This window comes from Balaenoptera ricei, chromosome 11 (genome assembly GCF_028023285.1).
Source record: "Balaenoptera ricei isolate mBalRic1 chromosome 11, mBalRic1.hap2, whole genome shotgun sequence".
NCBI classification, from domain to species: domain Eukaryota; kingdom Metazoa; phylum Chordata; class Mammalia; order Artiodactyla; family Balaenopteridae; genus Balaenoptera; species Balaenoptera ricei.
The window spans coordinates 52,336,032-52,624,389 of NC_082649.1; the positions used below are offsets into that span (position 1 = coordinate 52,336,032).

The 288,358-nt window shown below is 40.6% G+C and overlaps 1 protein-coding gene and 1 non-coding gene across 3 annotated transcripts; both read right to left on the reverse strand.

Moving 5' to 3' along the window:
• Nucleotides 1-3,996: 3,996 nt before the first annotated feature.
• GADL1 (glutamate decarboxylase like 1) lies at nucleotides 3,997-191,623 on the reverse strand. Of its 2 annotated transcripts, none has more exons than XM_059937567.1 (15): nucleotides 191,290-191,623; nucleotides 155,147-155,319; nucleotides 150,416-150,542; nucleotides 148,083-148,173; nucleotides 144,576-144,682; nucleotides 143,770-143,885; nucleotides 137,885-137,964; nucleotides 137,710-137,764; nucleotides 132,756-132,872; nucleotides 126,983-127,047; nucleotides 126,627-126,708; nucleotides 103,482-103,681; nucleotides 89,079-89,130; nucleotides 75,563-75,652; nucleotides 3,997-5,744 (listed from the first exon to the last, which is right to left on the reverse strand). In XM_059937567.1, exons 1-15 carry the CDS (start codon nucleotides 191,324-191,326, stop codon nucleotides 5,571-5,573), a joined length of 1,566 nt encoding a protein of 521 aa, XP_059793550.1. In that variant the 5' UTR covers nucleotides 191,327-191,623; the 3' UTR covers nucleotides 3,997-5,570. The 2 variants fall into 2 exon arrangements, with proteins under 2 accessions (XP_059793550.1, XP_059793552.1); XM_059937569.1 differs by lacking the exon at nucleotides 191,290-191,623 and adding an exon at nucleotides 190,847-190,995.
• LOC132375463 (U6 spliceosomal RNA) lies at nucleotides 82,899-83,005 on the reverse strand. The gene has a single exon (XR_009506013.1). It is a non-coding gene; the product is annotated as a U6 spliceosomal RNA (small nuclear RNA).
• Nucleotides 191,624-288,358: the final 96,735 nt, after the last annotated feature.

A 288,358-nucleotide genomic window follows, 5' to 3' on the forward strand; every position in this document is an offset into this window, starting at 1 on the left:
ATTATAGTCTAATTTTTAAATGCATAGAGATATATAATTACAAATAGTGATACAAATATTTTAAGAAAATTATAGAGAGCTTATATTGGGGCGGATCCCCTTTTGGGTGGGTGGAAGGCAGGCAGAGAACATCCCTAAGAAACAAAGAATCAAGCTGAGATCAGAAGTGTAAGCAGAAGTTTAGCTAGGTGGAGGGGGAAACAGCATTGTAGGAAGAGGCAGGGCTACCGCCAAAGCTTTTGACAGCTGGGGTAAAAAGGAGGGGTGGGATCTGAAAAAAGCCCAACTTCCGGCTCCCATCAGGTGGGGGACAGCACAACACAACCTGTATGGGGCTGGAAGGACACAGTGCCTTGGCAGCCACTTCCAGAATTTGATCTTTATCCCGGGAATTAAAATCACCTGCTTTCGTACAGCTTAACTATCAGGACCGCGATCACCTACGCCAACATGATTTAATTTTGTTCCAGGAGATTTTCGCTCAGAAAGTTCATGTTGTAAATCAGTGAGTAACTTTACTGTTTGCTTTAGGAAATTCCTGCCAACCAGCTTATCCAGAGAAACACTTGACTCATCTCTCCCATCAGGACAAAAGAGGGCTCAGCTGTAGAAACAGCTCACTTATCACACAATTTATTTATGGAGACTTGTGCCAAGACACTCCCCTTGCTGTGCCCACCAACCCGACACCATTACATGGTGGACTGTGTCCCAACCAGTTTGCCTTAAAAGACCCGCCTTAAGCCACTTGAGCACACACCTGAAGCCTGTAAATAGGCTTCTTCAACTCCCCCTTCTGAGACCCCACTGAAACTCTTTCAAGGCAGTTTTGCTCCATACTCGGTAGGGCTAATAAAGTTTTAATTATCTTTGCTTGACCAACAGCTTTTCTGAAGATCTTCTGCAGAGTTTGTAAAACAGAAAGTGAGAGATAGGATCAGTCTGTGTTTTAATATGGTTGCAGTTTGGTGAGCAGATGGGACAAAGTCCAGAATCAATGTGTGGATGCAGTAAGAAGGCTATAGCTACAGTCCAGAGGAGAGGTGAAAGGAGTTTAGAATTTGGACATGACAATGGAGCTAGGATAAATGGATGGATTGGAGACATGTTTTGGAGGTAAATCCAACAAGGAAGGTCTGCTCGTAGGCTGGACAGTGGGGGAGAGATGGAGACAGAGACATTAAGCATCAATTATAAATTCTGGTTTGCTGAACTAGATAGAAAATGATGTCATTCGCTGAGATGGAAGCATGGACAAAGGAACTTGTTTGAACAGGGGTGTAGAAAATCCTGAGTCAGTTTTGGGCGCGCTGAGTTTGAGTGGGACCTGAGTGGAGTTGTCAAGTAAGCATTTGCCCATGTGGGCATGGAGCTCACAAAGGTCTGAGAAAGCAATGGCCAAATACTAAGAAAATATTTATTCTCACCTCCACTGGGGTCCCTATTAAAATTTCTTACTATTTCAAATCAAAATGCCCTCTAGGCTATTGCCCTCCAACTTCAATGGCAAAAAGCAGACAGGAATATTCCTATCTTCTGGTTTGAGAAAGGGGCCATGACAGTATGATATAATTATTGTCCTCCTAGACCAACCTAGTTCTTGATGTTTCTGTTTGCCAAGTAACTGTGGGATGTCAGACACAGTCAGATTGCTAGGATTAGTTCAAGATGACCCTTTTCTCTCTATACATCTACAGTAGCAAAGTGAAGAAGTTTAGAGCCTGGGCTCTGGGGTGAGATGGATTTAGATTTGACCCTGGGGTCTACCACTCAGTAGTTTGATAATCTTGGAGAATTTGCTTACACTATTTGTGTACCAGGTTCCTTGATTGTAAAATGCGGATAATAAAACTCCCACCTTGATCGAGTTTTGTGAGGTGTGTGTAAGACCATGTAAATGTACTAGCTGGCACAGTCCTTGGCATGTCGTATGGACTCAGTAAATGTTAGCTATTGTCACCATCATCCTTGGTTTTCTGCATTAGAGGAGGCTCAAACTTGTGGAATTTGCCATGAGAAACACCACACCTGCAGGACTAACAGGCTAAAGAAACAGGAAACCTATATTATCTTTCTCCTTTTGGCTATAGCACTCCACATACTCCCCCTGCCCCAGGGGCATTTACTTTAATGGTCTGGGTGTCCAATGCTTCATTGGTTCAGCCTAACGGCCCCCCAGAAGTTGAGACTCGTAAGTAATTTCTTGTATCATATCTGGTTGGCTGACTTACAGCTCACATTTTACATGACCAAAACCAGGTAAAGCTACTCTTGCAGCCCTCATCCCAGTAATGGCAATTCCTTTCTTATGGTTGCCCAAACCAAAGGTAAATGAAACTATCCTTCATTTCTCATTTCTTTTTAAATACTCTACACCATTAGCCAAGATTCCACCTTTCAGTGCCTCTGGGATCAGACCCGTTTTCACCGCTTCCTTCACTACATCTCTAGCATAAACCACCATGGTTTCTTGTTTGCACTATTGCAATTGCCCCCATTTGATCTCCACCCTTGCCCATGCACGACCTATTCTCCAAACAGTAATCAGAGTGATCCTCCGAAAATATAAGCTGAATCATGTCAATACCCTGTTCAGATGCTCCAGTGTGTTTCCATCTAAGTCTCCATCTACACGGTCCAGTGTCCTGACTCCCAGATACGTCCCTGATTCCATCACCCTATCCTGACTACCACTCATCCCAATCATTCCCTCCACTCCAGCCAAACTCACCTCCACGTTGGTCCTTGGATGGATCACAAGGGCAGCTCCTCAGCCTTTAGCTTACCAAGCCCTCCTCGTGGAACACCCTTTCCCCAGATACCCACAGGGCTCTCTCTCCACTTCCTTGATCTCCATGCAGAGGTTCCCCTGTCAGGGAGGCCCTGCCTAACCAACTTCTCTCCGACAGCCAAGTCCATCCTCATTGCTACCATACTCCATCACTTTACTCTCTTTTTCTTCAAAATACACATTGCCACCTGACTTGTTACATAGTGACTTGATTGTCAGCCCCAAGGATATAGAGAGCTTCACAGGAGCAGAGATTTTGTCTATTTCAGTCACTGGGTATTGCCTGCACCTAGATAACAGTCTGGAACACAGTAGACCCATTAGCAATATATTTAAAGGGTGAATGAATTACAATTAACCTTTCATCAAAAAATTTTTCTTGACCATTCAGTCAAATACCTGATTGGGGGTGGTATATCTGAACATTTTAAGGAGAAAGGAGTGGGATGTTCAAAGTACTGGTAGCAGTTGTTGTTTTTTTTTTTGCCATTGAGCAAGGAACTGTCATCTTTCAAAAAAAAGGCCCAACAGGAGCTGAGCTCGGGCTATTGAGTCTCCCATGGCCTGCCTTGTAGATGAAGGAAGACTGAACAAGGGGCAAATCCATACTTGGCTATAACTGTTTTTTCCATTTTATTCAAGGTGTTAACTAAAAAACAGACCACTTCCAACCTACTCTCTCAATTAGTTAACTAAAATGCCAACAGAGCCCAAATTACTTCTAAAATGTATTGGTACCAAATGAACTAATTTACAAAACAGAAACAGACTCACAGACTTAGAAAACAAACTTAAGGTTAACAAAGGGGAAATGTAGTAGAAGGGATAAATTAGGAGGTTGAGATTAACGTGTACACATTAATATATATAAAATAGATAATCAACAAGGACCTGCTGTACAGCACAGGAACTCTACTCAACACTGTAATAACCTATATGGGAAAAGAATACGAAAAAGAAAAGATATATGTATATGTATAACTGAATCAAGCTGCTGTACACTGACAACAAACACAACATTGTAAATCAACTATACTCCAATATAAAATAAAAATTAAAAAAAAGATTTTAACACTTAAAAATATAAAAAATAAAATAAAATGACTATGTGTTACTTACAAAATAAATAAATAAATAAAATGTATTGGTACAATCCAGTAAAGAGGGGGTGACAGGAAAAGAAAAGCCAAACACGGTGTGCTCACATCGCTTTTTATTTCATTAAACCCAAATTACTGCAAACATCAATTTCAGAACATTTTAGGAAGACTTTAAAACAAAAAGGCAACAAGAAATTCAATACACACACACAAATACCTATCACCAGAGACTGAAGTAATTCAGAGAAAGATTATTCTTTGACTGATGGAGATATTGAGAAATGACACACCCTAAAATGAGAATATGGAATAAAAGCAAACAGTACACATCTGCTTTTTAAGTCTTCACAATTTAAATAAGTTAGGGAAGGCATACAGAATGGTTATTGAATATGCTACGTCTAATACTTGAACAATCTTCGATCACGTGCCTTCCAAATCACAGCTCTAACTAGATTCATAATTATACTTTGTTGACCTCTGCACCCACACCTCTGAATTCTGTTTATTTCTTAGTCAAAGAAAATTCTGCTAGAAATCTAGGACCAGGATTAGATAGAATTACAATTATCCATTCTCAGGAGAAATGGAGGAGGTGTTTGCCCTGAAAGACCTCTAATTCCCAGATTCTCTGCCCAGTATAAATCACTTAATAGTCTACACTGACATTTCAAAGCTTGAGAAAGGGAATGTTGTATAACCCTGGACTTCATTCTGGTTATTTCCTACAAGCAGAGAACAGGATAAAAAAAGGGCCCCTCAAGCTTAAAGAGGTACCTTATTAGAGATATATATACCTAACGTCTACTCCCAATTAATGACATGAATGATTTGGGGAAGTGAATTAGGACTATTGCTTTGATTAAAAGGACTACACTACAAAGTGTTTGTCTTTTATCCTTATCTCTAATTTAAATAATTTATAATAGATAATGGCTAATTTTAACTTTTGAGAATAAACATTTAGTCTGCATAAAAGATACTTTTTATAAAGTAACCATCTTATATAGTTTCTCTTTTAAAAAACAGCATTGATATACTTCTGATGACCCTAAACATTTGTGCTACAGATGCCACAGCTGCATTTTCAGAGACCGACTCAGGAACCACTGAAATATTAGATATCCTTTTGCTGGCAACACATCAGAGTGCTTATTCAGTCAATTCAAAGTTGTGCTAAACTACTGGTTCTCAGATTTTACCTTGCCTCAGAATCACGTAGAAGGCTCCTTAAAATTCAGAATACCCAGCCCACCCCCAGAGTTTCTGATTCAGTAGGTCTGGTGCGGGGCTGAGAACCTGCATTTCTAACATGTTTCCAGGTGCTGCTGGTGTAGGGATCATACTGTGAGAACCACTGCTTTAACCCACTAATTTCGATGTTCTTTCAAGAGAAATGTAAGCTTAGAACCCAGAGCCCACATAGTACTCACTAAACTCTCTCCCGGGCTCTGCCCCAGGGATCATCCGTGAGAAAATCCTTTATTGCAGCAGTAGCACCCAGGCAGCTAAAGAGTCCTTAACACTACTTGCTTAGCATTTTGGTTTTGCTGGGCAAGGATGGGGCATGTTTCCTATTTCTCACCAGAAGGGCTGCAATCTCCTATGTGTCCCCAGATGCCCTGGATCTGTAACCCTCCAGGGCAGGACCTTTGCCTCTGGGGGATCAAAAACCACAGCTACATGTCCCTACCCAGAAGGTCTATCTCATCCAGGAGGAAGTCCATGTCCTCCCGTCTGACTTGAGGGCTGATCAGCACCTGCCGGAAGAAGTTGACCTTCCCCCGGTGGGGCTGGTAGCCCAGCATGAGGCTCCCCTTCTTCATCATCCGCTCCTTAATGGCCGGGGCCACCTGCATGGGAGAGGAGGGAGGCGGTGAAAGACCAGAACACCAAGGCATCATGATTGCATTGTACCCAGTCATTGGCTACTCACAGGGCAGCCACTGGTGTGGACGCCATTCTCACACACACAAAGTTGACATTAATAATAATCATCTGCTGAGAACTTATGACATATAAGTACTGATTCAAGCGCCTTAGATAGATGAATTCACTTAATCTTCACAATAACTCCACAAGGGAGATATTATTAATATACCCTTTCCAGATGAGGAAATTGAGGTGCACAGAGATTAGATAAATAGCCTGAGGTCCTGCATTTGTAAGTGGGAGAGCTGAGATTTAAAAGCAGGCAGTCTCACCTAAGCCCACGCTCAGAAACTTAAATCACGATGCAATGATGCCGCATTAAAATCAAACCAGGTGTTCTCAGGGGTCACAGTCTCAAAAGTGTCAAATGTTATGTTCCCAAATTTGTTGGAACTAAAAAATACTCCAGTTCAGGCAACTCGAATAAAGATTAGTCAGAAATGGATAAAAAGCACACAAAACAGCCATGCCTTGACAGTCTACCAAAGAAAACACTAAAACAGGTACTATGTGAGGTTATATTTTGAAGACTACCAGTTTATTAGTTTATTAATAGAACATAATTGTTTGTTAACAGGAAATATAACCACTGTCACTTATTAAGAGGTGTACAGTTGGTAATAAAATTAGTAAGTCCATATTTTAAGGATTTCTGGTGAACACGGGAAGAATGGGCCCTGAGAGTCCAAGTGCACACATTTTTCTAATTTTCCACTTCCATTTTCATTTTAACTCTTTCACAGTTGCTGAGCATGTCCTCAGTGAATATGGGCAAAGAGAATAGAATGAGCGTCCGTCCTCTCCTGTCAGGAAGAGGAGACTTAGCTAGTCCAGAAGGGAGAAACGCATACTTAAATAAAACCAGGCGCAACGTAGTATAAGATGCCTAGATGAGGGGCATAAATCTCGGTTCCCGGGAGCCCTCCTCAGAGTGTGACCACCCCACACCACTCTGGTTTGAAACACATCTATGATTTGTCAGATACTTCCCTAAACACAAGCCAAAGTACTTCATCCAGCTCTCAACAAAATGATCCAAGCTTATGGGAGAATCAATGCTTCAGACCTCTGGAGATATAGTTGGACTCAACCAAAGCCTTCCGAAGCGATGTCCAAGGGTCATTTTAGCTAAATACTTTTTTCATCATGTGCTCATTTTAGAACTTAAATCTTGTAAAACATGAACTATTACTGTGCTTACAACAGCAAAAACGAAGACTTACTAAGCACAGTCACAGTCATTCTAGCGAAGGATTGGACGTCTCTCACAGTAAAAGGAACATAAAAAGAAAATATAAAAGCTTTAATGAAAAATAAATGTAGAAGAAGAAGATGAAGTCGGAGGTCAAGTTACTGAAAAAATACAGACCATCAGGTTCTATAAATGTCTGGGAATGTGTCACAAATTTTATTCTGAGCTTTTTAGATTAGGAAAACAGGGTTAAACCAACATCACCTCCATTCTCTTTGCAAAACTTAGTGGCAAAGTCCAGTGGATACTGAAGCTGGAAGCTGGTAGGTAACTCTGTGTATGCTTACGCATGCCCATTTGAAACCCTTCAATTTGTATGCTCTTACCATCAGTTTTCTTCCAAAGCTGTCTATGCAAGTACCATTTCTTATTAGAATTATAAAATCTAGTGAAATAGTACTAAGCAAAGGAAAAGTGAAAAGGAGAGTGTTTTCCATAAAAACTAAGTTGAATCCTTTGGAAAGACCAGATAAAGGAGGCGAGGGGCTGCCAGAATTTACTGCCATCAAGTTAGGTGTGATGGGAGAGCTGTAAAAGCTTTAGAACAAAGTCTTGAGAGTCCAGACCAAGTCTGCCCACAGGTGGCTGCCTAGGTGCTGAGGACGCTTTCCATTTAAAGAAACCTGAGCTGGAAAAGGACAGATGATTCCTGAAGAGTATAGTTTATGTAAGAACCATAGACACCCTCAGAGCATCAGAACTCTGCTCAAGAAAAGCCTCATTTGCTCTTGGAGATCCTCACTTGATGGAAAAAAAAAAAAAAACCTTTCCATCGAAAGATGGGGAAATTAAAATGCACATAGATGTGTTTTAAGTTAAAATAGTTAAGTTACGTATGCATCACATATTTTTCTAGGATTATTTGCTTTAACTTGACCAATCCTCATCCCCTTAGGTAGGTGGGCTTCTAGTGCATATGTGGGTATGAATGCGTGTGTTTGTGCATGTGTGTATATGTGTATGCAAGCATGTGTGGATGTGTATGTATGTGCATATGTGTGTTTGTGTGGTGTGTATGTATGTGCATGTGTGGGTGTATGTGTGCATGTGTGTGCACAATCACATGTAATTTAAACTTCTAACCCCCCATTTGTCATTTACCGCTCTTAAAATCCTCCTAGTCACAGGGCAATGCAGAACTGTGGGCTGACTTAGGCTCATGACAAAGGTACATTTATTTTTAATTCCAAGAGCGAGTGGGCTCTTGCATGTAACCTGTAGGTGTGAGAGTAGGTATGAGAAGGCATGGCCCACAGTGCCCGTGCTAATCAATGCCAGGAAGATCTGGTCCATGTGGGGCAAATGTCTGCCCAGGAGAGTCACAGACTACCAATTTTAGGGCTTACAGCTTGTGGTTCTGTAGACTTTTTTTAAAATAAAAATTCCCTTCCTATTTATCTCCATCCTCCTCTAGGTGGTACCCAGGATATAATCCGCTCTGGCTTAGAGCAAATTTTAAATTTAAAACAGGCATGTTCTTGGCTCAAACCTAATTTGCATTATTTATTCCTATTTATTTTTCCTCTATTTTTCTTTCCCAAATGATAATTTATGCCTTACCTTTGGAGAGCAGTAGAATTTTGATTCCAGCTCCTAATGCGGCTCACAGGAGGCGCTTATCAAAATGAATGTCAGGTTTGCATTTCTTGTTAGCAAACCAAAAACATCTCCTAATGTGAGCAAGAAAGATAAAACTAAGAGGCACTCAGATGTGTTAATATAAAGATATTTTTGATCTTTAAATTCTTGCTCTTTGTAAGGCATAAAAATTTGCTTCCATGGGCAGAACACTTGGCATCAGAACCAAACTTCTAAGCCAAATTTTGTCACTGACTTTCAAAAATTATAAAGAAATGACTAAATATCTGTGTGATTCAGAGAACCAGCTAAATAAGGGTTTGGCAGTACAACACACATCTTATTTTCATACCCATGAATATAAGCTTAATTCCTAGAGGTAATTACTCCTGGCCAAGAGGGGAAAACCTCCTTTGTTTAAATACTTCATGGGGAAAGCAAGCTGTAAGCAACACCAACATCATTCATTAAATCTGCCACAAATTATAATTGTAGTAGTAGCAGTTGTTGTTATTGTTAATATTTTACCAACTCTTTAAAATTTGCAATGTGCTTTTCATGTCTCTGATTCTCACGAACCCAAATTAAAGCTTATTTGAAAAGAATCCACATTTTTGCAATTTAGGGACCAGAATATTCTCGTGACTAGCCAGCTTGTCACCTTTGTACATAAAAAAAAAAAAAAAAAAAAAAAATCAACCACTTCCTATTTATAAAGCTTCAGGCATAATCCAATTCTTGGCAACTAGGATATTCTATTTTGCTGATCACAGCAGAGAAACAGTCCTAATCCGACAAGATGGAATATTCACAAGGGAAAGAAAATATGCGCAAACTAAATGTAAGTATCCGAATATCGCTCCTAAATGGAGCACGCAAGGAGGAAAGCAATTTAGCAGGAGTGAGATTGCTTTCCAGCTCTCAATTATTTTACTGCTGGTTTTTCCCCCAAATTGTAAATCAAGTTCTTTTCTCCTGCCTCAGTGCTCTGGTCCCTGCATCTTAAGTGGAGGAAGATCCTGACATTTCTATTTGGTTGCACAGGAACTTAATCGACACATTTCTGTAGGGTTGCTGTTTCCCCCCCTTAAATTATGTTTCAGCAATGATTTAGCCATTTAAACAGAATTTTGTTGCCACACCCCTGCTGCATCAACAGCATTTGGTATTTAAAAGTTGCTTAAACCCAAGGAAAAGAAAAAAACAACTCTCTCATTCAGGCCAAGTACAGTAACTTGGTAACAGATAACTGACCAGGTGTCACCAGAGCCTTTTATTAAAATAAAATCCTCAGGTCTATAAAGTGACATTTCTTCTTAAAAATGTGTAACTTATTTAATGTTAAACAACATATTTTTTTTCAATATACAAAGTGTTTCTCAAACTCTCTGTAAGGAAGTTTACTTTTTCCAGTCCATTACATACTTTTGTGAAATACAATAAAAGTGAATAACTAAATGAAAATTAATTACTAAATAAAAATGAAATAAAAGAGACATAAAAACAAGATCCTACTGTATGGCACAGGAACTATATTCAATATCCTGTGATAAACCATAATGGAAAAGAATGTATGTGTATGTGTATATAACTGAGTCACTTTGCTGTACAGCAGAAATTTAAAAAACATTGTAAATCAACTATATTTCAATAAAATTAATTTAAAAAAATTTTTAAAAAGACACAAAAAGAAAGACGGTAAAAAGAAGACATAATAAGTACAAGCTAAATTAGTGTTTTTTTAAAAAAAATCAACAGTAAACTTACTGTTGTTATAAAAGTTTCTAAACAGTAACTCTGGGTTCCCATGTTTTTCTTATGGCAGACACCCAGTTCATGGATCTGCAGGGTGCTGGAGACCACATTTTGAGGATTGCTGCTCTGTTCTAATTCCCTTGTCTCCTTAGGGGTGTATATAATTTTAGTTATGAATGTTGGTGTTATTTTTCATACTTACTTCTGCATATTGGCATAATCTCCATACCATTTTGAATTGTGTTTTTGTTTTTCACTAAACCACTGTGCCATAGTTTACCTAAACATGTCCCACTTGTTAAGTCTTGGAACTGCTTCCAATGACACTTCAGTGAAACCATGAACCCAATCATGAAAACTCTAAATCAGTTCTTCGAAGTCTAGTTCAGAGATTATAAATGTCTCAAAATCTCCTAGACATTAGGATCTTTATACAACTTTTCCCATCAGATGCTATAAGGGTGAAATAGTCACATTTTCACCTGCAAAATATGGGGCAGCACAACACCCAGCATGACTGAGAAGACAGGCCTGTAATTAAAGGAAGTGATCCTTTAAGCAAATATGAGGGACAAAGACTACATACACTTCTACTGTGACTCTAGATAGCAGAATCTTCGGAGCTTCTAATAAACCCAGCAAGATTTGTGCTTTGCTAAATTCTCCCCTAAATTGATGTTCTTCAAACTCCAGATTTTATAGTTGTTTTCTCAATTTCAATTTAATTAAATCTTCATTCTGTAATCTCTAAGGAAGCAAAGATTTTTTAAGGAGTAGGAGGCTAAACTCATAATAATTTGCACATCTTGTGGGTAGAACATGGAGTGGGCAGGCAGACTAATAAACTGAAGAATTATTAGAGTTTTATTGTAATTAATAAAACTTTTTCTAAGATTATTTTGCCTAAAGGAGAGTTAGTTGTATCAAATGCAGAAAATTATCTACAATATTTTTTTCTCTCTATAAAAGTCACTTGGAAGAGTTTTTAATTTCCTTATATTTACACTAAACTTCATACATCTTTGGCACCTTCTGTATTTCCCAGAACAGAGTTTATAGCCATACCAAAGCTACTCATTGCAATACATGGTTAAGCAAATAAACACTGAGAAAGCAATATAGTGGGGGCTGATTCAGCTGCTATGTTGAATGTTAGTTGCTCTAGCTCTAGTTTGGTAAGCTTTTTTTTTCTGTAAAACACCAGACAGTAAATATTTTAGGCTTTGTAAGTCATACAAGCTCTGCTGCAAATACTCAACTATGCTACTGTAGCATGAAAGCAGCCCTAGACAATATATAAATAAATGAGCATGGCTATTTAGGGACTTTATTTAGGGACAATGAAATTTAATATTCAATATCATATGATTTTCACATGTCACAAAATATTAACTGCTTTTCATTATTTTTCAACCTCTTAAAAATATTAAGCACATTTGTAGCTCCTAGGCTGTACACAAATAGGTGATAAGCTAGATTTGGCTTTGGACATAATTTACTAACTCCCTGGTCAAAATGGAAAAAAATACATTACAATGTATAAAATCTACCCCTTAGAAGGAAAAAGTGCATGAATATTAGGTTCGCTGGGCTTCTTTCAGAAACTCTGAATTGAGCCAGGAAATGAAAAAGTTCTTCCTGTCTCTTCTTCTCCAGGAGAGCATGAAACCAGAGCCACAGATGGGTGGGCAGGGTTGCCACAGTGGATTTCTTCCAGAACAATTATTCTTGAACCAGCACAACAAGTAGCTTGCTTTATATTGTCTTCCCAAATAATCTGGGTTCCAAATAAGCCCCATCTTCCATGTTAAACTTGAGGTGTGTTCTTCCGAGTAGGATATTAAAATCTAGCTCATGAAAAGAGTTGGCAGGAAATGTCCACACTTGGTACCTGGCACCCAACACAAAACTCTTTCCAAGACTTATAACAAGGTATGTACCTCCTTTCCCCATTTAAGTAATTTCTTTTTGTATAGTTTGGGGACATCTCAGATTTTCTGAGCCCAGATAGAGATGCAATGCTGATCAAGGTGAGGGCCAGAATTCAGGGCATGAATAGCAGCAACGGCCAGAATTTAAATGGAGGAATTCCAGTCCAAGAGAAGAATTAGCAAGACTAAACCAGTCAGAGAACTTAAGTGGGCTTTCCAGGGGCCTTCCTTCTTCTGAGAAAAGTGCAGACCAGCACAGTGACAATCTAGGAAGCAAACGGGGCTTTCCCAGTGCATATAAGCTTAAGGCCAATCAATCATCAGAGAAAAGCTACCCTGGAGAGATTCCCCAGGCATTCCTGAATGCCCAGTTTTGCAGTTATAGAAAATAAGATGTGAGAAAGCCTGTAAATCCTTTATTTGTTCATTACTTTCTCTGGTATTTATCTCCATAACTAAAGCATCATGATGGTCCTTGCATGAGCCAGTGAATGGAAGGCCATCATAACACTGATACTGGATCACAGTCTAAACATAGATTTGCATCTCTTATTTTCCTTTTAGCTTCGATTAAAAAAAGATATACTCTCCAGTGGATAAGTGCATTCCATCAATTTCTGATCATGAAAGAGCTCAAACATATAAGAACTTCCCAAAACTTAAATGAACATTTTTATCTTGATTTCTTCTAACTGTACATAAGAACCAGATACCTTGATTTCTTCTGACTGTACGTAAGAACTGGCTTTTCCAAATTTTAAAATTTGTATGGAAACACAAAAGACCCCAAATAGCCAAAGCAATCCTGAGAAAGAAAAACAGAGCTGGAGGAACCAGGCTCCCTGAATTCAGACTATACTACAAAGCTACAGTAATCAAAACAGCAAGGTACTAGTGCAAAAACAGAAATATAGCTCAATGGACGGGATAGAAAGACCAGAAATAAACCCACAGACCTATGATCAATTAATTTATGACAAAAAAGGCAAGAATACACAATGGAGAAAAAACAGTCTCTTCAATAAGTGGTACTGGGAAAACTGGACAGCTACATGTAAAAGAATGAAATTAGAACATTCTCTAATATGATACGCAAAAATAAACTCAAAATGGATAAAAGACCTAAATGTAAGGCTGGACATTATAAAACTCTTAGAGGAAAACATAGGCAGAACACTCTTTGACATAAATCGCAACAATATCTTTTTTTGATCCACCTCCTAGAGTAATGAAAATAAAAACAAACAAATGGGACCTAATTAAACTTAAAAACTTTTGCACAGCAAAGGAAACCATAAACCAAGAGAAGAGACATCCTACAGAATGGAAGAAAATATTTGCAAATGAAGCGACCTACAAGGGATCAATTTCCAAAATATAAAAACACCTCATGCAGTTCCATGTCAAGAAAACAAACCACCCAATCAAAAAACGGGCAGAAGATCTAAATAGACATTTCTCCAAAGAAGACATACAGATGTCCAAAAAGCATATGAAAAGATGCTCAACATCAATTATTATCAGAGAAATGAAAATCAAAACTACAATGAGGTATCACCTCACACTAGTCAGAATGGCCATCATCAAAAGTCTACTAACAATAAATGCTGGAGAGGTTGTGGAGAAAAAGAGAACCCTCCTACACTGTTGGTGAGAGTGTAAATTGGTACAACCACTATGGAGAACAGTATGGAGATTCCTTAAAAACCTAAAAATAGAACTACCATATGATCCAGTAATCCCACTCCTGGGCATTTATCTGGAGAAAACTCCAATTCAAAAAGATACATGCATCCCTATGTTCATAACAGCACTATTTACAATAGTTAAAACATGGAAGCAACCTAAATGACCATCAACAGAGGAATGGATAAAGAAGATGTAGTACATATATACAATGGAATATTACTCAGCCAAAAAAAGAATGAAATAATGCCACTTGTAGCAACATGGATGGACCTAGATATTATCTTACTAACTGAAGTCAGACAGAGAAAGACAAATATCATATGATATCACTTCTATGTGGAATCTAAAAAAAATGGTACAAATGAACTTATTTACAAAACAGAAACAGACTCACAAATTTCGAAAACAAATTTATGGTTACCAAAGGGGAGACAAATGTATGGAGGGGAGGGATAAATTAGGAGCTTGGGATTAACATACACACACTACTATATATAAAATAGATAACCAACTGTGACTACTACTGTAGAACTCTACTCAATATTCTGTAATAACCTATATGGGTAAAGAATCTGAAAAAGAATATATGTGTGTGTGTGTGTGTGTGTGTGTGTGTGTGTGTGTGTGTATTTGTGTGTATAACTGAATCAATTTGCTGTACACCTGAAAACTAATACAACATTGTAAATTGACTATACTCCAATAAAATTTTTTAAAAAAAAGATATTTTCATTTTCACGGGTTTAACATATTTCTGCTGTTTGGATATAGGTGAAATTATAAATTAAGGAAAAATGAACACTATTATAACAGTGAAACTTCCCATCAAAGAAAAAAAAAGAATTGGCTTTTCCTTTACACATGCAATTCAGAACATATAGAAATGGGTTTTGAATTCAGCTAAATATATATCCTCCCATTTGTAACCTCTGTGTTACACAGGGAGGTTGTTGCTAAACGAACAGCTATTGAAAGAAAACATTTCCTTATGGTCTAAACATGATATAGTCCAAAGGAGAAAGTGAGTTTTTAGTCTTATAAAAAAAGTTCTTTGTGGTAATGGTTACCTTTACATCCTTAAAATGTAGTAAATGGAATCTCTCACCCGATACAAAAGAAACAGTTGCTACCTCACAATACAGAAACCATTCCTTTGTATTTCCAAACACTTTAGAGTAATTTGCCCCAAACGTGACATTCTATATAGAATAGGCGTTTGCCCTCCTAACACAGTTTGCTTTTGTCTAAAATTGTTCTGAGCTCACAGCCCTAAACAGCAGAAATTTTGCTTATGGCTGATCACACAGGCAGTCTCCACCCCCCATCAAGGAAGAAACCATTACCTGCCAGAACAACATTAAAGCACTTCCACATTTCTAAGAGCATTTCTGACTCAAAGAAAGAAAACTGCTACTATTGTGTGGATACATGACCATTGGACTATAAACTCTGTTCAAAGCTAGGTCTTCACCTTATTTTTCTTTATATCCCTCAGAACCTAATGTAAAGCCTTGCTAGGAGATAATGCTATGCACTTGTCAAAACTCATAGAACTGTGCACCTTAAAAGGTAAACTTTACGTGTGTGTAAATTAAGAAGTGAATAAATTAATTAACTTAAAAAACAACAGAGATTCTGAGAGGGCCATGTAGATATGTGAGATCATGCAAGTATCTTCAGCTCCTAGTGCCCCAGTTTCCTTATCTCTAGGCAAGAGATAGTAATAATAGTACAGATCTCTTCCTAAGATTGATAAAATATGGAATGTGATATTGTGGGTGAAGTGTGTAATGCTGTGAACAGACAGTCCATGACGGAGATTAATATTCTTACTCAAGAAGAATCTAGAAATACAAATCAAAACTACAATGAGGTACCACCTCACACCAGTCAGAATGGCCATCATCAAAAAGTCTACAAATAACAAATGCTGGAGACGGTGTGGAGAAAAGGGAACCCTCCTACACAGTTGGTGGGAATATAAATTGGTACAGCCATTATGGAGAACAGTATGGAGGTTCCTTAAAAAACGAAAAATAGAGCTACCATTTGATCCAGCAATCCCACTCCTGGGCATATATCCAGATAAAACTGTAATTCAAAAAGATATATGCACCCCTATGTTCATAGCAGCACTATTCACAATAGCCAAGACATGGAAGCAACCTAAATGTCCATCGACAGGTGAATGGATAAAGAAGATGTGGTACATATATACAATGGAATACTACTCAGACATAAAAAAAGAACAAAATAATGCTATTTGCAGCAACAATGGATGCAACTAGAGATTATCATACTAAGTGAAGTAAGTCAGACAGAGAAAGACAAATATCATATGATATCACTTATATGTGGAATCTAAAATATGACACAAATGAACCTATCTATGAAACAGAAACAGAATCACGGACATGGAGAACAGACTGGTCGTTGCCAATGGGGAGAGGGTTGGAGGAGGGATGGAGTGGGAGGTTAGCGTTAGCAGATGTAAGCTTTTATGATAAACCATAATGGAAAAGTATAAAAAAATAATGTGTATATATATATATGTATACATATGTATAACTGAATCACTTTGCTGTACAGCAGAAATTAACACAGCATTGTAAATCAACTATACTTCAATAAAAAATATTAAAACTGAAAAAAGAAGAAGAGTCTAGAGAACAAAATCTGGAAAGGAAATGGAGCATGAATTGGGATGTTTCCTTCTAGTTCTACCACTCACTGCATGTCCTTTAGCAAATCACTTGAGTTCTCTGTAGGTCTGAAAATGACAAGGGTCATGTTGACCACTCTTAGATGCAAAGGATAAAGGTATTTTGGACATGGTGGCACTTGAAGCTTTTCTTCATGGTGGGCAGTGGAGACTAATGGAAACTGTATGGTCTGAGGTTTTTTGGAGGCTCTGAAGCACATAAGATCAAATATACTGGGGCTTCCCTGGTGGCACAGTGTTAAGAATCCGCCTGCCAATGCAGGGACATGGGTTCGATCCCTGGGCCGGGAAGATCCCACATGTTGCAGAGCAACTAAGCCCATGCACCACAACTACTGAGCCTGAGCTCTACAGCCCGCGAGCCACAACTACTGAATCCCACGTGCCACAACTACTGAAGCCCACGTGCCTAGAGCCCGTGCTCCGCAACAAGAGAAGCCACTGCAATGAGAAGCCTGGGCACCGCAATTAAGAGTAGCCCCCACTCGCCGCAACTAGAGAAAGCCTGTGCGCGGCAGCGAAGACCCAATGCAGCCAAAAATAAATAAATAAATAAACTTATATTTTAAAAAAAGATCATATATACTGTAATAGGGAAAAACAAATCTGACTTTATATTAGATCTGTTCCTTTTGCTTTAACCTTTGTGCTCTGTTGCCTGTGCTTAGTCATGCTGGCTCTGCACCTTTTGTAAAAGAATGTTGCGTATAGCCTGAAATATGCAGGATAGCCCATTCTCAAGTCTCTGACCTTTAAGAGTCCATTCATATAAAGGTAAAAAGTTGCAGAACAGAGAATAACGTGTTTTGTTGGAGGTTTACAGGAGCATTATGACCTATGGGGACAGCTGCAAGAATGAAGGATTCTGGCACCAAGAAGTTTGTAACTAACCATGCCCCCCTCCCTCCAGTTTGCCTTTCAAAGTGCTTTGCTGAAACCCTTTGGGGAGTTTGGGGTTTTTTGGGCATGGCCCACCCATCGCCTCGCATGGCCCTGCAATAAGCCTTTTCTCTGCTCCAAACTCCGACGTTTTGGTTGTTTGGACTCACTGTGTGTTGGGCACACGAACTTGCATTCAGTAAGAATATCACTGTACTTATTAAATAGAATTCACACATAATTATAGAAGATTTCAGTTGAGTTGTGATTGACTAAGTTAACATAATGTTCATTATCTGTGATTTTGCAGTTTTTCTTTTGTATTTTGGAGCCATCTTTAAAAGTTAGCAAGTATTTTTATATGCCCCAATTCAATTCTTATACCCCACCCCATGCTTATTTTGCCTGATGACTAAATAAACTAGCTCTATGCACATATGAGTGGCCAAACATCCACTGTCCTCAGGACAGACTCAACTTATACCTGTAATTATCACAGCACTCCTTTTCACTGTTATAAGTGTCCCAATTTAGAGGCTAAGTTCTATGGTTTAGACCAACCATAAATAGACCAAGAGACTAGTTTACTGACTAGGGACCCAATTCCTGAAATTCTGTGTGACTCTGGACAAGAACTTTGGACTTAATACTATGACTCCTGTGGGACTCATAGTCCTCTCTTATGAAAAACTGATAATCCCTTGTAGGATTGTCATGTGGACTAAATGAAATAATATAGATAAAAACACCAAGCACAGGGGCTTCCCTGGTGGCACAGTGGTTAAGAATCTGCCTGCCAATGAAGGGGACACGGGTTCGAGCCTTGGTCCGGGAAGATCCCACATGCTGCAGAGAAAGTAAGCCCGCAAGTTGTGGCTCTAGAGCCCATGAGCCACAACTACTGAGCCCACGTGCCACAACTACTGAAGCCTGCACGCCTAGAGCCCATGCTCTACAATGAGAAGCCACTGCAATGAGAAGTCCACACGGCGCAATGAAGAGTAGCCCCTGCTCGCCGCAACTAGAGAAAGCCTGCGCGCAGCAACGAAGACCCAATGCAGCCAAAAATAACTAAATTAAATAAATAAATTTATTTAAAAAAAAAACAACAAGCATAGAGTTGGCATCTGCTAGGCACTCAATAATATGAACTAGTATTATTAATTTCTTAAAATGAATTTGCTTTTAATCAATTTACATTCACACCTGGTCTTTTATTACTCTTATTTCATTATCTCTTGAGACATGAGCATTTGAAAGTGTTGTGAAAACATGACTTGTAACTTATTCTTTCTCCCCAAAGCATCTAAACTGTATTAAATAATTCTGAGAGGTTGTGAGTTACCAGTTTTAGAAATTAAATCTTACACCTCATGTATGCTGCTTCTATATTAATCTTCTATTTATGTTCCAGGTTTTTTCCAAATCAGACAAAAATTAACAAAGCAAACTTTTTTTTTCTTTAAAAAGTAAAACAGTTGTTGATTATCTTGGCCGTCTGATGGTGGGGAGAGAAGTTTCCATTGAAATGTACTGTGGGCAGGGACGAGTTTCTATTGTATTCTAGAAATTTCTATGTGTTGTGTAATTTTGCAGCATACAGAAATATTTTCTAAGTAATGAAGTTACTTCTCCTTTGGACATGTGAAAAGTTCACATATAATGAAAAGGTCATTTGTCCCCATATTCATGAGCTTGTATCCAAAACTTTAGTCTTTGTGTTGTCCTGCCATGTACATTTTTATCAAAGGAAGATCAAAGAGCTGTGTTAGGTGCTTCCCAAATGTGCCTGACGATACACGGCACCTGGATCCAGACCCCAATCCACAGCAGCTGAATCTGAATTTTGATGGGACAGGCCATTGGTCTGTATGTTTACTGACCAGGCACTCAAGTTCTTGCTATCATGATGCAAGTTTGGGAACCTGGACAATGGCAGTCCTTTAACTAGGATGTTGGAGACATATGGTACAGTAGGAGGTGAGAGGTGTTGGACAGGAAAAAACAATTTTGAGAGAGGAAGGAGGTGAGATTGGGAATCTCCCCTTCCTGAATTGCTTATGTTGATTTCATAATAAACGAGTGACCTTCAAAGAAGCTGTTAGCCAACTTTTCTGTTAATCATAAAACATGAAAAAGCATTCAAAACACTTAATTATGGACCAGGAAACAATGAAACTCTTCGTACTGAATGCTTAAAGAATCAATTTTCCTCTCTCGATATATTTCCTGCCATTCCTTACCTGCTCAATTCTTCTACTCCTTTGCCCTCACTCTTTTCCCCTGATGTCTCCACTCTACAATTTAGAGGTGAGCTGCCCTGGTGTGCCTCCCAAGCTTACATTATGTAAAATCGGTGGTCCAGAGCCCATGAAATCATTTGCATCTAAGAGATCATTTCAGCTTGGCAGACATGGAGAAACAGGCCACACTCGGGGCATACCTTTTTTCAAATATGGATTCTTACCTTTATTTTCCTGTGGAGTATATCTCAAAATCAGCAAAACACTAAAAAGTGCTTCACTTTAAAAGCACTGCCCTGTCTATACGCTTCCCAGTACAGATGAGCAAAGCCACAGAAACAAAGAGGTCAGACCTCCAGGAAGAATGAAGAACACAGCTTCACATGCGGTGTTTGTAACGTAGAAATGACAATGACGGCAATTCCAGTAAACCTAATGTCAGTCATATATTCAAGGCAGCCAGAATGAACAGTCATAAAAAGAAACCAAACTGAACTGAAAGCTTTAGCTGGAGAATGGACACAATAAATGTTTTACACACTCTATAAAGTAAAACCTTAATACTCAGTGGTGTCACATGAGCTCACAGCTCCTCAGTAACTGTTGTGGGCCAACCCCCAAACGTTAGCCCACGCTGTGAGATCCCTATATTGTTCCTTAAAATGGCAAGTTATTCGGTAATGCTCAGCCAAGGCTGGCACCACCTCTCAGGGGCGTTTGGAAAGGAGTCCAGGCATTTTGGGTTATTGCAATGACTGACAGCTGCGTGCTTCTTGCACTTGATGTGTGAGGTCAAGAGTGACAAACGCTTCATAATGGTTAGACACAACTTGCCCAGGGAAGAATGATGTTGCCCCAAATGCCAGTGAGGCCCCTGCTGAGAAAGCTGATCAGGAGGCCTGTGGGCTCCAGGAACACCTTCTACACTTTGTCTTGACTCCTCTGGGTCCTTTCAGTTTCTCCCACAAGTTACTGACCTTGCTTTGAGTCAGAACAGATGACTCAATTGATGGCTCAGCAAAGTAAATGGGACCCTTGAGGGCAAAAAATAGTATTTTGTTGTTTCCCTTAGATTCTTTTTTTAATGTTTCATTTTAATTTCATTTTTTTCTAGCTTTATGAGGTCTATTTGAGAAAAAAGAATGGTATATATTTATAGTGTCCAATGTGATGTTTTGATATACACTTAAGTAACAAAATGCTTTAGGTTTGCACATATTGAGCAAATTAACAAAAGTGATTATACATTCTTCCTTATGGAGCTTGCTCAACACTGTTGAACCCAGTACTTAAAATTAGAAGTTGCTTTTGAAGCCACATACAAGCCCCTGTGTCCCTGACTTTTGAAGTAAAATGCTGACTTAAGAGTTATGATTGGGAATTGTGAAGATGTAGAAACAGAGAACAGCTGTTGGGCTGGGGAAATGATGACAATTTAGACTATAAATCCATCACATAGCAGAATCACCTAACTCCCAGTTCCCTGAAAGATACAGATAAAGGCCTGACACACTCCTGAGTTGTTTGTACAGGAAGCAGACCCCCTCCAGGTGAAAACTGCTGACCACAAGCACATAGACCCTAGACTGGTTGAAACCAGAAGGTTGATGATGCTGACTCCCAATTACCTCACCACCAGCCAATCAGAAGAATGTCCATCAGCTGATCACGTCCTCTTTGAACCATTACTATAAAACTCCTCACTACCCCCTCCAGGGGTACACAGTTTTGAGGGCATTAGCCCGCTGTGGCCCCCTTTGCCTGGCAAAGCAATAAAGCTATTCTTTTCTACTTCACCCAAAACTCTGTCTCCAAGATTTAATCCGGTGCTGGTGTACACAGGCGGAATGTCAGCAACACTTTTTCCTTAAAGTCATGGAAAAAGTGTTGGCTGCAGGGTGCTGCCCCTGGAGAGAGGGGCTGCCACAAGAGGCAAAAAGGAGGCAAAGCAGACAGGGCCCTTCTTGGCCTCAACCAAGCTCCTCTTTACCTGTCTTACATGTTGGAGTTCTAGGTAAGAATTTGTGTGACAAAAAGGGATCTGCCACTTAAAAAGACCAACTTTGAATTTGATTGGCAATGTATGTATTATTATTTATTCAAGAGCTATCATTTTGGAATATCTGCAAAATAGCCCTCTAGATGTTGGCCAAGGGAATGCTCCCTAGATGCTGAGTCTAAGGGCAGAGAGTGGACCCTGGGGTCTGACATTCCTGACCGGGTTGGGGAAGCTAAGAAAATTCACCGGGAAATATGTCTCCTTGCTAAAACTAAGCTTCTTTTGTATAAGAGTTAAGGATAAGGGGCTTCCCTGGTGGCTCAGTGGTTAAGAATCCGCCTGCCAATGCAGGGGACACTGGTTTGAGCCCTGATCCGGGAAGATCCCACATGCCGTGGAGCAACTAAGCCCATGTGCCACAACTACTGAGCCTGTGCTCTAGAGCCCGTGAGCCACAACTACTGAGCCCACATGCCACAACTACTGAAGCCCATGAGCCTAGAGCCTGTGCTCTGCAACAAGAGAAGCCACTGCAATGAGAAGCCTGCGCACCGCAACTACAGAAAGCCGGCGTGCAGCAACGAAGACCAAATGCAGCCAAAAATAAATAAATTAATTAATTAAAAAAAAAAAGTTAGGATAAGCCATACGTTGTCAAGTTACGTTCAAGTAGAGTAATAATAAATAACCAACAATAATAAATGACCATTTCACATAATTGAACTTAAGTATGTCCCAAGCGCAGCTATGTAACAAAGCCGTATCACGTTCCAGGGGCTCTGTTGCCTCTGGCAGGTAATCATCATTCCATTCCCATGCTCTCACTCTCCTGTAAGTGCCCCAGGGTTTCAACTCATCCGCTGGCCACTTGAATGTCCTCTTTTTAAGAACTGCTTGTTCATGTTCTTTGCCCATTTTGGGTAATCATCTTTTTCTTACTGATTTAGAAGAACTCTTTGTTGGTAAGAACATTATCTGATGGCTTTACATGTTGCAAGTGATTTATCTGCTTTTAACTTGGTTTTTAGTAGCTTTAATTACATATTACAATTTTTAACCCTTAAAATCCTTAACAAAACCAAGAAACAAGTAATTGAACTGTTACTCCAGTATTTACTGATTGGCAAACTTAAGAACATATTCCATAACCTCTAAAAACTTACATTTTTCTTGTAGCATAATTTCTCCTTAATGTGGTACAAGATGCGTGTTTAATAAACCCAAACATCTTCTGAAGTTCTACTAATTAACGAAAGGCTGAAGTCTCAGGCAAAGTGGGCTGTGTTTGTATTTCAAGGACATGATGAGAGCTAACTTCAAGTTTTCTCCGAAGTATATTTTTGTTCTCTCAGGGTCAGAATTCTGAAAACAGTATGTTATCAAGCTAGCTTTCTCTAACTGCATATGCAAACAGAAACAGTTCTGGAGTTTCAAAAGAGTTTCATCTTAACCATTTTTTTCCAGAGTCTAAAGAATACCATTGTCATATATTGTTAAAAAAATCATCTTTCTTTTTCTTTAGTCATAATATCATAGCTAAGGTTTTTCTAATGAATTGAACCTGAATTTCCCATTTTACAAAAGACAACAAAGATACCAATCACACAAATGGAATATACACTCATACACCAGAAAACAGAACTGTCACAAATCCTCCGAGAGATGACTGATAAAGTCCCAAACACTTCCCAACACAAACAGGCCTCGACGTCAGACACACATCAGAACCAACTAGCAAAACACCCAAACGACGTTTCGTGCTCAAAAGAGAAGTTTGCCGGGTGCACACCGGTGGACTTACTGGGTCTTGGAACTCGTCAGCTCGTCGTGAGGCATCTTTCCGTTCCACCAAGGAAAAGCGTACATTGGTAGCCAGTGCTGAGCAGGGGAGAAACAGGGAGGAGCCCCGAAACAAATGGTTTGGGCAGCTGCTAGGAACGTGCCCCCAAATCCCCCTCTCAGGGCCAATTAGCCACAAGCAGAGGGCTCCTCACAGCCAACCCAGCACGTCTTCATGGCGGCAGCCCTGCTCAGGGAAACCTGGGAGCCAGATATCGCGAGAGCCCAGCCTCACGCTGGGAACCAAATACTTACCTAAAGTGGGTCCAGCTGCTCGCCGCTCAAAAGCCAATAAAGAGGCAAGCCTCGTGGAAGGGAAAGCTTGCTTTATTTTGGAGGCCAGCAACCAGGTTGCGGGGCAGGCTCCTGTCCAAAGGCCGACTCCTCCCACTGACAATCAGTGGGCAAGAGCTTTTATAGACGGGGGGGGGGGGGGGGGGGGGGGCTACGTGTAGAAACAGCACAGTCAGCTCTGACGCTCATCTTGAAATTGGTCATCCACCAATGGTCTGACCACCATCATCTTGATTGTTTTAAGTATAGTTAATCTTCAGTTCCAGGGTCGGTTTGTTCCCATTTCTTTGAGGCCAGTTCTCAGAATTGTGGCAGCTTATGTCATGGCTACAGTCTGGTCATCATGTATTAACCTCTTCCACCTGGTGGGGGTTTCAGTATCTATAAGACAGCTCACAGGACACGGCTCAGAATATTATCTATAGCCCTTGAGGAGGAACTAAAGGTCCTTGACTTTGCTTAATGACTAAACTATTATTATTTAGTCTTGTTGGACTGTTTTCCTTTGTTTCTGCATTTTCTCACTTCTCTGATTAAACTTATTCTTCGGCTAAAGTTTTCCCCCAGACAAAAGGCAGGCTGAGGATGTGGTGGGGGCAAGGACCATAGGGTCCTGCTCCGTTTCAGATGGACCTAGCGAGGATCATACTAAGTGAAGTAAGTCAGACAGAGAAAGACAAGTATCACATGATACCACTTATATGTGGACTCTAAAAAATGATACAAATCATCTTATTGACAAAACAGAAACAAACTCACAAACATAAAAAACAAACTTATGGTTGCCAAAGGGGAAAGGGAGTGACAGGGGGAAAGGGAGTGACAGATAAATTAGGAGTTTAGGAGTAACAGATATACACTATTTATAAAATAGGTAAGCAACAAAGACCTATGATAGCACAGGGAATTATATTCAATATCTGGTAATCAAAATAGAAGAGAATCTGAAAAAGGTATATATATATATATATATATACACACACACACATATATATATATCTGAATCACTTTGCCGTACACCTGAAACTAATATGATACTGTAAATCAACTATAATTCAATTTAAAAAAAAGAAGGGATACAAAGAGGAAAAAAAAACTTCTATTGGGGCTTCCCTGGTGGCGCAGTGGTTGAGAGTCTGCCTGCTAATGCAGGGGACACGGGTTCGAGCCCTGATCTGGGAGGATCCCACATGCCGCGGAGCAACTGGGCCCGAGAGCCACAATTGCTGAGCCTGCGCGTCTAGAGCCTGTTCTCCGCAACAAGAGAGGCCGCGATAGTGAGAGGCCCGCGCACCGCGATGAAGAGTGGCTCCCGCTTGCCGCAACTGGAGAAGGCCCTCGCACAGAAACGAAGACCCAACACAGTCATAAATAAATAAGTAAAAAAAAAAAAAAAAAAAAAAAAAACTTCTATTGATATGATTAGAATTATATTAGGCCTATATATTACTGAGGGAAAATTAATCTTCTCATCTAGAATTATGGTGTTTTCCAGTTTCTTTTTTTTTTATTATACAAATGGTTTATTTGCTTCATCTTATTATGAATATTATACATACTCAGCATAAAACACATACATGTGCGTGTACACATACATATACACATCACCATCACCACCATTAAAATTAGAAAATAAAGATTATCCAAAATATTATGACCCAGTGATAATATCCATCTCTATTTCACAAGAAATTCTTAATTCGCAGATGTCCACAAGCAGGGTATACAAGGGCTATTCTGGATCCCGTTTTCTTCTTTCTTCACTTTATCATTCTTCATAAGTCTTGAATTATTTTTTTGAATTTTATTTTATTTATTTTTTTATACAGCAGGTTCTTATTAGTCATCCATTTTATACACATCAGTGTATGCATGTCAATCCCAATCTCCCCATTCATCCCACCACCACCCTCACGCCCTGCTGCTTTCCCCCCTTGGTGTCCGTATGTTTGTTCTCTACATCTGTGTCTCAATTTCTGCCCTGCAAACCGGTTCATCTGTACATTGTCTAGGTTCCACATATATGTGTTAATATACGATATTTGTTTTTCTCTTTCTGACTTACTTCACTCTGTATGACAGTCTCTAGATCAATACACATCTTTACAAATGCCCCAATTTCATTCCTTTTTATGGCTGAGTAATATTCCATTGCATATATGTACCACATCCTCTTTATCCATTCGTCTGTTGATGGGCATTTAGGTTGCTTCCATGACCTGGCTATTGTAAATAGTGCTGCAATGAACATTGGGGTGCATGTGTCTTTCTGAATTGTGGTTTCCTCTGGGTACATGCCCAGTAGTGGGATTGCTGGGTCATATGGTAATTCTATTTTTAGTTTTTTAAGGAACCTCCATACTGTTCTCCATAGTGGCTGTATCAATTTACATTCCCACCAACAGTGCAAGAGGGTTCCCTTTTCTCCACACCCTCTCCAGCATTTGTTATTTGTAGATTTTCTGATGATGGCCATTCTAACTGGTGTGAGGTGATACCTCATTGTAGTTTTGATTTGCATTTCTCTAATAATTAGTGATGTTGAGCAGCTTTTCATGTGCTTCTTGGCCATCTGTATGTCTTCTTTGGAGAAATGTCTATTTAGGTCTTCTACCAATTTCTGGATTGGGTTGTTTGTTTTTTTAATATTGAGCTGCATGAGCTGTTTATATATTTTGGAGATTAATCCTTTGCCCGTTGATTTGTTTGCAGATCTTTTCTTCCATTCTCAGGGTTGTCTTTTCGTCTTGTGTATGGTTTCCTTTGCTGTGCAAAAGCTTTGAAGTTTCATTAGGTCCCATTTGTTTATCTTTGTTTTTATTTTCATTATTCTAGGAGGTGGATCAAAAAAGATCTTACTGTGATTTATGTCAAAGAGTGTTCTTCCTATGTTTTCCTCTAAGAGTTTTATAGTGTCCGGTCTTAAACTTAGGTCTCTAATCCATTTTGAGTTAATTTTTGTCTATGGTGTTAGGAAGTGTTCAAATTTCATTCTTTTAAATGTAGCTATCCAGTTTTCCCAGCACCACTTATTGAAGAGACTGTCTTTTCTCCATTGTATACCTTGCCTCCTTTGTCAAAGATTAGTTGACCATAGGTGCCTGGGTTTATCTCTGGGCTTTCTACCTTGTTTCATTGATCTATATTTCTGTTTTTGTGCCATTACCATATTGTCTTGATTACTGTAGCTTTGTAGTATAGTCTGAAGTCAGGGAGACTGATTCCTCCAGCTCCGTTTTTTTCCCCAAGACTGCTTTAGCTATTTGGGGTCTTTTGTGTCTCCACACAAATGTTAAGATATTTTGTTCTAGTTCTGTAAAAAATGCCATTGGTAATTTGATAGGGATTGCACTGAATCTGTAGATTCCTTTGGGTAGTAGAGTCATTTTCACAATATTGATTCTTCCAATCCAAGAACATGATATATCTCTCCATTTATTGGTATCATCTTTACTTTCTTTCATCAGTGTCTTATAGTTTTCTGCATACAGGTCTTTTGTCTCCCTAGGTAGGTTTATTCCTAGGTATTTTATTCTTTTTGTTGCAGTGGTAAATGGGAGTGTTTCCTTGATTTCTCTTTCAGATTTTTCATCATTAGTGTATAGGAATGTTAGAGATTTCTGTGCATTAATTTTGTATCCTGCTACTTTACCAAATTCATTGGTTAGGTCTAGTAGTTTTCTGGTAGCATCTTTAGGATTCTCTATGTATAGTATCATGTCATCTGCAAACAATGACAGTTTTACTTCTTCTTTTCCAATTTGGATTCCTTTTATTTCTTTTTCTTCTCTGATTGCCATGGCTAGGACTTCCAAAACTATGTTGAATAATAGTGGTGAGAGTGGACATCCTTGTCTTGTTCCTGATCTTAGATGAAACGCTTTCAGTTTTTCACCATTGAGAATGATGTTTGCTGTGGGTTTGTCGTACATGGCCTTTATTATGTTGAGGTAGGTTCCCTCTATGCCCACTTTCTGGAGAGTTTTTATCATAAATGGGTGTTGAATTTTGTCAAAAGCTCTTTCTGCATGTATTGAGATGATAATATGGGTTTTATTCTTCAATTTGTTAATATGGTGTATCACATTGATTGATTTGCATATATTGAAGAATCCTTGCATCCCTGGGATAAATCCCACTTGATCATGGTGTATGAGCCTTTTAATGTGTTGTTGGATTCTGTTTGCTAGTATTTTGTTGAGGATTTTTGCATCTATGTTCATCGGTGATATTGGTCTGTAATTTTCTTTTTTTTGTAGTATGTTTGTCTGGTTTTGGTATCAGGGTGATGATGGTGGCCTCATAGAGTGAGTTTGGGAGTGTTCCTTCCTCTGTAATATTTTGGAAGAGTTTGAGAAGGATGGGTGTTAGCTCTTCTCTAAATGTTTGATAGAATTCACCTGTAAAGCCATCTGGTCCTAGACTTTTGTTTGTTGGAAGATTTTTAATCACAGTTTCAATTTCTTTACTTGTGATTAGTCTGTTCATATTTTCTATTTCTTCCTGCTTCAGTCCTGCAAGGTTATACCTTGCTAAGAATTTGTCCATTTCTTCCAGGTTGTCCATTTTATTGGCATAGAGTTCCTTGTAGTAGTCTCCTAGGATGCTTTGTGTTTCTGCGGTGTCTGTTGTAACTTCTCCTTTTTCATTTCTAATTTTATTGATTTGAGTCCTCTCCCTCTTTTTCTTCATGAGTCTGGCTAATGGTTTATCAATTTTGTTTATCTTCTCAAAGAACCAGCTTTTAGTTTGACTGATCTTTGCTATTGTTTTCTTTGTTTCTATTTCATTTATTTCTGCTCTGATCTGTATGATTTCTTTCCTTCTGCTAACTTTGGGTTTCGTTTGTTCTTCTTTCTCTAGTTCCTTTAGGTGTAAGGTTAGATTGTTTATTTGAGATTTTTCTTGTTTCTTGAGGTAGGCTTGTATAGCTATAAACTTCCCTCTTAGAACTGCTTTTGCCGCATCCCATAGGTTTTGGATCATGGTGTATTCATTTTCATTTGTCTCTAAGTATTTTTTTATTTCTTCTTTGATTTCTTCAGTGATCTCTTGGTTATTTGGTAATGTATTGTTTAGCCTCTATGTGTTTGTGTTTTTTACATTTTTTTCCCTGTCATTGATTTCTAATCTCATAGCATTGTGGTCAGAAAAGATACTTGATATGAGTTCAATTTTCTTAAATTTGCTGAGGCTTGGTTTGTGACCCAAGATGTGATCTATCCTGGAGAATGTTCTGTGCGCACTTGAGAAGAAAGTGTAATCTGCTCTTTTGGGATGGAATCTTCTATAAATATCAATTAAAACTATCTGGTCTATTGTGTCATTTAAAGCTTGTGTTTCCTTATTAATTTTCTGTTTGGATGATCTGTCCATTGGTGTAAGTGAGATGTTAAAGTCCCCCACTATTATTGTGTTACTGTCAATTTCCTCTTTTAGAGCTGTTAAAGTTGCCTTATGTATTGAGGTGCTCCTATGTTTGGTGCATATATATTTGTAATTGTTATATCTTCTTCTTGGATTGATCCCTTGATCATTATGTAGTGTCCTTCCTTGTCTCTTGTAACATTCTTTATTTTAAAGTCTATTTTATCTGATATGAGTATTGTTACTCCAGCTTTCTTTTGATTTCCATTTGCATGGAATATCTTTTTCCATCCCCTCACTTTCAGTGTGTATGTGTCCCTAGGTCTGAGGTGGGTCTCTTGTAGACAGCATATATATGCATCTTGTTTTTGTATCCATTCAGCAAGCCTGTGTCTTTTGGTTGGAGCATTTAATCCATTCACGTTTAAGGTAATTATCGATATGTATGTTCCTATGACCATTTTCTTAATTGTTTTGGGTTTGTTTTTGTAGGTCCTTTTCTTCTCTTGTGTTTCCCACTTAGAGAAGTTCCTTTAGCATTTGTTGTAGAGCTGGTTTGGTGTTGCTGAATTCGCTTAGCTTTTGCTTGTCTGTAAAGCTTTTGATTTCTCCATCAAATCTGAATGGGATCCTTGCCAGGTAGAGTTATCTTGGTTGTACGTTCTTCCCTTTCATCACTTTAAGTTTACCATGCCACTCCCTTCTGGCTTGTAGAGTTTCTGCTGAGAAATCAGCTGTTAACCTTATGGGAGTTCCCTTGTATGTTATTTGTCGTTTTTCCCTTGCTGCTTTCAATAATTTTTCTTTGTCTTTAATTTTTGCCACTTTGATTACTATGTGTCTCGGCATGTTTCTCTTTGGGTTTGTCCTGTATGGGACTCTCTGCGCTTCCTGGACTTGGGTGGCTATTTCCTTTCCCATGTTAAGGAGATTTTCGACTATAATCTCTTCAAATATTTTCTCAGGTCCTTTTTCTCTCTCTTCTCCTTCTGGGACCCCTGTAATGCGAATATTGATGCATTTAATGTTGTCCCAGAGGTTTCTTAAGCTGTCTTCATTTCTTTTCATTCTCTTTTCTTTATTCTGTTCTACAGCAGTGAATTCCACCATTCTGTCTTCCATGTCACTTACCCGTTTTTCTGCCTCAGTTATTCTGCTATAGATTCCTTCTAGTGTATTTTTCTTTTTAATTATTGTATTGTTCATCTCTGTTTGTTTGTTCTTTAATTCTTCTAGATCTTTGTTAAACATTTCTTTCATCTTCTCGATCTTTGCCTCCATTCTTTTTCCGAGGTCCTGGATCATCTTCACTATCATTATTCTGAATTCTCTTTCTGGAAGGTTGCTTATCTCCACTTCATTTAGTTGTTTTTCTGGGGTTTTATCTTGTTCCTTCATCTGGTACATAGCCCTCTGCCTTTTCATCTTGCCTATCTCTCTGTGAATGTGGTTTTTGTTCTGTTTTCCAGTTTCTTAATGAAGTGATTTTTAAAATATGGCTGCAATTTCTTTGGCACTGCTCTCGGAGAATTCCTGAATTGGAGACGATTTGTGACCGGTTAGTTACCAGCAGAGAGCAATGGACACTGCGTGGCCCCCGAGATAAGGTCAGGAGAGGTAGTAGAGTAGAGTCCAGCTAGTTCTCAGGGACACTCACCTTTTGAGGTCCAACTATCCTGAGCCCCCCAGCTCTGCTGAATCCCAGGCCACCTGGAGAGGCCTCCAGCAGGTGCTCTGGTTGACAGTCCCCAGTGAGTTTCCTGCCCAGGGCCAGCACCAACCATCAGACATGAGACTGAAGATGCTTCCAGAATATTCCAGCCCCAGCCACTGCATCACCCTCAGCTACATCAGTCTCCCAGATGTGGCTCCAGACATCCCATTCCCTCTGTGCTGTCCAAATGCCTAACCCACAAAATCTGGGTGTATAATAAAATGGCTGTTTAAAGCTGCTATACTTCAAATAATTTATAAAACAGAAACTGTTCCTGGAACATTAAGGGTATTTTTTTGGTCCTTAAAATTTTATAGTTTTCTTCTGAAGGTCCTATACTTCATTTAACTCAGTTACTTCAAGTATGTTTTGGTATTGTGGTGATGAAATTATTCTGACTAAAAATCTGCCTTCTGATATAAATTTCAATTTTCAAGCTCCTAGTTCCTCCTTCTGTATGTAAGAAAAAACTTTTTTATGTATTCAACTTTGTACATCTACTATGGAAAATTTCTAAGTTTTTTATTTGATGCCCTTGGGTCTTATAGGTATACAATCATACAATCTAAAATGAATGTATTTGGATCTTCTCCTTTTAAATATTTTAAAGCCCATGTCTTCTTCTGCCTATTAAGCTGGTAGCACTCTTTGAATAACATTAATGCACAGCGGGGAGGGCAGATGCTTGTAATTTGTTCCTGAGTTTAAAGGGAAGGCTTTTTGCATTTAATATAATTTAATCTAAGACATCATATAAGCAAACAAAATGATATAACCATGAGATAACCTCTAAACCTTAACATTATTTTTTTTTAATTGAAGTATAGTTAATTTACAATGTTGTGTTAGTTTCAAGTGTACAGCAAAGTGATTCAATTATACATGTACATATACGTACATTTTCAGATTCTTTTCCATTATAGGCTATTACAAGATATTGAGTATTGTTCCCTGTGCTATACAGTAGGTCCTTGTTGTTTACCTATTTTATATATAGTAGTGTGTATATGTTAATCCCAAACTCCTAATTTATCTCTCTTAACATTAATTTTTTTCTTTTTTTTTTTTGACTGCTTTGGGTCTTCATTGCTGTGCATGGGCTTTCTCTAGTTGTGGTGCGCAGGGCTACTCTTCACTGTGGTGGGCGGGCTTCTCATTACGGTGGCTTCTCTTGTTGCGGAGCATGGGTCCTAGGTGCATGGGCTTCAATAGTTGCAGCACACGAGCTCAGTAGCTGTGGCACACGGGCTCTAGAGGTCATGGGCTTCAGTAGTTGTGGTGCACGGGCTCAGTAGTTGTGGCTCATGGGTTCTAGAGAGAAGGCTCAGTAGTTGTGGCGCACAGGCTTAATTGCTCCGCGGCATGTGGGATCTTCCCCGACCAGAGATTGAACCCATGTCCCCTGCATTAGCAGGCAGATTCTTAACCACTGTGCCACCAGGGAAGTCCCTTAATATTAATTTTGAAGGTCATTCAACATGTGTATTTTTTTTCAATTTCTAAGGATTTTGTCTTTCTTGCTTCATTTTAAGTAGGAGAAATACTTTTGGACTGTTTTCTTGATTTACTTGTTCAGCAATAGGTATAAAATGATGAAATTGCTTTTTCAAACCTGCTTTGGCTGAGCATTGGAAATAACGGAGTTTGGCAGGATGGAGCACAGAAAATGGAACCTTGGGCACGTGGCTGACTAATTCATCTCCTCAGTTTTGGGGAATCCAAAAACACTATATAAATTAAGTTTGTCAGTCCTGAGTGGATTATTGTGTGGCTTCCTGAAATAATCCTCTCATCTTCTACCACAGTTCTGACCCAGTTTGGAGAAGTAGCTTTAATATCTTCTTCTACTTCACTGACTTTGAGGCAGAATAGCCAGAAAATCTGCATTTAACAGACAACTTTCATCTTCAGGCTCACAAAAGGGTCAGCTTTCTTTAAAAAGGAAATGGAAACTTAAGCCATAGGGTATCTTCTTAGGCGATTTGACTTTCTTTGTTGTAACCCTGACAGACAGAAGACAGAGATCTGGAATAACTGAAATGCCTCAGAATGGTGCCCACCTGCTGATGGAAGTAAGTCAAAAGCTGTTGAGTGGACCTGCTTTACTTCACCATTGATTGTTTATCAAGTCATGGGCACTCGCCCCAGAAAGAAAAATAGAAACACGTGCATGGAAGGTGAAGTAAGGCTGGGTGGTTAGAAAAAAACACAGAACAATAACCCACCTGGAAGAGGAGGGGCATCGTGAAGTGTTTACAGGAAGCAGTAACTCTGAGATTTCACAACACACCCTGGTTACCTAAGGGATGGTTAGGAGGATGGAGGTTCTCTAGTTGGCAGATGGGGGACTGATTGTTCTGGCCTGCAGTAGGTTTTATTGCTGTCCTCAATTATCCACATGTCCTGCTCACTGTAAGAGCGTGCATCCTTGCCCTTGCCTCGCAGCCTGTGGGGCCTCCTTACAGCAGCAGTATGTATCATCCTTCCATCAGCATGTGACCAAGTACCTGCTGAAACTATAAGAGCCCTTGTGTATTTCCGTCAGCCCTTTTCTCCTTTCCCTTTGTTGTGAGGATGGCATGTCCCAGATAGGGGTCCTCCTTCAGCCTGGATGTGAGGATGAGGGCCCTGTGTCAGAGCAGAGCAGCCACTGACCCGCAGCAGACATGAAATGCGATCAAGAAATAAACCTGAGATTGGGGAGGGGGAGCTCACTTGTTCTGTAGTATAACTAAGTGAACCCTAATGAATGTGACTCAAACTAAGGTATAGAAGGTTAGATCTAGGCTGAGTCCCACTTTAGAGGAAACTAGGTAACTCGTGCTTATTTGGAAGTTTGGATCTAACTAATTCTTCCCACATTAGACAAGGGAGATTAAAGCCCTCAAGCCCTGATGACACCACACACTTAGATTTCCACAATGTCAAGGCAACAATCTGGTGATTCTGAGCTATTATTCGATGAATATCTGCCATCATGAAAGAGGGTTAGTCATATAGAGAGAGCATCAATCTGTAGCACAGGGGTTGGCAAACTTTTTCTATAAAGGGCCAGGTAGTAAAAACTTTAGGCTTTGAAGACCATACAATTTCTGTTGCAACTACTCAGGTTGTAAGTGAAAGCAACTGTAGATAATACAGAACACAAGACTGTGGCTGTGTTCCAATATAATTTATTTACAAAAACGAACAATGGGCTGGATTTGGTCTGGGGGCTGACCCTGCTATAGCGTAAGAAAACTTAAAAAACACACAAAGAAACAAAAAAAAAATCTTAAAACCAGACTAATGTTTTACAACCACGTTTCTATTGTTTTAACATTAAAAGCCCCACCCAGCAGCCACAGAAAGACATGCATAATTCCTCGGTTTTGCCACAGAGATAATAAAAGCCACTTCATAAGGCTTTTGGAGGAATTAATTAAGATGAAATAGAAAGTGCCAATGAGTAAGCACTCAATGAATTTCAGCTCCCTGCATTCTTCTTCATTCTGCTCTATAGACTCAGAGTGGATTCTCAACTTAGACCTATTTAATGCATGCTGAGTTAACGCATGAGGTCAAACAGTAATGAGGCAAAGCAGAGAATCCTTTAAGTCAACATTTGCTGAGCAATTGGTTTGATATGACAAACAGGATAACTAAGAATAAATATTAATATCTGTCATGATTTACATGACCATTAATTAGATTCTTAATTATATTGACCTGACATGGAAGTGCCTTATTTTCAATTCAGGGGTGTATTTTGAATGATAGATAATAACTCTGTGTTCTATAGCAAAGTCATGAAATTCCCAAAGCCTTGCATTAGAGCTTGTTCTGCATGGACAAGGAATAGAAAATAAGATCTTAGTGCTATCTGCTCAATTACACAGAAGTCAATTTTGTGACTTACTGAACTCAAGTTTTCTTTTAAAAGACAATGAATCTCAATACTGTGTTGCTCTATGTTGTGTTAAATGTCTTCTGACATAAATCGTTAGGGTCAGATGTGCTTAGGACCCCATGGCCGATATCCAGCATCTTTGGTGCATGGGCCATAGAGACAATTGTTGAGATAACTGAACCAACTTTTTTCTTCCTGTATATGTACATGCCACCAGAGAAAAGTATATTTATTTTTTCAATACATTTTTTTGGCCTGATTTAGCATCTTAAATTTATCTTCCAGTCCTCCTCTTGGACTCACCGTGTCCCCGAATTTTAAAATCCCCTCTCCTCCATTCTTTCCATTTCTTCTACTGCCAAAATAATGACCAACATCATTAACAACCACACAGTGTCTTTTCTGTCTAGGAAATGGATGATCTGACATGCATCTTATCTATCACTGTTGCCTTGCAGGACACCAAGGCAGGTATGAACACGTTCCTCCTGGAACATTGTACAAAGGAAGGGAGAAATATTCTCCATAAAACTGGTTATATACTTAAGGAAACTTTTTCACAGGGTAGAGGAGATTTTTAAGGTAAGTGAAATTGCTCTGAGGTGATGGTATGGTTGTGTGTTTAAATAAACATATGGAGAAGGGAGTACAGGAAAGGGAGATGAGTTAATATTCATTTAATCCTGATGTTAACATACTTCAAGCATAGTGGTGAGTGGAGACAGTATCATTTACACGAGCCCTGAAGCACCCTGTCTAGTGTTTCCAGAATGTGGACACATTGCCTTGGAATCATCTGGAGATGCTCGTTAAAAATACAGATTTTAGGGTACCACCCACTGCAGACCTACAGAACCTTCACTCTCTAAGAAGTTGAGCCTGGAAATATGATTTTTACCAAAATTTCCCTGTGATTCCAATGTTAAGTCAAGTACAGAAACCTCCTTATGAAGATCATGAGAGACGCAAACAGACATCACCATGAGTGTTTTCACATCAGCATGAAAAATGGCACCGGGGCCCGTCCCACTGCGCAGCAGGGTGACAGGTGGGCTAACATTTCTGTGAGAAGCTTCTTTCTCTTTCTACTTTGTACTTTTCTCTAGGCCATCAGGCATCTCACACTCTCAGGAACATCAACAAATAAAAATGAAGTATAATTTGGGGACTCAAGAAAAAAATTATTAAAATAATTGTCAATAAAAAATGCCATTTAAATGTTTGAAAAAATGAACCAGATCGATCACATGTACAAAAATCATTTTCTATGAATTCAGTGTTGTCTTTAAGCGTTCTTGAGGGCCGGCCATGGAGGAAAGTGAAAATGAACTAGTGTGAATTTGAGCATTAAAGGGCAGAAGGCCACTGAAAGATCCCTCCATGAAAGAATGCAATCGAGGCCAGGAACGTCCGTCCTTCATCTTCACAGGACCTTTTGGGTACCCTGTAAAATCACAGCAGTTATATAGGAATGTCTCTACAACATAGCACCTTTCAGGGTCCTGCACTTTTCTCTTTGCCACTCAGATGATTTTCATCATCACAGGCCCGGACTAAGCTTTGCACATGAAGCATATCCTCAGACCAGTCCATTAGAACTGGGCTCTGCTCTGTTTATGGTAACAGCAGAATCATCACAAGTGGAACCAGGCCATTGTACTCTCCCAGGGATTTTAGACCCAGCCCACTGGGTTGTCTAAAAGTTCTTTTTTCCCATGGAGCTGCCTCCAGACACAAACATGTCATGAAAAATTTCAGTTTCCTTGGCTACTGACAATAAGGAATCAACTGCATATACAGCTGTCAAAGTGATGGTGTGTTTAGCTATCTGAATAATGGAGCACAGGCGGGGGAGGAGAGCATGAGGAACTGTGGAACTAAGTAGGATAAGTTCATATCTATTCATACATCTCATTGGACCGTCATTTTTTAAATATCTTTATTGGAGTATAATTGCTTTACAATGTTGTGTTAGTTTCTGCTGTACAACAAAGTGAATCAGCTATACATATACATATATCCCTATATCTCCTCCTTCTTGAGTCTCCCTCCCACCCTCCTCCTTAACCCACCCCTCTAGGTTGTCACAAAGCATCAAGCTGATCTACCAGTGCTATGCAGCAGCTTCCCACTAGCCATCTGTTTTACATTTGGTAGTGTATATATGTCAGTGCTACTCTCTCACTTCATCCCAGCTTCCTCTTCCCCTGTGTCCTCAAGTCCGTTCTCTACGTCTGCATCTTTATTCCTGCCCTGCCACTAAGTTCATCAGTACTGTTTTTTTAGATTCCATATATGTGCGTTAGCATACGGTATTTGTTTTTCTCTTTCTGACTTACTTCACTCTGTATGACAGACTCTAGGTCCATCCACCTCATTACAAAGAACTCAATTCTGTTCCTTTTTATGGCTGAGTAATATTCCATCGTATATATGTGCCACATCTTCTTCATCCATTCATTTGTCGATGGACATTTAGGTTGCTTCCACGTCCTGGCTATTGTAAATAGTGTTGCAATGAGCACTGTGGTACATGTATCTTTTCGAATTATGGTTTTCTCAGGGTATATGCCCAGCAGTGGGATTGCTGGGTCATATGGTAGTTCTATTTTCAGTTCTTTAAGGAACCTCCATACTGCTCTCCATAGTGGCTGTATCAGTTTACATTCCCACCAACAGTGCAGGAGGGTTCCCTTTTCTCCACACCCTCTCCAGCATTTATTGTTTGTAGATTTTTTGATGATGGCCATTCTGATGGGTGTGAGGTGATACCTCATTGTGGTTTTGATTTGCATTTCTCTAATGATTCGTGATGTTGAGCATCTTTTCATGTGTTTGTTGGCAATCTGTATGGCTACTTTGGAGAAATGTCTATTGAGGTATTCCACCCATTTTTGGATTGGGTTGTTTGTTTGTTTTTTAAATTTTTTTTAATTGAAGTGCAGTTGATTTACAATGTTGTGCCAATCTCTGCTGTACAGCAAAGTGACTCAGTTATACACACATACACATTCTTTTTTATATTCTTTTCCATTGTGGTTTATCACAGGTTATTATATATAGTTTGGGTTGTTTGTTTTTTTGATATTGAGCTCCATGAGCTGCTTGTATATTTTGGAGATTAATCCTTTGTCAGTTGCTTCATTTGCAAATATTTTTTCTCATTCAGAGGGTTGTCTTTTTGTCTTATTTATGGTTTTCTTTGCTGTGCAAAACCGTTTAAGTTTAATTAGGTCCCATTTGTTTATTTTTGTTTTTATTTCCATTACTCTAGGAGGTGGGTCAAAAAGGATCTTGATATGATTATGTCATAGAGTGTTCTTCCTATGTTTTCCTCTAAGAGTTTTATAGTGTCTGGCCTTATATTTAGGTCTTTAATCCATTTTGAGTTTATTTTTGTGTATGGTGTAAGGAAGTGTTCTAATTTCATTCTTTCACATGTAGCTGTCCAGTTTTCCCAGCACAACTTATTGAAGAGATTGTCTTTTCTCCATTGTATATTCTTGCCTCCTTTGTCAAAGGTAAGGTGACCATATGTGCATGGGTTTGTCTCTGGGCTTTCTATCCTGTACCATTGATCTATAGTTCTGTTTGTGGGCCAGTACCATACTTGGACCGTCATTTTTATAGCATCCTCAAATCCAGTTTGTTTTTGAAAGATAGTCTCCAATATCTTTTGTGAATCAAATGAATTTTTCAGTATTTGAGAAAAGCAACATTAATTCATCATTTCCTTTGAAATGAGGACCCTAGACACAGCCCTGTCTAACAAACACAGATCCAAGATTTACATATGCGGGCACAGATTTGTACATTTCCCGGGTCTATCACCTTCTGTAAATATTTCTATTCATTACTCATCTATTGGTCCCACTCAGGGGCCACACCCAGGTTTCAGTTCCCGTCGGGCTTGTGGTTTGAATTGACCATCTTCACCAGGGGTTAAAACGAATTTGCTTGTGATTCCCAGCACCAGCGAGAGTCATGGGGGCCGCTGATGATGAGTCTAGCAAAGCTTCCTGCCAATCACACAGAAATGTCTCCTGTCAGAACCACTCCCAGATACTGACACATATGGCCTGCAACACAGCTCAACAATATGCAGAACTACTCACTGAGTAGCGGGGAAAAGTCCAGCCATTCTTGAAGGCAGAGGGAGGGACCACAGTCAGTCACAGAGGGATGGCTGTGTGCTTCCCCCATTTTCCTGGACCAAAGCAACCATGTAGAGATCACGGATTGATTTGGAACACCATCTAGCGAAGGATTTGAGGAAGTGCATGAACAGAGAAAGAAAATCCCAAGCCCAATTCTGATTCAACTCTTTCAGACTATTTTAAATGGTTCTGAAATGATGATGGTATGATTTTTTTTTTTTTTTTAATTTAGGGCAAAAGCAAAACAGGATGACCCGTGTGCATTCCAGCAAAGACCAGATTCAGCTGGTTATCCCATCTGATTCTTAGGATAGAATGGGCACTGCTCCCCTAGCACTTTCTCGTGGACTACAGTAGGAATGGAAGCAACACACGAGTCAGCCCAACCTGTCAGAAAGTCACTTCTGGGAATGACAACAAAGGGCTTGGGAAGTATGATGCGAGGGCACCAGATTTTCAAACACTCATCTACAAACTGCCATGTTTTTCAGTTAAACAGTATATGTCAGAGGCCTTAGCTATGAAAAAATTTTTTTTATATTTCTAGAACTCAATAGCTTTTATCGCCAGAAAATGAGTACCAACATTACCTATTTCACAGTGGGCTGTGCACCAAAAGCACTCAATAAATATAAGATTGTTCAATAACTAGAGGTGGGAGAGAGAATTTTTAACTGGGGAGGAAAGCTGAATACAACTCAACTGTTACATTTTGAATTCTTCTATATGAAGCTGTGTCCTTTATTTATTTACTTATTCATTCATTCATCTATAACTTAGCTCCACATTTCAATGTCACACTCCTCCATACATTGATCTACGTGCTCTTGGAGTTGAATAAATGTCATGTGACTGCTCTGAACTTCAGGGGGAAGAAATAAAGCAAACAACAACAACCCCCCACCCCCCCAAGCTCAATCTTGTGGTACTTTTACCATAATTAACTATCAGTAGTTTCTAACAAATCTTCATTCATCTTATTCTGACTTTCAAAAAACCTCACTTCACATTCTTGATCAGAAGCTTGCTTTGTCATTTCTAGCTGTTGCTCAGAAGTTACACCCTCCGTTTGCCATTTGGAGCATCACAGTTCCTAGGGGTAACTGATTCTAGCTACTCTAACTGAAAGCAAATGCTGTATTTGTGTTTCTAATGTTGCTGAGTTTTCCTTTTTAGGTGAAGAAAAAAAGCCTCCATCAGGCCTCCCAGCCTCGATCAGAGGTCCCTGGGGAGATGGTGGCCTTCCATCAGGCCCTTGGTCTCTCTCTAATTAGAAGGAAAGAAGGCCAGTCAGAATGGTGGGTGGCTCTTTTACTTCTTCCTTGAACTCTTCCACTGACAAATGGCATATTACTGATCATTATCTTAATCCAGCCCTGCCCTGACTAACCCACGCTTATTTTTTAGAAACAAGTGACTCTCGGGACATTTCTTCAAGAAGTCAACACTTTAAACCAATTGGACTTACTTTGAACTTAGAGAATATAGCAGTTTTCAAACATTTCAACTACGCTTTCCTTATATTTATTGGTGGTCCTTTAACTAATAAGGAGGGAGGGTTGTTACCTGGCAAAACATTCTCAGTCTGCTAGACACTCCGTGAAGAGCACCTGTAGGCAGGCAAAGTGGTCAGATGCTGCTGTTAGTGGTTTGAGCCCCACTGCCTGTGTCACTTGCCCTAGTTCAGCACCTCACACAAACGAGCCACCGAGGCTGCTAACAAGGAATAAGTAGGAAAAACACATCATCTCTCGGGGAGGGGTGAGAAAACATGAAAATGACTATTGCATGAAATGAAATGGATTAAATATCAGAACTGAAGAATGAAATGTGATGAAGATTTAAGACACAGTGTCCTATAGGCAGAGATCAGGGGTGACGGAAAAGAATACTTAGGGGCAGGAGAGTTTATACTTTAGACAAGGGTCCAGAAATACTGCTGGTGCTCAATCAGGCGTGCAGTGTGTAGGCAACTTATTATTAATCAGGTTACAGCATAGGAATTTGCAAGTAACTCTTCCTCTTCCTCAAAGTAAGTTATAAGCATTTCAGATTGTCCCAATATAACACATCTCTCACTCCTCTGACATGCTTTCATTAAAGAGAGAGAAGGGGTTAAAATTACAATCAAAAAAGTGTATACCAGAGCATTCACCTCTGTTATTTATAATGTTAAAAATGTAGAGGGGAGGGATAAATTAGGAGTTTGGGATTAACATATACACACAACAACATATAAAATAGATGATAAACAAGGACCTACTGTATAGCACAGGGAACTCTACTAAATAATCTGTAATAACCAATATGGGAAAAGAATAGGTATATGTATATACCTGAAACTAATGCAACATTGTAAATCATCTATACTACAATATAAAATAAAAATTAAACTACAAAAAATGTAGAAACCAAATGTCAATAATGCAAGACTGAATTATGTAAAACAATGGTATAATACATGCATTCTCTTGTGTGTGTAGCCATTGAAAATGGTGCAGACCTATATCGGACACCATGGAAAGATGTCTAAGTGTTTACTGAAGAAAAGCAAATTGTAGAACATTATATATAATTTGATCCCATTTGTGTAAAAGTATATTTGTGTATCTGTGTACATATGCCCATATGTAGAGAAGACCAGAAGAATGTTTACCAAACTGTTAACGCTAGTTATCTCCTGGTTCTGACACCACAATGGATTTTTACTTGTCTTGCACTTTCTGTATTGTTGGGTTTTCCAATTTGTTTTTACAATGAGTGTGTATCATTTTCACTAAAACAAAGGTCTCTTCTAAGACGATTCTGGTTTCATCAAACACATATATCAAAATTGAATAAAAATATGCTTTCTGCTTTTGGGCCTCATCAGAGAAAGAACTGTGAACTAAAAAAAAAGAGCCTATAACTAGGATGCTGGTTTGCTCTGAGATCCACTTCACTTTCAGAAGTGTCCTGAGTTAAGCAATACATTCTCTGGTCACCAGACACACACTGACAGTCTTATCTTATGGATGCTATGTAAGTGGATGGAGCTGCCCAAGTGGGTGGGATGCATTAGCAGCACACACTGCCCCAGGAGCCTCTTGGTCTCCCTCTGCTAAGGTTTCCAAAATGCCAGGTCTCCCAAGACATCCAAACAACATTCCAAAGGTGAGGCTGTAAGAAATGTCATAGTCCATTGAGAGGGTACCATTTTATGCTTTCATATGTTTGAAAGGGCACTGGATACAAGTTCCTATCTCTCCCTTCCTTCCTCGGATGCCAACCTTTTGCCATAATTGCTACAACTAATTGCCAATATTAGCAACACACACACATACCCCATACACACAGTCTCTCTCTCTCTCTCTCACACACCTGTATATGTAATTTGTTCTGTGGTTTCATACTGCTTGATTTAAATAAGTATCTTTATCAAACTAATTTATTTTCAGCTCAACTCAAAATAAGTGCTAATTGTCTTTGGTGGGGCTAATGGCGGACTCTGGGAGGGCTCACGCCAAGGAGTACTTCCCGGAACTTCTGCTGCCAGTGTCCTTGTCCCCATGGTGAGCCACAGCCCCACCCCCCCCCCGCCTCTGCAGGAGACCCTCCAACACTAGCAGCCTGTGGAACAAAAACCACATTCACAGAAAGATAGACAAGATGAAAAGGCAGAGGTTTATGTACCAGATGAAGGAACAAGATAAAACCCCAGAAAAACAACTAAATGAAACGGAGATAGGCAATATTCCAGAAAGAGAATTCAGAATAATGATAATGAAGATGATCCAGGAACTCGGAAAAAGAATGGAGACAAAGATCGAGAAGTTGAAAGAAATGTTTAACAAAGATCTAGCAGAATTAAAGAACAAACAAACAGAGATGAACAATATAACAACTGAAATGAAAATACACTAGAAGGAATCAATAGCAGAATAACTGAGGCAGAAAAACGGGTAAGTGACATGGAAGACAGAATGGTGGAATTCACTGCTGTGGAACAGAATAAAGAAAAAAGATTGAAAAGAAATGAAGACAGCCTAAGAGACCTCTGGGACAACATTAAATGCAACAACATTCAAGTTATAGGGGTCCCAGAAGGAGAAGAGAGAGAGAAAGGACCAGAGAAAATATTTGAAGAGATTATAGTCGAAAATTTCCCTAACATGGGAAAGGAAATAGCCACCCAAGTCCAGGAAGTGCAGAGAGTCCCATACAGGATAAACCCAAGGAAAAACATGCTGAGACACATGGTAATCAAATTGGCAAAAATTAAAGACAAAGAAAAATTATTGAAAGCAGCAAGGGAAAAAGGACAACATACAAGGGAACTCCCATAAGGTTAACAGCTGATTTCTCAGCAGAAACTCTACAAGCCAGAAGGGAGTGGCATGATATACTTAAAGTGATGAGAAGGAAGAACCTAAAACCAAGATAACTCTACCTGGCAAGGATCTCATTCAGATTTGATGGAGAAATCAAAAGTTTTACAGACAAGCAAAAGCTAAGAGAATTCAGCACCACCAAACCAGCTCTACAACAGATGCTAAAGGAACTTCTCTAAGTGGGAAACACAAGAGAGGAAAAGGACCTACAAAAACAAACCCAAAACAATTAAGAAAATGGTCATAGGAACATACATATCGATAATTACCTTAAATGTGAATGGATTAAATGCTCCAACCAAAAGACACAGGCTTGCTGAATGGATACAAAAACAAGATGCATATATATGCTGTCTACAAGAGACCCACCTCAGACCTAGGGACACATACACACTGAAAGTGAGGGGATGGAAAAAGATATTCCATGCAAATGGAAATCAAAAGAAAGCTGGAGTAACAATACTCATATCAGATAAAATGTACTTTAAAATAAAGAATGTTACAAGAGACAAGGAAGGACACTACATAATGATCAAGGGATCAATCCACGAAGAAGATATAACAATTACAAATATATATGCACCAAACATAGGAGCACCTCAATACATAAGGCAACTTTAACAGCTCTAAAAGAGGAAATTGACAGTAACACAATAATAGTGGGGGACTTTAACATCTCACTTACACCAATGGACAGATCATCCAAACAGAAAATTAATAAGGAGACAGAAGCTTTAAATGACACAATAGACCAGATAGATTTAATTGATATTTATAGGACATTCCATCCCAAAAGAGCAGATTACACTTTCTTCTCAAGTGTGCACGGAACATTCTCCAGGGTAGATCAAATCTTCTGTCACAAACCAAGCCTCAGTAAATTTAATAAAACTGAAATCATATCAAGCATCTTTCCTGAGCACAACGCTATGAGATTAGATATGAATTACAGGGAAAAAAGCGTAAAAAAACACAAACATGTGGCAGCTAAACAATATGTTACTAAATAACCAAGAGATCACTGAAGAAATCAAAGAGGAAATCAAAAAATACTTAGAGACAAAGGATAAAGAAAACACGACAATCCAAAACCTATGGGATGCAGCAAAAGCAGTTCTAAGAGGGAAGTTTATAGCTATACAAGCCTACCTAAAGAAACAAGAAAAACCTCAAATAAAAAATCTAACATTACACCTAAAGGAACTACAGAAAGAAGAACAAACAAAACATAAAGTTAGCAGAAGGAAAGAAATCATCAAGATCAGAGCAGAAATAAATGAAATAGAAACAAAAAAACAATAGCAAAGATCAATAAAACTAAAAGCTGGTTCTTTGTAAAGATAAACAAAATTGATAAACCATTAGCCAGACTCATCAGGAAAAGAGGGAGAGGACTCAAATCAATAAAATTAGAAATGAAAAAGGAGAAGTTACAACAGACACAGCAGAAATACAAAGCATCCTGAGAGACTGCTACAAGCAACACTATGCCAATAAAATCAACAACCTGGAAGAAATGGACAAATCCTTAGAAAGGTATAACCTTGCAAGACTGAAGCAGGAAGAAATAGAAAATATGAATAGACAATCACAAGTAATGATATTGAAACTGTGATTAAAAATCTTCTAACAAACGAAAGTCCAGGACCAGATGGCTTCACGGGTGAAATCTATCAAACATTTAGAGAAGAGTTAACACCCATCCTTCTCAAACTCTTCCAAAAAATTGCAGAGGAAGGAACACTCCCAAACTCATTCTATGAGGCCCCATCATCACCCTAATACCAAAACCAGACAAAGATACACAAAAAAAGAAAATTACAGACCAATATCACCGATGAATATAGATGCAAAAATCCTCAACAAAATACTAGCAAACAGAATCCAACAACACATTAAAAGGATCATACACCATGATCAAGTGGGATTTATCCCAGGGATACAAGGATTCTTCAATACATGCAAATCAGTGAATGTGATACACCATATTAACAAATTGAAGAATAAAAACCATATGACGATCTCAATAGATGCTGAAAAAGCTTTTCACAAAATTCAACACCCATTTATGATAAAAACTCTCCATAAGGTGGGCATAGAGGGAACCTACCTCAACATAATAAAGGCCATATATGACATACCCACAGCAAACATTATTCTCAATGGTGAAAAACTGAAAGCATTTCATCTAAGATCAGGAACGAGACAAGGATGTCCACTCTCACCACTATTATTCAACATAGTTTTGGAAGTCCTAGCCATGGCAATCAGAGAAGAAAAAGAAATAAAAGGAATCCAAATTGGAAAAGAAGAAGTAAAGCTGTCACTGTTTGTAGATGACATGATACTATACATAGAGAATCCTAAAGACGCTACCAGAAAACTACTAGAGCTAATCAATGAATTTGGTAAAGTAGCAGGATACAAAGTTAATGCACAGAAATCTCTTGCATTCCTATACACCAATGATGAAAAATATGGAAGAGAAATTAAGGAAACACTTCCATTTACCATTGCAACAAAAAGAATAAAATATCTAGGAATAAACTTACCTAAGGAGACAAAAGACCTGTATGCAGAAAACTATAAGACACTGATGGAAGAAATTAAATATGATACCAACAGATGGAGAGATATACCATGTTCTTGGATTGGAAGAATCAATATTGTGAAAATGACTATACTACCCAAAGCAATCTACAGATTCAATGTAATCCCTATCAAATTACCAATGGCATTTTTTACAGAACTAGAACAGAAAATCTTAAAATTTGTATGGAGATACAAAAGACCCCGAATTGCCACAGCAGTCTTGAGGGAAAAAAACGGAGCTGGAGGAATCAGGCTACCTGACTTCAGACTATACTACAAAGCTACAGTAATCAAGACAATATGGTACTGGCACAAAAACAGAAATATAGATCAATGGAAAAGGATAGAAAGCCCAGAGATAAACTCACACACCTATGGTCAACTAATCTATGACAAAGGAGGCAAAGATATACAATGGAGAAAAGACAGTCTCTTCAATAAGTGGTGGTGGGAAAACTGGACAGCTACATGTACAAGAATGAAAGTAGAACACTCCCTAACACCATACACAAAAATAAGCTCAAAATGGATTAGAGACCTAAATGTAAGACCAGGCACTATAAAACTCTTAGAGGAAAACATAGGAAGAACACTCTTTGACATAAATCACAGCAAGATCTTTTCTGATCCACCTCCTAGAGTAATGGAAATAAAAACAAAGATAAACAAATGGGACCTAATGAAACTTCAAAGCTTTTGCACAGCAAAGGAAACCATACACAAGACGAAAAGACAACCGTCAGAATGGGAGAAAATACTTGCAAACGAATCAACTGACAAGGGATTAATCTCCAAAATATATAAACTGCTCATTCAGCTCAATATTAAAAAAACAAACAACCTAATCCAAAAATGGGCAGAAGACCTAAATAGACATTGCTCCAAAGAAGACATACAGATAGCCACAAAGCACATGAATAGCTGCTCAACATCACTAACTGTTAGAGAAATGCAAATCAAAACTACAATGAGGTATCACCTCACACCGGTTAGAATGGGCATCATCAGAAAATCTACAAATAACAAATGCTGGAGAGGGTGTGGAGAAAAGGGAACCCTCTTGCACTGTTGGTGGGAATGTAAATTGATACAGCCACTATGGAGAACAATATGGAGGTTCCTTAAAAAACTAAAAATAGAATTACCATATGACCCAGCAATCCCACTACTGGGCATATACCCAGAAAAAACCATAATTCAAAAAGACACATGCACCCCAATGTTTACTGCAGGTCTATTTACAATAACCAGGTCATGGAAGCAACCTAAATGCCCATCGACAGACGAATGGATAAAGAAGAAGTGGTACATATATACAATGGAATATTACTCAGCCACAAAAAGGGACAAAATTAGGTCATTTGTAGAGACGTGGATGCATCTAGAGACTGTCATACAGAGTGAAGTAAGTCAGAAAGAGAAAAACAAATATCATATATTAACCATATATGTGGACCCTAGAAAATGGTACAGATGAACCGGTTTGCAAAGCAGAAACTGAGACACAGATGTAGAGAACAAACATATGGACATCAAGGGGGGAAAGCGGCGGGGGGTGGGGGTGGGGGTGTGATGAATTGGGAGATTGGGATTGACATGTATACACTGATGTGTATAAAATGGATGACTAATAAGAACCTGCTGTATAAAAAAATAAATAAAATCAAATTAAAAATAAAAGTGCTAATTCATTTGCCTGACTTAGCTTATTTTTTATTTACAATGAAAATCAGGCCCTGGTAGAGCATATAATAAATAGAATATGATATATTTTACATAGTTTTGGAAGACACAGGACCTCATCTGCATCCCAAGGCCAACTTTTGTAGCAAATGTGAAAGGGCATATTTGGTAGAGAAAGAAGTAAAGAGCTATTTCTTAGGCAAACTGAATATACCAAGCAGAGCAGAAGAAAGCCCTCCAGGTTTTGAATGGCAGTATCTGGGGAAAATAGGCTAATACACAATTTCAAAGACAAATGATTTGAAGGATGATCTTCCCCTCCCCCAGTCTGTTTGTACTACAGCTGTGTCCCAGAGACATCAATAGAGGGACTGAGAAACTCAATTAGATTTCTGCTGCACTGACGCCCCACACTGGTCTCACCATCTCACAGTTTCAGAGGAAAGCCCTTTGGAAAATTTTTCACAGGTTTTTTCACATGCAGGATTTAATTCAGCTTCCCTCTTCGCCCCCCGGCCAATTTCATTCCCCTCTCTTTCCAACAAGTGAATGGCAAAGGGTAATGAGGCCAAGGATGAAAAGGACAAAAAAAAAAAAAAAAAAAAAGAAAGAAAGAAAGACGTGTGATGGCTGTCCATCTGAATAAAACAGGCCAAGGTTCTGAAATTAAACCCAGCAGGCAGAATTTTCCAAAGGCTGCCTGACCTGACGGCTGAAACCGCTTTCATCCGAGTTCCAAGTGCTGGCGTGGGTTCTCAGTACACACACACAAAGGGACCTTCACTGACACACCTGAGCTGTCGTCCTGCTCCCCGGGCTTCCTCAGGTAATTTCAGGGTCATTTCCAAGGGACGCAGAATCACAAACTGAGCACTAGCCCAGACTGGCATGAGACAAAGCCTACCGTTCTCTCGTTTCAGACACGGTAGGGCCTGCCTTTCCTGTCTGACAGTCACAGGGTACAGTTTAAGCAAAAAATCTATGTAAGTGGTGTGTTGCGCATGGAGGTGAAGAAATTTATGGTACAAGATAATGGGAATAACAGTGGAGTCTGTGCCAGGCTGACCTCAGCTTTAGCTAATGTCCTGCATCTCACAGTTACCATAGTTACTGTGCATTTACTGTGCATCTCCATAGCCCTGGAGATGAGGATCACATGGAACTCTGTTTGCTTCTTTAAATCACCAGAACCACTCCGAGACCCAGTCTCAAGGAGCTCTAAATGACTCTTTCCTTGTTCCTTGTCTCTTCACCTCTCCCCCTTAACACATCTGATAGCTGCAAGAAAATGGTGGTTGGAACACACTCCAGAGCGGATGTCAGGAGCAGAAGGGCACCATAGATTGTTCTAGAAGAAACTTCCACCATCTCCTAGTTCACTTGTGGGTTTCTAGAAAAGATTTGGTTGTTAACATTTGAAAGATGTCAATCACCTGTTAAAACAACTCAACTGTTGGGAGACTAGTGCTTGTTTTATTTAAATTAATAGGATAATTATTTCTTAAAGTCTCAAAAAATAAATGCTAAAAAAGGTGGATGGAAGTCAAGCCAGTATAAGTGGATGACAGCAAACAGGTAAGTCCTTTGAAGTCAGCTAAGAATGTAGACTCTCATCCTCACCAACTTCAATCAGTGTAGGACACTCCATCATCAGTGCAGATGAAGTCTGTCTTTTTAAAAAATTTTTCTTTTTGAAGCATAGTTTTACAATGTTGTGTTAATTTCTGCTGTACAGGAAAGTGATTCATTTATACATATATATATTCTTTTCTATGTTCTTTTCCATTATGGTTTATCACAGGATATTGAATATAGGCCCCTGTGTTATACAGTAGGACCTTGTCGTTTGTCCATCCTATATATAATAGTTTGCGTCTGCTAATTCCAAACTCCCACTCCATCCCTCCCCTGATGAAGTCTTAAATTATATTTCAAGTGTATTCAGATTCATAGAGGAGAGTCATAATAGGCATCTTTGTAAACCAGCTTCTCTTTAAAACAAAACACTGTCACTGCCAAAAAAAATGCAATGTTTACTCCTATTGATGAGGCAGCAATTCACAGCCTCTGTGAGGTCAATCTGCTAAATAGGCTTGTGAAATATTAACCACACTACAGAGACCCCACCCATGACTGCACGCAAACAGTGGGACCTGACTTCAGATTGTGTGCGTGGGGACGGTTCCAGTTGACATTACATGCTGTGTCCATAACAGCATTTTTTCTCTGACAGTTATTCCTTCCATTCAGAAGTCTTTCCTCAAAAGCAGCTCTCCTAGGTCCAGATACATCTTTAAAGATGCCAGGAAGAGATTTGCATACAATATGCATTTTGCTTATTTATCTTGGTTAATTGGGGTTCTTGCTTATTGTCAATTTTTAAATTTTCTTAATTTTAATATTTAGGGAAAACAGAATATAATACTCTCTCAAGTAGTCATTTTTTTCAATTTAAAAAGAAATTAAACAACAGAAATTAAACACAACATTGAAAATCAACTCTACTTCAATAAAATTAAAAAAAAAAAAAGAAAGCAAACTACTTCTGTTAAGGAAGCGTGGTTTCTTACTGAAGGTGATTAATGAGAAACCCTTTTCCCCATTCACCACCACGGAGCTCATCCAACAAAACCAAAGACCACAGACGTTAAAGGATAACTGGTTAGTCCTCCTCCTGAGCAATACTTAAACTCACCCTCTTAACCCCATGTTTACCTGTGGGTCGGGACCTACAGGAGGTCCCGCTGACATGTGGGTAATCATATGAGGAAACCAACGTGAATTTAGTACCACGAAAAATAAACAATGACAGTCTCATTTGCTTCTTAACTATTAAACCTGGAAGGCATGTGTTTCTAGGTAAGATTTAGCTAATTCATAAACTGCAAGAAAACAGGCAAGTTTCTTTGATGCCTTAACCGACTTATGAGGTTCCCGACTCAGTACTTAGTTTTAGTGGCCTCTGCAAAAATAGGTAACTAGAACCTTGACTAATCAGAGAAGAGGAAGCAATTGCTTAAATGACATCACTAGCTGCTAGAAGCACGCTGAAAGTCACGGCGATGCACACAATTTCCCCAGGGGCGATGAGGGCCATTTGCATTACCAATTTCATTTTCTGTCTTCGACTTTCAAGTGATAAACTCAATTACTGACACAGGCTCCTGTAAAAAAGTATCTGATTGATATTTGGTTTCCAAATGATTAAAACCCCTTTCAATAAAAAGAGAAAAGAAGGTGTATTAGTTTGCCTTTGAAGTGTGACTCAATCCTTTTCACTTTCTCCAGGGGTTATAAGTCCAGTGTAGTGTAAGGGGCAGGGAGCCCACCATTTATTTTTATCAAGATATATAAAAAGGGTCCTACACGCAAGTCTTTTGGGACACCAACTATAATTTTATCCAACTAATGAAATAAAGGTTATCAAGTAATATTACCTTATGGATTCCTTCAGGAAAGAAAAAGGGAGTATGTTGTGACTGCATTTTGAGAGTCATGATGCAGTGACGATGATAAACATTATAAAGCCTAAATCCTAAAGGGATAGGGAAAGAGAGAGCTCCACAGAGATGCTGATGACAAACTTTTGAAGCTACAGGAGCCTGGGAGCATCAGGAGCATGGAGTCCAGCTTCTACGGCTAAGCTGACAGTTGATAAAGTATATTACCTCAATGGGTAAATATTTAAGCTTCATGGAGTAGAAGATATTTGACTGTAAATGAGCCAAGAATACAAAATTAGAAGGAAAAAAACTGCCTGTGAAATTGTACTGCAGACACAAACCCTCAACTGCCTGACAGCCCCAGTTTTTTAAAAGCTGTGGTTGACAGAACAAATTAAGCAGTGAGATGTTTACTATGGTTAACAGAGATAAACCAGCACATGTAAAAGATGTAATTACCCAGCATGTTTTCCTAACAATGGATCTTAACTCTGGGCCATGGGAGCACTGGTTTCTTCTCCTTTTTTTCTTCCTTTCTGAAAAATCATCTCAGGTGCTTGGGAAAATTTTTTTAAATTTTCTTTAGAAACTAATAAGATGGTTAAATATTGAAAAACTGAGACTTTCATTGAGAAAGCATTATAGCATCTCTGAAGAGGATTTCCTGGATGAAGAATACTATTTAAGCTAGCAAGAAATCCAGAGAATTTGCATTTCTATCAAGGACTTACCTTTCCCTTAATGTAAATTACATCCCAACTAGATGTCTTGTATATAATAGGAGATAATAATTATTTACTGACTTGAAGGTATACATACAGAGATGTTTACATTATGAAACCATAAACCTGATTTATTAAAGAACCTGGGTGTTTTTTTCTTGTTATTAAATAGCAGCAATAAAAGAGGACAGCTCCAATCTAGCTCTTGGAAGAAGAGAACCACTATAAATAAAGTTTTCTACATAATGAAACTTTTAATAAGTCAAAAATTTCTCTAAGCCAACACTGGAGTAAATACAAAGATAATTAGTCACACATTAAAAAATATATTAAGTTAAAGTCTTGGTGAAGATTCTTCCTCTCCATTGGGCATTTCTTGAGCCTGTCCTAGGGTGGGGTTACCTCCTCTGCAATACTGGTAAGACAGGAAATTGTCAGGGGGCTTTTGTTAGGGTGTGACTTTGGAGAGAATATATACTTTCTGAATGACGGTAAAGTTATAGTTATTTATATGTTTATCTGTATATTTATATGGATTAACGTTTATATTGCATATATATACACATACATGTATATATGGTGTATATTTATATACACTAATGTAATGTTATGTATTTGTCTGTTCATCTGTATATTTATACACATATAATATATGCACATATGTACATATATGTATATACACATGTATATACACATGTAAATATATATGTATATATAGTATATTTATATGTTTGTCTGTATCCTCCATTAGACCTTAAGCTCATTGAGGACAGAGAACCCTCCGAGAACAGACTCTGACATATTGGAAACACTCAATAAATATTTATTAAATGAGTGAGTGAATAAGATAAAGTCTGAATGTCCAGAAACATACGTTATGATAGAAAATGATTTAAACATGTGCCAAAGCACTCTCTTTGCCTACTAAAAGAAAGTGCGAGGCACTCGTCTGTATACCCAACATTCACGCAGGTAACCCCAAGTCAGCCTTAAGGGGCTGGTTCCTCTGGGAGAGCCACGCTGCCTCACAGGTAGACCTCCGGCAGCCCTCTCCTATGTGATATGAAGAGCCCCCCATCCAGGCCATCCATAAAGGCGCCGTGCCCAGGCCTGGCAGCAGAGACCTAGCATGGTTCAGGAGACACTCACAGCCAGAGGGAGCTTCACAAGATGCCTCAGCAGCATGGAGCCAGCAGCAGCAGAGACAAAATGACTCACCACTCTTTGGACACACACGAGCTAGCTACATCAAGAGCATTTCTTTTCCCTTCATCCTTTGATGTAATCATCTTTTCATGTGCCATGAAAACCACATGGGGCATGGTTACAATAAGAACTGTATTTAAGTCTTGGCTCCACCTCAACTCTACCTAATTAACTACCTAATGAACTGATCTGGGCCTCAGTTTCTTCATATGTAAGATGGGAATGATCATAAGAATGAAACTGACCTTACAGGATTCTTAGGCAAGTCAAGTGAGATTGTGGATGTGGAAACACTTGTCAAGCCACAGAACACTCTGCAATATACAAAGTTATAAAGAAAAGGGTCTGTGTGGTAGAATGCTAATTTCTATCCCTCTGCCATGCTTTGCAGTGTGACTTTTAAGTTCCCCCCATCAGCAGTGGTGGCGTCTATTCCTCCACCAAACCTATTCTCCAATCTGTCTGGCTTTGCAATTTGCTCTGATCTACAAAAAACAGCAGAGGTGATGGTGTGGAAGTACTGAGCCCAAGAAGTCCTGCAAACTTTCATTTTCTCTCTTGGAACGCTATCACTGCCAGGACAACGCACCCAGAATAGCCTGGTGAGGATTAGAGCCATTTGGAGGACGGCTCGGTTGTCCCAGCCGAGGTCATCCTAGTGCAGCATCCAGCAGCAAACGGAGCTACGATGAGCAGAGCTGCCTGCCTGCCCCACAGCTGACTGTAGGTGTAAAGAGAGCCCAGCCAAGACCAGCAGAACCGCCCAGACCATCTGTAAATTCATCAGGACTGATGACAGCTTATTGTTTGAGACCACTGGGTTTGGGGGTGGTGCGCTACGTGGCAATGGCTCACTGACCTGGCATCATAGCTGCCTACCAGGGCCCTTGGGGACATGTCCAGAGAAGAGGGCTCACATGGTCGGAAAATGTGTAAGTCAACGACAACTGCATGGTACAGCTTTTCCCTTCAGCTTCCTTCAGCATTTCCAGGGTGGTTTTAACCACAATTTCTGGCTGACCTCAGGACTAAGGCTGAGAGCTTCTGATCTCAGCAGAAAGCCTGCCCTGAGTTCACAGGATACCATGTGAACAGCTGTGCTTCTGCTTCCAAGATGCGATCTAAAAAGAAAATAAGAAATGGCCTCCTGGATCTCATCCCTCTTTAAGTATGCTGTCCCGGCAAAGAGCCAAAGATGCAGGCAGGTCTCTTTTTAAATATAGCTTCTGAAATCAACCTACCCAGACTGACATTTAAAAATCAGCTGATACAGGAAAGCAGGAAGGGATTAGTCAGCAGAAGTGGAAAAGGGAATAGATCAGAGGCTAGATCATCAGAAGCCTATAAAAACCATAAATGTTCAGGATGATTTGTGTGGCAAGTGGAAAGGTAATTTAAAAAGAAATGAAAGGGTAAGAGCCATCAAAGTCTTCTTTATGACCAACTATGTCTTTGCTCACAGAGCTTTGGCCACCATAGCCAAGGCTAATGTGATGCCCTTCGTGAATATTCTGAGGATAATCACAGGCCCATGGATTAATGTTTCCCTATATTTCTGCCTTGTTGATGGGAGTTTTGTTTATTTCCTAGGGCTTAACTCTCCCACAAAGTGTGCATAAGTATGGGATGAGGGCCCAGGACTCCAATCATCCAAATATGTTTGATGATTAATAGATCAGGTTCACAAAGTTATGAGGACTTGAAGGAATTCTACAACTCCTACAAATATATCCCTACCCTTGCTTAAAGGGTTCTCTTTCTATACTGTAACTTCTGGATACCCAGCCTTCCCTCTTTCTCCTTTATTATCAAAATACACCAGCAGCAAAGCTGTTTAAACAACCAACAAATCAGCAAAAACTAAGAAAAGCATATGAGCTTAAGATCAGAAGGCCAAGTACCCATAAACAATGACTGCAGATACCATTTACTGAGTACTTTACTATGTACTAAGCACCATGGTGTTCATCCATTACCTCAAATTTGTCTCTCAACAATTCCATGAGTCAGGTATTGTTAAGCCCATTTACAGATGAGAATTGGCAAGATGCAGCGGCTTGTCCCAAAAGTCTCATAGCTACTTACTGGCAGAGCTGAGAGCAAAACTAAGTCTGGATGAGACCAAAGTACTTCTCTCCCAACAACCACTTGAACTTCAAGCTTTGACTCTAGCCAAAATTCTTTGCATTTGAAAATAATGCTTATTCAACATGTTACAAACTAAACTACCAAGCATTTTGTCAGCTGCCTGAACCAAATGTTTCACCTTCCTGAGTGCATACCTTTCCTTAGCAGAGCTTGGTCCAGCTCCCTGCAGAGCCCCTCCTGGCTGACAATTTTTCTTGGGGCCGCTTTTTGCAGCCTCTCCCAGCTCTGCCTTTTGCCTGAGCTCCATTCTCTACACTTTGCATTTGATCCTTTTTGATCCTTTTTTGATCCTTTACCAAGAGCCACGGTGACTGGCCTTAAGAACTTTAGTGTTAGACTAGCTCTGTCATTAACTAACTAATTAATTAACATGAGATGTTCGACAAGTAACTTACCTTCTCTGAGGGTAATAATAGAACCTACTTCATAGAAAAGACTAAATGGGTAGGACAGAAAACTAGCCTCAACAAATTAAGAGGTTATTTCAAGCATCTTTTCTGACCATAATGGCATGAAACTAGAAATTAACCATGGAAAGAAAAATGAGACAAAAATGATTACATGGAGACTAAAAAACATGCCACTAAAACACCAATGGGTCACCGATGAAATTAAAGAGGAAATTTAAAGATAATTTGAGACAAATGACAATGAAAACACAACCATACAAAATCTAGGGGATGCAGCAAAAGCAGTCCTAAGAGGGAAGTTCACAGCAATACAGGTCTTCCTTAAAAAACAAGAAAAATCTCAAATAAACAACCTAACCTGCAACCTAAAAGAATTAGAAAAAGAGGAACAAACAAAACCTAAAGTCAGCAGAAGGAAGGATATAATAAAGATCAGAGAGAAAATAAATAAGATAGAGATTTAAAAAAATTAGAAAAAATCAATAAAACCAAGAGCTGGTTTTTTGAAAGGATAAACAAAATTGACAAACCTCTGGTCAGGCTCACCACGAAGAAAAGAGAGAGGACCCAAATGAACAAAATAAGAAAAGGCTAAATGAGATTATATATGTACTGGGCTTAGCGCAGTGTAAGGTAATATAGTAAAAGCTCAAAAATTGTTATGGAAAAATAAATATACGCCTTCCAGGAACATATAAATTTGGTGGAAAGAGAAAGCCAAAACTATTCCTAGATTCTTGTTACTGAGAAAAAGGTCTCCATGGTGACCCCATTCAAGAGGACTTCATTGGAAGTTCATAAAGCAAGTCTTCTTTATATTTGTTTGCTGCTTTACAATTTATAAAGTACTTCCATAAACAGAATCTTATGTCACCCTTGACACGAGGCAGCACTTTCCAAGACGTGGTACCAGTGCCACACTCCCGATGACGTCTTCCCTGAACTTCCTGTAGAAGACATTAGGGATTGATTCAGCATCATCCAACCTCCTTCTAATAAAGTCTCTTTTGCAGCTAGGGTGTCTGATGTGATTGAAGGTTAGCCAACTATTGGAACGTGTATAAGCCATCATTTCAGAATCAACTGGGAGAAGGGGCATAATGGCAGGGATCGTTTTTGCCAGGAAGGTCATGGTGGGGCAGCTGGTTCTGGTGCTGGCATCTCTTATGGCAGATTCACAATTCAACAGGCCACTTCAGACTTGGGAAGGAGCAGCAGCCCCCTGCATGGCCCAGTTCTGGAGTAGGACTTTGAAACGTGTCTTTTCAGCCCTTCAATGATTATGTAAGTCTTTAATTTTCTATAAATCCCTTTCTTCTTAAATTAACCAGAGTATGTTCTATTTTCTGTACTTGATCTCTAAGCAGTCACTTAGAAGAGGAATTCTTCTTGACCTCCTTTCTGTACCCACAGTCCTTTGTTCCTGCCCATAATTCTTGTGACATTTGACTTTTCATTATAGTAACTTTTATATATGACTGTCTCTTTTTCCAATTGAAGGCGGCTTGATAGAAGACATCATTTTCATCTTTGATTTTCCCCACAGCACTCAGCACAATGCATGTGCTGAATGGAACTGGGACTTCCCCACAGCAGCACCGTGGCTGGCAAAAGACTGATTTTGAAATATCACTAGGTTTTATTATTCCATGCTTGATCTCTTGTTAAATTAAGCCTAAATGTAAGTTTTCAAAGTGGCCATCTTTATTTGCGGTAGACTAGGTAGCTCTTCAGAAATATTTCTTCCCACTGCCTCACTTCCAAGGGAGTACTATATTGATTTTGGTCACATGGCTTGATTTGGCCTCACACTGGGGTAGAGTATATCTCCACCATCTTTTCACGTTGGGTTCAGTTACGTGATTTGCTTTGGTCAATCATCTGTTAGCAGACATGCTATGACAGAGACTCTTGAAATGCTCTTACGCAGTAGGTTTGTGCTCGTGGGTCTCTTGTCATTGTCATAACAACATGCCCCAGAGAGTCCACTGGCTCAAGGAGGAGGATAAGGGACCCATGGAGCAGAGCGCCCCTTCCAAGAGTCCAACCTAAATTAGCACCCCCACCTCTCCTTCCCCTCTCATCTGCAGATGCATGAGTAATACATGCTTACTGTTTTCTATCACTGAGGTTTGTGACACAGTGTTGTTGTAGCTCCTGGAGAGGCAAAGAGGGAAATTCCCCCTTTCAAAGAAGATCGGATGTAGTAGAAAGAGAAGGTGCCTCTTGTATGAAGTTTAATACTTTCCTCCACATCCCCCTTCCTCCTGGAGACTCATCTCCTTCATTTCCACCCAACACACTTTGTAGGGTTGGAGCTACTTTCTGCCCTTCCCACCCCACCCTCCTTGTGCTTTTCAGTAGATGTTGGCTTCTTTCCATTGAGTCCTCTTCTCTCCTCTCAGTATCATTTTTGAGGACTTGTATCACTCTCTGTGGAAAACTCCCAAATTCTAGCCCCAGTCCCTAAGTTGTCCTCAAGTTATAGCCACTGAGTTCCAGCTGCCAAGAGCCTGTCTCCAGCTGGCACTCCTCACGGTATCTCTGACACGGAACTCCCAGACCACAGCCAGCAATTTCTTCTAATTCACTCTTCTGTCTTCTCTTCCTTTGACCATCTCCCAGGTCATCCATACACAAAAATTGCAGGAATAAATAGTTCTCTTTCTGTCACCAAATACCTGCCAACTACCTTGTAGGTGAACTGATGTGGCTTTCAAAAGCACTAAGAGGGAGTTATTTAGGTTCATGGAGGTTTTAAGTTAAAGGAGCACCCTCTGGAATAATTTTGTAAAGCAGAGGGAATTTGGCAATGCAGCTTTGCCCTGAATGTGTCTCTAATTTCAGGATTTTCACTGTATACATTTTCCTTGAATTAGGGGCAGGGTGGTGAGGGACAGAAGATGGAGCCTCACGTATAAAAAGACTGTGGGAACCAGTAAGGGTTTTGGTGGGACACAAAGGGCATAGGGAAACTGTGGCCACGCCCACTTCAATTATCAAAATTAAAGGCTGATATCCTGTACTGTCCTATTCAAAAATCAATGGCTAATAAAAATGTAAGCAATATTAATTCAGGCTGGCAAAACAGGGATTAAAATTTACCATGCAGAACACAGCCCATAAAAATTTTGCAACTAGATTTTTTTTGCCATTCAAAAAGGATAACACACTCTCAGCTTATAGACAGGCATTTAACGAAGGACTTCTGAAGAGACGCTGGGCGTAAATCTCATGTTGGCTGCTTTTTTTTTTTAACTCCTTTTGTATAATTCCAGCTTTTCTTCCAGTCTGGCTGGCTTTCTACCACACTGTCTGTTACTGAGATCTGTCCGGCAGGGACAGTAATGAGAATTCTGGGCACAGCCTCTAGGGAAGAGACAACGAGAGTCTGGCAGAGCCCCTTACCATGTTGCTGAGTTAAAACCGATTCAGAGAATATTTGTTTGGTGGATTCCAGGAACGAATGACAACTGTTTACTAAGTGTGTGTGTGTGGGGGGGCTTATTGACAAAACAAGTGGCTACGTCTTCTCCCAGGCACCCAGTGTCTGTAGCAAACACATTTTCACATCCCATTAACTTCAGAACTTGAGGTTTTATATGTTTATTTTTATTGCATGGTATATTTTAGCTCCTGTGCTGGCCAAGTGTTTTTGTGCAGATGGAAATTGGGCAAGCTTCCTTCCCTGACTCTGTAGTTGATCCTTGTTCTTTACCCCAAAAAAAGTCTTTGAGTCTAGATTAAACTTTGTCCCATTGAAAATATCAATTTTTAGCAGACTGCAGTGATCAAAAAGGGGACTGGGATGAGATTTTCAGAGGTGTGTAGGGGGAGAGAGGAACAGACAGAGAGAAAATGACTTTACTGGACCAGCATTAAGTCAAAAAATCATACTGGAACTCTTATTCTACACCATACCCACAACTGAGCATGCAGACATGCACCAACTGGGGCCAAACGTAAGGTTAATATTTTTAAGACAGTGTTGAAATAGTACAGCACATCAGTATGCTGTCTTTGGCCTTATATATAATAAGAAATGTTTACACGTGTGTACACATACACATACGTATATACGTATGTGATATTTCAGGAAGATGGGATGATGGGTGCAGTGAGATTCTAAGAAAAGGGGGCATCTGGGACTAAGGTACAGAAGGGAGAGATGAAACCTTGAGCTTGGAGCTCTGGGATCTGAAAGGAACTCGTGCAGCCAGGACAGGTGGGAGGTGTGGCTGCAGGAGGAGGCAAAGCCACACCCCCAAATGCCTCGACGGCCCTGCTCAGGACCCCGCATTTTCTAGAGAAGGTGGCGGGAAGGTCTTTAAGCAGTGGAACACAGTGATTCATGGCCATTTATGCATGGCCCTCTGACAGTGTGAGGACAGGGGCTTGGAGCAGAGGCAGTGCCGGAAGCAGGTGGGTCAGGTGGAGACATCTGTGGCAATAATCTACGTAGGAAAAGTGACAACACAGGTTTAAAATAGCTTCCAATTCACCCAGTACCTCAATATAATGTCCCTTTGGAAGGCTATAGTCAAAATTTCCATGTGATTTTTCAGAACTGCCATTACTTGAAAAAATACACAAAACATATCTGAGTTCTCCAGTACAACAAACTGATCTCCAAAATCAGAGATTAGAAATTTAACAAAAAATATTTTTATTGGCTTGTAAACTGTTTTTTATTCAACATACTTTCCACCCTTTGACTTCCATTAAAAATATAAGTGTGTGGCCGGTCAGGATGGCTATTATCAAAAAATCTAGAAACAATAAATGCTGGAAAGGGTGTGGTGAAAAGGGAACCCTCCTGCACTATTGGTGGGAATGCAAACTGATACAACCACTATGGAAAACAGTAAGGAGGTTCCTTAAAAAAATAAAAATAGAACTACCATATGACCCAGCAATTCCACTACTGGGTATATATCCTGAGAAAACCATAATTCAAAAAGACACATGCACCCCAATGTTCATTGCAGCACTATTTACAATAGCCAGGTCATGGAAGCAACATCTGTCCATCGACAGATGAATGGATAAAGATGTGGCACATATATGCAATGGAATATTACTCAGCTATAAAAAGAAACAAAACTGAGTTATTTGTAGTGAGGTGGATGGACCTAGAGTCTGTCATACAGAGTGAAGTAAGTCAGAAAGAGAAAAACAAATACCGTATTCTAATGCATATATATGGAAACTAAAAAAAAAAAAAAAAATGGTACTGATGAACCTAGTTGCAGGGCAGGAATAAAGATGTAGACATAGAGAATGGACTTGAGGACACGGGGTGGGAGGGGGAAGATGGGGCGAAGTGAGAGTAGCATGGACATATATACACTACCGAATGTAAAATACATAGCTAGTGCGAAGCAACAGCATAGCACAGGGAGATCAGCTCAGTGCTTTGCGAAGACCTAGAGGGGTGGGATAGAGAGGATGGGAGGGAGGCTCAAGAGGGAGGGGATATGGGGACATATGTATGCATATGGCTGATTCATTTTTGTGTACAACAGAAACTAACACAGTATTGTGAAGCAATTATACTCCAATAAAGATCTATTAAAAAAAAAAAAGTCACCTGAGGCAGAAGCACCTGAGAGTAAACAGAGACATATGTTGACATACAATAGATTAAGTATTGTTATTCTTGAATGAATGAATATTTTGTTAATATTCTGTCATCATTTTTAATTCTATAAATATTGATAAATAACCCACATGAACTAAAGCTCTTAAATGTTCTCAGTGATTTTTAAGAGTGTAAAGTGATTTTTGGTCTCAGGACCAAAAAGTTTGAGAACTGCTGTCCAAGGACAATGCCTGGCACTTAGCTAACTGATGTCAGTGTTGGTTAAATAACAAGATAAGCAACAAATCTGATCTGGTTGCAATTTATCACATAAAAGAACTTTGTTTCTTGTTTTGCATTCATAGACAATTTAAAAGGGTCCAAGCTTTTTCTGTGTGAGACAGACATTCTGTAGGAAGATTCCAGCAGGCTTACTTGGCATTATTGCTTCATTTGATCACTTTTCAATGTGAATAAAACACTTAGGGTGCAGATGAGAATTGCTGGGGTACACAAATTCACATTTCAGATAACCCTCATATGTTGCCTAATAAAGATCAACTATTTTTTTTAATCCCCTAATAGCGTGTGATGTTGGGGAAGTGAGTGCACCTCTCTGAACCTCGGTTTTCTCGTTTCTAAAATGACGATCATAGTACCCACTCATTAAGGCTATACTGAAGATTAAATGTAAAGTGCTTAGAACAGGGCCTGGCATGTAGAAAGCACTATAAAATTGCTCTTATTATTTCTGACAACTGAATTTGCCTTGTGATTCTGATTTTTCAGCTTTATTGAAAAAGTTGTTGAATTCTGTGGAAAAATGAACATTTGTAAAGATTAAGTGTATTTAATACAGCTTAATACTTAGGGGACTGTAGATCTCAATGGCTTTAGAAAATTGATTTTGTTCAAAATATTATGTCATCTTCATGCTTAAGGATGTTCTTCATTAGAAAATAATAAATATACACTAAGTGGAAAAAAAATCTAAGTGTGTGTGTGTATAAATAAATGTATATATACGCACATTCAAATTATATGTAATTACATATATATATATCTGTGTGTGTGTGTGTATGTATATGTATACATACATATAAAATCTTTAGTCAGCTTTTGGGGAAATTTTAAAATTATATAACAAAGTTAATATACCTATGAAATGAAGAAATGTGCAAGTATCAGAAAATATCGTTTTTGAAATGAGGTAGAATGTGGTTGTCTATATTTGGAAAATATGGCTTTATAAATAAGTTCAATAATACAAAAGAAACTATTCTTTCCATTGATTTTTTTTTTCTTTGTAACAAAAAGGACCAAAATATCATAGGGTGTTCTTATTAACTAACTTTAAATCTCTGAATGAGGCTATCAGGCAATAAAATTCTTTATTCAATATTAATTTTATGATAATAGCATAGAAAAATTTAATACAAGTATTTTACAAAAATGTAAATTGATATTTAATATATATATTTATATTTGACATATTCACATTTATCTTTAATAATGTTATTACTGAAGCTATTTTATATTTAAACTTCATACCAAAAAATAAAATAAACAAACTGCTTTAAGAAATTTCAAAATTTAGTTCTCTTAAATAATAACTGAGGATATGAAAGGGGAAAAAATCTCAGTGGAGTTAAGAGTGTAAGATTTTAGATCCAAGATATTTTCTCTGTTCAGACTATAAGAAGATACACAGTAGAAACTAGTTTCCAAGACATGACCTGATAGATTCTGGTGCTCAGAGTATAACAGAAATCATAACTCAGTTTTGCAACATTTATGTTAGATTACACTTACAATGTAACGTATGCCTGTAAGAACAACAGAGCAGGACCCCTGCATTATAAACTAAAAACCAAGCTGAACCTTCATTTGTAAAAACTGAGGAGTAATTCAGTTTTAATTTTTTAAATCTTTCCTGTTATCCTTCATAAAACCTCAGTCTCTAATTGTAATTTTTCTAAGCTTTGATCACATTTTATTAGAGAAACTACTCAACAAAAGAGATGTACCCGAAGCACCTAGAAAAGAGTCTGGTACACGGTAGGGGCTCGATATGTATTTTTTGAATGAATAGGCAGATTCAAATGAGAATTCTGACTCCCTGATTGTCCTTTTACCCTGAAGCATTGTTAAGCCGTATGAAAGACATGATTAAGACCCAATTCATTACCTACAAGATTCTAACCCAGGCGCCCCCAAACCCTGGGCCACGGACTGGTAATGCTCTGCAGCCTGTGAGGAACCAGGCCGCACAGCAGGAGGTGAGCGGCCGGCAAGTGAGTGAAGCTTCATCTGCTGCTTCCCATCACTCCCCATTGCTCACATTACCGCCTGAACCATACCCCACACACCCGCCCTCCGGTCCATGGAAAAATCGTCTTCCACAAAACCGGTTCCTGGTGCCAAAATGGTTGGGGACCACTGTTCTAGCCCATTGTAGTACCACCTGGAAAAGCAGCTCCCCCCAGGTTGTAGACTGAAAGACAGTCTCAATTCTGAGTCAGACAGGTGGCATTACAATCAACTAAAGCAAGCTCTACCGCTGTATTTCTAGCATTTGAATTATCCCTGCCCCCTAAAACAGTGGAGTGCTATTCTTTCTAGGACCTCCTAGATAGGGGGATATTTTCATAAGAAGCGGAGCATGATTCAAAGATAGGTAGTATGAAAAGTCTGAACTAAAATCGAGAGAGCTATCTGAAGTCAGACTTTAAAAATTTTGACCTTCAAAAAATTTTTTTTTGCATTCTGAACTAATGACGATTTGGTGAACAGAACACAACTAACTAGACAGCAAACTACAACACCAACCCTGCTAGATTCACATAGAGACAGAGGAGGTGGCCTCCTCCAATTTATCTCCTCACAATATCTTCATTATTAAGCTGCCCTCATCCTGAGAATCCCTTACACAGATCACTCATAAAATGTGATGGTTCCCAGTCCTTCCTGCATATCAGAAGCCAGATAAAAAAGATGATCCCAGCGCTTCACTCCAGACCAACCCAATCACACTCTGAGAATGAGCACTCATAGTTTTTAAAACTTCTGTGGGTGAGTTGATGGGCAAGAAAGGTAAGAACAACTAATGTCTCTAGGAGACCACTATAAGCATGCGAGTCAGTCATCCAAAGGGTAATCCATCAGGCCATGTCTTTACTCACCGATTCATTCATTTAGCAAACATTTATTGTGCATCTACCGTGTGATAGCAGTGTGAGAAAATGCAAAGAAATAGTAACACTAGCAACTTCCCCCTTATTAAACACTCACACCACATGAGTATACAACCAGCCTGGCCTCATAAGTGCGCAACCAGTGTAGCTGCATAGGGCCCTGGGTGTGGAAGAGCCCCGTGTTGTCACCATCTTGAAATTCTTGATAATTTTGGAACAAAGGGCTCTGCATTTTCATTTTGCTCTAGTATAGAGCTTCAAGGGCTCTATACTAGCCTGGCTTGGGATACTGAAGCTCAAATATGGCCAACCCCAGTGGGACATGCTGCCCACTTTCTTCATCTCCCCTCCATCAACAGTGTCATCAGTACAAATAAGTGAATCTTTGTTGATAACGGGGGTTATCAATGCATCTTCCTTGTGCTAAAATCCATCAGCTATTTCCTGCAATGGGTGACTTCTCACTGCCTACTCCCCTCCTCCCTGGCTTGCCACCATCTTTTCCATTCCCCGCCCCAAATGCTGCTATCTTACGGTAACAGCCAAGACAGGGTAGCAAAGATGTCACAGGAGTATATGGAAAGGGTACTCATACTCAAGTGTCAGGAAATGCCTTCTGGGCAAGTTGAGGTGTTGCCAGCCTAATTGAAGGTCAACTCAGACCCCCAGATTCCCTATACTATATTAGGTTGAAAGCTATAAGAGGCTTCAAGGAGACTAGGTCATAGCCATATTACTTCAGAGGAGGAAACAAGTACGTATCTCTGGGGCCTCCAGAAGACTGTACACGAAGAGGGTTAGCAGGAGACAGGGCACGGAGGCTGAGTTAAATCATATCTCCGCAGTCCCTGAATGTTTGCGGGCTCTTTCCTTTGGGACAAAGGGAAACATAAGAAGTGACATGACCAGGGTTGTATTTTAGAAAGTTTACTGTTGTAATAGTATTTAAGGTAATTTGAAGGGGGATAAGCAAAAAGGCATGAAGAAGACATTTAAGGCTCATACAGTCCTTCAAAAATGAGGAAACAGGATTAATAATAATGCAAGATAATATTTAATGAACACTTACTCTGTGCCAGACACTGTACCTGGATTATGCCATTCAACCCTATCAAATCCCTTTAAGAGAGGTGCTTTTTATTATCCCCACGCTATTGAGGAAAAAGAGGAGGTAAAGGGACTTTAAGTAACTTGTCCATGGTTACACAGCCAGTGGCAGCAAAGGTATTATTTATTTAACTCCAGATTCAATGACTTTAAACTCCGATAAAAATCCTAACAAGATGTCTTTAACTAAAAAAAAGTTCTACAATCCGTACAAAAAATTTTAAATGTAATGTTAAAGAATGCTCTTTTAAAAAAGAACCAGAAGGGTAATGTTTTAGCAGCCTTGAGAACTCATTATAAAGCAACACCGTTTAAAACCTTTTGTTCCTGACACAAAAACAGAAACACAGATCAATAGAACAGATTAGAAAATCCAGAAATAGACTAAAGTGTTTTAAAAAATGTAACACATGATAACACAAGCTTCCCATAATAAAAAGTGTTAGGAAGAATTATTAAATAAATCAAATTGGAATAACTGGATAATAATTTGGGGATCTGATCGGGTTAGATACATATTTTACACTGTACACAAAAATAGCCTCCACATGAATTGAGTTAATTACAAAAAAAAAAAAATTGAATGACAGAAAAACCAGCAGGAGATGGAATAGAATATTTATCAGATTTGTGAAAGAACAATAACTTCAGCTTTGAAGCAGTGGAATAAATCATGAAGGAAAGGACTGACACATCTGAATACATAAAAAATTTAAAACTTCTGTACAATGAAAAAACAGCAAGACTAAAATAAAAAGGACATTATACTAAGGGCATTATCTGCATCCCATCTGACAAAAAGGGCTTTAAAACTCAAACTATATATATCCTCATTCAAATTTATAAGGAAACCATCAGACCTCAAAATACAAACATGTAAGATAGGAAAAAACAATGGATACACAGAGACGCACCATCAGTAAAGAAAAAAATAGAAAATGGTTCAAACCACCAACAATTAATACAATAAAAGCAAAACAAACTTAAGATAGTATTTTTCCCCTTTCTAAATAACATTTCCCCCCAAGCAGGCAACACCCAGTGTTGCCGCAGTTAGACGGAAGGCTTTGTACTGGTTGCTTACTGGTGGAATGCAACCTTCTTAAAAATCAGTATCACAATACACAGCCAGAGTCAGGCTCCAAACCACAGTGATTTCTATAATCAGCAATTACATACCGAGCACTTCATCTTCTGGAAATAATAAAAGCAAAAGTGGACTGAGGATGGAGATGGTCATTCGTTACAGCTCACCAAGGGGAAATGATGGAAACAACCTGAACACCCCAAATTCTGGGAATGGGTTTATAAATTATGACACAGACTATTATTCAGGGTGAGACACTTTAAGCTATTATTTTCATAAGTTTAGTCCAAAGGGATGGAGAAGGAGACAGGGATGTATCTTGAGGGGGCAACAGTATTAAGAGAAAAATCATAAAATTATTTCCTTTAAGGTTGTCAGAGCCTGGATGTGCTTATCATTGGAGGGGAGCAATATATTAGAGAAAAAAGAAGAAGGAAAATGTGAGAAGGAGAGAGAGAGAGAAGTAAGGAGAAGAGAGGGTGGGAGGGCAGAGAAGGAGAGGGAAGTGCGTGGTAAGATTGCAGGTGGGATGAAGTCTAGACAGCAGACGCAAAGGTAAGCACAGAAAAGTTTGCTGTGGAAACGAGGAGTGAAAACGAAGAAAGAGCAACAAGAAACATGTTTGAAGTGAAGACACACAGGTCAATTTTATCCTTTGAGAATTCCTCACTCAGGTGAGCTGCTCTTGGTTTGGTAGAATCCAGAAGCCCTGACCCCAGTGATGCTGTAATTCTGTAACATTTTATAACAGCATTTATTCAGTCAGCATTTAGTGTCACTTCCCAGCAAGGAAAGGAAAAATGAGCAAAAGTGCCACCAGGGGGCAGGTTTGGCACTGGCAAAGGGACTTCAAAGACAACGTGCAAAAATATATATATATTTTTTCTTTCAGCACAGGATCCATTCTTTGTTTTGCAACAATAAATATTGCATCAAGTCCCGAGCAATTCCTTAATGGATATGAATTTCGCTCAGGTGTGCAAGAAATGTCACAGTACTTTATATCCTTTAAATAAAATTAAATCCAACCTCAAGCCGCTATCCTACTAGGTCAGGTTAAAAGTCAATTTCAGTCATTATCATGGCTCCCGCAGCCTCATTGGGTCCTGCAGAGGTTCTTGGGGGTCTCAGCCAGGGCTAATATTTAGGTCATTGGTTCAATATGGTTCAATGCTTATGGTCTGAACCAACATGATCCCTTGATAGGCTGTGACTTGTTAGGAATGGGCAGACATTCCATCACCTGGAACACACACACACACACACACACACACACACACCTCCTTAGGGCACTCAGAGAAGGGAAGCTGGCATTCATCCTTATCTTTAGAGCTCTTGTCTCCAGCACACCCCTTTCTGCTCCTCTCTCCTGTGCCTGCCTCTCTGCCTCCAGACTCCTCGCCTTCCTCTATGGGTTTCATCTCTGGCCAGCTGAGGCTTTCAGAAAATCTAGGAAGACAGATGTCTTCAAGGCTACAGAAGCCTCAAGAGAAGCATGGAGCCCAGAGGCCAGGTCCAGTGCTCAGGACAGGGAAAGGAGAAAACACAAGAACATCAAAAGAACAGCAAACACACGTATATCCTAATTGTATTGCCACATTGACCACAAGACCACAGTTCTTAAAACCCCGTTTACAAGTCTGACAGCATGCAACAGTGAGTTTTCTTTTTCTGGTAGATGACACAGAACTCTGACATCTCTCAAAGTTCATGGCGGGCTGGGACTGGCTATCAGATTAGCTGCCCTGGGGGAACAAAGACAAAGATGGGCACACCCTCAACTCAAGGAGCTTCTGGTGACACATAAAGAGAAACAGGTGATAGGGCACTAATGGATTTAGGTAAGAGTTGCAAACTAAAAGCCTGAAGGCCAGAACCCGCCAACCTTAGTAATTTTTCACTTGCCAACATTTAAAACATTAAAAGCAAAGGACGGTTTACATAAGTTTCTATAAATCTAGCATCTCTTTAAAAATAAGAAGACCTGGCAACCCAGACCTGCATTTCCACATGGCAGCCATCATTAGGAGCTGAGTAGAGGCTGTTCCCTTTAGCTGGGGCCACTGCTTTCCAGTTGTCCACAGTCCCCACCACTCCCTATTGTGTTACGCCCCGTCTACTTCCCTCATGTATGCTACTGGCCTAGCTTCTATAGGTTTTGAGTCTGTAACTCCTGACTGAGTGAACTAAATAAAATTATACTCAGGGTAAGTGTTCCATGAAACTAATTAAGCTTCTGCATTTCTTTAATTCGCACTCTGATAGATCTGGAAATTCAGAATTATTTCATATGGGCCTGAAGATTTGAGCAGAGACTGAAGAAACTGTTGTATTTAAGTGATTAACTTGGTTCATATGCAAATGTTACAGACAAGGCCAGCCATACTCCTGGCATCAAGTAGACTCGTTGTTTGTGTGCTGAAGAGTAAACCCAAGGCACAAAAAGATACTTGTGAAATGCAGCTTTAGCTATGTTCTTTGGCCTCATTTCCCATTACTGCTACCTTGAGTGCCCCATGGAGTGTGCGCTGGTGTGAGTGAGCTACAGGAGGCCACACCCATGGACATTCCTCTCAGACCCAGTCCTGTCCTGACCTCAGGTCCAGGACAGTTCAGCCCCAGCCTGCAGAGACACCCAGCTTCATTTTGCTCAATTTTAACTTTCAGTAGATCATTCCAAGTTTAGAACTTCTTGCACAGTCAATAAACTCAGGGGAGAAAAATAAAGGAAAGAAAAAATAATTCTTTGTTGAGGACATCTGGACTTGTCTGGCTTTCCTGGGGATTCAAGTAACTATCCATGGAAATTCTTCTCTGTGTGTCTGAAAATAATGTTTAAAAGACTAAAAAGCAACATATGAAATAAATAAATTAACAACACCAATTTGGCAAATGTATTCTACGTGTTGAAAGGTGTTGTTGAATACAAAGGACAACTCATGTGAACTTCCCCATGGTACATGCATATCCAACAAGGATGCTGTTGGAATCTTTTACTGCTTGACATTTTATTGATCCAATGGAGTAGAGCTATTTAGAAAGACCAGGAGTAAACAACTGGGGAAGAGAGATGGGCATAAAAGCTATAAGACAGAGTATCCCATGTCCTTCAACAGAAGGGACACCCAGCTTCCCCAGCTGATTTCTGAAGAAGGCCATACACACAGGACTTACCTAAGTAGCTCCTTGACCCTTAATTACACAGAAGAAACTGATTACAACTAGTAGAATATCTGACAGATTGTAGAAAATAACATCTCTCCCTGAGAGAATAGTTAAAAGAACAGCATTTTATCTCAGGTCTTAATAATTTGGGGAAAAATAATATAGTATCTGCAAGAAACAGTATATTAAGTATTTAGTACATTAAGCATTTTCAAAATCGACATCCCAGCCATCATCAGAAGGAGAGAGTCTCAAGTCACACTCAGAAATATTTTATTTTAAGACACTTCTATATTACATTCTCCTTAAATATAATTTTTTAAAAGTAGAGCTTTAAAATGAGGGATATCCACTAGCAAACAGGAGTTTTGAAGATGTTATAATTTCTATATCACAGGGTTAAAAAAGAAACTCATCTTTGAAAATTAAAAAAAAAAACAAAACACTGTCACACCTTTAAAGAAATGAGTTTTTTTTTCCACAACCCAAAAACGAGTGCTTGATAAGCAAATGTCACAGATGATGAGGGAAACAAAATCAGAATCAAAGTCCTCAAAATACACAGAAGACCTTAAAATGTGTATGGACTCATATGCACTCATGTGAACACACATGCACACACACATACACACACACAGAGGAAACAAGTGAAGCACAGCCAGGGGCCCTGAGGCCCTCCCTGATGCAAACCCAGAAAGTGGACATCCTTGAAAGCACACAATGCTACCCAGTCTACGCTGTCTCATCTTCAAGTGCCGTTCATCAGAAACCCGCCAGGGAGAACACTAGATTCTCTCCAAAGATATCTGGAATACCGTATCAAGTTATATCACCAAATAAGCAATACAACAAACCCATCTAGTAGTTTCTAAAAGATTTATTCTTTGCCTACTGTTGAGGAGAAATGAGCCTATTATAAATGTCTAACATTAGCCACAAATCTGCAGGTGAGTGAATGAAAAAAAAGTTGAAATGACCATGCTTAAGTACAAAAAGACACCTTGGTAATTACTTTTAAGAATGTAAATTATGTTGGTGGAATGCAGGACTGTTTATGAAATGTTGACAAAAGGAGGAAATCTTCTGCATCAGAACATTGAGTAATGATGAAACAAAACAAACTGATGAAATTTTCAATTACATTCTCTGGGTCTTATGCTTTCAGCTTTATCTTTGCCCTCTCTCCCCAGCTCCCTCGCCCTCCATACCTGATCACCAAGTGAGAAGAAACAAACATACATAATCTTATTTGGGGCAGTCACCTTAGCGAGTGAAGTCTACCTCGACCACAGAGCAGGCAGCTTTCAGGAAGCCCTGGGAAACCTGCTGAAGCTCTCACTGTGGACCCCAGGGGCAACGTCTCTGAACTTGAAATCAGTGCAGATAGTGTAGGTGTTTCAGTAAGGAGATAAGGAGAGAGAAAAAGAGAAGTAGGAAGGGAAGACAAATTATATACTACGTCTGGGAGCAAGTCATGAGAGAAAATAGTTTGCAAACTAATTGATTTGACTATGGTATAATCATGGTCTCCAAACAAGACAATCCCTTTGGTATAAGAAGAAAAGATTAGAGTATCTCTGAATAATTAAATATTTTAAATCTATCCTTAAAAAAACTTATTTTGTGCATTTTTTAAATGTACATACTACATTTAAAAATGAATACATGTAGATAATTTAAAACAATAAACACATATTGGGGTAAATACTCAATTAAAAAAACATTTTTTAACTATTAGGAGATTGTGGTCAAAACCTGGATAACCTTTGCCTGGATAAACACTCAAGGAACTCTAAGGCTTCGTTGGGTCAATTATTCTATACTTTGGTTTATTATTATTATTACTGTTGCTGCTGTTATTATTATTTTCACAAAAGCAATATATATTAATTGTAGAAAATTAAGAAATTGCAGAGGAATACAAAAGAAAGGAAAAATCATCTGTAACTCTATTTCTAAAATAGTTTGGTGCCCCTTATCTAACCACATATACAATATTGTATATGTATATAAATCTCTATGTATATACAATATAGTGACTGTTCTATAACTTATTTTTTCAATTAATAATAAATTATGAATACGTTATTTTGGAAGAAAATTTTAATTGTCTATACACTACAAATTTGCATATAAATTATGTACCACATTTTAATCAATTCCCTATAGTTGAATATTTAAGTTTTTAAAATTTTCTTGCTTTTTTAATGCCTGAGGAACAGACATGGAGGTCTCTGGATGCGAAGCAGAATGAACTCGATTTTATACTGTGGACCAGCCATTCTCAAGGAAATGGTATTACACCTCCAGGGAATATCTTCAAAATTTGGGCAGATGTTTTTGGTTTTCATGACGTTTGGGGGTTGCTCCTTGTGTTTAGAAGGTGGGGAACAGGGATGCCAGCTGCCTTGCACCGTGAAGAGCAGTCCTGAGCCAGGAAGAGCTGCCCCATGTCCTGTACAACTTTGAAATGTCCTGCTGGAAATGCAGGAGGCCAGGAGCCTGATTACAATTATCCAAGCCCAGAACTTAACTCTGGTTTACATGCAAATGCAAACTATTCTGTGCCCATTTTAAATAAACATTAAGTTTTCTACTACCATATAAATCAAGGGGAAAATGTTTTCTTCAATGCTTTACCAAGAATTGTGCACCTGTTTTGAAAATTATGTCACTAACATCACCCCATTCCTATTACTGGCATCAGCAACATCACCTACTTCTAAGAGTCTGCGTTTGAAGATGGCTCACATTCACAGTGATTCTAAAAGGATGTGTGAGCATCTTATCACTTCCTTGTGTCTTCTAATATTGTCATGCCAATCGTTTGTGTAATGAAATACGTATCTTTATTATAAAGATTATTTTTCCATCATATGACATGTAAGGCCTTCTATTGCCTTTTACAAAATTCCGTGTAGGTAGGTCCTATTTTCTATTGGTTTCATCTTAGGAGAATAAAGAGAACATTAACAGCATTTATTATAAACAGTGGTCATTGGTCGATCGGGTTGAAAGCTGCGAGTGTAAAGAGTGTAAGGCATTCGGAGGCTTCCAGCAGGAAAATGACAAGATAAAACAGGGCTGCAGGTATGACTGTGCGGAGAGGAAGGAAAATAAACAGGAGGCAGAGACCAGAAAAGAAGCGAGTACAATCTGGGCAGGGAACTAATGAAGACCTAGAATGCTGCAACGCCTGAAAAAACCAAAAAGAAGAACTTTCATGGAGGACATTTTAAAAAGAGGAGTTGCTGGAACTCAGTGGTTGAACACAGTGTCAGAGAGGGGCTGTCACAGCATCAGTAGACAGCAGAGTGACTGTGTTCTCAGAAACAGTCTCACGTGTGTGCACACACGCACATGCACACACACACACACACACACCACACCCAAACTCCAGGTTCTTTATGAAATAATCCCGCTCCCCTCCTGCTGCCAAAGGGAAGACTTATCACACCACTGATTCTGAAATCTGACAGCTCCGCCTGACATGAGTCTGAATTGGCGGGGCGAAGCCTTATTCGGTTTATTTATTTGTTTGTGATTCTCCATCCAAGATAAATCCTGAAACAAATTTCAAGTGTGCTTTAAGTACACTCCAGGTTATAAATCATATACTTGCATTCTCATACTACAGTAAGCATGAAACCACATAGATCAACAACAGATATATATGCCTCCCTTCCTTGCCAAATTCACGCACACACACCCATGCCAAGAGAGAGGATAAACGGAAACTAAGACAGAACCAATGATGATTCATCTGCAGCATACATGTTTAGGAATCAGAAGCAACCAGAACAATTAAAATAATATGATATTAGACTGGGCAAGGGCCTCATGGTTCTAAATGGCAGAAAAGTGTTTCCAAAATGAAGGGCTGGAGAATCATGTATATCAATCATGAGAGAACCGATGCTGGAGAATACTGGGGAGAGAAGAGACTGTCCTAATTCATATTTGATCTCCAGTTAAGATTAAAAGTGTGTTATATGCTGATTTATCTGATTTTAGCTTATATAGCCATCCTCAGCTTTAAATTTTCTGAGACTAGATAATGTAAATGTTTCTTTAAACAATGGAAGAGTGAGTCCATAGTATCCCCAAACATAAAGAGACTATTTAGTTACCCTGATCTGTGTCCATGCAACAGTATTGAGTCCATAAAACACGAATATCACCTTCTCGGTTGCTTTTCTTAACAATCAGAAAGTGAGAAGGATGGCAGTCATATCCTTCTCAATGTCACCAAACAATGCCTGATGCATTCCATCAAAGTGCAAAATGTCCCTGGAAACACCACCATTAAATTCTCACATTGTTTCTTTTTGAGTCACTTACCATCTGAAATGTATTCTTTAGCACTTTCTCATTTACATTATGTGACAAAAAGACAAGCCAGATCCAAGGACCATGTTAACTGCCTGAAACGGCCAATGGAGGGCTTGTCTAGGCAAAGGCACAGGTAACTCTGTCCATCTCTCCCCATCTCTGCTGCCTGACCTCAGGTTTAACAAGAGGTAAGATATTTATATATTGAGTATGTACTGTGCTACCTTGCAGGAGGCTAAATGAGCTAAAAAGAAACAGAAAGTGGCCTGAGGCTAAAGAAGATGCTGCAGGTGAGGATCCAGGTGGCTATGACTTAAAGGTCATGGTCTTCCCACCTCTCCCTAACTAGGCACAAATTCCAAGCACCTTGTCATGGAAGATGAGGCCTTCATGTGCTCCCCTTCCTGCTGCTCTTGTCCTACTCCTAGCACTGCCCCCTGCCCCATTGTGGTCTTCGATCACACCCTCCCCTCTTCGCCTCTGGGCCATGATGTTGTGATTCTTCCTGGAACCCACTTCTTCACAATTGTCACTGACTCACACCTACTTATTGTCCAAGACTCCAATCTAGTGTCACACTTTGGGGTAGATGTCCTTTCTCTCTGCCTTTACAGGGTTTCTCTTCATCTAGGCACCTACTAGTTACCTTGTGATGATCTCTTTACTCATTTGTCTCCTAGAATACGAGCTTCCCAGGGCAGGGACCAAGTCTCTTTGATGTTTATATCTCTAGTGCCCGGCATAGTGAGCGCTGAATGTCTGTCCCTTGCATGACTGGGAAGTTTTTCCTTTTCTTCTAGAGAGCAAGGAGAAGGGCTAGCACCTATCAAAGCTGTTAAAACTATCACTGATTTCCACACTGAGGGTAAGGAGGGGTTTGCAAGTCACACTTAGTTCAATGATCAGTTGAAATTCATTGCTGACATTTCCTTTCTTTTTTATCACATAAGCCCCTTGGTGGAAAGAACAGAAAGTCTCACACTCACAAAGGGTACAAGATTTAGACTTTAACATTATCTGCTAGTGAAGTGATGCAAGCAGTCACAGACATGCACCAGCAGAGCTGAAGGAAGAAGCCATTCATCATACGACATTAACCATTACCAGATCACGTGCTCTGAAATGCACTGTGAATTAGAACTTCTGACAAATTCTACCACTCTCTTGCAAACAACACAATTATTTTGAATTTGTGTGTGTCAAGTATGTTGATTTGTTTTAACAAATGCTCACAACTGTTTGGCATGTCATTAACTTTTAATATACTAAGAACAACCTCTCTAGATCCTCAAGAAGTTCTTGCAAGTACCAAATTATTTATAGGATCATTAGACAATGGGCATTGAATCTATTCCATCCAAAGGAAAAAATGCAATATCCTTATCACTCACCAAATGAAGTTTTGCCCAGAATTCAGGTCCTTCCTCCATCTCTCTGAGGCTCGGTGGAATGTACCAAAAGCAAACATTGGCATATTCAGGCTGAAGATGAAGAAAGTTTGAAAGTTTTTAATTAATCTTAGAATGCAATTCAACTCTTAGCTAGTTTCTTTCAGTCATCATGTGTGTCTTACATTGATAACATCAGAATCTGATAGATTAGACATCCATTCAACCTTACTTTTGATAACAGCTTATTGAGTAATTTTCTTCTCAGTTGGGTGCACCGAGAGAGTGCTCTCCCCTCTGGGTAAGGGATGTGCACAAGATCAAAAATAAACATAATGAAGTTTGAAGCTAACTCAACCCAGCTCTAACTAACCATTAGTTAGCACCTGATACACATATACCTAGAGATACCCTGGTTCATCCCTCTTCAACCCTAATCCTTAAGTTATATCTCATACCACCATATCCTTCAAATAATTTCTTCTCTACTTAAGGTGGCCAAAGTTGTCTTCTATTACCTGCTACACTTGACAAATGCAAAATCCCCAATTACCTGTGAGTCGGTAACATATGATACACTTGGGCTCCAGTTAACCAGCCCTGCTGTGACCCTGGCCAATACAGCATCAGAAGGAAAAAAAAGGCCATCAGTTCGACTACTGGCTCTCAAGTATCAGTATCAGAAAGGGTGTGAGTCTGCTAGACGGCTTGCTCAAAATGAAGACTCTCAGCACCTGGGCTCAGAACACCCAGAGCTGAATAAGTCCGTCATAGAAATGGCTGAAGAACTGGGTCATGCTGGGTCATGCCCACCCACTCAGCACCTTCCTCATCTGATTTTTCATGCTGACAGTTTTTGAAATGACTTCTATTTTCCCACCACAAACACAGTTTGTAGGTAATAACCGGTGTTATAATAGTTCTCAATAACCAAGTTACGCTCCATTGTCAGTATAAAGTTTCAAAGTATTTCAGAGAGAAGAAACAGCTATCACCCCACATCTTAAAATCAAAACTGGTACTATAAAGAGTTTTGATTTTAATGGATTTTAAATTACAACTGATAGCCCAGAAACATTCCAGCTCAACAAGGTAAGCTCTTGATCTGATCATCCCTTCACCTTTGAAGTTTGCAACAGGCTTATTGAATTTGACCAAAAAACAAAAATGGAGCTACAGAAAGAACAAACAAACAGAAGAGGAACCAAGATGGCGGACTAGAAGGATGTGGTCTCACTCCCTCTTGTGAGAACACCAGAATCACAACTAGCTGCTGGACAATTATTGACAGGAAGACACTGGACCTCACCAAAAAAGATACCCCACATCCAAAGACAAAGGAGAAGCCACAATGAGACGGTAGGAGGGACACAATCACAGTAAAATCAAATCCCATAACTGCTGGGTGGGTGACTCACAGACTGGAGAACACTTATACCACAGAAGTCCACCCACTGGAGTGAAGGTTCTGAGCCCCATGTCAGGCTTCCCAAACTGGGGGTCCGGCAACGGGAGGAGGAATTCCTATAGAATCAGACTTTGAAGCCTAGTGGGATTTGACTGCACGACTTCGAAAGGACTGAGGGAAACAGAGACTCCACTCTTGGAGAGCACACACAAAGTAGTGTGCTCATCAGGACCCAGGGGAAGGAGCAGTGACCCCAGGGGAGACTGAACCAGACCTACCTGCTAGTGTTGGAGGGTCTCCTGCAGAGGCGGGGAGGGGGGGCTGTGGCTCACTGTGGGGACAAAGACACTGGCAGCAGAAGTTCTGGGAAGTACTCCTTGGCGTGAGCCCTCCCAGAGTCTGTCATTAGCCCCACCAAAGAGCCCGGGTAGGCTCCAGTGTTGGGTTGCCTCAGGCCAAACAACCAACAGGGAGGGAACCCAGCCCCAAGCATCAGCAGTCAAGCAGATTAAAGTTTTACTGAGCTCTGCCCACAAGACCAACAGTCAGCTCTAACCACCACCAGTCCCTCCCATCAGGAAACATACACAAGCCTCTTAGATAGCCTCGTCCACCAGAGGGCAGACAGCAGAAGCAAGAAGAACTACAATCCTGCAGCCTGTGGAACAAAAACCACATTCACAGAAAGATAGACAAGATGAAAAGGCAGAGGGCTATGTACCAGATGAAGGAACAAGATAAAACCCCAGAAAAACAACTAAATGAAGTGGAGATAGGCAACCTTCCAGAAAAGAATTCAGATTAATGATAGTGAAGATGATCCAGGACCTCGGAAAAAGAATGGAGGCAAAGATCGAGAAGATGAAAAAAATGTTTAACAAAGATCTAGCAGAATTAAAGAACAAACAAACAGAGACGAACAATACAATAACTGAAATGAAAAATACACTAGAAGGAATCAATAGCAGAATAGCTGAGGCAGAAGAACGGACAAGTGACCTGGAAGACAGAAGGGTGGAATTCACTGCTGCAGAACAGAATAAAGAAAAGAGAATGAAAAGAAATGAAGACAGCCTAAGAGACCTCTGGGACAACATTAAATGCAACAACATTCGCAGTATAGGTGTCCCAGAAGGAGAAGAGAGAGAGAAAGGACCAAGAAAATATTTGAAGAGATTATAGTTGAAAACTTCCCTAAGATGGGAAAGGAAGGAGCCAACCAAGTGCAGGAAGTGCAGTGAGTCCCATATAGGATAAACCTAAGGAAAAACACGCTGAGACACATAGTTATCAAATTGGCAAAAATTAAAGACAAAGAAAAATTATTGAAAGCAGCAAGGGAAAAGTGACAAATAACATACAAGGGAACTCCCATTTTAAATGACACAATAGACCTGATAGATTTAATTGATATTTATAGGACATTCCAACCAAAAACAGCAGATTACACTTTCTTCTCTAGTGCACATGGAGCATTCTCCAGGATAGATCACATCTTGGGTCACAAATCAAGCCTCAGTAAAATTAACAAAATTGAAATCATATCAAGCATCTTTCCTGACCACAATGCTACGAGATTAGATATGAATTACTGGGAAAAAAAACCATAAAAAACACAAACACATGGAGGCTAAACAATACGTTACTAAATAACCAAGAGATCACTGAAGAAATCAAAGAGGAAATCAAAAAATACTTAGAGACAAATGACAATGAAAACATGATGATCCACAATCTATGGGATGCAGCAAATGCAGTTCTAAGAGGGAAGTTTATAGCTATACAAGCCTACCTCAAGAAACAAGAAAAATCTCAAATAAACAATCTAACCTTACACCTAAAGGAACTAGAGAAAGAATAAACAAAACCCAAAATTAGCAGAAGGAAAGAAATCATCAAGATCAGAGCAGAAATAAATGAAACAGAAACAAAGAAAACAATAGCGAAGATCAATAAAACTAAAAGCTGGTTCTTTGAGAAGATAAACAGAATTGATAAACCATTAGCCAGGCTCATCAAGAAAAAGAGGGAGAGGACTCAATTCAATAAAATTAGAAATGAAAAAGGATAAGTTACAACAGACACCGCAGAAACACAAAGCATCCTAGGAGACTACTAAAAGCAACTCTATGCCAATAAAATGGACAACCTGGAAGAAATGGACAAATTCATAGAAAGGTATAACCTTCCAAGACTGAACCAGGAAGAAACAGAAAATATGAACAGACCAATCACAAGTAATGAAATTGAAACTGTGATTAAAAATCTTCCAACAAACAAAAGTCCAGGACCAGATGGCTTCACAGGTGAATTCTATTAAACATTTAGAGAAGAGCTAACACCCATCCTTCTCAAACTCTTCCAAAAAATTGCAGAGGAAGGAACACTCCCAAACTCATTCTGTGAGGCCACCATCACCCTCATACCAAAACCAGACAAAGATACTACAAAAAAAGAAAATTACAGACCAATATCACTGATGAATATAGACGCAAAAATCCTCAACAAAATACTAGCAAACAGAATCCAACAACACATTAAAAGGATCATACACCATGATTAACTGGGATTTATCCCAGGGATGCAAGAATTCTTCAATATATGCAAATCAATCAATCTGATACACCATATTAACAAATTGAAGAATAAAAACCATATGATCATCTCAATAGATGCAGAAAAAGCTTTTGACAAAATTCAACACCCATTTATGATAAAAACTTTCCAGAAAGTGGGCATAGAGGGAACCTACCTCAACCTAATAAAGGCCATATATGACAAACCCATAGCAAACATCATTCTCAATGGTGAAAAACTGAAAGCATCTCCTCTAAGGTCAGGAACAAGACAAGGATGTCCACTCTCACCACTATTATTCAACATAGTTTTGGAAGTCCTAGCCACGGCAATCAGAGAAGAAAAAGAAATAAAAGGAATACAAATTGGAAAAGAAGAAGTAAAACTATCACTGTTTGTAGATGACATGATACTATACAGAGAGAATCCTAAAAATGCCACCAGAAAACTACTAGAGCTAATCAATGAATTTTTTAAAGTTGCAGGATACAAAATTAATGCACAGAAATCTCTTGCATTCCTACACACTAATGATGAAAAATCTGAAAGAGAAATTAATGAAACACTCCCATTTACCATTGCAAGAAAAAGAATAAAATACCTAGGAATAAACCTACCTAGGGAGACAAAACAACTGTATGCAGAAAACTATAAGACACTGATGAAAGAAATTAAACATGATACCAACAGATGGAGAGATATACCATGTTCTTGGATTGGAAGAACCAATATTGTGAAAATGACTATACTACCCAAAGCAATCTACAGATTCAATGCAATCCCTATCAAATTACCAATGGCAATTTACAGAACTAGAACAAAAAATCTTAAAACTTGTATGGACACACAAAAGACCCCAAATAGCCAAAGCAGTCTTGAGGGAAAAAAATGGAGTGGGAGGAAACAGACTCCCTGACTTCAGACTATACTACAAAGCTACAGTAATCAAGACAATATGGTACTGGCACAAAAACAAAAACACAGATCAATGGAACAAGATAGAAAGCCCAGAGATAATCCCATGCACCTATGGTCAACTAATCTATGACAAAGGAGGCAAGGATATACAATGGAGAAAAGACAGCCTCTTCAATAAGTGGTGCTGGGAAAATTGGACAGCTACATGTAAAAGAATGAAATTAGAACACTCTCTAACACCATACACAAAAATAAACTCAAAATGGGTTCGAGACCTAAATGTAAGACCGGACAGTATAAAACTCTTAGAGGAAAACATAGGAAGAACACTCTTTGACATAAATCACAGCAAGATCCTTTTTGACCCACCTCCTAGAGAAATGGAAATAAAAACAAAAATAAACAAATGGGACCTAATGAAACTTCAAAGCTTTTGCACAGCAAAGGAAACCATAAACAGGATGAAAAGACAACCCTCAGAATGGGAGAAAATATTTGCAAACGAATCAATGGACAAAGGATTAATCTCCAAAATATAGAAACAGCTCAAGCAGCTCAATAGTAAAAAAACAAACAACCCAATCAAAAAATGGGCAGAAGACCTAAATAGACATCTCTCCAAAGAAGACATACAGATGGCCAAGAGGCACATGAAAAGCTGCTCAACCTCACTAATTATTAGATAATATAAATCAAAACTACAATGAGGTATCACCTCACACTGGTTAGAATGGCATCATCAGAAAATCTACAAACAACAAATGCTAGAGAGGGTGTGGAGAAAAGGGAATCCTGTTGCACTGTTGGTGGGAGTGTAAAAAACACCCACTATGGAGAACAGTATGGAGGTTCCTTAAAAAACTAAAAATAGAACTACCATATGACCCAGCAATCCCACTACTGGGCATATACCCTGAGAAAACCATAATTCAAAACGACACATGCACCCCAATGTTCACTGCAGCACTATTTACAATAGCCAGGTCATGGAAGCAGCCTAAATGCTCATTGACAAACAAATGGATAAAGAAGATGTGGTACAAACATACAATGGAATATTATTCAGCCATAAAAAGGAACGAAATTGGGTCATTTGTAGAGATGTGGATGGACCTAGAGACTGTCATACAGAGTGAAGTAAGTCAGAAGGAGAAAAACAAATATTGTATATTAACACATATATGTGGACCCTAGAAAAATGGTACAAATGAACCGGTTTGCAAGGCAGAAATTGTGACACAGATGTAGAGAACAAACGTATGGACACCAAGGGGGGAAGGTGGTGTGTGGTGGTGGTGGTGTGATGAATTGGGAGATTGGGATTGACATGTATACATTGATGTGTATAAGATAGATAACTAATATTGAACATGGGAAAAATAAAGAAATGATTAAAAAAACAAAAAAACAAAATGGAGTACTTTGTAATTCAAGTCAATTTCCATAAACATTTATCATGAGACTACAATAGTCTTTACAGATCTACACAATTTATATTTGGTTTTCTAATTTATGATTAATTTGGTTTCTCTAGGATAGAATGTCCTGGCCTTCAAATTATTTAATCATCTAATGTGAATAAATCAAGTCACTATGGTTGATTAGAAAGTAGAAAAAAACAGAGTTATTATCTGTCACTAGATTCTAGGAATTTGTGTCTTTTTATCAACGATGATTTTTTTCCAGGTGCCATTTATGTCAGTTATCAATTTATTGCCTCTCAGCTCCAAATCCACCCTTTCTTTATGTTCCCCAATAATGGAGGTGGACTCTATAAATATTTCTCCTTGCCATCTGGTCCAATCGGAGACTTCATCAGCAGAGGGTGCTGGAGGGACACGGAGAAGGAAGAGGTGTCTCCTCCTGGTCACGTGCGCTCATCTCCTGGGGCTCCTGCAGTAGGTGGGGCTCTTTTAAGCAGTTTTGGTGACCAGCAGCAAGCGGCCCCTGACAGCTTCCCCCAGCATCACGCCCTGTGGCGGCTTCACAGCAGCCTGGTCACAGGAGGATGCCCATAAATGGTTTTTCCTTGCACACTCTCCTCGGGGGATTTCATAGGGAGGGCTGCCAGCGAGGCATCTTGCCTTGGATGGCTTGAGTGAGTTCTAAAATATGGCAGTGCCCTGAAATCAGCATCCTCCAGCACTCCAGGTGGTGTGGACTCCTAGAGACCCCACCTGTGTGACACCTTGGGGGACTTCCCTGTCATCTTGTGAGCCACACTGCACCCTCTCCAACCAAGTCCGGATCTCAGCCCTGGGTGGGGGTGGCTTCTTGCTCAGTGCTCCATCTCAGTTCTAGGAGTGATGTCTTTACAGTATCTGTTATTTCTGTATTTTTCTTTACAGTATCTGCTATTTCTGTATTTTTTAGGGTCTCTCTCTCTTGCGAGGCAATCTCCCATGACTCCAATCCCCTGTTAATAATTCTTTTTTTTAAAATACGGAACTCTTCACAAATCTGCATGTCATCCTTGCACAGGGACCATCCTAATCTTTTCCGTATTATTCTGATTTTAATATATGTGCTGCTAAAGCAAGCACGATAATTCTTTACATTGCACTTTCCCACTTCAGATTACTGTGCAGTTTTTGTCTTTTTATTGGACCCTAATACATCATTAAATAAGCCATTCTTTTTCATTTGTATGGCAACATTATGAATCATTTTGTAATAGTTTCTATCTGCTACCAGACCTGCTCTATATAAGTTAGGACCTAGTCCTTTTGAACCACCTTTTATATTCTCTTCCTTCAATAAGTTTCGGTTTAGATATTTTGGAAGTGACAAACCTGTGATATCTTTGCCCAGTCTCTTTTAGAATGGTGTGGCTTCAGTGCTATGATATTTGAAAACTGGTGAAGCCTTTTTGACATTTCATTTCATTGGAGGAAATTTGATGCTCCATTTGGTGGAATACCTTTACTATAGGCATTCCCCAAATTATTAAAACTTGGAAAAAACATCCTTTGAATATCCACAGGGAACATATTTGAGTTTTCCTGTCTCTTTGCCTCTGTAGCTTTTATTTTATATAGACTTTCTTCAAGTAGCTTCAAAGCAGTAAAGTGTATTTTCAGAGTAGAACCATTCACATGCCACTTAATTCCCTACATATATAAAAGTCTGACCTCTTGGGTGTCTTAGGACCACATTTAGTCCATATTGTCTAACACCACAACATTGAAAAGGCATAAAAGGGAATCCAAGTGTCTAGACCAGACAGATGACAGAGAAGGGTACAAAAAACCTGTAGCAGTAAAAGCACTGTCATCATCTTTAAAGATTCACGGAGGAGTAGAGAAGTGTCACTAAAGAAAAGATGGGTTCATTCTATCCTGATTTTCAAAGAGAAAGAAAGGAGATATATTCCAAGAAATAAAGCCAGTGCTTTGATGTCAGTTCCAGCAAGGATTATTGAGCAAATAATATGAGACCCTTGGGGGAAAAAAAGTCAGTGGTCACCAAGATATAGTAGCTTGTATTCTCTAAAACTGAGTTTTGTCTAAAGAAATTCATCTCTGCTGCTGAAATATCATTAGATCACAATGATGATGATGATTAATAATAATAATAATAATAATAAAAACTAGCAGTATGCTTTTTAATAAGTATAAATGTAGAATCTAGCACATAGACTGAAATGATCAATCATGCAAATATAGAATGCAGAAGGGGGTCATGATGGATTTTACCTGACTTCAAGCTCACAAGTTTTAAGTAACTGATTAGACTACTGAAAAATTCTGAAGGCAGCATTTAGCACAAAAAGCCTGGGTTTTGGAGTCACATGGATGCAGTTTGAATCCCAGCTTCACCAGGTGTTTGCTTGGACAAGTGTCAAACTCTCTAAGCTTCAGCTTCCTAATCTATAAAATGGAGATTATATTGTCTACCCCACAGAGTTGGTTTGATGAGTAAAGAGATTATTTCCAACATTTACCACCACATCTGGCACACAGAAGGAACTCTACTAGTGTAGTGACTATTATTTGGAACTATATTGGTAGAAAGAAATGTGCTTTTCAAGTGGATAAACAGTCCCATTAAAATCTTCACTGGGTGAGACACATCACTGTTAATTTCTACCTACTTATTAGAAGGGGAACATAAAAAAGTTATAGCATGTCCAAAGAAGGGCAACTGAAATGTTCAATTTCATATCATTTAAACACAGAATATAACTCAAAATTTGTATATGTTCTAGATATTGGACCAGGCATTGGGATGAGAAACATGACTTACATTTTATGCTTATCTCCAGGGACTCAGAGAACAGTAATAAAGCTAGGTACAGGCAATCAAGCTGCAATGGTATGGGCATTTTAAAAGAAGAAATTTCTCATAATCCAAGAAATATTCCTGGCAAAACGAAGAGTACACAGGTAGAAGCTGGTGTATTCAGGGTGATGGCAAGTACTTGGAATGACTAGATGGCAGGGTGTGCTGAAGAGGGGTGATGCTGGAAGCAGAGATGGGCATCCTTTCACAAAGGGCTTCCTCACTGGCCATGCTGGGGAGTATGGGCTTGATTCCAGAGGCAACTGGAGAGTTTCAGTCTAGGGGACAGATTTCATTCTATTAGAAAGCCCACAGGGTGGCTGCAGTGTGGAGATGGGATAAAGGGGTCTAAGACTGGAAGCAGGGGATGAGTTGGGAGACAGCACCAACCTGAGTGGTAAGGGGAGCCTGAACTAAGGTGGTGGCTTTAGGAGTAGAGAAGGGGAATAGTGAAGACAACATCGAGACTTTTGTTTAGATAAATCATAGTTCTAATGAAAAAGAAGAAGATGGATCATAGTTCTAATGGAAAAGAGTTCCAAAAATTCATCTGGAAAATCAATTTATCAAAATTTTGGTAAAGAAAATGGCTACACTTCAGCTTTAGAAATGATGAATTTGAGGTGACTGTGGGAGTCTGGAAAATTCCAGGACATACCTATATACAAAGGACTGGAGCTGAGGAGACAAGTCAGGGATGGAGACATTATTGAGACTGTTGATGACAAAGCTCTAGACATGGATAAAATATTTCAGGGACAGTATGTGGACACAGGAAAGGGCCAAGACAAAAGAATGGAGAACATTTAAGCAGTCCCCAGATGAAGAGACCTTCACACAGAGACTGAGAAGAAAAAGCCACATGGAAAGGAGAAAAACTGGGAGAGAAAGTTAAAGGAACCAAGACAGGAAAGAAGTGGATAATGGTGCAAAATGCTGCAGAAGTCCAACAAGAAGATTAAAGGATGTGCATTGAATTTAGCAAATAGAAGGTTGTTATGATCTAGTAAAACTATATAAAAACTATATTTAAAAAACTATAAGTTGCAACGTGCTTGATACATATTGAATCCTAATAGTAGGATTCAGTAAGTATTAGAATATGAATATTTAGAGCTCCCTGGAAGAGGAATAAACTGTGAATTCTCTTACACAGGAAGTGTCCTGGCAGAAGTTGACTTCCTGTTACAAGAACTATCAAGAGAGGTTTCCTGCACTGAGCAGGAAGTTGACTAGATGTCCTTGAAGATCCTTTGTAACTCAGAAAGTCTATGAAACCTAAATAACCCTTTCTAAGGCAGAACTCAGGAAGAGAAAAACAAAAAGTTGAATAATTAGGACTCTCCCAAGAGATCAAAATAAAACATGTGAATGATAGTATATACCTCTAAGAAAACATCTATTAGGTCTTAGATCCAACATGGAAAAAAAAAGATAGGATTTTCAGGGGCCTATGAATAATGCAGAATTCCTTTGAAATGATAAGTTTCAATCATCTTCAAGAAGATATGCATTACTTTTGTTCTTTTCAGGGAAAGATATTCAAGTACTAGATACTCTGTGTGGTTGTGTTCATTTACTGTTTGTAATGTTCCACTTGACACTCTCACTGCCATCTGCTTCACAGCGAAATACACGTATATATCATTATAGACTCTGTTTTTTCCTAAATTGAAAACCTTGCAGTTTTACAGACCTGGGCTCTCATCAAACCTGTGTATCTCTTCTCTTAAGTATGCATTAGGGTTATATTTAATCAGTCCAAGGAAGGCATTTGTTAACAAAAAGAGGCTAATCAATTTGACACTTATACGTGAAATTCAAGGTCTAACTTTACTTTATTTCTCTAAATGGATACAGAGAAAAGAGGCAAATGCAGATCACATACAAAATCCCTTATAAGTAGGAATTCTGGAGGAACGTTGAAGGAGCCACCTTCCCTGCTTTGGGCCCATCTGGCTCCCACAGATAAAATATCCAGGGCAGAAGGCTGCCTAATGCTTAAAATCCACCTTAACTTTCATTACAAGGATGTGAATGTTGGCATTTCCCTAAAGATGATGGCAAGAGGTTCCTCCCTCAATTTTTAAGCCTTTAGGAAGGTATATAAATAACTTTTAAATCAGTTCATCATTTTTCTCGTCACTTTTTCTCTCAGCTCTATCAAAGACTGTGCAGTTCTGAGGTGTACAGCACTTTTCTTAAGACCTATAGCTCCCACAGCCAGAGAAATAAAAAAGGCAATTCAAACTTGAGAAAATAAAGAGGTAATTCAACCTCAAGAAAATAAAAAAGGTGATTCAAACTCATATTCAATCCAGTTGGATAGCTCTTGTTTCATCCTTACATGGTAAGTATGCATCTCTAGAAAATACAGACATTTTCTTCTGTAGTTATAATGCCATTGTCATGTCTAACAAAATCAGTGATAACTCCTACTAGTTCATATTAGAAATTCCCCAACTGTTTCAAAAGTTACTTTTACAATTGGTTCCCTCAAACTAGGGTTCCAACAGGGTTCCAACTAGGGTTCCAATATGTTGCCTTTGGTTGTTCTGCCTCTTAGGTTTCTTTGACCCCGGAAGTGATCATCATCACACTCTCCTTTATTTTTCCTCATGCCGCTGACCTGTTGAAGAAACCAGGTCAGCTGTCCTGTGGAATGTTCCACATTCTAAACTGGTCTTCTTGCTTTTTTGTGGTGTTACCAGAAAGTCGTTTAAATATGGATTCTTCTGCTCTTTTTGCAAGTTCCTTTATATCCCTAGTTTTCAGGGAGTCTGGATTCTTAGAACCTTCTGATCGGATGCCCCCTTTGCAGACAGTGGGAGAATCCACGGCCAGGAGTCTCTGGAGCAGTGTTTCCCAAAGTCATCTGAGGACCATCATCACATCTCACCCAAGTTACTGCAACAGTCTCCCACCTTGTCTCGCTTATTCTTTTCTTGTCCTCCCCTCACCACCACCCCCTCCCTCTCTTCTCATGACATCCAGCACCATCTTTCAAAATGGAAGTCAGACTCCTCTCTGCTGAAAACTTCTCCAAAGATTACACTTGGAATAAAAGCCAAAGGTCTTTATCATGACCCGCCTGGCTCCAGCAGATCTGGTCTCCGCCAACCTCTCCACACTATCACCTACTATATCTCCCCCTTGCTTAAAGCACCTTCTTTTGGCTCCTCAAACACACAGAACTCTTTTCAGCTTCAAGCCTTGGCAGTTGTTTGTTGATTCTATCTAGAATGCCTTTCCCTCAAGCATCTGCGCGGCATGCTTCTTACCATCATTCAGCAGGTCTCAGCGCAGAGGCAACCCCAGAGGGCCCTACCTGCACCCCAACCAAAGAGGCCACCACCACTCACACCCCAATTTCAGCATTTTACCCTATTTATTTCCATTATAGTACTTCCCACATCTGGAACTGTCTAATGAGTTATTTGTAATTACTTATTATCTTTCATAAATCTGTTTTATTGTTTTCTTAAGACTTCCCCCAACTTGATGTTTCCCATGTAATAATTTGCTTGTTTATTGCCTGTCACTTTCCCTTTGAATGTAAGCACCATGAGAGTGGGGAACTTCCCTGTCTTATATCTCCAGCACGTAGCAATTGCTCAGTAAATCTTGCCAAATGAATACCAAAATTTAGCCAGATTGCTTATATACAGGATAGATTCCTAGGCTGCAGTCTCTAAGTGATTTTTATTATGTTAAAAATTGCTATAAAGTATATGCTATAAGAAGAGCTAAGCAAACCTCACACTTTATATTTCTTAAAAATCAGAATTAAATAATATTCTTCATATTTTCTAACCATATATTTTAGAAAAAAAACCCAATATTCTCTATCTCTGTAACCACCATATTTCTTATATATAGCAAACAATCCAACAACAAAATGACTTATTTTCCCATTGCTCCAAAGCTAATATGCTCTCATTATTTTATAAAAAGAGAAAACTATATGCATTATTGTACATTCACTTAATTGATTTTTCACAGAAGCACCACTATAGCACAGTTGAATATTTGCAGTACAATCATTATGCAATTTATATATCAAGAGAGAGGTCATAATTTATTCAGTATTATCCCTGGTAATTATTATTGAGCACTGTAATTTTCAATACTTAAAGGCAAGTGTGTTCTCTGAATCCAACAAAGGAAAAATACTCACTATTAGAGTAAATTAACATAATGGACTCTATGAATTAAGCTAATGACTTGTTTCTAAGTCTGCAACACAAAAACCAATGAAATATAATAGATTAGAAAATTACCACCTTCATCACTGTTGACTGACAAAATCACAAGCACAATTCTGTAATCACTTACTTCCATCAGTAATTTGAATCCTTCTCTTTTCTTGATTTCTTCTACTAGGTACCTAAAAAAAAGTCACAATAATATTTATAATCTGCAATCTAAAAATTCCATGAACATGGCTGACATACAATAAATCTATAATTTCTGATGCAGAGACAAGGCTTAGAAATAAGTAAGGGTACATGTACAGGCACAGGTTTGTATTTAGACAGATACACCTGAGCCTACTGCAATCCACTGGGGCCTGAGTAAAAAGGTACATCTCTTTGATGAGATGATGTCTATCTTACATGTTAGCATCAGACTTCAACCCAAGTGTGAAAGCCACACAAAGTAGATCGGATATATATCTCATTCATATTCTAGATGGGGATTTAGCTTAGGTACTTAAATTATCTAGCTGGCTTGGGGGTAAAAGTTTTTGGTGTGTAGTCTTGCCTGTGTGTTCTTTGAAGATCAAGGAAGAGCAACATCATCCTTCCCAAGGCCAGGCCAGAGGGAAGAAAGACTGATCACTGGTATCATGCTAAAAGTAAGTAGGTTGTAGCCATTGATAGAATGTCTATGAAGTTATCTTGAATGTCAGGGAAAAAAGAATTATCATGCCATAAGCAAAGGGCACAGCTACATGAGATATGGAATGTGATGGAGAAAAGACTAAAATGACATTGAGAATGTAGAGTAAATTAACACTGACTCTGCCCCACTGGGCTTGGTTATTGTCTAAATAAAAAGATAAACTTTCTGAACAATTGGCCTTGAAAACTAGTGATTTGTTCATGAGCTTTGAAAAGTTCATAACACTTGACCTAGTATTTCAAATTTGGCGGTCAAATGTAAGGAAATGATCGGAGGTGCTGACAAAAATGTACTTTCCAGGGTATTTTGTAATTTTATATGTTACAGCCAAAAAGAAAGGACGGAAGGAAGAAAGCAGGCAAGCAAGCAAGCACTGGCTTTGAAAATCCTGTCCGGTCATATGGAATTATGGTACCATCATATGGAATTGATTGTGTAACTAAATTACATATATTCAATTAATATTTAAGGGCAACAAAGAAATGCTCCTCTTTGGACCTCAATTCCCTTACCTGTAAAACTGGAATAACACATTCTGATTTTCCAATCTCAAAAGGACGTTGTAAAAAAAATAAATTAAATCATATGTAAAAAATTGTATAGAATATAAACTGTGGAAATGGGGGATTATTATTACTATGTTTATTTACTAAAGGACATTCTAGAATGTGGATATGGAATACACCAGTTAATGGGATGAAGTTCTTTTTTCCCAAACAATTTTTTTAGCTTTTTGCATAAGGTTAAGTATTGGTGCTTAGCATACAGATTATATCATCTTTAAATTATAAAATATCTTTAAAAATCCTATCGGTATTAACTGGATAATATGAATCTTTTATTTTGAGCAATAATATTGTGACACCACACACGTGCATGCACACACGCGCACACACACACACAGATTCACAAACTATTTGATGTTCTTTCTACATACTCCTTTCCCTGAACGTTTTTTCAGGAGATGTCATGTAGCTGTAAAGTTTTTACACCGTTAGCATACTGCCTAACTTTCGATAAAAGCAATTCCAATGGTCAATAAACATTAGAAAAGATGCTCAAGATCACTGGTAATCAAAGAAGTGCAAATTAAAATAACAATACTAAACCTGTTGCCCACAGGACACTGGAAACAAATTTAAAGAGGGACAACATCCAGTGCTAGTGAATGTGATAGAAAGCTGCTATAAACCTTTCAAAATTACTAATACTCGCGGCTTCTGATCCAGCAAACCACTTATGAGATGCTGGTCTACCAGGAAAACCTCATCAACACTAAGACAGATAGATAGAGAGATAGAGAGAGAGAGAGAGAGAGAGAGAGAGATAGATAGATGCATACACAAATGTTGCTGCATCTAAACCTACATGTGCATGCGTATGTATGTGTATTCCATACGGAATAATTAGAAACAAGATTAATATCCAGAAATTGGCAAAGGGTAAAATAAAATGTATTATAGCAACACATATACTACGATGCAGCTATTAAAGAGAATGGATTATATCCACTTCAATTAAACCACAGGGATGCTCATGATGTATTAGTAAGAGATGAAAGCAAGGGACTGAGGAATGTAGATAATATGATTCTGCTTTTTAAGAAAATGTAAAAAAAAGAAAAAGCATAAGTGATCCCTCTCCTCATGTATATATGAGCTCGGAATGAAGTATGGAAGACCACATCCTAAAGACATCTTTGATGTCTACCTGAGGAAGCGAGAAACAGGATGCAATGGGGAGGTAGGGACTATTTACTCTCTTTATATCTCTGCAAAGCTTCATAGGTGTGGTTACTCATAATTTTTGAAAAGGAAATTAATAAAAGAAAAAAATACAAATCACAAAGCAAAATAAATAGACATATACAATCTTTATCTATACAAGGAAAGCTTCATGAACCCTATTTTTTCTTACCTTTTCAGGCACAAATATAATGGCAATCTGCTAACTCAGTGCCATGATTCCATTCTGAGGGGGCCTGCACTAATCCTGGATACCCCCAGGCTATGAAATCCAGGGAATGACTCTAGAAGATTCTAGTTCTGCAGTTGATCAACTTAGTGATTCTAGGCAAACTCCTCAGACTCCCTGAGCCCTCCTCAGTTTCCTCATGCACATAATGCAGATGTGGAACTAAATTTGTAAAATCCTTCCCCAACAGATTAAGACTGTTAAGATGAAACTTAGACACACTGCCTATAGTCTCAGTTTAAAATATCTGTCAAACCGGCTAACACTGCTCCTGGGAGAAAGGCATCCTAAGGCAGAGCTGAATCATTTCAGTTAAAACTCTGCTCTTTGCTAACCACGTGGATCTGGGCTTTGTGTCTGATCAATGCCCCCATGCAGTCACTCTCAGAACCTGTAAAGCCCAGTGTAACAAACACTCCAACTGAACTGAGGGTGGAGGTGATTTGGATAAAGAGTTATAACAATAATAAAAGGTTTACACCAGACTTCCCAAACTATGTTCCTTGGTATACCGTGTTAATAGGTTTCCCACATGAAAGGGTTCCATTCAAATAAAGTTGAGCAATGCTAGGCATATCCATTAGATTGCTTTGCTTAAAATTAGAAGTGTACTTGGCTTAATTCATGAGAACATTTATTGAGCTGGTTGGAAAGTTCAGTAATGTCACCAAGAACCAGGCATTTTCTATTATTTCAGCCTGCCATGTTCAGAGTGTTAGTGAATTCACTTGTGTTCACAAGATGGCAGCCACAGCTCCACACATCACATCCATATGTGACAGTGTCACAGGAAGAAAGAGAGGAAGCTGGAGCAAAATGCATTTTCTCTTAATTTCTATTTAGGTAAGAACATTTTCCTCAGAAGCCTTCATAGAATTCTTCCTGTATCTTATTGACTGAACCTAAGTCATATATCTATCCCTAAGCTAATGATTGGCAAAGGGGATAGGCTTAGGCCAATGTTCCCAGCTGGAATATTGCTATCTATATAAAATTGAGGTTCTGTTGGCAAGGAAAAAGGAAGAATGGTTTTTGGATGAACAGTCAACAATGTCTGTCTACTGACTAAAGTTTAAAATGTTTCTATATTACAAGACCCTCAGAGCCTTTAATGTGCTAATGAACACTTTGAACCTCCAAGAGGGGACCAATGTATTGGTTAGCATTGTCCAAACATATTTGACTGTGGAAACATTTTTTGGAAGAGCATCTATTAAGATCTTCTGGAAGTCTATTATCCCACGGAGCGTAGGTTCAGAAATGCTAGCATAAAGTGCCTCTTCTATAGGGTACCTACCCTCTTCTTAAATAAATGCTTAAATGAAATGAGTTTTTGGGGAGGGGAATCCAAATAAGGTTTAAGTCACTTCTGCCTACATTCATAGGATGAGTTATTCCTCGCAACTTTTCAGTATATGGAAACAGCCTAAAGATAAAATACACTAAAAAAAAAAAACCTCTATTCTTATCTGATACAAGCCAGAAAAAAAAAAGATATACGTTGAGTTTTTTGATAAAACTCAGGAACCATAAAACACTTCTACCAAAAGGCATCCAAGTAAATGGGTTCAAACAGCAACAATAGCGTCAAAAAATTCACAGTCCTTCCCACTAAGTTTAGCAAAAAGAGAGAAGAGAGAAAAAAATACACATTAGTAAGTTTTCACCAGTCCTACTGGGTAAAAAACTCATTTTATTAAGATCCTGGCTTAGTTTTGAAATGTACATTAATGAAATCTTGCTCTGAAACATTTCCCTCCTTAGTTCCATGAGTCCATTTAACAGTTGTGCATTTCACTTGCCCTTTTGCAGGACATACATTCCTTTCCAGAAATAGCCTTTCCAGTCCCTTTCTCAATTCACTAGCCACTTGGAGTCTCCCTGGAGCGCTCTGGACCAAGTGCCTCTCCCAGTCTCATCTCATGTGAAATTTCTTCTGATGCAGTGGACCTCCCAGAACTCCTGGGATTTTTTTCCATATGCTTTCTGTATGCTCTGCATTTATGAGAACATATTGCATGGCATGCATGTGTGATTCATCACAGATATCTACATGCTACATTTTACAGCATTGTGATGTTTTTAAAATTACAAATATAAAGAAAAAAATGAAAACGTTGGACCTTCTATAGTCTTCTAGACTCTCTCCCTCTCCTCACCTAGAGAAATACACTAGCACAAAATTGCCTTGTGTTTCTGCTTACCTTTTCCATACTAGTACCAATAAGTCCCTCAGTATTCATGCAAGTCAGTGAAATGAATTCCATCTGAGAGATTACAGAGATTGTGTGTCAGAGGAATAGATAAATGATACACTGGAGACCTAGCAACATAGCAGAATGGGAGTTCCTGACCTGTTTGTTGTTCTTGAAAAGACTTACGCACATGACTCTTCTAGATTTGCTTTAAAACTTACCCCTTAGTGAATATCCATTTAACTTGAGTGTTGTAACAAAGGCCTACAAGGTGCCCTCAGCAACCAGTAGCCCTGGGTATTGTAACACATTTTCAACTTTTCTAACTAGATATCAGAGATCACAATCACCTTGTGCCAGAAATGGTGGTTTTAAACCTCAGCCTTCCGGGTTTCAAATATGCTTAATAATCACATGCTGCTTTAGGTTCCCAAAGTCACTGGTTTTCCAACAACCAGAGGAGAAAGCAAGTTTTTTTTTTTGTTTTGTTTTGTTTTGTTTTGTTTTGTTTGTTTTTTTATACTGCAGGTTCTTGTTAGGCATCAATTTTATACACATCAGTGTATACATGTCAATCCCAATCGCCCAATTCAGCACACCACCATCCCCACCTCACCGCAGTTTTCCCCCCTTGGTGTCCATATGTCCATTCTCTACATCTGTGTCTCAACTTCTGCCCTGCAAACTGGCTCATCTGTACCATTTTTCTAGGTTCCACATACATGTGTTAATATACGATATTTGTTTTTCTCTTTCTGACTTACTTCACTCTGTATGACAGTCTCTAGATCCATCCACGTCTCAACAAATGACTCAATTTCGTTCCTTTTTATGGCTGAGTAATATTCAATTGTATATATGTACCACAACTTCTTTATCCATTCGTCTGTTGATGGGCATTTAGGTTGCTTCCATGACCTGGCTATTGTAAATAGTGCTGCAATGAACATTCGGGTGCATGTGTCTTTTTGAATTACGTTTTTCTCTGGGTATATGCCCAGTAGTGGGATTGCTGGGTCATATGGTAATTCTATTTTTAGTTTTTTAAGGAACCTCCATATTGTTCTCCATAGTGGCTGTATCAATTTACATTCCCACCAACAGTGCAAGAGGGTTCCCTTTTCTCCACACCCTCTCCAGCATTTGTTGTTTGTAGATTTTCTGATGATGCCCATTCTAACAGGAGTGAGGTGATACCTCATTGTAGTTTTGATTTGCATTTCTCTAATAATTAGTGATGTTGAGCATCTTTTCATGTGCTTCGTGGCCGTCTGTATGTCTTCTTTGGAGAAATGTCTATTTAGGTCTTCTGCCCATTTTTGGATTGTGGTGTTTGTTTCTTTGATATTGAGCTGAATGAGCTGTTTATATATTTTGGAGATTAATCCTTTGTCCGTTGATTCATTTGCAAATATTTTCTCCCATTCTGAGGGTTGTCTTTTTGTCTTGTTTATGGTTTCCTTTGCTGTGCAAAAGCTTTGAAGTTTCATTAGGTCCCACTTGTTTATTTTTGTTTTTATTTCCATTACTCTAGGAGGTGGATCAAAAAAGATCTTGCTATGATTTATGTCAAAGAGTGTTCTTCCTATGTTTTCCTCTAAGAGTTTTATAGTGTCCAGTCTTATATTTAGGTGTCTAATCCATTTTGAGTTTATTTTTGTGTATGGTGTTAGGGAGTATTCTAATTTCATTCTTTTACATGTAGCTGTCCAGTTTTCCCAGCACCACTTATTGAAGAGACTGTCTTTTCTCCATTGTATAACTTTGCCTCCTTTGTCATAGATTAGTTGACCATAGGTGCGTGGGTTAATCTCTGGGCTTTCTATCTTGTTCCATTGATCTATGTTTCTGTTTTTGTGCCAGTACCATATTGTCTTGATTACTGTAGCTTTGTAGTATAGTCTGAAGTCTGGGAGTCTGATTCCTCCAGCTCCATTTTTTTGCCTCAAGACTGCTTTGGCTATTCGGGGTCTTTTGTGTCTCCATACAAATTTTAAGATGATTTGTTCTAGCTCCGTAAAAAATGCCATTGGTAATTTGATAGGGATTGCATTGAATCTGTAGATTGCTTTGGGTAGTATACTCATTTTCACAATGTTGATTCTTCCAATCCAAGAACATGGTATATCTCTCCATCTGTTGGTATCATCTTTAATTTCTTTCATCAGTGTCTTATAGTTTTCTGCCTACAGGTCTTTTGTCTCCCTAGGTAGGTTTATTCCTAGGTATTTTATTCTTTTTGTTGCAATGGTAAATGGGAGTGTTTCCATAATTTCTCTTTCAGATTTTTCATCATTAGTGTATAGGAATGCAAGAGATTTCTGTGCATTAATTTTGTATCCTGCAACTTTACCATATTCATTAATTAGCTCTAGCAGTTTTCTGGTGGCAGTTTTAGGATTCTCTATGTATAGTATCATGTCATCCGCAAACAGTGACAGTTTTACTTCTTCCTTTCCAATTTGTATTCCTTTTATTTCTTTTTCTTCTCTGATTGCCGTGGCTAGGACTTCCAGAACTATGTTGAATAATAGTGGTGAGAGTGGACATCCTTGTCTTGTTCCTGATCTTAGAGGAAATGCTTTCAGTTTTTCACCATTGAGAATGATGTTTGCTGTGGGTTTGTCATATATGGCCTTTATTATGTTGAGGTAGGTTCCCTCTATGCCCACTTTCTGGAGAGTTTTTATCATAAATGGGTGTTGAATTTTGTCAAAAGCTTTTTCTGCATCTATTGAGATGATCATATGGTTTTTATTCTTCAATTTGTTAATATGGTGTATCACATTGATTGATTTGCGTATATTGAAGAATCCTTGCAGCCCTGGGATAAATCCCACTTGATCGTGGTGTATGATCCTTTTAATGTGTTGTTGGATTCTGTTTGCTAGTATTTTGTTGAGGACTTTTGCATCTATATTCATCAGTGATATTGGTCTGTAATTTTCTTTTTTTGTAGTGTCTTTGTCTGGTTTTGGTATCAGGGTGATGGTGGCCTCATAGAATGAGTTTGGGAGTGTTCCTTCCTCTGCAATTTTTTGGAAGAGTTTGAGAAGGATGGGTGTTAGCTCTTCTCTAAATGTTTGATAGAATTCACCTGTGAAGCCATCTGGTCCTGGACTTTTGTTTGTTGGAAGATTTTTAATCACAGTTTCAATTTCATTACTTGTGATTGGTCTGTTCATATTTTCTGTTTCTTCCTGATTCAGTCTTGGAAGGTTATACCTTTCTAAGAATTTGTCCATTTCTTCCAGGTTGTCCATTTTATTGGCATAAAGTTGCTTGTAGTAGTCTCTTAGGATGCTTTGTATTTCTGCGGTGTCTGTTGTAACTTCTCCTTTTTCATTTCTGATTTTATTGATTTGAGTCCTCTCCCTCTTTTTCTTGATGAGTCTGGCTAATGGCTTATCAATTTTGTTTATCTTCTCAAAGAACCAACTTTTAGTTTTATTGATCTTTGCTATTGTTTTCTTTGTTTCTATTTCATTTATTTCTGCTCTGATCTTTATGATTTCTTTCCTTCTGCTAACTTTGGGTTTTGTTTGTTCTTCTTTCTCTAGTTTCTTTAGGTGTAAGGTTAGATTGTTTACTTGAGATTTTTCTTGTTTCTTTAGGTAGGCTTGTATAGCTATAAACTTCCCTCTTAGAACCGCTTTTGCTGCATCCCATAGGTTTTGGGTCGTTGTGTTTTCATTGTCATTTGTCTCTAGGTATTTTTTTATTTCCTCTTTGATTTCTTCAGTGATCTCTTGGTTATTTAGTAACGTATTGTTTAGCCTCCATGTGTTTGTCTTTTTTCCGTTTTTTTCCCTGTAATTCATTTCTAATCTCATAGCGTTGTGGTCAGAAAAGATGCTTGATATGATTTCAATTTTCTTAAATTTACTGAGGCTTGATTTGTGACCCAAGATGTGATCTATCCTGGAGAATGTTCCGTGCGCACTTGAGAAGAACGTGTAATCTGCTGTTTTTGGATGGAATGTCCTATATATATCAATTAAATCTATCTGGTCTATTGTGTCATTTAAAGCTTCTGTTTCCTTATTTATTTTCATTTTGGATGATCTGTCCATTGGTGTAAGTGGAGTGTTAAAGTCCCCCACTATTATTGTGTTACTGTCGATTTCCTCTTTTATAGCTGTTAGCAGTTGCCTTATGTATTGAGGTGCCCCTATGTTGGGTGCATATATATTTATAATTGTTATATCTTCTTCATGGATTGATCCCTGGATCATTATGTAGTGTCCTTCCTTGTCTCTTTTAACATTCTTTATTTTAAAGTCTATTTTATCTGATATGAGTATTGCTACTCCAGCTTTCTTTTGATTTCCATTTGCATGGAATATCTTTTTCCATCCCCTCACTTTCAGTCTGTATGTGTCCCTAGGTCTAAAGTGGGTCTCTTGTAGACAGCATATATATGGGTCTTGTTTTTGTATCCATTCAGCCAGTCTATGTCTTTTGGTTGGGGCATTTAATCCATTCACGTTTAAGGTAATTATCGATATGTATGTTCCTATGACCATTTTCTTAATTGTTTTGGGTTTGTTTTTGTAGGTCCTTTTCTTCTCTTGTGTTTCCCACTTAGAGAAGTTCCTTTAGCATTTGTTGTAGAGCTGGTTTGGTGGTGCTGAATTCTCTTAGCTTTTGCTTGTCTGTAAAGCTTTTGATTTCTCCATCAAATCTGAATGAGATCCTTGCCGGGTAGAGTAATCTTGGTTGTAGGTTCTTCCCTTTCATCACTTTAAGTATATCATGCCACTCCCTTCTGGCTTGCAGAGTTTCTGCTGAGAAATCAGCTGTTAACCTTATGGGAGTTCCCTTGTATGTTATTTGTCGTTTTTCCCTTGCTGCTTTCAATAATTTTTCTTTGTCTTTAATTTTTGCCACTTTGATTACTATGTGTCTCGGCGTGTTTCTCCTTGGGTTTATTCTGTATGGGACTCTCTGCGCTTCCTGGACTTGGGTGGCTATTTCCTTTCCCATGTTAGGGAAGTTTTCGACTATAATCTCTTCAAATATTTTCTCTGGTCCTTTCTCTCTCTCTTCTCCTTCTGGGACCCCTATAATGCGAATGTTGTTGCGTTTAATGTTGTCCCAGAGGTCTCTTAGGCTGTCTTCATTTCTTTTCATTCTTTTTTCTTTAGTCTGTTCCGCAGCAGTGAATTCCACCCTTCTGTCTTCCAGGTCACTTATCCGTTCTTCTGCCTCAGTTATTCTGCTATTGATTCCTTCTAGTGTAGTTTTCATTTCAGTTATTGTATTGGTCATCTCTGTTTGTTTGTTCTTTAATTCTTCTAGGTCTTTGTTAATCATTTCTTGCATCTTCTCAATCTTTGCCTCCATTCTTATTCCGAGGTCCTGGATCATCTTCACTATCATTATTCTGAATTCTTTTTCTGGAAGGTTGCCTATCTCCACTTCATTTAGTTGTTTTTCTGGGGTTTTTTCTTGTTCCTTCATCTGGTACATAGCCCTCTGCCTTTTCATCTTCTCTATCTTTCTGTAACTGTGGTTTTTGGTCCACAGGCTGCAGGATTGTAGTTTTTCTTGCTTCTGCTGTCTGCCCTCTGGTGGTTGAGGCTATCTAAGAGGCTTGATGGGAGGCTCTGGTGGTGGGTAGAGCTGACTGTCAGAAAGCAAGTTTTTTGTCATTAATATTTCTTGAGAGAAATGTTCTCTCATCCATTGGAATGACAAGGGTCAAATGGAAATTAGGGAAAGCCTTAGAGATTTTCTAGGAACTAATTAGTTCCTTCTTGCTGGATTTCTGACAACTCATAAAATAGGAATCATTGTCCTCTTGAAAAGGTCTGCTCTTGCTTTCCTAAGGGAAGAGGGAACATCTGATCAGGGTGATGGCCATCCATTGGTCCATCAAAATCTGGTCCTTAAATCTTAAGGTCAATATACAAATTTTAAAACTAAGTTCCATTCAGATTCAGGAACATGGAAATGTTGTTTCTATGGAATCAGTGCAATCCTTACTTCAATATGCCAGGGGAAAAGAGTTGCACAGCCTTCTCTGTGCTTAAGAGACCTGACCTAGGTAGGGCCTGTGGGAATGGACATCTTATCTACCTCAGGCTGCTGATGACAGATGTGTACCACAAATAGTAACACAATTGTCATCTGCAGCTTTACTTTGCTAGAGTTGTTGTCTACTGGAGAAAATCATACTTCTTGGAAACAAAACAGTGTTGGTCTGACCTAGAAATTAAGCCAAATAGAGTCTTTTGACAGTGGATGAGAATCATTTTTATTAGGTAAACTCTAAAACAAGTGGCTGCAGGTCAGTAGGCTTGATGAGAAATGGTATTTTAACTCCCACCAGCCAGTGGTTTGAACCGATTATGCTGGCTCATATAATCAATGGTAGTATAGAGTTAGTTTGTACTAGCTAGTGAGAGCCAATTGTTAAATAATCAGAAATTTAACAGCCGCGACTGTTGGTAGCTTGCAATTTTCCACAGTGGGAATATTTACACCATGGAAATTGGCAGACATTACAAATTGGGGCCTTTTTCCCCTCCTGAGAAACAGTTTACCAGTGCACAACTGCACATAGGCTCCAACTAATAGACTAGACCTCAGAATTCAGATAATGTTTCCTCTTTCCTAAAAAGCAGAACCACATTCAATTTGAAAAGACATAAAATCATGAAAATAAAGCACTTGTGTTGCTATTGTGAAATAATTCTTAATCCCAGAGAAACGTTCTCCAAGTTTATAATTTCACATTCATTCCAAGTGACATGCCTAAAAGGACTCTTCCTTGGCACCTGTCACCGGGGATAGGGGAAGAGGATGGCTTTTGCCCACCCCAGGAATGGACTGTTGGATATCAAGAATGTGGAAAGTTAAGACAAGAAAACCATTATGACTAACGGCATGACAGAAAAGGGATTATTTTAAATATAGGTCACAGAGTCTGCAGTGACGCTCGCTGAAATGTTAATTCAATTCAATTCAACTTGACAAACATTTACAAACAATGTGCTGTTGAACTAAATTGAAATGTTTACATTTATCCTCCTGTGATATTTCTCTGCAAAATTAGGAAGTAACCTTAGACTATAAATTAAATTCCACCCTGAGATGAATGTTAACTTTGTAATAAATACGATCATCAAATATTTACATCTAGCCTTGTTTAAAGACACCTGTCATCGAATTACTTAGCAGCTTTGATAAAATAATGCAGAGTCTACCATACTTAAATAGTATGAGAAAAATACAAGCAAGGGAACAGAGCTTTCTGAACTTTTAGTTTAATTGGCAACTGTGAATATTTATGGTAGACAGTTTCATGTTTTCACCCCTGTGTAGTTATCTCCCCACTTCTGACGAAGGCACTTTATCCCTGCTTCTAAGAGAGGTACACTCCTCACCCAGTGTCAGTATATTCTATATACGTAGGAGGAGTCGACAGTCTTCCCAGTGCCAAGGGAGAGCATGTGACTCAATATCACATTTCCCTGACAACAGTGATTGATTCAGATATGGACATTTGCCTCATTCAAAAGGAATTAAAACTTTCCTTGGGATTGTTGAGAAAGGAGCACTCTTTCCTTTTGACCTTGAAGTTGAACCTGGGAGGCTATAGATCTGACCCTCCTGGCAGCTACCTTCCTACAGAGGAATAAACTGAACATGGAGGAGAACAGACCTGATTGATGGACAGAGATTAAGGCCTGGTGATCTTGTTTAAGCCCCTAGAATAAGCCATTCCATAGTCATCATTACACTGGCTTATCAGTAACATGAGCAAATAAATTACCTTTCTTTGTTTATAATGCCTTGAATGAAGGTTTCTGTTGCTTACCAACAGACACAGTATTTACAGATTTTTCAAACTACTTTTTAAACCAAAATCACCAGAATTGCTGACTTCTAATAGTCTTCTGAAAGTGCCAAAGCCGTCTTTTCCCCTGTCCTTATATCTAAGCCCTTCGCCATGTAATCTTGCAGTTCTTTCTGCCTCTTGACATTGAGTTTGGCCATCTGACATTGAGTTAGGCCATCTGATCTCCTTTGGTCACTGGAATGCTAATAGACATGATGCAATCAGGAGCTTAAAGTATGCTTGCCTTCTTGGGCTTCTGTTACCACCATCACAAAACCAGGCTCTGGCTGGCCTGTTGGTCCAAGGAAGATGCAAGACATGCAGGCGGGAGACCCAGACCCTCCTCCTACCCCCACAGCCGCCGCAGGATGAGATGAAGCCACTCCAGCCAACTTGCAGACCTCTTAGAATAAACGACTGCTGCTTTAAGATACTGGGTTTTTAGACAGTCCTCAGTAATGCTCAGAGCACCACTGTCACACAGAGAGGCACAGAGAGCACCCATGCCACTTCCCTATAGAGAGAGGAAATTGCTTAAATCTCTCAGGAGACACTGCAGGTTTCTGCAATTGAAATATGAACAGGGAGTAAAGAAGGAGAGATTATCCAAACCAGAGATCACAAACTCTGATGCTTCTAGTGGCCAAGCAAGTAAGAAAATAATAACTAATAAAACTCATAGAGCATGTGGCATATGCCAGGCACCATCCTGGGTGTTTTACAAACATCAGTTCATTTAATTCTACTAACAGTTGTTTGAGTTCGAAGCTGTTGTTACTTCCATCTTACTGGGATGCAATGGAGGTAAAGAAAGTTTTAGCAACTTGCCCAAGTCACAAAGCTTGTAAATGGTGGAGCTAACTTTTGAGTCCCGGCTATTAGCATTCTGTGCCACAGTAAAATAGGCTCAACAAAAACCAGGGGGCGTGGAGGGCACTGTGGGTCTCCAGAGTCAGGCATCATCATGTTCAGTGCCTTGTCACCAGGTGGGACTCAGAGCACTCTGATCTTTTGAGAGAAACCACGAATCTAGATTTTTGATGGTCTCCCTATTTTAAAATATTTGGAATGTTTAAATGTTTGATTTTTTAAAACACAATCCAGGTTAACCCAATGGAGCTCAGGCCCAACAAATCACATTTAAAACTACATTTAGCCATGCCCTGCCATCCACACACACTGGTCCAAGCTTAGCAGCAGAGTCCTGCTCTGGTGGCAAGCACCCAGCACCTGTATCTCAAGAGCTTTTCTAGTGTCGTTGAAAGTGGTTTCAAAAGCTTTGTCCTTACATTACAAGAAGGCAGCAATGACGGTGCTTCCACATCACCTTTACCTGTATGTCTTTCCACCAGCCCCACATTCTCACAGACTGTCTTTTCGGGTCCTTGAAGTCACCAGGATCTCTCCCACACCCAGAGATTTGGGCCTGGTGCTCCCTCCTCCTGAATCAATCTTCTCCCCTTTCTTCATTGGGTCTTAGTTGAATGTCACTTCCTCCAGGAAACCTCTGCCAACATCCCTCAGGAACATACTAGGGAACCCTCCCGAGTGCTTCTGGAGCACCGTGTACCTCCCTTTATCCAAAACTAGGTGCACCTGTATTTTATCTGCTTTGTCACTTGGATGTATCTCTCACTAGGTTGGGATGCTGGAGGGCAGAGGGTAGAACTGCTTTGTTGGCAATTCCTAACACATACTAGGTACTGAGAAAATGGTTATTAGATGAAAGAAGGAATACATATATGGAAGAACATCTTTCTATTAGACACCCATGGACACACACACATACACACACACACACACACAGAGAGCAAGTACCTAGATAAAGCAAGAGCGCGATTAACTTTTTCTTCAAGGCCTAATGTGCCCAGGGCCTTCCAGGTCATCCAGAACTTGAATGCATCTGGTCTTCTGCTACATTGGATAGACTTGTCTCCCGTGTCATAGCTGACATCATAGAATTTATCCTGTTGGAAGAGGTAAGATGCCTTGGCAGAGTAGCATTTCTTAAGAAGGTCCTTTCGGGAAAAAAAAAAGGAAGAAAGACAAACTGTAAGACTGTCCGTTTTAGAATGCAGTTGATTTCAAAAACACATGCCCACCAACAAAACCTGTATAATATTCTACCACTTTGTGCCCAAAGTATTTGGTCTCGCTCTGTGACTGCCCTACGTCAGGAAGATTAGGTGTGTATTAACTTTGAGACACAGATGACCCGTTGTGTTTTCAAAAAAACCAAAAACCCCTCAGAGTTGAGAATGCTAAGTCCATCTTCACAGTTGTATTGATGAGTATTAAGAAGCTTTGAAATGATCATATCATCATCTGTATGACATATGACATCAAGATGGGCCAATTTCTCAAGATGAAAAAAAAAATTTGTCTATAACTCACTCAAGGCTCTGTATTAGAAAAAAAATACCCAACATATTGTACATACTTTATACAATTTCATAGGCAAAAAACTAGGCTTTTAAATCCAAATCCTTTTTTCAATTCATATCCATATTGAAAAGGCCAGAATTGACAGTAACCCAGAGATTAAAAAAAAAAAACCTGAGGAAAGAGCTTATGGAAGAGTCAAACAAGAACCAACACGTTTCAACCACCACTAAACAGCACCTACAATTCCATAGAATTGGGGGTGGGGGGTTGGTCTCACACTGGTTTTATTTGCAACCAAATTCAATTTGCATTTACTGACTGGTTACTTCTCTCTATGATTTACCCTGGGTGACAATTTACCCTGTTTATTACCATTCTAGAGTCTTTACTTTGACCTCAAATTATTAGAGTTTAAGCCCTATTTCCTTCAATGTCATGTGGGATCTAAGAAATCCCAGGTATCCTAGCCCATCCTTCACAGCCCCACAATCCCCTGAGCATCTTCACTCCTAGAGAGTACCCATTAGAACCTTCTGCTTCCCTAGCATAACCAAACTGCTCAACGCCCCTTAATCACTAGATCATGCCCCATTTGTATCTCTGTTCACACAATTTGCTTCTCTTTGTCTCTGTTTTAATGTATTTGACACACTTGAAAGAATAAATGCAGCATATTTATAAGTTGTGAAGTTTACTAACGCTGAACACAGTCGCGTCTCTTTCTCTAGGTCTGCCTTTCCTTTGGGTCCCATCTCAAGTTCTGCTTCCCCTCCAGCTTCTTTATCTGCCCATCCTGTTGGACTCCCTTCTTCTTTTCACATTTGACTGCATTTGTTGCCTTTGCTCCTGTGCTGCCCCTACTAAGTGAGCAGCCCCACATATTTTCTCCTCGTGAGGCCAAGCAGCTTCTTGAGGGCAGGAATCATTTCCTGTCCATGTCCACATCCACAGAACTTAACACCACTGGGCACAAAGACCCTCACTAAGCAGTTAGGGTGAGGACACCACCTCCCATATTCTGTACTTCTCCCACATCCCCCTGACATTTAGTATGAACAAAATAAACACAGATACAAGAACTTCTCACTTGGTGCATCTTCCAAACTTTAACAATGCAGAACCATCAGTGCTGTACAGGAAGCTACGGAGAAACTCCCCACGAGTCGCGGAAGTCCTAGAAAATGATCCCTCCTGAAGAATGAATGTATTACATGCTTCATTTGAGTGATCAACATGTACTTAAAGAATAAGGAGAAAATCTCAAGTATCACATTCCAAACAAAAGCACATATTTGTTGTCTTAATAACAATACTGTCTTGCGTGGACACTAATCTGGGTATTATATGCTCCAATACCAGAAAGTATGATTCTATACTATGTAAAAAATGATACACCAACTATAGTCAAGAACTCCAAAATCTGGCTCATCCAGTATCCAAAAGTAAACTGATTTTAAAATAATAAAGGAATACTAGTAGGCCTTCAGCCTGGCTCTGATGGGTAATATTGGTAGACACAGGGGAAGAGGAGATTGCCCCGACCTGATCATTAAGGTAGAAAAAGCCCTTATTCTTTAATCTTTACTATAATTCTATCATCAATCTCTCAACTCTGATCACAGCTGCCACCGCTGCATCTCCCTACCCTCAAAGGTCAGGAAATTTGGTTACTGCTTCCATAGCAACTACAGCCTGACCATATATTATAACATTAAAAGATCACTGCAGTTTAAGGACAAAGCATGCGCATGCGCACGCGCGTGCATGCACGCGCACACACACACACACCACACACTTGTACTTGCATCATGATTATAAATTTACTTTCATCAACCATGAAAGATTCAAAAAATTCCCAAAACAGATGAACTTTGGACATGTCTTGGGCAAGTTTCAGTGCCTTCTGCTAGTGACTGAAAGGGAGAGGAAGCCCATCCGTTAGAGGAAGACAAATGGCATCATCACAGGCAAATGGAGAAGCGAAGAGCCCAGAAAGCATATCGCACGCAGAATGAGTGATTACCCTGTAGTCATGACACTGTTGATCTCGCTGCACTGAAAAATCCTCCTGTCTTGTGAAGGTTTCATAAAGAACAACTAAAAATATTTCGATATTTACTTTATCAAAATAAATGAAAACTTTCCTCCCAAAGTCCCTGCTTTGCATTTTAGTTTCTATCTTTGTATTAAAATGGATGAACTGTCTTTAGTTTTAAGATAGACATCAACTAAGAGAAGATGTTCAGATCTCCAGAGAAAACATTTTAGAATAAGTGTGGTAAAAGTTAACATTTTTGAAAACATTTAATTAGTCACTGCTGTGCTATCAAAGAGAAGGACCATGTTCATCTTGCTCATCTTTATATTCTTAATCCTAGCAGGACAGTAAATACTAGTTATCCAAATTCTAGAAAGACGTATTCAATGAGAATGCCAATTGCTCCATATTGTGATAGCGTCTCAAACAGTTCTCAGGAATTAGGAGACATTGGGTTAGGATACACACAGTGACAAGTGAAAGAAATGCAATCAAAGTAACTTAAGCAAAAGGGAGAATTTTTATAGGCGCATATATTTAACAATCCAGTCATATATAACCTTCAGGCACAGTTGGATCCAGGATTAAATCTGCAATCTGTCTTTTTCCTCTTGTTCTGTTTTCTTCTGTATTGGCCTCACTCCTAAAGCAGAAAGCTGGGAGGAAGCCTTGGAACAGTGTCTTCCAGTAGGACCTGTGAGCCCAGGGGGAGGCTCTGTTTAGAGAGTGATGAGAAACGTAAAAGAGGTAGCCTCGACTGGTGACGCTACCCAAGCCAAGAGACCACTGGCCTCCCAGCCTCAATCTCTTCTGAAGCCAGTGGGCAAGGGAGCCCAGGAAATGTGGTTCCCAGCAGTAAGGTCCCTTGCAGAGCAAAGCTGAGGAAAACTGGAGAATGAATTATACAGTAAAGAGAAATGACAAATGACAAGCACACTACATGAGTGCAGAAGCCACAACACTCCTTTTCACCTAGCATGTAACAGTCATGACCAGAGCTAACATTTATGGAGTCCTTACTGTGTGTCAGGCACTGTGTGTGGATGAACTCATAAATCTCGTAACAACCCAAAGAGGCAGTTCTATTATTTTTCAATGCCATTGCACATGTGTGGAAACTGCAACCCGGCGAGGTTCAGTTAATGACGTAAGATCATGTAGCTACTGAGTGGCAGAGCTGGGTTTCAAACCGAGGCTGCTAGGATTCAGGGCGTGAACTCTTTACCCATTATACTCTACTCTCTCTGCACTGGAGCTTAAATATTTGTGGAGGAGAGGGACCTGTGAAAGCTCATGAAGAGTTCTTGAACATGGCAGCAGAGAATATACCACAACAGAGGTCAAAGCAACTCACATCCTGTTTCAGATTCTTACTTTGTTCCTGTAAATACGACTTCTAGTCTTACTAGTGTAATATCTTCTCTGTAAAGCATTTTGAGATTTTTTTCTAAATACCTGTGACTGGTGATACTTAATTTATCACCAAAAACACATCCTGGATTATGAGGTTATGTATTTTCATTGTCAAAATTAGCTAAGCCATCTTTGATATCCATAGGCCAGACCAGATTCTGCAGGCTCTTTCCAAGGAGTCAGTGACTACTCACAGCCCTCACTTCTTGCAATCATGTTTTTCAGCTTAACAAAATCTCCTAAAAACTCTTCCCGTATGGCTTTTCACATAATCTGTCCCATATCACCATTATTTACATGCAAGAAATTGCCTAAATGCCTTAGGAAATGGGTATATTAATCATCTTTGTACTAATTAAGTCATTCCAAAATTAGGTGTTGAGAACTTTTATAACAAGCACTATGATGCCAGGAGCTTAGATATATAACCCCAGGGAGGTACAACACATCTAGGCTCATACTTGTTGATCGAATGTGCAAAACTAAATTTAGACTGTGAATAGCAGGAAGGCTTGGTTGCAATCTAGAATACAAAAGTGAATTTTTAACATGATTATAGCTTCTGATGTTGTCTTTATTTATTTATTGAGGAAACATTTTGAGAGCCTGAATATATGCCAAAAGCTGTGCTAGGCACTGGGCCTGTAGTGGTAAATGAGAACGTCACTGTTCTTAAGAACTTTAAGGTGGAAATGGGAACGGAAAAACAGTCAGTTAGAGTACAGAGCAAGACCAGGGGAAAGAGCAAGGTCTAAGGAGCAAGAAGGAAGGTCATCTTTCACTAACTTAGAGGCATTAGAGGCATTAGCACACACCACTCCCATATTTTCTTCTGAAATGTCAATCTTCCTTAAATTCGCCCAAACCACGGGTTAGAATGAGCAGATTCGGAAATGAGGAGGCTGAACTAAAAGACATTTTTAAGAAATGCAACTTAATACTTTTAAGCAGTGATGGTACCTACAGGAGAGGGTAAAGTCAGGCTCAGTGTCTCAAAGAATGTGTAAGGGCTTCTATAAATAGGCAAGAAACATTTGATAGCACAGAGAACGCTTGGCAATACCTCTGCGTGCCCTACACGCATTTAAAAATAGTTCTATCAGGCTTCTCTCTTAGGACAGATGGAGATTTTCTGATCTTCCCCAGGCAACTATCAACATACCTTCTCTGTTAAAGATTATCTAAAACAGTGTTTTTCAGTCTTTGACTACAACCCACAGTAAGAAATTATTTTTCAATAGTGACAGCATCCACTCTAAAATACATGAAACTGAAACAAAAGTTTCTTGATAGAGTATCCATCATTTCTACATGAAATGCATACTGATATTTTCTATTCCATTTTATTCTCACTGTTCAATAAAAGGGAAAATAAAACACTGATGTGACTTACAGTTGACTATATAACTCAAGACCAACTAGTATGGTGGTTCTTAACCCAAGTTAATATTAGAATTATCTGAAGAGTTTTTTGAAAAATAGCAATGCAGGGTCCTTACTCCAGATCAAAAAATCAGAATCTTTGATGTGGGGTAAGGGCAATGCTATTTATTTAAAAAGCTTCCCAGGTGACCCTATTGTGCAGCCATGACTGCAAAGCACTGCTCTGATGGGTCTTGACCTTATGTTGAAAAATCCTGATCTAGAAGTTTTGGAAGGCATTACATTCACATTGAATCTAGAAAACTCTCAAGTGTTGAGTTTTCACCAAAGCATATAAACCAGGGTGATTATCTGCCTTCTTTTTGTGCTGTGAGTGCCAATCATCAAAGTTTTATTTGTGTGTGAATACAAGTGAAGAATGACTTTAGTCCATGCAACTAAATAAAGAGCATACAGGTTCGATATGAATAATGCTGGAGTCTTCATCAGGGGGGAAAATGCTCCGAGCTATGAAACAAATGTCCAAGGATTTGGTGTGGATGTGATGTGCAAAAAAATCCCACAACCTTAATCTATTACACTTTTCGATTAGCTAGGTGTTTGTGATGGGGGACAAAGATTCACTTGTTTTTGGAAGCTTAATCATATCGACATGGATACGAGTAAACCTCGCTCACTCAACTGAGATCTTGCATTACTCCCATCTCTGAGTTTCTACAATTCTACCTGATATATATCTATTGTCACCCTTCTTGTTGCAAAAGGGAGTTAAGGCAGCTTACAAAAATACGATATGGTGGGATTAGAAGAGAAAAGGAGGAAGGGGAGGCAAGAGAGCAGGGAAGGTAGGAGGATGAAGGAGGTGGGGAGGAGGGGGAGGAGGAGAAGGAGGGGAGGACACGGGGTCCATTCCGACAGAAAAGGTGATGTGGAAACACGATGAAATGTGGAGTGACATCTGTGCACAAAAGGCACACCAGGAGAATGAAAGGGGACAGATATTTGCCAAGGTCTCAGCACACCCGGTCCCACAGGCACAGCAAAAGCATCCAGGCATCACTTGCTGCTTCTGAGCGCTGAGTCTTGACTGTGAACTGTCAAGTACGTCATGCTGCCCCATTGCCTCACTCATCATTCATCTGTAATTTGAGGATAATGACATTGTGTTGCATCCCACCTCCCGGGGATGGATATTCATGGCACAATGTTTAAGTGAATGTCTGGAAGAAAACATTTATTAACCCAAGACATATTTCTTCAGTCTAGATGGCTTAGTTGCCTCTCTCTAAAATAGGTGGACAGACATAGATGGAAATGAGGTCTTTCAAATTGGACAAAACGGACACCGAGCAAGTGTGCTGCTTTGGACGTGAGCTATGAGAGCAATTCTACAGCAGGAGCACAATATTTAACAAAATCAATCTATGTCTCCAGTTTATTGCAATGCTGTTCACAGGGGCACGTTCAGCACCAAGGCTGCCGGCCTACATTTCTAGGAGTTTTAGCATCCTTGAGAGGTCTGGCCTCTGAGGCCTGGAGCACAGGTAAGAGATTGATTTTGCACAGGGAAATGCTACCCAGGGGGGCCATTTCTGAAACACTGTTCCCTGATTTTTGTAAAAATCCCATGAAAGGGTTGTTGGAAATTGTTGATATTACCACAACCATGGGCAATCCCACAGAAAACTGGCTTAAATAATAGTTTGAAATGAACTAGGAAGCACTTGGTAAAAACCTCTGAATAGAACCTAGGATGTAGTGAACAAAAGCATTCTTTTCCCAAAGACTCGTGATAAAATACAGAAATGTGCTTTTCCCACTGTACACATGGACATTTGTCCACACAGAAGAATCTGTGCATTCACATGTGCCCTCAACCTGGAGAGAACAAGGAAACAAGAAATGGCATGCACAGGGTGCCCAGCACATGGCTGGCAGCATACTGTGCGCTTTTGGACATTCTCTCACTCAAGGTCATATCACTTCTTCAAAATGGGAAGTGTCTCCATTTTACAGATAAAATAATGGAATTTCAGAGAAATTATGCGACTTGTCAAAGTCACACAGGGCAGAAGCAGAGGCAGAATTTGAACACAAGTCTTGCTGGGCATCAAGGGCCCTAGGTGGAGGGAGGTATGCACTGAGAAATCGTATTTAAGCCCAGAATTTCCTAGTCAAACTGTGGTCCCAGAGCGTGGGAAAGACAAAGTCCTCTCCTCTGGAGGTTCTAAATCAGGGATGGGCTAACGAGTTCTGTAAACAGCCAGAGAGTAAATATTTTCAGCTTTATAAGCCATGTGATCACTGTCACGGCTATTCAACTCTGGGATTATAGCATGAAAGTAGCCACATGGGATCCTTAAATGACCAGATCACACATTCTCCATTTCGGACTGTTTAGAACAGGTCAGAAATCAGGCAGTAACTGGGGTGAAGGCTTCACCCCGACTCTTACCCCGTATCCTCAAGCCCTTGAGCAGACCTCTGCTCAGAACCTCTAGGAAGGCCCTGTGCGCTTCCAGGTCCAGTGCCCAGAGGCACAGGAACTGCAAATGAACCACAGCTATCTTTCTTCTCCCGGCCTCCCCAAATCCATGAAATTGGTACAGTGATGAGGGACAGCATATCTTCTCTATGATTTCATGTAGCCTGGCACCGATGAATGACATTTTTGGTCCTAAATAATTAGGATAAATGCCCTGAATGTAAGTGATGTCCTGTCTCAAGGATGCCTAAAGCAATGGCAGCTTTGGGGGACATCCCCATGTAGGGAAAGTTAACCCCCACGGGTTCCCATCACTTCATTGTTAAACTCTACAGCCAATATCAGACTCTACAGTACACTGAAGATTGCTGGCTCCATGAAGTTAACCTCACCACCCACCAAGAGTGAGTCAATCCCAAAGCACAAACTTTTTAAATTAAAGAGACATATAAAGAACTTCACTCCCCTGGAGGTTTTCCTCTTGGATTTCAACTGAACCCTTTAAGTGAAAGGCATCCTATAACTCTCATAATGGGAAAATAAAATCTGTTAAAGTGACTAACCTTCTAACACTTGCTGTTGCTACCTCACTGGTAGAAAACAATCTTTTTCTTATTATATATAAATTCCTGGTTCTCAGTAGTTCTGAAAAAAGCTATGTATTTCATTGAATTTCACTACATCTCTGGCAAGTTGGATATTGAAATGGCACAAAGACGCTGACAATACTCTAAATGCATGCATTGGTATTTCTGTGACTGGGTGTCGAGGGTTTAATCCGCACTATGGTGCTGTCTAAAACTGGTAATAAAACAGAGGAATAATATGCCAAGATAAGATCCAAAGGACATATAATAGTGACATGTGCTACTCCGTGACAAGGGCATAATGAAATGTACTGGGGAGAGAGTAGCCTTATAAAAAAGAAGCCGTGAACTTCTTTCTGACAACTGCTGTGAGCTAGAAATGGGCAAGATGCAATCCATCTACCTTGTTCCATTTCAGTTTCTGGACCAGGTTTAAAACTCAGGAATCCATTAGTAAGTTGTCACAGCAAGAGATGGAAGACATTTATAGTACACAATTTAGGCTCTCTGCCTGGTTCCCAGGGACCCCTTACTTCCCTTCTCTCCCACAGAGATGGTCACATCACACCTTTCCCCTGCCGCATCCCCCTGGTCCCAGCTTACTGGACCAGAGGTGGAGAAGACAAGGGATTTGGAATGAACACTGTGAGATTCTAATTTAGCTTGTGTTCGTCTTTTGGGTAAAGATGTAAACATCATACTGTGAAGTGCCAACTTTTACCTGTCACATGAACTTAAAAACAAATAAAATTGTTATGAATTTCAAAATGATATCACTTTGGATATGCAAAAATGACACTTCACTTTTCTTTCACTGAAAACATTTCTGATTTGGAGCTATGTTTATTTCCAATGCAAACTATTTAATTGGGTCACTTCCAGAAAAACTCAAAGCTCAAACTGAGTGATTTCTCAGACCATGTAGACATAAAACATGGGCAATCGAGATTTTTCCTCGGAGAGTTTTCTTCCTCTTACTTTTTGTTTAACATCGTTGGGACATTCACAAATGCTGCTAAGGAGGGTTATCAGATAAAATACAAAACCACCTATTAAATTTGAATTATATACAAATTTCATATAAATTCCTAAAACCCAAAATTTTTAGTAAAAGTATTATGCCATGCAATATTTAGGATATACTTATAATAAAATATTACATGTCATTTATCTGAAATTCAAATTTCACTGAGCATCTTATGTTTTCAATTGCTAAATCTGCTGACTGAAGCTAAGGAGGGGACATCTGTTTCTGCAGTGTGGTCACCGCTGTCCTTGTGCTGACCACCTGACCATCTCTAGCTCTTTCCAGATGCTCTTTCCTGCTTACGTCTAAAAACCTGCCTTGGGCTGTGGTTGTCAGATCACATGAGTCATGCTCCTTGCTTCTTGACCCTATTTCCAGGCTCCCTTGTGCCCCCAGTTCATTTTCAGTCACTTTCAGTTGTTCTTCCGACCAGCCACTGTGAAGCCTACAGGAGAACTGGGGGTATCTCAGGCACTCTCATGCCTTGGATATACCCGCTTCCCATCTCTATTTAATTTCTGCTTTCCAGTTGACATGAGAGGTGGGGGAGGAGGGAGACTTCCCAAATCTCTGAGCCTCACCTAGAACTTGGGCCAAGAAAGGAAAGAACCCACATATTCTATTTACAGGGAAGTTCTGGTTTTTCTTGAACCCCCTGGGTTTGCATATTCATATTTAATACTTGGTTCTTCTTCAAACACTCTTCTCCCCTCCCCAAACTTGAGGACTCTATCTGCTTGGGAAAGAAAATGCAAACTAAAAGTGGATTCTGGATGATAAGATGTCCTTTCAACTTTTGAGTTTAAAAGGTAAAAATTCATCACTCTTGATCTCTGCTTTCATTTTGATTATCTGACTACAATAAAACAAACCAGAATTTCATAACACATCTTAAGCACTTGGGAAGTTAAAATTACTTTTATAAATCACCGTTGGCTCGAAGAGTAAATCAACACTGTGATTATAGATTAATTGGGAAATAATTTAAATGAGAATACTCCAAAACAAAATTTAAGGAGCTGAGCCAAAACTGCCCTCAAATGTAAAATAACATTTTTATAGAACAAAAACATAAAGAAGCAAGAGTAAATGAGTAACAATTAAATAAACAATAAAGATGTGACGTGAAAAAAAAAATGCAAGAAGTGATTCTTATGGAGAGAAGATAAGGTAAGCAAACTAAGAAAAAATATTTTAAAAATTAAGACTTCAGGCAAGGAGATAAGGTAAAAATTAGATGAAAATGATGAAATGATATAGATTCTACTAATATACTTGAAAATCTCAATAAAATGTATTAGATATTTGAGAAAATGTTCTTGAAATTGATCAAGCAGAGCATGAAATTCTTAACAGTTGAATAAAAATGGGAAAATAAAGAATTATCTCCCTCCAAATTTCTGAACAAGTGTTTTATGATTGACTTTTCTCACCATTTCTAAAAGCTGATGATCTCTATGCTCTCATAATTATTCTAAAACAAATCAGACAGTTGAAAGCTGACAGTCAAAGTACAATCTAACCAAGATAACATGCACACACACTCGCGTGCATACACACACACAGAGTAGATTAATTGTATGTATATAGAAGCCAAAATCTAAGTACACAAATCCATTAATACATTAAAGCAATTTACTGCAACTAAATGAGGTTAATCAGTAATGTAGAAAATCAGTGAACACACATCTAACTTTGTTCAGGAGTAAAATGATAGAACTACCTTATCAGATATTAAAAAGGAATATGGTAAAATTCAATACTCATTCCTAGATCATTTCTCAAGAGGACTTATACAGAATGTATATCTTAAGGCAACTTTAATAAAATCACAAAGAAGATAAAAATGCCTTCTATTTACTATTATTACTGAACATATTTTTGGAAATTTTATCAGTGCATTATAATTGCAACTGATATGAAGCAAACAAAATATATTAGAATATTAGACAGCAAACAAAATTACAGTTATATACTAATATTATTATATATTTATAAAATGCAAGAGAATAACTTGAAATCCCTCAGAACTAATATGAAATCTGGTAAGATAATGGTGGTCATAGTTAAACAAATGAATAATTTTAAATGAAGATTTTATAAGCCCAAGTGCCTCTGTTTTTTAGATAATGAGAGGGGGTAGGAATGGGTAAAGAAAGGAGATGCTAGTTATAGAAGCAAAATACATGAATCTATATCAACACAGATACAGTAACATAATATTCATCTATCAAGAAAATTTTAAATGATTTAACTTTGACTGGTGGGTACGAGTAATTTTTATATGCCTCATTATGCCTGATACTATGCTATTTTGATCCTATATTGCTTTAAAAATGGAAAGAAAATACCAATAACTGATATTTTAAAGGTCACCTCTGTTTCAATTAAGTTTTCTAGACCAGCTTCTTCAGCAGAGTTGTTCTTTCACTTGATCTACATTTCCAAAACACCTGCTTTTTACTCTATTACATAAATACAGGTATTATATTTTAATTATTTGCTTAAAATTTGTTTCTTACTAACCCTTGAGTTCACTTATGATAGGGAGCATGTCTTACTCAACTAACACATAAGAGGCTGCACACATTTGCAGGTGGAATGAAAGGGTGCGTAAATTAACGAATGCTCATCCCCACTGGCAGCACTGAAGAGCAGCTGATTATTAAAAGGCCAAAGCCTGACATATATCAATGTTGGTAATAAAAGACTAGATGAACTTGAAATGCTCCTACTGAAAATAACAAGAAAGGCTGGAAAAAAACATAAAAACTGCATCTAATAGAAAGCTTAGCAGACCTACACAAGGCAGAAGTAAACTTCTGGGAGGTACAGGAAAGGAGTGGAGCTCAGAGGTGAGCCAGAGATGCTTCCACCCCAGGGGCATGTTCAGACTCAGAAGGGCGGCTGCAACAAGAGCTAGAGTGGGGAGAGGTGAGGGAAGGGGGAGTGTGGCCTCCACGTGTGGGGACCTGGAGTATCACCATCACTTTTCCTCCTAGCAGGCATTTCACGGGCTTCAGGAAACAGAGTTCAAAGGTGGTCAATGTAACAAGAGCACTAAAGCAATCCTTTCTCTTGTTTAGGACCCAAAAGTCTCCACTGTAAAGAGAGGTCAAGATTATACTCTGAAGATCCAAAGAATATTTAAGCGTTGGTCCTGGACTGCTAATCCCCCCCAGATGCCCAGAGAATGAAAATAAAATCCTCTGTAAAGAAAGAGAGCTTCACTTCTAGTTTCAAATTATTCCTGAAGGTAAATTTTTAAATAAAATATTCAGTAAACCATCAAGGATTGTAAGGTACCTCTCTAGACAATATGAGAGCCAGGACTCACAGACTTGAGAAACAATAGGCATAGCACTTGTGGGAATCCAGAAACTAGAGTTAGCAGAGGCAGCCTGTGAATCTATGTTCAGAACGTTCATGGAGATAAAAGCTGATCTTAAAAATGTCAACAAGAACCTAGAGACCTTCTATATGTAAAAAAGATTCAATTTGATCCTACGAAACCAGAAAGACAATAATAAAGTAAGAACCCAAGGGTTAGTGTTAATAGCAGATTAGACATAGCTGAAGAGAGAATTAGTGAATTTCAAATGGGCCCTAAAAATTATCCACAAGGAGACAAGGAAAGACAAAGTTATGAAACTTACAAACTAGAGTAAGAGAAGAAACAGTAAGAAGGTTTAATATGCATTTAATTGGAGTGCCAGAAAAGAAAGGAGACAAGGTCGATAATTAAATGGAGAATTTTTAAAACTTATGAAACATGTCAATCTTCAGATTCAAGAAGCACAATGGAGTCTAAGCAAGAAAAACCAAACAAAATATATATAATAACATTATAGATAAATGTCAGAAAATTAAAGAAAGCTAGAAAATCTTAAAGGAAGCCAGAGAAAGAAGTTATTTTGCCGCCAAAGGAATGACAGTTAAGTAGTTAACTTTCCAATACACAACGCCAAAAGACAAAAAAAAAAAAAAAAAAAATCATTAAAGTTCTAAAGGAAAATTCCTGACAGAATTCTATCCCCAGAAAAAAATGAAATAAAGACATTTTTAAAGAAGCAAAGTGTAATAGAGTATGCCACCTTTTGATTCATTAAGAAATTCCTAAATATGATCTTCAAGAAAAAGGAAAATTATACCAGATGGCACCTCTGGGACATAGCAAGCAATGAAGACATGTACACAAAAATGTTTGTAGCAAAATTTTGTAAAATCCCCAAATTAGAATAACTCAAATGTTCATCAACAGCAAAATGGATAATCAAATGGTGATTTGCTCATGTGGAATAGTATAAAGCAGAAAATGAATAACCCTGTGACTGTGCAACTCGTGAATGAATCTTACAGACGTAAGCTAAGTTTGAGTAACAACAGTAACAAAGCCAAACCAAAAAATACATACTGCATGATTCCATTTACATAAATTTCAAAAAGGCAAAAGTAAACTATATTATTTGAGAATGCATAACTACAAAGCAAAACTAAAGAGAAAAGTTAAAAAGTCAATAACAGGAAGGAGCACATAGGGGATTCCTGGGTTTCTGTTCTTTGTTTTAATCTGTGTGGGAATCACCTGATTATTCTTTTTAAAAAAATAAATGCATTCCTGCATATTTTATATTTTCCTTATATTTCATAATAATTAATTGAAAAAATATCAGTATCTTCTAAACTCCCAAATAGCCCTCAGAATGAACTACCAGAGAAGATTCTAATTCCTTTTGCAATTAACAAAACTTCCTAAATTATAATTTTCCATCAGCATCATAGTGACCTAAAGGCAAGTATGTTTGCTGAGTAAATGCACGTGTGCTTGCATGCACGCGTTGTATGTAACTTCAATATATAAAATGTGGCAATTATTTTACAGAGTTTCTGTTTTTCTACTCAGTCCACAATTAATTCCTTTATTATATGCCAGTAACAATTTCTGTACAAATTAGTGTTTAAGTACAACAGCTAAAAATCTATATAAGATAAATCTATATTTACCACCTCTGAGTTATCTATAAAATTAAAATACTTCTCTTATTCACATGCACTTGTATCTGCATTTTGAATTGCCATGGAAGAAAAACCCACCAAAAAATGGACTCCCTGAAATTATATGGCCTTGAAACAACAAAGCTAGAAAGCCTAATTAGGAGTGTCAGATATGTTTTTAGATATCTTCCTTGGAAAACAACAAATATGACAGCTAGAAATGTGCAAAGGAAAACAAATGGAACGATTTATGCCAAGAAGTCAAAAGGGCCTCAAGCGTCACACCAGAGAGTAGAAATAGAAGAGAAAGCCTTGGTGTAGTGAGTTAATAGTAAAAAATAAAATAAAGGCAAAAGGCAGATGCTTAGAATATTTAAAAAATGCTAAAATCAAATTTTAGCCTACCCACTGAGGCAGGTGTAGCTTGCTACTTATGGCATGCATTTTTCCATTAGCTTCTTTCCAGGTTTTCTTTTATGCCCTAATCCTTATGTTTCTTGTTTTTTTTTTTTAGATTTTAACTTATGTAATCTTCCTGTATTATGGGACCCTAATCAGTTTTGTTACAAGGTAAGATAGAGAAAATTCAATCTGTAAGTAGAATCCTCTTTTTGGGATATTTTTCAACTGCTAGTTTTTGTGGAATCAGAGATGACAAAAGGACATAAAGGTAGAATTTCCTATTTCTTCCCTCTTGGTCATTTCTTAGCAAATCTGAAGTTTTCTGTGATGAATGGCAGAGAAGCAAATGTTGCAGTCCCATAGACATGGGATGGCTGTTATGAAGAACGAATTCTTTACCTGGAAGGATATAAGAGAAATTCCCATATTCTTCGGGTTCTCCAGAAATTGACAGGCAGATGATATTAAATGCAACCATGGGCAGCACCCCAACTCACTCAAGTCAAACTGATGAAATAAATGTAGCTCAATCAGTAGGACCAGGTGGCAGCCACCCAAAGGTTTGAAGGAACTCAAGGATGAAATTGGAAAACTGTTGGCCAAGATGCTTGATCTAGCATTACAAACAGCCACCACCGTCACCCTGGCAGATTGTGAATGTCATTCTGTTCATTAGAAGGGGTCAAGAGAGGACCCGGGAGCCCTGGAAAAGCAAGCTTCTCTTCCGCTTGTCCACTATCCAATAAAGCACAGCATCATTAGACACTGAAACAAAAATAACTTTCTAGGGGAAAGACAATATGGTTTCTGCAAAAAGGAAAGCATGAGTCACTGATTTATTATTGGTCTCTGAGGCACGTAGATAAAAGGCCAAATGCTGGCACAGTTTAGGGTAGACTTTTTCTAATCACCAACATGAAATGGGATGTAAGGAGATAATGGACATCTCAAACCATATGGATAAGACAAGCAATTTCTACACTCCCTCAAAAAAAAACCTCTATGTACTAGCAAGAAGGGACGCTCTGAGACTTGAAAGAGATCAGGTTGTGGTGATAAAGGATCTACTGCAGGTAACAAATTTAAAATATTACCATTTGATAGTATTGGAAAAAGATACAAAGTAAGTTCACTCCAGGAAACATTTTTATTGAGCATGAATGGAGTGTCAGGCTTTGTACTAAGTAGTGGGAGTACAGCAATGAATAGACCCCTTCTGCTCTCCAGTAACTCACAGTCTACCATATAGATGATTCCAAGAACCAAGGGATAGGTTCTCTGCTGGGACTTGTGCCCATTTATGACATGATGGCAACTATCGACTGGAATCAGATAGTACAATCATGATCATGCAATAACACATCCCTCAGAGCTGCAGTTCACCAAGGAGTTAATATACTAGGTTATATGATGCATGGTTCTAAAACAAAGTACAAATCCCCTTGTTAAAATTAATGACAATTGCAATACGAACCCAGTAAATCCTAAAACCCAATTTATTGGTTTGTTCAGTGGAGAAAGATATGCTGGGTTTTGAACACAAGCAATTCTAACATTAATTATTATCTCTCTTTACCTCATGGGGAAGGAAAGCAGACACTATACCATGTGAAGTTTTTTTAATGTGATGCATATATATATATATATATATATATATATATATGCACAAATTTCTAAAAGCCTCATGAAAAAATTAACTTTTTTCATTATAATTAAAAAAAAAAAAACAGCAATTAAAAAGAAAATGGGCTATTTACCAACCACGAATTTGTTGAGCTCTGCCAGTGTTATGAAATTCTCAACCTCGCTGAAAAGCTGAAGAATTTTCTGAGCTCAGGCAAGAGTCTCCAAGATCTGGAGAATAATTTCGGCAGCCTCAAGCCGAGGAGACTGATGTCTCTCCTTCAAGTCAAATGTTTCTTTTTTTCTAATCAGTTTTTTTTTTTTTTATTTTTATTTATTTATTTATTTATGGCTGTGTTGGGTCTTCGTTTCTGTGCGAGGGCTTTCTCTAGTTGTGGCAAGCGGGGGCCACTCTTCATCGCGGTGCGCGGGCCTCTCACTATCGTGGCCTCTCTTGTTGCGGAGCACAGGCTCCAGACGCGCAGGCTCAGTAGCTGTGGCTCACGGGCCCAGTTGCTCCGCGGCATGTGGGATCCTCCCAGACCAGGGCTCGAACCCGTGTCCCCTGCACTGGCAGGCAGATTCCCAACCACTGCGCCACCCGGGAAGCCCTCTAATCAGTTTTAAACACTGACCTTCCCCCTTTTCTGTTCCATTAGCTAGGAGGCTGTCATTCCAAAGAAATGTATAATGTACGTGTGTAGGGGAAGTGTGAATGTTCTCTGGAATGGGAGAAAAGAAGTTTTTGATGATCAGATTGTTCAGTATTTTCAAGCCATCTAACGGCACTTCCATAGGAACTCCATGAAGAAAAATGAGAGCTGAAAAAGAAATCCTCACCAAAGCAGACACAGTCTGTCCTAGTTTCTCTGATAAGCCATGTTCTCTCCCTTTTTTATTTTCTTGCACATTTTTTTAATGGCATATAATAGTTGTCCTTTGCAATATCAATGATCATTCAGGATAAAAATTTAAGTGGGTCTGAGAGAGAACACATTTCTCAGGTGTGGTATCTCAGTGAAAAATTCCTGCCTTCTCTTGGGGAACCACACTGGGAGATGGTATTGAGTCCCCTTTTCCATTTTTTCTCCATGCATAGCAGTGCCAGGCCCACAGTATACCTTCAATGAGTGTATACTGAATGAACTCCCTGATCCTCTTCTTCCTGCTACTTCTTCTAAAGAAAAACTGGGACCATCCTGAGCCTCCTCTAGACTGAAGATGAAAGGGAAAGAATTGCAAGTCTATCTCCAAAGCCTCACATTTGAAACCTAAGTAGCCCAGAATTGCATGTCAGTACCTCCAGCTAAAGAAGATCCCTGAGTAGGAGGAGATACAGTACATCACTGGATAAAATGAGAAGGAAAATGGTTATGTGTCTGTAAGTATGGGTGTACAAATGTCTTGCCTGTCAAATCAACAAAGCTAAAAACCCTTGCTATTTTGACGTCAAAAGCTAACACACACACACACACACACACACACACACACACACACACACTCGCATACTCTGCTAGTGAGAAGGCAAGCAATTTTTTAGAAGGAAAATTAGGAAACAAGTATAAAAAAGCATCATGAAAGATGATCATGGCTCTTAAACTTCTAAGAATTTATTCTAAGGGAAAAATAAAGGATATGCCCAAAGATTTAGCCTCAAAGGTGGCAGCCACATCTATATTAGCCCAAAATCAAAACAATCTAGTTGGTCAGTGGTAAGGAGGTAGCCTAGTTAATTATCAAATATCAAAATGATAGAACACCATGCAGCTATGGAAAATGCATACAATGCATATTGACATGGAGCAATGTTCACAATTTTGTGAAACAGAAAAAGCATGCTAAAATCAAAATATGTTTTTATGTTAGATAAATACATATGTGTACATTTAAATATATAAATATGCCTAAGAAAATATGCATCTTCAGATATTTGTAAAGGGCATCTTTTTTCTTCATCCTTCTCCCTATCTGAATTTTCTGATTCTGGTCTATGATGTAGGTGAATTACTTCTGAAATAAACATATAAAAATGGACATAATAAAAAAAATCCTTAGTATCTACATAATTTTTCTAAGAAAAAAAATGTCCCTTTAATTATCTATAGCTGCTAGGTTAAACAGGAAGTCCTTGTGAGTTGATATTGGATGATGACGATAAATAGAAATAGAGAGGAATTATTTATTCTCAAAAAGTCATCTGATTAGCATTTTTCATGTTCTCATATATCTGTTAGATTTTTTTTTTAACTAAATAGTTCTTCCAGTAAACACTAAAAGTCAAAAAGCCAATACTGAGATTTTTCTCCATCTATGCATCTGATTCTTAGACTGCATTGCCTTTTATTTTAGATCAAAGCATCAAAATTGTCTTTGATCCAAAGCAACCATGTAGACCCAGCATTTACATCTGAAGTCAACCTATTTATAATCACAGATTTTTTTTAAATCCCTGATTTTGTTTTTACCCCTATCATGCAGAGTGTTAGTGATAGTATGACTTGGAGAGCAACAGCTCTTTGTTTTGGAAGCAGTCTTCTTTATGGATACAGGAAATTAAAAATGTGAACAAACGCCACCAGCTAGTCAAACAGGAAAACAGCATTGTGAATGCTGGGGCTTTGAAGGTACAATTAGGGAATTAGTTTTTCCCTTAACAGAAGTATGTTCACTAAGTAATTTGCTTTCTTTTAACTAGAGTTACCCGCTTCCATTAACTGGAGAAGTAAGCCCAAATAAAAATCACTATTCATCAATTGCCTGCTGGAGGCACACTCAAGCCTTGTGTTAGGACCAAGGCAATAAAGCTCATCAACTATCATTTTAATCATTGTTACCTCAGAGCTCTCAGAAGGAATAATTTGGGGTAGGGGAGAAAGTGGAAACTCCTAGTTATTGCTGATATGAAGGCAGATATTTCTGAGGATTTTAAATTTACTGAATCATTCATTTTTTCAGTGGATTTTTATTTTTTCCTCGTTCAGTGAGTACTTGCTAGGCACACAGGATACAGTGGTGAATATAATGACATGGTCCCTATCTATATATACAGCTTACATTCTAAGGGAGGGAACATTAATACATGAGAAATCATAATTACAAATTGTGATGAGCACTTTAGAGGAAGGGAACGGGCTCTGAGAAGGAATAATGGAGAGATGACAGTTACTTGGGTGAGTCAGGAAACTCTTCCTTAAGGAAGTGATACTCAAGCTTTGACACTAAGACAGAGTCACACTCCTCCTAATATGCTTCTCTCTATTTCATTAGCATCACCCTTTCCTGGTCCTCCTACTGTCTCCCTGGCCATTCCAACGCAGCTTTCTCTCTCACTGCTGGTTCCTCCTCTTCTAAACTCAGACTCTGAAGTTTTTCAGGCCTAAGATCTCCATCCTCTTCTCACTACAAAGTTCCTCCCAAGGCAAGCCATTCCACTCTATGACCTCAAGCATCATCTGCACTCAACAATCCCCTAATATATTTTTCCAGCCCAGAACCCTTTTCCTAGCTTTGGATCCATATGTCAACTGCCTACATGACACCTTCACTTGCATACCGCACAGGAGTCTCAAATTTAACATAGCCCATGCTAAATCAAGATATTTCCCTGTGGAATCTTCTCTTCCTTCAGCAATCTCCATCTCCCTACACAGGACCATTCACTCAGTTGCTGTATCACTACTCAGGGAGTCAACCATGATGCCTGCTTCCTCCTCATGTCCCATATATAACTGGGAATTCAGCCCGGTCTAGTTGACAGCTAAAATATATCTTGAATTTTATCACACTTTTTCCATACCCTACCATTATCTTGTCTGGATACTGCAAGTTTTTTCTCATCTTGTACCCATTTTTGCCCCTTTTCAATTCATTGTCTTAAATGAAACTCTTTTCTGATTACTCCTTGCTTTTAAAATTCTTCCATTGTTCTGAACATCGAATCATGAAAATGGTTTCTAAGACCCTGCATGATCCATCCACTGCCTAATCTTTTAGTCTCATCTCATGCTGGTCTTAGCATTACTCTCTGCGCTTCAGCAACGATGAACCTCTTTCAGTTCCTAAAATTTAAAAAAGGACCCTCCTTTCTTAAAGACTTTGCACATGCTGCTCCTTCCATCTGGAACTTCTCAGGTGTCCCTGCTTTGTAGTCTGAGTAACACACTGTTCTCTGTCTCAGATAAGAGTGCATTTGGCTTCAAGTAACAGATTACCCAGTAGAAGTAGTTTTAGCAATAAAGACACTTACCATACATATCACAAAAAGTCTGGAAGTGGGCACTTCCATACTTAGTGCAATATTTCAAAACTGTTACCCAAGACTATGCTCTGCCATTCTGTGCATGTTCACTTTTTAATTTAGGGTCATTGCCTTATGGCTACAAAGTGGCTGTCAGAGCTCCCTATATCATGGTCTGACACAACAATGTTTCTGCATTCATGGTAGAAAAGGGGGCAGAAAGCTCTCCTCTTGGGTATAGCACCTCTACCAGAAACTAAAAGCTTTGTTTCACATTTCTCCCTCATCATAGTGGCCATATCTGTGTCATATGGTGACTCTTAGCTGCAAGGGGGGGCTCGTTAGATGAGCATCAGGAGAGAGAAGGAAGGAGGTCGGGACGGCTGGTGAATATATAATCAACAGTGTCCAACACGGTCTTCGGAGCACTTACCAAAATAGTAATCAAACAATTCAATATGCACACTTTGTTCACTGTCTCCTCTGTGAGATTATAAGCACTTTGACTATGGGGAACGTGTCTATTTCTAAGCCCAGCATCAGTACTGCGCCCAGCCTATGTAGGAGTCAGTTGGCAGTGGTAGAATGAATGAAAGTACGAAAGAAAACAACAGAGGCAGAAAATAGCTACAAAAGGGACAGAAAACTGCTGACACAGAACTTAAGCCGATGGTCATATCTCATACCTCATGGTTCAATTCTGCATCCCAGGTAATTTGAAAAGAGTCTTTCATCAAAAAAAGGCAACTTTTGAAAGTGCTCCATTCTTTGCATCATGAATGCAATTTTCCTAATCTGTTAATTCCTGCCATGTGAGTAGACATGGGTGCTATAGTTTGCATTGAGATCCAGGAATGAATTCTTCAAAAAAATTATTTTAACCACTGTTATATAGTGTTAGATGATCCAGAAAATTTTAAATTGCCTCAAGGACATGAATGTAAATCAATTCTTAGCTAAATCACTCCAAATATCATTCAACAAGAAAAATTTATAAAAGCTAGAAAGTTATTTAAAAGAATAGTCATAAAATTTGGGGTCTAAATTTTCCACTCCTGAGAGCATCACACTAACTGATAAGGATGTCATTCAGATTATCTGATTAGGGAGAAAGCAGATGTAAAATGCCTGGCACATAAAGGATGCTTGGCATGCTTTTGTTCTTATATCTAGACCACAGGAAAACCTGGGTTTACTCCTAACTCTTTCATGTCCTATATATGTAACTGTGGGCAAGCTGAATATGTTCTTTGGTTCATAAATGATACAGTAATCTTTAACCACCTTTCAGTTATAACATGAAGTCACTCTACTATTGAAAAACTTAAATGAATAAAAGTTAAGTGGCATTGAATGCAGTCCATAGTAGCCAACCTAATAAAACATGAAGGAATAGATTCATATTCCCAAGAGTCTCTCTATCTACAGATGCAGAATCTGTTCATAGTTTCTGACGGACATCCTGTTTGGTCATCTCAAAACACAAAGGGCACCAACATGCAAATATCACAAAATTTTTTTAAAGAAAGTTGTAACCATCCACACATACGAGACTAGATTTCAGGTTTTAAATATGGTTGTCATTTGAAATAAAATTCCTCAAAAAGAGAAAATGACTTTAGCATTGGCAAAGGGAGTCCCCTAAGAAAAAAATGTAAACAGATGGCTGAGAAAGATCACCCACATGCTGCACACAGATCTTGAGGAGGCATTTCTAAGAATGAAGTGGCACTTCCCAGCCTGGGCCACGTCCCACAAGGATCCTTATTTAACCCAGAGAAAGCATAGAGTTTCTACCTCTAACCAAGAGGAACTTCAGCCTGCTTGCCTCACAGCAATCCAGACTAGTTTCCAGCTCTCCCCAGTGCTCCAACAGAAGCTAAGTACCGACCACGTGAGACAGGCAATCCCCTAATAAATCAGGGTTTGATGATCAGCCCTGAACCAACATCTTCCCATATAAAGGGGCTGTTAAGCCCCAGCTAAGCATATTAAGCATTCAATTTAATGTATGACACACATCTGCTCTCCTTTCTCAGGGAGAAGTTTCAAGATAATCTAAACCCCAGACTTAAGGGGAAAAAATATCTTGGCAATGTTTAAAACTGAGTTTAAAAATATAATCCAAATGAGGGCGAGAGAGACCATTTTGCTGTAAGTAATGAGATTATATAATACCTAAATCAAATACACAACATTACCTGAGCAGAAGCACTTGTTTCTTTTATCTGGGTCTATTCAACTTTCCTTTTGATTCCATCAACATTTACCAAAGACCGTCATCTACCTCTGGCCCAAGGTATAAAATACAAGCAAAAATGGGTCCTCTGCAAATATGGTAATCTACCCCCATCCATGCCTGATGAAGGCCATAAGAGGAAAACTCACAGATTTGTCTTTTACAAGGAAAGCACAGCACTGAATCCCAGCCATCAGCATCTTGTGTGGATTCCATGCCACAGAATCAGCCCTGTTACGTCAAACAAAGACAAAAACAGGGTAGGGAGGGGGAGACTCAATTAGTTTCTACTGGTGGGAAGAATGCTGGTACATTCAGTATTCACGTCCAAGTTAGTGCTCCAAAGGATTCCTTGTGTGAGCGGTTTAAGGAGTTTGGGATTTTTTTAAACCAAAACAATTTCTTAGTTTTTTGCCTGTTTTCAAAAGGTCACTTAATTGGGCAAAGGCCAAAGAGAGTCCCTTGCCTAAATAAAAGGCCCTGTGACTGGGGAAACTACATTTACCTGTGGATGCCGTGCAGAAGCTTGCGGTGCTTCCTTGACATCAAGGCTGAGCCACCCCAGGAAGCCTGTTGAGATATTTATATAACCAAAATGATGTTATTTCTATGGTACTTGTTTACCAGCCAGTTGTCATTTGATGCTTTAAGTCGATGTTAACCAATGTGGACTCTAGGAAATTTTGATCACTGGCTCTACTCAGGTGATCAGAACCTCAAAACAATTGATGGTCCCCCACTGATGCTTAGGAGTTAAATTCCCACACTATAAAGAAATTGGTATAGTATTCATTGAGTTTCCTGTGGACAAACAGAAGTGTAAAAGACACAGTTCATATCCTCTCAAATCTTAGAATTTAAAATAGACAATAGCCCTTCAGTGTTGACATTCTACCATACACGATGTACAAGTGCTGATCATGAGACATGGGTTCAGGAAAGGAAATCCCATAGTCAATAAGTCTGGAGGAGAGGGAGGAAGAATCAATGTGAGAAATAAGAAAGTCAGTTTGGTACTTGAAATCGAGCGGACTTCTTGTGAGGGAATATGAGGGGACCAGCATGGGAGATGTTGAAAGCTCTCCACGCTTATTTAAACTGCACAACGTTGCACTGAGAACAGAGTTATCATCATGTCAATTTTTTAATAGAAAAACTAAGGTTTGGAGGTTATAAATTTTCCAAGGTCTCATAGGTAATAAAAATCAGGTCTGAGAGACAAAAGCCCATTCTTTACACTAACATCATATCTTAGGGAAGGTGACCAACTGGCCCGATGGTAGAACTCAGCATGGAGAATTGAGGTAGGAGCGGGGTTCCCTAGCAGAATTTTAAAAGGCAACCCCAATGAACATGCACCCCAATGTTCATTGCAGCGCTATTTACAATAGCCAAGACATGGAAGAAACCTAAATACCCATTGACAGATGAATGGATAAAGAAGATGTGGTTCATATATATTGGGTTGGCCAAAAAGTTCGAACTTTTGGGCCAACACAATACAATGGAATATTAGCCATAAAAAAGAATGAAATAATGCCATTTGCAGCAACATGGATGGACCTAGAGATGATCATACTAAGTGAAGTAAGTCAGACAGAGAAGGACAAATATCATATGATACCATTTAATATGTGGAATCCAAAAAAAAAATGATACAAATGAACTTACATATCAAAACAGAAAGAGACTCACAGACATAGAAGACAAACTTATTGTTACCAAAGGAGAAAGGAGGGGAAGGATAAATTAGGATGTTGAGATTAGCAGATACACACTACTATATATAAAACAGGTAAGTGACAAGGACCTATTGTATAGCACAGGAAATCATACTCAATATTTTGTAATAACTTATAATGGAAAAGAATCTGAAAAGAATATATATATAATATGTATGTATAACTGAATCACTTTGCTGTACACCTGAAACTAACACAACATTGTAAATCAACTACATTGCAATTTAAAAAAAGATCTTTCCAAAAACTTTATGTCCCAAACTTTGACCTTGAGCATTCTAATATGACTATAGTGAGTATAATAATTTAATTCAAGAAATATTTATTACATATCTAAATAGACTGACACTGATATAAGTGCTAGAAACACAACAGTAAATAAAACACTGAAATAATAACTCCAAAAAAAAGGTAAGGAAGAGCCCAATATCATGCAGAAAGAAATGGCAAGATTGTGTGCACCATGGATGTGAAGGAGGAAGTAAGTGAGAGGTCTCCACGATCCTCAGAGTATTAAAAAGCTGAGCCCAATGGTGGACAATAAAGAGTGGCCTTAAGAACAGCTCTCCACTTCAGGGCTGGGCCCAGGGGCAAGTGAGCGAGTCACCCAGGGTGCACCCTTAAGCTCACTCGCAGAGTTGGGCTCTTGCATGGCCTTGGGAGTGAATGCCTCCTTAAATTTTCAAATACCAAACTGACTTTCTTATTTCTCGCATTGATTCTTCCTCCCTCCCCTCCAGACTTACTGACAATGGGATTTCCTTTCCTCTCCTTATTCTCAGCTCTCCTCTCCTTTGCTCATAATACTTACCTGTCCAATGAACCCTAGGAACCTCACTTGCCTCACCTTAGTTCCAGCCCTGTTTCCTGGGACTAGACTCTCCAGTGACCCCATAGGGTTCCCAAAGGTTTGTGGGCCGAAGGTGGTGTGCAGGCGAGTTCCAAAGATGCCCAGATAAAGGACTGATGATCAGGATTGTCAGTCAAGTGCCCTTGCTGCTGCCCTCTCTGTCCCACCGGAGTTCATGACGGACCATGTGTGACCAAAGCTGAGCTATGGAGGCAGCTGCCCTCAGCCTCTGGGAAAACGTGATCTGAACCTGCTAACTGAGGCTCCCCAGACCTGGGGTTTGAGAACTTGACCCTCAGGAACATGAAGATGACTTACATATTAGGTTCTTTTATTTCTCTTACATCCCTAAACTCTAAGTTGCCTGCTTTTCTCAATCTTTTTAACCCCCAACCGCATTGAGAACCTACCAGTGGCAACTAGGGGAAGGATTAATCAGTAAAGCTCAGCCACGCCCATTCACTCTCACCCTTTCCACCTGCCCACTCACACACCTGCCCTCCCTGGTGCCTCCTGCACTGGCCTCTGCCTCTTCTTCCTCCTCAAAAAGCAGACAAATATTCTGCCAATCTTAGTGAGCTGGACTGAAGTTTTAAAATCACATGAACTCTTTCAAGGCATTAGTTCACTGGTTTACAGGGTGGTAGGCAGCGTTAGAAGCAGCTCGTTCATAAATGTATTCCTCAAAAGAGCTGAAAGGGGAAAAACGACGCACCTGATGCCAGTGCCCTACTTGTACTGGCTTCACTCCACAACCCCCTCACTCCAGAGCTCGCAACAACATCGAACCAATGGATGTCATTATTGAGCTATGAGCCAGACACCATGAGTACCATTTTACTACGTTTTTCTCTTCAAGTAATTAGTTAATAATTTAATTGTACAGCCAATCTTGAAAGGGAAGTGGAAGCAGGGTGGAATGTAGAGATGGCAGCCCCTAAAGCCCATGATTTTAAATACAGCGTTTGTCACCTCCCCCGGGACTTGGGATGGAGTGTGGGTGAGACACCGTAGGAAGTGTTGCTGGGAGGGTGAGGTTTTGCAGTGGCCGCAGTCTCTGCTTCAGAGAAGAGCTGGATCAGCCCTGAAATCCTGGTCTCAGGCAGAGGCTGGGATAACATTGACTCTCGCAGATACAGAATAGTCCTGGAGGCAAAATATTCTAACACAACTGAAGTTTTTCTTATTCTGTTGTTTAAAAATACATTGTAACTAACCAAATTGCAGGCACTATCAGATGTAAGAGTACCATTTTTTTGTGGATTGCTAAGAAAAAGAAAAATGACATCAACATACCAATTAGGTATATTAAAAATGTAAACAAAATATGTGTATCTTAGAAATAATAAGATATGGTATATATGCCAGGCAACCTGGTTTTATGGAAAACGCAGAAGACCAAGCAATTCTAATTACATTTTTAAAAAGAAAGCAAGTAAATGCCAGTTTTTAATATTTTAAAGGATCTTTAAAATACCCTTTAGAAAATTTCAGGACTTCCCTGGTGGCGCAGTGGTTAAGAATCCGCCTGTCAATGTAGGGGAGAAGGGTTCGAGCCCTAGTCCAGGAAGATCCCACATGCCACAGAGTAACTAAGCCCGTGTTCCACAACTACTGAGCATGCACTCTAGAGCCCCCGTGCCACAACTACTGAGGCTGCGTGCCACAACTACTGAAGCCCATGCGCCTAGAGCCCGTGCTCTGTGACAAGAGAAGCCACCGCAACGAGAAGCCCACGCACCACAAGGAAGAGTAGCCCCTGCCCACCGCAACTAGAGAAAGCCGGTGTGCAGCAATGAAGACCCAATGCAATGAAGACCCAAAAAAAAAAAAAAAAAAAAAAAAAAAATTCAAACAGGCCAAAGTAATCACTGTAATTTTACTAACTTTTTATCTGTAAAATTAATAAACTACCCTTGGTATATGAAGTTTCTTCAAGAGAAGTTATATGCTCCTGCATAAAATTTTATCAATAGAATGATGTCTGCAATATTAGAGGATGAGTGAGTACTGTCTCAATGTTAGAGCTAATTTCTTTAATAAGTCATATAATCAGTTGTCAGATTTAATCTAATACTACAGACATTCAACTTGAAGCTTATTATATGCAAATAGAACAATTTGCGTGGCTTAAATATTCCCTCATAAAAGTGTTTTCTTCAAAAATTCAACCTTTGATTTTTAGAAAATCTAGAGAGGTTTTCATTCACATCTTATAAATCACAATTCTTTCTAAGCCCCATAAATCTCTTAATATCATTCCCAATTTGGAAACTGCTGTAGTTACTCTGTTTTACATAAACCATATAATCCATATTTGATGTTTCTTTTATGAGAGTAGAATTTTTAAGTATAACTGCTCAGATATTTGATTTTGCCCCTATTTCCACAGTCACAAAAGTACTCACTTCATATTATCTTTCAGGACATACTGTATTATTATGCTTCTAAGTCTATAAAAATCAATAAGATATAAGTTGAAATGTGAACAGATACAGATACTATAATCCCATTTAAAGAAGTCACAAATAATCTACCTGATGTATTGCCATTGGCTTACTAATCAAGCCTATCACTCTAGTGAGCTTTATATTACTACTTCTGCTTTTACCAAATATTAGCATACTTTTACTGAAAGCTTTGAGTTGCTGAAAAATTCTTTCGATATTATATCATAGAAACTTTACCTTGAAAGCATAAAATCATACAAACTATAAAATTATGTGCAGGCATATCCCCCAAATAAATGCTCAGTTACCTAATGTTCAGTGAGTCAAAAATATTGTCCTTTCTTTTTCTGATAAGGAGGACACGAACCACTCACTTACTGGAGGAAAGTTCCTCTCAACTGCAGGTTCAACAGTTCTTTCTACTGGCTTGAATCAAACTAATTAACTGCTGTTTTCACACACACACAAAGAAAACCAAAACGCTCAACAAGCATTCATAACCGGCTGAATTCAACTTTCTAACCCTAAATAAGTAGAATTTTAAGAGTTACTGTTAATTTAGGACAACAATTATTATGAACAACCCCAGGACTTACAAAACTAATTAGAAAAAAAAAAAAAAAGGCCAACCCTTTAAGTTAGAAAATTAGCCCTTTAAGTTAGAAAATTGTGAAGAATATAAGTTATCCCAATCCCTCTCCAATAGTTATCTATGATAGATCCAGATAAAACCTGTTTTAATTATGGCATGCAATGAAGTCATGCAGCCTTTTGCATTTTCCAGCTGATTGGAAGCACAGAATGTTAGAGCTAGAAGATCCTTTATTGACCACGTCAGTCATTTCCCTCTTTACAAATGAAACCAAAACCCAAACAGCTGGGGTCACAATGGAGAGGAGGCAGATTCGAATCCAAAACCAGCCTCTTGACTGCACAGTAGGAAATGTGTCCCCCACACCGTGTTGCCTCAGTGACAGTAGATCCAAGGGACCAAAGAAATGATTCAGGACAGAAGAGGAAATCTGGAAAACTAAGACAAAATGCGCATCAATGCGGGATCTTCTTCTTTATTACCTAACAGGAAACAACACATTTATTTCCCCTAATTAGAAATATACATTTAAATACAACTAGCTGGGGACCTCACATTTAGTTACTGAGAATACGAAAAACTTCCCACCAAAGCTGCAAAAAGGCTAGAAAGTTTAACAGATATGCACACCCAGATGAACTTACATCCACGTGGAGCCAGAGGCCATGCCTCTCGCAGATGTCCGCTATCTCATCCAGAGGATCGAAGGCCCCCAATACCGTGGTACCAGATGTGGCACAGACAAGGAATGGAGCTGCGCCCTGTGAGAAGGACCCACATGTGAGAATTATAAGAATCATCATCGTCACCATTAAATCTGTGTTACAGTAGGTTGGTAAACACAAGGGTTATACACCCAGACATTTATCTGGTTTCTTTGGAGATAAACATTCATTGAGTGAGTGTTGTTTACACTTCTCCATCACATGGCCTCTAGTCACTATAAATAGGTTAAAGAAACAGAAAATGCCATGGCAATAGTATCCTTTGTCCCAACTCCACATGCATCCTTATTCTCTTTACTCTCATTTTCTTTATTAGTCTTTTCTGTTCTCTAGCTTTTCCGGATAGAAGTGAATAAACTCAACCTCCACAGCAAACTGGCATCCTGTGTGACTCCTAACTCCTTCCCAGGGAGACTCATCGGGGCCTCCCTAGCACCTCCAAAATAAGAAGGAACAGGACTAGAAGACAAACAGCCAGCTGCAGGGGCAGGCCATGCAGGCCTGTCTGCTTGTCACCTGGTGAAGTAAGTGCAGCTACAAGGCAAGGGATGTAATCAGGTACGAATTTGGCGTCAGAGGGGATACGGTAACCTCATTGGGATACACTCCCCCAAACGGGTGCTGCCACAGAGAAAGTCATTAGAATGTGCTGGAAAAGAGAACCTGCGTCTTTCTGCCATAATTTTCCCTCCTCATCCAGTCCATGGCTGCATCTTGCGGAGAGAGCAGGTACCCATGAGAAATGGGAGGAAAGGGAGAATGTGGGAACAAGTGCAGAGATGAATGGTAATTCCAGTCGAGCGAGCCAGGCACCCTGGTCTCATGAGGGATTTTATGGCAGCCATGTAGAAGAGCGTACACGAGGTTGTTTCCAGATAGATCCATCCTCCCAACGTGTTGGCAGAGGTGTGTTGCTCTCTTTGGAAGTGCCATGAGGGGAAAATTTGCAGACAAAGGTGGGGGTCAGGAGAGCAAGTAGAATCCTGATTCTAGAGCACAAGAAGTCAGTGTGACAAGAATACTTACTTGCAGAGAAAGAGTCAAAGTCATTTTAGGATGGAGTCATTTTTCCCTCAGTTTTATCGTGAAATACACTTGTTCTTGTAACATATTTTTATGTCCCATTTAATGTCAGGGGTGTTCGGCTTGAACCAGATTCATTCCAATTTAGCTGATCTTTGACAGAAAGAAGTTATTTCTCGATGGAAAGCAGGGCAGAGCAAGGACGCTTGGTCCACATCTCTAGGCTGAGATGCATAGGAATCAAAGTGATGGTACACAATGGATCCATCTGCCATGTGGGGAGACGGCTGTGACACATGGAATACAGTCCACCAAGCCTCCTAGAGCAGGGCCAGTAGGTGACAGAGCCCCTGGGACCATAGGCTTTGGGACTTCTTTCCTGTAATCAACTACCAACAGATGATGTCTTTATCATGACCATGACCTAAATGAAATGTGACCAGATTTACATCAATCAGGAAAAGCAATAGAAAAAGTAATTTACTAAAACCACTGAAGGTGTCTTTAATGGTTGGGCTTTCCTTATAAAGTCTATGACATCCTGACAATTGTGAGGAAAATATCTATGCTAGCTATTACAGACCATTAATGAGTTTTCCTCACCTTTTTAATCTAGCTATAAATATAAGTCCCAGAAATTCAACTTTCATAATCTGGATTTAACCTTCCAGGTTTTTTTTTCCCTTTCTCATATCTCACACTATTAATGAGAAAAGTCAGTGGAAACAGTATTGATTGTGTGTTGCCAATGAGTTGTATTCTCTAAGAAAGTTTGTCATTTCAAATACTCATACACAAAAATACTTCCAATTATTCAGTGTTTACACTAGTTTTATCTTTTTATAAGCACTTTAGAACTTCTGATGCTTCTGTGGTTTTTACCATCTTTGTAATGGCATCAAGGTAAAGGTCACTGCTCAACAGATTTTTAATGGATCGTGGTTGGCCAGGGAATTGAATCCCAGCAGCAAAAAAAAAAAAGTTGATAGCTATTTCCTACATCTGTAACAATATGAGTTAAAAGCTTGAAACAAACAAACAACAACAAAAAGTAGGTCTGAAGCTACTGAGAAAAAGAAACTAGTCATCAGGTATTAAAATCTCAGAATGGATGCAAGATTTGTCCTCAGTGAATCCAAGCCCAAGTTTTAACTGACTTGAGAGAAAACTGAGGAGGCATGCCAACTCTAACCCTGTTGCCCTACTTTCAAATGTGCCTAAAGCAATTTTTACTTTTTAAAAACTTCCCTTTCAAGTTCTCAACTTCAGGATATGTCACTTTCATGGACTTTCATTGTCAAAACAAACAGAAATTTGAACAATGAAAATAATAATGACTGCTGTGGAGTAAAATCCATCCAATATGTTAGAAGATGAGTTCTTCATGACACTTTAAAAAGAAAAAAAGGTTTGGCTATCCTTCAGGATGCTTGGTAACTCACTCACTATTCTGAAAATTGGTAAATAAGGGAAAAGAATAAAATATTGATTCTGTCTTGCTTGTCCAAACTGTTTCCTTAGGGAAACCAAATATGGATGAAGAAACAAAAATGTTTAGAGTAGGAGGCCTGCCACTAAATGAAGAAGGAATGAGAGAATGAATTAGAACATCACTAATGAAATAACGGATCTAGACAATGATGACAAATGGCAGCAAAATCCATGAGGTGAGAGGCTGATGCAGAGTTCTGTGATAGATGGACCGATAACAAAAGGAGGCCCAAGACGTCTCCTGATTGAAGGGCAAAATGCCACCCATGAAGTCTTCCTGGTAAAAATTCCAACCTGAACCCAACCTGAATCTCCCCAAGTCTCAGTATCTAACAGCCAAATTACAGGAAATATAGAAAACAGATGGGGAGGTACAGGGGAGGGGAGCGCTTAGAGTCTCAAATTCTTGATGGAATCAACAAAATCCATAATGTGAAAACTCTACAGGACAAAGGACTTGGTTTCTCCAACAGATCATTTGCAGGGGAAAAAAGGAGGGGAGACTGTAGGTTAGAAAAGATTTATGTGATAAATCAACCAAATGCCACACATGGACTTTGTATGACTCCTTATTCAGACCACCAGCTATTTTTTTAAAAAGGCAATGGGAGAAAATTTAATCAGAGTGAATACTGGATAATATTAAGAATTTATTCTTTCTTATAATTGCATTATGGGGTTTTTTTTAAAGAGAGAGTACATATCTTTTACAGATATACTTAACTATTTATAGATCAAATGATATAATGTGTAGGATACACTTCAAACTGATCTAGAGGTACTGGGAGGGGAGGCGAGCATAAGCTAATGATTGTGAAAGTTGCATCACTGGTATGTGGAATCTCATTATATTAGTTTTACATATATTTACAATTTTCCATAATGAAAAGTTTAAAATAGAAAGAAAGAAAGAAAGAAAGAAAGAAAGAAAGAAAGAAAGAAAGGGGAGGGAGGGAGGAAGGAAGGAAGGAAGGAAAGAGAAAGAGAGGAAGGGAAGGAAGGAAGGAGGAAGGGAGGAAGGAAAAAAGGAATCATATGAACCATACAAAAAGCAGAGTCAATATTCCCCACCAACAGGCATTAATAACATAAAGTTCTTTTTGATAGGAACTTCTGTAGAAAAAGATAAAACTAGATTTTAAAAAATAGATAAAAGTAGAAGGTGATATCTGTAGTTCACAGCAGAATAAACAGGTTGCAATATAGAATTTTACCCAAGAGATAAAGAAATCTGATAACCTGTACCACCAGACAACTATCAAATCCACTTGTCAATGGAATGTTTTAAAAAATGTAGTGCTAAGGACACACACCAGAAGCCAATACATCTGCAATAAAGGCAGAACTTTCAAGTACAGAATTTCACACCAAATACAGTGATCTAGCATGCTCCACATAAGTTGAATTTCATGAAAAATTTAAAAAAATATGAAGAGTGAAAGAAAAGAAATATAATATTAAATCTTAAAAAATGAAAATAAAAGAACCCATCTTTCCTAAAGTGTGAAGCCCTGTGAGGAGAGATAAACTTGTATCCCAGCTCAAAAGCTGGGCTTTTAATTTTTCAGCAGTCACACCCGACGTTGTTGCCGTCTATTGGAAGGTGGTGGGAGAACAGCCTGAAGCTGCACTGGCGTGGGGGCTGAGGGAAGACGGGAGGGAAGCAGTGAAGGGGCTGCACCTAATCCAGTAGGCTTTTGGTCCAAGAAGCAAGACGGCTGCACCAAGACAACGCCACACCCGAAAAGCAGACACCAGGCTGAGCTGGAGTACAGCAGGTGACCAGGGCCATTCCTTGCCTACCCCAGCGATGGATATGCCAGCTTTAATACATCCTGGCAGCTAAGGAAGAGAGGATAGTCTGCCAGAGCTGAAATACTAGACCCACACCCAACAGGGGGTGATGGTCATGGATGGGCTTTGGGTGGAAGCAACCCAGGAGGACAGTTTGATCAAGAAATCAGAAATCATCCTGAATGCAGCCCAGAGACAACTGGCTTCGCCTGTAGCATCCTCAGAGTCGAGAGCTACGTAGGAGTGTGGATGCTGGGACCCTGCTAGAGAGGCTGGGCTCATCTTTTGAGGCTAATTCTAGGCAAGAATCCGGAATCCAGTGATGTCAGTGTTTTAATAAGCTCCAGCCACCTGGGAATGAGAACATCTGAGAAACTCCTCAGAACGTGTAGAGCAAGCACCCAGAAATAGCACATCTGTAAATGAGCTTCCTCCTTTAATTCTAAGGGGCCCTCTTCTCTCTCCCACACATACAGACCTGGGCCTGGCTGCGGGCCCTGCATGCTCCCCCTAATGCCCAGACACACACACGTTTTCTCTCCCTCCCTCTCCTTCCCCCTCTCACCTCTTTCTTGGCTTGCCACACTTGCCTCTCCAGCTCCTCAGGTATCATCTTACCTCTAAGAGACACAGGTTTGAGACATTGTTATGTTCAGCAGTGAACAGACCTTGGTACTGCTTTTTAAATAGTATCAGTTTCCCCCTCCACCCACCAGGCTTCCGGATCCTGTCCCCATTACCTTCCATCTGTTTCCACAAAGCAAGCATTCTCAGTGCCAATCCCAAGAAAGGAGGCCGCCTTCTTCATAGAGTAATGACACTACATTCAAAAAGGCAAGGGGGAGAGAGAGACACAAATACATAGCATGAAAAGAGTACTGTTTATTATCTAAATGGGTGTACATCATACGGCTAAGCCCAACCTTTGGAATAGTATTGCCGTTAAAAAAAAAGAAAGTCATTTAACTGAGCTCTCTAGTATAGTGGTTGAAAACACTGATTTTGGTTGGGGTCAGAGAAACCAGGATGTAATTCCAAGTTTTCCCAGTTACAGCTATAGACCCTTGAGCAAAGAACACATACTCTCCCAGCCTCCATCTGCTCATCTATAAAGCGGGCACGTGGATGCCTCCTCCATCTGCTTGTCATGGAGTTAAATGGGTTAATGTCTGTAAAGAGCTAGCACAGAGCCTGGCATATGGAAAAGACTTGGTCGCCGGAGGCTGTTGTTTTACGTAACATTGAGAAAAGTTTCTCTTGATGCTACTAATAAAACTCAGTATTAATGGAAACAGAATCTAGTCCACTGCTGACTCAAAAACCCTCTAAGGAGTGAGCAAGACTGTCTCAAAAATTGTAGTCACAGGCCACAGAAGAATCTATTTTCAAGAGCAAACAGTGGGTTATAAATGCTGATCAGACACTTGACCAATCTTGTTTAATATTGAATATAAAACTGAAATTAGACACACGGGAATGTAGCTAAATCATAACAACAGAAGTAATAATAATTTATAGACACACTACTGATGCAGCCCTGGCATGAATGAGGCTAAGAGCTGGCTTTGGAATTAGGTCTTGTCTATCTCTTATTGGCAAATAGCGGTATATACTTTGGATTGTTGGGCCTTTTTGCCCTACGTAAATCCTATAAAATAATTAGCATTCAAACATTGGAGATGTCGCTCTTCATACATTATTGTGGACAGGTGGTCAATTAATTCTTTTTCATGCCAGAAAAAGTGAAGGTGCTAAAGGACATTATTGTACCAAAACACCTTAGTAATTTAATTTGTAGGTATGAATATATTAAAAGAGTCGTCAAGCCTTCACACTTAACTTGATATATTTCCCTCAAATGTGGTAAATTTTTTCCTCTTTTGTCAAGACAGTTTTATGGGGAGCTCTTTTTTAACTCTGTAAAAATAAATGCAGAAGTAACACCATCAGGAAAAATGAAACCATCCTAAATAATTAATTTCCAAATATCAAATAGGACACATTCAAAATGCCTGTAGGATGCATTCATTTCGGGTTGTTACAAGAACATGTGCATAGTGAAGAGTAATAATGTACATGAAAATATAGTTAATTCCCTACTTGCTACATCAGCCCACCATAGCTAAGGTGACACAGCTAAGGTGAATTATTTCTTACCAGAGATTGGGGCTCTGGCACCAAACAGCTATTGATTTCATAATGATAAATAGTAGCCTACCCCCACTGACATCTGCCAATAAGGAAAATCACATTGCTTTGCCCTGAGAAATAGCAAAATACCCTCAACCAATGGATCTGCTGAATAAAAAACCTGTCATCAGAATAAGAATAGCTTCGGTGGAGCTATTTTTGGGTATCTCAGGGCAAAGTAGAGTCCAATGTCAATCTCAGATGGATAGAGATAGATTTTTACAAGTCTGAAAAACTGAAGTCTAAACATCTGAAAGCATCAGAGGAGGAAAAGAGCCCTGGAAGGGGAAAAAAAAGAAAGAGCAATGCTTCAGACATACTGAGTAGTTTCAAGAGAAGGAAAAACCTAGAAGGCCGGAGTTCAGAAGTAACAGCTGCATTTAGAAACAAGAAGTGCCTATTCCCTTCACTGGCAGAAGAGAAGTTAGTCCTTCTAAGACCCAGTCTCCCCCTGAGTTTCACTCGTCCACAGAAGACACATAAATCTCAGTGGGTATTCATTTCTATAAAAGTAAGATGGCCAGTGCCCACAGGAAAGACAGAATTGCACTGAAGTATTCCTTCCTGGTTCCAGCAAGGATTTCATCTGTGACCTTGGGTTTCTCAGTGAACCGCTGCTTTCCCCTCCTGTGGATTGTGTTCTGGACATTTGGAGTCCTAAGATGCTGACTAGTTTGAAGTTCAAATTAGCTTCAGGTGGTGGGGAGAGCAGGGTTATGAATGTTATGCCTTAGGAAATAAAGAAAAGGAATGTACAGGGACTTTTCCAAGAGCACGCAGCTGGTTCAATTCCTAAAGAGGCAGAGCCGGAATCCAGATGGACTACCTTACACTCTGCACAACATCCTGAAAAGCACCTGCTGGCCTGTGAATGCCTGCAATGCCATCCAAACTCAGGGCAGCCTCACCTAGAGAGCAGGGCCATGATGGAGCGAGTCAGGCACCTCAGGTGCAAAATTTAAGGAGGTGTGACCTTGAGACCTGGACTCTAAACGTCTCATTTGCCTCATCCCAGCCGCGATCCTGCTAGTAAGGAACTAGGACAACTGATCGCTGGCCTGGGAGTGAAAAGAGTTTCTTTTCTCCCTCACTTTTTAGTGGCGGACAATAATCACTACTTCATGCTAATTCCCAAAATGATTTGAATGACAACCCTAAGATTTCTATAAATGTAAGGAATTCATATCTAACTGCTAATCAGGCCACAAATCTGTTCCTTTTATTATTTTTCTCCAAAAGTCCCCTTCTCTTTGGTTCCCGCTTGGCCTGGAGAGGCTACCTTAGATATGCTGACAGTCTAGGGGTCTCTGCTGTGATCTTCCTGGTCTCCACCAACAGCTGAATTACCATGGACGCCTGAAGTGTATGCAAAAACCCCTTTAGTGGTGAGTGCACACATTCTGCATTTGATGGTGCAAGGCAGAGATGGAGTAACTTACCCCGGTTCATCTGGGGCTGCATAAAAACTGCAAAAGTAAGGGCACCTGATAAAACAATCTGGGAAAATAACCAGGGGGCCATGGGCCAACGCCTGAAAAAAAACAAGGGGGCTATAACAAAAAGATTAGCATAGGGTTTAGGATCTTTTAGGAAATACAGCTTTCTTTAATTCTTTTTTTTTTAACTAAGTAATGGATTGATTTGTTGTAAATAGTGGTACAGAGGTCCCTAAAATATGAATTAAAGTAGTGTCAATGCTATGACTTGGGTCTCTTTGGCAGAGCAGGGAAAAGAAGGAGCTACAAAGAAGAGTATGGTGGATGGGGTAAAATTTATATTTTCAAGGCTACAGTGTGTTCAAAGTTATGGAATTTTTCTGTGGAGTTCACTTTGTTATGGACTGAATGCTTGAGTCCCCTCAAAATTCGTGTGTGTTTAATCCCTGGCCCCCAGTGTGATGGTCTCCAGGGCGAGACTCTGATGGGATGAGTGCCCTTGTAAGAAGAGGAAGGCAGGCCTCACTCTGACCACGAGCCTGGACGGAGGCAAGGCCATGTGAGCACAGAGGTTCACTCGCCAGGAAGCAGGTTCTCCCCAGACACCAGACCTACCAGCACCTTGATCGTGGACATCCCAGCCTCCAGAACTGTGAGAAATAGACATCTGTTGTTTAGGCCACCCACTCTATATTTTGCTAGAGCAGTCTGAGCAAACTAAGACACACATCTAGCTTGGTTTTCTGGCTCCATCCTCTGCTGGTCTGTTAGCCAAGGCATATATTTTACCTCTTTTTGCACCTATATCTCCACCGGAGATTTTAAAAAATACTTAGTTCTGGGTTCACAACTTTTAATCTCTTTTCATTCCCAACTTGCCAGCTACACCTGTTACTGATCTTTCCCAGGCATAATCTTTATTTTAGGCTTCCATAGAAATTCTTCCCTCTTTCTGGAGCAATTATCCCAGAAAAGAACTCTGGTACATTTTAAACCAAATGAAGAACGAAAAAGGCAAAGGTAAAAGCACTGCACTGATAGCAGGGCCCCTGCTTAATCAGCTTTCCAAGGCGTGGAAATAGCAATTCTAACGCAGAAGGGGCTCTGCATTTCTGATACACTAGGGTTCCTCCAACTGAAATACCAAGGATTGGAACCCGAGGGTTGGAACCAAAGTTTCCCAGGGCAGGGAAATTCTACTCCATAATCATTCCAAATAACCAAGCATTTTCCCCAGGTGTCCACATTCCCAAGCATTCTTCTCTTGCTACAGAGTGAACATCTCATGAGGAAGGGCCTGGCGAGCTGAGGTCAGAATCTCAGACTACGTGACTCCTCCCAGCTGCCCCCAACTCAATGCCCACTTTGCCCTTAGCACTGAACTAACCAGAACTCAGGCAGGGCAGGGGGAACACGCGGGGGTGGTCAGGTTCCTGCACCATTTATACTTTTGCCATAATAAAGTAACTTGCTCTTGAAAGAAAGTAACAGATACAGGAAAGTCCAGCTGGAATTAACAGAGAATTTTCAGATTTTGCCCGCCTCACGTGTTTGACAGGAGACCTAGGATTATTGCAGAAGGTACAGGAGGGGACATGGGGAAGAAGCAGTGGTGGGATGGACCCCCAGAGGCCCCCACTGGAATCACAAAAAGAAAAACAAAAAAAGCATCCCTTCTAAGTAAGACTGCATATGAGCTGTGCTCCGCATTATTATTGCTGGGTCATTCTCCTCCTCCTATTACTACTAATAGCTAACGTTTTTGTCTGTCTAGCATGTGCCAGATGCTACTTTACATGCTTTAACTCATTCAATCTTTGCAATAACCCACTAATCAATCAGTGCCTACTAAGCTCATGTCGCCGCTGGGCTGCTTTAATGGCCCCAGACTGTTCACTGCTCCCTGTATCCAGTCCCTTTTCCTGGTGGCTTTGCAGAGTCTCCTTAAGAGGTGAAGTCTATTTTCCCACTTCTTGGATCTAGGTTCCTATATACAACTTATTTTACCAAGAAAATGAGGGAGAAATGACAATGTGCCAGTTCTGAGCCCAGGACTCAGGAGGCCCAGTGTGTGCCCATGCTGTTTTTTACCTGCACCGCTGTCCTGACAACACACCTGGACTAGCCTGCTGGAGGATGAGAGACATGTGGAGCGTCACTGGGGTCATCCCAGCCCAGCCACTCCCAGATCAGCCACTCGCCAGCCAAGCCCAGCCAAGAACAGCAGCACTACCCAGCTATCTCCAAACTCGAGGGCGATAATATCTGGCTATAGTTCTATGCCACTGGGTTTTGGAGTAATTTGTTAGATATTAGAACTAACTGATACACTCATTTTTATAAATTAGGAAACTGAGGCACAGAGGAGTTAGTCAACTTACCCAAGGTCACTCAGATAGTAAGTAGTGGAGACAGGAATTGAATCCAGGCAGCCTAGCTGAAAGCCAATGTGCTCATCCACAATTGGACCTCCTACGTCAGTGGGGAGCACAGTGAGATAGGGGACTGTGGCAACATCCAACTGTGTGTGTGTGTGTGTGTGCGCGTGCGCATGATGTTCATTGTTACTGAATATCTCCCTTTCCCCTTGAAGAGCCCTTGTGTTAGCCATTCAAAGCAATCAATTTCACAAGGAAATGGGAGTAGAAGACATACCTGATATCAGTAGCAACCATCTAAGTTCTCACAAATAAGACACTCAGAGATTCATAGAAAGAGATGGCACTTTCAAATTAAGTGTTCTCTTTTCTTAAGAAAACGTTACAGACTATAAATTTTAAATAAAGGTGATGTACAAAATTGGGTGGCCAGGGCTTACAATATCAAACCCATCAGAATTTCTTTTGGAATGAAATACAACGTTGTACGTAGGCACAGGACTTACACATGGATGGGATAAAAGCACATCGGGAGCACCCAAACAAACAAGCCCTCTCCCTTCATGATGTATTCATTCTCAGAAAATCTATATCTCATATCAAAAATAATTTGTTTTTTACCTCTGCCGATGTGAAAAGGATTAATCTTGGCAAGCCAGACAGCCCCTTTTCTTTAATATCAGGACAGTACTTGTATCTGGCTAAATTCATGGCATACATATTGGACACTGAACCACCTGCAAAAATGAAAACAGAAATATGTATAGCATGAACGTCATTGTTCCCCAAGTGCCGGCTACAGTGGGAGGCATGGATGGCTGCAGGTGCACCAGCTTAATGACAAATTACTGTCAAAATCAAGGGAGCATCCCCCTCCAATCCCATTACTCTTACACACTTCCTCATCTCCAGTTCCAGAAGTTATGGTCTATCCTCTCATTCCAGAGCTTTTCTAAACTAAGAGTTTCCATCTATGGACTTAGGGCCAGTACCCAAGTCTCCATAGTTAATAATATTCTTTCCATCTGTCTCTAATCAATAAAATGACAATACATGCTCCTCCCTGGTTCCAAAGAAGGACTGTAGGAGAAACAAAATATGATTCAGGAAACTTCTCAAGTAAAATTAATTGATAAACTTGAAAAACGTATGATAGCCCTTCCTAACTCCCAGCAGCAGATAAGTTCATTTGTGTTGGATATAAATCCAAAATTGTAGACATCTCATTTGTTAGCATGTATGTCATTTCTGTAGCATTTAGGCAAAATATCATCACTCTGGAGAAAGGCACAAGCTCGATTCTCCCCAAGTGGCATGATTAACATCCAAGTTTTTGTAATGTGGAAGTCTGTGGGGAGTTGTTCCTCAAATAAGGCATGAATAAAATTGTAGATGCTTTAATGGAGGCAATAACTAATTGTACTTACCTGGGTTAAATATTCCATCCCCTTCTTTCCAGCCAATAAATTCAATCATTTTCTTCAGAACCGCTTCTTCCACTAACAGAAACACTGGGGACACCTCATACGTATAACTAGATAGATATAAAAAACACTTCACTTCTATGGCTAGAGTCAAACCATCCCTTTGGAGTCCCAAGAAATGCACATAGGGTTTTATTAAACCAAGTGGCTGTTGAAGTGTGGGTAGAGTCTTTGGAAATGAATCCATCGGAAACAGAGAAATACACAGTCTATGACAGCACTGGTCACGGTTAGATAAATGTCAGCAGCTGGTGGCTTTAGGGATACTAGCTACTTCGCAGTCTTAATTTAGAGGAAACCTTCAATTCCATTGCAAGAGATAAAAGCAATGCACCTGGATTCTTTGTATTAGCCATGAACAGCAGCCGTTTAGCTCTTTGGATGCTGCTTTGGATGCTGGTTAAAGAAAAACCATTGTCATGGTAGCCAGGTTTATTAGGTTACTACCATGAAGTACCCTAGCAGTCAGCTCTAGAACTTGGGATTCCTCCACCACACTCCTGGGTTTGTACAAATGGCAAGAGCGCTGTGGACATCTCTTATGATGTGATGATTTTACTACACAGCGCTACCTGGATCCCTGTCATGAAGGTTTGAGGCTCTGGGCTGGAATGTTGTCATTAGAGAGCATTGCTAAGTTAGCCCCTTTAGGAATGTCCTGTGGTGGTCCACACCCGATGACTGGTCCAGCTGGAGGTACAACTGGGCCTGGCCTTGGGGGTCCAGCTCCAGACCACACTGAAGGGCCAGGGTAGCTCCAGAGACGTCTGTGGGGTCAGCCAAGGTGGTCTTAGAGCCTACACAGTGGCTTGACTCCTATCTCTGCCCACTCCTGCTTCCTTCCCCTCCCTCACCCATGTTGACCCCAAGGGTTTCCCTTAATAAACATCTTACTCACTAAGCTCCATCTAGGGCAGCTGCCCAGGAATCCAGCCTGAAACAGTTACCATGTAATTTTATAACGTTTCTTTCTTTCTCCAGATAACTGGAGGGTGACTAATATGTATAATCTCCTTCTCGAACAATTAGGTGATTACATTAAATTGAATCTGAATAAATACGTACTCTAAATATGTAAGCTAAGCAGACACATTTAAATTCATAGTCACGGAATTTAATGCAATTATGTTAACATCAGAAGGAAAAAAACTTTGGTAAAGAGGCAAAAAAAAAAAAAAAAGGAAAAAAGAACACCTACTGTGTTATCACCTCCCTACCTGCCAAGCACTCTACAGAAGTTACATCATTTTTCAAACAATTTAGCTTCTATTTTCAACCATGCTAGGAAACCACTTTACACATATCAAAAGTGTGAAAAAAAAGTATATATGTGTATGTGTACCTACAAATAAAAGTGAAATAATCATTCACTTTTTAGTAAGAAAAAAATACTATTAAACTTGTCTTTGCAAACTAGCTCAACCGTAAACCTGGAAATTGGCCTGGAGGTGGAGGAGAGGACAATACAGAATGCGCTCGTGGCTTCGTGATATTTTGAGTGGACTACTCAGCTTAGCAGCAATTTAATACTTCAAAAGCCTCTAAATATTTCAGTAAAAGAACCCAGATGAGGAGTTAGAGAGATCCCAGGACTTACAAGGAGAGGTTCACAGAATTGTGTAATTTCACTATCTTTTCTACCACTTAACTCTTCTACCCATTGTAACCTGGTATCTGGTATTGTCTTGAATTATTCCACGAAAAATTCTGTAACTGAAGTCACCAATGACATCCATGTTGTTAATCCAGGGGACATTTTTAGTCTTTGTCTTAGTTAAACACTCCACTCAACAATATATGACTCTGGACACACTCTCCTCCATGGCTCCCAGGCCTTCCCAGTGGATTTTCTCCTTCTTCTCTCTCTACTGTAGGCTTATTCTCCTCCTCCCAACCATGAAATATCAGATGCCCTCAAGGCCCAGGCCCGAGCCGTCTTCTCTCCTCACTCTATGCTGTCCTGCAGGCAGTGCTTCTCCATCTCCTGGTTTGTTTTTATTTAAAATGTCTCCATCCTGCTCATTAAAATCACTTGTTGGGCTATGAAAATATATCAGTGCCCGGGACACATAGACAGAAATTCAGATTTAATTGGTCTGGGTTGGGACCCAGGTCTTAATATTAACCCAGTTCCTAGGTTGATCCTAAAGAGCAGAAAGGGTTGAGAATCCCTGACTTTAGGAATCTCATCCATGCCCACTACTGAAACTACCATCCTTCGCCAGTGACACCTACGTTTATAACTTCCATATAAATATCAGAATTTCAGGCCCATATATATCTCAACTCACCAAGAGTATACGCTTAAATATTTCAAAGTTACTGCAAATGCAAATGTTCACAATGGAAAACTGAATTACTGCTCTTGCCTTTTTCACCATAGACTTGAAAATTGGCCCCTCTTCCAGTGTTTCTTATCTCAGTGAGTGACATGACTGTCAACCCAGCTATTAAGGCCAGAAACCCAGGCATCATCTTATAAACCTCCCTCTTGTTCCCATTTCCAAGATCCAGTATATTATCCAGTCCTTTCTGTTTTATCTTCCAAACACATTTTTCCCCCTCTATTCCTAACACTTCTGTCTAAATCCAAGCAACTATCATCTCTTACCTGACCAAGGTAATGCCATCCTAATGGGTCCCCTCCAATCCACTCTCCATATTTCCAATGATCTTTTTACTAAGCAAATGTCACCTAGTGATGTGGAAACCTTCAATGGCTTTTCATTGTACTTAGAATAACTTATAAATGTGGCCCACTGGGCCCTGCATGTCTGGCTCCAATCTTGTCCTCCATGACACCCCCCATAACTTTCTCAGCTACACCCACCCTGACTTTTCGGTTCATAGCACATGTCATGCTGTCTCTTGTCATAGAGTCTTTGAACATGCTGTTCCCTCTGGAACCCATCCCTCCTCTTTTCACCTAGTTAACTTTCATTCATTCTTCAGCACTTAGCCGTCACTTCCTCAGAGAAGACTTCCCTCAGTGCCCAACAAGGAAAACTTGTCCCATTTATATTTATAGCATCATGCACCTCTCCTTCATTTGAAAATAATACATTAATTTGTGTAGATCATTTTGATTAATTTGCATGCATCTCTATATCACTAGATTATTTGCTTCATGGAGGCAAAGTGGAGGTTTGTTTTTACACAAAGTATCTCTCCAGCACCTTAGCACAGACATGGCTTTTCATGTAGGAATGAGTTCTTAATCAATTTTCTCATCTGTTAAGTGGAGATAATTCCTGCCTTACCCATCTCACAGTACCACTATCAGATCAAACTGTTCTTTGAATACTGCAAAGTGTCATAAGACTATTCCATTATTTATGATGACACTGCACAAATTAAACCATTAAATAGAAGTTAATGAAATAAAACTTCACCTACTTAACAAAATCTCTAATCCATATTCCTTGTAAAATTCCATTTAAAGGTACTCACACACTTGGGTTTAATGCTTCTGTCATAAATCTGGCCACCAAGGAGTAATAATCAAGTCCAGCATATAACTGGTTGAAAAATCTTGGATGGTCTGTAAATTGAAATAGAATATTAATCTACACAGCAGTAAAAAAGAAAGAAAACTATCGACACAGGATAATATAAGTGAATCCTTCAGACAATGTAAGCAGCTGGATACAAGGAGTATACAATGCATGATTCCACTTATATGACATTCAATATGGGGCAAAACTGATCTGTGGAGACAGAGATTAGAATTCCAGGTACCTTTGGCAAGGAGATACTGATTAGGAAGGGGCTTGAGGGGGCCTCTGGAGTCCCAGGAATGGTCTATATCTTGCCCTGGGTGATGGTCACTTACATGCAGATAGGTACAAATTCACTGAGCTGAGCACCTGAGGTTTCCCACTTTCCTGAATGTAAATTATACCTCAATTTTAAAAAAGCATTTAAAATATTGTCATGTACAAGGGAAACAAATGTTGAAGACCCATTTCATAGCCCTGTCTACTGAACAATATGTTTCTAAGCAAAACCTGAGCACTCTTTTGAGAGCTTTGCTTTACCTGTTTCTTTTTAAATACAACCCAGACCCAAACCAGAACCTTGAGAAATGGATTATTTGAGCAGTTTGTCCACATATCAAAGCCTGCTGCTACCTTTACCTTCTAAAAATATCGATGTTAATTTCCCTAATTTAAACACATTTCACTCACCAACAGGGTTCACTTCAGGCTCCTGGCAGTGAGTGGCCTTTTAATTTTTCAGATTGGACCATTTTTTATAGTGCAACTGGCATCGTGTTGTTGGAGTAAGATGTGACTCATCATGCAGCTTACATAAACTTTCTGATTCAATGCACTTCAAAGGCAGTTGCCTTTAAGGCTCGAAAAACTTCAGTTCCAACTTTCTATTTTTTTCCCTCCTATAAAAGGTCTCATAAAGGTTCTTGGCTTTACACAGTGGGAATATTCACACCAAACCCCAGGCTAACAGCTGGCTTGACATTCTCAATCATAGGAAGTCCAGTGTGACAAAGAATAAAGAGGTAGGAGGCCTATTTCTAAATTTGGGTATTTGGGAATCATTTTCGTTAGTGACCTCTCATTGCAACTCATAGCATTTGGTTTTGGGGTTTTTTTCTCTTTAAACCAGTTCAGTGAAAAACAAAAGTCTCAGAAGAAAATGCCTTTTCATATAAAACATGGCAAACTTCTTCTAATCTGGCAAAGGAAACCAGACATTGCTACAAGTAATTTTAATAAGACTTTTTTTTGGTTCCACGTTAATTTATGATTGATTTCCATGGTAACTTTATGGAAAGTATCCAATAAACTGAAAAACCTACTGCATTAAATGTCATTCTACACTTCCAACATGCACTGTAATAATGAGATATGTATCTCTGCATTTGAAATGTTAACTGGTTTTTTGATACATACACCAGACTTTCCCAAGGGTATATAAACCAATTATTTTTAGCCAGGATTTTATTATGTTCTTTCCACTAAATTTAGTTCAGTGTCAGAACTCACAAAGCATAATGCCTGTATGGTCTTAAGCACTAGATTACCTTTATATCACACTGAGAAATGCATATTTTGGAAAGTTATTCTTCTACTTCTGAAACTTATTCACTGGGTATATAGGATATTAACAGTCAGTTGGAATAGGACTTAAGCACAAGACAAAGATCATGTTACTGCATTTACAAAAGATCACAGTGGTTCAGCATTATTGTGAAACTATCAGAGCAAAAACTCACCATGCATTCATTTTCTTATACCTTCCGAAAGGTTTTTATCTTTTGATCCTGCTAGATTTGATCAAATAATTTGGTACTTGCCAACTGCCAAGAGTACTTTACAAATAAATCTATCCCTGTTTATAGTAAAGACACCCTCTTGAACATTTTGGGGGGCCATATTCTGGGCAATCAGGATTTAAAATCCCTTAACAACTTCTAAAATCAAAATACTGTTTATCAGTTTGGACCAACAAAAGAAATGATAAGTAGCAGTCATGATACTGCTACTTATCAGGAGGATGAGGATTGCTGAAGAGCAGATAATATTTACATATGACCACTAACACCATCAGTTTTTCTATCAACCTATCTTTGGCCTTGACAAATCTATTTTACGGATTAGACATATGGACCATTGTCAAAACATCAGAACCACTATTTTTGATCCAGCTTTCTCATCCCATAAACAGCGCCCTAGTTGCCTTTACTATGAGGTAAATACAGGCTTAAGAAAATGGAAGAACGTGTTAGAGGCACGGATCAAGGGAGTCAGTGAAGTTCTTACTGGTCTTGACGCTGTAGCGTATGACGTCCTGGCAGAGTTCCAACAGCCGCTGGTGTGGCTCTCCTGTGTCCCTTAGCTCCAAGTCGAGAAGCTGTTTCAGCTGTTCAGGGGGCCGCCACTCACAGACCTGGAGATGTGGCAAAGGCACGGTTAACTGGGCACCCGCTAGAGCCAGGTGTGGAGAGGATGTCGGAAGCGTGGCCCCTACCCTTGCGAAGCTTCCAGACAAGTGGGAGAGAGAGAGATTTAACCTGCAAACATAGTTCCCTGTGACCAGAGCTATGATGGTAAAGCAGATGTTGCTGGAACATAGGAGGGACCCCATCTTACATTTGGGAAGATGTCCTGGAGGAACTGACATCTAAGTTGTGACATAAAATAAGAGTGGGGTGAACCAAGCAAAGATTAAGGGATGGGGTCATGCAAGGGGCCTTCTAGGTGGGAGGAACAGCACAAGCAAAGCTGAGATATAAGGGCACCCACAGCCCTTCTGAAGAGTGAAGTCCGTTGGGTGTGGCTTGAACACAGAGCCTGGGGGAGGGAGGGAGAAGTGAAGCTCGGCTCCCGGCATAACTCCTAACTTGTCTCTCTGCTTGTCCCCTGGCCCCGTACAATCTACTCTCAGCCAGGCAGCCAGAATCCAGAATGCTCCTCTTGTATATGAGCCACGGTCACCCCTCTGCTCTAACACCTCTGATGGCTCCTCATTCTTTCAAAGTAAAAGCCTAAGTCCTTATAATGACCTAAAACGATCCTGTACAACCGCCTTCCCTGGTGGCACTGCTTTCCTCCCAGCTGACTCTGCCCCGGCAACCTGGCCTCCTTTCTGTTTCTTAAAAGACCAGGAACATTCCCACCTTTGGGTCTTTGCCCTCAGCCTGATGCCCCCCCAATATCCTCATCACTAACTTCCTCACTTCATCCAAAACCCTTCTCAAATGTCACTTTCTCAATGACAGCAATCCTGAGTCCTTATTTAAAATCCCAGGCTGCACATTACCCCATGTCTAGCAATTCCCCCCAACTGTTTCTTCTCTTCCTTTTTCCATAGCACCTGTCACCTTCCAGCGTCCTGTGTAATTCATTTATGATATCCTACACAATCTCCATGAGAGCAGACATGTCAGTCAGTTTGCTCACCGATCCCTAGTAACTAACAGAGCCTGCCATAACAAGAGGTTATCAACAAAGATGTGTTGAATGAATGAATGAATGAATGAATGAATGAAGAGATAAACAAGGCTCAGATTGTGACAGGTTTTGTGTGGCATGTTACAGAGTTTGAACATGGCTCTAAAAAAACTGTTATGTTTTGGACAGGGGGATTATATGATCATATTTGTGTTTTAGACAATAGCTTTGGTTGCTATATGGAGATTCCAAATAAAATTGGAACTAAGAGGTTACTCTAATAAACCAGGCAAGAGAAGGTAGTAGTCTGGATGAGGCTAGCTGCTTTAGGAATGAAGCATATATGGAGATTTTGAAAATGCACCATCATTAGAACTCGGAAAGCAGTATCACATTAAGGATGAGGGAGAGCAATGAGCCAAAGGCCATCCTGAGGTTTCCAGCTTGCACACGGGTTGATGGTGGATGGGGTGGGGTGGGGATGACGATTTTGGGGCATATTTAGTCCAAGGCACCTTCAGGACACCCAAAAGGGGTGTAGCAGTTGGTCTGAAGCTCTTGTAAAAGATCAGGAACAGAGTTCCAGGCATCCATTATAATATGACACAGGTGACACAGCTCAGGGGGAACCTACAGTAAGAGGGGAAGGCGCAGGGTCTCACCTGGGCGGCGCCAACGCGTAAGAAATGGGCAAAGGGAGAGGAGCTCAGTTGTGAAGTGGAGGACAAGCCAGGGAGGCAGGGAGAATCCCAGAAGAGTTTTGTGCTACTAAACAAAGGAAGAAGGATGCTTGAAGGAGGAGACGGTCATCACTGTCAAATCCTGCTGCTACTAAAACAAGGAAGAAGGAGGAGACGGTCATCACTGGCAAATCCTGCTGCTACTAAAACAAGGAAAAAGAATGTTTTAAGGAGAAGATGGTCATCACTGTCAAATCCTGCTGAGAAGCCAACTTAGACAAAGCCTGAGAAGTGCTCCTGGGATTTATGAACAAGGAGGTGTTCTTGGCAAGAGCATTTGACTGAGGGAGGTGGGAGTGGAGGCCAGATTGCGTGAAGTGAGGATGTAGGAGGTGAGGAAGTAGAGGGAGGGGGGCAGTGTTGACAATCTTTAAAAAGTTTCGCTGTGGAGGGGAGGAGAGAGACAGGGGGGCCTCCAGGGAGTAAAGACCAGGATGTGGGAGACTGCAGAAAGGAGGAGGAAATACCAAGTCGTGCGAGAGGTATGAAATCAAACTCTCAGCTTAGAACCATAATGGGCAGAAGTAAATCAAATGGACTGAGCCCATCAAAAGGAAGGACTATGGATTCACGTAACGTGGACGAATCTCCAGCACATTTCGCTGAGAGAAAATAGCAAGACTCCAAAGGCTACTTGGGATATGATTCCATCTACCTTACCTTCGGAAAAGGCAAAAACCACAAGGACAAAAAAAAACAACAACAAACCACAGATCAGTGATTGCCAGGGGCTAGAGGTGAGGGGAGAGGTTGACTGTGGAGGGGCACGGGGAAATATGGGGGGGTGATGGATCTTAATCTGTATCTTAATTCTGTTCATGGTTACATGACTTGTCAAAACTCATAGAACTGCACACCAAAAGGAATACATTTGACTGAATGTAAATTACAGTTCAATTACAAACAAACAAAAAAAGTGGCTGAGAAAAAGTGTCTATCAAAGAGGGCACTAGTAATAATCATCTAAGTGTGGGGACCCATCCTATCCTCAGGTCACCATTGAAAGGGGACTTGTTGAATCTCTGACCAAGTAGGCTAAGTCAGCAGCATAAAATCCTCACCTCCCTCTCCCAACCTCAACATAACTTTCAATCCAGCTTCATATGGATGCACGTCTACTATATTGCAGTGGGCTTGGGGTTGCTTAATTGACAACTTAGGATCTCAAGCATACCCTTCTCATCCTACCTCCCATTAGTGCCCTGTATGAGCCCTTCTTTCTAGGTGAAGGGTCCTCTTAGTGTATTAAATACCTTATCCTATTACAACTCTCTATCATTTACCTCCCGCTTTCTTCAACACACCTGTGCTGACTTCTCTCTGTCCATCAAAACCTTACTTCACCTTCAGACTCTGCATCAAAGTTCAAGGTGCCCACTCCTCAGTGAAATCCCCAAAGTCTGCCCAAATCACACAGCATTTATCACGTTCTTATTGGGACCCCCTGTTCTCTATCCCAACAAAAACTTGTTCTCCCAATGAGATTAAAATTCTGTTCAAAGCTGAGCCTTTATCTTACTTTTCTTTATACCCCCCAGGCCCAAATGTAATGCTTTACCCTTAGCTAACACTCAGTTAATATTTAATGACTGAATAAAGGCCGATATAAAAAAAGTTCCAGGGGAGTAGTTTACTCCAAAGTAAAGCAGGTCCAAAATATTCCCAGAGTACAAAGAAGACAGGAAAATATGCAATTATAAGTACATATAAGGAAACACCTCCAGTGACTTTGCCTTGAATTTAACCATTCCAAGATCATGGGTCATTTCAATCTATTTTCCTATTAGTTTTCCCAAATGCACGTTACCAAAAATTCAGAATACCACTTCACATTCAAAATCATTTTTTTAAATGACATTTATTTCTCCTGATAAAAGTGAAATGAAAATCTCTCCCTCCATTTCCTGATAATCTGATTCCAGTATGAAAGGTGATCAATGTGATAGAGGTTAATTTTGAGATTTTAAGAAACGTATGGAGGAATCATTAAAAGCACAAACTCTGAAGCCAGCCTGCCTGGAGTTTAGTACCAGCTCTGAGACTTGCTAGCATGTGCTTTGGGGCAACGTACTTGACCTCTTGTGCCACATTTTTTCCCTCGTCTCTAAAATGGAGTTAATAAATAGTACCTGCATCTTAGGGGTCTTTAATGATTAAATACACAAACACATGGATTAAATACACAAATACATATGGAATAGTTCTTAGAATATCACCTGGCACGTAGTAAGTACTGTTAAGAATAGATGTTATTAGTGGTAATTCCAATATCAATTTGCATCTGAATTTGAGTCTGAATTTGAAACCTAGAACCAGTCATTGGTACCAGTCAGAAGTCAGACTTAACAACCCACGATTTCTAGTCTGAGCTCAGACAAGGTTCTGGTAAAGACCCTCAGATAAATTTTTAAACTTTTCACACTTTTTCTAACTTCTGCTTGGTTTTCCCTAGTAACATAAAGAATATGCACAAGAAAATGGAAAGCAGAGTGTGCCTTGGAGAGTGTAGAAATCAGATCATTGGGTGGTTTATAATCTATATTGTTATCTGGGGCAGAAAGCTTCATCCTGTGCTTCACAGCCTTACCTGGTTAAACTCTGGGTCTCAGCCAATTTCCTGACACATGCTGGGTGGCAAAGTAAAAGTCAACCCTCCCAGGAAAACAGAGACTGGGTGGGGGTCTGGAGGCGGGGATGGGGTGGGGAGTAGATACAAACTTTGGTATCTGGGCATCCCCTTGAAACAAAGGTATAGAGGAAATGAAAGCATGATTCCCATTTCCCTTACATCTAGCCATCCAGGTTTGGTTAAAACCTATCTTTCCCATTCTTAGGGTTCCTTATAGGTTTTTATATTTACCTTCTCATTGATGTCTGTAGCCTTCAAAACCACCTCTTCCATTATTAGTCTACAGGCCTCTTCGACAAATTTTTCTCCTGCTCTTGCATCTGTTGTGGGGCCATTCAGTATGACTCCATCCACGAAAACAGTGTTCTTCCTGCTGGAAACCATCTCTTGTGGATCGATATCTCCTGGAAGCACACAATCAAACCGTGTTTGAGAGATAATCTAATTCGAGCACAGAACAAAACACAGGGGAAATGGCTCACTGTCCTACCTTCAAAGGGCATATCTTCTTTTAATACATTTGAGGCATTGAAGCTGACAGCTTCTTATGGTGCCCAATGGCATGACAGAGTTAAAGAAAGAAAGTTCCATTTTCCATTCCTGCAGCATCTTGTTTAGCATCAGGGAGCATGGAGGAGCTCAAGCAACATAAATTCAACCCATTTTACTCACTCATACAAACATCTTTCAGACACATGTACAAAAAGATCTTTGTAAACACAAGCCCATGTCTATTTCATGGGCACACACTCTCTTGTAATTTAAGGATGACCATACATTTCCTTTTCATAAGTCATTCCTAAAGAAGAAGAAGTAATGTCAACGTGCCTTTTCTCTTAATTTTACATTTTAAGCCTGTGATTAAATGCCCCTCTGCTTTGTCTATGAAACCCCTTGTTAAACCCACTTGGCCATTTCCTACTGGGAGAAGGAGAAAAGAACGTGAGCAGTGTCACAATTCCTGTAAACCCGTATTTAACACCTTTAAACTTTTCAAACTTGCAATTTAGGCAGAAGGATGGAGCAGGACATTTTCAGGACTGGACAGTTGCCACTCAGTGACTAAAGGTTAAAAGTCAACATGGAAATCTATATCTGAGAATAAAGGTTACTGCTTACCCAAAATAGCCCTCCTCCAAAATAATTCTGGCAACTTAATCCAGATATTCAACCAATATCTGCCTCAAGCTCTGACTCGATTGTGTTCTCTTTTTCTAATCACTATCTCTTTCCTCCTTATAATGTACATGTTCACTGAGTTGTGGAAATTTACAGAAACAATTTTTAAAAGTATTTTTCAGCGCCTCAGCTAGCACAGCACCTCAATTATTCTTTGTAAATACACCTTAAATATGCTGATGGTCTGTATGTATTTCAAACATTTTTATACTTACTGAGGGTTCTAACAGTATTAACAGTTATTATGCCCTGGAGTCCATCTTCTCCTCACAGTTAAATGTTTGGTATAATTCCGTGGTTTTCTAAACCCTTTAATTCTATGACTGGAAAACTCAAATGGTGTCCACGAAGACAGATAAAAATGTCACAAGAAGATTCCCCAATTTGAGAAAGATAGAATCTGTAGCAAAGGATCGATTTTTTATCCTCACACCCAAGGGTAAACCATCCAGAGCTCCCACGATGAATTTTAGTTCCATCCTACACTTTCACTGATCTCTCACTTGAAAAGATGTATTTAACATGGTTTAGGACAAATGGTGAAGCCCTGGAGTTGAGCTTTTGGATGGAAATGCTCTACACCTAAAGGCACTTTCCTCCCCCCAAATTTTAGGTCCTAAAAATAAATTGGAAAAGAGGACAATTATTCAGGGAACCCTGGTTATGTAAGTGGGCAGTGCTATTATTAAGCACACAGAAAAAGTTCGATTTTTTTCTAACCTCATTAGTAGGATTTCAGGTTTTTATTGCCCAGGGAATAGCAACCACTCTGTGGGCCTCTCAGAGTTTCTCTCTCTCTCTCCCTCTCACACACACACAAACACACTAAAAAATGTCAAACACCCACTTGAAACCAGAATAGCAGAGAAATTGAAATTAAAATTGTCTGTTTCTCCACAGCCATCAATTACAGAAATCCCCCATAATTCAAACAATTATATAGGAGAAAATACTACTTTTAAAAAACTAAATAGAATTGGGTATAGAGTATGCATCTTTTCTTGATAGATATGTTTTATTTCTATTACCAGATGTGATCATGTCCCTCTTTCCCCACTACATTTGCCCAACTGGAAAAGACCCTCTGGAGATTGAACAGTCAGTCAAGCTGTGATCTTCTGGGGATGAACACCCAGGACCTCCCATCTAACTGCTAGAGTTGATAGCGGTAAATAATGAAATTGTTCAATGGGAGGAGTGTTCCATGAAGAATATACCCAGAATCTGTCTGCTCTTCATTGCCCCCTCCCTTATCACCATCAAACACTTGGGTTAGCCTTCCAACTAACCCCCAGCTGCCACCCTGCCCTATGTACCGTGTAGACAATTCTCAACATAGTAGCTCCTATGTGTCTTTGAAAAGATGGCAGATCACATGATGACTCCTCTATTCGAACCATTCAATGACCCCTTATCTCATCAAATTAAAAGTCAAAGTCCTAATAATGACCTCTAAGGCTTTAAATGAACTCCTCCCCCATTATCTCTTGGACCTCAAACCTCATCTCTTATTCCTGCCCTCAAAGCTCACCACGTTTCACCCACTTTCTCCTCTTCACTCTTCCTCGACTCTTTCCTTAAACACCAGCTTCTCAGCGAGGTGTCCCCGACGACCCCATTTCACACTGCACCACTCCCCTCCCCCACCTTCTTTCTCTGCTTTATTTGACTCAAGAGCAGTGACATACAATTCTTATTAATTTACTTGTTTAAATATTGTCTCTGCAACAGAGGTTTCGCTCTATGGGAACATGAGCTTGTGTCTGTTCCACAGCACCCAGAATGTGCCTGGCAGTTTGTAGGAGTTCCATAAACATTTGTTGGCTATTAAATTTAAAAAGCCCGGGACCCTGGTTCCCTCCACCATCCAGTGATCATGTCCCTTCCTCTGAGGAGCCATCGCAGGTTGCCAGCCCTAACCGAGGAGGAAACACCTTTGGTAGGAATAGGGCAGACATGGAACTCCATTCATGAGCTACAGAAGGGGCAGCAGGGGCTACAAGAAGGACCTGGAGAACAGGGTCAACAAGGCAAAACTGAGTTTGCAGTCTGGGTTATCAAAAGAAACAGTTGGTGAGAGGCTCTCACTTTCCTCCCTGAGCCGTTCTTTTCACCAAGGCCACTCTCTCTTTTCCCTCCTTCCCTTTTTTGTAGTCATTTGACTTCTGAAAGTCAGTCCATAACAAATCTCATTCCAGGAACCACAATTCCAAACGTGGAAGCCAGTCAATCCTGAAACACTCCGACTTCTGAATTTCCACCAATTCCTCAACTCCATACTTTCTAAACCCCTATCTATATAAGCTCAACTTCTGTTTTGCTTAAAGAGATGCACAGCTCTGCCTTGCTGAACAAACAATAAATTCAGCTTCAAATATTGTTTCAGAGATTCAGTCGTGGCCTCTTTCGTTGACATAGAAGTAAATGAATTAATACAGACGAAGACCTAAAACAATGCCTGGTGTGTAGTGGGCACTCAATAAATGTTAGAAATATTAGCTAACTCAGTAAGTGTAAGTTAGTAGTAGTAGACAGTCAAGACTATTTATTAAATACATAAACAAACAGGAGTAAATTACATGTGACAGTAAGCAATGACAGTAGAAAGGGAGATCTCAGAGTAATCAGATGCCCAGGGTAATGAACTCTAAAGTGGCTGATGAGTTACCCCCTGGAAGAATGGGAAGACGAAGGCTCAGTGGGAAGGGATTGTCCGTATGAAGAGAGTTGAACTTCTGGCAACAGCCAAGCAGTTCAGCCCACATGGGGTGGGCAGCTGTCCAGACTTCCCACCTTGTCACTTTCCACCTTGCACCGTGGTTATCTGTGTAGATGTTTTATTTCTTGCACCAGATTGTAAACGCCTACAGAAGGGATCCATGCCTCAATTTTCTGGACATCCCAGAAAACCGTTCAGCCGTTGGCATTCGTAGGCACTCAGCAGCTCTCTGAGGACTGACTGGCTGAATGTATTGTTATCTTGGAGGTCATCTTATCTAACCCTTTCATACAGTCCCCCAAATCCCCTCCCCAACCCAGTGGCTGATACAACAGGAGATCTGAGTTCTAGCCTCTCAGGTTCTTTGATCCTGGAATAATACATCCTCTCTGTGCTTCAGTTTCCTCATCTATAAAATAGGAGATAACCCGAGGAAAGTGCTGGGCTGGCTGCACGCTCACTTACACTAACAATACTGAAATATACTAACATTGCAGGTGGGTTTAGGAACCACTGTTCTGGTTGACCTCTAAGATGCTTCCAGAATCTTAACATCTTCGTTTGCCTGGCTTCCCTCTTATCCTTTAATAATTATGTTTTCATTTCAACAAACATGTGTTATTCACCTACCATGTGCCACACAGTAGGTGGGGGCTAAAGACAGGAATTGGATCATCTCCTTAAGGATCTCAAAGTCTCTTTGGGGAGTTAGGTGCTAAAAATTGACAAGAATAAAAGACACGTGGGGTAGGCTCTGTTCTAAAAATTTTATAGATTTAGCAAATTTAATTGTCACAAAATTTCCAGTTAGTTACTCAGTTTTATAGTTGAGGAAGCTGAGACACAGAGGGTTTAATTGGCTTGCCCAGGGTCACAGAGCTGGTAAGTAGTGAAACTGGGGTAAATAATATAATATATTGAAGTTCTACAAAGGAGCAATGAGATACTGCTCTATAGGCATCTACAGTTTGCAAGGCAGTGTTAGGGAGTTAGTAATGACAGCAAGATGAATTAGACTCAGTTCCTGTCCTCGGTAATTGAGAGCCTCAGAGTTTGAATAATGCAATAGAAGATAAAGGGTGTCAAGTGCCATGAGAAGGATACCAATAAAATGTTTTGAATGTAAGCAATGTAGACAGTTAGGGTTAAGGCTTAGGGTTATAGGAGAAGTTGAGGTATCAGAGAAGACTTCTGAATTGGAAGACCTGTCTTCTCTTTAAATATCTGCAGTAAGAAATAATAATAATAATTTTAAAACCTCATCACAAAGTTATAATTTTAAAACCTCATCTTAAAGTAGCAAGTCCAGGACAAACAGCTGGGAGTGGTCACAAAGCTTCTCCTACAGTGACTCAATATGCATTTGTGTCATTTCTTCAGGCTTTTACACTAGATGGGTAGACAAAGCGAGTCTAATTTCTCTTCCATGGGACTCTAATCCAAACACGTGAAGACCTTTATCAACTCTCATCTAAATCTCTTATTTTGCCAGTTAAAACTGTTCCAGTTTCTTCCATGGATCTGAGAGACCATGGTTGTTAGTCTGGGTCAGTTTATTTCTATCTTACAAAATGAGGCATACCCCAGGTGTGGTCTCACCAACTCAAAATACAGTGAATTGGTATTTCCCCTTCTTTGGTCATCATGATTCCATTAGTAAGGCTTCTATTAGCATCCTAGTTGATTCCAAAGCTTAAGCTTTGAAACCAGGCAGATCCTGGCCCCAATTCTAACCGTGTTGCTGTGATCGTACCCATGTCACTTAACTTCCATGTGATCCAGATTTCTTATCTGGCCAACAGAGAAAATGGCCATGCCTATTGCACTGAGTCATTGGGAGGGTTGAATGTGGCCATACGTGCAAGCTGCAGAGCCAACTGCCAGGAGTAGAGTACAGGACACGGTGAATGGGGACCTTTACTGTGGCTAAGTCTACATGAACTCTCTTCTAGCACCCACGTTACACTGCTGGCCCAGGTAAAGTTTAGAATCAATAGCCTTAGGTCTTTGTCAGAAGGTCTGCCAATAAGAGCCAAGCTTCCAATATGAGATTCTTTAATTGTTAAGAGCAAAACAGCACTAGGAAAATAACTCTTGCTTCCAAAGGATGGAAAGAGGAACAATGGATCAAAAGTGAATCCAGGCATCTGGTGGGGAGGCCAAGGAACTCTTCAGAAAACTTGTGCCAAAGATATTGGGGCCCCAGGGAGAGCTGAGGGTCAGGACCTGGAGAGCCCAGTAGGCCAGTCCAAGATAGGAATGAGAAGCAAAACCTGGGAAAAGAGGATAGTATTAATTAATAAATTAATAAGGGCCTACTGTGTACCAAGCACCAGCCTGGTGTCTGGGAATACAGAAATTAAAAAACACAGAATCTCTGCTGTCAAGTTGCTAAAAGTCTTGAAAGACAATATCCAGGGGGCCAGGGAGAAGAAAAATAGAGCTGAACAAAAGTTGAAGAGACATTCCTCTGTTCTGGAGTTTTCCAAGTCAGGTGTCTCTTCTAAGCTCAAAAAAGTGGACACCTAATTTAGTCAATGTACCTGGTCCTGTAAGACTTATATATTGTTTGCATCCCTTTTGAATTTCACATCCATTTTAAGTCATTTTTGTTGTCTTAGAAACAACACGCCAATGCCAGGGTAACTACGAGCAGTCTCCAAGGAAGAAGACTATAGGAAATAAACAAATATTAAGAAATAACAATAATACAAAGCAGTGGCCACAGAAGCTCTGAAGGTGTGGTTAGTAGCAACAAGTACAGGGACTGAGTGTCTGAATCTAGCTCTGTGATTGGTAGAATCATAGACCTGACTTAGAGACCAAACGATGTCCACAGTACAGCCCCCAAATATGAAGTCACAGGAGAAAATGGCAAAACTATGCTCACAACTTTAGTCAGCTAGAGAAGGGCACCCAAAGGCAAAAAAAAAAGAAAATTTAAATCACTCAGTCTCATTTTTGGGGTTAAACTCTCTTTAGTTGAAATACACAGTGAGTTAATACTTCTTTCATTTATACTTCCCAAAATATTTACTGAATACCTGCTATGCATAAGACACTGGGGTAGGCACTGTGGGAGACTCAAAGATGGATCAGACACACAGACAGTGACCTCAAAGTCCAATAAGGAAAATTAGACACGTTTATGAATACCTAGAATCCCATCCAGAAGGTATAAAGCGTGATACTTGAGGTCAGACAAAACACACACTGAAATTCCAGAGGAGGGCTTCTGACTGTGAGAAGCAGAAAGTCCTCTTAGATGATATTTAAGATGGTCCTTCATTCAACCATTCAGCAAATACTTACTTAGCACCTGTTATGTTCAGAACACTGTGTGAGGCATTGGAAGCCGAGCCATGAACAAGAAGACACAAATTTACATTGACTTGGGATGGATGGGAGAGATAGTTAATAAAAAGGCAAACAGATAAATAATTAAAATAACTGCAGACTCTAATAAATGCTCTAAAGGAAATTACCTGAATGACTTGATAGGATGAAGATAAGGAGGTATTTCAGATCTGATCAGGGGAAAGTATTTCTGAAGAAGAAACATTTGAATTGAGATGCAAATGAGGAGAAGGTTCCAGATGTAAAAAGACATGAAAAGAGAATAGTCCAGAAAGGAACAAAAAATGCAAATAATCTATAAATTGTCCTTTTAAAGGAATAGAAAGACATCAGTGTAGTCCAGTGTGAGGACAAGGGGAAGGAGGAATAGAGTGAGCTTTGGAAAGACAGACGGGGAGCAGGTTAGGTAAGGTGTTTTATTCTAAAAGCAACAGGAAGCCACTTAAAGGTTTTAAACAAAGGAGTAACATGATCTGGTTTACATTTCTAACAGATTTCTCTGGTACCTTGTAGAGGATAGACTGTCTGAGGGCAGATGTGGAAACAGGGAGATTACTTAGGAGGCTACTATAGAAGTCCGGGCAACAGAGAATGGTGGCTTTGATCCAGAAGATGTAGGAAAAGCATTGCAATCTGGAAAATTTTGGTGGTAAAGCCTAGAGGACTTGCTGATGAGGTGGGTGCAGGGGGTCAAGAAAACAAAAGACTCTTAGATGACAGGGCCTTATGCTGATACGGGGACCACTGGAAAAGGGCAGTTGGGTCAATGTGTGGTAAGGTGGGGATGGAGAATCAAGATTTTTGACTGATTTGTAGAAATTGGTTATGATGGGGTAGAAACAAAGATTATGGCAAGGACATTCATAACCAAAAAGGAAACTGAACTAGGCAAAAAAATGCGTGTGTGTGTGTCCAGGAAACCTTAAGTACTTCTGTTTGTCCAAGGGGCAGGGTCTGTAAATGGGAGAAGTGACTGACTGCTGAGAGGTGACATGGGCACTGATCTTGCAGGAACCTCACTGGAGACTGAGGAATGTGTATGTTACTTGGTAGGCAATAGGGAGCCATTGAGAACTTCTGATAAGAAGAGTGCTTTAGAAAGATGAAGTGGGTACCAGTGTCGAGTTTAGGTGGGAAATCAAGAGTTCAAGTTGGGGAGACATGATGGCAATAATCCAGGCCAGGGAGAGGGAGGACACGGACTAGATAATAGACAGGATGGGGGGTTATATTTATTTTGACGTCTCACCTACAATATTATTACTGCAAACTTGTCAGGAATCCCGTGTCTTTCTAATGAGCCCAGCAACTGTACATGGATAGTATAGTTTTCTATCTTCCAGTAAGTCTATGTTCTAAAATGATCTTTGGATGAAAGGTGAAAGAATAAGATAGGAAAAGGTAATTTTGTGTATCCATACATCAGCTCCTCTCTTGCAAAGCATGGATGAACACAGAACATTTTGGTGACATGTTCTCATTACCCTGGGTTTTATTTTATGAGACCCTGTTGTGTTAGCATCTGGGATGTCAGTCAAAGGACTCCGATTCTGTGGAAGCGCCAAGGCATGCCCTTTAACAAAAGAGCTGGGTCCATCAACACCATCCATTCTCTGAGAGGACAAGCTTCTTAGAAGGGAGTCTCTGAAACAGTTCCTTAATATAGTTGTCAGTGCCCTGCCAATGGCCAATAAGTGCATGGTCACCATATACCCTATTTATTTATTTTTAATTTCAAAAATGTTTTCCTTTCACTGGGCACCAGGCCAGAAATTGGGTAACCTTCTGATGTTTTCAGGAGAGTAGGATTCCCCGAGACATCTACTCCTATGGCTTGAGTAAACATTACTTGACAAGATCTACATGCTGGTATTGTAAGTCTTAGCTTGTCATATTGATGGCCAGCCCGTGAAATCACCCCCAGCCATCATCCCCCCTCTACACCTTATGAACTGATGGGTACTACTTCAGCTTACAGGGACTTGAATGCAGCCAGGCTCTATGAGAAAACTGGATTGGCATACGCATATAGTAAATTTCAGCCCGGGCTGGAGAACCTGGCTATGGATGATGTCCTTTCATCTGGCTTATCAGCACCGTGCTCCCCAGGAGCTGCTCTCACCACGTCTGCCCCCTCCTTCACTGGCCACTGCCCCCCAGGGTCACCATTTCTGCTGGCACTTCCCCCTCTGCCATCTTGGCTCTGTACCCTCTCTGACTCTTCATCTAGTTTCTTGCCTACATATAGTTGTGAAACATTTCATTTGACTTGTTGCTTTATCAGTGACTCCTGTGTTTTCTGAAATTTGAGGCTGAGTAGGGAGAACGTCCATTTTGAGTTTGCTTGTTTGCTTGGGGAATTTTTGGCCTAATCGGCATCCCAACTGGAACCACTCTTCCCCCCAGAACACAGTCTCGGAAGCACTGTCAGTTAAGGTGTTCCCCTTTCATGGTATCTCCAAGTCTCAAGTATTCCAGATCTCCAGAGTTGCCTTGGTTCCTGTCTTTTCCAAGGCCTCATTATTTAGTTCTCTCTCCAATTCTGTGAGTTCTCCCAAATCCTTCCAGTCAACTCCCCCTTCTAGTGAGCAAGAGTCATTCTGTGTTCTGTGAAAACAGAGAACCGTAACTAATATTCTGAACAACTTGACTTCTGTAGAAATTCCCAACTAAGGAAAGTTAAAGCCAACTACACACAGCTTAATAAGTATATTCTCTGTACCTTCAGAGTTTCCCACCTATTTTTATTGTTCTCCAAAACTTAGAGGTCATCCAGTTACTGTCAAAAAATAAATACTGCATTTTTTCTCTTTTTAAAAATATTCCACTTATGTACAAGTCAGGATGTTTGTGGCCAGTGGGTAGAGCACTGTCTTAGCAAAAAAGAGTCTAGAACAGCCCTGCCAAAAAGAAATACAATTCCAGCCACCTGTGTGATTTTACCTTTTCTAGTAGCTTTTCTAGTAGTAGTATGGCAGAAAGGGAACAAAAATATAATTGCATTTAGAAAATAACAATAGCTAACATTTATTGGATACTTGCAATGGATCAGGTACTGAGCTAGGTACCTTATATGTGTTACTTCATTTAATTCTGATAATAATTATCTTCATTAACTCAATTTTACAGATAGGAAAACTGAGGCCAGAGAGATGAAGAGAATTATAAGTGACAGAGCCAGAATTCAAAGCCAGGCAGCCTGAGTTCGGACATCATGTTTATAATGACTATATTCTACCTTTTTCCAAAAAAAGGTGAATAAAGAGATATTGTTTCTCATGTCTTATCAACCACTCTAAACTATTTGGACACATATTTTATACTCCTAAAGCAATAAGCAATTATCTGGGAACTATGTATTAAATTGCAATGTGCTGCAATGTAATATATAGTTTTAAAACCAATTTGCTCAAGTGTTGACTGCAGGATTTTAAATGATTCCACTTAACCTGCAATTTAAGTGAAAACTTATATACATGCTATAAATGGGTACCTCATTTGCATGATCCATTGATTAACTCTGATGTGATGCTCATTTGTGCCCAGGGTACTGCCTCCTAGCCTAGGCTTTTGGAAGGTCATCTTCTAGGTCAGTAGTGGGCAATTACTCTCAGCTCAGTATTTCAACACACGTGCTATGACATTCACACGTGGCCACCCTCAAATGCAGAGAACATCACTTACCAAAACCTCTTTATGGAGTGTATTACATGAGACTGGAAAGAATATACTGAGAAGCTGCTTGGGATGGCAATAAGACCTCTCCAAGAAGCATCTTTAAGTGAAAATAGATAGTCTAAACTGCCTTCTAAGGAGGGAGGACTCTTACTTGCAGGGCAAATGCATTGCTAAATGGGGTATGCAAATTTGGGTTCAGAGATGAATTGCTCAGTAGAGAAGAGGGTGAGGCAACCACCAGCATCTTTCTCCTCATCCTTTATGCTACACAGAATCAGCCTCACCTCCATATATAATCAGAGCAAATATTCCAAAATTTTAACCTACCTGGGAGCCAACACAGTCACATAAACTACATTATAGATGGTGCCCCTGAAATGGCAAACGTGGCAGCTCTGGGGGATGCCCACACATCTCATTGCTACTCTTATGTTGATAAGTGAGGCACTCACAGAACACTGCATAAAAGACCATAAAGGCATTGGCCTGGGCTAGTCTACAGCTGAGACCCAATGAGGCATGAGTTTAGAGCCATCTAGAATATGTGCCATGGTGGGTTTTTGGCCAATTTTGTGTAGGATCATGGGATCTTAGAGCTTGAAAAGCACTTACAGATAATTTGGGAAATGTCCTCATTTTGAATTTGAGAGAACTGTGATTCAGTGGCACACAGACTGTTTGATGTTTATGTATCCCCTTCTATAAGTCTATTGGATCCTCTAAGGGCTGTCCACACTACACCTCTCATAAGTATTTAGACCTTATTTCACATAATAATAGCTACTATTTATTCAGCCCTTCTATGTGCCAGGTTTTGATAAGTCCTTTACAAACAGCAGCACATTTATCCTACACAACAACCCTGTGAAGATACAAACAACTAAAACCCACTCTGGTTAAGTTAAGCAGAAAAATAATTTATTGGGAGGGTGTGTAAGTTATCTATAGTTGTGTAACAAATGACCCAAAAACTTAGTGGATTAAGTCAACAAGGATGTATTATTTCCTGTGATCCTGTGGCTTGGCTGGGTCTGGGTAGTTTTTCTGGTCTTCCCTGTGCTAACTCACACACCTGCAGCAACTTGTATGTTGGCTTGGAGCCGAGTTCAGAGCTGGGAAGACTGAGCTAGCTGGACCTCTCTCTCCCTGTGGGCTTTCATTATCCAAGAGATTTGTTGGGTCTTCCTCAGAAGGTGATGGCAGGTCTGAAAACAGTGAAGGAAAAAGCTGACAAGCTTCTTGAGATCTCAGATTGGATGTCACACAACTTTTTTTTTCTTTTGTTATTTTTGACACACTCTGTTGGGGAAAGCAAGTCACGAGGAAAATTGTACTCAAAGATACAGGAAAAAGCTCACCTCTTGGTGACAGAAGGCAACATCACATTGCCAAGTGTATGCATTCTCGGAAGAAAGGAATTTGAAGCCATCTTTGCAACCCATCAGAGTCTACCCCTTGACCACAAATTATTCATATTCCTCCCATCTACAAAATACGCTCATTTCCATCCCAGGACCAACCCAAATCTTATCTCATTATAGAAACAGACTTCAACTCTGGGATCTCATGAGTTGTATCAAGTCTACAGACAGACAAGGCTGTTAAACTGCAGCTGCTCTTGATCCAGGGACCCATAAACTAAAACATAAGTTATCAGACACCATGCACAAATAGTGAGAAGAACAGGATAACTGCCACAGACACACCCAGGAAAGAATGAAAGGCCCAGGGCCAGGCACTGACCCATAGCAGTTCTGAAATCTAGCAAGGCGTATATTGCATATATTGAATGTGATCTGATTCTGCCCTCTGGGATGGTTTCCTAACCCGTTATTCTTTGTGGCTCTTGGCTCTGCACTCTGGCAGAAGTGAAGAAACACCCCAGCCTCTCTGATATTCTTTGAGGTCGTGTACAATGATGGGTAGTTGCAGACATGCAGCAGTGAGCTTGGCCTCACTCTCTTCTTCTCTCATCTGGACGCTTGGTTCTTGTTCCCCCGAGATGGCAACTACACAGAGAAACAACTTTCTTTCTCCAGCTCCTTTGACAGTCACTCTTTGGCAACTGTGTATGCCAGCATTCATGGATTCCCACACAAACTCTGACCTGTCCATTCTTGACGGTGCTTCAGGAAGGCTGGTTAGTGACTTTTCTGTGACTTCCAACTTCCCCTTGTGGAATTTTCCTTTCACAGCTCCTCCTACATTTGTGTAAGGTTTAATTCCAATAATAAAGTCCTTATTCCACAATGCATCTTACATACAACGTGTTACTGTATTTAATCTTCATCACAGCTGTACAAGTTATAGATATCCCCATTTTACAGACAAGGACACTGAGGCTCAGAGAAGTTAGGACACTTTCCCATGACTTCACAGCTAAAATATGTCAGAGCTCAGATTTGACCTCAGATTTATCTGATTCCCAAGCCTATGCATGTAATTCCTATTCTCCATCTACTGGGAGAAAAGGGATGGGAACAGTGGTGTGCTGCTAAAATTGTTTCTGAAGAAAAATGGATCCGGATAGATCTATTTCAATGGTATGGTATTCCCATCAAGCTAATTTCAAGGTACCAATAGTTTACAAATCGGCTTACAACATTTCTGAAAAGCTGACACTCTCATGAGCTGGTATGAAGTAGCTTCTGCCCACCATGGTATAGGGATCTAGGAAAACAAAAAAGGTCTTCAATAAGGAAATGTAATCATAGTTAACAAAAGTTGGGTAAGGTGGTTCTTCGGGTGTCTCATCCATGTGCATGCTACCTGATTTCCAAGTGCTAGCACTTTCATCTCTTTGCCTGTGGCCTTTCTATTCTGCCCACTCACATAGCAAATCAGAAGCTTTGAAAAATTAATACCCATATCAGCATCCCTCAATCAACAAGCGATAAAAATTAATGTGTAAACATCCAGCTCTCTTGTCCTTCATATGGGATAACTCTGAGAGGTGTATTCTTCACTAACACTCCTAGTTACCCAGTGGAAGTAAGCTGTAGTTACCCTCAGTGATAACTTGCTTTATAAGGTATTCTCTGTTGGCCTCCCTGGGACCAGCTTCCAAAGGTACTACTTATGCTCCAATCCTTGACTGCTTCTGGAAAATCCAAATCAAAACAAATGACTACTGTTTTTTGAACGTCTGTGGACCAGACAAACACTGTACTAGGTACTTATGTTACATGTCTTTATACGAATCTTCATAGCACCTTATGAGGCAAGTATAACACCCAATTCTAAAAATATGGAAATATGGATCCAAGAGTTTAATTAACTTTATGCAGGTCACATAGCTGGCAGGGCAAATAGCAGAGCTGATATTTAAACTATGATTGATTGCAATGTCTCTTTTCTTTCCACTAAACCATGCAGCCACTCTCGCCAAGGAGGTTGGACTAACACAGGTGAGACAATAAAAGAACAATTAACTGCTAAGCTGACATATTGTATTGAACACTTCTGGGCAAAAGTGTCATCATATGTATGTTCCACAATTACTTCCTAAAATTCTCTTTTGTTGTGCCATCAACTTGAAAAATAAGGCCATGGACAAATATTAGGAAATTCAATTTTTCATAGATTTTCTTTCTCCTCTATCACTGCTTCATACAAATTAGGTACTGAAATAAAACTGAGTGGATAGCATAGCAGAATATACCATAAGGAAAATGCATATGAGGAAAGTATGTTCCCTGGATGTATTTTTTGGCCCACATAGCATCTGAAAGAACAGATATGTCATAAAATACCAACTAAGTCTCTATTGATTTTGTAAGTCGATACAAAGTATTAGAAGATCAAACAACACAGCATCCAGAGTGCTGAATTGGGAATAGGCTTATCAGCTAGGAAACTTAAACAAAGGGAAGATTTAGCAATACATTTAAGAGGCAAAAAATTGAGTGTGGGAATTTAAGATTTGTCAATGCTACAGCTAAATCACCAAAACAGATTTTAATATTTAACAACGGCTTGCTGACCTCAAGTAATTTAGATAGTTGCTCTGCAATATTTCCCACTAAGAAGCTCTTGGATGCTGAAATTCTTAGCACTGCACGAAGACTTGGCAGATGCTGGTGGAAACAAATATAAATCCAACTCTAATTTAATCAGTATTTTGCAGAGTTGATTTCTTACATTTAATTATCTGCTCTGACAATATGCACAGAAAGAACACTCTGGAATTTGGAATGGGGTAGGAGTTCTTGCCCCAAGTCTGGCTCTATATAGTTCTGTGGCTGCCAAGTAGTACTTTAACCTCTCTGGTTAAATGATGCTCTCAGTTAAATGGTGCTCTACAAGATGACTTGCCACCCTAGTCAGTGATTCTATGGCTAAAGCCCTTTTTTCAATTAAATTCCTATTCATGTAATTAACATAAATCACATTCCAGCATTTCTAAAAGCAATCCTCATCAATGCTCTGCAGAACTGTCAATTCCTATAATGTTTCAGGACCTCCATGGTAGTGGCTCAGGGGAGGAACTGATGGAGATGATAAGCAGGTGAGCCTGTTTTATCTCAAAAGCCTCTCTATACTGTTTTGCTTAAACAGAGCTCCTAGGCATGAATGAATGAAGGAACACTTTGGCTTCAAATTACAATATGACTGATGGACTTTTGGCAGCCATTACTTTCCCTTCTTTAAAAAGTGGAGAACTTATCTACTAAGCCTCTTGCCATGGGACACTTCATCAGCAGACCTGAGATCCAGCTTTACACACATTTGTCTTTGGCAACTGCACTCCCCCAAGACAGTGCCAGTGTCAAGGGCAGTCACTAAAGCAGCCAATTTCATTTGTTTCAAGGCTATTTGTAGCACAATTACATGTATGACCCTCAGGTATACTGAGAAAATATAGTACTGACATACCTCGGAGATATTGCTGGTTCAGTTCCAGACAACCACAATGAAGCGAATACCAAATAAGGCGAGTCATGCGAATTTTTTGGTTTCCCAGTGTGTATAAAAGTCATGTTTACCCTATACTCTAAACAAAGGGAGGATTTAGCAATATATTTTAGGCAACAAATGAAGTGTGAAAATTTAAGATCTGTCAGTGCTACAGCTACAGTTAAGTGTGCAATAGCATTATCTCTAAAGCAAACAAACAAAAACCCACTTAACTAAAAATACTTTATTGCTAAAAAATGTTAACCATCACCTGAGCCTTCAGTGAGTCCTAATCTTTTTGCTGGTGGAGGGTCTTGCCTGGATGTTGATGCTGCTGACTGATCAGGGCGGTGGCTGCTGAAGGTTGGGGAGGCTGCGGCAGTTTCTTAAAACAAGACAGCAGTGAAGTTTGCCACATCAATTGACTCTTCCTTTCATGAATGATTTCTCTATAGCATGCAGTGCTGTTTGATAGCATTTGACCCACAGCAGAACTTCTTTCAAAATTGGAGTCAAACCTCTCAAACCCTCAACTAAAGTTATTCTAAATCCTTTGTTGTCATTTCAGCAAGCTTCAAAGCATCTTCACCAGGAGTAGATTCCATCTCAAGAAACCACTTTCTTTGCTCAGCCATAAGAAGCAACTCCTCATCTGTTCAAGTTTTATCATGAGATGCAATAATTCAGTTCCATCTTCAGGCTCCACTTCTAATTCTAGTTCTCTTGCTGTTTCCACCACATCTGCAGTGACTTTCTCCACTGAAGTCTTGAACCCCTCAAAGTCACCCATGAGGGTCAGAATCAACTTCTTTCAAACTCCTGTTAATGTTGATATTTTGACCTCTTCCCATGAATCATGAATGTTCTTCATGGAATCTAGAATGGTGAATCCTTTCCAGAAGGTTTTTAATTGACTTTGCCCAGATCCATCAGAGGAATTCCTATCTATAGCCTTACTAAATGTATTTCTTAAATAATAAGACTTGAAAGTTGAAATGACTCCTTGATCCATGGGCTGCAGAATGGATGTTGTGTTAGCAGGCATGAAAACATCATTAATCTCTTTGTACATCTCCATCAAAGCTCTTGGGTAACTAGGTGCCTTGTCAATGAGCAGTAATATTTTGAAAGGAATCTTTTTTTCTGAGCAATAGGTCTCAATCATGGGCTTAAAACATTCAGTAAACCATGTTGCCAACAGATGTGCTGCATCCAAGCTTTTCTGTTCCATTCATAGAGCACAGGCAGGGTAGATTTAGCATAATTCCTAAGGGCCATTTTTCAAAATGGTAGATTTCAAAATGGTAAATGAGCATTGGTTTCAATGTAAAGTCACCAGCTGCATTAGCCCCAAACAAGAGAGTCAGCCTGTCCTTTGCAGCTCAGAAGTCAGGCATTGACTTTTTGCCTCTAGCTATAAAGCAGAAGGCTGCTTCATCTACATTGAAAATCTGTTACTTAGTGTAGCCACTTTTATTAATTATCTTATCTAGACTTTCAGGAGAACTTGCTGCAGCTTCTACATCAGTACTTGCTGCTTCACTTTGCACTTTGATGTTATGGAGACACTTCTTTCCTTAAACCTCATGAACCAACCTCTGCTAGCTTCAAACTTTTCTTCTGCAGCTTCCTTACCTCTCTCAGCCTTCCTAGAGTTAAGGAGAGTTAGGGCCTGGCTCTGGATGTGGCTTTGGCTTAAGGGAATGTTGTGTCTGGCTTGATCTTCTATCCAGTCCACTAACACTTTCTCCATATCAGCAAAAAGGCTGTTTTTCTTGTCATCCATGTGTTCACTGAGTAGCACTTTTAATTTCCTTCAAGAACTTTTCCTTTGCATTCAGAACTTGGCTAACTGTTTGGCACGAGAGGCCTAGCTTTTAGTCTGTCTGGGCTTTTGACATGCCTTCCTAAGCTTAATCATATCTATCTTTTGATTTAAAGTGAAAGACTTGGGGGGAGACCTTCAAGATGGTGGAAGAGTAAGACCTGGAGATCAACTTCCTCCCCACAAATACATCAGAAATACATATACATGTGGAACAACTCCTACAGAACACCTACTGAATGCTGGCAGAAGACCTCAGACTTCCCAAAAGGCAAGAAACTCCTCACGTACCTGGGTAGGGCAAAAGAAAAGAGAAAAAACAGACAAAAGAATAGGGACATGACCTGCACCTCTGGGAGGGAGCTGTGAAGGAGGAAAAGTTTCCACACACTAGGAAGCCCCTGCACTGGCGGAGACGGGGGGTGGGCAGGGGGGAAGCTTCAGAGCCACAGAGGAGAGCGCAGCAATAGGGGTGCAGAGGGCAAAGCAGAGAGATTCCCTCACAGAGGATCGGTGCCTACCAGCACTCACCAGAATGAGAGGCTTGTCTGCTCACCTGCCGGGGCGGGTGGGGCCTGGGAGCTGAGGCTCGGGCTTCAGAGGTCAGACCCCAGGGAGAGGACTGGGGTTGGCTGCATGAACACAGCCTGAAGGGGGCTGTGCACCACAGCTAGCCAGGAGGGGGTCCGGGAAAAAGCCTGGACCTGCCTAAGAGGCAAGAGACCATTGTTTCGGAGTGCGTGAGGAGAGGGGATTCAGAGCACCACCTAAACAAGCTCCAGAGATGGGTGCGAGCCGTGGCTATCAGCGCGGACACCAGAGGCGGGCATGAGACACTAAGGCTGCTGCTGCAGCCACCAAGAAGCCTGTGTGCAAGCACAGGTCACTATCCACACCTCCCCTCCTGGGAGCCTGTGCAGCCCATCACTGCCAGGGTCCTGTGATCCAGGGACAACTTCCCCAGGAGAACACATGGTGCGCCTCAGGCTGTTGCAATATCATGCCGGCCTCTGCCACCACAGGCTCGCCCCGTATTCCGTACCTCTCCCTCCCCCTGGCCTGAGTGAGCCAGAGCCCCCTTATCAGCTGCTACTTTAACTCCGTCATGTCTGAGCAAAGAACAGACGCCCTCAGGCGACCTACACACAGCGGCGGGGCCAAATCCAAAGCTGAACCCCAGGAGCTGTGCGAACAAAGAAGAGAAAGGGAAATCTCTCCCAGCAGCCTCAGGAGCAGCAGATTAAATCTCCACAATCAACTTGATGTACCCTGCATCTGTGGAATACCTGAGTAGACAATGAATCATCCCAAAATTGAGATGGTAGACTTTGGGAGCAACTATATATATATTTTTCCTTTTTCTCTTTTTGTGAGTGTGTATGTGTATGATTCTTTGTGTGATTTTGTCTGTATAGCTTTGCTTTTACCATTTGTCCTAGGGTTCTGTCTGTCCATTTTTTTGTTTGTTTTTTTGTTTTTGTTTTTTTCTTGTTTCTTTTGTTTTTTGTTTTTAGTACAGCTTTAGAGCTTGTTATCATTGGTGGATTTGCTTTTTGGTTTGGTTGCTCTCTTCTTTCTATCTTTTTTAATTACTTTTAAATTTTTTTTATTTTTAAAAATTTTTTATTTTTTATTTCATTTTATTTTTTTCTTTCTTTTTTTCTCCCTTTTCTTCTGAGCCATGCTTGGTGCTCCGGGCAGGTGTCAGGCCTGTGCCTCCGAGGTGGGAGAGCCGAGTTCAGGACATTGGTCCACCAGAGACCTCCGGGCTCCACGTAATATCAAACGGCGAAAGCTCTCCCAAAGATCTCCATCTCAACGCTAAGACCCAGCTCCACTGAACGACCAGCAAGCTACACTGCAGGACACCCTATGCAAAACAACTACCAAGACAGGAACACAGCCCCATCCATTAGCAGAGAGGCTGCCTAAAATCATAATAAGGTCACAGACACTCCAAACACACCACCAGATGCGGTCCTGCACACCAGAAAGACAAGATCCAGCCTCATCCACCAGAACACAGGGACCAGTCCCCTCCACCAGGAAGCCTACACAACCCACTGAACCAACCTTAGCCACTGGGGGAAGACACCAAAAACAACGAACCTGCAGCCTGCAAAAAGGAGACCCAAACACAGTATGTTAAGCAAAATGAGAAGACAGACAAACATACAGCAGATGAAGGAGCAAAGTAAAAACACATCAGACCAAACAAATGAAGAGGAAATAGGCAGTGCACCTGAAAAAGAATTCAGAGTAATGATAGTAAAGATGATCCAACATCTTGGAAATAGAATGGAGAAAATAAAAGAAATGTTTAACAAAGACCTAGAAGAACTAAAGAGCAAGCAAACAATGATGAACAACACAATAAATGAAATTAAAATATACTCTAGAAGGAATCAATAGCAGAATAACTGAGGCAGAAGAACAGATAAGTGACCTGGAAGATAAAATAGCGGAAATAACTACTGCAGAGCAGAATAAAGAAAAAAGAATGAAAAGATTTGAGCACAGTCTCAGAGACCTCTGGGACAACACTAAACACAACAACATCTGAATTATAGGGGTCCCAGAAGGAGAAGAGAAATAGAAAGGGACTGAGAAAATATTTGAAGAGATTATAGTCGAAAATTTCCCTGACATGGGAAAGGAAATAGTCAACCAAGTCCAGGAAGCGCAGAGAGTCCCATACAGGATAAACCCAAAGAGAAACATGCTGAGACACATAGTAATCAAATTGGCAAAAATTAAAGACAAAGAAAAATTATTGAAAGCAGCAAGGGAAAAACAACAAATAACATAAAAAGGAACTCCCATAAGGTTAACAGCTGATTTCTCAGCAGAAGCTCTACAAGCCAGAAGGGAGTGGCAGGATATACTTAAAGTGATGAAAGGGAAGAACCTACAACCAAGATTACTCTACCCAGCAAAGATCTCATTCAGATTCGACAGAGAAATCAAAAGCTTTACAGACAAGCAAAAGCTAAGAGAATTCAGTGCCACCAAACCAGCTCTACAACAAATCTACAAACAATAAATGCTGGAGAGGGTGTGGAGAAAAGGGAACCCTCTTGCACTGTTGGTGGGAATGTAAATTGATACAGCCACCATGGAGAACAGTATGGAGTTTCCTTAAAAAACTAAAAATAGAACTACCATATGACCCAGCAATCCCAATACTGGGCATATACCCTGAGAAAACCATAATTCAAAAAGAGTCATGTACCACAATGTTCACTGCACCTCTATTTACAATAGCCAGGACATGGAAGCAACCTAAGTGTCCATCGACAGATGAATGGATAAAGAAGATGTGGCACATATATACAATGGAATATTACTCAGCCATAAAAAGAAACAAAATTGAGTTATTTGTAGTGAGGTAGATGGACCTAGAGTCTGTCATACAGAGTGAAGTTAAGTCAGAAAGAGAAAATCAAATACCGTATGCTAACACATATATATGGAATCTAAAAAAGAAAAAAGGTTATGAAGAACCTAGGAACCTATGAAGAACCTATGAAGAACCTATTCCTGGCAGGACAGGAATAAAGACACAGACAGAGAGAATGGACTTGAGGACATGGGGCGGGGGAAGGGTAAGCTGGGACGAAGTGAGAGAATGGCATGGTTTAATATATACTACCAAATGTAAAATAGATAGCTAGTGGGAAGCAGCCACATAGCACAGGGAGATCAGCTCAGTGCTTTGTGACCACCTAGAGGGGTGCCATAGGGAGGGTGGGAGGGAGACGCAAGAGGGAGGGGATATGGGGATATATGTATATGTATAGCTGATTTGCTTTGTTATAAAGCAGAAACTGACACACCATTGTAAAGCAATTATACTCCAATAAAGATGTTAAAAAAAATAAAATAAAGTGAAAGACTTGGGACTCTTCTTTTCACTTGAACACTTGGAGGCCATTGCAGGGTTATTAATGGCAGAAGTTCAGTATTGCTGTGTCTCAGGGAATAGGGAGGCCCAAGGAGAGGGAGAGAGATGGGGAAGAGCAGTCAGTGGAGCAGTCAGAACTCACACATTCATCAATTAAATTCACCATTTTATATGGGCATGGTTCCTGGTGCTGAAAAACAATTACAGTAGTAACTTCAAGGCCCATTAATCACAGATCACCATAAAATATATAATAATAATAATAGAAAATTTAAAAATATTGTGAGAGTTACCAAAATGTGATATAGAGACATAACATGAGAAAATACTGTTGGAAAAATGGCGCCCGTAGACTTGCTCAACACAGGGTTCCCACAAACCTTCAATTTGTAAAAAAACACAGTATCTGGGAAGTGCAATAAAGCAAAGTATAATAAAACAAGGTCTTCTTGTATCTTTATTTTGTTCTCTAATTGATCTTATCTTCCCCATGAGTCTCCACTGATGGAAGGAGTTGACAAAACTTCCTCTATTTAATCCAATCTGGTTAAAATGTGGTCAGCTATGATAAATTAATTAAACAGTCCCTTTAGGCAATGCTCAGTTTTACAATGCTCAATAAAAATGCTTGATCTCTCAGATTTTCACTCCCCTGTCTCCATATATTCTTTCTGGTGGCTTCTAGGTACATGGGGAGGAAAGCATTATGTTACTCAACTTCAGGATGGTGTAAGAGTGGTGGGGTCCTTGGCTCCGTGTAGGCTCCCAGGCACCTTTGTCTCTGGCAATCTCACTTATCTACATCTTTACTTCTCTCCCACCTGGCAGTCATGGATGAGGCATACTTGTGGTCTCTTCTCTCTCATCGTGGTCAGATACTGGGGTTGCTCCCTGGCTAAGACGGACTCACCTTGGCTGTTGGTAATGATACAGACCCCTCTGGGCTTATGCCACATTCTTCATCAGCTCCCTAATAGAGCAGATTTATCCTACTGTTTCTACCTTCATCCTCATCAGAGAGAGACCCTTGGGAGGATCAAGAGTACTCTATCCAGCTACCTTCCTCTGAGGAAAAGAGGGTCTTTCTGAGTCACCTCCACCTCCTGAAGAGCTAAGTCTAGCCTCTCTCTCTCTATCCACCTCAGTGAGCCATCACTTTTTGCTCTGAAGAGGTTGCAAGGTGGTCTCCTCCAAGAGAAGTTGGTAAAGATCTCTGTTGTTCAGTGTTTCCATTAAATTACCGTGTAAATGATCTACTGCCCCTCACTGTCCCTTGGCTTTGATCTCAAGTAACATGAAGTAGAGACAAGTCTTTCAGCACTGACCTATCTTGCTTCAATCTCTTTTTCTGTACCCATTAACTCTTCAGGTCTTAAGTGGAGATTTTTTCATTGAAGATTTTTACATTAAAAATTCTGTTTTTTGACCCTAGCTTTATGGATAACCTTTAAAGGTGCACAAGGGGATCTTCTCTGTACTATGGACAAAACCCCATGATTTTTGCCTCCTAGGTTTAGTAGATCATGTTCAAGGGGAAATACAAGAATTTAGAGGGGACTTCCCTGGCGGTCCAGGGGTTAAGACTCCATGCTTCCACTGCAGGGGGCACAATTTCCATCCCTGGTTGGGGAACTAAGATCCGCATGCTGTGTAGCGTGGCCAGAAAAAATTAAAAGAATATAGAAAGTCCTATCTGAAGGCAATAGTCTGTCCTGCAAAACTATTGTTTTGCTTTGAAACTCTTATTTTGACCATAGTAATCTAAACAGTAATTGTCTTTCTCTTTGCATTCTACCCGCAAAGGTCACAATCTCTCTCAGGCAGACATCAACTTGCAGAGAAGAGCAGGTACTCAGAAACAGCAGAAGAAAAGCACAGTAATACATTTTTGAAATATCATACACATGGAAATGCCCTAAAATTGGATTTTGGTGAAGGCTGCACAACTCTGTACATTTACTAAAAATTGAATTGCACAAACAGGTGAATTATATATGTAAAGACCTAAAGACCTATGTAAATCATACCTCAATAAAGCCCTTAAAAAATCATGTGCATTGTAAAGAGGAGTGAAGAACAGTTGCCCAGCCTCCTGTAAGCTGTACTACAGACCTCTTAGTAGTGAAACCAAGCAGGACCCTGTGGTGCTCCTGGGCATGGAAGCCTTTCTGTGCCCCCGTTCCTTGTTTATAGGGAAGAGACTCCAGCCTCCTTGACCTTCCCTGAGTTCCAAAGGGCAGATTCGAATAGTTGTCAATCAGGGAAGGAAGGGGATGGAGAGATAAGAGAGGAACAGCCAAGAAACAATAGTGCAGCCTTGGGGTAGGGTCCTGGTTCCACCTCAAGGGATACACAGAACAGTATCTTTGAGCTCTTTTTAGAACAAAAACCCCCAACAAATGGAAGATGGTAGCATTCTTCATTCCAGAGAAGACCACCTAAGGCCAGATTAAAGGAACCAGAGAACCTCATCAAGAGACCACCTGAGGCCAGATTAAAGGAGTGCAGGCACTGCACACACCCTAATCTTATCAGCAACCCCATACCCTTGAACTACTGCTATAAAACTCCTCACCAAATCCTCCCAGGTTGGGACACACAGTTTTCAAGGGTAAAACTTTGCCCACTGTGTCCCCTTTTGCCTGGCAAAGCAATAAAGTTATTCTTTTCTACTTCACCCAAAACTCTGTCTCTGAGATTCAATTCAGCACCAGTCCACAGAGGCCAAGTTTTCAGCATCAGTAGGGCAGCTGATGGGAGTAGTGTAAATAAAGCAAGTAAGGCAAGAACATGCAGGAATTGACCTTTTCATAAGGGTTAGAGACCAGTCATACTCCCAGTGCAGTTCAGTGAGTAGAAAGCTATAATTTTCCCTTAAACTGGGACTTACCAACTATGTTTACATGTGTATCTCTTGAGCAATAAAATGTTATCCGTTTCTTCAAATTGTAAGCATGAACTGTAATTATTCATGCATATGTTTACATAAAAATATGTTTTCATCTACAAACACTCTATATGGAAGCTTCTTATCTGGCAACATCGAACATCCAGAACTACACAAGAATACAAGAAATGCAAAATAAATAAATAGAACAATGTCAACGTGACAGGTACTTATAAACTCTTCTCATAGACCTCTTCACACCTCATTCAGAGGCAATCTGCTTTCTATCATGGACAATTCCAACCTTTTATAAGCTAAAAAAACCAAGATGAAATAATTGCCAAACTTGTTAAAAACAATAAACTGGAGTAAGTGCAGCAAATGGTGATTAAAAATGCTACTAAGATTTATTAGGAGAAAGAAAATGTAGCTGACACTCATGGGAAACCGTGATGAGGGAGACAGCAGCAGGATAAAAGAAGATGCTAGAATTCAAGAACAGCAATCTGACATAGTTCAATGAAGGGACAAAGAAACAGGTGGACACATCTCAGCTCCTGAGAATGTTATAATATTATTCAGTGCTCACAATGGCAATGCCAAAATACACAAAGAAGGTTAAATTGTTCAGGGAGGCAAGTGAGTTCTTAAATTATTTTATAAATTTTTCTATCCTTAAAAGTATTTTTGTTTGTTTGTTTTTAAATTGGGTATTCCTTTTTTGTTGTGGTAACAAAACACATAGCATAAAATTTACCATCCTAATCATTTTTAATTATACAGCTCACTATGTTAAGTATATTTACATTCTTGTGAAACAGATCTCCAGAATTTTTCATCTTGAAAAACTGAAACTCTATGCCCATTAAATACTTCCCATTCCCTCTATTCCCCCAGCCATTGGTAACCACCATTCTACTTTCCATTTCATATAAGTGGAATTATACAGTATTTGTTCGTGCCCGGCTTCTTTCACTTAGCATAATGTCCTTAAGGTTCATACATGTTGGAGCACGTGACACGATTTCTATCATTTTTAAGGTTAAATAATATTCTCTTGAATGTATATAGCATATTTTGTATATCCATTCATCCACTGATGGATATTTGGGTTGCTTCCACCTGTTGGCTATTGTGAATAGTGCTGCTATAAACATGGGCATCTCTTTAAGACCTTGTTTTCAATTATTTGGGATACTTATCCAGAAGTGGAATTACTGGTAGTTTCATTTTTCATTTTTTGAGAAACCTCCCTACTGTTTTGCACAGCAGTTACACCATTTTACAATCCAACCAACAGTGTACAAGAGTTTATAAAAAACTGCCCCATAATGCTCCCAAATTACTAATACTTGAAATAATTAGTAAATGAGAGCATCAACTTTCAACCAATTCATTATAATGCCTAATGAAGTTAACGCAAGAATGGAGGAGTTGAATAGGAGAAACTTAATAAAATGTTTTATTGCCTAATAATAAAAAGCCTAAGAGATAAAATGATTTCATGGTTGTTTCTAGAATTTAAGGATCAGACTAATAAATGTAATTTAGCCAAAAGGACTGAGAAAGAGGAAGGGCTAGGGTGGTATAAACCAGAGTTCAAAAGAAGGCAATCTTCAAGGAAAATGTTAAACCATGAGCACAAAAGCAGCAAAATCCAGATTGTGGGGGATTCTATAGACCAAATGGCCCATGTTCTTCAACAGATAAATTATTTGAATAGAAAAGGACAGTACATCTATAAATTAAAAGATCTATCACAATTTTTTAAATGGGTAGGACTAAATTGTTAGGTCTAGAAATGCATATTTGGTTGGTTAAACTATGAAAAATGTAAAAATCAGGTTAATGGTTCCTTACAGGGGAAGGAAAGGGCTATGTCTTAGTATGTGTGACCTCAGGACACTGGTAAAATTATACTTCTTCATCTGGGTGGTGGTTCCAAGTGTACAAAATGACAGCTAGGTGTTCTATATAATCAGTCCCTCATAATCCAAAAGGAAGTCTAATGAACACAGTCTGGAGAACAATCATCGTGGAGTTCCAGTCTCTCAGGGACCATCAGAAGCTCAAGGTGAAAAGAAAGTGGGAGGGGCCAGAAGGACTGAGATGGATCCATGAGTGTTGGAGCAAATTTAATGGGAGGGATCCTGTGTCTGAGACATTATTTCCTTTCAGGTATTTTTCCCTTTCCATATCCCTTCTACCACAATGGGGTGGAATAGGGGTACCATCTTCAAATGAAGAGGTCAGGACCTCTAGAGAAGGAGTGTAGCAGAGCTGGATAACAGGGAAGGGATGAGGTCCCCCATACTCAGCAAGGTTATAAGAGTGTTTGGGAGGGAAAAACCTAAAAAATTAGGTAGGGATTTCCTTCAAGACTGAAAGAGTTCTCCACATGGAAGAGAAAAGAGATGCTGCTGACAGAACCTGGAAAAAGAGGCCCAGGACCTACCTCTCAGTCAGAAGCCTGAAGAAGCAATGAGAATTAGAAAGGAAACAATATCATGATGTCACCAGGGATGCTGTAGAAGCGGCATTGTGATTTCTGTGAAGTACATATTGATAAACATAAAAGGTTAAGAATACTAATTCTTCCAATCCATGAACACGGTGTATCTTTCCATCTGTTTGTGTCATCTTCAATTTCTTTCATCAACATCTTATAGTTTCCCAAGTACAGGTGTTTTGTCTCCTTAGGTAGGTATATTCCTAGGTATTTTATCCATTTGAATGTGATTGTAAATGGGATTTTTTCCTTAATTTCTCTTTCTGATGGTTCATTATTAGTGTATAGAAATGTAACAGATTTCTACATATTGATTTTGTGTTCTGCATCTTTAGTGAATTCACTGATGAGATCTAGTAGTTTTCTAGTGGCATCTTTAGGATTTCTATGTATAGTGTCGTGTCATCTACAAACAGTGATAGTTTTATCTCTTCCTTTTTAATCTGGATTCCTTTTATTTCTTTTTCATGTCTGCTTACTGTGGCTAGGACTTCCAATACTATGTGAAAATGACAGTACTACCCAAGGCAGTCTACAGATTCAATGCAATCCCTACCAAAATATCAAAGGCATTTTTCACAGAAATAGAACAAATAATTTTAAATAATTTTAAAATAGAAACACAAAAGACTCTGAATAGTCAAAACAATCTTGAGAACTGAAGGAACCATACTCCCTGACTTCAGACTATATTAAAAAACTACAGTAATCAAAACAGTATGGTCCTGGCACAAAAACAGACACAGATCAATGAAACGGAATAGAAAGCCCAGAAATAAACCCATGCACCTATGGTCAACTAATCTATGACAAAGGAGGCAAGAATATCCAATGGGGAAAAGACAGTCTCTTCAATAAGTGGTGCTGAGAAAACTGGACACCTACAGGTAAAAGAATGAAATTAGAACATTCTCTAACACCATATACAAAAATAAGCTCAAAATGAATTAAAGACTTAAATGTAAGACTGGAAACCATAAAACTTTAAAAAAATGGGAGGAACACTCTGACATAAATCACAGGAATATTTTTTTGGATCTGCCTCCTAAAGCAAAGGAATAAAAGCAAAAATAAACAAATGGGACTTAATTAAACTTAAAAGCTTTTGCACAGCAAAGGAAACTATTGACAAAATGAAAAGACAATCTACTGAGTGGAAAAAAATGTTTGCAAATGATATGAATGATAAGAGGTTAATATCCAAAATATATAAATAACTCATACAACTCAACATCAAAAAACCAAACAACCCAATTAAAAAATGGGCAGAGCACCTGAATAGACATTTTTTCCCAAAGAAGACATACAGATGGCCAACAGGCACATGAGAAGATGCTTAACCTTGTTAATCATCAGAGAAATGCAAATTAAAACCAAAATGAGATATCACCTCACACCTGTCAAAATGGCTATCATCAAAAAGAACACAAATAACAAATGTTGGTAAGGATGTGCAGAAAAGAGAACCTTAACATTTAGAGAAGAGCTAACACCCATCCTTCTCAAACTCTTCCAAAAAATTGCAGAGGAAGGAACGCTTCCATACTCATTCTATGAGGCCACCATCACCCTGATACCCAAACCAGACAAAGTTACTTCAACAAAAGAAAGTTACAGACCAATATCACTGATGAATATAGATGCAAAAATCCTCAGCAAAATACTAGCAAACAGAATCCAACAACACATTAAAAAGATGATACACCATGATCAAGTGGTATTTACCCCAGGGATGCAAGGATTCTTCAATACAAGCAAATCAATCAATGTGATACATCATATTAACAAAATGAAGAATAAAAACTATATGATCATCTCAATAGATGAAGAAAAAGCTTTTGACAAAATCCAACACCCATTTATGATAAAAACTCTCCAGAAAGTGGGCATAGAGGGAACCTACCACAACATAATAAAGGCCATATATGACAAACCCAAATCAAATATCATTCTCAAGGGTGAAAAATTGAAAGCATTTCGTCTAAGATCAGGAACAAGACAAGGATGTCCACTCTCGCCACTATTATTCAACATAGTTTTGGAAGTCCTAGCCACAGCAATCAGAGAAGAAAAAGAAATAAAAGGAATACAAATTGGAAAAGAAGAAGTAAAACTGTCACTGTTTGCAAATGACATGATACTATACATAGAGAATCCTAAAGATGCCACCAGAAAACTACTAGAGCTAATCAATGAATTTGGTAAAGCTGCAGGATACAAAGTTAATGCACAGAAATCTCTTGCATTCCTATACACTAATGATCAAAAATTTGCAAGAGAGATTAAGGAAACAATCCCACTCACCATTGCAACAAAAGAATAAAATACCTAGGAATAAACCTACCTAAGGAGGTAAAAGACCTGCACTCAGAAAACTATAAGACACTGATGAAAGAAATCAAAGATGACAAACAGATGGAGAGATATACCATGTTCTTGGATTGGAAGAATCAATATTGTGAAAATGACTATACTACCCAAGGCAATCTACAGATTCAATGCCACCCCTATCAAATTACCAATGCTATTTTTACAGAACCAGAAAAAAAATCTTAAAATCTGTATGGAGACACAAAAGACCCTGAATAGCCAAAGCAATCTTGAGGGAAAAAAACAGAGCTGGAGGAATCAGACTCCCTTACTTCAGACTATACTACAAAGCTCCAGTAATCAAGACAATACGGTACTTGCACAAAAACAGAAATACAGATCAATGGAACAGAATAGAAAGCCCAGAAATAAACCCACGCACCTATGGTCAACTAATCTATGAAAAAGGAGGAAAGGATATACAATGGAGAAAAGACAGTCTCTTCAGTAAGTGCTAGGAAAACTGGACAGCTACATGTAAAAGAATGAAATTAGAACACTCCCTAACACCATACACAGAAGTAAAGTCAAAATGGATTAAAGATCTAAATGTAAGGCCAAACACTATAAAACTCTTAGAGGAAAACATAGGAAGAACACTCTTTGACATAAATCACAGCAAGATCTTTTTTAACCCACCTCCTAGAGTAATGGAAATAAAAACAAAAATAAACAAATGTGACCTAATGAAACTTAAAAGCTTTTGCAGAGCAAAGGAAACTATAAACAAGATGAAAAGACCACCCTCAGAATGGGAGAAAATATTTGCAAGTGAATCAACAGACAAAGGATTATTCTCCAAACTATATAAATAGCTCAATATTAAAAAAACAAACAACCCAATCAAAAAATGGGCAGAAGACCTATATAGACATTTCCCCAAAGAAGACATAGATGGCCAAGAAGCACATGAAAAGCTGCTCAACATCACTAATTATTAGAGAAATGCAAATCAAAACTACAATGAGGTATCACCTCACACTGGTCAGAATGGCCATCATCAGAACATCTACAAACAACAAATGCTGGAGAGGGTGTGGAGAAAAGGGAACCTTCTTACACTGTTGGTGGGAATGTGAATTGAGACAGCCACAATGGAGAACAGCATGCAGGTTCCTTAAAAAACTAAAAATAGAATTACCATACGACCCAGCAATCTCACTACTGGGCATATATACTCAGAGAAAACCATAATTCAAAAAGACACATGCACCCCAATGTTCACTGCAGCACTACTTACAATAGCCAGGTCATGGAAGCAACCTAAATGTCCATCGACAGACAAATGGATAAAGAAGATGTGGTACATATATGCAATGGAATATTACTCAGCCATAAAAAGGAATGAAATTGGGTCATTTGTAGAGACGTGGATGGACCTAGAGACTGTCATACAGAGAAAAACAAATATCGTTTATTAACACATATATGTGGAATCTGGAAAAATGGTATAGATGAACCGGTTTGCAAGGCAGAAATAGAGACACAGATGTAGAGAACAAACGTATGGGCACCAAGGCGAGAAAGCAGGGGGTGGTGGTGGTGGTGGTGGTGGTGTGATGAATTGGGAGATTGGGATTGACATGTATACACTAATATGTATAAAATAGGTAACTAATAAGAACCTGCTGTATTAAAAAAATGAAATTAAAGAAAAAAAAGAGAAAACCCTTTTACACTGTTGGTGGGAATGTAAATTGGTGGAGCCACTGTGGAAAACAGAATGGAGGTTTCTCAAAAAACTAAAAATAGAACTACCACATGACCCAGCAATTCCACTCCTGGGTATATATTAAAAAATAATGAAGACACTAATTTGGAAAGATACATGCACCCCAATGTTCATAGCAGCATTATTTACAAGTGCCAATTATGGAAGCAACCTAAGTGTCCATCAACAGATGAATGGATAAAGGAGATGTAATATATATATATGGATATATGTGCATATATATATGGGTATATATACATGGGGGTAGGGGATTAAGAGATACAACCTACTATATATAAAATAAATAAGCTAAAACGATATACTGTACAACATGGGGAGTACAGCCAATGTTTTATAATAACTATAAATGGAATATAACCTTTAAAAATTGTGTATCACTATTTTGTACACCTGAAACTTATGTAGTATTGTACCGCAACTATATCTCAATTTAAAAATTTAAAAATATGTAAGGTTAAAACTTACTCATTCACAACTCTATTCCCAAAGAATGGTGACTTTAAAAAAAAAAAAAAAAAAAAAGGGAAGAGACCACCCTGCTTTACAAAGTTCCTGTTCCTGGAACTAACTCTGCAAACAAAGAAAGTATACAACTGGTAGCCACCATGAAAGCACCTCAAGTACATACACAAAACAATTAGGGAACACTTACTAACTAGTTATTCATGAACTGTCCTAACATCTTTATACAACAAAGGAAGGAAAGCCTAGGGCAGAGGGGAGATTAAAAGTTAACTATGATTTGCAGCAAAGCAATGTATTCAACAAGAAGACATGTTGGAAAATTAGTATCTTTTGTCCTTGGCATTGAGTCATTGGTATTCTTTTTCCTACTTTGGGTTTCTTTTTCAATTGCTCATCTCTTTAAAATCAATTATGCTACTTTGTAACCCTGAGATGCTGAAACTTATTTAAATGTTCAAAACAGTTAGGCAGACAAATTTGGAAAATCAGTTGAGAAGACAACTTAAGTGTCCAGTGACAGGGGATTAGGTGATGCAGTGTAAGTGATCTATGATATTGTTTTATAGTACATAGTTCTTGTATTGTGTTTCTTCCTTAAAAGAGAAAGCAAGTTTATTACATAAGAATCAGAAACATAAACAAGCAAAAAAAAAAAAAAAAATCCATCATCCCATCTACCCAGAGGCAACACCTATTAATCCTTTGTTATCTCTCCATCTAGATCCTCTTGCAACATATAATCATTTTCCAAAAGCAGAATGCCTTCACATAGCATTTGATAGCCTTCCACAATTTATTTAAGCCATCCAGAAAAGGATATTTATATGTTTTAAATAACACCCTATTGTTTGGCATGTAAATACTTATAAATTTTCACTATTATAAACAACTTGTAGAAGGAAAAAGTGAATACGAATTCAAAACTTAATGCAGAAAACAAGGACTAAAGTATTTCAGGAATCACACATTGTTACCTCCCATCACTTTCTTATTCATTCATGCAATTCTTTATTCAACAAACGTATGTTGAATATATGTACCTACGCTGTGCCAGGCACTTAGCTACGTGCTGGGGATCCAGTAAATAGAAAGATGTGGCCCATGCCCTATGGATTTTATGTAAGAAACAGAGATATACAAAAACAATTAGAAAACACTTTGAAAAGTGTTAAGATACGGACAAAACAGGGTTTACCAAATTACACTAGAAAAATCAGTGAGCAAGAATCAAAGTCTTGAAAGTCGATGGTGAGGGTAACTCCACGGTGCCATGGACCAAACTGCTTTCTGAAAATCACTCTCCCACAATTCACCTGGACTCCCAACGCATCTTTCTGTTTTAATATATAAATTAACTTCTCCTCAGTCTTTCCCCAAAATGAAAGCCCCAGTTGCAGACACAGCAGCCAAAGCACATACACACGCACACAGCCATCTGTGGCTGATCACACATCTGGCAGGCTTCCTGCATCAGTAGGTAGATTGTGCCCGGTAGTGTCATATAGTTGAATGGACGTCACGTTAGCCCTACCTTTCTGGGGAGCTGTGTGTTGCTCACACATTCCAATGACCTCATTAAACTCTACATCCAATTTTCTGGATATAATAAGTTTATGGGGAGCCTGCTACTTGCCAGACACTCTGTATATTAGTGCTAATGTTCACAATAATTCTAAATAGTGGATTTTTTAATCTCTATTTTACAGATGAAGAAACTGAGACTCACAGAGTTTTAACCATGTATCGAGAGATACACATCAGAGCAGGCTGAAGCCAGAGTATTCGCTGTGCATCTTTCTCCTTCTTCTGTTCCCACAGTTCGCCACAGAGAACAGCTCTGCTCCACTGTGGGTCAGCCTGCTCCCAGCCTTCTGTTTTTATTTTATTTTATATTGGGGTATAGTTGATTGACAATGTTGTGTTAGTTTCAGGTGTACAGCAAAGTGGTTCTGTTATCCATATACATGTATCCATTCTTTTTCAAATTCTTTTCCCATTTAGGTTGTTAAATAATATTGAGCAGAGTTCAGGGCACTGCCTTCTAATGTGGCCCCATCTGCTGCAGCCTGAGAAAGAAGGGACCCCTGGCCCACCTGCTCCAGAGAAGGGCTTTAGAGACTCTCCCATGGGGCACTGCCTTCTCCCTCAGAAAGGCCAAGCTGTCCTTTATTCCTAGCAACCAGAGGGTTCCTGCCCCAGGGGCAAAGCACAGGTCCCTACCCTGGCCAGAGGGGCAGAAGGAGCTTCCACTTCCAGCCCTTTGACTACTGATGGTCTTTCCTCCCATTTTCCCACCCAAAGGAAGCGGGAAGAATGCTGCTCTCACTTCAATCAGCTTAGAGCCACCTTCCAGGGGCCTCTCCAGCATTCTACCTGTGGTCCCTGAATAGGGTGGCAGAGGATGCTGTGGGCCACCTGTGGACATTCAACATTGTGGTCCAGCAGGAGGCAGCACAGGCCCTGGGTTAGGTGTTTGGGGCATGTGAACACTCAAGGCTGACAGTCACCCTCTCAGAGCCTCGGTTTTATAAAAAAAATATTAATAATAATAATAATAAAAGCAGATAGTGATAGTTCTCCTAGCTAGTGAGGGTTCGAGAAGCTGGTGCTTGTAGCTCAGCATAGCAGGTAAGTAAGTGTTCAATAAATGTGAGCACTTCTTATCCTAAACGAGGGATCAGCCACTGGGTGATACATTTTACCTGCAGTGGATTTCATTTAAATTATGATCAAAAGGAGTAAATAAAAAGTGAAAAGTTTACAGACAGAAAGAAAACGAAGCAATATAGAGGAGGCCAAAAAAATTACACAGAAATTTTGTTCCTGAATATCATGGTTTCAATTTTATTCCAACATACCAGACTTACAACAGGCTATAAAAGTCAGATTTTCAATAGAAAAAGTTTCTGTCCCCTGCTATTAAAACTTAAAATTTTCTTCCATTTTAAAAGTGTTTCAACAAGAATCAAAGCTGCATAAAATAAAAACGATGACTTTGCAGGCCAAAATTATATGGAAGGTTTGTGTTATGATTTCAAACCGAAAGGAAAAATATGATTTGAGTCCAAATAATTCTTTATTTCTAACGGTATTAAAATTTGAATCTGGTATAATTAATTGCCTAAATTTCTCTGGGATGTACTACGGGCAGATTATAAACTGGATCAAAACATGAGAAGTAGAATAAGAATTCTTTATCTGCAACAGGATTCCCTATGACGTTCTTCCATAATGTATAGTCTGTAACAGATACTCAACCAGAGAGCTTGTTCAACACAGGCATGTCATTTAACATACTCACCACATGTCACTTTCACAATCTTGTCAAACATACTTGGAAATTTACTAAGTCTGACAGATACATATCCAGTCCTCTTTTAAGATGTCATAGCAAACATTTGGCACAATTAGGTGTTATTGGACATGTTATCACCTTGTCACCTGCTCAAGGATAACCAGACTGACAGCAGCCTAAGCCTTTTGGTATCCTCTGAAATTCAGATTTAAGGTTAAACTCTGCACTTTGCTATTCACATATAGTAATTACTGAAGTCCTCACAAGTTACAGACATGCCTGGTTACAAGGACATATGCTTAATTTAGGAAGACTAGATACTTTTTTAAAAAAAGCTTTCTATCAGCGTTCTGAAGGGTTTGTGGCTTTAAAACAGGAATTAAGATTCCAAACAAAACAAACCAAACAAAAGAGTGCAGGGCTAAGGTAGTCAGATACAATTATCCTGACCATCCTTGTCTCACATAAAGAAGCCTGCCATATTATCAGGAAGTTTTAAAAAATTAGTCTTATGTATCAATCAGTTTTCAAATAACCATTTGTCTTAGATTATTACACTGTGCACAGTGATTCTTGCCTTACCAATTACTGTGCAAAATTCCTGGTCCGCAGGGAATCCTGGCCTGTGCACCTGCCTCACAAGCCCCCAGAGTTTCAACTTAAAAAGCAACTTCATTAAGTCGTGTTCAGTACAATCCGAAAGGGTTATTGATGCAAAGACGAGTTTATTCCTGGAGGAGCGATCCTCCTAAAAGGTCAACAACTAAGTAGCTATAGCAATAATGATGACCTTTCAGGGCAGGGCTTTTGAACCACAGGTAACCGGAGGCAGTTAAGGGGTCAAGTTTGAAATCTTTAGCAAACATGCAAATAGGTGAATAGGTGAATTTTGATGGGAAAAAAACGTTCAGAATATTTCATCACCCGTTCAAAGCAACCTGAGACATTTCCCTCGCAGAATCGTACAACCATTATTTCCCAGTAGAACTAAATGACACCCGAGTTCTGAAGTCAGTTTGGGGAATTCTGCTGCACGATGCCTTCTTTAAACGAGTAACGTCCCGGGTCCCCCACCCGCCAGGCTCCAATCCGAAGAACATGAGGGCATCACTCACTCTGTAAATGAAGTAGCCTCTTTAAACGCCTGTTTGTGGAGGCGGGGGTGGAGGGGTGTTGCTGGGTACATCCCAAAGTAGAAGCAAAATCATTCTTTAAAGGGAAGGAACTCCCACCGTGTCTAGAGAAAGCCGCGGCAGCGCACTGGTCAGTGAAATCAGCTCTGCATTTGATTTGACAAACCCGCAGAGCGTGGCACTGCGTTCCAAGAGCGGTTCTCTGCGCTTTAGAAAAGTTAACTTGTTTCATTCTAAAAAGAACCCCAAAAAGAGCAGAAAAGGAGCAAAATTGCAGAAAGACGAGGACTTCCTACCCACACCAGCCGCCCAACGGGGAAATAAATAACCCTCCTTCTGGTCCCCCTGATCACCGGCACCGGGAAGTTATACCCCGCGTGAGGCCGGTTAAGCACTAAGAGGCCGGGGCGCCTGCGAGTCGTTACCGTCCAGCGGGCGCTCGCGGTCTGGGTGGCAGCTCATCTCTGCTCCGGCTCCGGGCGGCCCGGGCGCGGCTCCCGCAGTTCAGGCGGCGGCTGCAGTTGCCGAGGCAGCGCCCGCCGTGGGGACCCGCAGGTGCGCGCGGCAGCCGCTGGGCGCTCGCCACCGCGTGGGGACGGATAGGGACGCGCTCGCGTTGCCTGCGCTCCGCAGCCCGAGGCCCCGGCGCCAGCCTCCTGCGGCCCGCGCCTCTCTATTAATACTTGGCGAGCTGCTGGCGGCCTGCCGCCCGCTTGACCAGGGGCCAGGATCCCTCTGCCAGAGCTGCGAAGGGCTGGGACACGGTGTGTGGGGGCGCGGGGCATTTGCCCAGGTGGGAACAGGCAGGGCGCACCCCCAGCAGCCCTTCAGGGTAGAGACTGGACACGAGGTTGGGTGAGTGAGCCTTGGCCTGTGACCTTCCCAGCGTCCAGTTTTGTGTAGTCACCACCTCGCTGGGTCTGATCTGGCCAGAGAAGCCCTAAGCTAAATCTGATGCCCGCTCCAGGCCACCAGCGCAGGGAACCTATTTTAGGGCAGCCGCGGTGAATAGGATCCGCTACCCATTCATTCAGGCCTGCCTTGACATTTAAGAGTTCCACAAGCGAATGCCTTGCCCCAGATCCCATTTCACCCTTTTGCCTCTGCAACACTACAAGTTTGGAGAAGGGAAGGCAGTCGGCACCTTGTTGTCCCGTGGTAAAGAGCAAAAAGAGGCGGTGAATTCGAAAGGGGCTCTATCTGTTTGGTCTTTAGACTCAAATGTTCACAACACTGTAATTGCTCCAGCAAGCCCCTGCAAGTTGGGCTTCAGCCATGTTCCTATTATAAATTTAAATTTAGTCAGCGAGGGCTGCTTTTTTGTCATCCCTCCAACAAGTTTTATGTTTAAATTCCCTACGAGCTTTTAACTGAGGCTGTTGAGATGATAGGAGCAATCGGTTAATACCATTTCAAAGCACACTGACGACAACTACCTTATAGAACTGCATTTGTAATCCACATTCTTCAAGGGGCTAAAAAAAAAAAAATCCTCGTTTACCTTCTTAGCAGGTGAACTATTTCCTCCGACTGCATAATTAAAGTCCATATCAGTGAAGACAGTGCAGCTCTTTTTTCTCAAATAAGAATTGATTTTTCCTAATACACATAAGACTAGAGTTATTAAAAATATTAAAGTTAAGACCCTGCAGACAAATTTTATGAAGTTTCTGAGACCACCCTCCCTCCATCTACTCTTTTGTAGGCAGTTTCACCAGATAAAGGACTGAGATCTAGTGATGGAAGCATAAATAAGAACTTCAGGAGTTAACCTTTGGTGACTCTATTAAAAAAATTTTAAAGGAGTATACACTCTGGCAAGTTTTTCATTTAATTTTTTTAGCTTTGTAGTAAGTGGACCCTCTCTACCCCAGCTCAGAACAGTGACCAGTGTCAGCCTCTGCTAAATTAAATACCTCTCTGTGTGAGGCAAACCAGGACCAACTGGGCCACAGTGGACTCTAGAAATGTCAATTTACAGACCTGTTCCCTCTCCCCTCCTGCGCCAACCAGGGAATATGCCATTTAAAATTTCTTAGATTGAAAGCCAGAAACTGCTCTAAAAGCTCACGTCTTAGTGGCTTAGCTCAGCTCTCGTATTTACTCTTATGACAAAGGCATTGTGTTACATTCCTTCTTGCTTTCATTCTTCAATTACTTGGCACTTCCTCTGTGCCAGTTACTAGGGATTTCAAGAAAAATCCTGCCCTCAGAATGCTGTAGTGTAGTTGAGAGAGACAGGCTTAGAACCAGCTACTTTTTCATCATCTGTTTCATGGTCTATGAAAGATATGGGGCACTGAGGAGCCACAGCTGAGGGGATGGCTAATTCTACTTGAAGGATTAAGAAATGTTTCTAACCAGTACTGACCATTTTCACTAATGATAGTAGCTATTATTTTTAAACATGTACTGTGAGCTAGGCACTCTGCTAAATGCTTTTCATACATTCCCTTCTATAATCCTTATATGAATGGGAATTATTATTACCCCCTTTTTACAGATGGAAACAGAGGCTCAGCTTTAGTAATTTTCCCAGAAACACAGAGGGGAAGCATTTCAGAACCATGATTAGAAGGCAGCTTTCTATAATTACAAAGCCTGTGCCCAGTGTCTACACTGGGTTGCACTGATTAGCAAAGATACTTTCCACAGTCTACGATAAGAGCTTTTCACCAAAACCTTTCAGGAAAATGGGTCCTTGGAAGGTACACAGACAGGCCGGCTGTTGTTGCAGGAAACTGGACTGCGCCCTGGCAGTCTTGGCTCCCTCACAGAGTAGCATCCACATTTCATAACAGGGTGGGACCCAAAAATTGGTCTTAAGAAAGAACTTGGGAATTGTTGTCCCAGGCAGGACTGCTGTGAGAACACCATTCATTCATTCATAAATCCATTCAACATTTGTTGAGCACTTACTCTATTACACACACTTTGCTGGAAGCTGATTTCATCTCAACAATAGATCCCCCTAGGAATGCTCCAAGGAATTAGGAATTTACATTGCGAGAAAGGAAAAAAAAAGTATCTTTAGACTCAGAGTTGGTTGGCCATTGGGCCAATTTACTGGAGGTTGAAAAACATCCCTTTTGCTGGACAGGAAGTGAGAGAGAAGAAAGAAGATCCTGAGCATCTATTCCAATGAGAAAACTTCCAACTTAGTCACACCTGCTCAAGGAGGCCCACAAGTTGTATTGGTCTAAAATTCTGGAGGCATGTTCAGCTCAGGGGCAGTAAAATGTAATGATTAGGAATCCAGCCTTTGTGTCAGACAAACACTACATTCAGATGCTGACCTGTCAGATCCTGGGTCAATGATGGTCCAATATGGTCAATCTAATACTGTCCAGTGAATGAGTAGTAACTTGGGCAAGTTTTACAACTAGCCTAAGGCTCCATTTTGTAAAATGGGATTAATAGTATAAACCCTATAGGATTTTTGCATGATAATCTTTGTATTGGTAAAGATGTATTTTCAGCTGCTAGTAGTAGAGACCCAAATTAGCAGTGATTTAAATAAATTAGATTATTTTTCTCCCTTAACATGAAGGTAGTAGAGTCAGATGGTCTATACTTGGTACTGAAGCTCCATGCCTTCATCAAGGACCTAGAAGCATTGTCATTTTCTGCTCCAGCATCCTTAATACAAGCTTCAGCCTCAGGACTTCCTCATGGTCACAAAATGGCTGCCAGAACTCCAGACTGACTCATGTCCAAACAAGGAGAAGGAAGGGGGAAAGGGCAAAAATAACACCTGACAGCTGAGTCGGGTCCCTTAAAATAACTTTCTTGGAAGCCTTATCCAACAACTTCTATGTAAAATTCAATATATATTTCCTCTGCAAGAGAAGCTCGGAAGTGTGTGTGTGTGTGTGTGTGTTAACCTGGGCATTTTACAGATTCTGTTATCCAGGGAAAGGCAGCCAGCAATCTGTGCCATAGTTGGAAAACCATTTGACACAGTGCCTGGCACAAAATAAGTTTAAAGAGAGATAGACAGAGGCAGAAAGAGACAAAGAGAGACAGTAGCTGTGTTAGGGAATCAAGAAGTTCCCCAAACAAACAGATGATAACAGGACTGGTCTGAATGTGTGTGCATGTTGGGCAGGGCAGCAGGGAGTTTGGGTCAGGTGGGTATTTTTCATGAAAGAACATTCATTCATTTTATCAGCTTCAAGCAGAGTTCAAAACTGCCAGGAAACATCATTTAGATTATAATCAGCACACTTTGGTGCTAAAAACCTAAGGAACACAACCTAGAGAAATCAAAGAACTCAGGACAAGAGGAAGAAAGACTACAGCAAATTCATAGAAACAAAAGTGGAGAGAAAAAATGAGAAAGTTATCTACCGTTTACTGTTTTGAAACAACCTAAGTGACATCTGGCTACCTTAAGAAATTTTTTTTAACAAGCACTTTATTAGGAGGATATCAAGGGCATCAGACTTGACTGATGGTTAGAAAATCAGACTTAGAAGTCAAGCAAGAACCAAGCTAGGTCTGAAAGTTCAGTAAGGAGGCGGCACAGCAGGCATCTTTTTGCAGGGACAGGTCTAGCCAAGGATGTCCCCCAACCCTGAAAGCCCCATTGCCGCCCTCAGACCCTACCTCAAGTACCCAGAAAGAATGCAACTCCTTATCTTGGGATCATTTGATCAAATCAATCAGATGAGTGCACCGGATTGGCCAGCCTGGATCCAATGGTGGATACAGGATGGATCTCTCCCCTTTGGATCTCTTCCCCAGGTGCTGAAGTGCCCCCACTATTACCATACTCAAATAGAGGACCCACACACACATAGGAAGGAAGGATAGATGCAGCACAGCCAAAAAAGACAAATGTCACTGCAATATCCCAGTGAGCCAAGCTGCGTTGTGAGCACTTGGCATGTGATCTTCACAAGAATCCTGAGAAGCAATTGTAGGGGTTCAGAGCGAGCCTTCCCCAAATGTGCCACTTTTGCAAGGGGATTGTTTTGAGCTAAAGGCAATCAAGAGTCTGTGGGTTCAAGAGAAATTACTGCCCCTCCCTTAACTACTTAGGAGAACTTAAATTGGGAATTTTTCCCAGAAAAGAGTTACTACTGAAGATAAACGTCATCTAAGTGGCCCCATCTATATGCCAGGACAAACATCTAATTACCAAATATCTGTTCTTCTTCTGATCATCCTGTGAATTGCCCTCCTGTCCTTGGAAGCCCCAGGCCCCTATTCTACTCCTTAGATCAGAATGGCATATATACTCATTTTACCTTTTCTGTCTCTGAAATTCTCATGTATGTAGGGTTCCTGTACATTTGAAATTAAAATTGACATTCTTCTGTTCATGTGTCTCATGTCAATTTAATTCTTAGAACAGCTAGAAGAACCTACAAGGGTAAAGTTTTCTTCCTCCTCAACATAATTATGACTTCCATTTTATAAATTTTATTAGGCCTTTGTCTAAGGCTACATACTTAGTAAGCAATAGAGCTGGGATTCAAACTCATGGATTTTAAGAGTTCTTCCTTTTTCTAATCTGTGACATACTTCCATCCTTTGTTTTATCTGGATTTGGCATCATAAGACAACATCTGCCTCACTGGGGCTAGGGTCAAGGGATTTGGAAGCTGACATTGGGATATTAAAAGTCACTTGACATTGAACACAATTCTGGCAGCTAACAGACGATGAAGACACAACAGTTATTTGTCCACTGATCAGTAAATAACTTTTTGAGCTTTGATGATGTGACAGGCACTGAGTTAAATGTGGTACACAAGTAAGACATGGTCCCTCAGAGAACACTGTCTGGTAAGGGAAACAGATGTGTGAACAGTTAAATCAAAATGTGTTGTGTTAGATGTAACAATAAAAGTAGGTACAAAAGTATGTACAAAAGTAGTGGTGAGCAGGCAGCAACTAACTCTGTCAGAATGACCTGGTTTCGCTTGGTAACAAATAAGCCCTCAAATCCCTGTGGTTGATGACAACTAAGATTTATTTCTCATTCCTGCTAAATGTCCATCATGCATCTGATGCAGCTTCCTTCATCACCCAGCCAGGACCCAGGATGCTGGACCATTGCTTCCTCTGGACCTTTAACAGGCAAATCATGCTCTGTCTCTGTTACAGGAACAACAGCCATTATTTCTGGTGACGGTTAGTTAGGCAAAGAAAGTCACATCCAAGCCTGACATCAATAGTACAGGAAAATAACAGTCTTCCCTCCGAGAGGGACAGTAAATGTTTGTAAACAAGGATATAGCCACCTGGGAGAGGGTAGCAATGGGAAAAGCTTCCCCAGAGAGGAGAAATAAGAAGTGACTGGGAGCAAGATAGACTCCGGAATCAGCCTGGTTTGAATTTCACATCTACCACTTGCTTCATAACCATTGGAAAGTCACAAAAATTAGCTAAGCCTCCTTTCCCTCAACAGTTACTATAAAGAGTAAATAAAACAAACATTTAGCACAGTGCCTATAATACTTGGATATTATAGTACATAGTAAGTACTTCATAAATGTTAGCAATTGTTGGTGTAAAGAGCTGGCTTTTGAGAAATGAACACAAGTGTATCATATTAGGAAATGAGGTGGAATGCCAGTTTTCCAGGCAGAGGGACCAACATAGGCAAAGTGTTGGCATCGATAATTGGGTTGGTGTTTCTCAGAAAGGCTAAAGTGGGGAAATGGGGGTGCCCGGAGATAAGGTCCTAAAGAACCTGTAGTCCATGTTTAGAAGCTTAGACTTTCTCCTGGAGGCAACGGAGACCCAGTGAAGAGTTTTAATCTGGGGCAGATGGAGAGAGGCAGTGGCATTATGGAAGATCGATGGAGGGTGAAACCAGAGGTGAGGAGACCAGTCATTCTAATAATCCAGGTGAGAGAAGGCAAAGTGCTGCCACCAGGGAGGGACAGTAAGAACGGGGAGGAGAGACAGGAAGGAAAGAGTAAGAAATGTGTACAAGCTGTATGTGGTGGGGGCCTCTGTCTGCCTTCTCCACTACTGAAGCCCCAAACCCAGCACATCATCAGGCATGAACCAGGCCCTGAGTAAGGAGCTATTAAGTGAACACATCGGCAGGACTTGTGCTGTGACTAGATTCTGGTCTCCCTTCTCTCAGTGTTTTCCAGATTCCAGAGCTTTCCAATTAGACTCACCTCCGCTCCCATTCCTATGTCTTGGATGGGAACCTGAAATGTATATTTTTAACAAGCACTATTGATTAGAGGTGAGAAACTAATGATCAACATGAGAAACCCTGCTAAACTGATTAAAATATTATTAGCCGAGAAGAACAAGGGAGCTGTGCATGTCACTGAGGTACCATTAGGTGATGTAGGACTTTGCATTCCTTCTTCTGTCCTGGGAACTCATGTTTGTATTCTAGAGGAGTTACATTATGGCTAGTTATGTCATTTAAAAAATAAATGTCTTTGTTGTAAGCAATATGGCTTCCACCCACTATTAGGACCCCTGGCTAATATACTAAGTTTTCTAGAAATCCTGCCACCCCATTGGCTCATGCTTTGGGTTTGATCAGAAAGGCAATGGCAATACCTCTAGAATGTTCCTTCTTGGAGTGTGATCTGCAAAACAGTGCCAGTCTGGGAAGTGCTCATAACTGGCCCATGAATAAGTTCAGACAGAAAATGAGGGAGTCATTTAGAAACTGTAATAGAAACAACCTCAGCACCATTGACATCTTGGACCTGGAGGTGGTTGTGGGGCTGCTCTGTGCATTCTAGGCTGTGTGGCAGCATCTCTGGCATCTACTCACTAGATGCCAGTAGCACCTTCCTCTCAATGAGGACAACCAACAACGTCTCTAGACATTGACAAATGTCCCCATGGGACAAAATGTTCCTGGTTGAGAGCCACTGCTTTATAACAATTTGACAGACTAATTTTATGTCTGATGTATCAAATAATAGAAAAATCAAATCGGGACTTGCATTATGTATATCTTTTTATTTCATTTTCTAGTAATTTGTTATTATCATATTTTACTATTAATTTAAGGCAGATTAAAAACATGGTCCTTCCCACAGATAGTTTAGAACACACTGATACAAAAGGTAACTGTTAAAATACAGAAGTGGTCCTTAGAGGAAAGGGTACACCTGGATTATCCTTCATCTCTCTGCCGTAATAACCAAATGTTACAAGGTGACTTATGAAGAAATTAACTAGCCTTTATGTTTTATGGTTTTGCTCCTGTAGCCACCATGGAAAGTCTCCAGCACTCCATTGCTACAGAAAAAGAAGCATCTTCTGGTGAGAGTAAGCAGTTCTCTTGTCTTTCCCAGGACAGACGAAAATTTGCTGGGGAGGGTACAGGCCAAGACAGAGACAGACCCTAAAATTCTTATGACAGAAAGGCCGAAGTCAGAGATCACAAACTACCCAGCCACCAGCTGAATTTGGCCTACAAACAGGTTGTTTTGGGCTTCTACCTTGAGTTACTAAAAAAATCAATTGCCAAACTATTTCTCATGAAAATCTCATTCTCAGCATCTCTTGAAAAATCAGAACCTTTTGGCCACAGTGGGCTTGGCTTCCCTCATGGTGTCAGTCAGCAGAAACTGAAAAGCAGCCACTGTCCTTAGTGCTCTTCTGCTGTCCCCTGACAAGCCCACCTCCTGGTAGGCATGTAGGCATGTGAGTTGGCAGAGCCTGGGATAGGCCGCCAGAACTAACTGGAAATTTGGAGAAACAAAGATGGCAGAGAATTTGACCTTTGGTGTGGAAGGAAATGGGGCTAGCGACTCCCCAAGCCTGGGGGAGGCAGGTCAGAGGTTCAAACAATTGCAGTAAGTTACCCAGGTCTTGGCCTGGACCCTGGGGGCTGGAGGTAGGCAGGCTTCATTCAGAAGGGGCTGGTGATACAGGCACCTCTGGAGGGGGAGGCAGATGGTGTCAGCCTGATCTTCCCAACTGTTCCTTTGGAATTTGAGCCACGATTCTGGTCCGCCTGGTAGGTGATGAACCCCACCAGCTGGTGTGCAGGCCCCTCTCCCATCACCAACTACTTGGTATTGTAAGACTCAAGATTCCCCTGCTACAGAATGCCTAACCAACCCAGCAAGTGAGTGCTTGAGCCAAACTTAATGGACCTTAGGAAAATAAGTAACTGTGACATTGATTGCACTCTGGGTGCCAGAGAGCAATTGCCATCTGTTAGAGAAATACTTCATGAGTATCTACCATGTACGGGCTCTGAGGCTACAAAGACAGGTCAGACCAACAGTAGTATTTGCCCTGTGATGCTCTCAGCTGAGGAGTGGAGGCAGATGTGTAGAAAGATAATTAGGACACATTGGGTGAATCAAATCCTGCAGCAGCCAGAGCATAAGTAACAGGTCTCTGCTTGGAGAAACACAGGCTTCCCAGAGGAGATGGCATTCAGCTGGGCTTAGAAAATGAGGGAGTGTTTGTTTACCAAATGAAGAAAAGAAAAGAAGCCATTAGCCACAGGAATCAGCTTGTGCAAAGCCAGAGGTTTGCAGGTTTGCTGAAATGAGCAGCAGTTCAGGGTGGCAAGCACAGGGGGTGGGGTGGGGGGGAGTAAACAAAGTGGTGGGGATCTGAGAAGGGGGTTGGGGTAAAGTAGTGTCTTCAAGTCAAGGTGTTCAGACCTGAGCTTGTACATTGAATGTCAACTCAACAGGGTATATTATCAACTTTGTTTCTTTGAAGGTCAAATCTGGTGACACATTAAAGATAGACTAGACAAGAAGAGCTGGAGATGGACAGAGCAATTCTGAGTCCATTTGTAAACCTAAACTAAGGAATAAGGAGGTAAGGAGGAATTTTCTAGAAAGCTCAACACTTGCATTAAAAGGGGAGGTGAGGAGACCTTCAAGATGGTGGAGGAGGGAGACATGGAGATCACCTTCCTCCACACAAATACATCAGAAACACATCCACATGTGGAACAACTCCTACAGAACACCTAGTGAACGCTGGCAGAAGACCTCAGACCTCCCAAAAGGCAAGAAACTCCCCATGTACCTGGGTAGGGCAAAAGGAAAAAGAAAAAACAGAGAAAAAAGAATAGGGACGGGACCTGCACCAGTGGGAGGGAGCTGTGAAGGAGGAAACGCTTCCACACACTAGGAAGCCCCTTCGCGGGTGGAGACAGGGGTAGCGGGGGGGAAGCTTCAGAGCCACGGAGGAGAGTGCAGCAACGGGGGTGCGGAGGGCAAAGCAGAGAGATTCCCGCACTGAGGAGCAGTGCCGACCAGCACTCACCAGCCTGAGAAACTTGTCTGCTCACCCGCCAGGGCGGGCGGGGACTGGGAGCTGAGGCTCAGGCCTTGGAGATCAAATCCCAGGGAGAGGACTGGGGTTGGCTGCGTGAACACAGCCTGAAGGGGGTTAGTGCACCACAGCTAGACGGGAGGGACTCTGGGGGAAAGCCTGGACCTGCCTAAGAGTCAAGAGACCAATGTTTCGGGGTGCGCGAGGAGAGGGGATTCAGAGCACCGCCTAAACGAGCTCCAGAGATGGGCACGAGCCACGGTTACCATCACGGACACCAGAGACAGGCATGAGACACTAAGGCTGCTGCTGCAGCCATCAAGAAGCCTGTGTGGAAGCACAGGTCACTATCCACACTGCCCCTCCTGGGAGACTGTGCTGTCCGCCACTGCCAGGGTCCCACGATCCAGGGACAACTTCCCCGGGAGAACACACGGTGCGCCTCAGGCTGTTGAAACGTCATGCCGCCCTCTGCCACCATAGGCTCACCACACATTCCGTACCCCTCCCTCCCCCCGAACTGAGTGAGCCAGAGCCCCCAATCAGCTGCTACTTTAACCCCATCCTGTCTGAGCGAAGAACAGCCGCCCTCAGGTGACCTACACACAGAGGCAGGGCCAAATCCAAAGTTGAACCCCAGGAGCTGTGCGAACAAAGAAGAGAAAGGGAAATTTCTCCCAGCAGCCTCAAGAGCAGCGGATTAAATCTCCACAATCAACTTGATGTACCCTGCATCTGTGGAATACCTGAGTAGACAACGAGTCATCCCAAGATTGAGGTGGTGGACTTTGGGGGCAACAATATATATATTTTTCCTTTTTCTCTTTCTGTGAGTGTGTATGTGTATGCTTCTTTGGGTAATTTTGCCTGTATAGCTTTGCTTTTACCGTTTGTCATTCGTGCTAGGGTTCTCTCTGTCCATTTGTTTTTTTTTTAGTATAGTTTTTAGCACTTGCTATCATTGGTGGATTTGTTTTTCAGTTTCGCTGCTCTGTTCTTTTATTTCTTACTTTCAATTTTTTTTTTATTTTTAAATATTATTTTTTATTTTAAGAACTTTATTTTACTTTTTTCTTTCTTTCTTTTTTTCTCCCTTTTCTTCTGAGCCGTGTGATTGACAGGGTCTTGGTGCTCTGGGCGGGTGTCAGGCCTGTGCCTCCGAGGTGGGAGAGCCGAGTTCAGGACATTGGTCCACCAGAGACCTCCGGGCTCCACGTAATATCAAACGGCAAGAGCTCTCCCAGAGATCTCCATCCCAACACTAAGACCCAGCTCCACTGAACAACCAGCAAGCTACACTGCAGGACACCCTATGCAAAACAACTAGCAAGACGGGAACACAGCCCCTCCCATTAGCACAGAGGCTGCCTAAAATCTTAATAAGGTCACAGACAGCCCAACCACACCACCGGAGGTGGTCCTGCCCACCAGAAAGACAAGATCCAGCCTCATCCACCAGAACACAGGGACCAGTCCCCTCCACCAGGAAGCCTACACAACCCACTGAACCAACCTTAGCCACTGGGGGAAGACACCAAAAACAACGGGAACTACGAAGCTGCAGCCTGCAAAATGGAGACCTCAAACACAGTAAGTTAAGCAAAATGAGAAGACAGAGAAACACATAGCAGATGAAGGAGCAAGGTAAAAACGCACCAGACCAAACAAATGAAGAGGAAACAGGCAGTCCACCTGAAAAAGAATTCAGAATAATGATAGTAAGGATGATCCAACACCTTGGAAAAAGAATGGACAAAATACAAGAAATGTTTAACAAGGACCTAGAAGAACTAAAGAGCAAGCAAACAATGGTGAACAACACAATAAATGAAATTAAAAATTCTCTAGAAGGAATCAATAGCAGAATAACTGAGGCAGAAGAACAGATAAGTGACCTGGAAGATAAAATAGTGGAAATAACTATCGCAGCGCAGAATGAAGAAAAAAGAATGAAAAGAATTGAGGACAGTCTCAGAGACTTCTGGGACAACATTAAACGCACCAACATTCGAACTATAGGGGTCCCAGAAGAAGAAGAGAAAAAGAAAGGGAGGGCTTCCCCGGTGGCGCAGTGGTTGAGAATCTGACTGCCAATGCAGGGGACATGGGTTCGAGCCCTGGTCTGGGAAGATCCCACATGCCGCGGAGCAACTAGGCCCGTGAGCCACAACTACTGAGCCTGCACGTCTGGAGCCTGTGCTCCACAACAAGAGAGGCCGCAATAGTGACAGGCCCGCGCACCGTGATGAAGAGTGGCCCCCGCCTGCCGCAACTAGAGAAAGCCCTCACACAGAAACGAAGACCCAACACAGCCAAAAATACATCAATAAATAAATAAACTCCAATCCCTTTTTAAAAAAATAAATAAATAAAAGAAAGGGAATGAGAAAATATTTAAAGAGATTATAGTTGAAAACTTCCCTAATAGGGGAAAGGACATAGTCAATCAAGTCCAGGAACCACAGAGAGTCCCATACATGATAAATCCAAGGAGAAACACACCAAGACACATATTACTCAAACTATCAAAAATTAAATACAGAGAAAAAGTATTAAAAGCAACAGGGAAAAAACAACAAATAACATATAACGGAATCCCCATAAGGTTAGCAGCTGATCTTTCAGCAGAAACTCTGCAAGCCAGAAGGGAGGGGCAGGACATATTTAAAGTGATGAAAGGGAAGAACCTACAACCAAGATTACTCTACCCAGCAAGAATCTCATTCAGATTCGACGGAGAAATTAAAACCTTTACAGACAAGCAAAAGCTAAGAGAATTCAGCACCAGCAAACCAGCTTTACAACAAATGCTAAAGGAACTTCTCTAAGTGGGAAACACAAGAGAAGAAAAGGATGTACAATAACAAACCCAAAACAATTAAGAAAATGGTAATAGGAACATACATATCAATAATTACCTTAAATGTAAATAGATTAAATGCTCCAACCAAAAGACACAGACTAGATGAATGGATACAAAAACAAGACCGGTATATATGCGGTCTACAAGAGACCCACTTCAGACCTAGGGACACATACAGACTGAAAGTGAGGGGATGGAAAATGATATTCCATGCAAATGGAAATCAAAAGAAAGCTGGAGTAGCAATTCTCATATCAGACAAAATAGACTTTAAAATAAAGACTATTACAAGAGACAAAGAAGGACACTACATAATGATCAAGGGATCAATCCAAGAAGAAGATACAACAATTGTAAACATTTATGCACCCAACATAGGAGCACCTCAATACATAAGGCAAATGCTAACAGCCATAGAAGGGGAAATCAGCTGTAACACAACCATAGTAGGGGACATTAACACCCCACTTTCACCAATGGACAGATCATCCAAAATGAAAATAAATAAGGAAAAAGAAGCTTTAAATGACACATTAAACAAGATAGACTTAATTGGTATTTATAGGACACTCCATCCAAAACCAACAGAATACACGTTCTTCTCAAGTGCTCATGGAACATTCTCCATGATAGATCATATCTTGGGTCACAAATCAAGCCTTGGTAAATGTAAGAAAACTGAAACAGTATCAAGCATCTTTTCTGATCACAACACTATGAGACTAGATATCAATTGCAGGGAAAATATGTAAAAAATACAAATACATGGAGGCTAAACAATACACTACTTAATAACGAAGAAATCACTGAAGAACTCAAAGACGAAATCAAAAAATACCTAGAACAAATGACAATGAAAACACGACGACCCAAAACCTATGGGATGCAGCAAAAGCAGTTCTAAGAGGGAAGTTTATAGCAATACAATCCTACCTCGAGAAAAAAGAAACACCTCAACTAAACAACCTAACCTTATACCTAAAGCAATTAGAGAAAGAAGAACAAAAAAAACCCAAAGTTAGCAGAAGGAAAGAAATCATAAAGATCAGATCAGAAATAAATGAAAAAGAAATGAAGGAAACAATAGCAAAGATCAATAAAACTAAAAGCTGGTGCTTTGAGAAGATGAACAAAATTGATACACCATTAGCCAGACTCATCAAGAAAAAAAGGGAGAAGACTCAATTCAATAGAATTAGAAATGAAAAAGGAGAAGTAACAACTGACACTGCAGAAATACAGAGGATCATGAGAGGTTACTACAAGCAACTATATGCCAATAAACTGGACAACCTGGAAGAAACAGACACATTCTTAAAAAAGCACAACCTTCCGAGACTGAACCAGGAAGAAACAGAAAATATAATCAGACCAGTCACAAGCACTGAAATTGAAACTGTGATTAAAAATCTTCTAACAAAAAAAAGCCCAGGACCAGATGGCTTCACAGGTGAATTCTATCAAACATTTAGAGACGAGCTAACACCTATCCTTCTCAAACTCTTCCAAAATATAGCAGAGGGCGGAACACTCCCAATCACATTCTACAAGACCACCATCACCCTGATACCAAAACCAGACAAAGATGTCACAAAGAAGAAAACTACAGGCCAATATCACTGATGAACACAGAAGCAAAAATCCTCAACAAAATACTAGCAAACAGAATCCAACAGCACATTAAAAGGATCATACACCATGATCAAGGGGGGTTTATCCCAGGAATGCAAGGATTCTTCAATATACGCAAATCAATCAATGTGATACACCATATTAACAAACTGAAGGAGAAAAACCATATGATCATCTCCATAGATGCAGAAAAAGCGTTAGACAAAATTCAACACCCATTTATGATAAAAACCCTCCAGAAAGTAGGCACAGAGGGAACTTACCTCAACATAATAAAGGACATATATGACAAACCCACAGCCAACATCGTTCTCAATGGTGAAAAACTGAAACCATTTCCACTAAGATCAGGAACAAGACAAGATTGCCCACTCTCACCACTATTATTCAACATAGTTTTGGAAGTTTTAGCCACAGCAATCAGAGAAGAAAAAGAAATAAAAGGAATCCAAATCGGAAAAGAAGAAGTAAAACTGTCACTGTTTGCAGATGACATGATACTATACATAGTGAATACTAAAGATGTTACCAGAAAACTATTACAGCTAATCAATGAATTTGGTAAAGTAGCAGGATACAAAGTTAATGCACAGAAATCTCTTTCATTCCTATACACCAATGATGAAAAAACTGAAAGAGAAATTAAGGAAACACTCCCATTTACCACTGCAACAAAAAGAATAAAATATCTAGGAATAAACTTACCTAAGGAGACAAAAGACCTGTATGCAGAAAACTATAAGACACTGAGGGAAGAAATTAAATATGATACAAACAGATGGGGAGATATACCATGTTCTTGGATTGGAAGAATCAACATTGTGAAAATGACTATACTCCCCAAAGCAAACTACAGATTCAATGCAATCCCTATCAAACTACCAATGGCATTTTTCACAGAACTAGAACAAAAAATTTCACAATTTGTATGGAAACACAATAGACCCCGAATAGCCAAAGCAATCTTGAGAAAGAAAAATGGAGCTGGAGGAATCAGGCTCGCGGACTTCAGACTATACTACAAAGCTATAGTAATCAAGACAGTATGGTACTGGCACAAAAACAGAAATATAGATCAATGGAACAGGATAGAAAACCGAGAGATAAACCCACACACATATGGTCACCTTATTTTTGACAAAGGAGGCAAGAATATACAATGGAGAAAAGACAACCTCTTCAATAACTGGTGCTGGGAAAACTGGACTGCTACATGTAAAAGTATGAAATTAGAACACTTCCTAACACCATACACAAAAATAAACTCAAAATGGATTAAAGACCTAAATGTAATGCCAGACACTATAAAACTCTTAGAGGAAAACACAGGCAGAACACTCTATGACATAAATCACAGCAAGATCCTTTTTGACCCACCTCCTAGAAAAATGGAAGCAAAAACAAAAATAAACAAATGGGGCCTAATGAAACTTAAAAGCTTTTGCACACAAAGGACACCATAAACAAGATGAAAAAACAACCCTCAGAATGGGAGAAAATATTTGCAAATGAAGCAACTGACAAAGGATTAATCTCCAAAATTTACAAGCAGCTCATGCAGCTCAATATCAAAAAACAAACAACCCAATCCAAAAATGGGCAGAAGAACTAGACATTTCTCCAAAGAAGATATACAGATTGCCAACAAACACATGAAAGAATGCTAAACACCATTAATCATTAGAGAAATGCAATTCAAAACTACAATGAGATATCATCTCACACCGGTCAGAATGGCCATCATCAAAAAATCTAGAAACAGTAAATGCTAGAGAGGGTGTGGAGAAAAGGGAACCCTCTTGCACTGTTGGTGGGAATGTAAATTGATACAGCCACTATGGAGAACAGTATGGAGGTTCCTTAAAAAACTAAAACTAGAACTACCATATCACCCAGCAATCCCACTACTGGGCATATACCCTGAGAAAACCATAATTCAAAAAGACTCATGTACCACAATGTTCACGGCAGCTCTATTTACAGCAGCCATGACATGGAATCAACCTAAATGTCCATCGACAGCTGAATGGATAAAGAAGATGTGGCACATATATACAATGGAATATTACTCAGCCATGAAAAGAAACGAAATTGAGTTATTTGTAGTGAGGTGGATGGACCCAGAGTCTGCCATACAGAGCGATGTAAGTCAGAAAGAGAAAATCAAATACCGTATGCTAACACATATATATGGAATCTAAAAAAAAAAAAAAGTGGTTATGAAGAACCTAGGGGCAGGACAGGAATAATGACGCGGATGTAGAGAATGGACTTGAGGACATGGGGAAGGGGAAGGGTAAGCTGGTGCAAAGTGAGAGAGTGGCATGGACATATATACACTACCAAATGTAAAATAGATAGCTAGTGGGAAGCAGCCGCACAGCACAGGGAGATCAGCTGGGTGCTTTGTGACCACCTAGAGGCGTAGGATAGGGAGGGTGGGAGGGAGACGCAAGAGAGATGAGATATGGGGATATATGTATATGTATAGCTGATTCACTTTGTTATAAAGCAGAAACTAACACACCATTGTAAAACAATTAAACTCCAATAAAGATGTTTAAAAAAAAAAAAAGTGGGGGTGGGAGAGAGAGAACTGCCTCAGCTTTCTGACTTGGGAGACTGGGTGGATGATGAACCTATCAACAGAAAGTAAAAAACTAATAAAGAACTAAAATCGTGTTTGGGGAAGATGCATCAATAATGAATTGTTTGGGATAAATTTGAAACAAATGTGGGGCCTCCAAATGATGCTTTAAAATAGGGCACTAGAGATTCCAAGTCCAAGAGAATGAGAAGGAGATACTAAGACAGAGAGTTCATGGATGGTGGATGAAGCCACGTGCAAGGCTGACATCACCAGAAAGAGGAGAATAGAAAGGCCAGGAAAGAACCTCAGGAAGCCCCAAAAGTAAGAAGCAAACAGAGGAGAGGATGCAGCAACAGGAGAGAGAAAAGACAGTCGGAGAAGCAGGAAAGTAAAGTCTAGACAACAGAAGCAAGATGAAGGGGGGTGTTGGGATGGTCACCCTGACGTGCTCGCAGAGGCCAGGCCAGAAGAGATGCACATGGGACAGAGTGATGCAGAGGCCACCACTCAGAGCCACTTCAAGGGGTGGTGGTGGCCAGAGCCAGAATGCAGTGGGCTGAGGCGCAACCCGAGGGTTTGTGGAAGTAGAGATGGCCAAGGTGAACTATTAATTCAAAACGCTTGATGTTAAAGATGAGGAGAGAGTCAGAGGCATGATGTGGCCTGTGGTGGTGGTGTTTCAGCTTTGTCTTGCTTTTCAGACTTCGGGGTGGGGGGTCAAGTCGGGGGGCAGGACTTGAGCATATTTTCAGGGAGTGGGAAGGACCTGGTGAAAAGAGTCTCGCTGACAGTGCAGGGGCGGGGCCTCTGGATCGTGCTCCAGTGAAGCCACCATCTGGGACTGAGGGAGGAACCACAGGCCGTCTGGTTTCACAGGTGTCATGGGAGGGAAGGTGACTTGAGGGAATGTCTCTGGAAAACCTCACATCCCCCCGAGACTTGTTATGCCCCAGCAGGTGGGTGGCACTCCCACAGGACCCACCAAATCAGAATATCTGGGAGACAGGCCCATAACCTGCATTTAACACCAGCACCCTGGGGCCACCGTGTGACAAAGGCCATGGAGTGACAGTGGAAAGAGTGGCCTCTGAACCAAAATGCCTGTATCCAGCTCTCATCTCTGCCTCTAACCAGCTGTGTGATCTTGGGAAACTTATAAAGGGTCTCTGTGCCCCTTCTGGTTAGTGAGAATGATAGCACCTACTCCACAGAAGGACTGCTGGGGAGTAAATGAGTTGGCCTATGGAACACATTTACAGTCATGTCTAACATATAGGAAATGCATGTGGACTGAAAAAAAAGCACAACCTAAAGCTGAGACATATTTCATTTGGTGGACTTGCTGAAGACTTAATCCCGGGATGCAGCCTCTCAGAGAGCTCTGAGGGACAGCTCCAAAGAGGTAAGGGAGGAGCCAGGATATACAAGGGGTTTTGCAACAAAAACCAGGTAGTTGGAACATCAAAAGTTTACTGTTAATTAAAGAAAACCAGACATCTCAAGTTAAGGAATTTAACGCTTTTCTATGTGTGGGAAGATGCAAGAATACGGGCTCACTGAAATCATTCCTCTGATATGCACCTTAGCTATCCAGGGCCAGTATCCTGCTTTTCTCCACCCTGAGTCCCCTCAGGATGCACAGTCGGGGGCAGCTGCAGAGGCTGCTGGCTTGATGGCCCCAACATCCTCTGTTTACTGATATGGCAGGCAACATTCTTGGTCCACATGCACAAGAATGTGAACATTTATTGTTTTTTCCACACCGTCTGTCATAATAATTCTGCTTACAGTTTGCCCACAAATCACCTGGGGTAGCTTGTTAAAATGCCAAATTCCACTGCTGAGACTCCAGAGATTACGATGGAGTTGGTCTTGGTCTAAGGTCAGAGTTTGAAATTCTGCATTTTGTTTTTTTACTTTTTCAATATTTATTTTTTTACTTTGGCTGTGCTGGGTCTTAGTTGCGGCACGCGGGATCTTTGTTGCAGCGTGCAGGCTTCTTAGTTGCAGCATGCAAACTCTTTAGTTGCAGTAGGTGGGATCTAGTTCCCCGACCAGTGATCAAACTCTAGCCCCCTGTACTGGGAGCACAGAGTCTTACCCACTGGACCACCAGGGAAGTCCCGAAAATCTGCATTTTAAGCAAGTCCCTCCTCTTCCCAGACGACTCTGGCGCAAGTGGGCACAAGGACCACACTTCTAGAATCATTTTTCTGTAGGACTGGCCATCAGGCTGGCTGTGCCTCGTTCCCAGCTCTGTCCACACATGGGAGGGTCAAGATGGCTACAAGGTCTTGAGGGGGCCTCACAAGAATCCACAAAGAGAAGAGAAAGGGCTGCCAATTAGAGCTAATTGTGACAATTCTAAAAACAACTTTCACTCTTAAAAACCCTTGACTCTCAAACTACTTTCACCCAAATTAGTCATTTGTCTACCTTAATTGCTACTGGTGTTTTCTTTGGGGGCAAAGAAACTTTGAAAAGAGATACGTGTGATTCTGTAGGAACTAAGTTTCAGGGACATGAGGTCATTTTTTGGTGTATTTACAGCACGGCTGTCCCTGTGTATGTTGGTTTCAAACCTGACATTATAAAAAAACAAGAACTGTAAGAATGTAAATGGGCACAGCAAACCAAACATTTTCTTCCAATTGGGTAGTGGTTCCACAATTTCAGCTTGAGTACTCAGTAAAGGGATGGTTATTTATTTTCCTAAATAAAAGTAATGGGGGGGAGAGGAGAAGATGGCGGAAGAGTAAGACGTGGAGATCACCTTCCTCCCTACAGATACATCAGAAATACATCTACACGTGGAACTGCTCCTATAGAACACCCACTGAACGCTGGCAGAAGACGTCAGACCTCCCAAAAGGCAAGAAACTCCCCACGTACCTGGGTAGGGCAAAAGAAAAAAGAAATAACAGAGACAAAAGAATAGGGACGGGACCTGCACCAGTGGGAGGGAGCTGTGAAGGAGGAAAGGTTTCCACACACTAGGAAGCCCCTTCACGGGCGGAGACTGCGAGTGGCAGAGGGGGGAAGCTTCGGAGCCACGGAGGAGAGCGCAGCCACAGGGGTGCGGAGGGCAAAGCAGAGAGATTCCCACACAGAGGATCGGCGCCGAGCAGCACTCACCAGCCCGAGAGGCTTGTCTGCTCACCCACCGGGGCGGGCAGGGGCTGGGAGCTGAGGCTCGGGCTTCGGTTGGATCCTAGGGAGAGGACTGGGGTTGGTGGTGTGAACACAGCCTGAAGGGGTTAGCGCACCACAGCTAGCCGGGAGGGAGTCCGGGAAAAGTCTGCAGCTGCCGAAGAGGCAAGAGACTTTTTCTTGCCTTTTTGTTTCCTGGTGCACGAGGAGAGGAGATTAACAGCACCGGTTAAAGGAGCTCCTAAGACGGGCGACAGCCGCGGCTGTCAGCGCGGACCCCAGAGACGGGCATGAGATGCTAAGGCTGCTGCTGCCGCCACCAAGAAGCCTGTGTGCAAGCACAGGTCACTCTCCACACCTCCCCTCCCGGGAGCCTGTGCAGCCCGCCACTGCCAGGGTCCCATGATCCAGGGACAACTTCCCTGGGAGAACACACGGTGCGCCTCAGGCTGCTGCAACGTCACACCGGCCTCTGCCGCCGCAGGCTCGCCCCGCATCCGTACCCTTCCCTCCCCCCCGCCTGAGTGAGCCAGAGCCCCTGAAGCAGCTGCTCCTTTAACCCTGTCCTGTCTGAGCAAAGAACAGACGCCCTCAGGCGACCTACAAGCAGAGGCGGGTCCAAATCCAAAGCTGAACCCCGGGAGTTGTGCGAACAAAGAATAGAAAAGGGAAATTTCTCCCAGCAGCCTCAGAAGCAGCGGATTAAAGCTCCACAAACAACTTGATGTACCTGCATCTGTGGAATACCTGAATAGACAAAGAATCATCCCAAATTGAGGAGGTGGACTTTGGGAGCAAGATATATTATTTTTTCCCCTTTTCCTCTTTTTGTGAGTGTGTATGTGTATGCTCCTGTGTAAGATTTTGTCTGTATAGCTGTGCTTTCACCATTTGTCCTAGGGTTCTGTCCATCCGTTTTCTTTTGGTTTTTTTTTTTTTACTTTAAAATTTTTTTTCTTTTTTTCTTAATAATTATTTTTTATTTTAATAATTTTATTTTATTTTATCTTACTTTATTTTATTTTATCCTCTTTCTTTTTTTCTATTTTTTCTCCCTTTTATTCTGAGCCGTGTGGATGAAAGGCTCTTGGTGCTCCAGCCAGGCATCAGGGCTGTGCCTCTGAGGTGGGAGAGCCAACTTCAGGATACTGGTCCACAAGAGACCTCCCAGCTCCACGTAATACCAAACGACGAAAATCTCCCAGAGATCTCCATCTCAGCACCAAGACCCAGCTTCACTCAACGACCAGCAAGCTATAGTGCTGGACAGCCTATGCCAAGCAACTAGCAAGACAGGAACACAGCCCCATCCATTAGCACAGAGGCTGCCTAAAATCATAATAAGGTCACAGACACCCCAAAACACACCACCAGACGTGGACCTGCCCACCAGAAAGACAAGATCCAGCCTCATCCACCAGAACACAGGCACTAGTTCCCTCCACTAGGAAGCCTACACAACCCATTGAATCAACCTTAGCCACTGGGGACAGATACCAAAAACAACAGGAACTACGAACCTGCAGCCTGCGAAAAGTAGATCCCAAACACAGTAAGATAAGCAAAATGAGAAAACAGAAAAACACACAGCAGATGAAGGAGCAAAGTAAAAACACACCAGACCTAACAAATGAAGAGGAAATAGTCAGTCTACCTGAAAAAAAATTCAGAATAATGATAGTAAAGATGATCCAAAATCTTGGAAATAGAATAGACAAAATGCAAGAAACATTTAAAAAGGACCTAGAACAACTAAAGAGGAACCAAGCAATGATGCAAAACACAATAAATGAAATTAAAAATACTCTAGAAGGGATCAATAGCAGAATAACCGAGGCAGAAGAACGGATAAGTGACCTGGAAGATAAAATAGTGGAAATAACTACTGCAGAGCAGAATAAAGAAAAAAGAATGAAAAGAACTGACGACAGTCTCAGAGACCTCTGAGACAACATTAAACGCACCAACATTCAAATTATAGGGGTACCAGAAGAAAAAGAGAAAAAGAAAGGGACTGAGAAAATATTTGAAGAGATTATAGTTGAAAACTTCCCTAATATGGGAAAGGAAATAGTTAATCAAGTCCTGGAAGCACACAGAGTCCCATACAGGATAAATCCAAGGAGAAACACGCCAAGACACATATTAATCAAACTATCAAAAATTAAATATAAAGAAAACATATTAAAAGCAGCAAGGGAAAAACAACACATAACACACAAGGGAATCCCCATAAGGTTAACAGCTGATCTTTCAGCAGAAACTCTGCAAGCCAGAAGGGAGTGGCAGGACATATTTAAAGTGATGAAGGAGAAAAACCTACAATCAAGATTACTCTACCCAGCAAGGATCTCATTCAGATTTGATGGAGAAATTAAAACCTTTACAGACAAGGAAAAGCTGAGAGAGTTCAGCACCACCAAACCAGCTTTACAACAAATGCTAAAGGAACTTCTCTAGGCAAGAAACACAAGAGAAGGAAAACACCTACAATAACAAACCCAAAACATTTAAGAAAATGGGAATAGGAACATAAATATTGATAATTACCTTAAATGTAAATGGATTAAATGCTCCCACCAAAAGACACAGACTGGCTGAATGGATACAAAAACAAGACCGGTGTATATGCTGTCTACAAGAGACCCACTTCAGACCTAGGGACACATACAGACTGAAAGTGAGGGGATGGAAAAAGATATTCCATGCAAATGGAAATCAAAAGAAAGCTGGAGTAGCAATTCTCATATCAGACAAAATAGACTTTAAAATAAAGACTATTACAAGAGACAAAGAAGGACACTATATAATGATCAAGGGATCGATCCAAGAAGAAGATATAACAATTGTAAATATTTATGCACCCAACATAGGAGCACCTCAATACATAAGGCAAATGCTAACAGCCATAAAAGGGGAAATCGACAGTAACACAATCATAGTAGGGGACTTTAACACCCTACTTTCACCAATGGACAGATCATCCAAAATGAAAATAAGTAAGGAAAAAGAAGCTTTAAATGATACATTAAACAAGATGGACTTAATTGATATTTATAGGACATTCCACCCAAAAACAACAGAATACACATTTTTCTCAAGTGCTCATGGAACATTCTCCAGGATAGATCATATCTTGGGTCACAAATCAAGCCTTGGTAAATTTAAGAAAATTGAAATCGTATCAAGTATCTTTTCCGACCACAACGCTATGAGACTAGATATCAATTACAGGAAAAGATCTGTAAAAAATACAAATACATGGAGGCTACACAATACACTACTTAATAACGAAGTGATCACTGAAGAAATCAAAGGGGAAATCAAAAAATACCTAGAAACAAATGACAATGGAGACACGACGACCCAAAACCTATGGAATGCAGCAAAAGCAGTTCTATGAGGGAAGTTTATAGCAATACAAGCCTACCTCAAGAAACAGGAAACATCTCGAATAAACAACCTAACCTTGCACCTAAAGCAACTAGAGAAAGAAGAACAAAAAAGCCCCAAAGCTAGCAGAAGGAAAGAAATCATAAAGATCAGATCAGAAATAAATGAAAAAGAAATGAAGGAAACAATAGCAAAGATCAATAAAACTAAAAGCTGGTTCTTTGAGAAGATAAACAGAATTGATACACCATTAGCCAGACTCATCAAGAAAAAAAGGGAGAAGACTCAATTCAATAGAATTAGAAATGAAAAAGGAGAAGTAACAACTGACACTGCAGAAATACAGAGGATCATGAGAGGTTACTACAAGCAACTATATGCCAATAAACTGGACAACCTGGAAGAAACGGACACATTCTTAAAAAAGCACAGCCTTCCGAGACTGAACCAGGAAGAAACAGAAAATATAATCAGACCAGTCACAAGCACTGAAATTGAAACTGTGATTAAAAATCTTCTAACAAAAAAAAGCCCAGGGCCAGATGGCTTCACAGGCGAATTCTATCAAACATTTAGAGACGAGCTAACACCTATCCTTCTCAAACTCTTCCAAAATATAGCAGAGGGCGGAATACTCCCAATCACATTCTACAAGACCACCATCACCCTGATACCAAAACCAGACAAAGATGTCACAAAGAAAGAAAACTACAGGCCAATATCACTGATGAACACAGAAGCAAAAATCCTCAACAAAATACTAGCAAACAGAATCAAATAGCACATTAAAAAGATCACACATCATGATCAAGTGGGGTTTATCCCAGGAATGCAAGGATTCTTCAATATACGCAAATCAATCAATGTGATACACCATATTAACAAATTGAAGGATAAAAACCATATGATCAAATCAATAGATGCAGAGAAAGCTTTTGACAAAATTCAACACCCATTTATGATAAAAACCCTCCAGAAAGTAGGCATAGAGGGAACTTTCCTCAACATAATAAAAGCCATATATGACAAACCCACAGCCAACATCGTCCTCTCAATGGTGAAAAACTGAAACCATTTCCACTAAGATCAGGAAGAAGAAAATGTTGCCCACTCTCATCACTATTATTCAACATAGTTTTGGAAGTTTTAGCCACAGCAATCAGAGAAGAAAAAGAAATAAAAGGAATCCAAATCGGAAAAGAAGAAGTAAAACTGTCACTGTTTGTAGATGACATGATACTATACATAGAGAATCCTAAAGACGCTACCAGAAAACTACTAGAGCTAATCAATTAATCTGGTAAAGTAGCAGGATACAAAATTAATGCACAGAACTCTCTTGCATTCCTATACACTAATGATGAAAAATCTGAAAGTGAAATTAAGAAGACACTCCCATTTACCATTGCAACAAAAAGAATAAAATATCTAGGAATAAACCTACCTAAGGAGACAAAAGACCTGTATGCAGAAAACTATAAGACACTGACGAAAGAAATTAAAGATGATACAAACAGATGAGGAGATATACCATGTTCTTGGATTGGAAGAATCAACATTGTGAAAATGACTCTACTCCCCAAAGCAATCTACAGATTCAATGCAGTCCCTATCAAACTACAAGTGGCATTTTTCACAGAACTAGAACAAAAAATTTCACAATTTGTATGGAAACACAAAAGACCCTGAACAGCCAAAGCAATCTTGAGAAAGAAAAACGGAGCTGGAGGAATCAGACTCCTGGACTTCAGACTATACTACAAAGCTACAGTAATCAAGACAGTATGGTACTGGCACAAAAACAGAAATATAGATCAACGGAACAGGATAGAAAGCCCAGAGATAAACCCACACACATATCGTCACCTTATCTTTGATAAAGGAGGCAAGAATATACAGTGGAGAAAAGACAGCCTCTTCAATAAGTGGTGCTGGGAAAACTGGACCGCTACATGTAAAAGAATGAAATTAGAACACTCCCTAACACCATACACAAAAATAAACTCAAAATGGACTAAAGACCTAAATGTAAGGCCAGACACCATCAAACTCTTAGAGGAAAACATAGGCAGAACACTCTATGATATAAATCACAGCAAGATCCTTTTTGAACCAGCTCCTAGAGAAATGGAAATAAAAACAAAAATAAACAAATGGGACCTAATGAAACTTAAAAACTTTTGCACAACAAAGGAAACCATAAACAAGACGTAAAGACAACCCTCAGAATGGGAGAAAATATTTGCAAATGAAGTAACTGACAAAGGATTAATTTCCAAAATATACAAGCAGCTCATGCAGCTCAATATCAAAAAAAAAACAAACCCAATCCAAAAATGGGCAGAAGAACTAACTAGACATTTCTCCAAAGAAGATATACAGATTGCCAACAAACACATGAAAGAATGCTCAACATCATTAATCATTAGAGAAATGCAAATCAAAACTACAATGAGATATCATCTCACACCGGTCAGAATGGCCATCATCAGAAAATCTACAAACAATAAATGCTGGAGAGGGTGCAGAGGAAAGGGAACCCTCTTGCGTTGTTGGTGGGAATGTAAATTGATACAGCCACTATGGAGAACAGTATGGAGGTTCCTTAAAAAACTAAAAATAGAACTACCATACGACACAGCAATCCCTCTACTGGGCATATACCCTGAGAAAACCATAATTCAAAAAGAGTCATGTACCACAATGTTCGTTGCAGCTCTATTTATAATAGCCAGAACATGGAAGCAACCTAAGTGTCTATCGACAGATGAATGGATAAAGAACATGTGGCACATATATACAATGGACTATTACTCAGCCATAAAAAGAAACAAAATTGAGTTATTTGTAGTGAGGTGGATGGACCTAAGTTTGTCATACAGAGTGAAGTAATTCAGAAAGAGAAAATCAAATACCGTATGCTAACACATATATATGGAATCTAAAATACAAAATTAAAAAAAAATGGTCATGAAGAACCTAGGGGCAAGACAGGAATAAAGACGCAGACCTACTAGAGAATGGACTTGAGGATACAGGGAGGGGGAAGGGTAAGCTGAGACAAAGTGAGAGAGTGTCATGGACATATATACACTACCAAATGTAAAATAGATAGCTAGTGGGAAGCAGCCGCATAGCACAGGGAGATCAGCTTGGTGCTTTGTGACCACCCAGAGGGGTGGGATAGGGAGGGTGGGAGGGAGGCAGACGCAAGAGGGAAGAGATATGGGGACATATGTATATGTATAAATGATTCACTTTGTTATAAAGCAGAAACTAACACACCATTGTAAAGCAATTATACTCCAATAAAGATGTTAAGGAAATAAGAATTAAAAAAATAAATGAAAACACTAAGGCTCAAAAAGACTAAAACAAAAACAAAAACAAAAAACTGCCCCTTATTAAACAACTAGTGAGCAGGAGAAGTAAGACAGAAACCCAGGGTAAGAGTCTAAGACTCGTGCTCTCCTCATTCTGACAGGGCTCCAGGCCCACCGGTATCAGCTTTAACCAATCTACTGCTGACTTCACAAACCCATGTGCCCCCAAGAAATCTAGTTGCTTCCTTGAAATTTAAGACTTCACTTCAGCCAGAAGAAAACACACTACTTGCTCAACATTGCTAATTATCAGAGAAATGCAATTCAAAACTACAATGAGGTACCACCTCACACCGGTCAGAATGGCCATCATTAAAAAGTCTACAATTTACAATGCTTGGTGTCAGTTTATTTATCTCTTGTAAAAAAAAAAAAAAAAAAAAAAAAAGTCTACAAATAACAAATGTTGGAGAGGGTGTGGACAAAAGGGAACCCTCCTACACTGTTGGTGGGAATGTAAGTTGGTGCAGCCACTATGGAAAACATTATGGAGGTTCCTCAGAAAACTAAAAATAGAGATAGAGTTGCCATATGATCCAGCAATCCCATTCCTGGGCATATATCCACACAAAACTCTAATTCAAAAAGATACATGCACCCCTACGTTCATAGCAGCACTATTCACAATAGCGAAGACATGGAAATAACCTAAATGTCCATCGACAAATGAATGGATGAAGAAGATGTGGTACATATATACAATGGAATACTACTCAGCCATGAAAAAGAACGAAATAATGCCATTTGTAGCAACATGGATGCAACTAGAGATTATCATACTAAGTGAAGTAAGTCAGAAAGAGAAAGACAAATACCATGTGATATCACCTATTTGTGGAATCTAAAATACAGCACAGGGCTTCCCGGGTGGTGCAGTGGTTAAGAATCCACCTGCCAATGCAGGGGACACAGGTTCGAGTCCTGGTCCAGGAAGATCCCACATGCCGTGGAGCAACTAAGCCCGTGTGCCACAACTACTGAGCCTGTGCCCTAGAGCCCACGAGCCACAACTACTGAAGCCCGTGCGCCTAGAGCCCACACTCCACAACAAGAGAAGCCACCGCAATGAGAAGCCCATGCACCACAAAGAAGAGTAGCCCCCTCTCGCTGCAACTAGAGCAAGCCCGCGCGTAGCAACGAAGACCCAATATACCCAAAAGTAAATTAAAAAAAAAAAAAAAAGGGCACAAATGAACCTACCTATGAAACAGAAACGGCTCACAGACAGAGAGAACAGACTTGTGGTTGCTAAGGTGGGAGTTGGGGGAGGGACGGACTGGGAGTTTGGGGTTAGCAGATGCAAACTATTATATTGATATATAGAATGGATAAACAACAAGGTCCTACTGTATAGTGCAGTGAACTATATTCAATATCCTGGGATAAACCATAATGGAAAAGAATATGAAAAAGAATGTATATATGTGTGTAACTGAGTCACTTTGCTGTACAGCAGAAATTAATACATTATAAATCAACTATATTTCAATTAAAAAATAAATTTAAGAAAACACACACACACACAAAAAGAAAATATATGTAGGGGAAAACACATGGAACAACAAATTTCCAGGAAATGAATGATGACCCTTCATAAAGGTGATATACCAAAGTGTATGTGTGTGTGTGTGTGTGTGTGGTGGTGGTGGGGAGGGGACATGGTTTCAAGTTCAGAAATTTCACACTATGAGCTTGAAATCCTTCCTAGGTTTTAGGAAGGATTCTTCCACTCACTGATTCTCATTCATTTATTTTAATCAACACATATGTATTGAGGGTCATTCTGTGCTAAACAGCCAACATAACAAGGAATGCTTGTCCCTGTTTAGCTTGGGAGACAGAAAAGTAAACAAGCACTATATCCCCTGTGAAAGAATGCTAAAGAGAAGAGAGAAGGTCTTGAAGGATGAGTGGGATTTGACCAGGTGGGAGGAGGTGGGTTGGGGGTAGAGGAAATACAGAACTGCAGTGTATACAGAGAAAGCCACAGATAAACGGATTTAGATCACAGAGAGAAGACTCACATGGCTCAGGGCAGCTGGGCAGTAGGGATGGGTGAGGAACTGTGGAAAGTAAAGCAAAGGCATAATTTATTCAGAGGTAGCAGGGGTGCAGAATGAAAAGCATTATTTGCTAGCTTTACATTTACCCCAAGGAGAAAGGGGAATTATATGTTAATTTCCAAAATAGATCTATTTCTGGATTTTCAGTGTGTGTCCATGTGTTCATATCTAAACAGATGATTGAACACATCCCTAGAAAAGAAAGTGGGACTCACCAAAACCCATCATGGTTCTTAAGACATGTTCATGATTATTTTCTGCTAAAATTTCAGGTACAGAAATTGGAAGCATGGCCCCAAATGGCTACTTGGTTCTGGTGATAAATTCTACAAAGATTTCCAAAATATCCTAGTAGCCAAGACGAAGGATAGGTTAATAGTATAATTAGGTAGATCTATTGTGATTGGACAATTCAGGTATTAGGATCAGCCTAGGCAGATTCATATTTGGTCCTTTTCCTTTCATTTACTTTTCAATCAATAACTTGGATGAAGATATATGATTTCACAATGTTTCAGTAACAAAAGCAATAGCTAATAATTTTGACAATGAAATCCAGGCTCAAAGGAACCTTGATATACTCTAAATAATGAAATCTGAGATAAAACTCCTACATTTTGGTTAAAATTTTTGACACATCAACCAAATGCAACATGAGAGCCTTGTTTGGATCATGAGCTAAATAAACCAATTTTGAAAAAAAATATTTGAGACAATTTGGAAAAACTGAATATGGACTCAGTATTAAGTAATATTAACAAAATATTATCAGTTTTTTCTTTTAGGTATGATAATGACTTTCTGGTTACTTTTAGAAAGAGTTTTTAAATTTGAACAATACATGAATGCTTACAGGTAAAATTATATAACTGTGGGATTTACTTTAAAATAGTTCAGGAAAAAAAATGGGATGTGGGGGCTTCCCTGGTGGCGCAGTGGTTGAGAATCTGCCTGCTAATGCAGGGGACACGGGTTTGAGCCCTGGTCTGGGAAGATCCCACATGCCGCGGAGCAACTAGGCCCGTGAGCCACAACTAATGAGCCTGCGCGTCTGGAGCTTGTGCTCTGCAACAAGAGAGGCCGCGATAGTGAGAGGCCCGCGCACCGCGATGAAGAGTGGCCCCCGCTTGCCACAACTAGAGAAAGCCCTCGCACAGAAACGAAGACCCAACACAGCCAAAAATAAATAAATAAATAAGTAAATTAAAAAAAAAAAAAAAAGATGGGATGTGGATAAATGAAATACATATATCAGAAAATTACAATGTTGAAGCTTGGTGATAGGTTCCTGCTCTGGGGACTGATTATTACCTACCCCTCTGATAAAGGTTGGTAGACAGGCTTTCAATTGTCAAAAATTAAAGTCTTGCCTCCTTTTTAGTTGGCAAGGAAATACTCGCTGTGGATGGTATCCACCCAGAAGGGTGGTTTGTATTTAGAAGGCCATCAGGTGAATAGACCACTTGGTTCTCCAAGCTCCATCATCCTCTTCAATGGGGGTGAGGCCAACCTTCTGTCTACTCTGCCCTCCACAAGCCAATGGTTTCCAGTTCTAATGTGTGATGTAAGTGCGGGCATGTGTTGAGGGAGGGGAGGGTGAGGCAGGGATCAGAACAGGGAGAGACCAACTTCTCTCTCAGTCTTTCTAGAAAGGTAACTACGTCAGGCAACATCTACTTGGTTTCCCTGCAGACTAGTCACTACTTCAGTCCCGCCGTGCAGGACACCTCCTTTTATAGTTTGGTCAATGTCCACTTGAGAAAACTGTAAAACAAGGTCCTCCCATCCAATATTCTCATCGTGTGGTGTGCCCTGTGGGAAGTTGCAAACTCTTGAAGACTACTTTATAGAAGGGCTTAAGCTTAAGCCAGGTGGTTAATTACCAAGGAGCTTATCACCTGGCTAAATGCCTCTTCTAACCCTAACATTTCATAATCTATGACACTAAGTTGTTCAAAGGTCTTTAGGTGAAAGGAACCAAGTCCTCCTGTTTTCAGGTACTGAGGCAACTAATTTTATAAATAGATGGCTCTGCTTCAGAAAAGTGAGCTGGAGCTTTCAACCTGTAAAATTGTTAACTGAAGGACAAGAACCATCATGGTATTAAATGAAGAGGCAGAAATGCAGGGGAGGCAAGTGCAAATAATATGCTAAGAAACTAAACATGTCATGGGGAGAGAAACCAGATGGGAGGGTGGAGGATTCTGAAAATTATGGCTGAGAAACAGCTTAATAATTAAATCAACACTTAGTCAACCTACATAATTATTGTGACGTACAGAAGGTGCCTAATATTCAGAATTTTTAAAAAATCGAGTTGTACATTTTGTAAATTCCTCTTAAAATGAGCAGGTAGGATAATACAAGTGAAAGCATATCTAATCCAGTAAAAGGGAAACTGAAGATTAGGGAGGTGAAGTGACAAAGTCACATAGTTAATTAGAGTCAGCACACAAATTAGCATCCAGATCTTTGAACTCTTGATTACATTTTTTTCTCTAACAGATTAAGACAGACAAAGCGCCGGGAACAGGCCTCCACCTACAGAACCACAAAGCTCTAGAAACCCAAAAAGGCTCATCCTTGGCTATAGAGTTTGGAGTTCCATTTTAATTTTCGCTGTTATCAAGTACCTTATAAATACAAATTAGTAGAATCAGGTTCTCCATCAGGTAAGAGCGTATCCCCAGAGTAATTAGGCATTAGAGCCAGTTCCTGTGGGCAGGATAGTGGTGGCGATGGAGGGCTGTGGGAAAGGTCACGAGCTGCACTCACCTGCTGGGTTAGACATGCCCCACAGGTATCATCAGAGCGGTGCCTGTCTCAGGCTCAGCTCCAGCTGGGCAAACGCATGTACCAGGAGGAGCTCTCCCCTGTTCCCCAAGCTATGAAAGTCTTTTGCACGTACCCAGGTATCTTCCTGTTGCACTGCCCCCCGACTTTTCTCTGTGCTTCTCCCTGATTGCTAAGTCTACAATCACACAAAATCACAAAACCATGCAGAGCAATGCAGCTCTTTGCAATCACAGTGCTGTTGTATTTTTAGTTTGGGATGTGACCCTTTGATTAAGGCCTATCTCCCCACTAGCCTCTAAGCTAAAAAATAAGAGAGAAAAATTAACTCACCAGACAGAACCTCCTCACTTTCCAGCTGTCAGCCTCCAAGCTTGCCTAAATCTTTTCCCACCCAGCCTTCTCCCTTCCCACCTGTTATAGGAGAAGAGATGTGGGTCCTGGCTCTGGCTAATCTCTCTACTTGTATTCTAGGTTAGAGCCTTTTCTACCTGCTCATAACTTTTATATTGGCTCCCCCCGATCCTGTCTACATCTTCCAACTGTCCCACCCTGTTGGCTCCTCCCCATTAGAATGTAAAGACTCTCAGGGCCTTTTCCAGCTGCCACCCTTTCTCACTCTCCTTTCACTAGTGAACTTGACACTTGTCCACACTCACTGCTTCTCCCACTTATCATTCACTCCTCGGCCTCCTAACACCTCACTGAACATTGCTTTTCCAACCTCCTTGTCACCAAACCCAACGGCTACTTTTAAGTGCTTGTTTTACTTCATCTCTCAACAACAGTCGACAGTGTTGACTGTTATCTGCTATTGAAACTTGTTTCCTCTTACGAGACACCCCAACTCTGTGTCTCCCCCCATCTATTTAGCTGTGTTCAGTCTCTTTTGCAGGTTCGTTCAATTAACAACTATCTATTGACCACTTAATACGTGCTGGGCAATGTCCTAGGTGCTGAGGATAGAAAGGAGAATGAGACAGGAAGCTTATATTCTAGTGAGGGAGGAGCCAAATAAGTAGGTAAATAAACTAACAAGATGACATCAAAAAGAAAACTTGGCCTTAGGTAGGGTTGGCCAATAGCTTCTTCCTAGGTTTAACTTTTAGTTATGCCGTGAACTTGATATCTTCTCTGTGCCTCCCTATTTCCCTATTTGGGGAAGATAATTAGAAAAAGATGACAAGGATGGGAGCAGAGTGGCAACTAGCATCCTGCACCTTCACTACTTAGAAAAGCAAGTCATGAACAGAAAAAAAAATAAGTGTAAGAGAATCGGGACACACCTCAGTCCTCCTCCCCTAGAGATGCCACCTATTAAAGAAAATGCACTTCCCCCTGCCCCGACAGTAGAGGGCGCTCTTAAACTAAGAAAGCTATTGAACCATCCAAACCTGTCTGCTACATTTTCTAATGATCATCCAGTTAAATCTAAGACATTTAAAAACAGAACACAGGCAAGATCCATATGAAGTTATTATATAAGAACACTAAAGATGGGAAATAATTGATATAAATACTCTAAGGAAAGGAAAAGCAGAGTAAAACTGTACACAACATTTCAACACAAATCGTATGCCATTAACAACCATTTGCAGATACAGGAGGACACCTCAAATAAGAAATCCAGTAGAGAATGGGCAGAAAATAGGAATATGTGAAATAGACACCCAAACTCAGGAAATAATTTGAATAAAAAGAAAAACTATATCAAAAATAGACTAAATTGCAAAGTCGCCAAGGGAAAATCAACTCGATTAAAAATAAATTAAGAAACATTGAGGAAATGAATAAAAAGTTAACATAAAGAAAGTGAAACAACAGATCTGAGAAAAACTATAAGTATTCTTGGAATAAGGATAACTGAAATCCATGAAGGAGGGAAACAGAACAGTGGGATCTAACTAATGTTTAAGAGTCTAATCCAAGAAAATACTCCAGGAGAAAAACATTCTGGAATGCACATATTGAAAAGGACCACCACATGCTCAGGGCTGTCAACTCCAAACCACAACTTAGAAAAAGTTTAGACTTTAAGAGATAAAGAAAAAATGACATGAGCCTCTCAGTAAAATGATGGAGTCACTGGTAAAGGATAAAAATTCAGGTTTGCGTCAGCAACGTGAAAAACCAAAGAAATTGGACCAACATTTTCTTAAAACTGAAAGTAAGAAATTGTGAACCAAGGATTTTTTTTTAATTCAGGCAAATTTCTAGAATCAAAGCCATTGAAAAACAAATTTAAACACGTAGGAACTTAAGGAATACTGTATTCCTAAATTCTTGAAAAATCTACTAGAGGATGGCCAAGAGAAGATTGGAAAAATGTCACAATTTTGAATGTATGTATGTAAATATGTGTGTGTTATATCTATAAGCACACATAGACATATATTACATATATATTTGTAGATCTGAGACAAAAACAAAGGTAGTTGTAAAGATGGGAGATAGTTTGTAAATGTTTTGTTCTGATAAAGTTGAAACAGCACAACTAAAAAATTAGAGAAGGGAAAAAAAGAAAGTAGAATAAGCACATCGATTGTCACTTAGGTAACAGGTGAGGTACAAAGGATATCATTTAAAGATGACAAATCAAATAGTAGAAAGCTAAGTAAGAAAAATGGAAAATAACAGGGAAAGGTATTAATACTTAGGTAATACTACAACAAAAATACAAACCCTTTCTAAATACCAAAAAAAAAAAAAAAGAAAATTTTAAAGCAAAAACAGACTACCTACAGAAAAAAAACCTCACAGGAATATGTAACAAAATACACAGCAGATCTAAGCACTTTTCAGTGTGGTCTTTTCTTTCTCCCTTTTTGTTAATTCCCTACTCTGTTTTTTCCTTACCACATCCTCACAGAGGTCTTCCTCTCCCAAGGTAGTCCATGCATGTGTATTTCCATTCCCATGTGTGTTTCCACACTTATGTCAAGTATAAACACACACACACATTAATACACATGCATACATACATATTGGGAGGGCTTTTAAAATGTACAAAATGACATGTATTAGTCACCCCTTTCTGTATTTTATTTTCCTTCTTCAAGCAAACCTCATGACAGTATCTCCATGAAAAACTCTCACTCACTCATCCTGAGGCTACACAAAATACCAGGGTGTAGATGTTCCGACTCATTCATCTGTTCCCCTGATAGTTTTGTGGCCACTGGAAATAGTGCTGTAAAAACATATGAGTACACACATCCTTTTATTTCTATGGGATAAATTCCAGAAGTGGGGTTTCTGGTTTGAAGGATACTCATATTTTTTATTTCAATAAATGTTTCCAGATTGGTTTCCAAAACAACTCTAACACATCGTATCCCCATGAGGCAAGAATATTATCTCCCTTTTAAATCTTAAGAAATTGAAGTGCAGAAAAAGTCAAGAATATGCTGGGACCCAAACTACACCTGCCTGCCTTCCAAACCGGTGCTTTCTCCACCCCGTACTCAGCCTCCCACGTGACCCGCACCTGTCCTTCAGCGGCCAAGTGTGGGTGCTTCAGGGAGAAGAGCTCGTTTTTTCTTAAACCTCCCGTGCACGCAGCTGGCAGTGCCCTCATTGTGGCCGCGGGGCCACCGCTGCTGGGCTTGTGCTATTTACAACATATAATGGCCCTCTCATAAAAGTATAATGATATAAACTTTGTAAGAATAATGATACTTCAGGAGCGAAAGTGGCTACTAGAGCTTGATGGTACTAAATTTTACCTGAGAGGTCACAAGAGATTGCTAGTACAATGAAAAATACAGGGACTCTTCTGCCCGATTAAACACATTATCCCAGTAAAGGCGGTGGGAAAGCAGAAGGGGAAAGAGAGGCAGGTCCCGGGGTCAGTTTGGTTACTACATCTCTACTCTTTTGAGTTATTATGTTCTGCAAATAACTAAAGAATGTGCCACTCACTAAATCCTACTTACTTAGTGGGGAGAGAGAGAGAGACAGAGAATGAAAGCAGAAAGCGGCATTAATTTTAAGAATAAACAAGCTGAAGCATCCTTCTGTAGCTGTTGTCGATGGAGCTAATTTTGGGAATTCGGTTATGCCTCTGGACATGTACACTGGAGAAGGTTAGCTATAACAACTCAAAGAGCATTGCTGTAACAGCATCCTTTCCAAATAAATTTGAGAAAAAACAAACAAGTTTCTGTTTTGACCACGGGGAAAAAATCGGCATGGCATTTGAGTCCTTTCACAGTGTACAGGAAAGAAGTTCTGCTAATGTGCGAGCTTTGGCAGGAGAGACATAATAATGAATAATATTATGAATAACAACATTTCACTTTCTTCTTGGAAAAATGTAGTAGAGAGTGGTCAAGTTGACGTGGGAATGGTCAAGTAGGGCCAAACCATAAGCTTCAACAAGTCTGATTTACACTTGAGCATGAGCACATGAGCAATGGGACAGGAGTTCCTGGGTCTCTGTGGCAGACAGGAAACTTACAGAAAAAAATAAAAAGCAGGAAATATCAGAGTGATCCAGTTCTGCATGATGGGGCAATATTGTGTAATCCCTCTAACCTTCAACTTTCTTTTAAACAGTTCTTTAAATAATTGAGTTTCTGTTTTGTTTTTCTTTTAATCACTTTTAAACAGTCACTTTGAATGAATGCTTTAGTTTGAACTGAAAAATACCCAGGAAGAAGAGATTAGAAAAAAATAACATAGAATGTTATAACGATAATATCGTTATAACATTATATCGATATAACGATATGACATTATAACGTTATAACGATAATGATAGAAAAAAATAACATAGAATGTACCCTTATAATATTCGACTTTTTCTAAGAGCAGTCTTTTCACAACTTCCCAGTGGGGTAAACACAGTAGGTGTAATTACCCCCGCTTACAAATCAGTGTACAAATCAGTTAAGTCGCCTACGCAGGGTCACTTAGCCATAAATAGACTCAGGAAGGACTCAAACCTCCAGACGCCTAGTCCAGGCACTTACATTATAACACGCTTTGTGCAAACAGCAACATGGAGTCCAAATCAGTGTTTATCACCTTCTGTATGAAATACCCAAGTTCTGGGCTCATGACACACCAAGTACAGAGGTGTTTCCGAAGGGTCATGAAGCTATCAGTGCCTGTGATGGGTTGGAAATGTCTGCCGTGGGTGAGGAGAAGGCAGTGTTAACATGCACAGCATGCCAGCCCCGGGCTCCCTATTCTCCATTTGGACCACAGTCTTTACTGGCACCCAATCCCATCAACTTAATCTCCTGGTCACTTCCTGGACCATATTTCTCAGGATTGAACCATTCCTAACATCCCGTTTTTTCATTTGTGTCTATAACCTGCTCTTCCTCCACCTTCCTCAGTTTCCACCCCCCACCTTTGTTCTTTCACCTCAGAAACATCCTCAATTCCTTGACTGCTTTCTTACCAGTCTGTCTGACTCCACAATCCATTAATTCAATTATTCTTCTACGATGCTAAACTATTTTGATCCTTTGTCTTTTTACTAAACTTTGTTTGAACATGTCTTACCGTGAATTAATCTAACCAGCCTGATTTTAAACTGAAACCCCACTGCAGTAAATGTCTCCACATATAAATCCTAGTGCCACTAAAAATTTTGGATGTTCAGCTTCAACGGGCCCATCTGTGTCCTTTTCAAACCATTTCCTCCTCACTGGTCAGCAGATTGTTGTACTGCACAGCACCTGTGAATGGTGCCCAGGGCTGTACAACGCAGCGGTGCTGTTGGTCAGCATCCCTTCTCGTTCCCCTCACTGGTCATTTCAAGCCTTCAGAACTAGCCTCAAATTCCCTCACTCATTAAAAAAGATGACTTCATGGTGCATTAATAGTTCAAAATCATGACATAAGGTAGACCTCAGTCTCTCCACCCTCAACCTAAAGAATTGTCTGTATCCACATCCATCCTTCTCTCCTTCCTTCCCCCCTCTAAACATGGGCCATCTGTTCTACAGCTGTTCCATCCTCCCGCTGAAGTGCAAGAAAGCACCCCTCCTCTGACACTCTGCCACATGAATTAGTTCCTCTCTTTTCTAAATCCTAAACCTCTCCCTCTCCGTGGACCTCTTCCCCTGGACTTATAAACATGGTCAGGTCTCTCATGCTCAAACCAAAACAGAACACACCCTTGTGTAACAGATACTGTGAGAACAAGGCCCATACATCCTTAATTCCTTCCATTTCAGGGAATACCAGCCTGACTTCAAACTGCTGACACCTGCCTCTACTTGTCCGAGGGCTACTTTGGCCACCAGAGCCCATTCTCCTTTCATTCAGCAAGCTGAAAAGTTCCATGGAATTAATGAACTGCCCCCTACCTCCAGAGCAGCCTTCCACTTGTGATTAATGGTAACTGGTGCATAAATATCCCAGCTCCCTAACTCATCAGGTGGGATAGACTCCAAGGCATATGTTCTGTATTTTCACCACGAGTCCCCTGATAGGATTAAGTGCCAGTTGTCCCAAAGTAACTTGCTTAAAAATACATTCTTTTTTAATGCTTCCTTCTTTCCCCGTCTGTCTCATGTACTGCTCTATTTCCTGGGACTTCCTCCCGAATAAACTACTTGCACTTGAATCTATGTTTCAAAGTCAGTTTCTAGGAAAACCCAAATCAAGACACCCTCCTTTGACCCTCTGCTTACACCTAGTGACCACATACCCTTTCACTCCTTCACTGCTAAGGTTCTTGAAAAATAACCATATCATGAAGAAACTGCATTTTACTACTAGTACAGAGAACCCAAAATGGCTTAAACAAATTCAGGGTTATCTTTTTCTCATGGAACAATAAATTTGAAGGTATGAATTCCTGGGCTTATACAGCAGCCCCAGGACATCCTGAGGAACTCAGGGTCCTTCTGTCTTCCCACTCAGACATCCTTCACATCTCCTAAGCACCTCATCATCTTCAAATGGCTGAATCTCCTCCAGTATCACCTCCAGGTTTGAGGACGGAAGGTGGCAATGGATGGGCAAGAGACAGAAGGTCCCTGTCAGCTGAGTCAGCCCTTTCATCAAGGAACTTTTTCAGAAGCACTGTCCAACAGCCCCTTCTTACATCTTATTGGCCAGAATTTAGACCACACTTAACTTCAAAGACCACACTTAACTTCAAAGACTAAAAAATTTTTTTTTAATCTGGGCTTTCTGTTTCCTCTAAAAATATTGGGGTTGTCTTATAAAAAGGAAGACGGGATATTGGGTAGATAAACAGCCATCTCTGCTGTAAAAGTCTATATAACCAGTTATAATTTCTCAACTGCTATTGTCTGCTTTAACCACTGTATGGAAAATCTCTCTCCTAAGTTAACAATTACCACCTACCTCTGATACACAATAGACAATTTTCAGTCCATTTCTTACTGACTTCCCTGATTTCTCATCAACTCCCCCTATTTTACTTACCACATTTGTACCCATTTCCCTATATTGAATTGAAAGTCCTCATCAAACCCTTCAGCTTTTCAAGGTCAACAGTCTTATGCTAAACTAGTTAGGAAGGAATGGAGAGCAAAGATAAAATGGTGGAGAGTATGTCACAGTCTGCCCAATCCCCTCAAATACCCCTTTAGCATTTATTTATTTACAGGCAGACCTTGCTTTATTGCACTAAGCTTCGTTGCACTTCACAGATATTGTGTTTTTTACAAATTGAAGGTTTGTGGCAACCCTGTATTGTCAGATGATGGTTAGCATTTTTCAACAATAAAGTAATTTTTAATTAAGGTATGTACATTTTTTTAGACATAATGCTATTTACTGCACACTTAATAGACTACAGTATAATGTAAACATAATTCTACACATGCTAGGAAACTAAAAAATTCGTGTCTCGCTTTATTGCGATATTCAACTTATTGCAGTGGTCTGGAACCAAACCAGCACTGCCGCCAAGGTATGTGTGTATTTTGTATGTGTGTGCACATACCACCCCCCCCCACCACCACCCTGGAACATTGATGTGCTTTTGCCTCCAATAGTTTTGTTTCTGAGGACTCCTCTCAACCCCTGGAACCCACTTTGCCTGTGTGAACAGAGCTAGGAGTCCCAGAAGAATGAAGAACTCGCCTCCCCCTATGGGTGCAGGGGTATAAGAGCCCCGCCTCCCTTGCCTGAGAAAGTGACAACTTTGAGGTGTGACTAATGGCCCAGAGCTAAAGCTACCCTCTGCTGGACTCCCCTGAGCTCACACCTCTGTTTGGCTGCCTCCTCTTCCCCCTCTTCCTTCCCCACTCCCTTACTGGTCTTCACGGAGAGCCCTTCCTCAATAAATCACTTGCACACGTCTGGGGAATCAACGTTGAGACAATCAGGTAATAAATACCTGTTGGAATGGAATGAAACCAAACAAGCTTTTCAAGATATGTTGCTGCATGAAGATAACTTTTGAGGTTTTCATATCACCTCTCTAAAAATTAGACTGTTGCTTCTGCAAAGTAATATTTTGCTACAGTTCATAAAGTCTAAAATATCCAATTGCAATTATTTGTTTAAATGCACAGCTTATCTAATACTTATCCATAAATCATAGGTAAAATCATATAAATAATTCTAATACAATATTGCCTACACAGTTTGAATTGCACTCTGTACTAGCATTCTTAATTTTATTGTTTCATAAGAATTATTCATTGAAGTTATAGAAATTTTATAAGCAGTGTCTGAGAAATCTTTTTGGAGATATAGGAAGATACAGATATATTATCTTTGTATAGACTCATCCTTTCTTTTTTGAAGAAGAAAACTAATGGTGTTGAATTCTCCTATTATCTCTTCTCCCACCCATGTGGATGGGCGAGTTATTGGTAGGTAACTAGCTCCAAGGTCACCCTTTTTTCCTGCTCCGTGGTAGGGAGGTGGACCTGGTGGATACTTTGTTAGCCGGGATGATGCTGAGTTAGCAGAGTGCACTGAGAGAACACTGGAGAAGGAAGGGGTGCTCGCTTCCACATTCTGGTGGGCCCCTCTTGTTGTCCTGGTTGTGCTCCTGCAAAGTGGGTGGCTTTCTGTGGTCATGTCCCCATAGCTGGCAGCAAGAGTCACCTGCTCATGGGGTGTTTAGCAGCGTTCCCAAGGGCAGCTAATAAGTTCCCTGGGCACCCAGCTCATTTCCCAGTCATTTCCCAATGACAGCTTCTTCCCAAGGAGTAAACAGCACCCCACCACAATTTGAGAAGCTTCTCAAAACTTTTCTAGTGAATCCACTGGCTGGCTTTCCAGAAAGTCAATGATACCCACCCCTCACCCTCCTTGGAAGCTTCCTGGTGAGTTTCCTTGGCATCCCCAGTGGTTCTCTGCCTGCCAGCCTCAGCCCCAGCCTCAGCCCACTGACTCTGGACATGACAATGTACTGAACTTCTCCACCATTCAGTGGGCTTCAACCACATCCTTGCCAGCGAGGTCTGAGTCCCAGCCTTGGAAAGAACACCCCCCTCCCAAGAATTTTGTTCCTTCCTTGGGTACCTTCCCTCAGACCTAGGGTACCCTTAATAGCTCTTTTATTCCCCTCCTCTTAGCCATTTCTTTATTAATAATTTTTCGTATTAAACTTTCCTTGTCTGTCTTCTGATAGGACCCTAGCTAATAGAGAGACTAAGGAATACAAAGTACCTAAATCTTAAAAATGGAAAATTCTCTAAATGTGTGAGTTCTTTGAAGATTTTTCCTAAAGATATTTAAATAGTTCGTGCCCTTTAAATCTCTTTTTCTAAAGTTGTTCTTGAAGTCTGCAAATGGTTTTCAGTTTGAGGCAAAAGAAGTTGCTGCCCCCAAGAGTGAGAGCTCTGATTTTTATATTAACAATATGGCTATATGGCCGTATGACTATATACAGAAATCCGGGCTGTCACTCTTGGACTATCTACATAGTGCTCGGCACTCTACAAACAAGCATGACACAATTCTCAGAAGAGCTCTGCAGATCAGCATCATCTTTGTCTTAGAGATAAGGAAACTGAGGCTAAGAGGTGTGAAATTATTTTCCTGGTGTCACCCGCCTAATATGTGGTCTAGCTGAGATTTAAACCTATATGTGTGGATCCAAAGCCTTTCCCCTATTTTCCATGGCATCTTCTATAGGCATAGAGTAAAACTTTCCAGATTTTGGTTAATTAGTTCCTTCATTCTTTCCCCAACATTAGTTGGGTACCTGCTATGTTTCAGGTACTATACCTCATGCTAGGTTAAAATTAAAAGACCCAGAGCCCTTGCCCTCAAGGAGTTTTCATTTTAAGCATTTTTCTCAACTACGTGATCTTGACCATTCATTGTACCTTGACCCTTTTACAGGATCTTAATTCCCATCCAGGCTTGTGACACTTTTCCAAAGTTGCTGTGGGTACCTCCTGCTTGGCAACACTCTCTATTTGACTTGCCTAGTTTTTCTGCCCCCTTTTGGGTCCCTATACCTCAGAATTCAGTCTCAGCCTATTCTGTTGGCTGTTGACCTATCTGGCGGCTGCTTATCCCTCCTCTGACCTTCACCTCTTCCCCTTCTCCATCTTTGCATCTAAGACCAATCTCTAGGCTCTCCCAGAGTCCACCCACATTCCATGACCCGTCACCACCTCTCCTGGGCTTGCCTCCCCAGTCAAGCAGTGGCATGCACTTTCTCTATGTGGGGAAAGTCTGTTTCACCAGGACTCAGATTTGGGGGCTGTTCTGATCTGCCTGGGGTCATGAGCAGGCAACACTTTCACAGAGGCAGCTCCTCTGGCCTCCTCCTATTGCCTTAAACAGGGCATGTTGTATGTCTTTCCTGAATGCCCTTCTTTTCCTTTCTTGTGTCTTCTGCTCTTGCCCATAAAGCCGCCCTTCACTCCAGCTGCCTGGATAGATGCTACTCACCTTGCACCTTCCACTTTAGCATTAATTCTTCCTGACAACCCCTCCCTGTCCAGCTCAAGAACATGGGCCACCCTGTAGCACTGGGTTGTAGTGGCTGATTCTTTCCAACAGGAATCAGGAGTATCTGGAGTGCAGGGACTTGTTGAACTAGTATATACCCCAGGGCCCAGCACTGTGCTATATGGTAGGCACTTAATAAATATTTGGGGAGGGAGAGTGAGAGGGAAGAGAGAAAAGGAAGGGATGGAAGGAGGAAAGAAATGTATTCTCTGTTTCTCTTTTGATCATTTGTATGGCATTTTATCATCTGAATTAAACAAAGTTAATCATCTGACATTTAGGATATCTCTAAAAACACTGTTTTAGGTGGGCCTTGGCTGAGCCTCAGTTCCAGCCAGTGACCTCACTCAAAGACAGAAGGAATAACTACACCACCATCAGTACCACCACAACAGAAATGACATCAAACAATGCACCAGGCCCCATGCTGAGCATCTTCTGTGCATTATCTTATTCATCACCACAGTCAGCCAATGAGTAGATACTATCCCTGTTCCTATATAGGGAAACTGAAGCTTAGAGATGTGAAGGGCCTTGCCAAGGTCACACAGCTTGTAAATAGCAGGGCAGGGATTCTAAATCAGGCCTTTAAACAGCCAAACTCCTAACTATCAAAACAGGCTTTGTCTCTAAGGAAAGTCTGTACATTCTCATGCCCAGAAGGCACACAGGACAGCAGCCTGGATCCTAAAGAGAGACACCTATCAACCTTGATCAATAAAAGGCATTTAAAAATCCACAAAATGAGTCAACATGTGATGACATTTTTCTTATGGAAGCAAAGTAAATGTCACCCCCAGAATGGTATCTGCCTGCTTATTTGAGTGGGGGTGGGAGGGTAACAGGAAAGAAGGAAGAAGTGAATAGCATCATTTGTACAATTTCCCAGCAAACTGAAATAAAAAATAATAAAACGATCGTTGCGCTCAATCAGGAATGGAGGCATCAAATAGACTATCGTAAAGAAAATATTGCAGTAGTGAGGCTCTTGGGCAGAATCAATTCCCCAACAGCCTGATAAGATTCTGTCTCAGGGCTTCCCTGGTGGCGCAGTGGTTGCGAATCTGCCTGCCAATGCAGGGGACACGGGTTCGAGCCCTGGTCTGGGAAGATCCCACATGCCGCGGAGCAACTGGGCCCGTGAGCCACAACTACTGAGCCTGCGCGTCTGGAGCCTGTGCTCCTCAACAAGAGAGGCTGCTATAGTGAGAGGCCCGCGCACCGCTATGAAGAGTGGCCCCGCTTGCCACAACTAGAGAAAGCCCTCGCACAGAAACGAAGACCCAACACAGCCAAAAAAAAAAAAAAAAAGATTCTGTCTCAGGTCATAGCACATGCTGAGAGTCCCCCATGCACTCAGTGGGGAAAAACATTAGCTGCAGAAGACCCTTTCAAAAGGAGGGTGACAATTTTTCACAGTGATGAAACAAGCTTCATAAGAGTTGGTTTCAAAATTAAATGGCTTGTATGATGTTCACTTTGACTCCTGACACATCAAAATATAAAATGCTCTTTTGCATGCGTTCTCACAGCCATTTCTCTGTAATACTGCACTGCTTTGACAAGCGTGTTATGTTAGGAGGAAATAACACACAAAGGGAGGTGGGCTGCCTGGGGATCTATCCTATGGAGTCCCCGTGAGTTGCTTAAAATTATTCAAAGATCAATACAAAGAGATGGGTCTTGCATCTCTCCCCTAAACCTCATCTGGTCTCTTGGAAAGGCAAGGATGAGAATTTTCAGCTTTGAACCCTCAACTTCAGAAACTCGCTAGCTTGGTTCTGCATATACTAAATTTCAGACTAGTTTCCACTCTCAAGTGATTCATTCTCAGAATGATTGGTCACTTGTTGGCTGACAGGTTATTTACTTGGATGCAGGCAGAAGGCAGTAGGACATCAAAAGAAGAGTTTACTCCCAGGCCCTGGTCCTCAGATAGGAATCCACATAAACCATTTGTGGTACATTGTTTGCCAAAGTGGCCATGACCCTCTACTGCTTCTTGGCTTGTGGCTTTGCAGCTCCTCCCATCAAGAGATAGTTTATTTCACCTCCTGTTGAGTTTTGTGTCTGGCTTTGACCAATAAAATGTGGCAGAAGTGATACTCTGCTGGTTTGAGTCTGGGCCACAAGAACCTTGTACACTTCCACTCACTTCCATGGCCCCTGACTCCACCATGTGAACACGCCCAAGCTGACCTGCTGGAGCATCAGAGACCACATGGACCAGAGCCACGTGAGCCCAGTTGTCCCAACCAACATCAGCAAGCCATCCACCTGGCCGCCATTCATCACAGGGGCATGAAGGAGCCCTGCCAAGACCAGAACTACCCAGCTGAGCCTCAACTAAACTGTCCACCATTAGAATCATGAGTTAAACAAATGATTGTTGTGTCAAGCCTCTAAGTTTGGGGTTTTTTTTAATGCACAATAGGTAACTGACATACCATCTCAGAATTAATTCTGTAACTGGTAGGAAGCCTCATAACTGTCCCTGCCCAACACTGAGAGCTGGGGGAGTCCAGGCTGTGTGACAGTTGAGTGACCCTGGGCTCAAAATCAGTGCCTTTGGAGCAAAACTTGGAGCTTCTAGAGGACAGAGCTCAGAATGCTCTATAAACCAGATCACATGCAGGTGCGAAACGTAAGTCATAAGAATGGTATCTAAACACCAGATACCAGTGAATATTCCTGAGGGCACGCAGGGGTCATGAGTGGGAAACAGGCAGAAGGTGGAAGACAAGGAGGGGCAAACTCCTCGGCAGTTGTGTCGTGTGCTGGGTGCGCTCCCCAAGCACAGACGCCCTCACTCAGTATGCTCACCAGGACCTCACACCCAGGAGCTGTTCAATCAATGTTTGTAGAGTGAATAAGTGACCTGACAGCCCATACTTGGGACTTGCCTCTTTGCATCTGTGGCTGAGTAGACAGGAAACATGGGGCTTTCTTCCCAGAGGGAACATGCCCAAATGATTAGAGAATCCACTACTTTAAAACAAATTAAGAAGTATTTATATAGCCCTTCCTATGGGTTGGTAGGGTTCCAATCACTTAATAAATAATGATCCACTTAATTCTCTTAACAGCCATATGAGGTAGGCATGCGCTTTATCCGTATCTCCCCCATGAAAAGCAGAGGCATGCAGCCCAAAGACATGCAGCCAGCAAGCAGCAGAACCAGGACCCTGGCTCTCGAGTCTGCTGCTGGCATCTCCTCATGCTGCCTGTCCTAAAGTCATCACGATGAACACAGAGGCTTTAAAAAGTGCTTAGGTCAACCCCTCTTTCTATAGATGTAAACACATGAGCCCAAGACTTACATGACTATCTCAAAATCCCACCATTAATGATCCAGCAGAGGCTGGACCAGAATACACATCTCCTGACATATAGTTTGGTATTTTCTCTTTGATACCACACTGAGGATGTGAAAAGCTATTTTACGGGCATCTTTATTTCTGAAAGGGTTCAGAATTTTGAGACATCTTGAACTCTGAATCTCAAACCCAAGAAGCAGTAACAACTAACAGGATGAGTATTAGGGAGGAGAAAGGAAACATGAAGGAGACAAGTGACAAAACCTCCAGTCCTTAGATAGCCAAGTTATGTCACAATGGACCATGGGTCCCACTTACAGACTGAAATCTACTGGGGATTCCAGAAGCCTTCAGGACTCAAGTTTTTGTTTAGCATGTGTGTGGAGGGGTCTGATGGACTAGTACAGAGCTTCTCAAACGCTACAAATCACCTGGGGATCTGATTAAAATGCAGATTCTGATTAATAAGTGCTGGGCAGGGCTGGAGATTCTGCAGTCTAACAAACTCCTAGGTGATGCCAGTGCTGCCCACTTGTGGACCACACTTTGAGTAGCAAGGAAACACAGCCCTTAGCTGGGTTCTTCAAATATAATCTAAGGTCCTGATGCAGACAAATTCTACTCAGGGACCTGAGACAGCCTGAAAGTAAAACCCTAAATTTTGGTCAGTGGTCATTCAGAGATCTAGGCGCATGAGAGATATTCATATAAATATTAACACAAATATGCACATATAAAATACAGTTCAGTTTTTCAAAAAGGAGAAAATACACTCAGAGATCGCTAACATTACGTGAAGAAAGACAGCCAGGTTTTATGTGCCATGTGATGTGACACAGTAGGAAGTACCCAACACTGTCTATGGAATATTCTCGCCAAAAATCATTGAATTAGAGCAGACCTTAACTCTAACTACCAGTTTAGAGGAAACACGGGGGAACAGAGGAACATGTTAAACACCCATGAGGTACCAAAAAATCCAGAATATGTGAAATTTTACAGAACAAATGAACTGATATCTTCAACAAAATTTATGCAAAATAAAAACAAGAATAGAGACTTAGAAGTCTCTTAAGAGACACATGGGCCCAGTGTAATGTAAGAACCTTGTTAGGATACTGATTCAAACAAAGTGTAAAAAAAAGAAGTTTAAAAGACAATCTAGAGGAATTATTTGTTTTAGCTACAAAAATTTTTTTAAAAACCTGTTTTGGGGCACATCCTGAATTATTTACAATGAAACAATCTGATATTATTCAGAGGAATCCAGTGGCGGCTGGGGGAGGATTGTACCAGGGCATAGAAAAAACAGGTTGGCAGAGAACTAAGCCTTGAAGCTGGTGATGGGAAGGTTGGGGGATGTTATACTAGTTTCTCTGTTTTTCTATTTGTTTAAAGATTTCCAAATTCAAGGTTGTAAGTAAATAAACAAGCAAGGAAAGAAAGAGAGAGAGAGAAGAAGTGAGCAAGAGGAGGGAGGGAGGAAGAGAGAGAAAAAAAGGAAGAAAGGATGAGGGGGGAGATGGAGGGGAGGAGAGAGAGGAGTGCTCAGAGAGGGCCACCTCGCACCCAATTCCTCTTCAAAATAAGTAGATTCGGTGAACTTGTGTTTCCAATTTCAATACCAAGTAAGAGTCTAGGACATATTATTGAAATGGTGAAAGTAAAATTTGAAAGAAAAAAAAAAAGAAGAAGAACAAAAAGAAAAAGAAAGCTGAGATCGCCAGGCCCCACTAAGGGTGGGTTGCTGAAGACCCTTCCCTTTATATTATGGCTTCTTGACAGGCCTGTCAGAGATCCCATAGACATAGGCCTCTGGATCCAGCAGAGCATTTGTCAAAGTCTCTCACGACCTCTGTAAAGAAGGCAGAGATCACGGCTCAGGTGAGAGCTCGGTGAGGTGGATTGATGACTGGCTGAACATCCATCCCCAGGAGGAGCCCTTGGGAGGCTGGGGGCAGCTCTTCAGCAGAGGCTGAAGGACTCCTGTTCAACACGCTCTTGTTCTTTGTCGATGACAGATGAAGATATACAAGCTGTGTTGGTCAAAGTGACAGGGGACATAAAGTCCAAAGGACTACCTTTGAATACGTTTGATGACAGAATTATTATCTAAAGACATCTCAACATGCTACAACAGAAGCTATGTTAGCAGGCTGAAACGTAATAGTGTTTATTATCAAACAACCAACCAGGAAAGTCAAGGTGAGGAAAAGCCCAAAGCCTGTGGCTGATGCAAAAGTATGTGAGTGAAAGCCTGACTGTGGGCCAGGTGCACTTAGGGCTCTTGTAAGATACAGATGAAGGGACGCTTCCTTCCCAATGTTGTTATCCTCCTCTCCTGGCTGGAGAAACACTGACTTAAAGATTTTCTCTTACCGTAAATTCCACAGGAGTCAACAATCTAAGTAGCCGCCAAAGCTAATTTGATCTGCTAATTTGATTTTAACGTACATTAAAACAATTATTTTCCAGAATTGGGGATGAAAATAGTAACCGCGTCTACCATTTAGTAAGCATTTACTATGTGAGGCGTCATGCCAGGTACTGTACATACGTTATCTTATCTAATAGCCATACTACCCTTTCTATGTGAGCGCTAATAATCTCACCTCCTAGATGGGGAAACTGGGGCCCAGAGTGGTTCAGTGACTTGGCTGGAGTCACACAGCTGGCGAGGATCAGAGCTGGGATGCAAAGGAAACCCCGCTGTGTGGGTGTGGCTTAGGAACACAAACTGTCTGGGATGGTCCAACAAAATGCTGAGTATGGGACTGAGTTCTAGTTGCCACACTTTAGGAGAGCACTGGCACAACTCCGCCTGTGTCTAAAACCTGGTGTTTTTGGTCAGGCCAGTGAGAGGACCAGCAGATCCTAAGAGGCACAATTAGAGCAACAGGTGATTTCTCCTGTCACGGTAGGTGCTTAGTGAATGTTTGCTGAACGGCTGACTTTAGCTGGAAAGAAGTTTCATGCTGTCTGCTGTTTGGTGTCTAATGCTGTATAACAAACCGTCCCAAAACACTGGCTTAGAACAATAAGAGTCATTTACTACTGTTCTCTCTCGTGGTTCTGGGAGCCGGCTGGGCTTAGCTCAGGGATTCTCACTCAGGGCCTCTCAGGTGGTTGCAGTCATGTGGTGGCAGGGGCTGGCATCATCTCTGAAGCTTCTCTGCTCCCTTGTCTGGGGCCTGAGTTGGGAAGACAGTGAGCTGGGCTCCTCAGCATCTTCCTCTCTCTACGTGGTTTCTCGTGTGGTTTCTCCAGCCTGGCGGCTTCTGCGTAGTTGGCCTCCTTATAAGGTGGCTCAGTGTTTCAAAGATTCAAGTCCCAAGTGAGAAGAGACTCCAGTGGTAGCTGTACTGCCAGCAAGCCACACGGTGTGACTTCTGCTGCATCCTTACTATCAAGTCCACCACAAAGGCCTGCCCAGTTTCAAGGGGAGGGTACACAGAATCCACCTCTTGAAAAGCCAGGGGAGAGATTCTGGAAGAGCTTCTTGGACCAGACATGTTGTTGCAGCCATTTTTGTAAAATCCGCCACTTCCACCCAAGAATATTTGGGGTGAAGGTGAGGGGCTAGAATTGTTCTATAAGGAGTGAACTTAGGCCAGGTTATGGAAGAAAAGTAAAATGGAGACAGATTTTCCTTCAATAAAGGAAGATGTTTTAAAGGTGATGGTTTCTCTTAAGGTGGAATGAATTTTCTGCCACTGAAGGATTAAGCATGGACTGTCAGAGCCCTTCTAGGGATTGACAGAGTAAGGTACCTGCTCCCTCTGGCTGAGTGTATCCAGATATCTGCTAAGGGGACCAATTTAAGGGCCAGTATCTATAGCAAGAAGTCTTCACGAGAACCAGAAAGGCCAGAGTAGTGGGCAAAGCTAAAATTTTAAACTTTTTAAAAACGTAAAGAGCATGAGACCCAGGCTGCCAGTGGTGGGACATTCAAGTTGGGGGATGGAAACAAGAGTTTGAAGCCAGAGAAGAGCAAATAAGTATAAACAACGTGGAGCTGGATCTAAAGATTTGGAAAGTGGGTGAAGGATGGCAGAAGAGGCCTGAGCCTCTTCCCACCCTGGAGTGATGAGAGGGTGTTTCACATGCCAGCTGGGGTACTGGGCGTGCTGGAGGGGGAGGAGGGACGCTGGAAAGAGGTCAGCCTGGCCTTGAACACTATGTAGCCAGGAACACTTAAGCATCAAGTGGAGGACTTGAATTAGTGTGAACAATGAGGCGCCTTCTGAAGCTAAGACTGTTCATTCTCATGTCAAGAATCATGGGGTAAATGATGGTCAGTCTCTAGGTATTTATAAATCAAAACTGCTACCATGCTCCTCCGGGTGCTATATGAGTCCTGACAGAGTAAGGATTTTTCTGCCCTCTGATAAGTTCTAATGAACAGCAATCCCTGCGTGCCAGCTTCAGGCTGTGATGACACTCAGGCAGGGAATCACAGCTTCATGGCCTTACACATCAGCTCACTGCATGGTTTTGAGAAGGTTAGTTTCATAATTAAAATCCATGTCTGATGAACAACCCACCACCAAGGAGCCATAGCAAGTCTCTTGCAGTCCTGGTAAAGATCTTTGTAAAACTGGGTTTGATACACAGAAGAGAAATCACACTGTATTACATTTATCTACCTATCTATCTATCTATCTATCAATCTATACAGGCTACTGGGAAAGCTAAGTACCTTAAGATAAAATAATACAGACAAGAAGTTGAGATAAAACGAGTGATGGGCAAATACACGTCTGAATCAATAAAGGAAATTTCATCCTGGATCACCAAAAGGACAAGGGCAGTGGCTGGCTTTTGTGGTAAGTCAATGAGTCAAGGGAGTCACTGGCCTCACGTGAGGATGAAAAAATGGGTGTAACAGTAGTGATCTTCCAGAGACCCAGAATGACCCAGTTTGGCTAATAAGCCAGCAGTTCCATATCGTACTCAAAGAGATGGGCCGCACTAAACCATTACGCCTGGGACGTCCACCATAAACCATAAGGTGCTGGTCCTTCTCCATTGTTCATAAAGTGGTCAGTGAGCCAGACCTCTCAGTTACAGAGTATATCAATCTAGGAGCAGATACATGAATTTAAATCCATATTGAGACACAGTTCAGTCGGTGGGGAGTATGATTCATGACTTTAGTTTAAAACCTCTCTGGAGCAATGTAGCTAGACTGGAATCTGTTACCCTTCACCCCTTGATGTTCACCTTCCCATGATACAGGTGGGTGAGCAAAACTGAACAGAGTCCCAAGTTGAAAAGTGGCCCAAAGGTTCAAAGAGGAGATGTAGATCGAGACCAAAACTCCCATGCCTACTTTGAATTATAAAATTTTGAAGTTGGAAGAGGCCTTAGAAATTATCTAAACGAATTTCTCATCTTATAGTTGGAAAAACTGATTCCATAAAGGAAAATGTACATATCTCCTGGCCATTTCTTTCTGATAGAGCATTTAGCCAATGCACACAGTGAAAAAGAATGGGAAAAATAAAATTTGGGCTTACAGAATTTTATTTTAGAAACCCTGCCATAGAATAATTGCTGTATCACTTGCCACCCTTGGGGCATGACCTGGTGAGAAGGAAGAAACACTGGGGGTCAGGAATTCTGTGATCTGGTCCCGCCAGCATCTTAACTAGCTCTGGAACGTTCTCTCAGGTCCCTTTCTGATTTTCTTTCTTTATCCCCAAACCTATCAGAGTTCAGAGCACATGGTTGATGCTAAAGAAATGTTTGATGAATGAATAAATGCACTTAAGCTCTAAACTTCCATGCTTCTCTGTATAGTAATAAGAAAAAAAAGTAAGTCCTCTTGAAAAGGGAAGGCTTTGTCTATCAGAATGTGGATATATTCAAATTCCTGGATATGTGCTAAGATAAATGCACAGTAATTTTGCTAAAAATACTTTTTTAAAAAAGCAATTCATTTAAGGCCACCCTGATGCCCCAGAGATGTCCATTCATATCATTCAATGTAGGAAGAGGAGCACTTCATTTTTGTTCACTGGAGAATCAAGACCTCTGGGGACAGCTTTAAAAATTGATCTCCCTTTAAGCTTCCTTATCCTTGCTTCTCAAAGTGAGGTCCCTGAACCAGCAGCAGCCGCATCAGTATTATCTGGGTGCTCGTTAGACTTGCAGAATTTCAAGCCCAACCCTAGAGTTTGAATCTGCATTTTAACAAGAGCTCCCGGTGATTTGTGTGCGAGCTGAAGTTAGGGAAGTGCTGTCACAGATCAGTCCAGCAGGCTGAGATGGTTAGGAGAAGTGCCATCCACTTTGCAGTTTGTAGTTCCCTCTGCCTCTATCAAAAAACCCGCCATTTGCACCGCCTACTTAAACACTTAAGGATAAATTCCCAGTGAAACAAACTTCAAGAAGCCTTCAGAATATTTCCTTCTTAATTATTAGATTGAACCATAGGAAATCACTGGTACTCAATGGTTTTGAACTACAAAAATGGCCATTTCATATATTTGAACTGCTTACAATGCACCAAGCTTTGTGTTAAGTACTTTTAACTATGGTCATTCTAATCCACAGAACACTCTATAAGATAAATATTAAGTCAATTTTGTAGTTGAGGAAGTTAAGGACTAGAAAAGTCACGTTCACAAAGTTTCACAGCCAGGAATGAAAAGGCTCACGTCCACACCCAACCCTGACCCTGAGGCCCAGCCTTTCTCAAGGCGTGAACCTCAGACCACCACGTGGGAAGTCTGTTAAAATGCATATTCTCGGTACCATCCCAGACATATTGAATCTAGATCTCTGGTGTTGGGGATTAAGACTCTCTATTTTATTAACTTCCCTGGGGATTGGACATGTTTTATTCGAGAACGAATTGAACCCCCTTCTTTTTATACCCTCCTTCCTTTCCAAGTAGGTGGTGAAAGGCCACTGGCATAAAAATCTAACTCACCCCAGGGCAGACTAACCATATACCCAATTTCCCAGGACAGTCGTGGTTTATGTACACGGTTTATGTTCACATTACAATTTCTAAGAGTTCCTCCTTTGATTCTCAAAAGAGTTCTGGTTTGGATGATATATTATATGGTGGCCTTGTGCTAGGGGGAAAATTGGGTTGGGTTTCTCCCAAGAGAGCACCAGGGCTCTCTCTCCCCATCGGGCAGCTCTCTTGAGCTTTCCAGTGAGCTGGGCAGGGCTGGGTCTGCCCCAGTACGTCCAGTGTCCTGAGTCTCACTCTCCCCCTCCTCCACCCCTGGCCTCCCAGGCCTGCAGCTCCAGGCCAGCGGGGGCAGGCAGGCTAAGGCATTCACACAGGGATGCCCACGCTGCCATTCCCTGGAAACCTGTTAGAAACCTTTGAGCTGTTTTGATCTACGCTCCACTGAGAACGTTGTCTCTTTTCCATGTATCATCCTCTGTGCCATCGGGGTAGCCTTGCCTGAGACCCCTTCTCCATGACTACATAGGTTGTGTCCCCACTAGGCCACTAGGGCTAATGAGGTCTGACTCTTCTCTGGGACACAGGACCAGGCACTGAGGGAAATCCCAATGGGTGTTGGCTGATAGTCCAAATGATCAGATTAATGCAGTTATCAGATTATTGTCCCAGGAGCAGGTTTTGACAATTGAGGAGAAAGGAGAACCAGAAAACTAGTGGGCAGAGAATGTGATTACATCAAGGCCTTGAGGGAGTTGAGAAAAGAAAAAGCCCAAAGGGTGTCTGAAATGTCAGGATACAAAAAAAATAAACTTATCTTTAAAGAATATGTTAGCTTCACTGTCAAATAATATAATCGATATATTCTCCTTCAACCTCTAGATACCTTTTCAGGTAAAGTGTCCCTACATTTAAAAGAATGGGTCTAATTAGGAATGTACTACAGAGCATCCAGAAAGTCTGGAAACACAAAGAAAATAATCTATTCATTATATCTTTTTCATATTAACATATTGGCCCATTTCATTACATGTACAGGAATTTTATCTGCAAACGTGTCTGGGGGTTGAAGAAAATGTAACTTACATATCGCTTAAAAATAAGTTTATCTTATGTGGGATGGTTAATTTTATGTGTCAACTTGACTGGGCTACGTGGCACCCAGACATTTGGTCAGACGCTATTCTTGGTGTGTCTGTGAGGGTGTTTCTGGATGAGACTAACATTTGAATCTATAGACTGAGTAAAGCAGACTGCCCTTCCCAGTGTGGGTGGGCCTCATCTAATCAGGTAAAGACCTGAATAGAACAAAAAGGCTCAGTAAGCAGGAACTCCTCCTGCCTGACTGCTTGAGCTGTGACATCAATCTTCTCCTGCCCTGGGACTGGAACTTACACCATCAGTTTTCCTGGTTCTCAGGTCTTTGGACTTGACCTGGACCTACACCTATACCACTGGCTCTCCTGGGTCTTCAGCTGGCCAACTACAGATCTTGGGAGTCTCAGTTTCCATAATCACGTGACCCAATTCTTTACAATAAAGCCCGTAGCTCATATGATTACAGAGGCTGAGACATCCCAAGATCTGTAGTCAGCAAGCTGGAGACCCAGGAGAGCCAGTGATCCAGAAGTTCCAGGCCAAGTACTAAGGCCTAAAAATATATATTCCTGAACATGTGCCTACCCTCAGGTCCAGGGCAAAACTCAGAATTGCTATAATTCAGGCTTTTCCAATATCAGTTCAACCAATCAATATATTACCCACCCACTCCCAATAAGTTTTAGTGGTCAAATAAATGAGAGAAACACTAGATAAAGGGAAAACATGGAACCAGAACCTTTAAGATGATTGCATGTATATGAGCCTCAAAGAGAGGAATATAACATGTTAGTTCTTCTCTAATGCTTTTGACCACTTATTCCCCATTCCTCCGTCACCCTCTTTTTATTCTTGCAAGACTGATATTCCAAGAAACACACTGGGGAAAAGCTGTGCCCAATCCATTCAGAATGGCCAGTTCTGATCATAAAGAAGCCAGTGGCAGGTGGGGCCTCTGAGATGTCTTCTGTGGATGGTACCCTAGGATCTCCAAGGTCCTTCCCATTCAAATTCCAAAGAGCTTGTACATATCTGTTGGCTCCACTTTTGTCATCATAAAGCAAGATTTTGTCTCTTCCTGTAGAATCTGCTTCATTTAGGACTGAAGATCAATATGAAGCATAAGGACTATGATTCCTGGCTCTGATGTTTACCAGCTCTATGACCTCAAGCAAGGTGCTAACTTCTTTGTGCCTACTTCCCTATCTACAAAATGAAGATGATAATAGTCGTTGTGAGGATTAAAGGAATGAATGCACATATAGGCTTAATATAGAGTTGTGCTGTCTCATAGGGTAGCCACCAGCCACATGTGGATATTTCCACTAAAATTAATTAAAAATAAAATTAAAATTCAGTTCCTTGGTTGCACTAGTCACATTTCAAGAGCTTAATAGCCATGTATGCTGGGTGGCCACCATATTGGATAGTATAGAAGAGCCATTTCCATTGTCACAGAATGTTACAGAGCCTGGGCAGCCAGCAAGTGCTGAATAAGGGCTAGGTTTTATTTTCCCAAGGCCCAAAAATAGGTCAGGTTGGTTGATTAGACCCTTAACTCTTCAGTCAGATCTCCCTCTAGGGGACAAATACAAATTGTACGTTCTCAGTTACTCTTTGCCCTCTCTTCTGTTTATTTGTTTCCACTTCCCTCTCACCTCCCTCCCTCCTTTCCTCCCTCCCTCCTTCCTCTCTCCCTCCTTCTCTCTCTTTCCTTCCTTCTCCCTCTTCCTTCCCTCCTTTCCTCCTTTCCTTCTTTCTTTTCCTTTCTCCCTGCCTCTGTCTTTCTCCCAAATAGAAGTATCAGCAGAGAGTTTCCTGGTCCTTTATCATAATTTGATACCTGAACCTTGGCAGTTGTGTTTTCCTAGTAAAATACCCTGCTCTCCGGGTTCATTGTTCCAGGATCACTGTTGCATGTGCCCAAGGGCTTGCAGTGCTCTCATACCACCTCTGGGAGGCCCAGACTTTGTGAGTCAGAGAGCTAAGACTGTCTTTCCACCAACTCCGTCCTTTCTCTCTATCAAAGTGAAAGACTTTGACATAGATAAATGTGCACCTACTTAATTATCTGTAGTAGCAAATGTCGCTGTAATGAGATCAGCCAAACACTATTGCCATGGGCTGCTGCCTAGGCCTTAGAGAAACAGACTAAAGGAAACTTTCTGTTGATAATACTCATCGTGATAAGATGTGACCACCATTCCTTTCTAAAAGGATCATAATGGATATTGATTCTTAGTTTTGGAGTTTGGCTCATTAAAATACCAAACAGAATTCTATGGAGAATGAGCTATATTGATTGGTTCATTTTGCTTTATGGGTTTGTTTCCTATGTAACATGTAATTGTATTTTATAGTTGCTATAATATGCAAGAATTAAAGACCTAATTTGGCTAAACAAGAATTGAGTTATAAATTATGAAACATTCTCTCCCATCAAACTCCTGGATAATTAAATGAAACTTTAGCAAGTGCTATCTTTGCAGATTGTTTTGTATTTGGGGTGGGAGCTGGAAGAGCGGGAACTTTTTTTTTCTCCTGTCACTTTTTAACTTTCTTAGCACTTAAGCCACTAGTAATGAGTTTAGGGATTTCAGACAAGGCTGTTAAATTTTTGCTGAGGTATATTAAGCTGTCTTTTCTTTCACATTATTTTGCTTCTAAAATCTCAAAGTGAATTGCCCTGAGTGGTATAGTGGCAAGGGCACAGGTTCTGGCGGTAATTAGACTTAAGTTCAAATTAGACTCTGCCTCTCCCTCCTCATTTCAGTAGGTAGGTTGTACTTTCCTGCATGTTGTTTCTGCACTTGACCATGTAACATGCCTTTGCTGGTGGAAAGTGAGCAGACATCATGCACAGAATAACTTGAAAAGCACTTGCATTATTGGGCTTGCCGTATTGTTCTATCACAGCCATGAGAAGAACATGCTTATATTAGCACCTGGTCTCAGGAGAAGGAGAATAAGCACCTGGATGAGAGCCACCCCCAGCCAAGCTCAACCTAGAGAGCCGACTCTTAGCCCATAGGTGTATTTCTGGGCTGAGGAAGTGATTATTGCTATATGGTGCTGCAGTTGTATCACAGCTAACTGACATACCATGTCAAGCATTATTTACCCATCACCTTCTCCCACCGTCAAGGGGGATGGCTCTCTCTCTCAGCACTGCCCTTAGAGATGAAGAAAGTCACCAACAAGAATAAAGAGATTAAAAAAAAAAAAAAGAATAAAGAGATTAGTCCATGTGCTGAATGGATATGTACACATCCAGTGCAGAACAGTTCTTCCTATCTGCAAGAGTCAAGTTTATAGAGACAGGAAAGCATTTGTGGTGTCTAAGGAGTAACTGCCTGGAAGACTAAGAATATAGCCTTTACACCATGAAACATATATTAGAGAACAGAGTTGCTTAAATAGGATAAAACATTAGAATACAAGATAACAGACAGAAGGAGGAAAAATATGAGGGGAGATGACTAAAACCTAGATGCAAGAGATATTTAAGGGCCCAGCTGAATCCAAAAAAGAAAGATGAGGAGAAAGTCTAAATAAGATTAATTTATGTGGGGTTTTTTTTCCCTTTGTTTAAATCAGAGTCTACAACTCTCACAGGGAATCCAAGCATCTAGTATGACTCCCTTAATGGTAGATTCACAGTGGCTGAGGGATTTATCAAGGTAAATGAGCTTCATAAACCCATCCACTTCAGTGATGGGTGGTAAAACAGGAAGTGACTCTGCACCCCATCCCAGGGAATCCTTGCACTTCAGCACAAAGAAGCACTGAGTGAGAAAGAAGAGCAGAAGAGACCAGGGGGATTGGAAAAGGGGTGCACAGAGATGTGGACCTCAGGACCAGATGCTCGGGCTAAGCAATGAGAACACGGCTTAAGCAAAGAAATGGGATCTTTTCTGGACTGAAGAGTGTTAGCCATTAAATTTCCGAGTCCCCGTTTTATTTGACACTGTCCGGCGAGCGAGTATTGCACAAGGAAATCTTTGCATCTGGGGATAACACTAAGGTCTTTTGAGTAATACATACAAGGCAGTTCAAGAAAGATCCCACAAGACTGATGGCTAAAAGGTGGCAGGTGAGATTCAGTGTTGACAAATGTCTGATAAAATGTTTCAAGAAAATGGCGTTCTTCCATGAAACAACATCAGTAGTGTCTGTATGGCCAGTAACTTTAGGTGATTAGAAAGAGGGGTATACCCACAAAGACAAAAAAATAGGAAAGATGATGTTAGAAGAAGATGGAAAATGATAGACAAGTGGGAAGTGACTCAGTAGGAAAGAGAAACAAGAATGCTAAAGGCCTACAGAGGAGGGTGCCAGTAATATGCAAAGGGATTCAGACTGCAGAACCCAGAAACACTCAGAAATCGAAGCTATCAGGGGAAGGGTGGGGCAGAAAGCAGAAGGGTTAGCATAAAGTCTGTATAAGGAGTAGTTAGACACCCAGATCCCCTCTCCTACACCCTCAGCCACTAAATGACAATTATTCTCCTACCCAAAAAAGAGATGGAAAATTTTTTTTTCTAAAAAAATTGAACAAGGGTGGCTCCACTTCCTGTATGGTGAAGCACTATATTACAAAGACAATTAAGGAAATAGCTACATAAGTAACAGGCAGGTCCCTACCCTCTTTCCTCTACTTGCTTACTAAACACTAGGCAGGTGACTGGAAATATTTCCTGCAAAAATAAACAAGCCTAAGAGAAAGATTTCCCCATTGAAAAGGCCAGCTTACTCCCTGATTTTGCTTTAGTGAAACACAAAGATTTGACAAGCCTTACTCATATATACAGAGCTTTCACCAGTTTTTTAATACTTCATATAGAATATGATTAGATCTCCAAGGATCACCTGATATGTGTGAAAGCTCTCAACATCAAAGACTGAAACTGGACTGGCTGCATCTAACAGTTGGCCAAAAATAATAATGTTTTAAATATAAGAGGAATTAATATCATATTTGTGTAAAAGAAGTCTGAAAGTAGGCATTCCATGATGTGTGTGGTGGTACAGAGTCATTAGGGACACAGGCTGCTTCTTTGAAGATAACAGAAAGCTGTTTCATCAAGCTAGCATCTAGCTTCTAACCTCAACTAACCTCACGGTCCAAGATGGCCATTAGAGCTCCAGCCATCATGTCCAATTCCAAACAGTAGGGAGGAAAAGAGCAGAAAGACAAAAAAGCAAACCCTCCAGTTGAGTCATCTCTCTCTAGGCAGCCTCCCTAGTAGCCCTCCAAACACTTCTACTTACCTTTCACTGGCCAGAACACCCTCCTTAACTAGCTACCATGGAGGCTGGTAAATGCAGTCTTTCAGCAGGGTACATATCTGTCCTGAATAAAATTGTTTTATGGAAAAAGGAGGAGATAGATTTCAGATAGACTCAGCAATCTCAGATAAATAAACACACCCATGCGCATGCACACATACACACACACTGAATAAAGCAATTGGAAAGAAACATGGTTGATATGCCGGGAACAGAAGAAAACCTCAAAAAATATTTTCAGAAAGTTAGAAGATGTTTCACCCCATGAATAAAAAACATATTTCTATTTAAAAGAAATGAACAAAAACTAGGAGCTGTTTGAAATTTAAAATATGGTAGCCACCAGAAAAGGAGAGTGAATTGAAAGATACAGTTGAAGAAATCTCACATAAAATAAAAGCAAAAAGACTAAGAGATAGAACAGTAGAAAAGACCAGGAAACTAGAAAATTAGTCCAGAAAGCTTAATATCCTAATAATGTTTGAGAAAGAGATTTTAGAGAAAATTGAAGGAGGTTAAAAAAATAATTAGTTTTCTCTCTTTTGAAGGATATGTTCTCCCATTTGAAAGTGCTCACTGAATATCCTGTAAAATAAAGGAGAAAAATTCACAAAAGGTACATTATTATGAAATATAGGAACACCAGAAAGACAAGACAAAATTTCCAGAAAGGAAAAAAAAAAAAAAAAGATTCCCAAAGCAACAATAAAAGATGGCAGATAGAACTCAAAGAAAAAGTGTCTTATACAATCTGAGGGGTAATTATATTCAATATAGAATCCTATACCCAGCCAAACTATCAATCAAATGTGAGGTTAGAATAGCCATTTTCAAACATGAAGTGACTCAAAATGTTTATTTCCCATGCATTCTTTCTTGGAAAACCATTAGAAGATTTTCCCTGTTGAAATGATGCAGTAAACAAAGAAAAGGGAAAATGTGAGACCCAAGAAACACAAGATCCAACACAGAAGGTGAGTAAAGGAAGTTCTCAGGATAACGACAAGGAAGTTCTCTGGACGTCAGCTTTGCAACAGGCCTGGGGAACAACCAGTCAAGATTGTAGGAGGTGGATAGACTGGTCCAGGACAGGTGGAAGTAAGCAAAGGCATTAGAACTGATGAATATGACCATCCTGAGAGAGCCTTTATGTTTCTAGCAGAGAAAATTGGTTCACATCCATAATGCTTTACAAGTAACAAAACTGTAACAGGCTATTATCTCCTTTAAAAAAAAAAAAAACTGAGGGACTTCCCTGGTGGTCCAGTGGCTAAGACTCCATGCTCCCAATGCAGGGGCCCTAGGTTCAATCCCTGGTCAGGGAACTAGATCCCACATGCCACAACTAAAGATCCCGCATGCCGCAACTAAGACCCAGCGCAGCCCAATAAATAAATAAGTAAATAAATAGTTTTTAAAAAAAAAAATTAAAAAAAAAAAATTAAAAAACTGAAAATTTGTATCAAAGGGATATATAATATAGGATAATTCATAGCTCATTTATGAACAATATTTACAAAGCTATAATAATGCAAAATGTTAATATAAGCAGAAATTATGATGTAACCATATTAGAAAGATGGGGGAGGGAAGTTTAGGAAGTATATGTGGAATATAAAATTAATGAAGTTAAACATAGCAGTTTAAGCATATGATTTAGGAAACTAGTGGTAAATAGGAGAAGAAAGAGTAAAAAAAGAATTAAGACCAGTTGCCTTTGGGGAGTGGGACTCCTGGGTGGAGAGCGGTAACGTAAGTTACTGCTGTTTTTCACGATAAACATTATGGAAGCACCACTTGACTTTTAGAACTATGACACCTATTGTTATGATGAAAGAAATTAATCATCTATGCAGAAGCAAACAAAACAAACTGGTTCTATAATGACAATTTCTGGGCAGCACTTGAAAAGATTTGGAAAAAAAGGAGAAAAAAAAGAAATGTCAAACTGTTTGAACACAGCTCTTCATTCTTCTGCTCAGACCCCCACATGCATTTCTGTCCTCCCTGCTCAGAAAAGCTTTGCCAAAGCAGGAAAATACCCAAGAAGAGATTTGTATTAACCCAGCAGTAAAGCTGCTTCACCCTAAAGTGACCGCCTTCTGTCAAGACGCTGGCCCTCCCATTATTCTAAAAAGCAAGACTAGTAATAAGGTCCTCTGTGTTAGAAGGTGAAGACTGAAGAGGACATTATCTACGTTTAATGTCATGAAAGTTCTGCCAAGAAGAATAAACTTAGTGTCATAGGAGTAGAAAAAGGCACAGGGGACAAGAGTGTCCCTATGCCCTTTCCTCATCGTCACAAATATAAAAAGTATTAACTGAGAGACATAAGTCAGTAAAAATGCATTCAATCAGCTCTACCAATTATAAAGCTAAATCAATGTAAATATCTGAAATATTTCATCAAGAAACACTCAATTGCTGAATTGAGTGACCCACTCAATACATGCAATAATATGGGTCAATATAAAAAAATGTCATGTTGGGACTTCCCTGGTGATTAGTGGTTAAGACTTCGCCTCCCAATGCAGGGGGTGCAGGTTCAATCTCTGGTCAGGGAGCTAAGATCCCACATGCCTTGCGGCCAAAAAAACCAAAACATAAAACAGAAGCAATATTGTAACAAATTCAATAAAGACTTTAAAAATGGTCCACATCAAAAAGAATCTTTAAAAAAAAAATGTTGAGTGAAAGAAGCCAGACACAAGAGTACATACTGCATTTATTCATTTTGCCATTGTTCTCTAAACTGTACATGTGTGATTCACATACTCTTCTAGGATGATATGATATGTTTCCTAATTTGAACCATTCTGAGGTTTACTCTTGCAATATTTCTGGAATATAATACTTCTACCTAAAAATACTATCTATGGAGGTCATTAATGTTTGCTGAAAACCTACTGTCCTGTAGCTACATTATATATATCATCATCTTTATACTCAGAGTAGCACTTTATTAGTTATCATGGTTCTAAATTAAAGATTAGACAACTGAGGCTCAGAAAGGCAAAATAACCTTGCTCAAGACCTAGACACGCATGCATATCTACTTGACTCCAGGGTCCCTGCTCTTTTGACAGCATCAGATTGTGGTAATTTCATTCTTTTAAGAGGTATTTCTTTTATTTTAAGAGGAAACAAAGGATTATTTGGAGCTGTATACAGAACATGATGAGGAAAGGCAGTTGAAGCTCTTATCTCTCAGAAGCCTGGAGTAGATGGTGGTGGTCTAGCCTCCCTGGAGGGTGCCCCAGAATCGACTTTAGCATTGCTCTCTTTCTTCCATCATCTTTCACTCTTCTGGATAATTATGTGCCCTGATGCTTAGAGAAGTTCCATCCTTGACATTAACTTCAACAATGATACAGAAACATTTGTCCTTCCCAGTGGGAAGCTAAGTGAGAAAACAACTGATCAATGATGAGCAGAAGACAAAAATGAACAAAACTGGAAAGTGATGATTCAAACTGCTGGGAGCCTTAGATGAATTATGTAGGATATTCCAAATGCACTAGGATTTGACTGTTGCCAAAGAAAGTAAGTAGAACCTTGGTGATTTATTTAAGAGATTGTTTAAATTCTCTTGATCCATGGCTAAGGCTCCAGAGGTGATATGACCCAGCCAGAGTTGCTCCTCTTTCTGGAGTAAAAAGAAATGAATAAAAGGAGAGGGAGGTAACTAAAGTTCCCTTCTGATCACAAAAGGATGCCTAGTGATTGTTTTAGGAATCTCTTTAGGTTGGATAAATGGCAGAATACAGAATCTGCCCTCTCCCCAGCCAGTTTCGTTTTTAAAAGCATCACAGTGAAGCCTCCAGGAGGGAGTTAAGTGCTGCAGAAGACAGCCACAAACAGCGACTTCTTAAAAATAAAACTGAAAAACAGACTAATTAATTTACAAAGTGTAGGGTATGCCAAGAGTGCAATAAAAATCCTGCCCATTTAGTGTCCACTCGTGTTTCAGCAAAACAGAGCACTTGCAAAGTGCTGTAAATTAAATTATAAGGCACAGCTATGGTGCATAATTCTCAGATACTCAGAGATATATATATATATGTATATATATATATATATACATATATATATATATATATATATATATATACATATATATATATATCTGGACAATTGAACTGAAACCATTCTTAACGCAAAAAATCCCTTAATATCTAATTGGTAAGCATCTCTATTGGCCATGTTACCAGGACTATATCTCTGAAATTCTTAGTAGTTAGGCTGTCTAGGTGACTCAGACCAGGGTGGTAGCAGTGAATGTTGTTGAGGAGGTTAAATTCTGGATCTATTTGAAGGATTTTCTGACAAATTGATGTGGGTTATGAGAGAGAGAGAGAGAAGCATAGAGAATGACTCAGGGTTTTTCACTTTGAGCAAATGAAAGATGGAGTCATGATAAAGTAAGATGAAGAAACCCAGGAGTGGAGCGAATTTGTAGGGAGAGGGAAGCTCAGTTTGGACGTGTTGGGTTTGAAATAACCACTAGACTTCCAAGTATAGGACTAGAGCAGGCAGGTGAATATATGAAGAGAGAGGGGAAAGACCTGATATTTTTTGTGTGCCAACATGGTTGCCGGACCTTATATTCATTACCTCATTTAATTCCACAGAAACCTACATGTTAGATATTTTACCTCTGTTTTGTTTTATGCTGTTTATATACAAATGTTGAGTATCAAAGCATTTAAATGACATTGTCAAGGTCATACAGCTGGTAGATGGAGAGGCTGGAATTCAAATCCAGGTTGCCTGATGCCAAAGTCCATGCTCTTGCTTTTTGCTGAGCCATACTGCCTCAGGCCCGTGCCCTTTGTATCTTTTCACTCTTTGAGGAAGTGAATATTTCATTAGTGAGAACATAGGCTGCATGTTCTAGAGACCCCAAATAGTAGTGGTTTAAACAAAACAATTGAAGCTATTTCTCTTTTCTGTAACAGATTGAGGTAGGTACTCCAGGCATCATCATGGGACCCAGGCTGCCCCCATCTTCCTGCTCCACCATCCCCATGATATTTCCTTTTCCTGAATGGATCAAAATAGCTGAATCCCATGGCCATGATCCAAACAACAGGATGGAAGAAGGGAGAATGATGGTCCCTATCTGAAAATTGTGCACATCCCATTGGCCAAAACTTAGTCCTAAGCCACCTCTAGCTGCAAGGCAGGCTGGGAAATATTGCCTTTATTTTCAGCAATCAAATGTCAAGCTAAAAAACAAGGCCTTCTAATATTATACTTTGAGAGAAAAGGGGAGAATAGGGATCAGAGGATAGCAAGATCTGCTCTAAAAGTTGGACTAAATTTCTTCTTAATGTCTTCAGGTGAATGCTTATGAAACAAGTTCCTTTTATATAGGTTTGAATTTTAAAATATCATTAAAATCTCAATGTATGTGAATTTTTAAAAACGCTAATTCCTTCATATAAAATGCAAGGAAACAATATTTCAAAGGATGGTGTGAAATCATAGAAAATATATGTATTGGTCTTTGTGCCTGGTTCCTAACACGGAGCTCCTGAAAACCTTGTAATTTTCTAAGCGATAAGGGCAGTAGGAGCATCTTTTGTTCTACTATTTGGTCTTTGACCCCAGCTCCTAAATCCCTTGGAATTTCCTGGGTGATAGGAGTCTTTTGTCCAAAGGAGGAGACTCTTGGGGGACTCCTGGATGGCTTCGGGATGGGGGCTGATCACCAGAAAGACCAAGCCATGATTAGAAGCTTGGAACTTTCAGCCCTACCCCCCATCCTCCAGGAAGGGGAGAGGGATTGGAGATTGAGTCAATGATCATGACTACCTGATGAAGCCCCCATAAAAATCCCAAAAGAATGAACTTTGGCTCGCTTCCAGGTTGGCAGAACACATCCATGTGCCGGGAGGCTGATGCACCCCAACTCCATGGGGACAAAAGCTCCTGTGCTCAGGACCCCTCCAGACCTCGCCCCATGTATCTCTTCATCTGGCTGATCATCTGTATACTTCATCACTTCCTTTATTATATAATAAACCAGTAAAAATAAGTATGTGTTTCCCAGAATTCTGTGAGCTGTTCTAGCAAACGACGGAACCTGTGGAAGGAGTCGTGGGAACCTGCAATTTATAGCTAGTCAGTCAGAAGCCCAAGTGACAACCTGGGACACACAACCGGCATCTGAGGTGAGAGAGCAGTCCTGTGGGACTGAGCCCTTAACCTGTGGGGTCGACACTAACTCCAATTAGTGTCAGAATTGAACTGAATTGCAGGATGCCCAGCTGGTGTTGCAGAGGACTGCTTTGGTGTGGGGAAAAACCTACATAGCTGGTGTCAGAAGTGTGAGTGTGGCAGCAGTGTGTGCGTAAGGGAGAAACATAGGAGAGTTCCTTCCGTACAGATGGGGACAATGTGGGTCATAAACTATGCTGACACTATTGCCATATGGAGCCACCAATTTAGCTGGTATATCAAAATACCTGTCATCCTTGGCCAGGATGAGTCTTGAAAGACATGAGTTTTTAATTATCAGATTCTCTCAGTAATGCATCTGTCACATAAACTGTGGCCGCCCAATAATTTTAACTTCCCTTTCCATGATCCAACAAGACAGTTCTTTTATAACAGAGCAACTCTTGTCAAAATAGTGTTACTTTTCAAATCAAACTGCCAATTTTAGGAAATTGAGGTCAAAAACACGAAGATTGTTCCTCTACTTCTCTCTGCTCCTATTATTAAATTGAATAACAATGACGGTAATAATCATGAGGAATGAGAGAAAAAAACTTTTTAACGTAAACCCAAAATTTACATTTCTAGTTCAGACTTCTAGCTGGTTTGTATATATCATTGTCGCCACCTGGAAGTCTAATAGACACGGCAATCCCAGAATGTCCAAACGGAACCCTTAAAATATTTACACCCTGCATAGCCTAATCATCTCAGTTGTTGGAAACCTAACCCTTCCAGTTATCCAGTCCTTCCACAGGACAACAATTTGGGACGCTTCCCATGTTCTCATAACCACATCCAATCCGTCAGAAGATCCTTTTGGTTCCATCATAATCTGACGACTTCTCACCACGTCCACCTCTGCTATCATAGTACTGGCCACCATCTTCCTTTTCCTGGGCTATTGCAATATCCCCCCATTCTGCCTGTACCCCTACAGTCAACACTCAACAAAGCAGACAGGGTGATGTTTTTAAGACATGACTCAGATCATGCTCTTCCTCTGCTCAAAGGCCTGCAAGTGGTTTCCCATGTGCCTCATAGTAATGGCCACAGGGGTCTCCAAAGCCCTGTGACCTTCCTGCCTACTCCTCTCTCCCTGCTCACTTGGCTGAAGCTCCTGGGACATGACAGGCATTTCCACCTGAGGGACGTTGCTCTCGTCAGTCCCCTGCCTAAAGCGCCCTTTCGGCCAGTCATCCCCTGGCTCCAGCCCTCACCTCCTTTATGTCTTTGCTCCTCTGTGAAGCTGACCTTCATCCCTACTTAACACCTCAGCTACTCTCCACCTCAGCATGCTAGATTCTCCTTGATTCTACTCTACTTTTTCTTTTTTTTCTCCCACATTGTTCAATACCTTTACTTATTTGGCAGTGTTAATTCTCTCTCTCCACTCAGAATGCCATCTCCTCGTGGGCAGGGATCCATGTCTGTCTTGTTCATTGCTTGCAGGCCCCAGCCTAGAACAGTGATGGGCACATAGGAGCCCAGCCCAGAACAGTGATAGGCACACAGGAGGGAACTCTGCTCTGTACAACTGCAAGTCACACCTACTAACCATTTCACTTTGCACTTATCAAAGAACTATTACATTTAATAACAACTGTATTAAATTGTTTTATGGATAAAGAACAATCTCAGAAAATCATGGCATCGTATTGTTGGGATTTTTTCCTCAGATTTTGTATCATTTCATTAGAAAACATTGCGTTTATGGCTCAGAAAGCTTAACCAAATACCTTCTAACTAGTCGAGTGGTTGAAAAAGAGAGGTAAAAAGAAAACCAGCTATTTGCTTTCAGGAAAGGCATGAAAGTTGGCAAGACTTCAGATTACTAAGGGAAGAAATTCTCGAGGGTTTCATTTCAGTAACTGTACCTGGTATTAATGATCCGCCAATGTGTTGTTTAAACACTCACAGTCAACACACTATGCAAACAATGCCCTGGCCAACAGCATGCGGGGGCTTTTCACACACACCACACTTAAGACCCGAAGTCATAGCTAATTCATGGCCAAGGACACAACTAATGTGAGCAGTAAATAAAGTCGTGCCCCGAGTGTCGGCAGATCAAGAAAGATGTCACTACACTGGAATTACTCAAGGTCAGAAACCAGGGCCTCTTTATTTGTTCTCCTTCTGGACCGAGGCCTAGACCTAGCTCAGTGTGGACAGTCAGTGTAGTGGAATGAATGAATGAATGAATGAACAAATGAATGACAGGGCTGCTAAGGAGGACGGAGCCCTTTACAGAGGCTTCTTAAAGTTGTTCTCATTGCTTTCACTTTTTCATTTCTCCTTCTATTTCATTAAGATGATTGAAGAGGAGGATGAGAAATAATCTCATGAGAGGAATCTGAATAATGATCTGTTTCATGGCAAAGCAATTAAAGGCCAGAGATACAAAATTATTGGGCCAAGACCGCACACATTTTGGTAAAGACTTTACAAATAAATACAATTTACAGATGTTGTCTCACATTTTTATAGTAGTTTTTCAAAACCCACACTCATGGGACGTCCCTGGTGGTCCAGTGGTTAAGACTACACACTCCCAATGCAGGGGGCCCAGGTTAGATCCCTGGTCAGGGAACTAGATCCCACATGCCACAACTAAGATCCCGTATGCCGCAACAAAGATCCCACACGTGGCAATGAAGTTCCCGCATGCTAAGACCTGGTGCAGCCAAATAAATAAATAAATATTAAAAAAAAAAACCCACACTCATGATTCTAACAATACGTCCAGACTACTGAAGATTTTCAGATTTACTCTATCGTTAAAACCAAAACTATAGGGCTTTTCTTTGTAATTATACATCAATTTCCAAGGGGATAGGGAAATAAAATTCATGAATGACTCAGTCCCAAAGAGCTCACAGACATTCCTGCTAGGGTACCCCATTCTCACTCTTGTGTGACCTTAAAAAACTCTATCTACAATGAGAACAGATTTTGAGTGGGTGAGAAGAGGAAAGACTCCCTCTTCCTTATCCCCAATCCTTCGATGTAGGCAGTTTCTTAAAATTCCTTTTAACCAAGGACCACAATTGTTATTCCATAAAAATACTTAAAATGCAAATATCTCTGGAAGAGAGAAAACAAAACTGTTGACTTAGATTCACTCTAGGGGATAAATAGCTTATCAGATCTTTTCCAGGGAGTAGGTTCTGAGAGCTTCAGACTCCAAGGAGAGGAAAAAAAGCACTGGAGAAAAGTAAAACAAATGTTGCCTCACTTACATCTTTGCCTGAGGCTACCCTGCCTCTGAATTTAGCAGTGTCTCTACCAGATCAATTCCCAGGAATTTGTTCTGAGCACTTACAACTCCAGTGTCCGTTCTATTCTCACTACCTCAGCCTTCCTCTACCTGCCTGCTTCGGTCCTCCCAACAGTCCCTCTGCCAAAGGCAATTCCAGTTTTGTCCCCGTCTGTCTCAGTGAAGCTGCTCTCATGGGATAAAATACTAAACAAGAATCTTTTGAGATAACTGTAACCCAGGTGACTAGTAAAGGACTCAGGTTTTCCCTAAGGACAGTATTACTTGTCAGTTCCCATGGGAGTAGGCTCTGAGATGGATCTGTAGCAGGAAGTTTATTGCAGACTATTCTCAGAATCAACACTCCTGGGGAACTGAGGGGAGCAGGGCTGGGCAGGAGAGAAGCTGGGCGGCGATGCAGTTGAAGCAAAGGTCTCGGCCAATCCAACGGGGAGACTGTAGATGGCCCTTCGGAGGTGTCCTGAATGAAGGCAGGAGGGCTGCCACACTTACAGCCCAGCATTGACCAGACATCAAATGACGTCTATGCCTGAGTAGGGGGCATGATCTTGGAGAGATCTTGGGCAAGGCAGCCCCTACAGCTGAGGGCAAGACCCAAAGAGGACCATCAGCTGAAGGCCATCAGCCAACAGCACTGCCAACAGCTGAGGAAATAGGTGCTTCAGTCCTGGAGGAGCATCCTAGCAAGGTACCACGGCATCCGCTACCATAAATCACGCTCCTTTTAAGTACAAGCTTTGAACAAGGGCTCAGAGCAGTAGAAAACGGATGGTTATTTTGTTAGAAACTTTACCAAGATCTGTTCTGTTCAGAAACCCATGCCCCCCCCCCCACACCCAGCAGTAATGTCACCCATGGTTTGGTTTTGAGTTGCCAGTTCAACACTTCTGGATCAATCTGCATTTGCAACTGTCACACTGATAATAACTCAATGCGAGCATCTGCTTGCTTCACTGTAAGTGTAGTCAGACTCACAAATTAAAATGTTTGAAATTCATATTATAACAAATTACTTTTCTGTTATTTCTCCTTTATATTCAGTTAAAAATATGTGCATAAGTAATAATATTCATATAAATTTCATTTCAGGATAGTAAAGGAAGCATTATAAAATATTTGATGTGAAAAAGAGAGAATTAAATCTGAAAAAGTAATTTAGGATTGGAACTTGCCCTAGAGTAATTCTCCTGGCTGCCCATTAAAATCATCTAGAAAGGTGTAAAACATCCTGATGTCCAGGCCGTACCCCAGGCCAATTAAATCAAACCTCTGGGGTAAAACTCAGGCATCATTATTCTGGAAACTCCCCAAGGAATTGCAGTGTACAGATAAGGTTGAAAAGTCTGGGGCCTGGTGCAATAGATCTCAAACTTGAGTGTGTTTCACAATCAGCTGGAAAGCTTGTCCAACCACGTTTTCCTGGGCCCCACCCCCAGAGTTTCAATAGCTCTGGGATGGGGCTGATAATTTGCATTTCTAATCAGTTCCTGGGTGATGCTGTTGCTGCTGGTCCCAGGACCATACTTTGAGAAACAGGGTTCTAGGGGCTTTGCCTAACCAGAGTCTCCCACCACATTTAACAAATCCCCACCCTTACTTCCTGGTTCCCCTACCCTCCATCCCCCAATCAAACACCTTGGAAAATCTTGGAAATTTTTTCCCTTAAATCAGCCTTTGCAAAGACCCTTTCCCCTCTACACAGCTATTTCCAAATGCTACATTTTCCCATCCCCCTAAGCAGCAACCACCAGCCACCAGCTAAGACGACCTCTAACTTCTTCCATGATTTTTCATCTCCTTTTGTCTTGAATTTCTCTGTCACTTAGGCATGATTCTGCAGATTATAGGACTAGAAATACTCTCTTGAAACAGCAAACTAATTGCTTCTATTGCATACTTCAAGCCCAGCATTTATGCTGTTGGAAAGCAAATCCACTCACCTATGTCTTTTCACACTTGCTATTTTGTATCCTGAGATGGGCCACATGCGGTTGTTCTGTCTACACAGCATTTTGCTGGCAGGATCTAGAAATGCATTACAATGTTATGACCCAAATCAAGCAATGTCTGTAAATAACACAAAGATGGACAGCAGTAATTTGGCTACAGTGCTCTCTTAGTTCCCCCTAAAATCAAGGTATTTCACAGGAGGGTTTAAAATAAGATTTAACCCTTGCTTTCTTACAGTGCTTTCAATGGGAAAGAGAACTTTCCGAAAGGTCTTCTCATATTAAGACTCATACCCTCAACTCCAAACACTAAATCTGAAAAGGCATTTGAAGATTCGGATAAAAATGAACTTTCCCATTTAAGAGAGCCTGAAGAAAAAGGAGACCAAAAAAGTCCTCATTTTCTCTAGCAAAAGAAGAATATTCACACAATTTTTCAGTTTGGCCAAGATTAGTAACTCATAATCTGAAGATACTGGCTTCTGTTGAAGTGAATATCAAGATTTATTGACCTGCGGAGTAAATACTAACGGAGGTGAAGCTGAGGTTAATAACAAAGCTCAAGGGATAATACATCTTTGTATTTGCTGAAATAAAAAGTCAGCCCATATATCGCTCATACATACATTCAGAAACCTCTTTAACCAAAAAGCTCTGGAAATCTCTTTGCTGTGACAGATTGCTTACACATATGGTCAAATTTCCATTTGTATTAACATTCTCCAGGTACACAGGCAGCCAGAAAAGCAAAGCATTAATCACTTCCTCTGAGGATCATCAGTAGCCAATCAAAGGGCAGCCACTTATTTACATATGAGATCTGATTGGAAGATCCTAACCAGCATCTCATTCTCATCAACCCTACTAATGTAAGCAGAGTATTGAACTGACCCACACTAATGTATCTTTTTATCACATACAAAATAAAAATATTCTAAACTTCTAACTTCAAAGAAATCCAAATAAATATGCTCATTGTCCACAACAAATTTTATAAACTAATGTTTGTTAAGGAGACATTTTTAAAAATAGAAAATAGAAGTTTACCTGAATAAAGGAAGAGATTTCTGGGCTCTGGTGCAGAGGACCGTTGTTGGAATTCCGGCTCTACAACTTATTTGCTCTGTGACATTAGGCAAGTCACTCAACTGCTCTGTGCCTCAGTTCCTTATCTGCAAAATGAAGATAATAGCACCAACTTCATAAAGTTGTTTTGAGATTAAATGACTTAGGATATGTAAAGTACTTTAAGTGTGCCCAGAGTGTAGCAAGGGGTATATAAATATTTGTTTCAAAAAAAAGTTCTAGGGGAAAAAGAACTTAAAGGTCACATGGCCCAAAAGCCTCAAAGCTTTGTGGGCATCAGATTCATAGTTTCCTCATGCTTGGACTGAGCCATTGACTATTAAGTATTGCTACTACTGATGTTTATTTAAATTTAAATTTTGTTGTCAACATCTAAAACTCAGGAGAATTCCATGTAAAATAATCAGTATTTACAGCTCTTCTTGAAAAACTTTTCACACACTCAAATCCATACTGGACTCATATTCTCAGAGGCCGACAATCGAATGGTGCTGAGGGGTAGTTGCCTGCTGCACAGAGGTAAGGAAGGTCCCAGAGGACATGCTCTCCTTCGGCCACAGTTCCCACACACCCCCGTTACTCCCCTTCCTGAGGCTGAGGGTCAACTGACAGGTATTACCCCAGTGACATCATTGCTTTTATTATAGAATTAAAAAAAAAAAGAAAAATGTACCAACACATCCATGTCATTTACAAAAATGGAAAAAAGAAACAACGAGCTACGTGTTTCCAAAAACAAAAAAAAAATGTGAGTCAGACAGACTTTTCTAGAACATAAAGATTTCTGGGTTTAATACGACAACAAAGTGTGTCTGCAGCAAAAGAATACAACTTAATCTTCCATTAGGAAAACAGACCATGAGAAGAGCCATGACTGGTGTGTGGAAAGGATGCCAATGAAAAGATTAACAATCTGTGAAAGAGACTGGAATTTCAACACAGTTGTTTTTGTGAGTGTGAAGAAAACAAGTGGCAATGTTGTGATACACAGTAATGTACATGTTTACGGTTCTGTCACTTGTCCTGCCCATGTAGGTATTTGTATTTCTGACCCCTGACCCAAGCCAACCTTATCATTGTATAAATGAAGGAACTGAAGCCAGAGAAGTGAAGGGATTTGAGGTGGATATGAAACCTCAACCTGGGTCTCTTGGGTACAGTTCAAGAAGGAACAGCAGTGTGACCTCACAATGATGCTCAGAGTGAATATACACCCTCACGTGAGCTGAATCCCAACCTTCTCATCTTATCAGACCATAGACACAGACACTCTCCGAGTGTTAAGCTCTGCAGTTAGAAAACACGAATCTCAGTCTTGGAATTCTATTTGCCCAAAGTGTTTACAAGATGGAATCAAATGTTTGATCTACTGGAGTTTGGGTCAACAGACCACATAAATGAAGTTAACACTTACCCAAGGTCTTAATTGGCAAAATGTCAATGTTGAGTGAAAATATAAAACAGACACTTAAACAGTAAACACACATTTGGTGACATGACATCCCATCACTTGCCAGAAATGTCTCTATTTTCCTATCTCAAACAGCATAAACAGCCTTCATTTCTTTTTGAGAAAGTGCAGCATCACTTGACATCTTTTACGTAACCTTAGTTGACTCTCTGATTCACTCTTATTTTATTATCTCATTTTCTCCCAATTCTATGAGCCCACTCATCAGATACCTTTAGAAAGACTGCAAGATACATGCCTGAAACTATAAGACCAAGGACTGGATAAAAACAAAAACAAAAATCTTACCCTCTCTCAAACAGACTGACATGCAAATTATTAAAGTCAAAGGTTACAATATTTATTAATATTTACAATTATTCACTCCAAATATGTTTTGTTTTCTATGCCTTTGCTGTTCCTTTTTTGGCCAATGGCTTTCCCAAAATAGGAAATGAAAATTCTTATACCATTGCTTATTTTATTTTTGATGGTGTTTTCTTTTAGTTTTATTTTTTAAGGTATTAACTGATCTTTTTTCCTTTAGTATTGCCCCTTCTTTCCCTTCCTGTTCAAGGGGAGGGGGCTTTCTAGAATTGCCTCAAAGGAGGGGTCTAATGCCTCAAGGGTGAAAACCCCTTAAAGGGTGAAAATGGGCTTTCAGGCTTTGGTTTACAAAATTCTAATCCAATTAAAAATTGTGCTGATCATATATCAAGAGAAAGAGTCTGAGGGAAAATATAGAAGAGAGAGGGATCATCTTGAGAGAGTTAAGAAGGGGAGGTGTGAGATGGGATCCCAAGAAACTGAGACTCTGCACCTGTTTCCTGGGCAGAGCTCGGTGCCAGGCAGGTGATTCCAGGCTTCCCTGGGAATCCCATGCTCCTCGTCTGAGGCCACGTGCAGCAAAGACCTCCAGACCCGAGAGGCCAACGGCGTCAGGAAGAAGGACATCCCAGCACACCTGTGTGGCCTGATGCCCAAGATGCAGCTGCACGGCCCCACCCACCCCACTAAGTAACCTCCCCTGGGATCACAACTGCTTAAGGAGGTTCAAACCCTAGGGGAGGGGAGGGGAAGCTCCAAATAGACTGAGCAGAAAGAACGGGTGAATCAAAACGAAAAAGACAGTTGTGAGGTTCTATAATTGGCTTTTCTTGTATATCTGAGCTTATTACCTGAGTTTGTGAACTCATTTAAGGACAAAATTCAAGCACCAGGATTATTCTGAATGAAGATAATGTAAACAGCCCCCATTGGGTTGTCAGCAATGAGCTTATCCCCCCTTTCAACAACTCTGTCCAAAATCTCCTTAAGAAACCCTGTTTCCCCATCACTAATCTAGGCATCTAAACCAGAAACAAGGCTTCATCTTTGCTTTCCTCCACCTCTCAACCCATTTATCATTTCCTTCTGTTGGGGGAGGCCATCGAGAGGACATGACCACCGATTGACTCTGAGCCGGACCTGGACAATCAGCAGCCCCTCCTGCATCCTTGGAATGTACATTCCACCTGCCCTGCTCACACTGGAAGCTGCTCCAAGGACGCAGCCTTGAGATAGGATAGTTCTGTTGAGACCATCTGGATAGACAGTATATGTGACTAAACCCACTTAAAGCCTCTGTGTAAACTCTTAAGATTCTGGCGGTGGAGGTAGGGATCCACCTACATCCACCTCCACTTGCGACGTCCGAGACAAGCCTCCTATGTTACACCTGCCTCTTACCCATCTGGAGTGTTCTGCCACTTTCTTCAGTCTTTCCTTGCCCTCCGTGTACAGGGGTCAGTTTGGGAATCAACAATTGGCAAGCCAGGCAGGAGACCAAAGAAATGGGTCTTGGGAAAGAGCCATCTGCCAGGCGGGAGTCCCAGGTTGGTCATCAACCTCTATGTGGGGAGGGGTGACCCAGACGGTAGATACTTTTGGACCACTGTGTGAGTACAGGGATGCCTCCGAAGTCAGGGGGTCTAATGCGTTTGAGGAACTGCACAGAGTACACTGAGGAAAAGAAGTGATGACATACTTAGAGATCATTTAAAAATCAAATGGATGGGTGGCCCTGGTGGAAGTGCTTTCAGACAGGATCTTGCATCCCTAAGAACTTGAATCTTCTAAATGGTGTCAAACTCAAAAGATACCATCAGCCGTTTTCAAAACAATATCCACTAGTTTCAAAGATCCTCCCCCTTTGCAACTATGTAATCATTTCAAACCCCAACCAATCCTTTCTTAGCAAGAGCCCTTAACTTCTTGCCAGCTCCAGTACTAATTCTTGATAAATAATTTATGTAACCTTGTGGGTTTTGCCTTTATAACCCTCCCCCATTTTTGTGTCCAGCGGAACACAATTCAGTTGCTTCTTGGATCTGTGTCTCTTGGGCTGCAGTCCTAACAAACCCCAAATAATCGTTTTTCTTTTTTTTTTTTTTACCTCAACCAGGTCTCCGTTCTTAGAATTCTTGGCTAACAGAAGAGGATGGAGGGCTGCTGTGGTGGGCTGACCTCTAGGGTGGGCAGGGTGGCTGGACACTGACATCCAGCTAGAGGTTGAAGCTCGAGTTCAGAGAGTGGGAAGAAGAGCAGAGGTTAGCGGACGTGCAGACAAGGCGGAAGAGCAGGGTGGTAAGTCCCCGTTTTGCAAAGTGAGGCAGGTGCAGGGTACTGTGCATTAAGGTCTGAGCCCTCATAGCAAAGCCTGATGGGGACGCTAAGAGGTGGGATCCTGGGAAAGTGAGGAGGGGAAGAGAGGGATGTTGTGTAATGACTGTGAAATGGACAGAACGCCCTAATGCAGAGAAAAGAAAGCAAAGGCACAGTGACAGCATCCCAGCCCATGAGGCAGCCTCCAATTCAGGAAACACTCGTGACGAGAGAATACATGCCTGCTAAGTTTACTCATATAGCTGCTAAGTTCCAGCAAAAGGCCAGGGAAGGTACCCAGGCATGGTGAGTGGGGATATGGGATACAGGGTGGAGGGTGGCATTTCTCTAACGGGCAGGAGGCAGAGGAAATGAGCCCCATCAGCACACACCCTACCTTCCGGCAGCACCTGCGTGGTGCTCAGGGGGTTCCAGGGCCTCACTCCCTTGTTAATTGGATTATTCTAGCTGCAGGGAGGCTTGGCCCAATGAAGGGGTCTCCCTGGACATGTGGGGCCTTGGGAATCTACAGAGGAGGTGCCACAAATCCATAGGGAGTGGAGACTGAGACAGGCCATCTACCCCCTGTCTTTGAAGGCCCTGACTGGGCCACATTCACTGCAGGAATATAAGCCCAGACAATCAGTCTGCCCCCAGCACCTGGTGTGGGACCTGACATCCACGCTCAGCCCCATCGTGGGACAGGACATTTATGATGTTGGGTGGTCCACTGTCCATTGCTGATCTGGGGGAGACTGACAAATCCCGGGAATGGGTACAGGCTGTGGGAAAGAGCCAAGACAGAGAGGAAGCTGGCAAAACCAGAAGGCTATCCCAAGGCTCTAAAGGGCCCAGTGAAAGGGTCCAACAGAGGCCTCAGGGATACAGTCCTATTCTAGGTGGGATGCAGGCCGCTGGAGGTGACCCAAGGCCTTGTGTTGGGCTCACTATTCTCTGGTCCGCAGAAATAAACAAAAGGTGACAGCTCTGGTGAATACTAGCGCTGAATGTACTCTAATACGTGGTCACCCTCAGGGGGTTTCCTGCCCCCCTCAGCACCATCGATGGTTACTGATGGCAAACGGTTACAGAGGTTCTGTCAAGGAAAGTCACCTTGACACGGCAAATTGGGCACCCTCCCTCCAAAGAATACAAGGTTTTTATCTCTCCAATACCAGAGAACACACTGGTCACCGACAACTTACAAGGTCAGATGCTATAAACCTCTATCAGTGAATCCACCTCCAGGTGACAGTGGGCAAACCAGTGCTGAGGGGAAACCCCAACTGGCAACCAGTAAGTTTACCTTCCCCGTGCAGAGTGGCAACTGTCAATGTAAGCTGCCTGGGGGGGATGGAGCAGGAGGAAATAGGAGAAACTACCCAAGAACAACATCGAATGGGTACTGCATGTCCTGCCCACAGTGCTCTTAACCAAAATTACATAAATGGAGACCTGACTGAAATGAAATATTTGGGGTTTGTTAGGACTGCTGCCTGGGAGACACAGATTCAAGAAGCACTTGAATTTTGTTCCACCCAACTACAAAATGGAGTTATAAAGGCAAAAACTGAAGGTTATATTTACACGAATTGTTTATCAAGGATTGAAATTGGAGCTGGCCAGAAGTACGGGTGATTGTTAAGTTAGGCTTATTTGGGGTCTGAAATGGTTGCATAGTTACAAGAGGAGACCTTGAGACCATAAGGTTGCAGCTGGCAGGTGCTGTTCTGAATACAGCTGGTGGTGTCCTTGGGTCTGGCACAGTTCAAAGAAAGTTCAAGTTCTCAGTGGGGCAGAGACCTGTCTGAGACCAGATGCTCAATGGCTGCCTAATTCCATTTTTGTTAGCATGAACTGTGAGCCAATTCCTATAATCAATCTCCTCATGTATGTATGTGATCTACATATACACTATTGGTTCTGTTTCCTGGAGAACCCTGATAATACACCCCCTTCTCTGTCCTTCCCACCCCTGCCCTGATCAATGCGTTCATCATCTCTTGACTCACCTGTTCTCCTACCCTTCCAGCTTGTCTGACTTGTCTCTGGGTTTTCAGTCTTGCCTCCCATCGAGTCTAATATCAAGGGAGCCTCTGAGAATTCTACAATTCAAATCTGGACAGATCTTTCTGTTTAAAATCCTATATTGTGGCTTCATAGGTACAGTTTTAGCTCCTGTCCCTTGATCTCTCTACAGGCTCAGGTCTTCTTCTCTCACCTCCAGCCCGTGGTCACCATGCTGCCACGAAGCCGTGTCTCTCCTCGGTGCTTTGCTCCTGCTGACCCCTCTGCCCCAACTCTGCACCTCACCTTGTTCTTTCTGCCCTCCCCCACTGGGCTAACTCTAGCATATCCTGCAAGTCTCAGGAAGCCCCACTTCCTCTAAAGATTTGACCAGCTGCTCTGACAGATGGATGAGCAGTCCCTCCCTAATGCTGCCTGCACACCCTTCATACTCACCGTATTACCTTCCAAGTACCTGTTGATGTGTCTCTTTCCCCCATTAGAATTTATGAATTTTGCCAAGCTAGGGACCAGGCCTAGGTTCTGGCATTAGTTCCCAGAAACTAGCACAGGTTCAGTGTAATGGTGAGACCTCGGTGAGTTTCGGTTGAATGCATAGATAGATGAAACACAAACACACCACACACATGCGCACACACACATTACACACATGCACACACACACACACACACACCCCACAGAGTTTCCTCCTCTCTCTCCCGCTCTCTTGGAGGGATTAAGGGATCGCTGCTGGAAGTTCTAACTTCTAGACTAGCTAATGCCCCAGTTGAATTGATACAGATGCTGGCCCAGAAAAGGGCAGGAATTCAAAGAGCTGGATGAAGGATGAGTAAGTTTACAGAGGAAAAGGAAACTGAAGAGTGATGAAAGGTTATCTGCAGAAGAAAACCAAGACGAACCATAGAATGTGACTGTGAGGACAGAAAGGGAGGAAAAGTGACCTTTGCTGACCATTTCGACCAACTAGCCAGACAAGTGCTATATACTTTACTAATTACTTTATTAACAAATGTAATATCCCTCAAGTCTTTCTGAGGTAGATACTATCATTCCCTCCAAACGAGGAGACTGAAGTTGAGAGGGCATAAATGATACACTCTTGATTAACAGCTAATCATCACACAGCCTCGGTCTGTGTGATTCCAACACTGGTGTCGTTTCATCCACACCATGTTGCTTCTAAAGATATGGATGAAAAATGTTGCTTTTTTCCCTCAGTTCTTCCTGGGGGCAGACAGAAGGGAACAGACGGGCCTAGTCACCATCTCCTGGCTTTTATAATAGTAACAAACACAGAGCACTTAGCATATGGTTTGCACTGTTATCATTTAATCCACACCCACCCCTGGGGGGAGATGCAGTGGTCGGCCTCCTCATTTGACAGATGAGCAACCAGAGGCTCAGAGGTTTTACAAAGCCAAGCAGAGCGTAACTGGCAGATATGGATTCAGAACCAGGCAATGTGGTCACCGGATTGATGGCTTTAGCCTCCAGTGGTCCCCACATGGGACACAGAGAGACCAAAAGAGCCTGGAAGAAAGGAAACCCAGAAGGCACAGACTGTTCCTAGTCACCCCAAGGGTTTTCATCGTAACTTTATGAAGACAACAGTAGAGGTGTATATCAGCACCCATTACGCAGGCGACCTTCACCAGACCTTCAATTTGCAGCCAAATTTGATCTTGGAACAAGGCTACAAGTCATACCATTATAATTTAAACTCCTATTTCCTACAGGTAAATGCGATAAGGTTTCATTTCTGGAAAACCATTACACTCCATAAAAATACCAAGATAATCAGAAGAATACAGGAAAGGAACACAAATGGAAGCTTTTGTAAACATTTCTTATGTTAAAAAACATTTAACATAAGTTTGGTTCCTGCAGGTACTAGTCTTGTTGAAGTTGGCTAAAAATATGAATCAGTGAAGTTTGGATTGAAGATAAATGACTTTTCCTAGCAGATTTCCCGGTGGCGAGCACAGGCATATGTCACTGCTCTAGGCATCTTAGACTTGAATTCAAAATTAGAGCGATTTGTCTCAAAAAATTTATTCTCATTCGGTGTGAATGAATGGAAAATTTTTGCACAGTAAAAGCTGGGGAAAGAGTTCCCACAATGTCATTTTTTCCCCATGATCTCTTGCTCTTCTATTTCAGTAAGTCTGTTGACAATGACCTCTGCCTGATGTCAATATTGCTAATCATTACAGTCATTACTGGTTTTGGTATTTGGGTGTTCTGATATATGCTACTAAAAAATCATGCATTTTTTACTAATGTAACACCATTGTTTTAAAATTTAAATAAATCTGAAAATGATTTGCATATTGATTGCATATTTAAAGAGTTCTCTGTTGCATTCAAATTTTGTGTTGAACAAAGCTTTCTTGTTTAGAACGCATTTTTCTAAATCCCCAGAATCCTCAAGAAGAGGAAGAAAATGACAATTGATAAAGTAAAGCCTCATCCACAAGAATAATTCTTATCTAGTTCAAAGGCTTTTCCAACTAGTGGTGTATAAATCTGACAGTTCTGAAATTGGAACAGGTAACTCTGCTTAGAGTATCAGGAGTACAAGATAAAACCAAAGAAGACATAGATAAACCTGAAATGCTCTCTTTGAGACAAAACATACAGCTCTCTTTCTCCCTCTTCTCTCTCTCTCTATATATATTTATATATTTTAATATAAATAAATATATGTATAAATAAATAAATAGATGTATTTATTTATACATATATATATTTATATGACTTTGGTTCCTGAAAGTTGTCCAAAGAGTGTCCCTCAAACAGGAGACACAATTATAAAGTTATTTGAAGATGAAGAGTTTTCTTTCTCACATTCCCTGATAAGAACACACAGGAGCCATTTCAGCAGCTAGAAAAATTTGTTCAAAGATGTGCTCACAATTCCCCAATCATCATATCAACACACATGACCTTTATTTTATTTTCAGATTTAGCTCTTTGTTTTCAAAGGGCAAATTACATTTTCAAATTTTTCGTGATTATCATTTCTTCTTTCTCATGTAATGTGCTATGGATAATACTGTGTTTATTAATTTTAATCTGTTAATGTGTATTTAGCATTTATATTTTCAATATATTTATAATTTTCTAAACATTTTATAATGGGTTTAAATGTTTTTGTGTTGGAAATGTATTTCTATTTAGTTGCTGGTTTTAAAATTTATTTTATGAATCCTGAGCATGCTTTAAAAAGGTAGTAATAATGCCAGTATTACTCAAATTAACTACCAAAATGCTGTAATTGTCAGTCAGAAAAAAACAAAAAACTTTATTAGTACAAGTTTTGGGGTTTTTAAAAATTTTTTTTTTAACTTATTTATTTATTTATTTATTTATTTATTCTTGGCTGTGTTGGTTTTTCGTTTCTGTGAGAGGGCTTTCTCCAGTTGCGGTGCGCGGGCCTCTCACTATCGCGGCCTCTCTTGTTGCGGAGCACAGGCTCCAGACACGCAGGCTCAGTAGTTGTGGCTCACGGGCCTAGTTGCTCCGCGGCATGTGGGATCTTCCCAGACCAGGGCTCGAACCCGCGTCCCCTGCATTGGCAGGCAGGTTCTCAACCACTGTGCCACCAGGGAAGCCCCGGGTTTTTTAAATTTAACATAAGAAAACTGAGCAATGTGATGCTATCTTACAAATAAATCTAATATAAACTACCTGTATGACATTTAGAATTTAATTCTACTTACACTATCTCTTTAGAACATTTTTAAAAGTTTAATTTGCACAAGAATCTCCTGAGGATCTTGTTGGACTTCAAGTCTCATTCAGTAGGTCTGGGCTGGGGACTAGGATTTTGCAATTTTTAACAAACTCCCTGGTGACACTGATGCTACTGGTCCAGGGACCACACTTTAAATAGAAGCCTCTTTTCATGAACTTCACATCCCACCTCATGGATTCAGTCATCTCCAGATGAATGGTAGAGATAGGTACCAGGTAGGATCGTTTTAACACCTACGATGTGAATGAATGGAAGGGGCCTGCTGGGAGCTGGGAGGTAACAGAGCTGGGATGACCTTGGCCTTAAAAGTCAGCAGAGGGTTGGATTTATATGGAAGAAAACTGAGAGTTACAGATTCTTGTGAAGGGAGAGCTAGGAAGCCTTCTGGTCATAGTGTGGAAATGAAATATTAGAAGAAACTGGCTGAGAATGTTTCCAGCAGCTTCCGTCTTTCTTTTTTTTTTTAAGGGTATTTTTTAAAATTATGTGTAACATAGACAAAGTTATTTAAGTCAATAAAATTTTAAGGAATTTCACATGTTCTGATTCTTTCCACTGCCAATCACCTTAGTTCCTTCAAACTCATAATCTTCAAGATAAAAGAGCCCTTTCAAAAAGAAGCTGTCATGTGAGTGAGCCCACAATTCTTTTAGTTTTCAATCAATGCCCCTGAAAGAACGTGGAGTTTCTCCTTGGTTCTCTTGCTGCTCATTCACTGCTGCGGAACAGTGAGCCCCTGGCCCCAAACTTCCTCCCAAGCTTTGGGCAGTGAGGCCAGCACAGAAACGGAACAAGACCCCTGCATTCACTGCGGGATTTGCCAGCCCATCCTCTAGGGAGCTCCCTCTGACTGCCCGGCTAGGTAAGGAGACCCTCCCGTGTGCCCCTCCTCCCAGGACACTGATGTCACTGCATCATCACCATCTGTTTGCTCGCTTCTATCTACCTCTTAAACCCTGAGCTCCCTGAGGGCTCATGACTGTCTGTTGTGTGTCTGGTACACAGCAGAGTCTCCAGACTTTAGTGGACACTGATCCCTAAATATTTATTCAGTAAATGTGTGAGACCTTGAACAAGTCACCCTCTCTGAATCCTCTTTTTCCAGTATTAAATTAGAGGATGGTCTGGAAGAGGGTGAACCTGCAGCTGCCCACCTGGTTTCCTTTGTGCTTTGACCTCTGTAGTGAAAGAGTGTGTTTTAATGCCTGCCCTCTACCCCAAGGCTCTTCTTAACCCCTGTGGCTCACACTGGGCTCTCCAACTCAATGCAGGTCTTGTTCCTGAATTTGGGAGACTTCACCCAAGCAATGATGGCAGAGAACTTCTACCTTTTCTATCTGTCTTCATTAACCTACTAGCTCAGGTGGTGCTCAGATTGCCTCAGGGAACAGGGTTTGTTGTAAGGAAGCACAGGGAGACAGGCGAGGAAGTCAGGAACCTTCCTCCGCAAGTGGCACAAGCACTCCGGTCCCTGAGCTTTCCCACTTGGAACAGCCCGCAGGCAACATGACGATGTTCATCATCACCCAGGATGCACCAGGAATCCCAGTCTCCCAACCCGCTTGCTGGACGCTCTGGGCAGGAGCTCATGGCTCTCTGGGTTTTCACTATGTTCTGTCGGTGGTTTGCGTAGCACAAGGGGCATCATCAATGTTGTAATGAGATATGGGGCCCAGGGCACATCCAGTGGCCTTGCAGACTGTCAGTGGTTCACTCTCCACTGCTGACCTTCCTCATCTCCATCCTCTTGTCCCAACCAGCAGGAGCCAGAATGGTGCTTTCTTGGGTATCCCAAGTGGCATCACAGGGGCGAACTCACCATATACATGTTCCCTTGTCATGGGAAAGAGCTGCTGTTTCATATCAAATGATGTGCAAACAGTCTCTGGGGGCCCTAAGTGCTCTAAAAGAGTTCTTTAAATGACTTTTAAAATATTATACTTCCATTTTGATAAAGTTGTGTAAGTACGTTGTGGATGATTGACTGACTGAGGATGGCCACGGCATTTAAATGCCTGTGTTTGCATTTGGGTTTGTGATCACAGTGGTGCCAACATGTATGCCTTTAATGACCGTGGGCTGAGGACAAGAGTAGAGACCAACTACATGGCAATGCTGAATAATGCCTTCTCTCCAAGGAAAGGTCAGAGAACTTCACCATCTCTGCAACTGCGGGTTTTGCAGAAATTCTGCTACAGAAGAGTGTTGGAAAGTGGGCCCTTCACCCAGTGTCCTGTAACAGAGGCCGTGTGAAACGTGAGACCATCTGTGCCATTGCACAGTCACAAATTTATCTTGAAACAGCAATTTAGTTTCAGCAAAACAGCATCATCCAATTTATTGGATTTATATTGTCAACTTGATTTCTAATGGTCATATACTTTAAAAAATTAATTTGTAATTTCTTCTTATTTCATGCCTTTTTAAGAAATGTAAGCATAGGAAGCTTACTGAAACCATTAGGTTTATATATATTTAAGTAAAGTTGTAATAAAAACAATTAAAGCCAAGGTTGGAAGCTCAGAAAATGTTCCCCTCTTAGGAGAGCATCCATGTATTAGTCAAGCTTGAGAATGAACATCCTCTTTAGAGGTGTTAACCCCCCTGTTCCAAATAAATCCTCAGTCAAAGCAGCAGGAAGAGGTACATAGCTGATTTCAAATGAGACACTGTCTGTGGGAGACTATGCTGGGGTCTCTCTCAGATCCCCTAACCAGCTGCTGGGAATGATGCCGCTAATGGCTCAGAGGTGCCCCCTTCTCTGGAGAAGTGCCGTCAGACAGAAGGGAGCACATGTGAGAGATTACACCTTCCCCTCCCACCTGGGGACACCCCACAGCCATTGACTTGCTGATTTGGGGGTTCAAGAGGCCAGTCCTCTTGCCTCAAGATGAGATCTACTCAGGGGTAGACACCATGCTCCAGAGCTCCCCGTGGGATCAGGCAGAAGCCAGACTCCAGATGAGACCACATCCTTGCGTAGCATCTTTTCCTTCTTTATCCTGCTTCCCTCACTTCACTCTTTCTCTCCTGAAAGTGCACCCCTAACATGCAGCCAAATTCCTATCTTGGTCTCTGTCTCCAGGGAGCCACACCTAAGATACCCTCCAATCCATGGAAAACATATGTGGCACTAAGGCAGGCCTGCTGTCCAGACACACACGGGGTCTCTTTGGACATGGTTCCTACCCTCCCTGTTACCATGAATGCGAGACACGCATCTCATTCCCCAGAACATGTTGGAAAATATCCCCAAGTGAGATTTAATAACCAAAGAACTCTGGCATATTAAATTTGAGCATTTCTGATTCATAGTCTGTGTGAGAATCTCAAAACCAAAATGACTTTGTTTAAATATTTCTATTTTATTTATTTTTTTTTGATGTGGACCATTTTCTTAAGTCTTTATTAAATTTGTTACAATATTGCTTCTGTTTTATGTTTTGGTTTTTTGGCCGCGAGGCATGTGGGATCTTAGCTCCCTGACCAGGGATCGAACCCGCACCCCCTGCATTGGAAGGCGAAGTCCTAACTGCTTGACTGCCAGGGACGTCCCCCTAAATATTTCTAAATCTCCAAACTAAATGATTTTTTTTCAGGGTCCACTAATAAGAAACTTCCCTCTGATCTGAGAAGTTAGCATCTCCCCAGGCACTCAGCACTATAGCAAACTGAATAACCTTGGACCCTGGAACAGATGTACCTGCAGCCAGTCATCCATCTTTATCCCTAGGGACCACCTCTACTTGGTAGAATCAACCTAGTCTCCGAGTATGGACAGAGTCCTGATTGTCAACCCACACTCTATAACGTATCATTTCATGAAGCTTATGGAATGGGACACTTTTTTATTTTTTGTGGTTCTATAGCCTTCCCCACTTACCACCCGGCCTAGAAGAAAAACAAAGAAAACACAAATTAAAACTGAGTTAATGATAACAACAGCAATAGTGCTACTAAGCACTTATGTCAATTACTGTACAGAAGACTTTATAATTACTATCTTATTTAACTCTCACAACTGCCCTGTGAGGTGACTGTTATCTCCATTCCACAAAGGAGTAAACTGGAACCTTACAGGGCTTACATCGGGTGTCTAGGATCACATGACTAGTAATGACCTCGAGGCTTTCCAGGGCTCTGCTTATTCTCCCATCCATAGGGTAGATCATGCCAAAGTGTTTACTTGCATGTGTGTTTTCAGCAGAGATTCACACGGCCCAGCATAACCCAGAGTCAACAATCTGTGAATCAACTTCTCTCTGAGAGAGTTCCTCGTTACCTTGGCAAATTATTGAAAAATTTCCCTTCCATTTCTCCAGTTGTGGATAACTTCATTACTTGCTTAAAAAAACACCTACAATAATAAAACGATAATTGTTGAAGTTCAGTTATAGATATTTGGGGGCTCATCCTACTGTTACAGCTACTTTTGTGTGTGTTTGAAAATGTCCAAAATTTAATAAAACACAACCACAAAGAAAGGTTTAGATGGTCTTCTCAACTAATGTATAGTTCCTTTACAACAGAAAAGGCATCAGTGCATTTGCCACATAAACCTCCTTACCTTATAGCTCCATCTTATTGTAATCTGACATTAAAAACAAACCTTACAAGTCCATGTATCAGCAGAATTGAGTTGGGTATGAGATACAGAAATCATATTGGACTGGCTTAAATAAGTAAGAGTTAATTTTTTCCTGGTACAGGAAGTCTGGAGGTGAGTAGGATGGGCCTGTGCAGCTGGTCCATGAAATCACCAATACCCGTATCCTCCCATCTTCCTCTTCGCCATCCTGCCACTTGGTTTTCATCCTAATGCTCATGCAATGGCTGATGCCTCTCGGAGCACCACGTGTATAGTCCAAGCAGGAGGAAGGGGACAGAGGGCAGTTTCCCCTAGTGCTCCTTCACTTACAGAGGCAAGTCCTCTTCAGGGATTTCTGCCTCTTCTCATGGGCCGGAAACCGTGAGACCTGACCATGCTAGGTGCATAGGAGCCTGGGAGTCAGTGCACCTCACTTTTCAGTATTACAGCATCATTCCTAAGTAAAACTGTATATCAAATATTGGGATAAATCATATCTTAGTTCATCTGGGATAGTCCTGGTTTACACTGGTAGTACCGGCATAATCACTAAAATGGTCCCCTTACAGCCTCAAGTGTCCTGTTTGGATGATAAGTGATATGGTTAACCTTTCTGTAACAGAGAATGGCAGAAGAAGTGCTGAGCAAACCAACCTTGAGTATCTGCTGTACTCCAGCAACCAAAATAATCAAAAATCAATGCAAATCTTAACTTACAGTCTTTTGTGAAAATACCAAAAAAGCGTATATTTACAACACAAAGCTAAACTTCTTTCAGATGTTCCTTCCCATTTCTCTTGCTGTCAGTATCTTATGTGTGCCTGGCTGATGTTCCAAAGGGCTTTCCTCTTCCTTCTAAGTCCAGAAAATTCTCCTTCTAATTCAGTCTGTGCAGCCCCCTCCCCCCCAGGTCTTTATTATGCCTTCCTCACCTCCCCACTACCGTCTCCTCCCTTCCTCAGCTCGTCTCCTCCCTTCCTCAGCTCCGAGGCAGCTCCCTGGTCTTCCCTCCAAGAAGAAACCAAATAGTATGAAATCTATATCTACCATACTAGTAACCTCTTGAGGCTCATTCTCCATTCAAGGGCCGAGACCCACTGGTGAAGCCCAGTGTCCTCATTTCACAGCTGAAGAAACAAAGGCGTAAATGGGGTCAGCGATTTGCCGAGGATCCCACAGCCAGACAACGTCAGAGCAAGGCCAGATCCGAGGTCTCTGAGGCGCAGATTAGTTCTCCTTCTAGTGTCTTCCCCACCAGTTTTCCCACTGGCCTTCACATGCTCATTCCTCAAGCAGAGCTGGGCGGGCAACAACGCACGGAGTGCTTGCTCTTGTTACCTGGTGGTGGTGGCGGCGGCCATGTGCATCAGACATGGAACAGAAGGAAGCACCACAAGGTTTCCCAGATGTGAGCAGGACAAGGACGTCCCCCAGCAATGATGCTCTGAACGCAGCAGGGGACCCACCCATCAGGACACACAGCCATAAACAACTAACTACTAGAGGTACCAGCGCCTTCCGACTGGATAGTACCCTTGCCTCCTCGCTGATCCAAGTTAAGAAGACATTTTCCTCTGTTTAAATCCAACACCACAGCCCAAGCATTCATAGCTTTGGGCTAGAAACTTCAAGTTTAAAATGCATTTGTTCACAGGAAAAATAATATGTGATTTTCTATTTGCTGGCAGGAAAGAATGTTCAAGTTACCCCTTAAATACTTTTCGGAAGTTAAATCACTTTGCTGAGGAAAAAAGATGAGTCAATAGAAACTAAATCATGATCAGATGGATTAAATTTTTCTCAATAAAGTAATTTTTTAAAGGAAGGGCAAAGTGTTTAGAAGAATGGGTTTCCAGTAGATTTTATATCAACGATCATCACTTTTCTGTACTTAAGGCTTATCCAGCCTGTTGTAATGGAAATACAGGATGTGGTCCCGAATGCAACAGTGGTATAATTTCACTGCAAGATTAACCAAGAGTGCAGTAAAACCCCTAGTTAAAATGTAGAGCTTTGGTGTTCTATTGAGTACAAGAAGGAAAACAGTACCCAGGAAGGAATTTACATTGACACCTTACATTTCTAAAGCTTTGGTTCCAGTGGGGAAATTCCTTTTGACTGCCTCTCCCTTCTGGATGGGCATTTAATTGAATACAGACTTTCAGGGAATCCCAGCATATTAGAGGTGGAAAAGGTCTTAGGGAAGACTGTGTCCAGATGCTTCATTTGCTTGGTGATGATGCTGAGGCTCTGGGAGGAGGGGTACCTCGCTCAGTCACACAGCTGGAGGACAGAGGACTCGACCCCTGGGCTCCTGATTCCAACACCGACGCAGGGTCCACACTACCAGCCGTCTAAAACTCTTAGAAACAGTTCAGCAAAAGCATGAGCCAGCATTACAAACCAGAGACCCCCAGAGGAAGAAGGGATTTGCAGAGACACCTGCTCTTTGCCTCTCCAGCCTCCATCCCCTTCTGGCCACAGTCTCTGTTTTTGTTTGAAGACCCCTGGGTCCCCCACTTCAGTCCTCAAGGTTAGGTAGGGTCATGCCACTAGCCTAAGGGGTGCAGCATGTGACCCAGGTCAAGCCAATCCCCACAGGACAACCAATTCCACTGTGATGGGTTCGTGGATGCGCACATCACCCAGTCCAAACCAACAGGAAAACAACCAGATTCTTTTTCTTTTTGCCACTAAGTCAACAAAATTTTTATTTGCAAAGTAATTTTAACCACTTTTCTGTATAGAGGGATTCTACTTATTTTTTTTAACTTTTTACTTTGTATTGGAGTATAGTTGATAACAATGTTGTGTTAGTTTCAGGTGTACAACAAAGTGATTCAGTTATATATACATGTATCTATTCTTTTTCAAATTCTTTTCCCAATTAGGTTGTTACAGAATATTGAGCAGGGTTCCCTGTGCTATACAGTAGGTCCTTGTTGGTTATCCATTTTAAATACAGCAGTGTGTACATGAACTTGAGAAAGTATTTCATTCTTTTCCTCTTTCAACTTTAAAGGGAGAAAATATTAGGCTTGAAGCCACTGCAGCCCTCTTTCTACAACTTGGCTATTGAGAATAAAGTGAGTATATCAGCCAACAGAGCCAAGAGATGACAGAAACCACATACAAGAGACATTGTTTGAACCCTGAATCCAGTCATGTCTGAAACCAGCTCAAACCATGTGCCTTTTGTTTACGTGAGCCAGTAAAGTCCACTTAATCACTCAAGCCAGTTTGGACTGGGTTTTCTATCACTTGCAATTATAAGGGTCCTAAATAACACAAAGCCCTTGAGATAATTAGACCTATTTCCTACATTATAAATTTTTTGAAAAACTGTTTTTAATAAAACTGAATCCAGACAACTGAAGCATCTTGTGCAATATCACTGAACTTTATCAGCAAAGCCAGGCCAGAACTTGACTCTAAGTCCCAGGTCAACTTCTTGAGTTCTGAGTTTTTCAGTAGGGGGTGCAGCCGGGGTCAGGTGACGGATGCCTCAAGGAACCGACGTGGGTAGTCTCCCCCAGTCACCCAAAGTAGGATGAGGAGGGTAGAGATCTAAAGCCGGGGACAAGCCTGGATAAGCATAACAAATAACAGAAGAGAAAACTGACTGAAGATGAGAGATGGAGACGTGAATCAGGATCTGATCGAAAGCAAGACAGGAGCACGTGGAATGGAATCAGGATTTGGAGGAGCAAGGAAAGGATCTCAGGCACCTGGGGACTTCTGAGGCTCCTCATTATCAGTCACCTATTTGGCAAGTCTTTTGAAGGTTAGCACGCAAAAGCGTGTAATTCCCATTATGTACGGCTGGCTTGTCTTTCCCCAGTGAGTTAACCCAAGGGTCAATATGGAGGCAGATGTGATTGTGTTGGATGTTCAGAGACCTGTGGTCCAGTCCCAGCTCTGTCACAGACCATCTGTTGGCCTGGGGCAATGCCAACACTGGGCTCAAGTAGGCCATTGGAATTTTTGTGATTTAACTGAAATTCACTCATGTGAAACTTCACATGGGAGCTTCAAGTGGTTTCTCTGAAGATAGATTATATATATATATAAAATCTATATCATGATGTATGTCTTCGTATATACTTATGATTGTGTATTTTCCTTAAACTTTAAACCCTTAATCATACAAGTTCCTTAATGGCTCTCCTGGTGCCTGGTGGTTGAAGTTCACTGTCACTGGCTTGTCACACAAGGCCCTTCATGATTGACCCCTGCCTCTGTCACCAGCCTCCTGGCTCATTTCCTCCCCACATTCCCAATATTCTTAGCACACTTCACCACCTGTCTCTCCCTTGGGAGAGAGATTCAGGAGGTGGTCCTGGCAGTTGGAGGTTGGACTGGCAGGCACTGAAATGGACGGGGCCAAAGGGATACGGGCGGGCTCTGAGGATGCCCTTCTACCCACCTGTGCAGCACCTCCTTCCTGCCCCATGGCTGAACGAAGGCCTCACGGGAGGCAGAACCACAGAACTGAAGGAGCCTGGATCCTGATCTGACCACTGGGAAGGCCGCTCACTGGCCAGGAACATCCAATTGGACTTTACAAATAAACAAATTTTGCTAAGCCACCAAAATGTGGGGATTGTTTGTTACAGCAGTTAGCCTACCCTGACTAATACGGGGAGAAAGCAGATGTTTGGACAGCCAGCCATAGTCATGGTTTAAATCTTGGAATCCGTGGGTGACAGGAGATGCAGCTGGGTCACTACTTTGTTAATAAAAATCAGTGAGATGCCAGCTGGAAAGCCATTGAGGTTACAAAGGCATGATAGGCAGGCAGACCCAAGAAAGAGCCTCTTGTTTGTAAGCAAGAAAAGCCCTGGCTCAGAAATGCAGAGGGTTCTTGAGCTTTGGCCTTTGGCTGCATTGTTTCAACTTTCTTTCCAGGAGGAGGACAGACCTGAGTAAGTCTTCCAGGCACACTGCCCTTTAGGCACTGCAGACCCATCTAAGGTTGTGGAATAAACTCCCCAGGGGAAATAAACCAGCACTGAATTTGTGCCTAAGCTCCAAGCTCAGTGACAAGGAAAGGACACTCTCCTCCATGGCTCCTGCTCAAAAAGAAAGTCAGCTTCGTGGTTACTGCCCCAGTGGGGCCAGTGATGACAAGGGTGTCAGGAGCTCCGAGGAGGGAAGGATGGAAGGGGACCGATGTAGTTAAGGGCTGGCCTCCTGCCGTGACAAGCCACCAGCCTTTACAATACAGGGTGTTACACAAGGCAGAACTGCAATCCCACTTAATCTAATTAATTTAAATTTAAATTACTTGAATGTATTGGGAACTTGTGGAGTTGGCAAACTTAAAATCATGTATTTATCTTTTTTCTTAAGTATTCATCTAAATATTTTATCTAAATAATTTATGTAAACAATTATATTAATATTTTCTTCCAATAACTTGTGTGCTGTGCACAGCATAGGCATCTGAAAGCATTCTGTTGATGGAACATGTGAATGACACATGCTTTAATACCCTTTTCGTGTATTGACAAAGTTTTTATTTCCATTCTCATATACAACACAATTAGTAAGATTTCACTTTGTTAATAGCTTTGCTTTTTCATATCTGGTGCATCATTCCACCTCATTATCCCTCCTCGTCCCCCAACAATGACAGCAACAAAAAACACATCTCAAAAACCTTTCTCAACAGCCGCAATCCTCAGTATGTCACGTCCCCCTCCTTCATCTTGCATCGTCCCCTCCCTCCATGGCAGCCTGCTCCCTGAGAGGGACCACCCTGCTGTGATAAAAATCACCCACATTCGGTGAAACTTTACAATTCACAAAGCACTCTCTCCAGAGTTAAGGTGTTTGATTTTCACAGTAACCCAGAGAGGAAAGGCAAGACAGGTATCATTGACTCCTGTTTCAAATGAGAAAAACTGAGGCTCAGAGGGGCCCAGTGATTTGCTCAGGATCCTACAACGAGGAGACAGAGCAACAGAGGCTCAGGACACACTTTCCTCTCTCCAAACCCCGTGCTCTTTAAGCCTGATGAGGCTGCATCTCCCACACTACTGACTTCTGAGGCAGCTTGCCAGGCAACCCCAGCACACCTGCCCCCAGGTACCAGCTCTGTGACTGTCAGCCGCCAGCATCCATGGCAGGGAGTAACGAGTGAGCTCACAAAAGGGGCCACTTCAACATCCCTCTTCTGGGCAATAAGATCGTCATAGAGACAGGTGAGGAAACGAGCGGAGCTGATGGCCAGAGAGCAGCCTGTGGGGACGGGGGCTGCACCTACAAGGACAGGACTGCAGACCTCCCCCAGCTGCTCACAACTCAGAGATCAGAGAGAGGAAAGCTGGGCCCTCGAACACTTTCGAGTCAGGCACCTGAGCGTTTGAACCCAGCTCAGCTGCTTCTATCATCTTGGGTAAATTTTAGCCTTGCTGAACCTCCAAAATGGGGAAGAGAATATTAACATCACAACATATTTTCAGCCTCAGCAGAGGTGGGTAAATAAAGTGCTTAGGCTAAGACCTCAATAATGGAAGTTATCATCGGTATCTATAATTTATATCACCATAATGCACCTATGACATATGATAACAAATATGAGACAACTGTGTACTGCAAATAAGACATGGATGGATCAAGGAAACAAAAAAGCTACCTAAGGAGGCTTTGCAAAGAGGTACTGTTGTCTGTATCAGTGACAAGCACCTAGCATGGGTCCTATTTCACCCTGCCTGATGGGTTTGTGCATAATGAGACGGAGGTCGTCACCCAGCATCATTCTTGGTGTGGGAAAGGAGCGGAGTCAGAGGCACCTGTGCCCCAAGGCACTGGTCACGCCCTTCAGTCAAATTGTGCCTGCAAAACTGTGTTAGGGCATCTTGGATCTATTCTCTAATAAAGCACCCCAAGGAAATTCTTGGGGTGTGACGGTGGCTCAGGCACCTCTCAGAGATAAGAATAAGAGTCTCCCTGGTGCGGCTTTCCAGGGTAAAGAGCTAAGTGATCCAGGGAAAGACAAGTTGGGGTTCCAAAGCAGAGGAGCATCTAGAACTCCATCGCTGGGAAAGCCTGCATTCTGTTGAAATCTTAACCTTTTGAACGGCACTGGCTATTTTCATCTGATAGCCAAAGTTCTTGAAGTTGAGGGTTCTGGCATGAAGATTCAGAGCCCTTAGAAAGACTAGGTGGGAAATATAAATTTTGTGTCCACATCAAGTACACTATACAAATTTTAGAAGTTTGATTTTAAGAGCTAAGAAAAAAAAACCTACTAGAAAATTGGAAAATTCATTACTTTGAGAAACTAAATTATCCTTGCAGAAGTGTTCATTATCTCAACTAAAATAATACACATAAATAGGATTCTCTGAACTTGGAGAAAGAAATGGACAATTCATTGATTAATTCCAAAATATTGAGTGCCTTCTCTCTTCTAGACACTTAGCTAAATTTTGAGAACAGATAAAGATCCAACTCATACCCTAAACAAGCTTACAGCTTAGTGAGAGAGATGGGCATGCATTCAAGTATGGCAAGTGTCAGATTGTATTTTCCAAAGATGGTTCTAACCACATCTCCCATCTCACATGCTCTTCTAGAACCTCAAACTCCCCCATCAAAAAGTAGAGTGAACCTAGTTCTCCTTCCTGTAAAACTGAGCAGGCTAGTGACTTATTTCTAGCTGACAGAATGCAGCAAAAGTGACACAATGGGACTTCCAAAGCTAAGTCCTAAAAGGCAATGTAACCTCTGCCTTGCCTTCTGCAATACTCACTCTTCAAGCGTTTAGCTGCCAAGTAAGCAGTCTGACGGTCCTGAGGACACCATGCTGTGAGGAAGCCCAGACTAGCCCCTGCAGAGAGACCACATGGAGAGGCTTTGAGACCACAGGAAAAAAGAGATGGCTGTGGGCTGACAGATGCTCCAACACCTCCCTCCCCTGTTTTGCCAGCTGCAGCCCCCATTTAACTGTCACTCCACGAGGGCCCTAAGCTAAATGCACCCAGCTGGATACTTCCTGCCTCCTGACCCACAGAAGCCATCAGAGGCGAGATGGCTTCACAGCACCAGGTGTTGTGGTGATTTTCTTCATGGCAGTAGTAACCAGACTGGGGGCCCTGGAGCACAGCCCTGTTTGCTCTGTTCACCTGTCTTTACTCTGTGGCGATCTCAGTGCCTGGCACAGTTAATATTCTAGAAGTATTTGTTAAATTTTGTCGAGTAGAGGTAAATGTTAGGTACATCGGTAGCTAAAGGAATGATTCATGACATGGAGAAAACAGGAAACTCTTTTCAGAGGAAGTGACAAGTCAATTGGATCTCAAGGGATGAATCAATATGTTTCAGTCAAACAAGGAAGGTAGAAGGCAAGCAGATGCAAAGCACAAAGTCATGGAACAGCTGGGTAGATGTGGGGAAGCACAGGTACCGTGACAGGGCTGAAATGGGGCACGTAAAGGTAAACAATGGGGACTGTGGCTGGAGAGGCCAGTAGGCCAGAGTGGGAGAGGCCCAGATGCCCAGCGTGTGGGTCTCAGAGCCATGAGGGAGAGCCGCTACTCTCTCCATCCCCAACAGAAGGCCTTCCCCGAGGCAGCCAGGCCTCCCTGGCACATCTTCTATGGTTTCATGCCTGTATCCGGCATGTGGACCTCTTCTCTTGACCTTGTGTCCCCGAAGGGGTGACAACTCTGTGAAGAGACTCAGCTCTACCACGCATTGAAGACCCATCTTCTCCTCGTCAAGCCAGTGCAGGGTTTTTCTAGAGATGCGACACAAATCCCTTCGGATCTTGAATCTCCGAGCCCCACTGGGGTTTCTAGAGGAATTTTCCACCTCACACAGATACAGACAGGGGACAAGGACTCAGGGACACAGTGGCATCTAAGCTCTTTACCTTCCCCTCAGTTCTCCACATTTTTTTTTCCTCTAAACCCAGAGGACCCTTGCTTAGTCTGGCAGAGGTTAGCCTGGACCTCCAGCTGGTCTTTCAAATTTGTTTGTGTACCTGCACCTTAGATGTTTGAAATGGAAAGCCACAACTCAAATCCTTTGCTATCTGTGTTTTAAAATGACATCCTTGAGATGCTGTATCCATCAGGGCAGGTTATGTAATGCCGTAGGAACAAGTTCCCAAAGCTCCGTGGCTAACATAACAAACGCCTGTTTTTCTCTCTTTCTCAGGTCACACGTCCAACTTGGGGGGGTGCTCTGTGCATTGCCTCCCTCAGGACCAAGGCAGACACAACTCCATCTCCACACATGCTTTCACAGTCACCCCCTCGAGGGAAGAGAAAGTGCTATGCAGTGCACTAGCTTCTAAAGCTTCTGCCCAGAAAAGACCCATGTCACAACTGGGGCTGAAGAGGAAAGCCTGCTATAGAGGCTACAGGAAACTGTCAGGGGGAAAATGCCTTAGTTATTGTCTTAGTCTGTTTGGGCTGCCACAGCAGAACCCACAGACCAGGTGGCTTAGGCAACAGAAATGTATCTTCTCATAGGTCTGGGGGTAGATGTTCCAGATCAAGGTGCCAGCCAGCACAGCTGGCCCCTGAGAGGAGTTGTCTTCCTTGCGTGTGGCCAGCTGGCTTCTTGCCAAGTCCCCAGGGGCCGTGTTCTGTGTGGTGCAGAGGGAGTGAGGGCTCGCTCTTGGCGCCTCTTCTTACAAGGTCACTAATCCCGTCAGATCAGGGTCCCTGCCTTCTGACCTCACCTGACCTTAATCCCTCCTTCACTCCAAATGCAGCCATGCTAGAGGTTAAGGCTTCCACATATGAACTTGGGGGACTCAAATATTCAGCCCACAGCAGCTACCATCGTTGAGAAGGGCCAGTATGAAGCTGAGCTCTGACTCTTCCTTTCAGAGGGGTTCAGCTATAATTTAAAAGAACTATCAAACAGTGGCCTTGGATGTCAAAGCTCCTTGTATTTTTTCGATATTATGTAGTAAATCTCTTCTCTGTGCTGATTTTTAAAATAGAATTAACCACCTAGTAAATTATTTTTTTAAAAAAAGCTTTCACTTAGCTGATTAACCAATGAAATCTTGACTTTAAGGAAAAAAACAAAGAGAAAACAATTTTGGTTCCTCTCTGTTCTCCACCATAAGTTAGAGTTTTCTTTTCATTCAATGTAAAGGTATAAGGGTCACATTGTCCTCACAAGGACCCTTAAAAACGCAGAGGGAGGCAGAAGGGTTCATTGCTGAGTGAAGCAACTTGAGGATTGCTTGACCGACTGCTGCTGGCTTTGAAAATGGAGGGGGGACCGTGAGCCTCAGAACACAGGTGGCCTCTAGAAGCTGGACAAGGCAAGAAAATACATCTTCCCCTGGAGCCGCCAGAAAGGAACACCTTGATTTTAGCTCAGGGAGGCCCAGTTCAGACTCCTGCCCTCCAGAATTGCAAGATAATCAATGTGTGCTGTTTTCAACCACTAACTCTGTGGTTATTTGCTACAGCAGCAAAAGGAAACTAATACAAAGTGGATACTATTATTAACCCCACTAACCCGCTGATGCAACTGAGACAGGGAAGTGTGAAATAACCTGTCCAAGGTCACACCAGGCCTTCCGCATCCAGAGTCTGCCTTCTTCATCACGGGGCCAGCCGCCTCTCCAGTGCTTTCCTCAGTTGGATTAGAAATGGGTGGGGAAAGGGATGCGATTAATTGTAACCTTCACCAGTCTCAACAGGGAGAGAAGACAATAACAAACATGTGAGTATTTACAACTCGGGGCATCTGGCAGGTACTTTCTACTGGACCCTAACAACAATCCCATGCTGCGGACATGGTTATTATTCCCGTTTAGTAGATGAGAATGCTGAGTTCTTCAGAGGTGAAGCAGCTAAG

What these genes read in the sequence shown, in the direction of transcription:
- GADL1 (XM_059937567.1), bottom strand. Translation starts at nt 191,326, where the DNA reads ATGAGCTGCCACCCAGACCGCGAGCGCCCGCTGGACG. An exon ending in CCGCGAGCGCCCGCTGGACG is followed by an intron (nt 155,320 to 191,289) that starts GTAACGACTCGC and finishes GTGTGCTTCCAG; the next exon opens with GAGATATCGATCCACAAGAG. An exon ending in GGATGGAATATTTAACCCAG is followed by an intron (nt 143,886 to 144,575) that starts GTAAGTACAATT and finishes TCATTTTTGCAG; the next exon opens with GTGGTTCAGTGTCCAATATG.